Source organism: Sminthopsis crassicaudata, chromosome 1, assembly GCF_048593235.1.
Source record: "Sminthopsis crassicaudata isolate SCR6 chromosome 1, ASM4859323v1, whole genome shotgun sequence".
NCBI classification, from domain to species: Eukaryota; Metazoa; Chordata; class Mammalia; order Dasyuromorphia; family Dasyuridae; genus Sminthopsis; species Sminthopsis crassicaudata.
In genome coordinates, this window is record NC_133617.1 from 465,112,057 (window position 1) to 465,400,414 (window position 288,358).

Sequence of the window (288,358 nt, forward strand, 5' to 3'; positions counted from 1 at the left end):
GCAAGGCTTAACACAAATGATGCTTAGTGGCATCATTTAAGGCAAAATTGGAGAGAAATATTTGTATGAGTCCTAGTTCTTCTGATCACGCACTTGACTGTTACATTTCATATCTCTCTCCTCTTTGAGGTAATCAAGAGATTGATATTGATAGCTAAATCAATCTGTGAGTTCTTGATTAGTTAATCTTTCTTATGTTTGTTTTTCTAAGAAACAGGACTGACCATATATTCACCTGCTCTAAAAAACATCAGTGGCTCCTTAATTGCCTCTAAATTAAAATTCAGTACCAGTAGCCTGATATTTAAGATCCTCTACAATTTAGCTCTAATTTATTTTTCAGTCTTATTTCCCATTACTTCCTTTAGGCATTCCATATTCCAGCCAAAATGGATTTCTAATTGTTGTCCAGATACACCACACTTTCTTTCAGATTCATAGCTTTTCAGGCTTTAGAAACAGTAATGAATCAATACCACCGTTAGTACTAGAAAGGATATCATTTAATGCTCTATATTTCCACTCAGCGTTTCTGTGATGCCCCACAACAAAAATCCTTTCTCTGGATACCATCCTCTATTGTCCCTTTTACAACTTAAGCTCCTTGAGAGAAGGGACTGTCTCACTTTTCGATTTGTATCCCTAAGGCCTACCTAGTACAATGTCTGACACATAGTGGGCACTTAATAAATGCTTTTCATTTATTGATTCATTCACCGAGATGTCAACCATATAAGCCAGACAGTGCACACTGAAGTCATTATCCCAAGAATCATTAAGTAACAAGTTATTGTCATCTGGACTGAACTAACCTCTAACCTGTGGATAGCTTGAGCTGAACAGAGATAAGAGAGTCAGGAATCAAACAGAAATAATTTCAAAGTGAGAAAAATGGATTACAAGCAAGAAGGAGATATAGACACATGTATGTGCTGGGATCCCACTCCTAGTAGGGAAACCTGCTTTAGGATACCTTGATACTTAAACTAATGGCTAAAAAGTGAGCTATAGTCCTAGCAATGAAGGATAGCAGCAATAATAAGATAGGGTTGATTCCTATTGCATCTTCAAGACCTGAATGTGTCCCAGCTTGTCTGGTGCTTGCCCAAGCTCAGAGAACACTTGGTGCTGGTCAAAGCAATACAATAATTGTGATTTTGTCAGAAGGTGAGCACCCAGAGGGTGAGTGCAAAAGATCAGGGCTCAGCTTGCTTGCTGGGCCTTAGCTCAGAAAACCGGCTATCTCTAAATATCTTGATATTATCAAGGGAACACTCAGATTCTTGTCCACAAACAAGACCAGAAGTCAATAAATCAGTTCTTTCTTTACATAAATTCACATTATGCAAATTCAGCTGCCCACCCTACATCTTTCCTCTCCACCTCACCATAGGGGATACCTGCAGAAAAGTCTATTTATATTAAGTCAGGATTAGTTTATATCAATGTCTGTCATATAGATTAGAAATCAGAAGTTGAAAAAGTTGGAACTTGGAAATGTTACCTACTCCTAATTTAAGATAAAATTTCTCATCAAGTTGAAATGTACATGAAATATATAGAATAAAATAGGAGCAGTGGAAGAAACAATTTTGAGTTGAGATTATACCTTCTTATCTGGTGGTTTCAAAACCTCCAAAAACATGGAGATATAAAGAACCTGCAAGAAAACTGATTTGCTTAAAAATATCAAGGAAGATAGAAGAAGAAAATGAAGATATTCCATTGTCCCAGGCTCTATCTATAAGGCTCCCTAAAGGCAATATAATTCTCTATGGAGAAAAGAATAGTTGCTTCCAGTAACCACAGACTCTGGCATTTGAAGCCATCTGAGAAGTTCATGAGGGATTGCTGTAAACAAATAATGAATGTAGCATGAAAGATATCCTACTTGAAAACCTCCAGAACTGAAACATCACAGTTAAAGTATTGTATCAGTGGACTCCTGACAATCGGCTACATTTGACTCCTATTGTTTGGAGACTATAATGTAACACTGCACCCTACCAAACAGCTGCTGCATCCTGTCCCAGCAGGCGTTTACATTTCAGTGCTCAGCAAAATGATCCCTAAACACCATCAAGTTCACCAGACTCTCTATGGTATAAAGAGAAACACTAACCTCAAAGTAGAAAACATAAAATAGCAATCCTTGAGTAAAATGTACAAAACAGAAGTATAGGAATGAGATTCTTTTGCCAAAATGAATTCAAAAGGCTATTTTTTTAATATTCAGAGAAAAAAAAAGGAAGAAAAATAGTATGGTTTCATCATGTCCTTTGGGATTGTCTTTAGATTATTGTGTAACTGAAAATAGCTAAACCATTCACAATTGTTCATCATACAATATTGCTACTACTCTGCACAATGTTTCTAGTCACTTCACTCTGTTTCAGTTCATGTAAGTTTTTCCAGGTTTTTCTGAAATCATCCCCCCTTGTCATTTCTTAAAGAAAAATAGTATTCCATCACAATCATTTACCACAACTTGTTCAGTAATTTCCCAATTAATGGCCATCCCCTCAATTTCCAATTCTTTGGCACCACAAAATGTAAAAATAGGTTCTTTCCCCTTAAAAAAAAAAATCTCTCTGGGAAATAGACTCAGTAATAGTATTGCTAGATCAAAAACATTGCACAGCTTGATAGCCCTTTGGGCATAATTACAAATTGCTCTCCAGAAGAGTTAGATTAGTTCACAACTCCACCAACAACACATTAGTGTTCCAGTTTTCATGCATTCCCTCCAATATTTTTAATTTTTCTTTTCTGTCATATTAGCCTGTAATGACTGTAAGTTGGTTTGATTTGCATTTCTCTAATCAATGGTGATTTAGAGCATTTTTTCCATTATTATAGATAGGGCATGTGCATTTTTTGAAGTATTATTAAAAGTCTGTTTTTGCAATCATTTGAAAATATGACCACAAATACCATGATTTTGGCATTCATGCAACAATTACATCAAACTCTAACCTCTAAGTACAACTTGTTCTTGTAGTTTCTCAACCTAACATCAATTTTCCCCCTCTAAACTGCTGTATGAGTTTGATATTCAAGAACAAACCAACTCCCAGTGGATGGTCAGATAAGGAACTCGTGCCCTCCGATTGATTATCATATAATTGTACCTTATCAGTTGTGTAATCATGATCAAGATGTTATGCTTGAAATCTTGTCAGGCTTTGAAAACCACAATAACCAATATAAACATTACAATAAATTATCGTAAAACCATCACAGCCCATCCCAAATATCTGTAGCAATAAATATTCTTTCTCATTACCATATTAGGTCTATTGTCCAGTGTAAATTTATCCTAGTTTTTTATCGCCTTTCCTCCATCTGACAATTTCAAATGAATTAAAATGTAACATTGGTCAGTCATATGATAGATATTTTCTATATGCTTGTTTCCTCATCTATAAAATTAGGGTGATAATAGCACTTAACTTACATGCTTATTGTGAGTATCAAATGAGATAATATTTACAAAGTATTTAGTATAGAGTCTGAAACAGAGTAAGTGCTAGATAAATTTCTATTATTATTTTATTATTCTTTGAGAGCATAATAGTAGGCCAGAGGTAGAAGGAAAGAAAATAATGTCTTAAGAGATTTTTCCCCTTTAAAAAGTTAGTTTACATACAACTATTGTTTAAAAAACTCAAGAAATATAAAATATTTATCACTGAATACAGTGATTATCATTAACTAGCAGAAAAATAAAAAATAATATCAACAAAGGAATTTGTAAATTTTTCTCAAATTTTTTTCTACCTCATTTATGTGAGCAAGAATTTTCACTTTACTTTGATTTTAAATCAAAATATAGAAATAAACTTAATATAGAATCAGATTTAAGATTGCCTTTGTCTAGAGCCAAACCTTTGTTCAAATAAAAATTCACCACTGAAATAAAGTTTATATATAATTATTATATTATGTTAAACATCTCCAAGTAGTAACTTATTTTATTAAAGTATTATTCATATTCTACAAGATTTTTAAAATAAAGGAATTTCATATGAAGTCTGGCAGATTATTATCTGTATATGTAAGCATATGAGAACTTCCTGAATGACCTCTTTTAGTTCTTGCAAAGTACTCTATATAACATATTAATAGTTATTTTAAAATAATTTTATATTTCAATTTTATAATTATAAGTAAAATAAAAATTCATTAATTTTTAATTATAAATTTCATAATTACATGTTTTAATGTAAAGTTTTGGGGGAACAAAATATATTAGCATATCTATTATAAGTTCTTAATGAATTACAAATATTATGAATAGCATATTAAGAAAGTGCATGGTATAGTGGATAAAAATGATGGATATAAAGTCAGGAAGAAATTAGTTCAAATCCAACTGGAGACACTGTTTGTGTGCCCTTAGACCTGTTAACATTGGCTTCAGTTTCCTTATCTATAAAATAAAGATTAAAATAACTCCTGAGAGAGATAATATTTGTAAAGTATTTTGCAAATCTAAAAGCATTATATAAATGTTAGCTATTATGACCATCACTATCATTATCATCATTATTATGAAATTGCTATAGGGGTTTACAACATATTTTTACTGTGGTTAAAAATGTTGGGAACCACTTAACTAGTCAAATCTATATCCAAAAAGTAAATGTACACTTAAGAGAAAAGGAAGAGAAAAGAAATGAGGAGAATTGAAGACCACCTGGCAAAAAATCATTCAGCACCTTCCTGTAAATATTCTCCAGTGAGGAAGAACAACCACTTTTCCAAGAAGTTCATTTTTTTTTTTTTTTTTTTTTTTTTTTTTTTTTGGAGAGCTCTAACTAAAGGTAAGTGTTGGTTTTTTCTTTGTTTTTTGTTTTCCCTAACACCAAGCCTAATTTCCCTTCCTCTAGTTGGAAGGAAAAGCAGAATCAGTTTCTTCTGCTTCTGCTCTCTGGGATCAAAGAGAACAAAGTGAATTCTACTTCAAATATTAGCTTTAAAGAAACTTGAAGATAACTGTTATATCCATCCTTACACACACACACACACACACACACACACACACACACACACACACACACACACACACACACACACGCAGAGACACCGGTCTCCACCTTGCCCAAGCTAAATATACTCAATGTCTTCAAGTGATCATTAGAAAAACATTCTTTTTTTTCCCCCTGAGGCTGGGGTTAAGTGACTTGCCTAGGGTCACACAGCTAGGAAGTGTCTTGAGACCAGATTTGAACTTGGGTCCTCCTGAATTCAAGGTTGGTGCTCCATTCACTGCGCCACCTAGCTGCCCCCTAGGAAACCATTCTAACTGAATGTGGATCATGTGAATCAAAGCATAGTATTTTCACATTTGTTTGTTGGCTTGTTTTTTCCTCATGTTTTTTTTTTTTTTTTTCCTTTTGGTCTAATTTTTCTTGCACAGCATCACAAATATGAAAATGTTTTAAAGAATTGTCCATACTTAATCTTAAAAAAAGAAAAGTATTCAAGACCTTTCATCATCCTAGTTACCCTATTCTGATACCTCTCCAACTAATTAATGTCCTGACACAAACATATCTCTCTAGATGTAATTTGATTAGGGTACATTATAATAAATTATCACTCCTTTATTCCTGAAAGTTATAAACCTAATAATTCCAAGTCAGAATTAGCTTTTTGAACTGACACATCACTTTGTTAACTCATGTTGAATTTTCAGTCCATTAAAATCATCAAATCTTTTCCCCAAACAGCCATTATGGGTATGCCATTATGCACCTATCCCCCACTCCATATTTGTGGAAAGAAAAAAAATTTTTTTTTTTTTTCCGATCCAGGTGTAAAGTTTTACTTGTATTCAGTTAGTTGGCACAGTAGATAGAGCCCCAGTCCTAGAATCAGGTAGTTAGTTGTTGCTGTTGTTCAGTTGTTTTTCAGCTATGACTCTACATAATCTCATTTGGGGTTTTCTTACAAAGATACTAGTTTGCTGTTTCCTTCTCCAGCTCATTTTATAGATGATGAAACTGAGGCAAAAAGGCTGAAGTCACTTGCTGAGGGTCATAGAGTTGATAAGTGTCTGAGGCCTAATTTAAATTCAGAAAAATGATTCTTCTTGACTCCAGGTCAAGTATTCTATCCACTGCACCAGTTTTAAATCCAGTCTTTGACACTTATTGTTCAAGTCATTTAATTTCTTATCTCAGTTTCCTCAACTATAAAATAGGAATATTAAGAGCATCTATTTATCAGGGTTATTGTGTGGATCAAGTGAGATGATATTTGTAAAGTACTTAGCACAGTGCTGGCAGAAAATAACGACTATATAAATGTTAGCTAATGTTATAATTTTTGCTATCCTTATTGAAAGTCAGCTTCTTAGAGAGCTTTAGCTCTCCTTCTATCTGCTGGAACTCTGTCTTCCCAGAAATCAGCTGGAGTCAGGATCACTAACGTCTTTATTCTTGATCTTTTAGGGTCAAGGTCAGGGGGTTAGGTCTAACAATCTCACACACACCTTCCTCCCTCAACCGCTGGGAGAGACTGGCTCAACGTCAGCATCTCAATTCCTCTTCCTCCTCCTACTCCTCCCACACACGTCACTTCCCCCTCTTTGTCCCACCAATCAAGTCAGCACAGAATAGCTGGGGAGGGTCAACCTTCAAACAAGTTAATAGGGAACTGTACAATTGGCAATTAGTCTCACGTGCTTCATTATCCAAGTGCATTGCTCAGTTCTAGCCCTTTACATCTATCCTCCAGGCCTCTGGGTTTGTTTGGCCTTTTGTTCTACTATTCCACCATAGGGTCAACTAGGCCATCCAACCCAAAATCATTTCCTTTCTGTTTTGAAGAATCCAATCTGAAACTGAATTTCCTTTTTGGTTTCTGCACCTTTTAAAGGATAAGTATATTCAGATACATATTTAAATTATATATATGCATACCTTTAAATGTTATAAAATATATATATTTAAATTTTAAACATAAACATATATATTTTTATACCTATACCTATGCACACAGGGATAGAGAGATGTACATTTACCAATTGTTCAGTTTATGGCATAGACAGATCATCAGCAGATAGCTATATGATTTAAGTCTGTGCTCTGTTTGTGATCTATTTCCCAAGCTGTTTGCCTATTTTTTTGTTTTTGTCTAGGTTCCCTGGAGTATATATATAAACTCCAATGACAAAATCATATCTGTTTTTCCCTCCAATGATCTTCACTCAAATGCTCTTTACCATGATTCTTCCACCCCCAATCCTCACTGGAGTATAACTCCCTATTATCCTTTGCTTCTCAACTCTTCTTACATTGCCTTTTTTCTTAAAAAAAAAAAAAAAAAAAAAAATGTATACACACACACACACACACACACACACACACACACACACATATTCTGGCCATGGATTTCATCAAACTAAGTCTCAGTGAACCCTAAGTCAAATGTGCCTCCTTTCATTAGGATCCCTACTTCATCTTACATGTTGTCTGAAATGTGGACATCAATGCATAAAATTTGAGCTTAGTATTTTTATTATGCTAATATTGCTAGTGTGGAACCTGAGATTGAGAGGTCTCGTGATCTTCTCTTGATCATACAAATAATGATCATTTGAAGTGAAAATTGAATCCCAGTCTTCTGCATTCCAAGTCCACTAACTTCTTCATAAGGTCCCATTATATACTATTTGAATTACACATTGGGGAAATTGTGGTGGTGTTAACTTATAATAAAACAAAATTAGGTGTTTGTTTCATTAGTGAAAGTTTGAGGTTTATTCAAATTAAATTTTTCATATCAAGAAACTTCATAAAAGTCACATGTAGGTATGTGTATATACACATATATACACCTATATTCATATTCATATAACCTATGTGTGTGTGTATATATATATATATATATATATATATATATATATATATATTACATGTACCTCTATGTAAAGCTTTGGAATCATGACAAAGACTATTGCTATGAAATACTCTCTGGTGAACATAGAGAATCACTCAAAGATAACACCCCATCTTCATTAAGAAGGCCCCCTAAGAATGAAATCATGGTCATGAAAAAGGATTGTGAAGAATGGGAGGGACTCTATAGACTTCTAATGTGAGGCCAGGATATGCTTGTGTCTCCACAGGAGAAAACCTTCAGCAGTGGATCCCCACCAGACATCTCAGAGTTGTCCATAGAACTGAAAAGGAAAAGAAAGAAGAAGAGGTGACCATCCAAAAGGAGAAGAACATGTGCCCCCAAGACCACTGGCAAGATGCTTTCTATATATAGGTTTGTGTTATATACACTCAGCCTTGGCAACAGAGGCCAAAAGGTGGGCTATCATGATGGACCCACTATGGCCTAGGATTGTTTCATGGGGGAACGCATACCAGATGTAATGTAACAGGAAATGCATCCCAAATAATTTGGGATGAATTTCACCCTGAAAAATACAATGGAACTATGGCAAAAGTAAAGTACAACTTTGCTGAACTTGGAATAGGCTTCCTTTGTGTTGGTTGTGAAGGAATATTGCACACAAGTGAAGAATGTGACCTTACAAATGCCAATTTTGAGTATGGAGTATCATGTGACACACATGCTAAGCATACAGGGAATGTCCTGTCATAGCGACATCCTCATCCACATGGGAGGGTTGCAGCAGTATGTCCACATAAAGGGGTCATCAGGCTGGTCCCTCATATCTACATGTTGTGGCCACACTCGTACTCGTTAGATGATTGCAAACTGGATATTACAATCATGGCACGAGGATAAAAAAATAACTTATGACAGTCTCCCAGTACCTGTTTGGGTACTGTACTTGCTTGGAAAGGTTTATGAAAAGCACAAACTCCATGGAACACATTCTTGTCACTTAAGAATTGAGCTGCCAATTTGGCACATGGAAAAACATCTTGGGCCCTGGTTCTTGAACAAATGGCACAAGAATTGAATACAAGTTCTATACTAAAGCCTGTCTGGGAGAGAAATGTGCATTTATGTGGGGAGACTCTGTAACTGTTACCAAAGAAACATTAGATTTTTGCAATGTTACTTGTTGGAATTGTGTAGTCAGTGGATAGTGAAATTGAAAATTTGTGATCACTAGATCACTAGATCAATGTTTCCTGTCAAAAGTGAGAAATGGTATTATACTAAGACTGACCATATGTTCAATACCATAATAGAAAAGAAGGAAACAGATCTTAGTCCTGTTAGAAAAAAAGAGATGTATCAGTTGTGTTGGTTTCATCCATATCTAATGTATAAAACAGTACAGTACAAGCTAGATATATAGAGGAACTAGGTAGGAATGTCTTAGTGGGTTTTGCCTGACAAGCTAAGATAGATGAACAATTGTATCAGATGATAAAAGATTGGAAATAGTAGCAGACATGGAGTTATTGAAACTCCAGGCTCAATTACAATGTGATTACAGATATACAAAGGTTTGTGTAACCCCTTTGCTGTATAATCATACAGGTCAAGATTATGATTGGGACAGCATCAAGAGGCATTTTAATGGTTTATTTCTCAATAATACAATTGAAGGTGACATAGAAAGTTTATATAAATTAGCATCTGATATATCAAAAGCTAATTAGCATCAGATATAGAAAAAGCTTCTCATAAAGATTTAAATCCAGATAAAACTGCTGAAAAAATCCTCCATTAGTTTGATAATACCTCTTTATGGTGATTAAAATTAGAATCATGGATTGCCCTCTATGTTGTTATGTTATTTCTGCTGTGTTGTTACCTTATAATATTAGATGCTTTTATAGATCTTTCTCCGCCATCCTTTCAAAAGTTGCAGCTCAAGAAAGGACTTTTTATCTAAAAAATAAAAAGGGGAAATGCTGAATTATGAGACCCTGCCTAGAGGGAGTACGGAGGCCACCTAATCCTTTGATGCACAATGAGTTTTCTGCCACGTTGCAGAAAAGCCCTTGTTAAGCAAGGAGCATTGATTTGTGATCATGGGAACAAGTATCGAGCCAGTGGCTACTTGAACAGGGATGACTGACCAGGGACTCTAGCTTGTGAGCCAGCTGCTGAACTGATGCATTGGCTCTTCTCCTGTTGATAAATATGAGCTGCTTCTCTGAATGATGATTGGGGATTACCTACTGTTCACATGCTGATCATCCTTGCAAAAACGTATATCAACAAGGCTGAAGGACATAAAAAACCAAAGCTCTTTTCACCCTATGAGTCTCCCTCCCCATTCATCTCACCTCAGATCAAAGGGTTCATGTAAGGGCCCTTTAAATGGGCGGACACAGTGCATCGGGAGATTGAGGCCCAGAAGTAATTTCTGTGGATATTAGGACTGCCCTTGGGCGGGATCCTGGCCATATTGAGATAGTTTTGTAATGGGTGACTCTCTCGCTGATTGGCTGTGTGTGTGACCTCACAGGCCCTATGTAAGCCCACTGCAGGCAGCAACCGCCCTCTTTAACCTCGTGCTGTTCACCCTGGCTCCCTAGCCTGGGTGGCCAAGCCAAGATGGGTAGCCAAAAGAGGTAAGGGTTTTGGTAGTGAACACATGGGTCTTCTGACCAGGTGTTCACCAGGGAACCAACAAGTCAGGGCATCAGTTAGGGCATTATGTGAGTAGGTATAATAAAGGCTTTTAAGATTACATGTGGTTGTTCTTGAGTGCGCTACCGGTTACTAAGCTATAGATTCAAGAGATTGTGGCCAGAGACCTTAGAAGGCCTCAGAGGAGGCGAGCCGGGTAGAGCTCACACTGCAAAGGACAGTGGTCAAAGGTACTCTGGTGGGTCTAGGACAGACTAGTAATTGTAACTGCCAGGAGAGCACGTTACAGGTTCATATGCCATGAGCTCTTAAAATATGGCCACAACAGATTATGAGAAAAATATGAAAACTATTGAGCTTATGTCAATATTATACAACATATAGCTAATATTATATATCCCTTACTACATTCTAGGCACTGTGGTTGGTATTTTACTTACTTTATTATCTCATTTGATCTTTAGATTATAAGTTCCACAAGGACAGGAACTGTCTTTTGCCTCTTTTTCATCCTCAGAGCTTAGTACAGTGGGTACTTAATAAATGTTTTTTTAATTGAATTGATCTTAACAATAAACCTGGTGCTATTTTTACCCTCTTTTTACAGATGGAGAAATTGAGGCAGAATTTAAGTGCCTTATCCAGGATGATATCACTAGTCAATGTCTGAGGCTATATTTGAACTCAGGTCTTTTTGACTGCAGGTCCAGCAGTGTGCTACCTCACTTCCCCATAACACAGAATAAATATAAGAGATTCTTACTTTCTATTTTGTCATCACAATTTCAATATTATCATAAAACTAGTCACATTTAAAATCATTTATGTAATGTCATTCCTTTAACATTGCACTAAGCAGAGAGAAGGCAAAGGAGCTTTACCCCTTTCCCATCAGAATCCTTTTTCCCTTGGTCCTATTACATTCTTTTACCAACATTATTGTATATATTCACTTATTATTCCTCCTCTTATTCCTCCTTTTCCAACTTTTAGTTTCCACCCTCCCAGATTCCCCGTGTAAAATATCTTGTTGTTCAACTTTATGTTTAAAGTAACATGGTTATGCAAACCCTAATATTATACTAATGGGGAGGGAGTATTCACTCTCATTGTTGCAATCTTCCCCTGTGGCTTAAATGTTGCAAGGAACAGCACGTTGGAGTCAGTAGACTCCAGATTATTATTTTGAAACTTCTTTGTTTCTTCCTTCTAATTTATATGACTGTCAAGAAGAGGACAGATTCAGCAATTCAATTCTGTGAATTATCTACAAGGAAGGAAAGAAAAATGTGTCACCCATCTGAACCATCATGTACAGGAACAATGTTTAGCCCTACTTGAGAATTTAAGGACCAGTTATGGTTGCCAATGGATTGCTATAGAAAACTAGAGATAAAATATCTTCCACTTCTTCCTTCCACAAACATTTATTTAGCATCTTTTATGTTTAGGGCCCTCTGCTGAGGGGCATATAAAGATGACCAAAAAAAAGCCTCTGACCTCAAGTAATTTATAATCTAATAGCAAAGATTAGACATAGACAAATAACTATTATATAGAAAAGAATACAGTAAGCACATAAAAGAGGTACAGAGATATGAAAAATTTGAGGAAGCAGTTATTTTCAAATTGTGGGAACAGGAAAAGCTTCACAGAAGTAAATGAAAAATATGGGTAGGAGTACAACAGGAAAAGATGGAAAGAAAGGCATACTGTCATAATGAATAGCATGTGACAAAGCAGGACAATATAGGACATGTTTAGACAAATGTATAGAGTCCATGACCGAAATATAGAGCATATGAAAAGGAATAGAATGAGTAATGATCGCATAAGTAGATTGTAACCAGACTGGGCAGTGTTTTGAAAATCTGGGCTTTATTTGGTAGGCAATGGTGAATCATAGATAGTTTTTTGTTTTTTAAACAATCATCAGGTTTGTGCATTTGGAATTTTAATTTGGCAAAACATTAGTTTATTGAGGGACATTGTTGATTGTACTGTTTGTAGAAAGACTGGTTAAGATACCATTATGGTAGTCAAATTAAAAAGGTGAATTAAGGTGATGGGAATAGGAATGGAAAGAAAAGTGAACCAGCAATTTGTATTTGATGATTTCTGAGTTCCCTTCTGAAAAAACTACGATTCTTGAGAACATTGGGATTTTTATGGAATTTTTCTTCATTATAGAATAACTAAGTTTGGGAATATTGATTACAAGAGGATTTGTAACATGTATGGGGGAAAATAGGATATGATAGTGGAAGGATCATCTAGAAGGTATAGAATGCAATTGTTATTGTTCAATTATTTGAATTGTCCAATTCTTCATGTCCCATTTGGGGTTTCCTTGGCAAAGAACTAGAATGATTTGAAATTTCTTTCTTCAGCTCATATTACAGATGAGAAAACTGAGGCAAACAAGATTAAGTAACTTGTCTAGGATCTCACAGCTAGTAAGTGTCAGAAGTCAGATTTGAATTCCAGAAGATGAGTCTTCTGGATTCTAGGCCTGGCACTCTGTCCAGTGTGCCACCTCACTGACTCTAGAATGGAATCCTAAGATGTCAATTAGTCCATCAGCCTTCTTACCATTGGATTTCTGTTCCTGGTTTGACTCCAAGGCAGCATCTGGCCATCCCTTTTAAAGGGAAAAGCCTTGGGCTTTCTACCTCTAAAGCAGATCCTATATATATATATATATATATATATATATATATATATATATATATATATATATATATATATATATAGTCTCATTTTTTGCCTATCTTGAAGTTTGTTCTTTTAGTTTGAGTGAAAGGATTAGAGACTATGACCTTTGGGAGTTTTGAAAAGTCAAATGATGAAATCTTCTTAGCAACTTGGAGAGTTGGGGAGTTTTTTCCAGGCTGGGTTTTGTAGCCAGTGGAGGAGCAATGCTTCAAGGACTAAGAAGCAAACTTTGGGTCCCACTCTAGCAGCAGATGAAACAAGGCTTTATCAGGCATCAATGCTGCATTTGATTGTGAATTTGGTGTAATGAGTACTAAGTAAAATTTGCTTTTAGGTCTGAATCTATTCTCTTCAGAGACACAAAGACTCATATAGAGGAAGAATGTGCCCCCAAGATGTTGATGGAATATTTTTGTGTATTTGTTTTTTTTTGTATCTTTGAAGTAAATATCTCTTCATTAAAAAGTAATCAGTGTTAATTGGTTAGATAAAATTAAGCAATACTCATTGAAAATTAATAATGGGACAAGCATACATGGAATAAATCTAAAGACAAAAGCATCAGTGAATAGACAACCAAATCCCTTAGAGAAACCACTAGAGCTCTCGGAGGGAAGTATGGACAACCTGACTCTGGGAGAGTAACCTCATACTTACTTGATACATATGCCTTCATTTGATCCTCACAAGAGCCCTGTGCTGTGTAAGGGCTATTATTATGACCATTTTACAAATGGAGCCTTACAGCATTTAAATAACTTGCTCAAGATCACACATGTGATGTGTCAGAATCCTTTCTGACTCCACCTACCACTTTAACTCATAGATGCCACATAGTTATCACACCTGCCAGGTCTTGTCTATTTTGTGGCATGAGGAAGTAGGTTCCAGGATGGCTGCTTTGTAGGTTGGTAGCTGGCCTTGGTGTGGAGAAGGAAGCATTTTGGACAGAAAATAGAGTGTTTGGACTGAGAACACTTTGTTTCGGGGAGCTCAAAAAGATAAGATAGTATACTAAGGACATAAGATAGGAGGGTTTTTGACAAAGTATATACATAAGTTGTGTGACTACATGGTTATTAAGAAAATGTGAAGAAAATGCTTGACTTATTGACTATATAAACAAAAAGTATGACTAAGTAAGTGTGCCATGAGGGCCTAGACAAGAGTAGAGTTGGTACACTTAAATTATATATTGAACCTTAATTATTCAAGAGACACTCATGAGGTCCTAGGCCCTGGGACCCTTATCAGGAGTTTATAGCATAAAAGATCAGTAATAAGAATTCATTACTGTTATACCACATATATAAACTGTACATTTTCTGAATTCATAAGGTTGTTTTGGAAAGAAAATAGGAGTGGTGATAGGTGGGGAAGGGCAATAGAGTACAATTGACTATAAAACATATCTTGTAACTCCTATGTTTCAGGATTCTTCCCATGGGTACAATAGTTACTGACCTCTCATTTACATATTGTTTGACTGCCCATGCTATCTGTTCCAAGTCAGTCTGGCTAGACTTTAATTTGCCCTGACAGTCACCTACTATGAAGTAAATAGAAAGAAAAACTTAAATGAAAACTATGTTTCAGGGGCAGCTAGATGGTGCAGTGGATAGAGCACCAGCCCTGAATTCAGGAGGACCCGAGTTCAAATCTGGTCTCAGACACTTAACACTTCCTAGCTGGGTGACCCTGGGCAAGTCACTTAACCCCAGCCTCAAAAAAAAAAAAGAAAAAAAGAAAACTATGTTTCATAAGAAAATTCACATGCCACATATGAATTAAGTGAGTATGATAATGGAAGGGATCATTCCCCTTCACATCCCCCCACACACACACATAAATACACAAACACACCGAGAAAATGAAGGAAGGAAGGAAGGAAAGAAAGAAGAAAGGAAGAAAGTAAAAAAGGGAGAGAGACAGAAATAGAGAGGGAAGGAGGGAGAAAGGAAAGAAGGAAGGAATGGAGGGAAATGAAGGAAGAACAAGAAAGGAAGGGGAAAAGGAAGAAAGAAAGAAAGGGGAGGAGGGAAGGAGAAAGGAAGGAAGGAAGGAGAGAGGGAGGAAATTTTAAAAAGGAGGGAGGAAAGAAGGTAGGAAGGAAGGAAAAATAGGAGGAAAGAAAGGAAGGAAGGAATGAAGAGAGGAAGGAAGAGAGAAAAAATGGAAGGAAGGAGGAAGGAAAGAGGGAGGGAAGGAAGAATGGAGGGAAAGAAGAAGGGAAGGAGGGAAAGAAGGAAGGAGGGAGGAAAGGAAGGAAGGAAAGAACAAACATTTGTGTGTATGTATATGTGGATAAATCCAAATATCCATGTATATCCAAGAATAAATGTGTGTTTATTTATTTGGATGTGATATGAAAAAGAAAACAAAAAGAGTTTATCTTCCATTTACTACCTATGTGACCAGGCAAGTTCCTTAACTTTGGGAGCTTATCTACAAAACTGGGACATACGATTTGATAATCTAGGGCTGAGCCTAGGAGGACCCATCCTTGTGCTTTGGGAAAGTAAATAAATGAAGCTTCCTGGAGAGGGAGATATTTTAGAAACCTCCAGGTGCCAGAAACCATGTTGTCCTGTAGATACAATAGTGAAATATAGACAATAAGAAGGTTGAAAGGTTGACCAGTTATATCCAAAGAACTTTGCTTAAGTCTGAGTACCTGAGTCCCAATCTTGCTTCTGTCACCTACTGACTGCATGTTTGAAGTGATTTGGGCCTCTAAAATGAGGGAGTTAAATGACTCAACTGAATCCATAATAGTAGAATTAATTTCTTGGTATAGCTTAGACCAGATGGCCCCTATGTTCCCTTCTAACTTAAATTTTGTGATCCCACTTAATTCTGTTATTCCTCTTCAGCTTTCCCTAAGATCCCATGATTTAGAACCCAACTGATTTTATTATTTCTCAATTTGGTATTTTCAAACTTCCACATTAAGTGGACCTTACCATATCTTACACAAATGAGCATAATAACGTTTATAAAAACTCCTAGACAGAAAATATTTTCCCAGAAAAACAAAATGTCAGTATAAAATGAGTCCAATTAAATTTGTTAAGACAGAACGTCACCAAGGAAGTTATATATGTTTCCTAGTTGTTATTTTTATTTGGGCATTATGCCCAGGACTGTGTGTCTTTTAACCTTACTTATCTTGCTCCAAGTTTAGCCTTCCCTATTTTTGGTTATCTAGTAAAAGAACCCATAAAGGACTATAGTAAAAAGATTGTGCAAAGAAATCTGCAACTATTATATTATGTGGCTACAGCTGAATCATTTCACCAACTGTATTTATAATAGCATCCCTAAAGCAGTAAAACACAGTGGAAGTAATAGTGGATTAAATGTCAGAATGTCTGAACTAGGGTTCAGGCTCTTCCATTCATAGGCCCTCTGACAATAAGCAAATAACATAAACTCAATCAATGAGCCTTAGTATCTTTGTTTATTTCTCTGCAGACTGGGCAAGATGCTGGAAATAAGGTGCTAGAGGTCTGAACTACAGCTGCTATGGTCTTCTTAATTTCCTCCCTTCTTTGTACACTTCCCAAAACCTCAGGTCCCCTTCTCACTTCTTCCTGGATTTGCAACCTGGACTCAAGACTAGATAGTTGATTACAAAACTGGCATTTGGCACTTGTCCACATTGTAATGGCCTGGTATATGACTATGGGTGCTTCAATATTGATTTCACACTTCCTCTTGTGCTAAGGAATGGCTTTTCAATAGTCTTTGGAATGTCCCCACACACACATACACGTTCCTACTTCCACCGTGACCCCGACCCAAGTATCTGCAGATCTCTCGATCTCTCTGTGTGTCTCCCCCTGATGATGTGGAAGAGATTTAAGACTTATTGTGACTTTTCCTGGATATCTCCATCAGGATTCAGTTTTGTGCATTTTATAGTTAGGTTTGGAGGAGTTGTGATCAGGAGTTCAAATGCATTACTTCCTTCTATTTCAGCAGTTTGGCTCCCATTCTTGCCTATTAAGTGACCCAATGTAACTTAACTGCCTCATAGAGTTACAATGAAGATCAAATGAAATAATGTAGAAAAAGGCCACGGCATTATTTACTTTCTCTGCTTCTCCCATTCCACCATCCCACAGCCTCATTTCTTGTATGTTATTCCCTCTATCCCAGCACACAAAGCCTCTGCCTTTTTTGCCCTACAGACATCACCCAGTTATGATATGATGGTAAAAGCATTAGGCTTCTGCTGCCAGTTTTGTAACTCAACTCACCATATCACCTTGGTCAAGTCAAGGTAAAATAGAGGCTGAATGACATCTAAGGCTTCCTCCAAAAAAAAGCTGTTCCATGTATTGATTAAAGAAATACAAATTAAAACAACTCTGGGGTACCACCATATACCTATCAGATTGGCTAATCTAATAAGAAAAGATAATGATAAATGTTGGAAAGGATGTGGAGAAAACTGGGAAACTAATATTGTTCTGGCTGAATTATGAATTGATATAATCCTGGAGAGCAATTTGGAACTTATGCCCAAAAGGCTATCAAACTGTGCATATCCTTGGATCCAGCAGTGTCTCTACTGGGCCTGTATTTCAAAGTGATCATAAAAAAGGGATGTGCAAATGTGCAAAAATGTTTTTTGTAGCAGCTACAAAATTGATATTGTGATGGCAAAGAATTGGAAAATGAGTGAATGCCTATCAATTAGGGAATGGCTGAATAAATTGTAATATATGAAAGAAATTGAATATTATTGCTTCTATGAGAAAGACTGAATAGGCTGATGTAATGTGCTGTTGTCTCCAGAGGCTGCCGATCGCTCTCTGGGAGGAGATCTGCTGTGTCTACTCAAATCTCTCAGACAGATTCTTCTTCCTGTAGAGAACCGTTGTCTCCAGACAGTTGCCGTTAATTCTCGTCCAGAGAAGTGATTTCCCTTCCTGCAGAGAACTGCCTCAAGTCTGGTCTAGAGCAGAGACTCCCTTTTTCCTCCAGAGCTGCCCTCTTTATCCTCCCAGAGAATGGGCGTGGGATAATGCAAGGGCTTCTGGGAAGAATTACTTCAACCAATGAACTTGCTCTTCCTAAGCATGCAAGCTCTTCCCCAGGAAAGGCCAGAACTAGAGAATTGTCAAGTACTGACTTAGCACTTAGTAAGAACCTAATATCTTATTATCCCATTAGCACTTAGTAAGAACCTAACAGGCTGATTTCAGAAAAAGCCTGGAAAGACTTATATGAATTGATGCTGAGTGAAGTGAACAGAAGAGGAAAACATATACATTTACAGCAAGATTGTGTGATGGTCGTTTAATGATAGATTTAGCTCTTCTCATCAATTCAGTGATCCAAGACAATTCCAATAACTTTGAATGGAAAAATACCTTCTGCATCTATGAACACTGAACACAGATCGAAGCATAGTTTTTACCTTTTTTCCTTCCTTCTGTTTTTTTCTTTCTCATGGGTTTGTTCTGATTTTTCTCTCCCAACATGACTCATGGAAATATGTAAAAACTGAATGTGCATGTTTAACCTTAAAAAATTAAATACAAAAAATTTAAAAGAAGGAAAATACATAAAGGCAGCTTAGTGGCACAATGGATAGAAAGCACCAGCCCTGAAATCAGGATGACTTGAGTTCAACTCTCAGACACTTAATACTTCCTAGCTGTGTAACCCTGGACATTTAACCCCAATTGCCTCAGGAAAATAAAAAAAAGAAGAAGAATGAAAATGCAAAGAATTGCCAAAACAGGGACCCTGCCTTTAAGGAGCATGCTCTCTCTCTCTCTCTCTCTCTCTCTCTCTCTCTCTCTCTCTCTCTCTCTCTCTCTCTCTCTCTCTCTTCCTTCACTACTTATTTGTAATGTTATTTCAAGTATATCTCCCTAATTCTCTCCCTATATCTAATTCTCTCCCTAATTATATATGGTGTTATAAATCTTTCATGAGCAGAAACATTTCTATCCTGTTTATTTCAATGCATCACCTAATATTGTGCTCTATAAAATGCAATTTGCAAAAAAAAAAAAATTGATGAGGTATAACTGAGGTATAATTTAAGGTATAATTTAAATTTAGCTATTTGAATAGAACTTAAAGAAGATGCTTCTTAAAATGCTAAAGTGTTCTCTTTAAAAAAAAAGAATGAGGATGATCCTGTGATTTCACTGGAATAAGCTGAGGAAATTCCTACCAATGTAGGTCAATGCCTTCTTTTTAACTTAAAGTCTTAGAAGTATTGAAAGATTAAGGAACTTGCTCAAAGTTATGCAAACCATTATGTATCAAAGGCAGGACTTAAATCCAGGTTTTACTGGTTTCAAGGCCTGTTACAATACTTCTTGTTGCCTTAAACAAATAAAGGATCTATAAATGTAGTGGGTTGTTCTTGGGTGCCTTTAGAACATTTGCATAGAATTATTGTTTATATTGACTGTAAACTGAACTAAAACAATTTCTAAAATTTTTGCCTTCTGACATACTCAGCTGTTTCATTAGATCATCTATGTGAATCAGACATTCATCAAATTGGCAAGTCTAACAAAACATGGAAGTAGAATTGGACAAGCTAAAGGCATACTAATATATTGTGAGAACCGTGAATTGATTTAATTATTTGGGAAAACATTTAGGATTATGGAAGAAAAGGGACTAAAAGAGTCATATCTTTTTATTTAACATACCCACTACTGAAGCCTAAAATCCAAGGAAGTTCAAGACAAGAAAAAAAAAAAAAAAAAAAAAAAACATCATGCAAACTAAAATAGTAATAGTGACACTTTGTGGTGCAAAAGCTGGAGGAAAAAAAATGTCCCTGATGCTAAGTGAAGTGAGTAGAAGCAGAACATTGTCTACAGAAGCGGCAAGATTATACAATGATTAATTCTGATGGATGTGGCTCTTTTCAACCTCGAAGTAATTCAGGCCAGTTCCAATGGTCTTGTGATGAAGAGAGCCACCATCTGCACACAAAGAGAGGACTCTGGGAACAAAGTATGGATCACAACATAGTGTTTTCTCTTTTTTTATTGTTATTTGCTTGCATTTTGTTTTCTTTCTCATTTTTTTCCTTTTTGATCTGATTTTCTTTAGATGCAGTATAATTGTAGAAATATGTATAGAAGAATTGCTCATGTTTAACATCAGATTACTTGCTGTCTATGGGAGGGGGCAGGGGGAAGGGAAGGAAAAAATTTGGAACATAAAGTTTTTCAAGGGTGAATGTTGAAAATTATCTATACATATATTTTTAAAATAAAAAGCTTTAATAAAAAAAATTGGTTCCCTTTAAAACTGGGAATTCTGGGGCAGCTAGGTGGCACAGTGGATAGAGCACCAGCCTTGAATTCAGCAGGACCTGAGTTCAAATCTGGTCTCAGGGAAAAAAAAAAAAAAAAACCAAAAAACTGGAGAATTCTGAACAAATCATGGTAATGTGAATGTAATGAAATATAATTGCACTGTCAAATATGAGTAATTCAAAGAAGCTTGAAAAGACCTACATGATTTGATGTAGTGAAATAATCAGGAATTGGAGAAAAGAATAGGTGTATAGAAAGATAGAAATAGATAAACAGACAAAAGGACATAAAGCATTTAAAAATATTTAGTATGGTGCTAAAACACTGCAAGGAGGTCAAGATGGGTAGTCAAATATAAAGTCACTCCATAATTGTGAGACAATTAGAAAGTGAAGTAGGGCAGCTAGGTGGCACAATACATAGAACTTTGGGCTTGGAATCTGGGAGACTCCATCTTCCCACATTCAAATCTGGCCTCAGATCCTTATAAGCTGTGTGAACCTGGGCAATTCACTTAACCTTGTTTGTCTCAGTTTTCTCATTTGCAAAATGAGCTAAAGAAAGAATTGACAAATCATTGCAACATCTTTGCCAAGAAAATCTCAAAGCAGGGTTAAATTGTGTCAGACACAATTTAAATGACTTAATAAGAATTACAAAGGAAGTGAGATGCAGACCTGGTTCTGGACAAGATAAAGGGAAAACTGACCTGATCATTTCTTATCTGATTGTATTCTGGACTTCTGTATCTAACCCCTGAATCTAATATTTTCCCTTTTACATGCTTCCTCCACCCTACTTTTCAGTTTCCTTTTATGTGTTACCTTCCATTATGAGAATGTAAGTTCCTTAAGGCAAGGATTTTGGGGAGGACAGGGAGAGGAAAGACTAGCTTGTATTTGTATTGTCAGAATTTAGCACAGTACCTGGCACATAATAAACATTTAATAAATACTTCTTGATTGACTAACTGATATAGAAAAGTGAAAGACAAATGAAATTTGATTAGCTGTAATGATTAAATTCAGTTCTGGAGAATAGATGATGAAACATTTTCTTATTGATTCACTTTGTGTATTGTCTGATATATATTCTCATCTGTATACCTTCTCTGATTTCTGTTTGGTATTGATTTGGATAAATGCGTTTATGTGCTAAAAAAAAAACAAAAAAGAAAAAAGAAAAAAAAAAGAAAAGAAAAAGGAAAAACAAAAAACAAAAACATATTTTCTTCCTTTCTGACAAATAGTAGTAGATGTGTAGTCGAGATGGCAGAAAATTTCTTGGATTGTCAAAAGTATTTATTACAAGTTGGTTTTCTTTTATGGGTCAGAACTCTGAACTTGAAACAAAGGATTCTTACAAGGTGCTAACTCAGTGGAATTGATAGAAGCAATGGTTATTTAGCATGATGATTAAAAGTTCTCTGGTTCATAGAAGATCACTGTACACTTCAGTGTTGTATGAAGATGTATTCTAATGGAAGTGGATATCTTCAACATAAAGAAGATCCAACTCACTTCCAGTTGATCAATGATGGACAGAAACAACTACACCCAGAGAAGGAACACTGGGAAGTGAATGTAAATTGTTAGCACTACTGTCTATCTACCCAGGTTACTTACACCTTCGGAATCTAATACTTAACGTGCAACAAGAAAATGGGATTTACACACATATATTGTATCTAGGTTATATTGTAGCACATGTAAAATGTATGGGATTGCCTGTCATCTAGGAGAGGGAATAGAGGGAGGGAGGGGATAATTTGGAAAAATGAATACAAGGGATAATGTTATTAAAAAAAAATGCATATATACTGTCAAAAAAATTTATAATTATAAAAAAAAAAAAAAGTTCTCTGGTTCAGTACATGTACTTAGTACTTACTATAGTTCCACAAGATTCACACCTATGATAAGAGAGCATATAAGCTCAGACAAACTCAGCCAGAATCAGAACGAGGGAAGACAGAGAAGTGGTGGCAGGCTCTCCTCCTCTGCTTCTCCACTGAAACCAAGATCGGGAAGGCCTCCAGAAAACTAGCCAAGCCCCAAGTGAAGGTGATAAGACTTTGAAGGAGACAGTAAAGGATTTGGATTTTAACACGTGGCTCTCCTTGTGGTGATTATTGACTGAACTGAAAGGAAGACTGCCTCCAGAGACCACAAGAAAACCTCAACAGAGAGAGAACATTACATTTTAGAGAGAATATTACAGTTTTCCTTATTATTTTTTCTGGATTATAAAATAGTGGTTAGTGGGAGAATGATATAATAGAAAACATCTATGGTAGCAAAGAAAAACAAAAACAAAAACAAGGAGAAAAAAGGCATCAATAAAACATATTAAAATGAACTGGGGCTCATTTAGAAAAGCCTATAATTTCATAAAAAAATAAATCCCAGCATCCTTTTCTCCAGTGAATAAGACATTCTAAGGACATGTATAATTTCTGCAGCATTTGATTTCTATCACTTAGTAGAAATGAAACATTATAGCAAATCATAACAATAAAGATATGGTAAAGGCAACACACATGCTCACATTTAACAATTCTGCTCAAGTCTATCCATATTTTACCGTTGTAGTGATGTATACCTGTCTTTATGCTCAGGTCTTAGAAATTGAAAAGTAGACTGATATCTGTGCAATTCCCTTCAGTTTTACCATCGAAACACAGGCAAGTAGGAATATATAAATTTTCTTTTATTTGGAATGAATTTTCAGACCTTTTCCTCCCGTTTAATTACTGAACATGTCCATTATCTTTTGTTATCTTCTAAAACAGTGCTTCTTAAACTTTTTCCACTTGGAACCCCATTTTGCTTAAGAAATTTTTACATGGTATACAGGTATATAAATTAGGTATACAAATCAAATACTTACTAATAATAAATTTCTTTTTTTTTTATAACATTATCCCTTGTATTCATTTTTCCATGTGTTACAGTATAACCTAGATACAATATATGTGTGTAAATCCAATTTTCTTGTTGCACGTTAAGTATTGGATTCCGAAGTGATGAGGGTTGGGGTCCCTTTAAGATTCCTTTCTAATTTCCCAACCCATGACTGACCTTGATTCACAAATCCTGGTCAAAGGCACCCTTTGAATATCTGGTCCCAGCCCCCACTCTCAGCTCAGCTTCCCCCAGCCCTCACCTGATCTGGGCTAACTGAAAAGCCCACCAGAACAGGGTACCGCCCATCATCTTCTAGGTATAAAAGAAACGTGCTGGAATTTCCTCATTGCAGGAGCCCTCCCAGCCAACACATGGTATCCTTCCAGCCATGTAAGGGCCCCTGCCTGCCCAGCGGCCACCTTCGGCCCTGGCGTCTTTCTAACTGAGCTTTACTTTCAAATTCCTACAATAAACCTTTTATTTATCAATCTAGGTTTTCGGGCCTGTAAATTCATTTTACAGGGGACACTGTGCCTCATGGGATTATCTATGCGTGGAGAATTGGGGTTCTCCCTTTCCTTTCCCTAATTAGAAGATATAAGTAACCTGGGTAGAAAGACAGTAGTGCTAACAGTTTACATTCAATTCCCAGTGTTCCTTCTCTGGGTGTAGCTGTTTCTGCCTTACTGCATTTGATTTTGAGTTTTTTATGCCCCAGTATATGATCAATTTTTGTATAGCTTCCATGAACTGCTGAGAAGAAAGTATACTCCTTTCTGTCTCCATTTAGCTTTTGCCAAAGATCTATCATATCAAACTTTTCTAGTATTCTATTTACCTCTTTGACTTCTTTCTTATTTATTTTGTGGTTTGATTTATCTAATTCTGAGAGTGCAAGGTTGAGATCTCCCACTATTATAGTTTTGCTGTCCATTTCTTCTTGCAGCTCTCTTAATTTCTCTTTTAAGAATTTGGATGCTGTACCACTTGGTGCATATATGTTTAATATTGATACTGCTTCATTATTGATGCTACCCTTTAGCAGGATATAATGCCCTTCCTTATCTCTTTTAATTAGATCAATTTTTGTTTTTGCTTGATCTGAAATGAGGATGGCTACCCCTGTTTTTTTGGCTTTGCCTGAAGCATAGTAGATTCTGCTCCACCCTTTTACTTTTAGTTTGAATGTATCATCCTGTTTCAGGTGTGCTTCCTGTAAACAACCTATAGTAGGATTCTGACTTTTAATCCAGTCTGCTAACTGCTTCCTCTTTATGAGGCAGTTTACCCCATTCACATTTATGGTTAGAATGACTAATTCTATATTGCTTGCCATCCTATTAACCCCTGCTTATGCTTTTCCCCTTTCCTTCCCTCTTACCCCCCTACCCAGTATTAGACTTGTGAACACCACTTGCTTTTCACAGCCCTCCCTTTTTAGTATCCCTCCCCCACCTTAAAGTTCCTCCCCTTATTTTACTCCTTTTCCTCACAATTTCTGTATTCTCTTCCCCTTAGCTTACTCCTTCCCTCTCACTTTTCAATGAAGTGGAAGAAGTTTCACCATAAATTGAATATGTCTATTGATACACACTATGTTCATCTTCCTCCTTTCTTTCTCTCAGATATAATAGGTTACCTTTGCCTCTTCATGAGATGTAGTACCACCACTTTACACTTTTTTATGATATAATTTCCTTTCCACCTCTAGTTTCTAGTACAAATTATACATATGTTCTTTACATTTTTTTTGGCAGAAGTATAGTTCTCAAGATTTCTTTTTACCTTTTTAGAAATCTCTTGAGTTCTGTATTTGAAGATCAAACATTTTATGTAGGTCTGGTTTTTTCATCAAGAATAGATAGAATTCATTTTTTTCGTTAAATGTCCATCTTCTTCCCTGGAAAACAATGCTCATTTTTGCTGGGTAAGTTATTCTTGTCTGCATACCAAGTTCCTTAGGCCTTTCAGAATATCATGTTCCAGGCCCTTTGTTCTTTTAATGTGGACGCTGCTAGATCCTGGGTTATCCTTATTGTGGCTCCTCCATATCTGAATTGCTTTTTTTCTAGCAGCTTCCAATATTTTTTCCTTTGTCTGATGGTTCTTGAACTTGGCCACTATATTTCTTGGCGTTTTGATTTTAGGGTCCCTTTCAGTAGGTGATTGATGAATTTTTTCAATGTCTATTTTACCCTCTGTTTCCAAAACGTCTGGGTAGTTCTCTTTGATAATTTCCTCAAAAATAGTGTCCAAGCTCTTTTTTTCCTCACATTTTTCAGGGAGTCCGATTATTCTCAGATTGTCTCTCCTGGATCTGTTTTCCAGGTCTGTTGTCTTTCTAATAAGGTACTTGACATTCTTTTCAATTGTTTCATTTCTCTGGTTTTGCTTGACTACTTCTTGGTTTCTCCTTGATTCATTCATTTCTACTTGTTCGAGACTAATTTTCAATGATGTATTTTCTTCACTCACTTTTTTTATATCTTTTTGTAATTGTCCAATTGTGTTTTTAAGTGAGTTTTTTTCTTCTATGGAATTTTTTCCCATTTTTTCCATTTTATTTTTTAGAGAGCTGATTTCTTTATCCAGCTCACTAATCCTGTTTTCCTTGGAGTTGTTTACCTTTTCCAGCTCACTAATCTTGTTTCTCAATGATTTGATTTCTTTATCCATTCTGTCTTTAAATGCGTGGGATGACTTCTCCAGGTTCTCTTGCCAAGCTTCCCATTTCTCTTCTAGCTCTCTTGTGAGAGCCTTTTTGATTTCCTCTATAAGGTTCTTTTGTATTGAGGAATAGCTTATAACCCCCTTAGGGGATTCCTCTGGGAACAGTCTGTTTTTAGTCTCCTCAGTATTTGAAGTCTGCTCTCTCTCCATACAGAAGTTATCAATGGTTAGAGCCCTTTTGAATTTTTTGTTCATTTTGTCAAGAGCAGAATGGAAGAAAACAAATTGACAAGAGAAACAATTGGTCTGTTTTTGGGAGGATGGGGCTGGATGGTATTAATGGGCTTCCTCTACAGACTGGGGGTAGGGCAGCAGAGAGCTACTAACAGAACAGGGATGGCTGTGCTGCGTCTGCGCTCTGAGGCTCTAAGAACTCGAAGTCAGTCCAGGTGGGGGTTGGGGGTGGCCGGGTTCTGAGAGACGCTGGCTTTCTGGGGTTTTAATCTTCACCTCCGGTGTTTACACCCTCTCCGCTGCTCCTGGCTTGCTGCCAAGACAGAGTATCCACTCTGGGGAAAAGTCTTTTCACAGAAATGGCAGAGATCGTACCCCTCCCCCTCAGGTCTGAGCTGTGTGAGCTGCCTGTCTCACTCTGGCTTGCCTGCCCTCAGTCTGTGCCCAGTCTGTTCGACCCTCCCCCAAGCAAACACAGACCTTTTCTGGCGACTTTCAAGAATGTCTTCTCTTGGTGATTATTTGTGGATTTCTTTCTGGGTCAAGCATTAAGTCTGAGGCTTGTCATGAAGTAAGTTCTGAGAGAAAATGAGGAGCTCAAGCAGCTGTCTGCCTCCACCCCGCCATCTTGGCCGGAAGTTGGTGTAGCTGTTTCTGTCCATCATTGATCAACTGGAAGTGAGTTGAATCTTCTCTATGTTGAAGATATCCACTTCCATCAGAATACATCCTCATACAGTATTGTTGTTGAAGTGTATAGTGGTCTTCTGGTTCTGGTCATTTCACTCAGCATCAGTTGATGTAAGTCTCTCCAAGAATCTCTCTGTATAAATCCTGCTGGTCATTTCTTACGGAACAATAATCCCTAACATTCATATACCACAATTTATCCAGCCATTCTCCAATTGATGGGCATCTATTCAATTTCCAGTTTCTGGCCACTACAAAAAGGGCTGCCACAAACATTTTGGCACATACAAGTCCCTTTCCCCTCTTTAATATCTCTTTGGATATAAGCCCAGTCGTAACACTGCTGATCAAAAAGTATGCACACTTTGAAAACTGTTTGAGCAGAATTCCAAGTTGCTCTCCAGAATGGTTGGATCTGTTCACAACTCCAGCAACAATGCATCAGTGTCCCAGTTTTCCCGCATCCCCTCCAACATTTGTCATTTTCTTTTCTTGTTACCTTGGCCAATCTGACAGGTGTGTAGTGTGACACACAGTTTAAAAAGCTTTGTTTTAAATTATTAACTATAAACTAACAAATGACCTAGGTTCCATTGTGCTCAGTCAGCAGAAAGACCTCTCTGTGTCTCTGTCTCTGTCTCTCTGCCTCTCTCTATCACCTTTCTCTTTTTTTCCTTCCTCCTTCCTTCTATCTCCCTGTAGCTTCTAGTCAAAAAATTCAAGACTACCTAGTCTTATCTCTTTGTCTCTCTCTCTCTCTCTCTCTCTCTCTCTCTCCCTCTCTCTCTCTCTCTCTCTCTCTCTCTCTCTCTCTCTCTCTCTCTCTTCACACACACACACACACACACACACACACACACACACACACACACACCTTGCAATCATTCATGCTTCTGCCACAGTTTATTAATCTCATCTGTGACTGGAATAGAAAGCACCTTATTAATAATAAATAATAGTAAGTCATCTTATTAAGTATACACACAACTCTAGAAATAAACATGAAAAATAAATGCAAGTGATTTTTTTTTAAAGAAAACATAAGGAAATCATATTAGAGTCAATCAATAAATAAACAAATATTCTTTGAATGTGGTTGCAGAAGATCTCATTTTGGCCTTCAAAGAGTTACTAATCTAGTTAGCCAAGAATGAAATGAATATTAAAAGATAGAATATAGTTAAGCATTCAATTGTGTGGTACTAACTAAATTGAAATAGAAATTCAGAATCAATGAGTAAACATTTATTAAGCTCATACTCGGTATCAAGCACTTGTTAAACACTGGGAATATAAAGAAAGATCAAAAGCAGCCCTTGCTATTAAAATGCAAACAGTTATGTGCAAAGAAGTGAACAGGAACAAGGGAAGACATTTTATCGGAGGGTATTGACAACACATGATATTACTTTCTCCTTGTAGTAGTCAGACAACATGACCCACTCTGTCACTTGAATCTCCCAGGGTTCAACCACTCCAGCACCTCTCTCATAGGGCCCATCATCTCCTACCCTCACTCCACCTCCAATCATCTGCTACCTCCCTACTTCTTCTGAGCTTTGGGGTATTGAGGGTCATCACTCATGATTTAGTATCAATTACATTTAGTAAAATACTAGATCAACTTCTACCTAAAATATCAACACTCCAGGAATCAGGCAGGTTTAGGGGTTTAAAAGAATAATGAGTAGGAGAAGAAGGGTGATTTTATTATGTATCATTTGGAAAAAAACAGATCTGGGTGGAGTAGAGCTATCTAATGGGCAGTAAAAAGTCACTGAGTACCTGGAAGAAGTAGTGGGAGGTTAAGAAAGGAATTTCAAAAAGAAGATAAGAAAGTACTAATGAAATTTTGAATATCTTAGTATTTTATTTAGGGCAAGTCTTAGAATTTTAGAAGTAGAAGGGTCCTTAGATATCACTTGAGTCAATTTGCTTATTTTATAGATGAAGAAGCCAGATAAGTTAGGTGATTTATCAAAAGAAATACTGTGAATCATTACAGAGAACCCAGGTTCCTTAACTGCTGGTATTTTCTGTGTATCACACTCTCTCCCTATAAAGTGCTTTATTCAAAATTACAGTGAAAGATAAGATTATAATTTATGTCCCCAGTTACATACTGAATTTATGGTATACCTAAAAAGAAAAGTAAATTGTACATCAATGGTATCAAACTCAAATAGAAATGGAAGCCACATAAGGATCCCTAAATGTCACATATTGACTTAGAAAACCAAAGATGTTTATATATTTCTTTATAATACACCAACATATTAAAATCAGATACAAACTATGTTTTAATCTGGTTCTGGCCATACCAGAGTGTGACTTGTGTGTTTTATGTTTGACATCTTTGTTGTGCATAATTGAGATTTGAAATTTCATGTACAATCTTCTTTTCTGTTCTATGAAGTATATGGGAAAAGACCATTTCATTGCTATAGGGTTCAGAATAAAATATTAATTAAAAAAAATAAAGTCTAAATTGAAGTCATGTCTTTTTTATGAATACTTGGTTTCACACACATACATATAAATTTAGGACATACTATATTTAAAAAAGTTTTTTTTTCAGAATTAATTTTGTAACATCAAAAAAGAGTGTATCTAAAATATAATCATTCTAGATTAGGCAAACAGATTTTATAGTTGTGCTCTTTATCTACATGACACATATTCATATTTATAAGCTGCTCATAGATTCTCCCTATGTGCCTATATTTTTCTTATATTTTCTTATTTTGGTTGCTTGTTGACTTGGTATGAAAGAAAAAATATTAGTATAAATACTGGACTGAAATATAGTATTTTGTTACTATCTCCTCTTTCATCCCTATCTTATATATTAAGATGATCTTTCTCCTTTTCAAGGCTAAATGCCCATTCTATCCCTTCTTCTTCAGCAGACTGTCTCCCTATAATTTTCCAGTTATTTTCAATCTCTCCTTGTCTACTGGCTTGTTTCCTACTGTCCATAGACATGTCCATGACAACTCATCCTTAAAAAAAACTCACTTGATCCATCCATTCCCACTAACTATCATCCCATATCTCCACTACTTTTTTGTGGCTAAATTCCTCAAGAAGGCTTTCTACGATTTCCTGTCTACAATCTGGCTTTCATTCTCATCATTCAACCAAAAGTGTTCTCCCTACAATTACCAATGATCTCTTAACTCTTAAATTTAATGGATGACATTTTCTCAGCTTCATCCTTTTTGACTTCTCTGCAGCCTTTGACCACGTTGCTCATCCTCTTCTCCATACTCTTCTCTAAGTTTTCTGGATGCCACTCTCTCTTAGTTCTCCTCCTATTGGTTTGACCATTCTTTCTCATTCTCTGTTATTAGATCTTCATTCAGATCATGCTCACTAACTATACATGATCACTAACCATACATAACCAAACATGCTCTCTTTTGTGTTCTCATCTCTTCTCACTCTATACTCTATCATTTGATGATGTTATCAGTTCCTGTGGACTCAAATATCATATCTATGCAGATGATTCTCAAATCTACTTATCCAGGACTACACCTCTCAGTTGAACTGCAGGCCCTAATCTCTATTTGACTATCTCAAATTTAAAGTCAACATATTCAAAATTGAACTTATCATCTTTACCCAAAAAATCTTCTATCCTTCTGTACTTCACTATTAATGTCAAGGACATCACCATTTTTCCAGATTTGCAATCCAACTATCATCCTTGATTTTCAATCTTTCTCATCCTTTACATCCCACATATTGCCATAGTCTATCAACTTTACCTTAAATTTTATTTTCAAAACATGTCTCTCATATTTTCATGCCAATGACATTTCTATCACCATGGTGCAGACCTTCATCACCTAAACTGGACCTGCCACAAGTCTCTCCTCATTTAAGTCTAATCTCCTCTCAGCTACAAAATTTTCTTTTAGTGCAGGTCTGACCATGTTATTTCTATCCCTATTCAACAAAATTCATTGCCTCTGTATAAACTCCAGGATCAAATATAAAATCTTCTTTGTCATCAAAAGCCCTTCATAACATGTCCTCCTCCCAATCTTTCTAATCTTTTTATAATTTATATTTTCTCATATATTCTATACTTGTTAAAAACAGGCCTCCTTGCTCTTTCTCAAGAGCACTCCCTCTCCCAGTTCTATGTATTTTCACTGGCTGTCCCTCAAGTCTAGAATGTTTTCTTCTCTGTCTCCTGGCTTCTCTGGAACACTTCGATTCTTAGCTAAAATCCTACTTTTTAACCAAAGACTTTTCTGATACCTTTTAATTCTAATGCCTTTCTTCTGTTAACTAATTCCAATTTATCCAATATATAACTTGCTTGTGAATAGTTGTTTCCAGATTCTTGCTGATAGACTGTAGGCTCCTTGAGAGTAGACAAATCATATTCTTGCATCTCTACTGCTTAGCATAGTATCTGGCACATAACAGGGAATAAATATTTATTGACTGACTTCCAGAAACAATTTTATTTAATTTTATTGATCTATATCCAAGCCATTTCTGGCTTAGAGAAGAGTTGTCCTAAATGATATACTGTCCCATGTCCTTTGATAAAACTCTCTGCCTTAAGATTTCAGATAACATTTATAGAAATCTTTGATAAGAAAAGGTTATCTTAAAATACTACTTGGATTAACATTTCAGAACTGAGCAAACAGATCATAACCCATTTCCATTCCTTTCTTCCATTGCTATCATTTCTCAATGAAGATTGTGGATCCTAGTGCCAGTGAGAAGGTAAAGAAGCAAAGGTACCAAAATAAAATGTACTTATTACCCTTTATAGGAAGCAGCCAGGTAGCTTATTGGATAGGGTCGTGGACTTGAAATCAAAATTCAAATCAGACCTCAAACACTTATCAGCAGTATGAGCCTGGGTAAACCACTTATGCTATGTTTGCTTTAATCTACTGGAGAGGGAAATGACAAATCACTCCAATATGTTTGCCAAGAAAATCTATGGACATTAAGACATACAGGACATTAAGATTCAGACACTTCTAAACAAAACAAAACAAAACAAAACAAAAACCACCCATAGTCCATTCACCTAAGGTTAAGCCTTTTTTATTCTTTTTATCCTTACTTATCACCTACCTGCCTTTCCAAGGGACTTTTCTCAAGAGTCTGGAAATGACTTTGGAGAAAAATGTTATTTCATTAATATTTCTAAAGGAGCTATAAAGAAAGTTTTTTTATATGCTTCCACAATACCAACTATTTCTTGTAATCATAAAACTGAAAGTTTGGTTGAGGTCATAAAAAAAGAAAGCTTTTCAGAAAGGAACAACAAAGGTTCTAAACATCTTCAGTTTCAGAATTATTTGTAAGTGATGTGGGTTTGTAGAAGAGTGGTGAGAATAAGTCATCTCATGATATTACTTTTTTTCTAACCCAGTGATATTTTACTGATTCTTATTCTGCTCCAACTTCTCTCACATTTTATTTAGGGCTAGGGGCAGGATGAGATAAATATTATCACATTTTATTTAGGGCTAGGGGCAGGATGAGATAAATATTAAGTCAAAGATTGACCAAAACAGCATTTACTCTGTCCAAAGAATCTACTATCAAAAACTATAGAAAACAATCAAGTGAAATGAATATAATAATCCCTTATATTTCTTTATTACTTTTTGAGGTATTTTTAATATTCATTTTTGTAAGATTTTGTGATCCAAATTTTTCTTCCTCCCTTCTTTAGCTCCCCCTCCCCAAGAGAGCAAGTAATCTGATATAGGCTAAATATATACAATTCTTTTAAGCATTTTCCCATATTTGTCATGTTGTACAAGAAAAAAAAAATTGAACCAAAAGGGAAAAAAAACATGAGAAAGAAAAAACAAACAAAAAAGGTGAAAATACTATGGCTTTGATCCACATTCAGTCTCTATAGTTCTCTTTCTGGATGTAGATGACTCTTTCCATCTCAAGTCTATTGGAATTGGCCTGAATCACCTCATTGTTGAGAAGAGTCAAGTCTATCACAATTGATCATCACATAATCTTGTTGTGTATACAGTGTTCTCTTGGTTCTGCTTACTTCATTTAGCATCAGTTTATTAAGTCTAGGCTTTTCTGAAATCACTCTGCTGGTCGTTTCTTATAGAACAATAATTTTCTTATTCAGCCATTCACCAACTGATGGGTATCCTTTCAAATTCCTGTTCCTTGCCACTACAAAAAGGACTGCAACAAACATTTTCACACATCCAGTCCTTTCCCCTTTTTTGTATCTCTTTGGAATACAGACCCAGTACAGACACTGCTAGATCAAAGGTATGTACAATTTGATAGACCATTGGACACAGTTCCAAATGGCTCTCCAAAATGGATGCATCATTTTACAACTCTACCAACAATGTATTACTGTCCTAGTTTTCCCACATTCTCTCCATCATTTATCATTATCTTTTCCTGTCATTTTAGTCAATCTATTTTCAAGATCTGACTATTATTTTCAAGATAAGTCATGTCAAACTAACAATTTCCTTTTGTTACCCTAGTTATCAAACTGGTAGATCAGGGAATGGAGTAAGAATTTACTTCTATTTTAGCAAAGGATTTGAACAAGTATTTTAATTATTCTTGTGCAAAACATGGAGTCACATGGACTTCACAAGAATACAGTTAAATAGACATAGAACTGATTAAATGTTCCATTTGAAAAAAATAATCTTACTGGTCCAACATCAAGAACAAAGAAAGTCTCCAGTGGAGTATCCAAGGATTTGAGTTTGGACGTAAGCTATTTGTCATTTTTATCAGTCACTTCCATAAAGGCATTAATAGTATGATTCTCAGATTTGCAGATGTATAAATCTGTCACTCAGGGACAGAATTAGGACCCAAAAATCTCTTGACAGGCTAGAACATGAAGCTATCTTGTAAGATGTGGTTTAATAGGAATAAATGTCCAAGTCTTGCACTTGTGTTAAAAAAAAAAAATTTGACTTTTCAAGTTCAAAATGAAAGGGATATGGTTAAATATCATTAAACCAGTATTTAGCACCATGGCATATAATCAGTTATTAATTGACTGACAGCAATTTGTCTGAAAAAGATCTGGAGCTTCTTCAAGACCATAAGACTTGGAATGAATAGTATGATATAACAGTTAAAAAGCTAATGTGATCTTGAGCTGTATTGATAAGGATAATTTCCCAGAATAAAGAGATGATAATACCACTGTTATCTTGCATCCAAGTCAAACCACATCTGTATTATATAACAACTAGATATGGCAGTTAGAGAAAAAAAGACTCAATAACAGTTTATTAAGTGTGTTGTAGTGGGGATGGTTTCTAAGTTATGAGTTATTCTAGATGACTTCTCAGATTCCTTAGGTCTCCAAAATTCTCTTTCTATTCTGTCACCCTCTTATCAACTGAAGAGCCATAAAGCGTTTGGCAACCTTGGTAATAAATACTTTTTATTTATATTATATATTTATATTATACATATATATATTTATATTATATATTTTCATATAATATAAATATATATTATATATTTTACATATAATATAAATATATATTATATATTTATTTATATTATATATTTTATTTATATTTATATATTTGGGTTTAAAGATCATATTGTTATTATATGGAGACCTCCATTAATTTGAAATCTCTATTAATAATTTCAAACAATCTGATTAAGTAGAAACATCATTAAACTAAGAGTTAGCAGAAATGGACTCTTCATCACAGCTCTATTACTAATTAAGTGCTACATGACTATCATGGAGTCATCCAAGTTCATAGCCTAGATAACATCCTTTGTGTGTTTGTGTGTGTGTGTGTGTGTGTTTGTGTGTGTGTGTGTGTGTGTGTGTGTGTCTGTCTGTCTGTCTCTGTTTCGGTCTGTCTGTGACTCTTTCTGTCTCTTTATTTCTTCCTGTATCTCTGCCTAACTCCCTCTATTTCTGTGTCTGTGTCTGTCTCTTTCTTATATGTTCCCTTAGGAAACTGTAATCACCCTAGTGTAGACCCTTGTCATGTCACACAATAGCCTGTTGATAGGTTATCTAGCCTCAATTCTTTCCCTATTCCTCGACTCAGAGGTCAAAATGCCCAGCTGCTAAAAAGATCAGCTGAAGTCTAAACTATCATGTCACTTCTATATTCCGTAAATTTCAGTAGTTCCTCATTACTGCCAAAATAAAATATAAAATATTTTGTTTGTATTTTAAAAGATCTTCATGATCTGACTTTACTGCCTTTCCAATCTTCTTGTACTTTACCTCTCTTCATATTCTCTGATGACACTATTCTTCCTAACAAACATTCCTGACTCCATGCAATTTCACTGGCTGTCCCACCTGCCTGAAGTTCTCTCCCTCATTAAATTCACCTTCTGACTTCTTTCAAGCTTCAGTTAAAATCGCAACTTCGGCAAAAAGTCAATCTCAATGCATCTTTAAACTCAATACATAAAATATCTCCTCTCTATGATTTTCTCCAATTTATCCTATATATGCCTTGTTTAAATGTTATCTCCTCATTAGATTCTGAGATTCTCAGAACAAGGACCTTATTTTTGCCTTTCTTTGTGTCTCCAGCACTTAGTGCAATACCCAAATAATAGGTATTTAATAATCCTTATTGATTTGACATAACCTTGGATAGATAAGCCAAGTAATCTTTCTGGGCAAAATCACTACTTTTTATGCCTGAGGAAAGCATGGGATGAGGGTATATGCATAGTACCTTTTGATAGAGGTGATATAGTAGATAGAACTGGTCAAGGGAGGAGCTGGGAAGATTGAAGCACAACACACCTACCTGATGGTATTAATGAAACTTCCTAAATTTTCCATTCTAAGGCAAAGCCGTAGTTAGTGTCCCAAAATATATGCATGTAATGGATTGAAACAGACAAATAGATAAATATATTCTCAATATGTATAATGGGGCACTTAACCAGGAGTCCATGAACTTAGGTTTTTTGTTTAATATTTTATTAAGTGTATTTGAATATACTCTATTTTTTGGTGATTATATGTATTTTATGCATAGATTTCAGCAGACTGATAAGGGAGCCCAATGACCAAAAAATAAAAAGATTAAGAACCTCTGAAATTTAAATTTAATTTAATGCATAACAATGTATATAGAACTAAGCAAGAAAGAGTAAGAATGAATGAATGTTGGAAGGCTTAATAAGGAGCAAAATAGGAGATACTGTTATTTTCTTAAAATAGGTAGTAGTGGCAATAGGTGGCAGAGTAGATAGAATACTGGATCTGGAACTAGGAAGACCTAAGTTCAAATCCAACCACACATATTTACTATTTGTGTGATCCTGGGCCTTAGCCTCAGTTTCTTTATCTCTGAAATGGGAATTATAAATAGATTCTCCTTCTCAGGATTATTGTGAGGATAAAATGAGATATAGTATATATATGTATATATAATCATATACATATATACATATGTATAAAGCACTCTGCAAACTTAAAGTGTTATTATTATTGTCTATTCTAGTATGAAACAACAAGTTGTTTAATCCACCGTGGACTACAACAATCTATGATTCTCAAAAAGAATAAGTTAATAATATAAATTCGTGGCATCTTGCTGTACTTTAACCCAAGAATTTCAAGTATTAAAAAAATTAATTAGTTTATTGTATTCCCACAGGATTCTTGTAGTGCTGGTCACCTGATCACTAATAAATCTACTTGTTTAAGAAACCAAGATGAAGAAAAGTTGAATGACTTACTCAAGCTATTATATATATTAATATTTGTATCCTGAAAACCCTTTAATTTTCCTAGTCCTTTTCCTATTTGAGAAAGTATGAGACTCTATTAGTACTTTTTCTATATGAAAACTGAATTAATCACATATAAATCACATAAAGTCACAGTTTATCCTTAGTATAAATAGTTTCTCCTATTTAGCTTATAAAATAATTGAATTCCAACTCAGAATAATGACATTGTGATCATAGATTTATGTCTTGTTTTTGCCTTTCTTTGTATCTTAAGGTAACTTGAGGAGGCCTGTTTTTCACTAATATTAACTAACTCTAAGATAATGCAATGTCACAAAAAGGTTGGACTTTCTAAATTAATATGGTTTGGTAAATAGAGCAGATAGGAAACTTTCATTTAGACTCCTGTGTTTATTCCAAAAATGTTTCCTCCACATTTCAAAAAATAATCTTCACAGATGTGTCTCATGAAGCCAGAACAAACAGCCCAAATTATTTTTCAAATTTAATTTCCCATAATTCCTTGAATTAAACATGGCTCTTCACACCTTTGCTAAACAGAACCTCCTTTTCTCAGAGACAATATTACTTTTCCAGATACTTTTTCTTCTTGCTAGCTAACAAACAAAATGCTCTTTGTATATCTCATCACATCTGTTCCGTTACTGAATGTGTCAAGTGCCAAGGAAGGTCTGTTTCGGGAGATTATCGCAGTTGTGTGGGTGGGGAACAAGTCACAGAAAGGACATTTGTGCATAAATGACTTTATTTTTCATGGTTTAAATTTAATCTAGCTGGAGCACACTGGACCATCCCTACATTAAGTATACAAAACATTTCAATTGGACAATTACATTTATTTAAATACCTACCTATTTTCTCATTTTTTAAAAAGAAAATGTTTTTCGGAGAGACTGATATAGTGGACAGTAGCAGTTTGGGGTTCTATAGATTTAATATACTTAAAGGAGAACTTGATTGAGAAAAGACTTTGACACTCTGGAACAGAATATAGTTACAAAAAGTGCACCAATATAAACAAAAGGACACCATCACTGTAGAATTTAATTCTCCATTCAAATTCCAAAAGTCATTAATCTTTTATCTTATTTGAGTGGGGCAGGGAACAGAAGGGAGGAATATGAGGAATACCTGAATAAATAGTTGTTGAATTGAATTTAAGGAAAGGGGGGAGGGGAGGCAGGTATTAGGTAATAAAGACTGTTGTGGTTGAAAGGACACTAAAGTGAGAGGGATGAAACCTGGCATTTTAGTCCTAATCCTATCACAAACTAGATGTGTGACCTTTGAGAAGTAATTTAACCACCTTACCCTTAGTTTCTTCATTTTTCAAATAAAAGATCTGTACAAGTTGATTTCTAAAGTAAGTTTCTTTCTGCTTTTCCACTCTCTGGGCTCTGTGATCAAATATGTTACATCATACAGTAGATATTTCCTAATCTTATGTTAATTACCTTTTGACAGGTTCTAGGAAAGATTGCCAACATTTCCTTGGTTTGGAACCTCTTCAGCACTGATCATCAGCAATTTTCTTGGAATGGAAAGAAATTTATATAGTTCTATTGGCACTCACTGTATACTATACAGAGATGATCAGGAATGGCTACATATGCACTCTACTGCATTTCAGGATTATTATAATTCAAAAACTAAACTTTTATATCCTAAAACCAACTAACTCAGTATTTTTCTAGATCAGATCAATTTATCATTCATGGTAGACAATTTCAATTAAGGGTCATTAGCTACAGGTTAAAGTGGGGCTTCTTAAATTTTTTTCTATTTTCCCTTTTTGCCAGAGAATTTTTTACATGATCTGGGGCATATAGATAATTAAAACAGGTATATAAATCAAGCACTTACTGATAATAAATCATAAAGAAATGTACTTTAAAACAATTTTTGGTATACACATAATTTTACCATTTATTAAAAGACAAAGGCAAATTTGCATACTAATAAGATGGATATGCTTATTTATTTTTACATAAATAATTATACCTTGGCAAAATATTTGATACCTTTTACTGTTGCCAAATTTTTCGTGACTCCCACATTCAGCTGGGAAACCCCAGATGGGGTCACAACCCAGAGTTTAAGACTCTCTGGGTTAAAAAACAATTCTCTCATTTTTGTAAATGCAAGATTCTGAACAGATCTTGCCCTAAGGTGAAATAACTCCTGTGTTCAACAGGAAGTCAATTGCTGTGAAGTGTAAGAACAGATAGGGACTTTAAAGGTCACTTCTTCCAAACCCAATTCATTTCATAATTAATTCCCAGCAGTTTCAGAGTGATTTGCCTAAAGTCAAATAGGATTTGAACCCAGATCCTCTCATTTCAAAACCTACACAGTATTCAAAGTACCACATTACCAACTTATAGTACTTGTCATCTCGCCCAAGGAGGGGTATTCTGCTAAAGGTGAAGACTGTCAAATTCAGGTACAGAAGAGTATTATGATAATATCTAAAAGCTCTGGAGGACTATTTTTTTCTATGGAAAATTAAAGAAAATTGAAAAGAGCAATGAAGAGGTAGGTAAGTAGGTAGATAGACAGATAGATAGATAGATAGATAGATAGATAGATAGATAGATAGATAGATAGATAGATAGGATAGGATAGTAATGATTGCTAGAATTTAAGTTAGAATTAAACCTGAGTTTGAGGTTTTACACTTATTAGTTGTATTTAGATTAGAGACTATTTGTTGTGAGACCAGGCAAGTCATTGAACATCTCTGAATATAAAATGGGGGTGGTAATCACACCTTATGAGATTAGGATAGCAATTTCTAGTTCTAAATAAATGTGACAAATTCACAATGGCCATTCTTTTCGCCAAAATGAAAGTTCATTTAGGAGAAGAAGTTACAGACAAAATAAGAAGTAAAATAGGTAGCAGGAGTGGCAGATATGAAATATAGAGTTGGGAGAGAAGAAGGTTACCAAGGAAAGGAATTTGGAAGAATCCACTTAAGGAATGTGCCATGAGGCCTGGGTATGTCATTTTCTGGCAGGTTAGATCCATAGAGGAGTTTAACTGACTAAGCAGAATTAGCTATAGTAAGGAGAAAGATGCCATTAGAGGAAAAAGCACTATGAGAGAGAGAAAGTAACCTCATAATGGGCTTAGTTCTGAAAAGGACTTAGCTATGATCTTCATCATGAGCAGATATTTTGATGGGGGTTGAGGTCCCTTTAAGATTCCTTTCTAATTGCCCAACCCATGGCTGACTTTGATTCACAAATCCTGGTCAAAGACACCCTTTGAATATCTGGGCCCAGCCCCACTATCAAGCTTAGCTTCCCCCAGCTTATGGCCAGTGAAAACACGTCCTACCAAGGAGTGGAGGGCATTCCTCCCCAGATGCGTAGCCTGGTGCAGACCAGAGATCAGTTTCCGCTGATTTGCCTCTGGAACTAAGAGGTGTCTGAGGGAGTTTGAAACCAACCAGAGGGAGAAAGGGTGTATCCCCTTTGTTCTGCCAGAGCTTTTACTGTGTATAGACAGAGTAAAAGACTCAGTTAGCTGGGGAATTAAAGGTGTCAATAGAGGCGTAAGGGCAGCCATTTTAGCAGCTGCATCTGCCAGCCTATTCCCTTAGCCTGAAGTGACTCTCCCTTCTGGTGCCCTCTGCAAAATATAACCGAGACCTCCTTGGACAGCTTGTAATAGACGTAGACTTTCTCCCGAGTGTTTAACGGGAGAGTTCCTTGCTGTTAACAAGCCCCTTTCTTTCCAAATAGCTCCATGAGCATGCAAAACATGAAAAGCATATTTGGAGCAATGGAGAGGTAGGTAAGTAGGTAGATAGATAGATAGATAGATAGATAGATAGATAGATAGGATAGGATACTAATGATTGCTAGAATTTAAGTTAGAATTAAACCCGGTTAATGCTATGAGTTCGGATTTCTGTGCCAGGTGCCAGGAGGCAATGGCTTTGCTTCCAGGGTGCTATAAAGAGATACCATTGCATAACCCGCCTTTCTCTCGCCATCCTTGAGGAAGCTAGACCCATCTGTGAACCATTCCTTGTCTGGGTTCTCAAGAGGAATTTCCTTTAAGTCAGCTCTGCTAGAGTATACGGAGTCTATAATGTGTCTATAATGTCCTCGCAATTATGGACAATCTCTCCAGATTGAGAGACCTCAGGGAGAAGGGTGGCAGGATTTAAAGTGTGGCAGGTTCAAAGAGTCAGGTCCGGGGTGCCTAGCAGGAGAGCCACTGATGGCCTTTGGATTCTAGAATGCTTTGGACCCTGTGGAGGGTTAAAACCTGTAATGGCGACCCCCAAGGTCAATTTAGAGGCTTCCTTTATTAAGAGGGCGGTCGCAGCTACCACTCTAAGGCAGGAAAGCCATCCTAGAGAAACTGAGTCCAGTTTCTTTGAAAAATAGGCCACTGGCCTGGGATCTGGTCCCAAAGACTGAGTAAGGACTCCCAAAGCCTGCCCGCGCCTTTCATCTACATACAGAGTGAAAGGTTTCTGTAAGTCAGGCAGGGCCAGAGCAGGGGCAGAGATTAATTTGGCCTTCAAGGTTTTAAAACCTTGGCCTGCTCAAGTCCCCATTCAAGAGGAAGGTTATCAGGCCCTTGAATAGAACAATAGAGGGGTTTAGCAATAATCCCGAAGTTTGGGATCCAGATCCTGCAGAAGCCCGCCATACCTAAGAAGGTTCTCAGCTGTTTTTTAGAAACAGGAGGGGGGAATACTTAGAATAGCCTGCTTCCTCTCCTCAGTTAGAGAGCGAGAGGTGGGGGTGAGATTGTGACCCAAATATTTGACAGATTGGCGGCAATGTGGGCCTTGGATAGAGAGACCCTATAACCTCTTGAAGCTAAGAAATTCAAGATTTTTACTGTCGCTGCCAGAGACTAATACTGGGTAAGGGGGTAAGAGGGAAGGAAAGGGGAAAAGCATAAGCAGGGGTTAATAGGATGGCAAGCAATATAGAATTAGTCCTTCTAACCATAAATGTGAATGGGGCAAACTGCCTCATAAAGAGGAAGCAGTTAGCAGACTGGATTAAAAGTCAGAATCCTACTATAGGTTGTTTACAGGAAGCACACCTGAAACAGGATGATACATTCAAACTAAAAGTAAAAGGTTGGAGCAGAATCTACTATGCTTCAGGCAAAACCAAAAAAGCAGGAGTAGCCATCCTCATCTCAGATCAACTAAAAACAAAACTTCATCTAATTAAAAGAGATAAGGAAGGGCATTATATCCTGCTAAAGGGCAGCATCAATAATGAAGCAGTATCAATATTAAACATATATGCACCAAGTGGTGCAGCATCTAAATTCTTAAAAGAGAAATTAAGAAAGCTGCAAGAGGAAATAGATAGCAAAACTATAATAGTGGGAGATCTCAACCTTGCACTCTCAGAATTAGATAAATCAAACCACAAAATAAATAAGAAAGAAGTCAAAGAGGTAAATAGAATACTAGAAAAGTTTGATATGATAGATCTTTGGCGAAAGCTAAATGGAGACAGAAAGGAGTATACTTTCTTCTCAGCAGTTCATGGAACCTATACAAAAACTGATTATGTACTAGGGCATAAAAACCTCAAAATCAAATGCAGTAAGGCAGAAATAGTAAATGCATCTTTTTCAGACCACAATGCAATCAAAATTACATTTAATAAAAAGCCAGGGGAAAATAGACCAAAAAATAATTGGAAACTAAATAATCTTATACTAAAGAATGATTGGGTAAAACAGCAAATCATAGGCATAATTAATAACTTCACCCAAGAAAATGACAATAATGAGACATCATACCAAAATGTGTGGGATACAGCCATAGCAGTAATAAGGGGAAGTTTTATATCTCTACAGGCCTACTTGCATAAAATAGAGAAAGAGAAGGTCAATGAGCTGGGCTTACAACTAAAATTGCTAGAAAAGGAACAAATTAAAAACCCCCAGACAAACACAAAACTTGAAATTCAAAAAATAAAAGGTGAGATTAATTAAATTGAAAGTAAAAAACTATTGAATTAATTAATAAAACTAAGAGTTTGTTCTAGGAAAAAAACAATAAAATAGACAAACCCTTAGTAAACCTGATTAAATAAAGGAAAGAGGAAAAAGCAAATTGTTAGTCTTGAAAATGAAAAGGGAGAACTCGCCACTAATGAAGAGGAAATTAGAACAATAGTTAGGAGCTACTTTGCTCAACGTTATGCCAATAAACTAGATAACTTAAACGAAATGGAAAATATATAGCTTCAAAAATATAGCTTGCCCAGATTAACAGAGGAAGAAGTAAGTAGTCTAAATAGTCCCATCTCAGAAAAAGAAATATAACAAGCTATTAACCAACTCCCTAAGAAAAAATCCCCAGGACCAGATGGATTTACATGTGAATTCTACCAAACATGTAAAGAACAACTAACTCCAATGCTATATAAAGTATTTGAAAAAATAGGGATTGAAGGAGTCATACCAAATTCCTTTTATGACACAGACATGGTACTGATACCTAAACCAGGTAGATCGAAAACTGAGAAAGAAAACTATAGACCAATCTCCTTAATGAATATTGATGCTAAAATCTTAAATAAGATATTAGCAAAAAGACTTCAGAAAATCATCCCCAGGATAATACACTATGACCAAGTGGGATTTATACCAGGAATGTATGGCTGGTTTAATATTAGGAAAACTATTAGTATAATTGACCATATTAATAATCAAATTAATAAAAACCATATGATCATCTCAATAGATGCAGAAAAAGCATTTGATAAAATTCAACATCCATTCCTACTAAAAACGCTTGAGAGTATAGGAATAAATGGACTATTCCTTAAAATAATAACGAGCATATATTTAAAACCTTCAGTAAACATCATATGTAATGGTGATAAACTAGAACCTTTCCCTGTAAGATCAGGAGTGAAACAAGGTTGCCCACTATCACCATTGCTATTCACTATTGTACTAGAAACTCTAGCCTCGGCAATAAGAGCCGAGAAAGAGATTCAAGGAATTAGAGTAGGAAATGAGGAAATCAAATTATCACTCTTTGCAGATGACATGATGGTATACTTAGAAAACCCCAAAGACTCTGCTAAAAAGCTATTAGAAATAATTCAGAATTTTAGCAAAGTTGCAGGATAGAAAATAAATCCACATACATCCTCAGCATTTTTATACATTACCAACACAATCCAACAGCAAGAGATACAAAGAGAAATTCCATTCAAAATAACGGTCGATAGTATAAAATATTTGGGAATATATCTACCAAAGGAGAGTCAGGAATTATCTGAGCAAAATTACAAAACACTTGCCACAAAAATAAAGTCAGATTTAAATAATTGGAAAGACATTCAGTGCTCTTGGACAGGCCGAGCGAATATAATTAAGATGATAATACTCCCTAAACTAATCTATTTAGTGCTATACCAATCAGACTCCCAAGAAACTATTTTAATGACCTAGAAAAAATAACAACAGAATTCATATAGAACAACAAAAGGTCGAGAATTTCAAGGGAAGTAATGAAAAAAAAAATTAAATGAAGGTGGTCTAGCTGTACCTGATCTAGAACTATGTTATAAAGCAACAGTTACCAAAACCATTTGGTATTGGCTAAGAAATAGACTAGTTGATCAGTGGCATAGGTTAGGTTCACAGGGCAAGATAGTGAATAAAAATAGCAATCTAGTGTTTGACAAAACCAAAGATCCCAACTTTGGGGATAAGAATTCATTATTTGACAAAAACTGCTGGGAAAACTGGAAATTAGAATGGTAGAAACTAGGCATGGACCCACATTTAACACTACATACTAAGATAAGATCAAAATAGGTCCAAGATTTAGGCATAAAGAACGAAATCATAAATAAATTGGAGGAACATGGGATGGTTTACCTCTCAGACTTGTGGAGGAGGAAGGAGTTTGTGTCCAAGGGAGAACTAGAGACCATTATTGATCACAAAATAGAAAATTTTGATTACATCAAATTAAAAAGTTTCTGCACAAACAAAACAAATGCAAACAAGATTCAAAGGGAAGTAACAAATTGGGAAAACATTTTTACAGTTAAAGGTTCTGATAAAGGCCTCATCTCCAAAATATACAGAGAATTGACTCTAATTTATAAGAAATCAAGCCATTCTCCAACTGATAAATGGTCAAAGGATATGAATAGACAATTTTCAGATGATGAAATTAAAACTATTTCCACTCATATGAAAGAGTGTTCCAAATCACTACTGATAAAAGAAATGCAAATTAAGCCAACTCTGAGATATCATTACACACCTGTCAGATTGGCTAAGATGACAGAAACAAATAAGGATGAATGTTGGAGGGGCTGTGGGAAAACTGGAACACTGATGCATTGTTGGTGGAGTTGTGAAAGAATCCAACCATTCAGGAGAGCAATCTGGAATTATGCCCAAAAAGTTATCAAAATGTGCATACCCTTTGACCCAGCCATACTACTACTGGGCTTATATCCCAAGGAAATACTAAAGAAGGGAAAGGGACCTGTATGTGCCAAAATGTTTGTGGCAGCCCTTTTTATAGTGGCTAGAAACTGGAAAATAAATGAATGTCCATCAATTAGAGAATGTTGGGTAAATTATGGTATATGAATGTTATGGAATATTATTGTTCTGTAAGAAATGACCAACAGGAGGAATACAGAGAGGCTTGGAGAGACTTACATCAACTGATGCTGAGTGAAACGAGCAGAACTAGGGGATCATTATACACTTCAACAATGATACTGTATGAGGATGTATTCTGATGGAAGTGGATATCTTCAACATAGAGAAGAGCTAATCCAATTCCAATTGATCAATGATGGACAGAACCAGCTACATCCAGAAAAGGAACACTGGGAAATGAGTGTAAACTGTGAGCATTGTTTTTTTTGTTTTGTTTTGTTTCTCTTCCCAGATTATTTTTACCTTCCGAATACAATCCTTCCTTTGCAACAACAACAACAACAAAATTCACTTCTGCACATATATATTTTACCTAGGATATAGTATAAGATATTTAATATGTATGGGAATGCCTGCCATCTAGGGGAGGGGGTGGAGGGAAGGAGGGGAAAAACTGGGAACAGAAGGGAGTACAAGGGATAATGTTGTAAAAAAAAAAAAAATTTACCTATGCATATGTACTGTCAAAGAAAATGTTATAATTATAAAAATTAAAAAAAAAAAGCCTTAAGAGCCATAAAGCACCCCGAATTTTTCCCAATAGCTTTTTCATTCTCCAAGGCGTCCCTTGAGAGAGAAAAAAGAAATTGCAGAAATCCTTATCCCAAGCGTCCCCGCAAGTAAGGATTTTGCTTGAGTGAGAAAGCTCCAGCAGGCCAAATTTGGCTGCTCACAGCTATGGGGGTTTGGAGAAAGAGGGGGCTTACCTACAGCTGGCTCTGTAGATCTCCCCAGGTGGGCCACCATTGACTGGGGACAACTGACTGGGGACAACTGACTGGGACACCCCCTCGATGCCCTGCTGCCATCCCCCACACCTCACGCCTCACCTCCTGGCATAGAACCCTCAATCTCTACGACCCTTGTCAGCTCGAAACAGTTAACAGAGATCGATGCCCCTTTTCCCACATGCATATGGAGGCGATGGTTTGAGGGGGGAACAAGACAAAGGGACCCCACTACTCTGAAGATCTTTGGAGAAAATCTTCAACCTTGCCTTAAATGAAGAACACTGCCCCAAATTTTCTTTTTTCTTAAATTAATTTAAGTCTCAACTGTTTAAGGGGGGAACTGATGGAGGTTGAGGCCCCTTTAAGATTCCTTTTTAATTGCCCAAGCCATGGCTGACCTTGATTCACAAATCCCGGTCAAAGGCACCCTTTGAATATCCGGACCCAGCCCCACTATCAGCTCAGCTTCCCCCAGCCCTCACCTGACCTGAGCTAACCAAAAAGCCCGCTGAGAACTTGGTACCGCCCACAATCTTTTGGGTATAAAAGAGGTGAGCCGGAACTCCCTCTTTGCGGGAGCCCTCCTACCAATACATGGTTATCCTCCAGCCATGTAAGGGTTCCTGCCCGCCAGTGGCCACCTCTGGCCCTGGCGTCTTTCTTTCTTTTCTTTTCTTTTCTTTTTTTTTTTTTTTGTGGCTTGGTTAAGTGACTTGCCCAGGGTCACACAGCCAGGAAGTGTTAAGTGCCTGAGATCAGATTTGAACCCTGGTCCTCCTGGATTCAAGGCTGGTGCTCTATTCACTACGCCACCCAGCTGCCCCTCCTGGCATCTTTCTAACTGAGCTTTACTTCCAAATTTCTACAATAAACCTCTTTTATTGATCTAGGTTTTCGGGCCTGTAAATTCATTTACAGGGGATTATTTTACTATCTATGCGATGAGAAATGGGGTTCTACCTTTCTTTTCCCTCATTACTTTTATAAGAAAAATACAGCGTTGGGGGTTTCTCAGAGAAACCAGGGAAATGAAGTGGGAACTCAGAGGGAAGAATCAAGGAGCCAAATGGGATGTACCTAGCCGATTAGGTCTCAAGACCTGTCTAAAGATAAGCTAATCAATATCTCAATGGTTGTTTAAAGATGCACAGAGGTTGGAAAATAAACAATGGAGGTTGATAAAGAGTTCCATCCTCACAATCTATGCAAACTGGATAGTCTAGGACTTGGTTATACCCTATAATAGCAGGTTAGGCTTCTTCCTGACAAGGGAACAGAGCAACTCTACATCACACCTATTGCACAGGGTTGTTGTGGGGATCCAATGACATCATGTATGTGAACTATTTTTCAAATTTTAAACCACTATGTAAATGTTAGTTGCTATTATTACACAAGTATTAGTGTAACACTGAGAAACCACTGCCGTTGCCACAAAGGTTGGAGGATAGCACCACTCCCTGTTCTGTGCCCAGGTTTGTGGTTTGGACCAGGCTCAGTTCTAAGAAGCCCAGCCTCTAATAAGAATGAGGCTCTGCTCCCTGTTTTCACACTCTTTAGCCCATTAAAACACTGCTCCAATGCCCTGGAGACATTATTATTACTTGTATTTTAGAATGTAGCTCACATCTAGCATATTCCCAAAAATCAGTAGCAAAAATATACTCAGTGTACAATATAGATGAAGCGGAGGACACCACACACACACATAGTGTTAAATAAAAGATTCAGAAGTTATATTTAACAACAATAAAAAAGAAATTTCAAAAATTTTATTTATAACTGCTATTACAATCTTCTAATATAAATCCAATTGGAACATAAAGCAGTTTAAAAGGCTACCAATTAGGCATTTCACATTTCACATTAGCTCTGAACAGTCCAAACAAATCCTAGTATATGTCTGCTGGTAAAAGGACCAGTCTGGGGCGCATCCCATTACTGGTGACTGTTTTCTTTCCAAAAGTAATAATCGATGGGGATTTCTTCCCTAATGCCTTTCAGCTTAGACCTGATGGGACCTTCATATCTTTCTTACCAGGCACCTAACATAGTGCCTGCAATGTATGAGGCATTTAATAAGGTTTTTTTTTTTGACTGATTATTTCATAGTTTACATCCAAACCTATTGAACGAGATGAGTTGAGATCTTTCAAGACAGTTGAGAAAATCGAGTAAGGCTTCATCTACTTCAGAGTTTGAGTAGGCCTGAAGGACTTTGAGCATTGATTCAAGGGCATAATTGAGTCCCCTTCCTGCTATCCTACCATGACATAATCTCCTCCCTATTTCAGTCAAATATGGGCAACTATGTACTTATTGGTCAAGTTAAATTTCGTGGGTAGATCTCGAGTTTAGAATGTAAGACTCTCAGCCAATGAGGATGAGGGTCAGTGGTGGGAGGGGGTGTTTTGCATTAGGGATTAAAGGGGCTGTCCTGCCCACAGGAGGCGCTTCCTCTCTTTTTGTTTGCTGGAAGGGTGGGACGCCCTTCTCTCGAGAATGTACTATAAACTTTGCTTTTCTCTAGAGCTCTCTCCAGCTTTTTTTTATTAAATGGTGACCCCTCACCATTTCCGTACCACACACTATTGTTAAAGAGTTATTTCAGTCTGATTTTTTGTAACTCCATTTGGACTTTTTTTTTGAAAAATATTAAAGTGATTTGCTATTACCTTCTCCAGCTCATTTGACAGATAAGGAAACTGAGTCAAATACGGTTAATTGACTTACCCAGGGACACATAACTAGTAAATGTTACTCCGGAAGGGTATTTCTGATTCCAAGCCCGGTGCCACTTGACTTCCAGGCAAATCTAGATACCATTAGGATATGCAGTCTCTTAAAATCATGAAAATGCAAATGCATACCCCTTTCCCTCACCCCACCTCTCCCAAAAGGCACCCTGAGGCCCAGGTAAAAGATTGTTTGGTTTCTCTGTTGTTCCCACTTTGGGGCGGGGGTGGAGAGCTGGAGGAAGAAAGGAATGGAGATCAAGAGGCTCTAATGGAGAAAAATAGTTCCTCGCCATCCCTCACTAAAAACCATGTGATAGCACATGATGAATTTTCACATGATGCCACTTGAAGAATTAAAGAAAGGATGAGCTGAAAGCTTTCTTCTGTTCCTCCTGCTTCCTGCCATTTTCATGGCATAGGAGAGGACCAAAATATTATTGAGCATGTGCTGGAGCAGTTAAAATTAGCTTGAGAAAGCTTGAGAATGCCAATTGCTAAATTTTTCAATGTAAGTATTTATGCCTCAGAAATCAACAGACTACTGTTCAGGGCTTGATTTGTTATTTCTTTGGTTATCTAGACTTAAGAAAGTGATGAGGAAAATGTTAATAAAATAGAATGATCTTTAAAATGTATGTGTACTTTTTTTTTTGTCATGCAAAGTCAGTTGTTAAACATTTACCAGTATACCATTGGCTTTAAGTCACCACATGGATAGAAGTAGGCTTCAAAGTTGACCCTCTAGGATGGACTGCAACTAGGAGAAGCAATTCTGAGCATGTTTTATGCTATAGTTCCTAAAGATCAATTTTTCCTAAGTACAATATAAAGAACACTAGACTGGGAAACAAGTTTACATTCTTATCTTACCTGTGGTACTAACTAAATGTCCTCATGAAATTGATGTCATTTCTCTGTGCCTCAATTTTCTCATCCTTTCTTTAGTTAAATGAGGGCTCTTTTAAGGCAAGGACAATCTAGTTGGGGGTTGGGAGTGTTTTGTAGTGTTTTTTTGTTTGTTTGGTTTTTTTACTTTCTTATCATCTGTACCTGCTATCATGCCTTGTATATATTAGGGGCTTAAAACCTGTTGAAGGAATGAGTAAAGGCTAGATGATTAATAAGATCCTTCTACCCCTAGATCTAAAAGTCTTATGAATATCCAAGGTCCATTAGCATTAATATCCTGTGATTTAAATATCACAGAGAAAATAAAGCAGACTGCTTTATGGTACAAAGTAGGTCAAAAGAAGATAACAAGATATTTGCACTTGGTTTTGTCTCTTTGTGTTCTTATTTCTGAATTTGTTTATCTTTTTTTTCTTGTTAAATGTCAGGGATTGTCTTCTTTTCTAAAATATATTAGATTAGGTATCAGTTCTATGATTTCTTGGGTTTAGAGAATTTTCAGCTGAATGCACTTCTTGAATCAAAGCAGATCCTGCAACTCATAGAGTTTCCAAGAGGCACTTTGTCTCAACCAAATCCAAACTTAACAGAAAATTTAACATATAAGAGCCAATATCAAAGATTAAGTTTCAAGGAATTCAATATGGATAAATTATTTATGGTTTTTACTTGAAAATGTATACCATATGTTTAATATTGACATCAGTGATTGGGTAGCTCAGAAGAAAGATTGAATCAGAGTTTGAATATGAGCTGATTCTAAAAAGCAAAACTATCTAGGAAAAGGTAAAAACAGTAATTATGTTATACAAATGAGTTGCAGAGAGAATCAATACAGAGGCACTAGAGGGAGGAGAGTTCATAGTTCTAAAAACCTACTCATATTGGGAATAGGTTAAATAGACACTACACACACACAGATTTTATATATATATATATATATATATATATATATATATATATATATATATATATATATATACACACACACACACACACACATACATACCGTGAAGAATATAGCACCTTCCAAAAACTATAAAGAAATAAGAGGGAAAGGAACAGGATAAAGTAGAGTATAGAAGGGTATATAGAGTAATGGTAATGCCACAAGGTGTAGCATGCTGTCGTCTCCAGAAGCTGCAGATCGCTCTCTGGGAAGAGATCTGCTGTGTCAACTCAAATCTCTCGGACAGATTCTTCTTCCTGTAGAGAGCCCTTGTCTCCAGGCAGTTGCCGTTAACTCTTGTCCAGAGAAGTGACTTCCCTTCCTGCAGAGAGCCCCGTCAGGCCTGATGTAGAGCAGAGACTTCTTCTTTCTCTGGAGTGCTGTCCTCTTTTATCCTCCCAGAGAGGATAAATGGTGTGGGATAATGCAAGGGCTTCTGGGAAGAAGTACTCCAACCAATGAGCTTGCTCCTCTTAGAATTAATTCCTAAGGTGTAAACTCCCTTTAAAGGACCAAACCAAAGGTCTGAGCCAGAGAACTGTCAAGTCAACCTGAGTTCTCACCTTGTAATTGTCCAGACAACCTGAATTCTCACCTTGTCACTGTCCAGACAACCTGAGTTCTCACCTAGTAATCTTAACAACAAGTTGTGCAGATTAATGGAAATGAGATAAAGAGGGAAGGAAAGGGTAGAGGGGAAATATTTAAAAAAGGATTTATGGGTGGGGAAAGGTTAAGTAATACAAGGCAAGTTAAGGAGCAGAATTAAAGTAGAAGAGTTAGGGACAGAAAGAAAGATGTACAAAAATACTACAAGGATCAGTAGAATTTATTAGGAAAAAAAAGTACGGGGGGCAGCTAGGTGGTGCAGTGGATAGAGCACCAGCCCTGAAGTCAGGAGGACCTGAGTTCAAATGTGACCTCAGACACGTACTTCCTAACTGTGTGACCCTGGGCAAGTCACTTAACCCCAATAGCCTCAGCAAAAAAAAAGGGGCTTTTAAGCATTGATCCTAGACAAAGTTAAATTTAAAGATTCAATCAAAAGAGAAATCCACATTATATGTCAGACATATTAATATTGTTTTAGATGCATGTTTACATATGGGTAAATGCATATGTGTGTGCATATATAATATGTGGGTATGTAGGTCTATATATGTGTATATATAGTATTTTATATATATATATACACATATGTGTGTGTATTTATGAGTAGGTGTGAATATATATTATATATATGTGGATATGTATATGTATATATAAATATGTCTGTGCTTAACAATAACCTCCTTAAGTGATATGGGGAGTATGAAAGGGGAAAAAAAGAATAAGTACAACACAGAGAACAAAAAGAATAACCTACAAGGAAGTAAAGAAAAGATGGACAGTCATAAATATAGTTTCTTCTATTATTACAAATGCTTTTGTGAAATGGAAATTTATTGTTATATATTTTGAATTCTCTCTGATGTTCTATTGGGCACATGACAATGTTTTGTTTTGTTTTGTTTTTATTTTTTCTTTCTCTATCTTTTTTCTATTCTATTTTTTCTTATTTTGTATTTAGTCTAATAAATTTTTTAAGTTGCATAATATACTATTTTTAAAAGAAGGGAAGAGCTCAAATTAAGCCCACAATAGTGAGGATAGGACTTGTTCTGAAGTCAAAAAACCTAAGTTCAAGACCTACCTCTGACGCCTTTCTATCTATAAGGATCTTACTGACTTGGCCAAGTCAACTAATCTATTCATATATAAAATATATATAAAATAAGGGAGTTGATAGACTCCAAGATTCCTTCCTGCTCTGGATCTATGACCTTATGATCCTTTCAGACCTTTCTGTGATTCTCTAAATTAGATAATGGGGACAGCTGAGTGTGGCACAAGGAATAGAGCACTAGCCCTGACATTAGGAAAACATAAGTGCTATGGGCAAAGCATCCTACTAGTTACTAAGGGTGGGTAAGATATACTTCAAGAGTCTTCTAATTAAGTACAGCGAAAAAGCGCATGTATAAGATACACCATAAAAGAAAAGATCGCTTTCAGTAAGATTAAGAGGACTGGGAAAATAAAGAAGATATAAGAATTTTGTGATATCAGGATTTCTAAGGGGTAATGATCTTGGTAGGTAGCCTAATTTAGGATGAAATTAGAGTTTGAGTTCAATTTTAATTCAGAGCTGCTAATATTGAAGTTCTGTGAGGCCAAAATATTGTTATAAGAGTCGCCAAAATGACCATTGACTTTAATGAGTACAATGGCTTAGGAAGGAACACTATAAGCCTTTGAGAAAGGCAAAGTGTCCTGAAAGTCTGAAATTGATGGGATGAGATTATCAAATGATAATATTAGAGAAATTATCTAGACTACAGCTGTTCAGAACAGGGAATATGCCAACTAGCTCCATAAATTGAGGGGAGTGGGGAAAGGAGCAACCATTATTGGAGAGATTTTTGAGGAAAGACATTCAGATTTTAGATAAGAGGGAAGGACCACTTTTAGGCAAAACAGTAAATGTCTGTGTATGTACTCACTATAAATCCTAAAGAGGAGCAAGATTTTCCTCTGACTGAGAGCCTTCCATTCTCTGTTGTACTTGTCCCCTGAGGAAGGGCAGAAAAGTGCCAAGTGGATTTCCATCTGGGCTAACTCAATTTGTCCCTAGAAGCAAGATTTTCACTTCCTGCTACAGCTGCCTGATCCCAGGTGAGAAGTGAAAGGAGACCTTCTGTCCTGGATCCTTTTTTCCTTTCCTTTTCTATGTGTCCCCCTAAGAGATGCCTGCTAGAGGCCAGGGAGTAATTTCCATCTGCACCAATGAAAGGCAACTTCCAGGCTGCGACTGCCAAATTGATTTCTCACCTCTCATGATTGTGGAGAGACTCCTGTGCCAAAAGGCACAAAGAGAAATGTCCTTCTTTCTGACATTGAGACTTTCATCTCCTATTAAACTTGTTCCCTGAGTGAAAAGGAAAATTGGGGGAGTTAGATTTCCATTTCCTCCTGTTTTTCCTCTTTCCTATCTGTTTCTCAATCTCTAGCATTCAGAGGAAAAAGAATTGGATGGATCCTTCCAATTGATAATGTGCCTTCCATCTCCTGATAAGCTTGTCTTTTGCCTGGTCCCTATTTGAGAAGTGACACCTTCTCAGTGATGAACATTCACATGTAATTATATTTGCCTGTAGGCCATCATCCAAATCCCATTCTCAATCCTCCATCATCTTTATTCCCATTTTCTTCAATCTTTCTACCAGAAAATCTCAAACAATTCTACCCACTCCTTCCACATGCCCTCTGGAATGTTTGTGAAAAATTTCCCTCCATCCTAATTTTTTTCCTCTCCCACTCCTTCCATCTTCTGTGTGGGTAGTATTCAATTATTTCAGTCATATTTAACTTCTCCCATTTGAGGTTTTCTTGATAAAGATACATAAGTGGTGTGCCATTCCCTTTTCCAGCTCATTTTACAGATGAGGATCTGAGGCAAACAGGCTTGAGTGACTTGCCCAGAATCACAGAGCTAATGAGTGTCTAAAGCTGGATTTGAACTCAGGTCTTCCAAAGTCCAAGGCTGATACTCTAGTCACTGTGCCACCCAGTTGCCCTCTTTCCATCTTCTAGCAGTCACTAAGACCTGACTCACCTTGATAACCCAGCTTCCCTGATTACCTTTACAATTTAGGCTGCATTTTCACTCATTTCCCTTAGCTCACTGGTCAAAAAACGAGGAAGTTAGAATACTTCTAGTACAATGCATATTTAATACCTAATCAAATTTTGGTAGCTATTATCTATAAACCTCTAGGACATTCCCTTTATTTCCTCAATAAGTTCAGTATCTGGCTCTCCTCCCCAGCTTCTTTCTTCCTAGAGACCTTCAAAATACATATTGGCTTTCCCCCAAACACATTAAACACCTAGGTCCTCAACTTACTCACTTCCCATAGCCTAATCTTCCACCCTACTTCACTCATGCTAAAGATTGACATCACCCAGAAATACATTACTTCCATGTTCAAAAAGTCTGAAATCCTCTTCTCTGTCCAAAACTTATTGGCTTTCCATCTCTCCCTATGCCTTCCTTTACCAAACCCTAACCTTCTCCTATATTATAATCTCTAGTTCCTCAATTCCTCAGTTTTCTCCCAAGTCATCATCTTTGCAACAGCCATTCTCTCCCCTATTGACCACCTGATCAACCAATTCCACTCTACATTATGCTCTGCCTTGCTCCTCTTTAATATTGTAATTGAGTCCTGCCATGTCTCAGCTTTGGATCACTTCCACTATCTGCACACATGCTTCTGAATAAAGGTGGAGAAAATCATGCAACCTTTCTGACTGGGTCCACTAAAAATTTATATTTGCAATTTGCAATTTCATCTGGGCCCACACTGCCATTAGGCAGTCATTCTATTCTGCATTTAACTCACCATTCCACTCTCCAGTGATTTTTCCAAATATTTTTATTTCTCCTCAAATTTTCTGTATCTTCCTCCTGTATCCTCCAACAGATTGTCCTATCATGTCCATCCTTCTCACTTCTATTCAGTCTCTGCCTGCCTATTGGGTCCTTCCTTATTGCCTACAAATATGCCCCATCTCTCCATCCTCAAAAAAATCCTCACTTGATCCTGCCATTCTCACTCATTATTATCCTATTTCTTATGTCCCTATGGCTAAATCCCTTGAAAAGGTTTCTATAATAAGTTCCTCTATTTTCCCTTTTTAACCTCTTACAATGTCTTCCAATTACATTGAATTACATTCAAACTGAATGACATCACTCTCTGAAACTCTCCAGAGTTATCAATGATTTCTTAATTTCCAAATTCAAATGATTTTTTTTTTATCAGTCCTCTTTCTTCTTAACCTCTCTGTAGTTTCTGAGACTTGATATCTTGTTTCTGGGTTTCTAAGCCATCATTCTCTCCTGGTTCTCCTATCTATGTGACCTCCTCTCTCAATCTCCCTTGCTATACCATCATCCAGATTATAACCTCTCTTATTATGGGTCTCTCAGGGTTCCGTCCTAGGTATTCTTCTTTTCTATCTATATGTTATTTCACTTAGTGATCTCAGCAGTTCCCCGGATTTAAGTATCACATCTATTCTGATGATTCTCAAATCTACCTATCTTGCTCCAAACTTTATTTTGACTTAATTGCCATCTCCAATTGCTTTTCAGACATCTCAAATTGTATTTCAGTAGATACCTTTTTAAAAAAAAATTATCATTATCAAACTTTTTTGGGGGGTAATTTTTAATGGTATTTCTAAAGATATTTCCATATTCACTTTGACACTTTCCATCCCATGCCTATTGGAATTGCTTTAAAGCACGTCATTATTGAAAAAAGCCAAGTGCATCAGTTGATCATTACATAATCTTGTTACTATGTACAATGTTCTCTTGGTTCTACTCATTTCATTCAGCATCAGCTCATGTAAATCTTTCCAGGCTTTTCTAAAATCAGCCTGTTCATCATTTCTTATAGAACAATAATATTCCATTACATTTATATACTATAACTTATTCAGCTATTCATCAGCTGAAGGGTATCCACTCAATTTTCACTATGAAAAGGGCTGCTATAAGCATTTTTTGCACATGTGGGTTCTTTTTCCTCTTGTATGATCTCTTTGGGATACAGATCTAATAGAGACACTGCTGAATCAAATGGTATGCACAATTTGATAGCCCTTTGGATATAGGTCCATATTACTCTCCAAAATATTGGATCATTTCATAACTCTACCAATAATGCATTAGTGTCATAGTTTTCCCAAATCCCCTCCAACATTCAATATTATCTTTTCCTGTAATCTTATCCTTCAGTACACATCAAAAAACTGAACTCATTTTCTTCCCTCAAAAATCTTTTCTCCTTCCAATCTTTTCGATTATGAACAAGGGAACCACCATCTTCCTAAGCCCTTAGGCTCACAATCTCCTTTGTGTAGTCTGGTCTTTAATAACAAATATTCAGATTAAAATGAGGACAGCTTTTCTTTATTTGAAGACAAAACTCTTCTTCTTCTTCTTCTTTCTTCTTCTTTTTTCTTCTTCTTCTTCTTCTTCTTCTTCTTCTTCTTCTTCTTCTTCTTCTTCTTCTTCTTCTTCTTCTTCTTCTTCTTCTTCTTCTTCTTCTTCTTCTTCTTCTTCTTCTTCTTCTTCTTCTTCTTCTTCTTAATAAAGCTTTTTATTTCCAAAATATATGCACAGATAATTTGACAACATTGACCCTTGCATAGCTTTGTGTTTCAGATTTTCTTTTCCTTCCCTACTCCCTTTCCAGATGGCAAGCAATTCAATGTATGTTAAACATGTTAAAATATATGTTAAATTCAATATGTGTAAACACATTTATACAATTCTCTCTTGCTGCACAAGAGAAATCTGATAAAAAAAAAAAAAGAAAGTAAATGAGTAAGGAAAACAAAATGCAAGCAAACAACAACAAAAAGAATGAGAACGCTATGTTGTGATCCATATTCAGTTCCCACTGTTCTCTCTCTGGGTATAGATGGCTCTCTTCATTACAAGATCATTGTTGGAAAGAATCACGTTCATCAGAATTGATTGTTGTATAATATTGATATTGTCATTTACAATGATTTCCTGGTTTTGCTCATTTCACTTATCAGTTCATATAAGTCTCTCCAGGCCTTTCTAAAATCATCTTCCTGATCATTTCTTATAGAACAATAATGTTCCATAAAATTTATATACCATAACTTATTCATCCATTTTCCAACTGATGGACATCCACTCAATTTCCAATTTCTTGCCATTATGAAAAAGGCTACCATAAACATTTTTGCACATGTAGGTCCCTTTCCTTCCTTTAAGATCTCTTTTGGATAAAGGCCCAATAGAAACACTGCTGGGTTAGAGTATGCACAGTTTGATAATGGCTGGATCCATTCACAACTCCACCAACAATGTATTAGTGTCCCAGTTTTCCCACATCTCCTCTAAATTCGTCCTTGGAAGACTAAACTCTTCAAATGAATGAGGCTTAACTAAAGCAGAAAATTACCAGGAATAGCAATAGCATATGACCAGGCAAAGAAGGGAAACTAGAAGCAGAATTATTCTACCATCTTCCACAGAGCAGCAAATGGGTACATATAGACAAATAGTAAATTCTATGCAGGCAAATTACTTAACAATATCAATGATCACACAAAGCTCCAACGACTTATGATTATTTTATATTAAGGGTACTAGTACACACATTTTTGTTATCAGCCTTTCCTCAATCCTCACAAGTTCCACTTTCTATGAACCTTTACTCCTTTCTTCTAAGTAGGGAAAATTATACTTTTCATCAGTCATCTTTATTGATAAGGATCTACATAATTTTATCATTAGAGTATGGAAAAATGTTGTTTCCTTCTTTCTGAGATCAGAATACTTATGCTGATTTATACCAAAAAATACACCTATTCAATTCTGTAAGCAAATATTAAGTCCCAACCAGGTGCCAGAAACTGTGCTAGGTTCTGGGAAAGATGCTAAAAACTGTGCTAAACCCCAAGGATATAAAAAAAAAAAAGCAAGAGTATTGCAGCCCTCAAATACTATTCTAATATAATATAATATTCTAATATAATGTTACAAATGTTGAATTTTAACATTTAACAGATGATAAAAATAGAGAAATGGTTTTCAGGGATGGATAGTTTGTTTTGAAAAGACACAGGAATAGGGAATAGAGCCTTGGGATAATAGATTGTCATATCTTTTCCAGCAGCATGGCAGAATTAATTTGATTATAATTTCCAAAATGAAAAGGTCAGGGCAGATATGCTTGAAGTGGCAAGGAGGATATCAAATGTGAAGTAAAACATGGATAGGGTCAAGTAGTGGTCCATTTTAAGCGCTAACCAATCAAGATAGCATAGGCCCCAAGTCAAGAGTTTCAGGATTGAAAGGGTTAATTAATAAAGTATTGCTTTCTGGTCTGGATAGTATTGAGGAGAAGAGACTTGTAGACTGAAAAGTAAATACAAAATACATATGTTAAGCCTTTCATGTGGAAGGGAAGTCTCTGATACAAAGGAATTTAGTAAGATACAATTGTTTAATCCTGAGAATATTAGTATTATTATCATGATGTCTTTTAAGCCTCAGATGGATTTACTTTTTTTTGTTTTGTTTTGTTTTGTTTTGTTTTTGCTGAGGCAATTGGAGTTAAGTGACTTGCCCAGGGTCAGATTTGAACTCAGGTCCTCCTGACTTCAGGGCTGGTGCTCTATCCACTGCACCACCTAGCTGCTCCCAGATTGATTTACTATAGCTTAATTAAGATTATTCTTGAAAAACCCCTAGATAAGTCAACCAATATAGAATTCAGCTCTCAATCTGCTTTAGCAGTCTCTATATATGTATACATTTATTTTTTGTGCAATTGTCAGACCTAGCTTCTAAATGGTTTCTTATTACAAATATCGACATAATACTATATACAAACATATCCCATTCACATCTTACACTGTCTTGCACAACTAGAATAAAAAAAAAAAAAAAAAAAAAGTATTTTCCACCAGCCTAACTCCAAATGTGACTTCAAGAAGTGTAAACTGTTTTTAAATCATGAAATGAAAATTAAGGCTATAAAATGTAGCATGCTTACTGATATAGAAGCTGTCTTGCCATTCTTGACAATTGTCAACTTACATTGAGATAATTCTCAAAGTAAAACCTGAATTCATTCATTTACCTTCAAACTGGCGTCTCTTCCCTGTTTCTTCTGTCTATTAATGATAATTCCTTAACACCCAAAGTTGAAATAATGTAATCATATTTGATTTCTTTCTCCTTCATCCCTAAATCCAAGAAGTTTTGAGACCTGCCAGTTCTTCTCCCATATGCTTTTCAGATCTTCCCCCTCCTTTGAATTCCCATTGCTACAGTACTGATAGTTCAGGCCTTCAAAACTTTTCATCTCTCCATTTCTCATCAGGTTATACTTCTGACTCATCTCCATATGACTTTGTCTGCCATACCATTCCCTCCACTCCTGTACTCTTATATTAGAAGGACCCTCCACCCTAGCCTCAAAAGGTTGGTTCCTCCCAGAGTCTCTATTTAAAGAAGGACACTTAGGTTAATCATGTCTTCATTCTTCTTGAGGCTGAATACCTGATACTCCACAAGATTTTTTCTAGCATGCCCCATACTATGCACCTTCACTTTCTACCTACCGTTTGTGCTTTGTTTTTCTCATTTTAAGTTCTTTAAGGATAGAGACTGTCTTTTGATTTGTATTTTCCATTTTTAGCATAATGTCTGGCAATAGTAAGCACTTGAATGCTTGCTAACTTAAGTTCACTTGACCTAGACTATTATAAGAGTTTTCAGACTCTTTCCCCTACAATCCATCCTGAATACTGTTGCTAGATAAAAGTATACTTCCTAAAGAACCGTCCTTGTTAAGTCACTTTCTTGATCACAAGCTTAATTTCCCATTCAATAAAATCCAAACTTTTGAGGTATTCAAGGTTCTCCACAAAATCTTCTCAACCTTTCCAGCCTTATTTTCTACTATTTTTCTACTTGTATAGAAAAAAATGAAGGAAACAGTATACTATTCACTACTCCATGAACTACCACTACTTGATATTTTCATACTTTCATCCATTTATTTATTTCGTGTTGGAAGCATTCTTAGGATACCTTCTACTTGCTTCTCTATCCATTAAAATCCTATCCATCCTTAAAGGACATAATGATGGACCATGAAAATTTCCTTGATTCTTCAGAGTATTAGATGTCAATAATAACAATACATTTATTTATTAATTTATACTCCCTCAATACAACAATATATTATTCTCATTTTGCAGATGAAGTTCCAAGGAGATGAAGGAATTTGTCTTTTAATAGCTACTTTATATAACTATCAAATGCCAAAAGTTCATGCTTTTTCTACTCCTCTGAACTTCCAAAATATTCAGTTATTTTGTGTATAACTTTTAACCTCTTTAGGTTAAAATCTACTAAATGATAAAGTAAGTTTTTGAAGACTATAGGATAAAAAAAGTATTATTGATTTCATAAGGAGATAACAGGAAGATTTAACTTGAGCCATTAAAAATTGTGCAGAGAGTTAAAAAGAACCTGGTTTGAGGAAGCAGGAGAGTAAATTGAGCAAGGGTTAGAAAATCCAGCTGTCTGAAATCATATGAAGAAATCAGCATGAGGAACAGTCACCTGACAAGAAGGCTTCATCTGATGAATTCCTTATTGTTTGAAGTCTCTTACTCACTAAAAATTGATTCTTTTTCAATTATTACTCTTTAGCACCATCTACAGACTCAGAACAGTAAAACCACTCAAAAGTGGTTTCTCTGATTTGTTAAGTAAAAAGAGAGAGAATGTCAAAAAGGATAGAGGGAGGAAGAATGAGGATGAGGGTAGGAGAGAAAGAGAAAAGGGAGAGAAAGAGAGAGACAGAGACAGAGACAGAGAGTATTTGTAGTTGTTTTCTTGTATAGGAAGAAATATTGAGATCTAATTGGATGATGCAGAATCTTGGTGAGTAAAGAGTTATCTGGGCTTGTCTTCCTTGTCCAGAAAGTCGCCCTGAGGAATTCTTCTATAATCAATTTGTTAAAACCTGATAAAATATCACAAAATCCTGGCTGAGTTTATTATCTACATAGTCTTGAGAAAAAATTGACTTATAAACTTTTTAGTTCTCTGGCCTAAAGAGAATTAATTACTAGCCAAATGTAATATTTTTTTACTGTCCTTTCAGAATAATTATAAGTTGAAAGAATTTCTAACTGCTTCATCAATTTCATAGTAGAAAAAAATGATTTATCCAGAAGGAAAGTAATGGGGACTAAAAGAGTAACAGCAAAGAATCAGCTTCTTACAGTAAAGATGTTCTTGAATAGACTCAGGCCATCTTTGTGACTATTATTTCAGGAAAAGCTCCAGTCATAATTACTCATCTAGCTGGTGAGTGTTCTTTGTTACTTTTCCTCCTCCTCAGTTCTGGACCATGAACCATAGTCAAATCAATTCTGCTCTTCTTTCCAAATGCAGTATATAAATATATTCCCCTAGGGCTCTCTCTCCATCCCTATAACTTTCCAAATCAAAACATCCCTCCCTGCTCACACTTCCCATTTGTGTTGTCTCCCTCATAATTTCTTTGAGGGCAAGGACTATCTTGCTTTTTTGAATTTGTGTACTTGGAATATACTAAGCACTTAATAACTAAGCACTTTTTCAAGCATTTATTATTGCTTTCACCTTATTGAATAAACTATATGTAACTTTAAGTAAATAATGTGTCATTATTGTGAATGGTTGGGTTTGTGTAAATATAAGCACACCAGTAGGGGCTTAGGAGCTCTATTGATTAATGGGAGGAGGAAAGTGTTTCCTTTGCTTCCAACAGGTTAAACTTAGCATCTTGAGAGTTTGCCACATAGCAGTGGTCCTTCTCTAGGAAATCCTGATCCATTAGTGAAAGAGATAGATAAGCCAATGCAGAGTATGTGAGGGGCCAAGCTAGAGATAGTCAATGTAAGTTTTTATATGACAGATGTATAAATTGTTTCACCTCGATAAAATATAGACTCCTTAAAGAGGTACTCAAAGAATTGTTTCATTTTTATCTTTATATCATTACTGTCTAACCCAATATTTTTCACATAATGGTCAGTTAATCAATGTTTGTTGATTAAATTGTTGAGAGGTGGGATCCTCCCTTTACAAGTAAACTAAAGAATTAATAAGTGAAAATTTTGATTTAAAAAAAAAACACCCCAAAAGATTGTGAAATCCAGAACAAGAACACAGGTATGCCTTACGCTAGCATAAGTAAATTGAAACCAACTCCATGAGAAATTCTGATTTTCTCTGATTCAATTCTGTTAGAAAAATGTTAATCTAATTGTAATCTGAACTAATTCCAAGGAGGAATTTCATTAAGAACCCTGAGAGTTACATTTCTTCCAAACTGAGAAGAGGGACTCTTCTTGAGAGATCAGGCCTGAGAAACAAAATTTCTGGCATAGCAAAATTTAAAAAATAAAAACAAAAAACTCTCTTCTATAAGATATAGGAGTCTACTAAGATCTGGAGTCTTTTCCTGAGTTCGATTAAACTTTTTCCAATCCTATCCAATTCTCGGTGACCTTCTAAGGTTTTCTTAGCAAAGATACCAAAGTAGTTTGCCATTTCCTTCTCCACTTCATTTGACAGATGAGGAAACTGAGGCAAACAGGGTCAAGTGACTTGCCCAGGGTCACACAGCTAATGTCTCATGAAGATGAGCCTTTCTGCTCTATCTACTATGGAACCTCACTGCCCCCTTTTCCAGATAAAATTCCTTAAACATCTGAAGATAATTCTCATGTCCTCTGAAGACATTAGTTTGGCATAATCTTTTCCTGAAGTCATACTACTGAAATTCTTTGTAATCAGTACTTCTTTTTCTTTTTCTTTTGGCTAGGAAGACACAATCCCTACATAACACCCACAGATTATTTAAGGGCTCAAAGCATCTTATGAATTGTAGCTAAAATTTATATTTTAAGGGTTTTTTTTTTTTTTTTGGAGAAGAGGTCTTTTGTGTTTTTGTTTTTAGCTTTGCAAAGAAAGGAAACCAAGTGGAATTGGGGTTCTCAGGTTTTTTAGTCTTAAAACCTCTTTTACACTCTTAAAAATTATTGAGGACTTTAAAAAACTTTTATTTATGTGTGTTATAGCTACTGATGTTAGAAATTAAAATGTATCATTTAAAATATCTTTACCATTTCCTTTAAAATAGTAATAAACCCATGACATGTTAACACAAATAACAAATAAAAATATTATTTCCCAAAAAATTTGTGAAAGAAAGTGGCATTGTTTTACATATTTTTGCAAATCTCTTTAATGTCTGGCTTAATAGAAAATAGCTGGATTCTCATATCTGGTTCTTGGATTCAATCTGCTGAAATAATATCAAGAAAATATGGCTTCACACAGGCATGCATGTTGTTATAAAAATAGTTTTGACCTCAGGGACACTAAGAGGATGATAGGTGTCAGGTGAACCTTGTTTTAAGCTAAGGAAAATCTTAATTAGTATCCATGAATCCAAAAATCACATTTTGAAAACCCTAGACAAAAAACCTTCCAAGAGTATCTCATTATCTCCTAACAGACTGCTTGCTTTGTGCCTAAAGGCTTTTCCCCCCTTTTCCATCTCCCAAAGACTAATCAGGGCAATCAGAGACCAAGAAGGTTATACTCTGAAACCATCCCCAGTGACCCCAGACTATAGAACTTTCAGGGCCAGAAATAGCCCCATGGCAAACAATGGCAGTTAAGTTCCTGTAAAATTATTGTCTAATTCATAAGAAATATAGGCCTTTCATTAACTGAAAAAAGTCATTGTTTCTCTTTAGCCTTTATCTTATAATTGGTGTTACAGTTTTAATTTGATATAGAGAATGAAGCTTGTCCAATGTCAAAACAAGAATTCAAATTAAAATTTTTTAAAACTCCATATTGATATTCAAAGGAAGCTCATGTATATGAGTATGTAAGTACACACCTTCATACACAAAGATGGATTTCTTGATTAATTTATAGACTTTCAGAGCTTCAAAGACCTCATGGTTTAATCAATGAACAAGAATGCCCTCTCCAACATATCTAAAAAGTAATTATTCAGCCTTTCCTTGAAGAACTGGAATCTTATTACTTCCCAGGGCAATTCTATTTGATTTTTGTTAGTTTAAAACTAAATTTGCCTCATTAGCACATACCCATTTGCTCCTAATTCTACCCTCTGAGGCTAAGCAGATGAAGCCTAATCTCTTTTCCCACATTTTTGTTATTTGTTGTTCAGTTTTCCAATCCTATCCAAATTCTCGGTGATCTTCTAAGGTTTTCTTAGCAAAGATACCAAAGTAGTTTGCCATTTCCTTCTCCACTTCATTTGACAGATGAGGAAACTGAGGCAAACAGGGTCAAGTGACTTGCCCAGGGTCACACAGCTAGTGTCTCATGAAGATGAGTCTTTCTGCTCTATCCACTATGGAACCTCACTGCCCCCTTTTCCAGATAAAATTCTTTAAATACCTGAAGATAACTCTCATGTCCTCTGAAGACATTAGTCTGGCATAATCTTTTTCTGAAGTCATACTACTGAAATTCTTTGTAATCAGTACTTCTTTTTCTTTTTCTTTTTCCTTTTACAGATCTTCACCCACATTCTCTTTAACAATGTACTAGAATTTAAGTTCTGAAGTTCCTTCTATTCTCTTGTTGTTGCTGTTTGTTTTGTTTTTTTAATCAGAGTATTTTTTTTTAAATACCTCTCCCATTCCCCAATTTTTCAAAAGATCTTGACTTTGGCTCAGTCATCATATATATCAATTTTTTCAATATTCTAGAATCTGTTTTGTCAGCATCTGATGTCTTGAACTCATCAAGGATAATTATTCCCTGTTCAATTTCTTTATATTTCTTGAGATCAGCTCCCTATTAATAATTCTGTAAGTTCCAGCCAAAAGACGATTCTTCTTCATGGAGAAAACAGAAGAAAATGAGAAGGGAAAAGCTCTCTCTTTTCTGTTATCTGTTCTTATCTTTACATTCATACAAATAACAACACTATGCCTCCCTTGATCATTTTATTTTTCTCAGTGCAGTAGTGTAGAGCTGAAACATTTTTTTGTTTTGTTTTTTAAATTTTATTTATAATTTTTTTGAAAGTATATATGCATGAGTAATTTTTTTTTATAACATTAACCTTGTATTCATTTTTCCAAATTATCCCCTCCCTCCCTTTACTCCCTCCCCTTGATGACAGGCAATCCCATACATTTTACATGTGTTACAATATAACCTAGATACAATATATGTGTGTAAATCCAATTTTCTTGTTGCACATTAAGTATTAGATTCCGAAGGTATAAGTAACCTGGGTAGACAGTAGTGCTAACAATTTACATTCACTTTCCAGTGTTCCTTCTCTGGGTGTAGTTATTTCTGTCCATCATTGATCAACTGGAAGTGAGTTGGATCTTCTTTATGTTGAAGATATCCACTTCCATCAGAATACATCTTCATACAGCATTGAAGTGTACAGTGATCTTCTGGTTGTAGGGCTGAAACTTTGAAAAGGTGTGCTTGAATCAGACAAAAGAGCATTTAAGGCTAATTACCTATTCGATGTGAGATAATGGCTCTATGTACATATGTTTAGATGAGATGGTGATATGATGGCCCTCCTCACCATTGGTGCTTGCTGAATGTGTGGTGGTGAGGTAATGGTAGGCAAAGATTGGAGGGGTGAGGGAGAAAAGTCAGGATCACTTGGCTGCAGGGGGAGGAGGAGAAAGGCGGGAGAGTCTGGACTCCAGTATCAAAGATACATCTTTAGCTAGCCTCGTGGCAGCTTGTCTGCCTACTTCATTTCTCCCCCTACAGACCAAGAACTTTGACTGAGCCGGTCTCTGACTGATCCTGAGGCCCTCCAGGGAGCTAGCCCAGACATTATACAGTAGAAATATTCTTGTTGCTATTCTTAATTTTGCTTGCCAAACTTGATTCATTCTGACCTTTAGCACACCTGATACTAGTTTTACAGGACCATTTATCTTCTCATTTTTTGCCTTTGTTTCTATCTTCCATACATATCCTTTTAAAATCTAATTTAGGGAGGCGGCTAGGTAAAGCAGTAGATGGAGCATCAGCCCTGAAATCAAGAGGACCTGAGTTCAAATCTGGTCTCAGGCATTTCACACTTCACACTTCCTAGCTGTGTGATCCTGGACAAGTCACTTAACCCTAATTGCTTCAGCAAAAAAATAAAAATAAAAAAAATCTAATTTGGTTGATAAGTTCTCTTCTGACTTCATCAGTTTCTATAAATAACTCTCCTATTTCTTTCATGTTGAAACTTTTTCTCTTTGTTGCTTTAGAATTTTCTTCTTCACATCCTCCTTAAGACTTTTTCCTGGAAACTTAGGATTTAGGATTAGCAATCTAACCTTTTGAAATCTGTTCTAAAATCCTGGCTACATGTCACACTTTGCCTCATTTTCTTCTTTTTAATCACAAATTTTAAAATGAAAGTTCACTTCATCATGAGGTTTCCATTATTTCTAGATTAGCAATCAGTTTTATTGCTGGTAAAGTCAAATTCCAGGCTCATTTAACCAATTCTCAGTGATACCAACGAGCCTGAATTTGTTCCCTAGTAATAGGACTGCTAATTCCTATGGCTTGAAAAATCCTGAATTCCAAATCAACCTGAATCCCTGAAATCCAGAAGAGAATTGTTTCTTTAGCTCACTAATCATGTATGTCATGCAAGTAGAAGTTCTGAATAAATGCACTATAGTTTAAACCCCTTAATCATCATCCTTGTAAATGACTAATTACAAGTAAACATTTTGAAAACCTGTTTATTAAAATTGTATGTCACTAGTATCATGTAACGAAGTATATGAGCATCAAAGAGTTACTTAAAAATTTTTATCAAAGTGGGAAGTCTTGTTTTCCTTTTTACTACCTGTATAAGTGTGATTTATCAGAATAAATCAAACCCTGAAATTTCTTCGCTCTCACACTGACCAATAAGACTTAGATTGCATTAACCTGAAACAGAACTATTTATTTTTAAAACATTCTGATGATCATTTCTGGCTATAGTTGTTGTTTTTTTCCTACTATAAACAACCTATAGTCTTTCTTGTTAAAAGATCAGTTCTATTATTGAGATAACTAAAAATATTTATATTTCTCGGAATAATGTAAGATTTAGAAGTGAAGTTTGGCATCTTGACTAGGAAGGTCCCAATTAAAATTTCAAAGCAAGATGCCATTTCCATTTCCTTTTTCACTTAGAAAAAATTTTGAACTATGAGAAATATTATGCTGTTGAATAATTTTTGTTTCTGTGGAGGAGAAAGAAGCTGGGAAGGAAGGAAGGAATGAAGGAAGGAAGGAAGGAACGAAGGAAGGAGGGTGGGAGGGAGGGAGGGAGAAAAGAAGGAAGGAAAGAAGGAAGGAGGGAGGGAAGCAAGAAAGGAAGGAAGGAAGGAAGGAAGGAAGGAAGGAAGGAAGGAAGGAAGGAAGGAAGGAAGGAAGGAAGGAAGGAAGGAAAGAAGGAAGGAAGGAAGGAAGGAAGGAAGGAAGGAAGGAAGGAAGGAAGGAAGGAAGGAAGGAAGGAAGGAAGGAAGGAAGGAAGGAAGGAAGGAAGGAAGGAAGGAAGGAGGGAGGGAGGGAGGGAAGGAGGGAGGGAGGGAAGGAGGGAGGGAAGGAAGGAAGGAAGGAAGGAAGAAAGGAAGGAAGGAGGGAGGGAGGGAGGGAGAGAAGGGAGGGAGGGAGGGAGGGAAGGAAGGAAGGAAGGAAGGAAGGAAGGAAGGAAGGAGGGAGGGAAGAAAGGAGGGAGGGAAGGAAGGAAGGAGGGAAGGAAGGAAGGGAGGAAAAAGGAAAGGGAAGGGGAAGGGGAAGGGGAAGGAGAAGGGGAAGGGAAGAAAAGGAAGGCGGGAAGGAGGGAAGGGAGGAAGAGAAAAAGTTGGAAGCTCAAATATGATCTTCCCCAAGAGACTTCCCATTTATTCTAGGAAATTGTTCATGTTAACTTTACTAATATTTTTTCTACACATAGTCAGTTAATTCAATTTATCATCTTCATATATGGCTACAGAAGCTTTAATATGGTCAGTTTCATTATTCTCATTTTATAAAAGAAACTGATGCTATGAAAAGAGAAGTGACTGATAGGAGAGGAATAGCTTGAACTTCATGTCTAGGACACCAACTACCACAACACGATGATTCCAGAGAAGATACATCCCACACAAGAGTACTGGATTAATTCAAGGATCTCAGGTCAAATTCCATCTTGCTTCATATTAGCCCAGAAGTAGGCAGGGCTACGTAGGGGCCCGTGCTTAAGGAAAGGGAAATTACGCGAGAGGAGTGCGCCTAGTTCCTTGGTACTCGGCTCCTAATCTGAAAATGAGGGTGACAGACTGCTCCTATGACACTAACTTTGGGCTTTTAATTCGCTCAACCAAAGGACAGTGCCACAATTATCTAAAAAAATTAAGCGGTCCTTTATTAGCATCCAGACCTCCTCTCTCTTGATCTTCAAGTTCAAGGTCTAGAAAGGACCTCAGAAATCACCTAGTGCATCCATTTTACAATGAGGTAACTGAGGCCTAGAAATCTCTAACCAGGACCAGTGGGATTTTAATCTGATTCCAGGGCTTTGTAGGGTACAGGGAAGGGTACTCTGAACAGTAACTAGTCCAGAGCCAATAGATTGAATTGTTCTTAGGTGAGGAGAAGGGGAAGGTGGTGGAGTTTGCGCAGTAAGGCACGGAAGAACTCGAGCTTGCTGCCAGGAAGCTGTTGAAGCGCCCGGAAGTGGGCGGGGCCATGTAGGAGCGCGTGCTTAAGGAAAGGGAATTACGCGAGAGGAGGACGCCTAGTTCCGCTGGGCAGCGTGGGAGGTTGGACGAAGCTTGAGGGCAGTATTCTGAATGTTCTGTGAACCTCTGTTTAAGTGGGTTTGTAGAGTCCCGATGGTCATTTGTTGGTAAGTATAATTAAAAGCCCAAAGAGGACTCATTACTTATAAGTATATTCCCTTCTCCCTTTGAAGTGATTAATAACTAGGATTTCTGTAGCACTTTAAAACGCTTTACAAATGATAACAAACCAATTTCTGTAGCGCTCTGAAGTATACTACTACTAGAGAGCTATATCCCAAACTTCGCAACAACTTTGAGAGGTCTGGCACTCCCAATGGCAGGTGACAGAACTGAGGCACAAGTGGTTAAGTGAGTTGCGATCAAGTTAAGTGACCGGATCAGTTAGGACTGAGAAACGTCTTGAAGCAGGATTTGAACTCCTATCTCCTGGATTCCAAGATTTACAAGCTATCTTGTATTGCTCCATCTAGCTGCCAAATAAATTAAGGCCATACATGCTCTAGTGATTGACAGTTGTTTTGAAGCAATGACCTTTTATCTTTAAACATATTTTGCTTTGTATGTATTATAAAATTTGGCATGATTTTTTTGTAGATGATGATTCATTCAAGAGGTAGTGTACGGGCCGCTAGGTGGCGCAGTGGATTGAGCACGAGCCCTGAATTCAGGAGGACCCGAGTTCAAATCTGGTCTCAGACACTTAACACTTCCTAGCTGTGTGACCCTGGGCAAGTCACTTAACCCCAGCCTCAGGGGGGAAAAAAAGGTAGTGTGGGAAAGTGGATATAGAGCTGACCTAAAAACTAGTGAGACCTGGGTTCAAGTTCTGTCTTTTGGACTTACTGACTGGGATAGACTACAGGACAAATCAGCATTCTCTAAGACTTACAGAAAAGAATCTGATAATTGTGGAAATATATATAGAAGAATTGCACAATAACATTTGATTACTTGCCCTGTGGGGAAAGGGATGGGGGAAAGAAAGGGGGAAAATTTTGGAACACAAGATTTTGCAAGGGTGAATGTTGAAAACTGTGCCTATATTTTTAAAACAAAAAGCTTTAAAAAATAAAAGGATCTGATCTGCCTTTGGAGAGGGTAGGGATCATATTTATTTGTGTCCCTAAATCCAAACATGGAAATTTATAACACAATAATCAATCAACAAATGTCTTCTTGACTCATTTGCTGACTGATGAAATCACACATTCAATCTCCATACTATGTGAAAATAAGATTTCCAAAATCCAGCTCCATAAGGGTAAGGAGGACCCTTTTTGTAATGTGACTGCCTTGGATTATAGTCTCTATACTATGTCACATGTCAATAAGACTGAGACTAAGAAAGGACCTGGGACATCTAATGACAACTCCCACATTTCACAGAGTGAGAGATTAAGCTTTATAGAGATTAAGGGACTGGGTCTCAGTAAAAAGGAAGAGCTAGGATTCAAAACAAGATTTTTTTCATTTGGTAGTCCAATGCTTTTTTTGCTACACCAAACTACCTTGATAGTAAAATCAATATTTTTAATGTGTCCTATCAGATTGAATGGTGTATGGATATTTAAAAGGTAACCTTTGTATATCAATATATAATATCTGCATATTAGTTGACACAATAGTTTCTACGCTAATAACTTTTTTATAGTTAGCTCTTGTCATTCAAAGTTGTTTACATGAGGAAAGCAGAAAATTGTATTTGAAAACTGATTCTAAATTAAATACATATGTGGATATATTGTACATTTCAGAAAGTTAAAATTTAGTGTACGTATCCAGGAAATTTTTTAAAGGTGGAGACATTTATTGAATACAATCATAAAAGACATTATTATGATTCACCATATTAAAGAAACTAAAATAACTTTAAAAATAGATTACCTTACCTTAAAATACAAAATTAAAAATAAGAAACAAAATGCCATATTTTTTTATATAGAGTGTTTAAGTCAGTTCACTAGGTTTTTTGAATAATATTGAGCTTTTAAAACTTTTATGTTTCCAGATATTTGCAAATTTTGCTGTATTTTGAAATAAAGAAGATATGTTTACAGCACTAAAATATCACTCAATGGACTATTCACATGAGGTAGAGTACTACTTGTTCTTATCTGTTTACTAAAAATTAGAGGTGAAGTGATATGTCTGTGTTTAACTATAGATGTTTTGGAATAACACAAGAAATGTGTTTTGAGATTTTCAGATTACTTTTAACATGCACCATGCTGTAATGCATTGTGAAAAATAAGATGTTAGCATTTTAAGCTGAAATTGAAACATTGCTCTACTTAGAAAGAAAAAATGCTTTTTAATATGTTGTATACTTTTATTAACCACTAGGAAAATTTTTATATCATGATCTAGTTTGACAAATGTAAGCCCTGAGAATCAGGGAAGAAATCCCCATTGTCATCATTCACTGATAAGAAATGGAAAACTCAATATTATATAGTAAATCTTTACTCAGAGCAGGTGTGTGTGTGTGTGTGTGTGTGTTTGTGTGTGTGTGTATCATGAGATATTTCCTAATTTAACATATCTTTTTAAAAATTTTGAGCACCAATTCTCTTCTTCTTCCTGCCCCTCCTCCTACTTTGAGAAGATAAGCAATTTGATATGGATTATACATGTGAAGTCCTGCAAAACCCATTTCCATATTAACCATTTTGATAAAGAAAACACAGATAAGAATAAAATAAAACCAAAAAATAAAGTAAAAAAATAAGCATTGATCTGAAGTAGAGTTCATCTATTCTCTCTCTGAAGATGGATAGCATTTTTCTTCATGAATTCTTTGGAATTGTCAGAGCAGTTATTTTCAGTAGCCTACGACATTCCATTTGACTACATCTCTTCCTTTTCCACTCAGCTCCCATCTTTTGGACTTGTTCCTTATGCCCTCAGGTACACTCAACAAGATCCTTTCTGTCTTGGTAATTATACTTCATAAGTACTCTTCTCCTCAGACCCCTCTGAGAGGTGGAGTTGAGAGTGCTTTTTGAAACTTCCATTTATGAAGGGCCACCTAGACCATTCATCTCTTCATTTCCTATCCAGTTGAATTCTTTTGGATTGTTCTTCAAACTGGATACTTTCCCTTCTCCCTCTCATCCCCATTTCAGCTTCCTTTTGTGTATTCTTTTCCCCTTTTAGAATGTAAACTTGAGTACAAAGACTATCTTTTTTATATTTGTAAATGCAGTATTTACTTGGCACATAGCTGATTAGTAAATGTTGTCGGACAATTTTAATTAACAATTAAATCTTCCTCCTATCTCCATAAACTGTTAATGACTATGTTGAGAGAGAAGCATATGAGGGCTACATATACTTGCTTAGGTGTTGAGAGCAATGGCAACAGCTGAATAATGAGTAAAGTGAATAAAGTGTATATGTCCTAGCAATGAAGAATCACTAAATTGGAAGGAACCTCAGTGAACATCTAGTTCCAGAGGTCTTCAAACTATGGCTTATAGCAAAATCAGACCAGAAGTGATGTTTGATCTAAACTCGAGTTAGCAACCCACACTTCCGACATTGGGCTGAGGCGGTGGAGACAGAGTGTGAGGCGCTCCAACAGTCTGAGGGACAGTGAACTGGCCCCCTATTTAAAAAGTTTGAGGACCACTGATCTAGTCCAACCCATACATGGAGTAATTGCCAGTATAATAATGTACCCAACAATTGGTAAATCCAGATTCAGTCTAAAGATCACCAAGGAGGGGAAACCTATCACTTCTTTAGGGAACTAGGTTTGGAAAGCACTAATTATTAGGAATTTAATCCTGGCATCAAACATAAATTGTCCTCTTTACTACTTCTGTCCATTGTTGCTGGTTTGTCCTCTGGCCCAAAACAGAGTAAGTTGAATACTTTCTTCACACGAATCTCTAAAATACTTGAACGTAAGTGGTTGTTGTTGTTATTGTTGTTTTTATAGTAAGTTTACTTATTTTTAATATACATTGTTTTATGAATCATGTTGGGAGAGAACAATCAGAGCAAAAGGGAAAAACCATGGGAGAGAGTTAAAAAAAAAAAAAAAAACAAAAACAGAATAAAGAAATGAACATAGCATGTATTGATTTACATTCAGTTTCCTTAGATCTTTTTCTGGATGCAGATGGCATTTTTTGTCCAAAATCTATTAGGATTGCTTTGGATCACTGAACTGCTAATTGCCTTTCATATTTAATCGTCACATATTCTTGCTATTATTGTGTATCGGCATCAATTTGTGTAAATCTTTCCAGACATTTCTAAAATCAGCTTGTTGATCTTTTTTTTTTTTTTTTTTTAATAGAAGAAAACATTCCATTACCTTCATGTATCACATCCATTCCCCAATTAATGGGCATCTTACTCCTTTTCCAATTCTTTGCTACTACAAAAAGAGCTGCTACAAACATTTTTGCACCTGTGGGTCCTTTCCCCGCTTTTGTGATTTCCTGTTAGGTCAAAGGATATGCAGTTTGATAGCCCTTTGGGCATAGTTCCAAATTGCTCTCCAGAATGGTTGGATCATTTCATAATTCCACCAACAATGTATCAGTGTCCCAGTTTTCCCACATCCCCACCAACATTTATCATTATCTTTTTGTTTCATCTTAGCTAATCTGAGAGGATGTGAGGCGATTAAAAGTAGTTTTCACAGGGCAGCTAGGTGACACAGATCACCAGCTCTGGAGTCAGGAAGACCTGAGTTAAAATTTGGTCTTAGATACTCACTGACCTTAGACAAGTAACTTAACCCTGATTGCCTTAAAAAAAAAAAAGTAGCTATTATGTTTCCTCTGAGTCTTTTCTGTGCTAAACATACTCTGTTCCTCCAACCAATCCTCATATAGCATGACACAAGTCTCATTACCATCCCTGGTTGCCCTCCTCTGGATGGTCTCCAATTTATTAATGTTTTCCTTAAATTAAGCCAGGAGGACAGAATTCCAAATGAGGTCTGGTAGTGGCAGAGTATAGTGGAACCTCCTTTTTTCTGGAAATGATGCCTCTTAATGCAGCTTAAGAGAGCATTAGCTTTTTTGGCCACTGTGGCTTACATGTGAGAGCAGCATGTGCTTGCTTACAGAGACTGTCATTCCTAAACCTTTGTCTTCCAATTAGAGAATGGGAAGATTCTTAACCAGGATGGTGTCATAACCTTGCCTTCTATCCAGAAAAGAGAGTTTTCTTCAGCAGTGAATAATCCCAGGGTTAAGAGTTCAGAGATTTAGCCTTATAGAGATGAATTTTTGAGTAATGTGCCTTCTGAAGAGAGGGGGACATACATGTGAGGCTTTCTCTCCATTCTGCTGCCCCTACTGCAAAACAATGAGACCAAAGCCATGATATAAATAATCAGATCTGTGTTTTGCTCCATACTATTACTCTTGAGTTATTCAAATAATATAGGTTTGATAGGAAGGGAGTAGCTTATCTAGTAACTCCACAGCATGCTTACCCTCTGAGAGAAGTTTAAATGACAGGGTGAAGTTTCTAGTCTTACTAGACCTTGTCAGAGAACTCAAGGTTCATAAAAATGTCTATGTCACTGGCAACTTAAAATTCAGTTTTGATCTGAATTGGAAGGATTTTAGAACATTGATGCAAATTATGAGAACCACCAAGAGATGGCAAGAGGCATATTCAGACATTTTTCAGGAGTAGAGACCAAAAGGAGATAGTCATCTTTTATGATCAGTTCCAATATTGGACTCAGTTCCACAAGAATTTAGAATCTTTTTTTTTTGAGGCTGGGGTTAAGTGACTTGCCCAGGGTCACACAGCTAGGAAGTGTTAAGTGTCTGAGATTAGATTTGAACTCAGGTCCTCCTGAATTCAAGGCTGGTGCTCTATCCACTGCGCCACCTAAGTGCCCCCATGAGTTAAATTTAAAATGTAAAAAATCCATATTCTGGAACAAGGCATTTGTATGTCTGTGCAAAAATTCATAAGGTTCCATTGTAGGTTCTAAGCTGTGCTACAGCATATATATGTGTGTGTGTGTGTGTGTGTGTATATATGTATGTATATATATATATACACACATATATTTATCTATCTATCCATGTTTATATATACATATGTATTAACTTTTAATAACATTTTGGATTTTTCATGTGAATTACATGTGAAGATATGTAATTATATATAATTACATGTAAATTAACATTAATTTTAAAAATTTTGAATATCAAATTTTCTCTCTCTCCCCCTACTTTTCCATCTCCCTGAGAGCATAAACAATTTGATATGTTATACATGTGCAGTCATGCAAAATATATTTCCATATTAGTCGTGTTATAAAAGAAGACACAGATCAAAAAGAAAAACAACTTAAAAAAAAGTAAAAAATACTATGTACAAATTTGCATTCAGATGATCAGTTCTCTGAATGTCAATTGCATTTTTCATCGTAAGTCTTTTGGAATTGTCTTGGATTACTGTATTTTTGATAATAGCTGTCATTCACAGTTGATTATCATACAGCATTGCTATAACTATGTAAATGTTCTTCTGATTCTACTCATTTCATTTTGTATCAGTTCTTATATGCCTTTCCAGGTTTTTTTGAAACCATCCTACTCATCATTTGTTATAGCACATTACTATAATATACCACAACTTGTTCAATTGTTCCCCATTTGATGAGTATCTGTTTCATTCTTTGCCACCTCAAAAAGAGCTGCTATAACATTTTGACTTTCAGTGTTTTGATTATTTGTTCCATTTCATTGAATTACTATGCCAACATCCTATGTTTCTCCTCACATTGAACTTGATATGTTTCAGACAGTATAGATTAATCAGAGTCCATACCCAAAACTTTTCTAACTTAATAGGATGTGCCAGTGTTATATTTCATTGACCTGCTATTAAGAAATTAAGAGTCTTTAGGCCATGAGCATATTTCAGAGTTAGACTTCTATAATATCCTCCTTGATTCATTACTAAATAAACATTACAGAGGATGGAACTTAGCCAAACCTAACCTCTTTTAACTGACTTCCGATTTCATTTCTCCGACTGCCTGTTAAACACCTCAGTTTGGTTGACTTGTAGACATCTTAAACTCAACATGGCCAGAATTGAATTCTTGTTTTCTTTTGAGCTCCTCCCTCTTCCAGACTTCTCTTATTCCCTGACTTCTTTCAAGTCCCAGATAAAATTCCAACTTCTACAGGTCTTGATCCCTCTTAATACTAGTGCCTGCTTTCTGTTGATCATTTTCTATTTATTTCTATAGAGCTTCTTTGTACATAGTCTTTTGTGTGTTGTTTACTACATTAAATTATGAGCTTGTGGGCAGAGATTAACTTTCTCTGGGCAGGTATAGAAGCAGCTTTTTTTACTTTAATGATCTCCTCTAAAGATAAACACAGGGCTTCCCTATTCCCATAGTTTCTCTGGTGGATTTTTCTTCTTTGCCAATTCTTTTTTTTTTTTTTAATGAGAAGTATTAGTGTAAATACCTCTAATCATGAGGTGGGAAGATGATGCCTATTGCTTCACTTTAGCTCTCCTCTCTGACCTGGAACCCCAAGCCAAAAGATCCTCCCTCCTGCAAATGCCAGCATGTCTGTGCTTCAAGGCTTCTATACTCACCTGCTATGCTTGTTCCTTCTTGCCTAGGGCCCTCCCCCAAATCTCCATAGCATAATTTGGCTTAATGTTCCTTATCAGCCAAGGTTCCCTCTCTATTCCCAGACTTAGATCTCACCTTTCCTCACTCCCACAAAAATACTGAAAATTTCTATAGTTCTTATTGAGTTTGTAGCTAAACTTAGCTGGCCCCAGGGTTTCCCACTTGCTGTTTCTATGGAGATATTTGGGAGATGTTTGCACTTCACACTGGTTAATAGCATCCTGGGGTCTTTGTTACAGATCTTCATGGGTTGTCCTAGGAGGATCCTTGTTCTGCCACAAGTCTTCCTGATTTTTCACCACTCTGTTCACCCTGAGGCATAAATTTGTTCCATTTGTGGGAGAAATCTGGTTGGGCATATTCTGGATGAGAATCCAGAAAAGGAGATAGAAAAGTAATAGATAAGAAGAGAACCAGAAGAGAGTGGTACCTCAGAAACTTAGAGAGAAGAATATTAAGGAGAAGATGGTGATTGACTTTGTAAAAGGCTATAAAGAAAAAAAAAAAAAAAGATTGAGGAAAAAAAGCATTGGAATTGATTAGGAGATCATTGTAACAATTCCAGTGGAATGATGAAGTCAGAAGCCAGATTGAAAGGAGTTCAGAAAAGAATGAAAGTAGAAGTAGCAGAAGCATCTTATCACAGATGGCCTTCTTAAGCAGTTTTTTCACAAAAGGCAGAAAAGATAGAATACTCAAGTTAAGCAGTGATGAAGGGGTCAAGTGAGAGTTTTTTGAGGGTGAGGAAGAAATGGGTCATGTTTGTAGGCAATAGGGAAGGAGCCAGTGGATAGGTAGTGATTGAAAATAAGTGATAAACTGGGGATGACGGGTCAATCTCTTCAACCAAGTTACCTTGCAAAGAGTAAGGCCCTCTTCATGTGGAAGAGAAACGAAGGAGAAGATAATTGAAAAAGGCATCTGAATGATATAAAGAAGAAAGGATAAGAGGGAATTCTTAGTGAATGGCCTTACTTTTTTGTGTAAAATATGAAGCAAAGTTCTTAGCTGAGAGGATTGGTTAGAGAGAGGGGAATTAACGAAATATTTGAGGAAGGATTAAAAAAAAAAACTTTAGAAGACCTACTGAAGAGTGGAATAGTGAGTTTATAAATGAAATAAATATATGATTGCCTATTAGCAGTCAGGGCCAAGTTGAGGATGTATTAGATAAACTTATAGTAGATTCAATCAGAAGGGTTGCATGATTTTCTCTACCTTTGTTTTTTAATTTATTTTATTATTTTATTTTTTAATACATATTTCTTTATGAACCATGTTGAAAATCAGAGAAAAATCAGAACAAAAGAAAAACTATGGGAGAGGGGGAAAAAAACGCAGACAAAAAAAGTGAACATAGCATATATTGATTTATATTCAATCTCCATAGTTCTTTTTCTGGATACAGATGTTTTTTGGATCACTGAATCATTTAGAAGAACTAAGCCTTTCATAATTGATCATTGCTGTTATTGTATACATTGTATTCCTGTTTCTGCTTGTTTTGTTCAGTATAAGTTCATGTAAATCTTTTCAGGCCTTTCTATAATCAGCTTGTTCATTGTTTTTTATAAAACAATAATATTCCATTATCTTCATGCACGACGACATATTCAGTCATTCCTCAATTGATGGGCATCTATTCATTTTTCAATTCTTTGCTACCATAAAAAGAGCTACTACAAACATTTTTGCATAGGAGAGTCCTTCTCTCTCCTTTTTGATTTCCTTGGAATACAGATCCATTGCTGGATGTATGTATGCCCAGAGGTTAGCCCTTGGGGTATAGTTCCAAATTGTTCTCCAGAATGGTTAGATCATTTCACAACTCCACCCACAATGCATCAGTGTCCCAGTTTTCCCTGCATTTCCCCCCCCCCAACATTTATCATTATCTTTTACTGTTACCTTAGCCAATCTGAGAGGTGTGAAGTGGTACCTCAACATTGTTTTAATATGCATTTCTCTGATCAACAGCGATTTAGAGCATTTTTTTCATGACTATAGATGACTTTAATTTCTTCATCTGAAAATTATCTGTTCATATCCTTTGACCATTTATCAATTGGAAAATCACTTTTATTCTTATAAATTTGACACAATTCTTTACATATTTTAGAATTGAGACCTTTATCAAAAACACTGGCTATAAAATTTTTTCCCCCAGCTTTGTACTTGTACTTTGTACTTTGTAATCTTGTTTCTGTTAGTTTTGTTTGAGCAAAATCTTTTTAATTTCATATAATCAAAGTTGCCCATTAGTTAAAAACAAAGTTGTATTTATGATTGTAGATAGTGTTACTTAGATACATTGTTGTATCAAGTAGAATGTTAGAATCCTCTATAAATTCTATTTTTCTTCTCACAGAATTTGATTAGAAAGAAATTAAGCATTAGATCACTATTACTTCATATTCCTTCATATTTACATCCGGATGAGAATAATTGTCATGCTGGAGCTATTGATGAAAAATTAAGGAAGCCATGGACAAGTGGTATGCTTTCTCTTCTGTTTTTACCCTTAAACATTTGTTTTAAAAACACATTTAAGATCTTTAATAATATTTGGCAAGCATAGTGTTTTTCTTCTAACTAGTTATGATCTTAAAAGTTAGGTGAGGGCCTAGTAATAAGCAGAACTCCAGGAAATTCTTAATTTTATATTTTTGGAAGTCTTTAAGCAAGAAAGTTTGGAATACAAAAATATGCATATAAAATAGGACAAACAAAACGTAAATTAAGCCCTTTAAGTTTAAACATTTTAAGTTTAAATATTAAGTGTATCTTTCCATATCTTTAAAACTGATATTTAAAATATATAAGTACATCTTCTTTTGAAATTATGGCTTCTTCTAAAGTATAAAAACTAAATTCCCTGAATATAATATTAAACCTTTCATTTTAAAAATGTTATAGCTATTTTTATTAAGACATATTTAAGAAATTAGTAGTTTACCTAAAGGTGAAAAAAATGAATTAATTTTATCAAGCCTCCTATTATCTTTTAAAAAGACTTCTCATAAAACATTGTTTTACTAAGCATCTTACATAAGATCTTTGTACTAGCCTGTTTTGCAAAAAATTTTTAAAAATTAATAAATATATAGTTCTTGCTTTTAGGATTTTAATCTAACTGTAGAAAAGAATTATACTTACATAAAATATAAATAAAAATTCTGAACTGAATTTAATTCTGTCTAAAAATGAGTGACATAAATAAATGCTGTATTCAGGAGGATAGGTAAGGGAGGGAGACTGGAACCTTTGGGAAAAATATTATAAGAATAACGAGTAGGATTTGAATAGGAGGAAAGCAGTAGCATAAAGTTATAAGAGGGACATGAGCAAAGAAATAAGTGTGATATGTTTAAAGGAAATTGATCTGATTGAACTAGATATAACATGTTGAGAATATTTAAGTATTAGCGAATCCTATATCATCCAGAAAATAAATCTGGGAAAAGATAAGGATCACACTATTTAGGAAATTCAAACATTGACTTCCTTAAATTTATAATGAAAGAGAATTGCAAAAGCTGATTTTTTTTTTTTTTTTTTTTAATTTTCTCTTCTAGTGTCAATTCCCATAACTCTACAAATGAAGGATTTCTCAGTTCTGGATGAGTGGAAGACAGTTGTTTCTTTGAAGGATGTTCCTGAAAAGTATGTGTCATTAAACTTGCTTCTTATTGTGTCTGGAGAAGAATTTAACTTACTAAGTATTGTGTGTGTGAGGAGCAAGTGGCATCCATCTTTCCTTTTCCTATATCTTCTTTTGAATGAAAAATCACTTCCAAAATACTAATAGCCTAGAGGGTCACTGGTAGAGAACCTTGGTTGGACTGCTTTAAAATGAATCATCACTCTAGATAGCAGTTCCTGTCAGTTAAGAGAATTACTATTTGCACTTGTCCATTTACTTTAGCTTTTATTTTCTTTTTCAGTCTCTTTCCCCCTTGTGAATAGCCTAGGATATATATAAACATTGGATTATTACAGAAAGTTCTCTGTTCAAGTTAGATGAAGAGCCATCTATCCTTCCCTACCCTATCCCTAACCATTCTGTAAACTAAAGTTTCAGGGAGGAAAGATTCAGACATTTTCATTTATATTTCCTAATCATTTATGTAATCTGATGCAAGATTCTTAAAACAGTAGAGAATCAAAAGTCAGCATTTTTTGAGCACTAGCTCCAGAAATCAAATAAGGGATATAAAAGAAGTAGAAGATATATATTCTTTTCTTATAGAACTTTCAGTCAAGTCAGGAAGGAAAACATGTACATCTAACACTAAGGAAATGCTGCCAGGAATATAAGGCCTTCCTGGTTCAAAGCTAGAGCCACCCCAAAAAGAGAAGTAGAAAAAGTGGTGCTTTCTATACAGTATAACTTATATATATGATAGATCATTTATTTCTTCAGAGAAAGCAATTGTAGCTAGAAGGATCTCTGCATCAGTAGAATAATTTAGATATAATTCACTAACTAATTTATAGCTACTAAAACAGTGATCCAGGAAGCTGATATTTGAACTTTACTGAGACTATAATATAAAGTCTTCAAAACTACTAATTAATTAGTTGCTTTTAAATTTCATCTCTCCCTTAGTCTGTGAAAAAGCCTACTTACTTTCTTTTGATCATTTTTTCCAGTCAAATAGTTACACTGTGAAGCCTCCTCTGATGAGTATCACTTCCATTGCCATGCCCTAGATGTAATGTTGCCCCTGCAACTTCAGACTATGAGATTTTTTTCTAAATATACAAAGTTACTGGTTGTGGAGTGGAAAATAGGGCAGCTGGCCTTTCTCTACTTCACTAATCTGGATACAATTCTGAATAATCTACACCCTTTAAAGCTGAAAAAGAAGATTAAAAAGTGGTTGGACATATAATCCCTTTAGTGTATCAAGTCTAGCAACCAATTAGAAAACTTTTTTCATATCCCATTGCAAGCAACTGAATTGTTGAACAGAGAATTAAGGAATTCTCATCTTCTCACAATGACAGTACCTGAATTGTATATGACAATTGTATATGACTCCTCAATTTCCATTTAGTTGCTTGGAACCAGGAAAAATAGGGAGCCAGTGATAATCCCAAGAGATGGCAAAAATGATATCAAGTTGAATAACTCAGTTCTAGCTAAGTATGGAGAATGATTACCAAATATGGGTAGATGACAATTCATATTAAAAAAAATGGAACTTTTGAGGATTGTTCAGTATGTCAATAGTGTGACATAACAAGCAAAGAAGCTAACATTAATAAAGGCATAAAAAGTAAAAAGGATTAAAAACTGATAGGGATGTCAGAGATTATGAAGTGCCATCGAGCACTAGGTGCTGTAAATCTCAGTTTAGTTTACATTATATGTAAAAACAATTTATAGAATTTATTTTTTCAAGATTTTGAGTTGTAAATTTCTTCCTCTAGACCTCCTCTCCTCTCCCCTCTTTGGAAAATGGTATGCAATTTGATATAATTTATACATGATGTATCATGTAAAACATATTTCCATATGTTTTCATATGGAAAAACAGCAAAAAAAGAATAAAGTAAGTTAAAAAAAATGCTTCAATCTGCATTTATAGTTCATCACTTCTTTATCTGAATGTGGATAGAATTTTCCTTTGTGAATTTTTTGTACTTATTTTGGATTGTTGTGTTGAAAAGAACTGAATCATTCATAATTGATCATCACTATTTCTGATTCTGTGGACAGTGTTTTCCTGGTTCTGCTCATTTCATTTTGCATTAGTTCACATAAGTCTTTTCAAATTTTTCTGAAATCTACTTCTTCATAATTTCTTACTATTCAGTAGTATTCCATTATATTCATATATTACCGTTTGTTCAGCTATTCCCTAAGAAATGAGTATCCCCTCAGTTTCCAATATTTTGCCAGCACAAAAAAGGCTGCTATAAATATTTTTGCACACATAGGTCCTTTTCTTTTTTCTTTTTTTCTGGGACTTGCCCAAGGTCACACAGGAAGTGTCAAGTATCTGAGGTCAGATTTGAACTCCAGTCTTTTTGACTTCAGGGCTGGTGCTTTACACCACTTAGCTGTCCCTCCTTTTCCTTTTCCAGATATTGCTGGATCAAAAGGTATACACAGTTTATTTGCCCTATAGTCCTAGTTCCAAATTGTTTTCTAAATGAAATTGTTTTAATTTGCATTTCTTTAATCAACAATGATTTAGAGCACTTCCTCATATGCCTAGAGATAGCTTTGATTTTTTCATCTGAAAACTGCCTGCTCGTATCCTTTGACCATTTATTATTTGGGGAATGGATTGTGGTCTTATAAATTTAACTCAGCTCTCTACATTTGAGAAATGCGGTCTTTATCAGAAACACTTGCTACAAAGATTATTCCTCAACTTTTTGTTTTCCTTTTAGTTTTGATTATATTGGTATTGTTTGTACAAAAACTTCTTAATATAATCAAAATTATCTATTTTACATTTCATAATGCTTTCTAATCTCTTCTTTGGTCCGGAATTTGTCGACTCCTCATAGTTTTGACAGGTAGACAATTTCTTGCTGGGCTAATTTGCTTATGGTAACATCCTTTATGTCTAAAACATGTACCCCTTTTAACCTTATCTTGGTATATAACATCTTGGGATGAAAAATGCCAATTTCATTCAGAGAGAAACTATGGAGACTGAATGTGGTTCAAATTACAGTATTTTAATTTTTTGGAGAGGTTTGGTTTTTCTCCTCTTGTACTGATTTTCCTTGCATATTATGAAAAATAAGGAAATACGTTTAAAAGAATTACATATATTTAACCTATATATGATTGATTGTTGTCTTGGGGAAGGGAGAGGGAAGGGATTGAGAAGGAAAAAATTTGGAACACAAAAGTTTTGCAGAAATAAAGTTGAAAACTATGTTTGCATATGTTTGAAAAATAAAATATTTTTGAAAAATTAAAAACAATTTTGGTATGTTGTCTTATGTTTTATGAAAACATAATTTTTTAAATGAAATTATTGCTGGTTTCTGTGATTTGTTCTTGAGAATCATTTATTCATTAGGATTAGATTATTTAGTTTCCCATTAAATTTTGAGCTCTTTCCACTGCTCTTTTTTGAATATAATTTTTATTGCATTATGATCCTAAAAGAATGCATTTAATATTTCTACCTTTCTACATTTAATTTTAAAGTTATTATGCCCTATCATATGGTCAGTTTTTATGTAGGTACCATGTGCTGCTGAGAAAATATGCATTCCTTTCTGTTCTCATTCAGTTTTTCTCCAAAGGTGTGTCATATCTAATTTTTTTAATATTCTGTTTACCTTCTTAGTTCCTTTTTTTGTTTATTTTTCATAGGGCTTTATCAAGTTCTGGGAGGGGACATTTGAATTCCCTAGTTAGTATAAGTTTTGCTCTCCACTTCTACTCACTTAATTTCTTCTTTAAGACTTGGCGCATATATGTTTAGTATTGATATTGCTTCATTGTTTATGGTATTTTTTTTTTAGCAAGATATAGTTTTCTTCTTTATCTCTTTTAATTAGATCTATTTTCACTTTACTTTTCTAAGATCAGGATTATTATTCCTGCTTTTGTTTTAATTCAGCTGAAGTATAATAATAGATTCTGCTCCAATCCTTTTATCTTTATTCTGTGTTTCTCTGCTTCCAGTCTGTTTCTTATAAACAACATATTGCAGGATTCTGGTTTTTGATCTTTGCTATTGGCTTCTGTTTTATGGGGGAGTTCATCTTATTCACATTTACAGTTATACTTACTACCTGTGTATTTCCCTCCATCCTATTCTTCCTCCTGTTTGTCCTGTCTTCTGTCACCTGTTTTCCTTCCACCACTATCCCTGATCTGCCCTCCCTTCTTGTCAGTCCCCAATTCCCCCTTTACTTAATCTCCTCCCCTCCTACTTCCCTGTTGGATAAGATAGATTTCTGTTTTAAACTGATTGTTTATATTAATTATTCCCTCTGAGTCACTACTGATGAGAGAAAAGTTAAAGCAATGTGTTTCACATCTTCCCCTTCACTGTAATGGATCTTTTGCGCTTCTTCAGATGAAATAATTTATCCAAATCTACCTCTCCCTTCTTTCTCATCCTTAATCATTTTTTATATAACTCCATTAAACTCATTTTTATATCATACCCTCTGTCTGTGTTTCTTCTAGCTGTACTATTATAAGTATCATTTTTCCATGTTCTGGTATAAACAGTTTAGCTCTCTTGAATACCTTATGTTTTGTATTCCATTTTTACCTGTTTATACTTCTCTTCAGATTTGATATTGGAGATCAAATTTTTGGTTTTATTCCTGGTCTTCTCATGAAAGCTTTAAAATGTTTTTATTTCATTGAATGATTTTTTTTTTTTCTCTTGATGTATTATATTTAATTTTGGCAAGGGAGTAATTCTTGGTTGTAGTCCTAGTTTCTTAGCCTTCTGGAATATCATCTTCCATGACCTCCATTCTTTTAATTTTGCAGCTGCCAAGACCTGTGTAATCTTTGATCGTGGCTCTCCAATATTTGAATTGCTTCTTTCTTGATTCTTTTCCCCCTGTTTTGATAGTTCTGAAATTTGGTTTTAATGTTCCTTGAAGTTTTTATTCTGAGATCTCTTCCCTGAGATGATCAGTAGATTCTTTCAATGCCTACTTTGCCCTCAGGTTTCAGGATACCAGGGTAGTTTTCCTTGATAGTTTCTTGAAAATTGCTGTCCAGCTCTTCCTTTTGATTATGGCTTTCAGGTAATCCAGTGATTCTGGGATTGCCTGTCCTGGATCTTTTTTTCCAAATTAGGTATTTTTAAATGAGGTATTTTACATTTTCTCCCATTTTTTTATTCTTTTAAATTTAATTGATTGATTCTGAAGTATCACAGAACCATTGGCTTCCACTTGCCCAATTTTAACTTTTAAGGTTTTGATTGTTTTCCTCAATTAGTTTTTGTACTTTCTTTTCCAGTCGGTCAATTATTCATTTTAAGGAGTTGTTTTCTTCAGTAAATTCTTCTTCTTCTTCCATTTGGCCAATTCCACTTTTTTGTTGTTGTTGTTGTTGTTGTTAAAAGATTATTATTATTAAATTATTTTAATTCTCTCTTCCTCTCCCTCTCCCATTTTTTTTCAAGGCAATGGGGCTGAGTGGCTTCCCCAAGATCACACACCTAGTTAATATTAACTGTCTGAGGTTGCATTTGAACTGAAGTGCTCCTGACTTCAGGGCTAGTGCTCTATTCATTGTGCCGTCTAGCTGCCCCAATTCTCCTTTTTAAGCAGTTATCTTCTTTTTTTCCAAGATGCTGACTCCCCAATTTCTGCTTTCCTTCTCATTTTGAGTACATTGGCTTTGTTTGTGCAAAAACTTAAGGTATTATTTAGATTAGATGACAGCTGAGTCCCTTTCCATGCTGAGATTCTTTAATTATGAAGTTATTGGGAGACTGATTTAGAAAATTTTTCCTAGCAAATAGAGCAAAGGCTCTAGACTTTTTTGTGTGTTCATCTTTGGCAGTTTATTGAAGCTTCTGGATTCTTTTTTAGAGTAAGGTTTATGTGTATATTCTTCATTGAAGAAATGCTAAATTTTATATACAGGTTAGTGAAACAAAAGATGTTGTTTTCCTTCCTTTTTATGTTTTTCAAGTATTTGTTACAGTTTTCCCCCCCAATACATGCAAAGATAATCAGATCAAAAGGGAAAAAAAACATGAGAAAGAAAAACCAAGCAAACAAACAAGAAGAAAAAGGTGAAAATATTATCCTTCGATCCACATTCAGTCTTCATAGTTTTCTCTCTGAATGTGGATAGCATTTTCTATCTCAAGTCTATTCGAATTGCTTTGAATCACTTCATTGTTCAGAAAAGCCAAGTCCATCACAATTCATCCTCACATAATCTTATTACTTTGTACTATGTTCCATTGGTTCTGCTCACTACACTCAGCATCAGTTCATGTAGGTCTTGCCAGGCTTTTTGGAAATCACTTTGCTCATGTTTTTTCTTATTTCTTAAAGTTTTTCAAATATCTTAAATAATTTTGATATATGCATGAGAGACAACTTATTGGAAAAAATCCTTTACCAAATCAAATGCTTTTTTCATAATTAGTAGACAAAATGAGATTTTATATTTTCTACATTTTTTTTGCTCAATTGCAAAACAGCAAAGATTCGGGCATTGTTGAACACCACTTTTTTTTTTTTTTTCTCTCAAGAAACTTATTTTACTCAGGAAGATAGCACATACATGGATAAAGTTGGTGTTATCTTTTTACATATTTATTTACACCCACCTACCCCAATCAGGCTACGATTAAGCACAGATATGTTTATATATATAAAATATATGTCATATACGCACATACATGCACCAATGCACATACACACATATGAACATAACGTATACATACATCTAAAACAATATTAATATGGCTGACATATAATGTAGACTTGAATCTTTTTTTTAAGTTTGACTTTGTCTAGGATTAATGATTATTGTCCCTACTATTCTTTTCTAATAAATTCTACTTTTGATCATCGTGATTGTATATATCTCTTATTTCCTATGCCTTCTAAGTCTTCTTAACTTGCCTTGCTATTACTTAACTTCCCCCATCTCTTCCTTATCTTCTTCCCCTACCTTTTTTCCCCTCCCTCTTTATCCCATTCCCATTAATCTATATACTTATCCCATTCCTGTAAATCTGCACACCTTTCTATACCCCTTTCTATACCCCACCTTATTCTATTCTCTCTCCCCTTATTTCTCTATGGATTTTTCCCCCATTCCCAATATGAAGTAAGTTTTCAGAACAACCAGCCCTCCTCCCTCCCTGTAATTTCTCTGTGTCAGTTCTTGCTCTTGTACCTCATTTGTATGGCATAATAAGTGTCAAGGTTCTTTTTTGGTCATAGTTTTCAGGTAATCCAATTAATCTCATGTTTTCTTTTTGTTCTGTTGTCCAGATCAATTGTTTTCTTATAAAATGTTTGATATTCTCTTCTATTTTTTCATTCTTTATATGTTGTTTTATTATTTCTTGGACTCTTAAAACTTCACTGACTTCCCCTTGCCTGATTCTAATTTTCAATGGGTTTTTTTTTTTTTTTTTTTTTTCATCTTAAGACTCTATCTCCTTCTCTAGTTGGTTAACTTTTTTTCCCATAATCTTGTTTTTCTTGGATTTTAGTTGTTGTTTTTCCTCAATTTCTTTCATTTGAATGCTTTAATTTTTTTTCCCTATAAATTCTTTTGGGGTAGGTAACTATTTAATGTTATACTTTGGAGTAGCAGAGGCTTTTTTTATTTCGGGATCCTCCTCTGAAGATGAACCTAGGTTTTCCCTATTCTCATGTTAACTTTTCTTGGTTGGGTTCTTTTTCCGTTGCCTGATCTTTTTTTTTTTTTTTTTTTTTAGTGCAATGTACTTAATAATTTACCTATTAGTATAATCACTTTTAGTCCTGGAGTGGGGAGGATGGTGCCTCTGGCTTCATTCAGTTTTCCTATCTGGCCTGTAATATAAAATCAAGAACTTTGCCCTCCTGAAACCAGCAGCTACTCTGCCCCTTTGCTTCTGTACTCATGGGGTGTGCTGGTTCCTTCTCCAGGACTGTGTCTCAGCAACACAGCTGGGCTTGCAGATATTTTTGTGATATTTCTGTAGAAGAGATTATCTCTTCCCATCCAATCTCCCAGTTCATTGTTCTAATTTTGTAGAAATTTCATATGTTTTTCCAATCTTCTTCCTTTTTAATTTTATTCTGTTAATTTTTCTTTTATCTTTTCATTTTTGTTGTCTAATTCTGTTATTCTCACTTTAAGAATCTACTTTTTTTTTTTTTTTTAAATTGTTTATGACTTTTGTTCTAATTCTCTAATATCTCATTAGGCTTGTTGATTTCTTCCTTAGGAGTTATAATTTCTGTCACTTAATTTTTTGACTTTTTATAAACCTTTTTGGAAGATATTGTTTCCATTGTTGTTTCAGGCCTTGAATACTTTGTTTTAATAACTTTACTTTCCTCAGAGGATTTTGACTCACTTTCTTTGTCATATGGTATTTACTCACTTGACTCTTTTCTTTCAATTTTTGCTCATTTGCCTTGAGGCAGCTTTTCTGTGTCTTTATTAGTTGCTTTGACATATTTCCTCTGGAGTTTTTCCTTTAGATATACTTCTTATCATTAGTCCTTTCCCTTCTGTAAGCTCATTATTGATTGTTCCTCTCTTCCAGTTTTTGCTGTTCACTCCTTGTTCTTTTAGATTATTGGCATGAGATGAAGTCTGGGGCTCTCAAAACATGAAAATCACCTTACTCCTACAAGTTACTCTACTTCCCAACTTATCTTCCTCTGAGCTATAGTTTTCTTTCTGAGATTGTTTTTCTTCAGGCCCTAAAGCTGATTTGGTGGTCTGTTATAGAAAATGTAAGTAAACAGTTCTCAGGGACACTATTGAGAGGAAATGCCAAAAAGACATTTCATTTGCTCCTTATTTAACTTTCTCTCATGTGCTTTTTGCTAGTTACTTGTTTCTTCTTTTTCTTCCTGTACAGAGTAGTTATGACTAGCTCTGTATTCCGGGGCCCCATGTCCTCCACCACAGTCTTCTTTCCTAAGTACCACACTCCTGTACAACTCTACTTCCTCTCAAGCATCTGGACTGTTTTGATCTATGGCTTTAACTGCTCCCTGGACTTGACTTCACTTGAAACACTGCCAAGGAGTTAACTTAAATGGCTCTGTCCATCAGGTAGGATAGGTGATTGTCTTGGTTGGAGTATATTGACAGACTTTGATGGAGAAGCCATATTTGGAGATGCCTGGGGCAATGGTTTTGTGAGCTATTCTTCTATTGTTTTTTGTAGAATTATCCATTGATTTTTAAAAAAAAATTTATCTTATCACTTCTCAGCCTTTTGGCTAAGATCAAGTGTTTAATTTTCCTCTTCTAATTATTGTTATATTTGCTTAATTTTGTGTTATTTTAATCATTTATTTGTATGGAAGGGAACTGCATCCTGGGTTACCTCTCACTTTACTATGCTCCTAGTATCTTGTCATGACCTGTTCTTGATGAAACTATGCTGACTCTGTTTTCACCCTTTTTTTTCTACATGTTCATTAAGATTCCCTTTAATTATATATTCTAATTGAATATGCCATTAGACCATCAGACTCTTTGATGTGTTAGTTTTGCTAAACAGTTTTTGTTTCCTTTTTCTTCTTAAAAATTCTTTGTTTCAGAGAATTGATCCATGGTAAAGACAAATGGGGAACAGCTAATATTTGAGAAATGAATGTTCAAAGTATAACACTTGTGGACCTCTAGAAAAGGGTGGGATAGAGGTGTCTTTGCATTTCTCTTCTTTCTTCTTTTTTTTTTTATTTTAGTTTTTTCCCCAATTTACATGTTAAAACAATTTTTTCTTAACATTTTTCTATTAAAGTTTGAGTTCTAAACTCTCTCCTTCCCTTTTTTCCTCCCTGAGATGTCAATCCAATATAGGTTATATTTGTACCATAATATAAAGCATTGCCATATTATTCATTTTGTACAAGAAGACCCAAATACCAAAAAAGTGAGTGAAAAATTTATATTTCTTCTTTCAAGATATGCTTGTTTTTTGTAATTTGGAATATTCACTTTAGATTTTATTTTGCTTTTTTTTGTGGTTCTTTCTGTTTACATTGTTGTAGTCATAATGTATATTGTTTTCTTGCTCTGCTTTCTTTATTATGCATAAATTCATGTAGATGTTTCAATATTTCTCTGTATTTATTCATCACTTTTTACAGATTAGTAATATTCTACAATATTCATATACCACAGTTTGTTTAATCATTCTACATTTGATGGATATATACTTTCTTTACAATTCTTTGCTCTGACAAAAGTGCTATTATTTTAGTATAGAAAGACTTTCTTGTCATTGTTTTTAGTTCATCTTTTGTAATTTTGCCAATTTTCAGGGAGTGAGGTGAAAGCTTAGAATTGTTTCAATTCGTATTTCTCTTATTATTAGCAATTTGAAGCATTTTTCCTCCAAGTAGGATTCAAAACTGGTTCTGCTCATTCTAAATTTGATGCTCCATTTAATATGCCACAGAAATTTAGACATTTAGAAAAAGTCTTAAAAAAAGGTATTATAAAGTATACTAAAGTGGCTAATGAACTTTCACCTAAATAAATTAACAGAAAATCATACAGTTTGATTGGGATTTTTTTGTCTTTTTATGTGAATATTGAAGATAAGTTCTATCTTTACCTAAATATATATTGGTTTTATATAATAATAAAGCAATGATATGATTGTTAATAGTTTTCATTTCATTTGAGAATTTGTAGATTTTGTAGTTTTTAGAAAGAGAAGAAATAAACCCAGAGGATCTTATAAACTTATCAAAAGAAAAAAGGTAGAAATAATAGAGAAAAGGCTCCAGGATAGAGACTTAGAGAACAGTCACACTTGGAATAGGAAATAATGAAATAACAAAGGTCAATAAGAAGGAGTTGTCATAGAATTGAATAAATAGGGTCAGTGTCCCAAGAGCTTTGATAGGAGAAACATCCAAAAGGAAAAGACAGGTAATAGCTTCAGATACTGCAGAAAATTAGGACAAAAGTAGTGTTGATTCTAAGATTCATTATAGCATTTTCATTAAAGTAGTGAAGTTCTACAGGATCAATCGGAAAAAACAGCAGTTTAGGTTCACAATTAAAATATTGAAGAACATAATAAATGTTGAAAGAACAAAAACCACTAATCATAGCATTTTACAGGATAGAAAGCACTTTTGTTACAATAACCTTGTCAAGTAGATAGTACAATATTAATCTTTCCATTTTACAGATGGGTAAACAGAGATTATGAGAAGTTAAATAACTTCTCTGTCAATCAGAAAGTGTCTAGGCTCAAATTCAGACTTAGGACTCCTAATTCTAAGTCTAAGATTCTATTTAATATGTCATGCTTCCTCAAAAAGGAAAGTGAGTCTTATTAGAAAACATACTAAAGTGACTATTAATGAAGTTTCACCTAAAGAATTTCCCATATAAAGGAACATACTTAACAGTTTTTTCTGTTTTTATGAATTTTGATGATAAGTTTTTATCTTTACTTATATGCATATGGTTTTGTGAGAGAGTGATGAGAGTTAGGAAAGGGGGAACCCCTTTTTGGCTCAAGGATAGTCCAGTGACGGTGCAGAGTCCCCTGTAAAGGAATTTACAGGCCCGAAAACCTAGATTGATAAAAAAGATTTATTGTAGGGGTTTGGAAGTAAAGTTTAGTTAGTAAAGTTGAGGGTAGAGATAAAAGGGCACGGGAATAGGTTCAGTGGGCAGAAACCCTTGATGTAATCGACATAAAGATGCCATGTTTGGGACTTCTGCAAAGAGTGGACTTCCAGGGTTCCCCTTTTTATAATCTTGAAGGTGGGTGGAGTCCCAGGCTCCTGGCTGGTTTAGGCCAGAGTTAGCATTGAATAGAATTCAATGGATTTTTAGAGAAGGAAGAAGCTGTTTTTGGGGGTTGGGGAAACCTGAGCAGATAGTGGGAGATTGGGAAAGCCCAAATTAGCTCAAATCCCATGGGGGCTGGGAAAGCCCGGATGTCATTGAAATTCAAAAAGGGTGCTTAAAGGAACCTCAACCTCCATCAAGAAGGCCAACAGTAGTTTCCTCAAGGCTATTACTAATATCAGAAGGAAGGAGGCCTTCATTTTCCTGATAAGTCTCTATAGGAAGATACATATACCATAGTCTCCTTTTCACTGAATATTTCTAAATATGATATGGGGATATGTCCAATGAGGGATTGAGAATTCTCAACTTCATAATTGAACTAGAGATATTATGAATAATTATGATAATGAAGGATTAGGATCACTTGTGCTAATTCTTGAGGGAGATTGTGAACCTGTCTGGTTGACCAATGACAAAACAGAAAAGGACAGGGGGCCTAGTTAAGAGGTAGAATTTTAAAAAGCTCCCTAGCTTCCACAGTTTTCACTCCCTGGTACCAATTAAGTAATAGAGTTCTGTGCCCTTTCTCATGAAAAAAAATAAAAGAGCTGTTAACTAAAAGACCTTTTCTATTCTCCGACTCAGACACTGAATTTTCTGTTCTGGTTGACATCTGGCACAGTTTAATATAGTAAATACTAAAATTTAACAAAATCTTAAAGTTGTAAAGATCATTAAAGAGCAAATATATCTCTCATTCAACACAAAAACGTCTTTTATAGAAGTCATTGTTGATAAATAATCATCCAGTATTTGCAGTTTCTCTTTCTTCCTTATGAGAGGGACTTTGTAAAGCCCATAGGTAGTTGCTGCTTGAGTGGCTGAAGCAGATAGCTCAGCCCATGATGGGCAACTTCAGTCATCTAGTAAAGCAATGATCCTTAACCAAAAGGTGGCAGAAGCTTTGTTTTTTCTTTTTATTCCCTTAGGCAGGACATTGGAGAGTTCTCTGTTATTCACAATTGTTTTTTGTAGGAGCAAGTACCCTCAATAAAGATTCTCAACTGATTGATTCTTTCAAAGATTCCTTTTTGGGATGTTACACTAATGAGGGGTTGGGGGGGGGGGGGAAAGCCCTCCAAATCATTTGGAGAAGTTCATTGTCTTTGCTGGTATCACTTTGATGGAAGAATGAAACTGTGTTCCTTTAATTTGTAAAATTATCACTCTAAAATTGTATCCCCTTTAGATCTGTAAAAGAAGGGAGATTCCTGGTCTCCCAGGCTCCATAGAGTCTATGAGAAAGCATATTTCTATGGCTGGGCCTTTTTAAGGCAAATCACCCCCTCTCCCCCATTGATAGCCAGATCCCCATTCAAATTCTATTGGAAGATCTGGATCTGATACTGAATGGCTTGAAACTCCATGTATGTAGGCCTGGGGGCATTGGCTTTCTTTTCAACCTGAAACCTGAGCCTCAGACTTCTATAAAGGCAATATTTATGTATTTATTTATTTATTTATTTATTTATTTATTTATTTATTCATTCATTTATTCATTCATTCATTCATTTATTTATTCATTTATTTATTCATTTATTTATTTATTTATTTATTTATTTATTTATTTATTTATTTTCAGAATGTTCGAAGTAGGAATTATGCTTCTGCCAAGAGACCTCTCTCTCCTTGGCACAGCTAGCTAGTAAGACTCCTGCCCACTGTGAAGACATTCTCTTCTCAGTGCTAAATCCCATTTCCCTAATAGGACTTTGCTACTTGGAAGTCAGTCTTCCTAGCAAAGCTGACTTCTCATTCAACAATAAACTTCTCTCTTGCCATTCAATATTTGAAGTTTGTGAATTCTTTCATGAAGGACCTGCATTGACCAGAAGGGGATTCCCACACCTCAACTCTCTGCACTGCCACTAACATCATCAACTTCATGCTATTGAGTGCTTAAACCTCAGACCATTTTTAGGATTTGGAATGTTTCCTTTACATCTGAAAGGGCTTCAGTTCCCCTTTATAGTTTGGTTTTTTTGTTTTTTTTTTTGGTTTTGCCTCTTTTGACTTTCAGATTTGCGAAATCTAAAGATATAAAATTATACAAAAAATAAATGTAAGTTCATTTTTAGGAGGAGGAAAGAAACTTGTAAGATTGGGGAAAGTTTCATGTGAAAGATGGCACTTGAACTGAGCTTGGGAGAACACCAGAGATTCTAAGAGAGATAAGTGAGAAAAGAGTGTGTTCCACTCTCTCCCATTCAGTGTGCCCATTCAAAGGCACAGAGATGGAGGAGTGTGTTATAGGAGTGGTTTAAAAGAAAAAAAAAACCTAGTTTGATTTAATCAGCATGTAGGTTAAGGGCAAGTTGTGAAGTGCTTTAAAAGCTTAAAAGAGTTGTTTATATTTTATACATAAGGCAAAATGGAACCATAGGAGTTTATTGAGTAGAGAAATGACATGGTCAGAGCTGTACTAAAATAAAATCTTTTGATTTATATGATAACCACATTAGCACCCTGGATACCTTAGAATCAGCCGGAATCAGGATAAGCAAAAAGTCTTTGGTCTTTATTCTTGCGCTTTAGCGGTAGAAGTCAAGGGGATGGATGCAGGATCTCCTTGATCTCACCTCTTCTTCTCCCTGCCCAGAAGTGACTCTGGCTAGTCTTACTCCACCTCCTAGTCCCTCCTACAATTCTCTGTATACACCAAACGATTGGGCCAGCATAGAATAGTGGGGCCATTTTCCAAGCATATGCTAATAGAGTATTGTCCAATGAGTAATTAGCTTTAAGTGCTTGGTTGTCTGACCTCAGTGCATTAACTCAAGAGTTTCAACCCTTTACAGGTTTACTGATATTTTTAGCAGCTTGTATGGAGTTTTGAGTGAGATAGACAAAGTAAAGCTTTCTCAAGAAGTCTGTGCGATTAGGCCTAAGGTCTTTAGAGCCTGAAGATCAGGTCTTGGGCCCAGGTTACAGAAAGTCATATGATCTCTAGGCTTAGAGGTCTCTACATCTTAAGACTCTAGGTCAGCTATAGGAAGTAACAGGAAGTGATGTGACCCACAGGAAGCAGGCAACATTGGTCAGTGATGGTTACTTCCTTTTAGTTTATCCAATGCTATCTTAACCAGCCACTTCTTCTTGCTGGTCAGGTCAAGGACCACATGGGAGCCGAGATGTCTTGCAGGTGTGCTTGGGCCTCTCCCTGCAGGGACTAAATGTTTTCTCTTTGTACCTGTCTCTGATTAGTTAATTTGGGAAAGGGGGCTAGCACCCATCCCACACAGTTTGGAGGAGAGAGCTGAAATAGGGAGATTTGGAAGCTAATGCAGTAGATCAAGTAAGAGGTTATATGTACTTGAACCAGAGTGTGACTGTATAAATAGGAAACAATGGGAGAGATTTTGCTAAGGTAGAAATAGATGACAGAGTAAACAATTTGTTAGACATTCGAGGAAAAGGAGAGCAAAGTTCAGCATGACATCTATTACAAATCTCTGACACATTGTGTTGCCAACTTGACCAATTACTAAACCTCACAATACTCTAGGTCCCAAAAGTATCAAACTTTATGCCTGGAACCTCAAGATGCAACTCTAAAAATTAAAATGTAATTGAGAAATATTTAACAAAATAAATAGAAATATAGCACAATATAAATAATATGAATTTATAATTTTCTAAGTCGATATGTGGTATTTGAATTTGATGCCATTGCTATAAAGCAACTCTCTTAAGACTAAATTCAATGAAAGTGCCAGTTAGTAAAGGTAGTTCTCTACTCTTAGGAGTTCACTATATCAATGAAACCAAAAATTCAGTCCTTTTCCCTTTTTTTGTAAACAATATTTTCTGTCACTTTCATTTTATTGTATTGTTCAATTAAATTCACATGTAAAATTATGAGTGTTAGACATAACTCTTTCCTTTTAGTGTCATCTTTTAAGTCAGTACTTAGTTTTGCTTAAACTATTATTCCCCTTCCCTGTTCCCATGTACTTACTTCTTGGGTTTTATTTAAATTATTAATTTCTTCTTTTTTTTATTTGTTATTTTCTCTTCCCTTTTATTTCCTCTCTTTTAACATTCAATTCAAAAAGTAAATGAAAAATCTTCTTCCACCTCTCTATCAACTTCTTAATTTTATTCATTTTCTTTTGCTGTGCTTTTTCTAAGAAGTGTTTTTCACCTTTTTCTATTCCTTATATCTCTTCCCTTACAATCTTCTCTGAATTTTAGTTTCTGATTCATAGACTATATCCTTATTTGTTCCTTTACTGTCTCTATCCCTCATGGTGTTCAGTCTTCTAGTATATCAAGAGTGTTCTCCTGCTTATAATCGATTTATATGTTTTTTTGTTTTGGTTTGGTTTTTTTGCCTTGTTCTACTGTGGTTCATTTTTATAAATATTAGTGAATGAGGAAAGCATTGTTAAAAGTAGTGCCATGGGATAGAAATCACTCTGCAACCCAAATTGTATGGCCTAGTCCTACATCAGGGAAACTGCCTTCTTTGTGAAGCTTTCTAGGAACTTTTGGCCAGAACTAATTCTTCTATTATATCTAATACTAGTAGTTTGTTAGTAATATTCTCATGCCTTTATCATAACTTATTTCATATTATAATTTTTATGTACTTATCTTCTCAACTACTAAATTAAAAGCTTCTTTCAAGTAGCAACCATGTCTTACATTCTGTAGTATTTAGCATAATACAGAATCTTACAAAATTCTTATGTAAGAATGTTTAATAAACATGTATTCCTAGTAATAGCTATATAGCAATCAACTATGAAAAACTTAGTTACTCGAATCAATACAGTGCTCCAAAAGCTAGTCATCTCAAGAGAGTGAGAACTGATGGGCTCTAAATATATTTTCAAGCACATTTTTTTCATTTGATTTTTTTAAACATGCTAATCTGGAAATATGATTTGCATGAAATCATATGTATAATAAGTATCATATTGCTTGTCTCCTCAGTGGGTGGGTAAGAGAAAAAATTAATGCTAAAAATAAATAAATTTAAAAATTCACTTGAATTCACTTGACTTGAATTCAACTTTTACATAGTGGAATTGAAAGACATTTTAAAAAATTCTATTTCTTCACCAAGTTGGAACTTTTCCAGGAGCATTGAATGTTAAGCATAGCTAAATGAACAGTCTCTAGGATTTTATATCCTAAAGATGGTGCTTTTTGTTTCCAGAAAGATAAAAGTTTTAAGTCTTTTAATTAAACAACAATGATTAAATCTAACATTTGTATAATGTTTTAAAGTTTGCAAATAATTTTACATTATTTAATTTGATTCTTAAAATAATTGTCTCTGGTAAATTCAATAGATATGATTATCCTATTGTACTGCTAAGGATACCAAGGGTAAGAGGCATAAATTAATTTGCACAGTGCTACACAGGTAGTAAGTATCTAGGATGTGACTTGAACTTGTTTTCTTGACCCCAACATTTTATTCCCTGTGTTATATGATGTCTGTACTTAACTTTTTAGTTCCATTTTCTTTCTTTAATATTGATTGTTTGAAGTAAAAACAGTACCAATATTATAGTTAAATTTCTTTATTAAATCATATGATACAAGCATGCATTTTATTATGGAGCATATTAAGGAAAAACATGCTTAAATAACTAAACATTTTTTTTTTTTTTTTAGGAAGACAGTTTCCTATAGTATGTCTCATATTTATGACTTTGAAGAAGTTGTTCCAAGTTCGAATCCATCCTCTCAAAATGACATAGAGAAGAGCTCTTTATTCACTCTAAATGAAGTCTTTCACCCTGTCACTTATTCTGAGACTTGCCCAGCCCTTCAAACAACCAATCAAGGTAAAACATTTATAAGTCTTTAACTATGCATAATACAATACTTACTGATTGATTAATTTGTTCTGAGAATGAATTAGTAAAAATAGTTAGTTAAAAATATATTGAAGATAAGCCCTAACAACTGTATTTTTCAGATTGGCTACACTGAAAAAAATAATGCATTTTATGGTATCCTCATGGTAAACTGGGTATTTTTAGATGACTCAGCAATTATCTTCTGAGTTTGATCAATCTTGATAGGCTGAAAAGTTGCATCATTAAATCAGATAAACTTAGACGTAGATAATAGTTGTTAATCTCCAAATAGGTTTCATTCCTATTGATGTAATTTAACATAATATTTCAAATATTTTTTCCAGTAAATTATTTGCTTAGAAATAGTGATGTGATATGCAAACTGGGGCAGCTAGGTGGCGCAGTGGATAGAGCACCAGCCCTGAAGTCAGGAGGACCCGAGTTCAAATGTGGTCTCAGACACTTAACACTTCCTAGCTGTGTGACCCTGGGCAAGTCACTTAACCCCAGCTTCAGGGGAGGAAAAGAAAAAAAAAACATAGGTGATATGCATACTGGACTAAAATGTCCTAATTTTATATTATTCTCATATGATATAATCATCATAGAACCATATCATATAATCATCATCATCATCATCATCATCATCATCATAAGGATTGGCTAACTCCCTTATTGTTAGAAAATTTAATAATTTTAATTGATATGAATGTAATGATTTTCAGAAAATACTTCATTGTTTTATCTATTTTTTTTCTTCAAAGCTTTGTGGATTGTTGTAGATTTAGTGATAACAGCAGCACAATATTAACTTTTAAAATATAATTATGACTAAAAATTTACAAATAATTTTCATTGTAATGGGGCTTTTGTGTATTGTTCATTTTATATTTTATTGGTGCTTTTGTTTTTTACACCCTTCTACTTCCCAGTTACAATCCTACATAAACACCAATAAAATTCTACCTTGTTACAAAGAAAAGCAGTTAAGCAAAACATGCTATCAAAGTGACCTCATTTGCAACATTCTGAATAGGTTCATCTACCATATTAGCTACCAGTCTTCTGGAAACAAGATTGATTGGTCATTGCACTTAATCTCAATTCTCATATTTTTTAATATTTTCATTATTGTAGTTGTGCATATTATTTCTAGTTCTACTACTCTTTATATCAGTTTCTATAACTCTTACTGTTTTCTTCTCCGTTCTTCATACTGATTCTAAAACTTTTATTTTTCCCAAATAACTTTACCAAAAAAACCTCGCAGAGCATTATATACTTTGGATCACATTGAAACCTGTTACGGTCTTTTCTTCATTTGTTTAAAATTATCTATGCCCCAAATACTCTAAAGAAAATCAGTCTTAAAAGTATGAATTTATTAAAGTTAAAAATCTTTCAAAAAATTAGGAAAATATCATTTGCTTAGGTAAGGAGAAGTTTGCATGTGTATGGAAAAGATCTGTCTCCTTCAGCTTGGATTTGTAGTTGTGTGGTTCAAAGGAAGGCAGAATGATATCTCTAACCTCTTTTCCCTCCTTTTCTCCAAATGAGAGACTTTCATTCCTGGGGGAATGCAGTAGGTCATTCTATTTTCCTCAGAGAGAAGGAGTACTGGGCTAGAATTATATGTCTGCTTCTTTAATTGTTATTAGTCCAGGAGATATGGCCAGCTTCAACTTAACTTCTAATCACTTTATCATTTGGGGGAGGAAGGAAGACCCTAAGCTCTTTATCCAAGACTTATCTCTCCTCCTACCAAATACCAAACTGACAATGAGCACATATAATGAATAGCAAAGAAACCCATTTATCAAAATTGGTAGCAAAACAGAAATCAGAGAACGTATACATAGAAAGATGGAGAGATGTACACACACACACACACACACACACACATATATATATATACATATTACAATATGGAATGATAGAGTTCTCCCATCGGGAGAAAGGTAGCTCTGTTCGACCAAAAAAGAGAGTCCTGGCTCTCTTGAGAGAAGTCTCTAGAGTAGTAAGATGGGATTAAGGACATGAGGCTACCTGTCTACTCCTCTCCTGTCTTCCCAAAGTCTTCTCTCGAAGGGTTAGCCTCTTCCATTTTCCCTTTTAGGGCTGGAAGTCAGAAGGACTTAATATTTGACAAGATCTAAAGACCAAAGAAGCCTAAAGGAAGGGACATTCTTCCTCCCTCCAGTTCTGCCCCATCCCTCATGCAAGAAGGGGCATTTTTCTACACCACTGCTTCTACAACTTTGTACAGTCACAATCCCTTTTTACCTGAGAAATTTCATGTGACCCAGGTATATAGTATATAAAATAGGCATACAAATCAAAATTTATTGATAATAAATCATAATTTCACAATCCTCACATTCAATATGAGACCAAGTATGGGATTGCCAACAGCAGTTTGAGAAGCTGAGCTCTCTACCAATAAGGAGAGACTCTCTTACCATCTGACTTTGGGATAGGAGTTATAATTATTAGAAGTATTTTAGAAGTTTATATATAAGTAGACTATTATTTAGACAGTGATCTGTCTTTCCATTTTATTATATAAATGTGTGTATTTTTGTATACTCTCTCTGAATTCTTAGATTAGCATCAAAAGTCCACCTTGGAAATTTGTTCTCAACCTATGGGCTCTTTGGCATCAAAATCTCTCTGGAATTGTCCTCTAAGGTAGCTTTAACTATTTTAGGGAAAGTGAATGTTTCCAATAATCTCTTCCAAGTTAATCAAAAAACAAGGTTAGTACCTGCAGTTTTTCTGATCCTACAAGTTCCTTACTTCTTTCTATCATTCAGTAGAAAAAACCATTATTCATAATTTCCCTACAGAGTCTAATTTCTGCTCTACCAATTCCCATCCTATGATTAGATTCTATCTACGAAAGACAAAGATTTCTGTTTTACTCTTTAGGAAAAAGGATTCGACCTGCTATCAACTCTAATTCTAGGAACTTGTTTAAAAAAGTTTTTTTTCCCATAATAATTTTCATTAATAGGGGGCAGCTAGGTGGCGCAATGGATAGAGCACCAGCCCTGAATTCAGGAGGACCCGAGTTCAAATCTGGTCTCAGACACTTAACACTTCCTAGCTATGTGACCCTGGGCAAGTCACTTAACCCCAGCCTCAGGGGGAAAAAAAATTCTCATTAATATAACTTTAATAAAGGGATACAGATCCTTGTAGAATTAGCTTTTTAAAAAAATTACCCATATTCTATACATAGGGTAGAATTTTGTTAAGATTTTTTTTTTTAAAAAAAAATAAATAAATAAATCAAATCAGCAAATATTTATGAAGCGCGGGTAAATGGAGCTCTCTGTGCAAAGCACTATGTGCCAAGCAGTAGGCTAGACTTTGAGGATACAATTACAAAGAATGAAATAATCCCAACAAACCATGACCTTATTTTCTAATGATGGAAATAACAAATATATATATATATATACACACACACAAATATATGTAGCACATATATGTACATCTAAATACATATGTGTATATAAATACAAATATACACAAAAATTATATGCAAGATAGCTTAGGAAGGGTGTCATATAGAAGACAATTCTTTGTTCCACACAAATGAAGTCAGATTTAAATAATTGGAAAAATATTAAGTGCTCTTGGATAGGCCAAGCGAATATAATAAAGATGACAATACTTCCTAAACTAATCCATTTATTTAGTGCCATACCAATCAGACTCCCAAGAAACTATTTTAATGACCTAGAAAAAATAACAACAAAATTCATATGAAAGAACAAAAGGTCGAGAATTTCAAGGGAACTAATGAAAAAAAAAAAAATCAAATGAAGGTGGCCTAGCTGTACCTGATCTAAAACTATATTATAAAGCAGCAGTTACCAAAAACATTTGGTATTGGCTAAGAAATAGATTAATTGATCGATGGAATAGGTTAGGTTGACAAGACAAAATAGTCAATAACTATAGCAATCTAGTGTTTGACAAACCCAGAGATCCTAACTTTTGGAATAAGAATTCACTATTTGACTGGAAATTAGTATGGTAGAAATTAAGCATGGACCCACACTTAACACCATATACCAAGATAAGATCAAAATAGGTCTATAATTTAGGCATAAAGAACGAGATCATAAATAAATTAGAGGAACACAGGATAGTTTAACTTTCAGACTTGTGGAGGAGGAAGAATTTGTGACCAAAGAAGAACTAGAGATCATTATTGATCATAAAATAGAAAATTTTGATTACATCAAATTAAAAAGCCTTTGTACAAACAAAATTAGAAGGGAAGTAACAAACTAGGAAAACATTTTTACAGTTAAAGGTTCTGATAAAGGTCTCATTTCCAAAATATATAGAGAATTGACTCTAATTTATAAGAAATCAAGCCATTCTCCAGTTGATAAATGGTCAAAGGATATGAACAGACAATTTTCAGATGATGAAATTGAAACTATTTCCACTCATATGAAAGAGTGTTCCAAATCACTATTCATCAGAGAAATGCAAATTAAGACAACTCTGAGATATCACTACATACCTGTCAGATTGGCTAAGATGACAGGAAAAAATAATGACGAATGTTGGAGGGGATGTATGCAGGAAAACTGGGACATTGATGCATTCATTGCTGGTGGAGTTGTGGTCAAACTGTGCATACCCTTTGACCCAGCAGTGCTACTACTGGGCTTATATCCCAAAGAAATACTAAAGAAGGGAAAGGGACTTGTATGTGCCAAAATGTTTATGGCAGCCCTTTTTGTAGTGGCTAGAAATTGGAAAATGAATGGATGTCCATCAATTGGAGAATGGTTGGGTAAAGTGTGGTACATGAATGTTATGGAATATTATTGTTCTGTAAGAAATGACCAGCAAGATGAATACAGAGAGGCTTGGAGAGACTTACATGAACTGTTGCTGAGTGAAATGAGCAGGACCAGGAGATCATTATACACTTCAACAACGATACTGTATGAGGATGTATTCTGATGGAAGTGGATATCTTCGACAAAGAGAAGATCTAATTCAGTTCCAATTGATCAATGATGGACAGAATCAATTACACTCAGAAAAGAAACACTGGGAAATGAGTGGAAAATTGTTTGCATTTTTTTTTCTTCCCAGATTATTTTTTACCTTCTGAATCCCAATTCTCCCTGTGCAACAAGAGAACTGTTAGGTCCTACACACATATATCTAGGATATACTATAACATATTTGACATGTATAAAACTGCTTGCCATCTAGGGGAGGGGGTGGAGGGAGGGAAGGGAAAAATCAGAACAGAAGTGAGTACAAGCGATAATGTTGTAAAAAATTATCCAAGCATATGTTCTGCCAATAAAATGTTATAATCAAAAAAAAAAAAATTAGACAATTCTTTGAACTGCATCTTAGAGAGAGACTCTCTTTGAAGGAAAGAAATTGGAATGCAGCCTAGCATATGGAATAGCCACTACAAAGCCGCAAAGATGGGCCCTGGAGTATTTGTGATTAAGGAAGATTACTTGGACAGCCAGCATAGAGAATGAACTAGAGTGGGGAAAGTCTTGAGGCAGGGAGACCAAAGAGAAAGTAATTGAAAGACAAAGGTAATAAGGATCTGAACTAAGGTAGTAGAGGTATAAGTGAAGAGAAGGTTAGATGCAAGAGATAGTAAAATAGAAAGGGCAAGATTTGGCAACCAATTGGATATTTGAAGTGAGGGAAAGTTAGAAATCAAGAATGATGCCAAGGTTGTAAATTGGAAGAGTAAAAGGATAGTGGCACTTTTCATATGAATAGGAAAGTAAAAGGAAAGAGCTTAAAGGTAAAGATGATGGATTCAGTTATGGGCATATTATATTAAGATGTCTATGGAACATGTAGTTTGAAATGCCCAATAGACAACTAAATCTGAGAGAAGGTGTTGGAGCTAAAGTGATAGTTCTGGAAATTAAAACATACATTTTGCTTAGTTCTAGGTTCTTTAATTTATGATAAATGTCCTTTGTGATTAATTTTCAAAAAAAGTTAATCTTAAAAAAATTCCATGAATATGTCCTCTTATGAAATGTACTAAATATACCCATGTGTGTTTGTAGGGAGATGCTTCTTACCAAGTAGTTGGCCACTTTAGCAATGCATTTTTTTTGACCATGGCAACCTAAGTAACGATTAAAAATACGATAACTTTCAGTCTTGCCAGGTTTTATTGGTTTTTTTTTTGCAGCTGAAAGAAGGGCAGAAAGCATATGAATCACAGTTATTAAACTATCTATAAATTTTAATTTGACTATGGTATTCTAAATGCAAGATCCTTGCCCTGACACCAAAAAGTAGATAAACTGCTGGAGCAGCTGAATCATATTTATCTTAATAGTCTCACAAAACCAGAAGAAAGAAGGAAGTTGCTACTAATCAGAAGGATGGTTCACAGACACTTCATGGATAAGCAAAACAAGGAGTTGGCAGAGTTATTCTTATTGTATGTATAATGGAATTTTAAAAATGTCCAGATTATCTAAGTTAGACATACTCATGTGAGAGATACCAGAGATCTACTTCTTAGAAACAATAAAAAAAATTGCAGGCATGGACATTCTGCCTTGACCTACTACATGTTTAGGAGCAGCTTTTTTTCATTGTCTGACTAGCCATAATTACCTGCATCTTTAAAATGACCTGAATAAGCTTAGTCATTCTCTTTGAGATGCATTTGAATCCCAAAGCAAAGTGCTCATTCATTAATAGCAGGTGACTTCATGAGGTGAGGTAGAAAACCTCCTGAGGGTCACTTGCCCTTACACTTGCTCTTACAGGTGGGCCCTAGATATTGGCTTGGGGTTTTGGTCTATTTCAATTGTCCTTTTTTAGTATTAGGTGCAAAGAGTAGAGTTCAGTCCAGGAGCATGTGCCCTTGGCATGTTGGCACCAAGCTGGATGTTCCCAAAGGGGAAGCTTTTAGCAGTTATTTATCTGGTATTCTAGCCAGTAGGGCTTTGTACTTGAACTTGGGAAATGAATGTGTGCCAAAGATGTTTACCCATTATGACAAAAGACATCCAGCCCAGAGTCCAAGACAAAGAGATTTCTCTGGATGATGATATTCTACAAATGTTCCTGTTTCTGAGTAATATTATAGTGGTTACATCAAATCCTTTGCAAATTCCTGGAAGAGATATGTAGCCATTCAAAATGTGTAAAAGATGAAGCAGTTTCAGCTATCTTCATATACTAGGGCATCAAGAACTCAAATAGGACACAGCAGGGAAGGCATTTTCCTAATGCCTAATGTGATCTCTCAGCACCCCTTCCCTCATCATGCCCCAGTATAAAGCTGCACAAATCAACACATTAGCTATTCTCAGCAGTACAGTGATCTAAGATAATTCCAAAGAACTCATGAGGAAAAATGCTATTTAAAGAAAGAACTGACAGTATCTGAATGTAGATCAAAACATACTGTTTTTCATTTTATTTTTTTCATGGTTTTTTCTCTTACATTATGACTAATATGGAAATATGCTTTGCATGATTGCACATGTATAATTCTTCCCTAAGGGGAAGAAGAGAGGGAGAGAGTAAGAAAATTTGGAATTAATTTTTAAAAAATTAATGTTAAAATTATTTTTACATGTAATTGAGGAAAAAAAATAAAATATTCTTAAAAAAGAAATCATTTCAATCCTACCACCTGAAAGTGATGGAAAATCAAAGAGTAGAAGCTTGCTCATTGCAGTATGCATGTCAGTACTCTGCTTCCACAGTACTCAGCCAGAAAACTGAAGAATAGAGAGAACTGGAGCAGAATAAATGTAGGTAACTGAGTGATTCTTCACTAAGTCTTAGAAAAAGAATCCAGCATCCCACTGGTACCACTTCTGGATCCTGTAAAGATCCTGTAAAGATTTGATCCTGTAAAATATGAATTAGACATGTTGGAGTACACTGGATAACTTTGTGATACAGCTCCCATGGAGTTCTTCAAAGAAGAGTCAAAAAATGAAAAATAGGGGAATATTAAAAGACAAATATGGAATACCTATAATCTCAAAAGAATGAAAATTCAATTAAAGCTTTCAAATATAAATAAATAGAGAGCATATTAATATTAGAAGGAAATATGGGCTAAAGATCAATCTTTCTATCACACACAGGAACCAGTGTTTTTAAAAGTGAGTTACAACAGAAAAAAGTGGGTCACCAGGGGAACATCTACAAAACAGTAATAGAAACAGTTTAGAAAAAAGAACCCAAAATTGTTATCTTAGAAGCTTCAGTTCCATGAGCAATACAGATATCAAAAAAAAAAAAAAAGAAAAAAAAAAGACTAAAATAAAAAGTTCATGAATAAAGTCTAGAATAGATAAAAAGAAAATGAGGGAAATAAATCCTTTTTTGTCAAAAAAGGTCTAGAAAATGAAATCTAAAGCTAATAAAACAAGTTGAAGGGATGATGAAGGAGGAATATTTTACTTCATTACCTGAGAGGGGAAAAAAAAGAGAGGAAGAATTAGATATATAAAAAGCAAATTAAAAAAAGGAACCAATAACTTTAAGCAAAACTTAAAGAGAAAAAGGTAACATAAGAAACAGGGTGAGGCTTGAAAAGGTGAGAGGAAGAGAGCCAGTGGGAAGAATAATCAAAATAGATCAAATTTACTATATTAAAGTAACTGAAGAGTCAAGGTACTGTTTTTACAAAAGAATAAGGGAAAATCCTAATGTGAAAACAAGAAGTAATGAGAATGAATATAATTTTAGCTCCTTGTGAGCAGGACCTGTATTTTAGGTTTTTCTGTTTTTGTATCCCCAGGGCCAAGCATAAAACTTGGCACATTAGTGGTTAATAATTATTGAATTTTGATTCATAGAAACTTCAAAACATATAAAGCACTCTACATGCACTGTATCATTTTGACCTTGCAACAATCCTGTAAGGTACTAGTATCATCCCCATTTTACAAAAGGAAGTTTCTTTGAAACTACATGTCTTCTCATAGTGTTAAATTGAATCTAAGTTGCCCTTATACCAAGTCCTGTATTCAGTGTACTATGCCAGGTTTACCTTGACTTGAAGATTTTTTGAAAGCCAAAGATATTTTCCCTTTAACTTTGTTTTTAACTTTAGAACTGCTTTTGCCTCATTTCTGATTGATCTTAAATTAGTGTTAATTTACTACTTTAGCTTTGAATTTCTCTGAAGACATATATATGTATTAACAGATATGATTTTTAAAGGAATGTAGCATAATTTTTTAATAAGTTGAATAACCTTTTTGTAATGCAAACAATAACTTCTGTTTTGTTAGTGTATATAATATATCTGTAATTCTCAGATAATTTCCATAACAATTATTCCTCTCTTAAAATGCATATTATCTATCTAGAGATAATATAAAGAAGGGGAAACAGCTCAATCTGACACAAAAGAGGAGCTACCCATGTTCTCTGCCCCTCTGCCCCCTCCCAAGTGTTCTGTGTGCTAAATGTCAACAGAAGCTTTTCATACTATTTAGGAATACTTCATTAAACATTTTTTAAATTGGCTATTAACATATATAATTTCCATGGTTTATTAAAAGCTTTGCTGAAGCAACATTAAGGAAAATATTATCAGGACTAGTCTTATGAGGATCAAGTGAAATAATATTTGTTTTTTGTTTATTTATTTTATTAAAGCTTTTTATTTACAAAACATATGCATGGATAATTTTTCCAACATTGACCCTTGCAAAACCTTTTGGTCCAAATTTTCCCCTCCTTTCCCCTACCTCCTCCCCTAGCTGGGTGAAATAATATTTTTAAGACATTTTATGATATAAAAATGGGAGCAATAATGATATTGGTGATATACAGAGAAATACAAAATCTATCCTATGGATTTCAGGTGGGCAAAAACACTCTGCCTATTCCCAAATATCTTATCTGCTTGCTTATACCTAAAATAATGCAACTAGAGATGCATTTCTTTGCTTTAGCTTCTGGCCTACTATTAAAATGTAGATATTCCCAGAAATAGTAATCTATTAGTGTTTTTCAGTAATTAGTATGATGAGTTGGTTCCATCCTTTTGTACGAGTAGTTTTTCAGAAGGGAAGAAGTCTGAGAGAACTAAAGATCGTAGATACCTGAATAAAAATTTAAGAAGATAGAATCATCTGAAAAAATGTAACAGTATAGAAAGCAGACTGGAAAACAAAGTTCATGTCACAAAAAAAAATTCTGTGGGTATAATCATATTTTAAGAAATTTGAGGGAGGGAGAGAGATTCTTCCATCAAAGATATTGTTCTTCAGTGAATTAAATAGTATCCTGAAGTACAAAAAAGTTTTTAAAAATTTTAAATATGCATATATTAATATTGATAATAAATTATTCCTTTTTATTCCTTTGTGATTTTTATTATTGCTTCTTATTTCTTTTCAGATTTATATATTGATGATGAAATAATTTTCATAAATAGTTTGGCGGAATATAAAAAGCAATTACCTACAGTGTCTACCCTCTTGAGTAGACTAAAAGTGTTTTTATTAAAAGATCCTTGTTTAGATTTCAAAGAAGAACAGATCCTCATGGAAGCTGATCATTTCAGGTACTTAATCACTGGTCACTGGTGGTGTGAATATATTTAAGAAGAGAAAAATATTCTTTCCATATTCTCAGTTTTAAAATCTGTTTGCCATTAGGTCAAATTTAATCATTTGAGTTTCATTTGACTACAATTCACTATTTCTAAGCCTTTTCCAATATACAAATATCAGCCCAAAGGCGCAACTAAAATTAAGATGAAAGAAAGATATCTCCATTTTCCATTTAATTTTAGTTAAAAATAGTTCCTGCATAAGCCCAGATACCATAGTTATTTAAAACTGGTGGTTAGTTTAGTTTAGTTTAGGTTTTTTTTTTCTTTTATTTAAAAAGGTTTTTTTTCTTTTTTTAGGTGACATATGTACATTCATTTTTTTACACATTTCCATATGAGTTATGTTGGCAGAGAAAAATTAGAACAAAAGGCAAAAAACATGAGAAAAGAAAACAAGGGGAAAAATGTGAAAGTAGCATGCTATGATCTGCATTCTCTCTCCATAATTCTCTTTCTGCCTACAGATGACATTTTCCATCCAAAGTTTATTGGAGTTGTCTTGGATCAACTGGCTGAAAAAAGCCAACTCTATCATAGTTGAACAATAGCACAATCTTGTTGCTGTGTACAATGTTTTCCTGGTTCTGCTTCCTTCACTCAACATTCATTGTAAACCCAGCTTTTTCTAAAATTAGTTTATTCATCATTTTTTATAGAACAATAATATTCCAATACTTTCATACTCCATAATTTATTCAGCCATTTCCCCAAATGATAGGTATCCACTCAAACATTTTTGCACATATGGGTCTTTTCCATTCTTTTATGATTTCTTTGGGATATAGACCCAGTAGTAGTGCTACTGGATCAAAAAGTATGCAGTTTTATAGATAATCCTCTGGGAATGTATTCCAAATTGTTCTCCAAAATGATTGGATCAATTCACAACTTCACCACAATGTCTCAATTTTCCTATATCCCCTCCAACATTTATTATTAGTTTTTCCTGTCATCTTAACCAATCTGGGTTCCACCTCAGAGTTGTTTTAATTTTCAGTTCTCTAATCAAGAGTGATTTAGAATATTTTTCATATGACTATAGGTAATTTTTTCATCTGGGGATGACTGGTATTTTTTTTTCCCTTCAAAAAACATGTAAAGATAGTTTTTTGAACCTACATTTTTGTAAAACTTGATGTTCTAAATTTTTTTTCTTCCCTCTTTTATTTCCTCCCTCCCTAAGACATCAAGCAATCTGATACATATTTGGAATAACTTGTATCCTTCTAAATTTGACTCAGTTCTCTTTGTATTTTAGAAATGAGGCCAGAAACACTGGCTATAAAAATTGTTTCCTAGATTTCTGCTTCCCTTCTTTTTAATTTAACATAATCAAAATTATGCATTTTGCATGTGATAATTTTCTTTAGTTCTTCTTTGGTTATAAATTCCTCCCTTCTCCAAAGATCTATTAGGTAAATTATTCTTTGCTCTTCTGCTTTACTTATAATATCCCCTTTTATGCCTAGATTATGTATCCATTTTGACCTTATTTTGGTATAGGGTGTGCGATGTTGGTCCATAGTTTCTGACATACTATTTTCCAGTGTTCCCAGCAATTTTTGTCAAATAGTGAGTTTTTATTCCAAAAGCTGAATGTATTTGGGTTCAGCAAACAATAGATTACTATAGTCATTGATTATTGTGTCTTATGTACTCCCTTCCACTGATCTACCACTCTATTTCTTAGCCAGTACCAGATGATTTTAATAGTTTTTGCTGCTTATAATAGCATTTTTGGTCTGATATTGCTAGGCCACTGTCCTTTGAATTTTTTTCATTAATTCCCTTGATATTCTTGACCTTTTTGTTCTTCCAGAAGAATTTTGCTATTATTTTTTCTAGCTCTATAAAAATATATATTTTTTTTTGTCAATTTGATTGGTATGGTGCTGAAAAGTAGATTAATTTAGGTAAAATTGTCATTATTATTATATTAGCTCCACCAACCCATGACCAATTGATATTTTTCCAATTGTTTAGATCTGACTTTATTTGTGTGAACAGTGTTTTGTGATTGTGTTTTTCTTGGCAGATAGACTCTCAAATATTTTATTTTGGCTACAGTTATTTTAAGTGGAATTTTTCTTTCTATCTCTTGCTGCAGGACTTTGTTGGTAACATATAGAAATACTAATGATTTATGTGTTTATTTTACGTCCTGCAACTTTGCTAAAGTTGTAAATTGTTTATAGTAGTTTTTTTAGTTGATGCTCTAGGATTCTCTAAGTATACCATCATATCATTTTCAAAGAGTGATAGTTTTATTTCCTCATTTCTTACTCTAATTCCTTCTATTTCTTTTTCTTTTCTTATTTCTAAAGCCTACATTTCTAGTATTATATTGAATAATAGTGGTGATAATTAGTATTCTTGTTTTACCCTGATTTTATTGGGAATGTTTCTAGATTCCCCCCATTATATATAATGATTGCTGATATTTTTAGATAGATGCTTATTATTTTAAGGAAAGAACAATTTATTTCTATGTTCCCTAGTGTTTTTATTAGGAATGGGTGCTGTATTTTGTCAAAAAGCTTTTTGTACATTTATTGACATTATCAATGATTTCTGTTGTTTTTTTAATTGATATATGGTCACTTATGCCAATAGTTTTCCTTATATTGTAAAGGCCTTGCAATTCTGCTGTAAATCCCATTTGGCCATATTGTATTATTCTGCTGATAAGTTGTAATCGCTTTGCTAATATTTTATTTAAAAGTTTTGCATCAATATTCATGAGATCAGACTGTAATTTTATTTCTCTATTTTGGCTTTTCCTGATTTAATTATCAGCACCATATTTGTGTCATAAAAAGATTTAGTAGGAATTCTTTGCCTGTTTTCCCAAATAGTTTACATAGTACTGAAATGTTTGGTAGAATTCACTTGTAAATCCACCTGACCCTAGAGATTTTTTTTTTGTAGGTGGTTCAATTTCTTTTTTCTATAATGGGGTTATTTAAGTATTTTATTTCCTCTTTAATTAATCTGGTAAGTTTAGTAAATACCCATTTCAATTAGACTGTCAAATTTGTTGGCATAAAGTTGGGCGAAATAGCTCCTAGTTATTGCTTTAATTTCTTTTTCGTTGGTGACAAGTTAAAACTGTTGTATTTATGTGAGCTTAGGCCCAACATGTTGCCATGCCTATAACTCTTACAAGGCTATAAACAAATCTTACACAGAGGGTATAATACCAAAGAAACCCTTAAAGGACCTTAGACTAATTCATAACATATAAAATATGTAGGCTCTATAGGCATTTTATTCCAGTGTAAATTTGTGGTTCATTTGGTAAAAATAATGCCATATTTAATTTTAAAGTCTTCATAATATGAAATAATTGTTTCATTATAAATACTGGTGTTTCTGTATGATTGAAAATAATCCCTTAATAATATTCTATATTTATATTTTGAGAAGTCAAAAATATGAGATCAGTATCCAAGTTCAGCTTTTTATGAGACAGCTAAATGCAAATCTTTTTAGCTCAATTGCATCTGCATCACCATAATATTGTAAGAGAATAGATTTTCTATAAAATGTTTTGACTAGAGATGCCTATCAGTTAGGGAATGTTGAACAAATTATGGCATATGACTGTAATAGAATATTATTGTTCTATAAGAAATGATCAGCAGGATGATTTCAGAAAAGCCTGAAGAGACTTACATGAACTAATGCTAAGTGAAATGAGTAGAACCAAGAAAACATTGTATACAGCAGCAAGATAATGTAATGATCAATTTTTTTGATAGAGTTGGCTCTTTTCAATAGTGAGGTGATTCATGCCAATTTTAATAGACTTACGATGGAGAGAGCCATCTGCAACCAGAAAGAGGACTATGGGGACTGAATGTGGATCACAATAGAGTATTTTCACTTTTTTGTTGTTGTTTGCTTGCTATTTTTTTCTTTCTTAGTTTTTTCCCCTTTTGATCTGATTTTTCTTGTGTAGTATGATAAATGTGGAAATATATTTGGAAGAATTGCACATGTTTAACCTATATTGGATAACTTGCTGTCTAGAGGAGAGAAGTAGAGAAGGGTGGGAGAAAAATTTGGAATATAAGATTTTGCAAGGGTGAATGTTGAAAACTATCTTTGCATGTATTTTGAAAATAAAAAGCTATTATCCAAATTTTCAAAATTTAAAAATTAAAAAAAAAAAGTTTTGACTAAGTGGCATTCCGGGGAGACTATAGTTAAAGAAATACTTCCAACCCACATTAGAGTAACCATAAGATATCCCTTAGGAATTAAAAAACAAACACAAATAACTTAAAATCTCCATTAAACATAAGTATTCTGAGTATTTTGTTCTCCCCTCAAAATGTTAAAAACAACAAAAAACAACTCTAGTTAGAATTTAAGCAGTTCTTTGAAGTCAGTAGTAGAATGTCTACATATGAATAAGATGAAAATCATTGTACAAAACTAATTTTTACTCCATTTCCTCCTATTTTGCTTAAATGTAAGAAATATGCATTAATATTATAAGAGTTCTAGTTGAAAGAAGACAATTTGGCCATAGTCTTTTAAAAGATCTAGGTTTCCCCAGATTATATAGCAACTATATATTTTCAGGTAATGTGATGTTTCACATTGAGCAAATTTGCAGACAACTAAAGCTTTCCTATCATGGTCCCTATAAGACTATTTTGGAAACATGAGAATTTCTCATATAGTCAGTGAGCCATATGTACATACATACATACATATGTGTGTAACATATAAAACAGGGCAGTTCAGGGTTGATTATAACAGTATTTCCATTTAAAATGTTATTTGAACAATTAAAATTTTTACTTTTTCTTTTTTTCTTTTCAGGGAATATCCCCCTTTTCAAAGCAATTTGGAAGTCCATGAGAAAGAAGAATTATATATCCTTAAGGAGCTATTCAAAGATGAAAAAGTAGTTTGTTTTTTTAAGTTTGGTCTTAACCATTTTTAATAACTCTTATTTAATAATGTTCTTTAAAAAGTGGTAGGACAAATTTTTATAAACTTTAGTAGTCTGTAGAATTCTATATATGATTACAAAGTTAAAAATCATATGCTAATGAGTTGAATGTGGGAGAGTTGTGCTATTGATAATGATGCAAAAAATTATGAAGTAATAATTTTGAGGATTCAGTAAGCTCCCCTAATCTTGACTAATTTCGTATGTTTGAGATTTTAAAGTAAGAGGCAGCTTGGCATAGGTGGATTCACATTCCATCTCTCTTTTTACTAGGTGTGATTTTTGGACAAGCCCCTTAAAATCCTAAAGCCCCAGTTTCCTCATTTGCAGACTCAAGATAATACTCCCTATAGCATCTCCCTCACAAGAGGAAGCATGATCAAGTAGCTAGAAATCCAACCTCAGAACCAACAAGGCATAGGTGTTCTTTCTGACCTTGTTCTAGGTGACCATAGACAAGTTATTAAACTCTTGGTGCCCCTGAAAACTAAGACTTAAATTGCAGAGCATGTGGGTGATCTGTGTTGGTAGAAATGATATAGTATAAGGGAAATATAGCAATAATTTTAAGGTCCCCTGACCTTAGGGGACTTCTAACAATCTGTCAGTGATTCAAAGCTAGTGATCTGGCTTTGAAATCTGTGACCTTAAGGCCCCCCACACCCAACCTAAGAATACTATTGTTCTAACAATCCATCTGATTCTAAAGTCTTCTGGCCTTAGGAGAGTCCCACAAATCAAATTCCTGAGACAATAGTGAATATATGTATTCACTATTATTTATATATTATATAATTATAATTATAATTCACTCCTCAATTCGTTGCTGTCAGATGGATAATCTGTTGATCAGTGATAACCAAATTCCAGAGACCACTCCTTGGTTCTACTTCTAGACCACAAAATTAGCATATCAATGGTAGAAAACTAGATAAAGATATCTTCTCTCTCTTTGTGCTTTGCTAAATCTTCTGGACTTTAGCCCAATTCAATTGGCTTTACAGTTACAATAACCTTTGCCCTTAGATATAGGTAAGGGTTCAAGCCTACAGATTCTTTTGAGACACTTTTCATAACAACATTCCATGACCTCCAACCTTTTGAGGTCCCTTCTTAACCTCAACAGAGAGTTGAGTTACCGAAAATTTTCTGTACTAGTAAAATCACAAGACTGATTTAAAAAAATATATATATTCTTCACAACTGTCAAGGTGAACAAATGAAATGTGTGTGAAGTGCTTTATATTTCTTAAAATGCTCTATAAATATCAGTTGTTAATGTCTAGTGGAAATGCCATGGGAGAAAATTAGAGGGTATAAAGTGAGGATAAGAAGTGAGGATTAGATTTTTTTTATGTAATGGAAGCCATATTATTGAGGTTGGGAAGGGACCCCAAAAGTTTGGGGGTCACAGACCAGTGTTGTAAGGTGACTCAAAAGAATTTACAGTCTTAAAATCTGTATCCAAGTCAAGGGACAAAGTTTATTATAATTTTAATATCAATCGAAGCAGGCTAAAGTCCAGAAGATTTAGCAAAGAAACAGATGCTAGGAGACAAATTTATCTAGTGCATGTCATTGATAGGCTGATTTTATGGCCTAGAGGTAGAACCAAGGAGTGGTCTCAAGAATTTGGTTATCACTGACCAACATACAGTAATGTTTGTAGGATTATCTGAGGTCAGAAGACTTGAAATTATTGACAGAAGAGTAGCATTCTTAGATCAGAGGGTCTCAGGATTAGATTCCAAAGCTGGGAGATTTATATTCACTGGCAGATTGTTAGAACTGAAGCACTCTAAGGTCAAGGGACCTTAAAATTATTGAGGTCTCCCCTAGAAAAAAAAAATTCTCAAATGTTGAAAAATATTAAAAAATATTTATAGCAAATATTTAAATTCAAAAATTCTATAATTATCTCCAAGAATTACCATTACAATTTTTTCAGGAATTCTTTTTGCAAGTTAAATCTGAATTATTGAAACCTGCTAGCCTTCAAGAAAGAACCGATATACAAACATCCTCAGAACTTAAGAAGTCTCTAAAATTAACTCCAGAAATAATCGGTCATGTAATTGAAAATGAAAAGCTCTTTGAAAAAGGTGAGAATTATTTTTTAAATATTATATTATGAAATTATTAACAATTTGCTGTTAAATATTTTCTTTTAATGCACATATATTTTATCAAGTCTCCTATAGAATTCACATCCAAATCTCTGAAGTACATATTTCTGTGATATGTTTTTTTTTCACTTTTTTAAAAATTGTCTCTTCTGTGAATAATTGTGGTAGATTTTTGTTGTAATTTATCATTTAAAAGTCAGACTTAGAGCTTTTTAAAAAAACATCATTCTTGCTTATTTAAAATTTTCACAGACATCTATCATGAAAGAGTATGTATTCAGCTCTGTGGATACACATTTTAAATCAGGGGTTCTTTACCTTTTTTATGACATTGAACCCCTTTAAAGAATCCCTTATATCCTTTCCTAGAAAAACACTTTTAAACAATTGAAGGAAATGTTAAATTTTAGTTAGAGAGTAGGGAAAATAAAAATGTAATGATTTTCCCATTTAAGTTAATGGATCTCCAAAAATCTATTCATGGACTTGGATTGGGGAAGTGGAGGTCTGTGGACCTGTTTTAATAATTATGTAGAATGATCTAGAATTGTTTGTTTTCAGAGTGGCCTTTAGGTCATTGATAGATGAGCTGAATTAGATAATAGATGAGGTCATCTATATATATGTGGGATTCCCATGACAAATATAAGTGATTTGGAATCATCCTATCAGTTTGTATTATCTGTTCCTCTACACTTCATTAGTTTAATATATATTGATTGACTAGATGTTGGCCATACTTTGTTTTCATCATATTCAAAAGCACATATCCTCAATGAATCTTAAAATGAATAATACAAAACTTAAGAAATCTTCCCTGTTACTCTCTGGACATAACACTTCAAAGAATCTCTTATTTACTGTCAAAATTTAGATTCTAGGCTTGATTAATGCCAAACAAAGATGTAGGGGTAGGTGAGAAGGCAGACAAGTGGGAGAAGGAGAGAGTTGGATAGGGAGGGGCTGGAATAGTTTACATATTCAAAATCAGTTTCTCATTTATTAAAAAAAAAAAAAAAACAACCTAGTTATATGTGGACTTTATTAGGAATCACCGTATATGATTTCCCTTGAGAGTATTCTTCTGAAATAGTATTTTTGCACCATTTATACTGGTTTCCCATTCTGCTATAAAATTGGCTCAGGAAAAATATTAGTCTTTTTAAAGCAGGAAATCTAAAAATATAACAGAGGGAAGATTTTTCTCTTTTTTATTTTCCCAGAGATGGTTTATTGCATCCTCTAGAATCATATCAGCCTGTCAGGGATATAATTCAAAATAACCTGGCAGCAAATCCAAAGGATTTTAAACTTTTCACATTTGTTAACATTTTGGTCATGGCACTAACAAAATAAAAGGCTAAATAGGTTACTATAAATAACAGAAAAAAGTAAATGATACTTTATAATATAGGCACTAAAGATAATCTCAATGAATATTAATAAAACAAATAAAATATATGTACTACTCATTATGATTACTCTATAAAACCTATTGTCAAAAGCCTATGAAGATAAACAGAAAGACTAAAACAACAAAAAAAAATCTAATTAAATACCCAAGTGTGTATATTCAATATGTTAGTTCCGTAAAATCTCTCTTCTCCCATAAATGCCTATTCCTGTGCTTCTGACACGAAGGTGATTTCGGGTCTTCCCCATGGAATGGCTTGCTTTGGCAAATACTGGCACTGGATTCTATCATTTGAGAGAATCCTAGTATAGTATAAGGAGGCTTAGCACCAAAAGATTAGTCACCAATGAAGAAAGTTTTTGGCCACACAGAGACAAGCTAAATATGCTTTGGTACAATAGAAAGAATTCTAGATTTGTAGTCAGAGGGCTTGAGTTCATGTATTGCTTCTATTACTTCATACCTGTGTGACCTTGATACCTTTTCAGACTATGTATTATTCTTGAAAGTGAAAATAAGAGTAAAAGAAAAAGTAAGCAGTTCATTATTCTTACCTTCTTCTATTATTATCCTTACATCTAGCTATGGGATTCAAACTATCATTTGTCTTAACCCTTTAAAATTTGTTTTCCTAGAAATCTGTATTGCACATTAAACTATGCCTTCTCCTCTATATAACTGTTCTCATTTATTACAACAACGATTTCCTCTTTTTTGGTCAGAATTATGTCTAACTTAACAGTTCCTCTTGAAACCTGCAGCATAAAAATGAAATTATAATTACTAATGTGAAATAACTTTTTTTCAAAATTCATTATGAATTTGTGAAATTATTTCATAATTTCATTATGAAATACCTCTCTTTAGTTATAAAAATACTATTTCTATGAATTAATTGTAATTCAGTGTCAGAATACATAAGCAAAATTAATTTTGGTTTCTCTGCTAGTTTGGCCTTTATTAAAAGAAAATAAGAGTGTGTCAATCTTCCCAAAAGATGAGAAATACTTATCACTTGACTATCATATTCTCATATCTCTTATGTTTATTTTGGAAATTCAACCTCTTTTGTGATTTTACTCTTTATAAATTAGAAATTTTTACACTTAAAATATTTTTTGCTTACTCTCATTTTTATTTTTTTCCATATAAATTAAATCAAACACATATTTCAGAGTACAAATGTATATCCACATCTATAATGTATATTCACAATCTATAAAAATTTTTTTTAAAAATAATGAAATTCTCATAATCATTTTTTAAAGTATAAAATATTCCATGATAATATAGCTATATAAATAATCAATTCCTACATATGCTTTTCTAAACTTCTTAATGATTATTTCTGCCCATTTGTTTTTTAGTGCCACAAACTGAAGAGCCTATAATTCACTATTCAATTAGAGATTTGAAAAGAATGTTTTCTGTTGAGGTAGAAATTCTTATGCTTGACTCTTTAAAAGAAAAATGGTGGAAACAAGAAGGACTGAGTATGATAATGACAGATACCTTGGAACATCTTCCTCCAGATTTGTGTCATCACAGCCTGCTTCAAACTCAAATGGAGATATTGCCAATAAAACCAGTTCAGCTAGAGTGTGAGTAAACAATCTTTTATTTTTTAAGAAATCATTATTTTTTTCTCCAATTACATATAAAACAGCTTTTAGTATTAGTTTTTTACATTTTGACTTCCAAATTCTCTCCCTTTCCCCCTCCCCATTGTCCATATTAGTCATGTTGTAAAGGAAAACAGAGAACAAAAAAAAAAAAAAAAGTAACATTATCCTATATAAAATAATGCTATAAATTACTATTGATTGGAGAAATGCAAATTAAAACAATTATGTGGTAATATCTCATATCTATTAGATTGTCTAATAGGACAGAAAGTCAAAAAATATGCTTCAATTTGTATTCAGTCTTCATCAGTTCTTTGTCACCATAAGTACTTCAGAATTGTCTTGGATTACTGTATTGCTGAGAATAGCTAAATTATTCATTTAATTACCTTACAATACTGTGTACAATGTTCTGGTTCTACTCATTTCACTTTGCATCAGTTCATGTAAATCTTTTCAGGTTTTTCTGGAGCATTGTGCTCATCATTTCTTATGGCACAATAATTACAATCTTGTAGCACAACTTGTTCAACCATACCCTAATTGATGAGATTTCCCATAATTTCCAATTCTTTGCCACCAAAAAAGGGATGCTATAAATATTTTTGTATGTATGGACCCTTTCCCTTTATGGTTTGTTGGGTACTTTAAATCTCTTTTGAAATAAAGACTATTGGCATTGCTGGATCAAAGAATATGCACCATTTATAGACATTTGACCATTGTTCCAAATTGCTGTACATAATGGTCGAATCAGTTCACAACTCTACTAACAGTGCAGTAGTGTCTCAGTTTTCCCACATTCCCTCCAACATTTATTTTCCTTTTCTGTCCTATCAGACAATCTAATAGATATGAGACATTATCACAGAATTGTTTTAATTTGCATTTCTCCAATCAATAGTAATTTATAGCATTATTTTATATGGGATAATGTTGATCACTTCATTTGAAAACTGACTATTGATAGCATTTGACCATTTATCAACTGGAGAATGACTTATTTTTATAAATTTGACTCAGTTCTCTATATCTTTGAGAGATGAAACCTTTTTTAGAGAAACTTATTTCTTTCTTTCTTTCTTTCTTTCTTTTTTTCTTTCTTTCTTTCTTTTCTTTTCTTTTTTTTTTTTTTTTTAATGCTAGAGTAGACTTAGACTACCAGACCTGGTAGGGAGTCCTTGGGAGGAGTTAGGAACAGCAATGGCAGTGGTTACTTACTCCTGAAGACTTGTGCATCTCATGTTCTTCTCATCACTAACACTATTTTCCATTTACCTAAACTCAATAAAATTTCAGGAATATACCCTCACAGCAAACATTGGCATTTAATAGTCTATGTGATTGAAGAGAAGAGACAGATAGGCTAGGAGAGTAGCAAAAGCAATTTGTGGTGCAAACTGATTATAGAGTAATCTTCTTCGAGCTAAATAAGTGGTGGCCCTTGAGGCAAAAAGACTATTAGAAGATTAATGTCACCAACTTCTCTGAGTTGGGACCACTTTGTTGTAAACTTGAAGTAAAAGTTGAGCCAGGCAACAGTGAAGCAGAAAAGGAGTGAGCAGCTTTCAGAGACTTGGTATACAGCACTGCATTTGATCATCTGAATCAGAATACTCACAAACATCAATACTGGTCTGACAAAAAATGAAGAGGAAATTCAGAAGCTACTACATGAAAAACAAAAACTTCACAAATATCTTAGCATGATACTTCATCCCTGTCAAAGAAAGGAGCATTTATTTCTTTAAAGCTTTTTATTTTCAAAATATATGCATAGTTTTCAACATTCAACCCTGCAAAACCTTGTGTTTAAAATGTTTTTCTCCCTTCTTTCCTGCCATTCCCTCCCCTACATAGCAAGTGATCCAATATGTTAAACATGTGCAATTCTTCTCATATATATTTTCACAATTATTATGCTGCACAAGAAAAATCAAATCAAAAAGGAAAAAAATGAGAAAGAAAACAAAATGGAAGCAAACAATAATAAAAAAGTGAAAATACTGTGTTGTGATCCACATATAGTCCCCATAGTCCTCTTTCTGTGTGCAGATGGCTCTCTCCATCACAAGACCTTTGGAAACCTTTTGGAAAGTCTGAATCACCTAGTTGCTGAAAGAGCCACATCCATCAGGATTGATCATCATACAATAATGTTGTTACTGTGTACAATGTTCTCTTGGTTCTACTCACTTCACTTATCATTAGTTCATGTGAGTCTCTCTAGGCCTTTCTGAAATCATCCTGCTGATTGTTCTTATAGAACAATAATAAAACAATCTAGAACATCATTTTCTTTTCCTGTTATCTTAGCTAATCTGAGAGATGTGTAGTGGTACCTCAGAGTTGTCTTAATTTGCATTTCTCTGGTCAATAATGATTTAGAACATTTTTTCATATGACTAGAAATGGTTTTAATTTCTTCTTCTGAAAATTGAAAAGATAATGATGAATGTTGGAGGGGATGTGGGAAAACTGTGAACTGATCCAACCATTCTGGAGGGCATTATGCAAAGGACTATCAAACTGTTAATACTCTTTGATCCAGCAGTGTCTTTATTGGGCCTGTATCCCAAAGAGATCATAAAAAAGGGAAAAGGAGGCACATTGCAAAAATGTTTATGGCAGCCTTTTTTGTAATGGCAAGGAACTGGAAACTGAATGGATGCCCATCAGTTGGAGAATGGCTAAATAAGTTGGAGAATGGTTGAATAAGTTATGGTATATAAATATTATGGAATATTATTGTTCTATAAGAAACTACCAACAGGATGATTTCAGGAAGCTTGGAGAGACTTACATGAACTGATGCTGAGTAGAACCAAGAGAACATTGTACTCATCAACAAGAAGATTATAAAATGATCAATTCTGATGAATGCAGCTCTTTTCAGCAGTTCTTTTCAGGCCAGTTCCAATAATCTTGTGATGAGAGTGCCATCTGCATCTAGTTTGCTTGCATTTTGTTTTCTTTCTCATTTTTTCCTTTATGATCTGATTTTTCTTGTGCAGCATGAAAATTGTGGAAATATGTTTAGAAAAAATGCACATGTTTAACATATATTTGGATTACTTGCTGTCTGAGATAAAGGGTGAGGAGGGAGGTAGAAAAAAATTTGGAACACAAGGTTTTTGCAAGGGTGAATGTTGAAAATTATCTATGCATATGTTTTGAAAATAAAAAGCTTTAATTTTAAAAAAAACAAAAAGCTTTAATAAAAAGAAATACCTAAAAATATATACCAATTGCTCATGGGTAGGCTGAATTAAAATAATAAAAATGCAATTCTGCCTAAAAAAGAATGAAAATTGTCTGTTCATATCCTTTGACCATTTCAATTCTCTATATATTTTAGAAATGAGGCTTTTATCAGAATCCTTGGATGTAAAATTTTTTTTCCCAGTTTACTGCTTCCCTTCTAATCTTGTTTGCATTGGTTTTATTTGTACAAAACCTTTTAAACTTAATATAATTACATAATATATAATAATTATCCATTTTGTATTCCATAACATTCTTCTATTTTACTTATTTGTTTAGGAAGTGTCTGAGACCAGATTTGAACTCAGGTCTTCCTGACTTTAGGGCTGGTGCTCTACCCACTGCACCAACTAGTTGCTCCTACTTTAGGTCTTCTTTGGCCATAAATTCCTTCCTTCTCCACAGATCTAAGAGGTAGACTTATCTTTTGTTCTAATTTGTTTATATTATCACTATGTCTAAATCATGAACCCATTTTGACCTTATCTTAGTATAGGATGTTAGGTATGGCTCAATGCCTAGTTTCTGCCTATTCCTATTCCACAGATAAACTACTCTATTTCTTAGCCAGTACCAAATGGTTTTGATGACAGATGCTTTATAATATAGTTTTAGGTTTAGAACAGCCTCCTTTGCATCTTTTCATTAATTTTCTTGAAATTCTTAACCTTTTGTTCTTCCAGATAAACTTTGTTATAATTTTTTCTAGCTATGTAAAATGATTTCTTGGCAGTTTGATTGGCATGGCACTGAAAAAGAAAATTAATTTAGGTAGAATTTTCATTTTTATTATTTCAGCTCAGCCTACCCATGAATATTTGATATTCTTCCAATTGATGAGATATGACTTTACTTGTGTGTTTTGTAATTGTGTTCATATAGTTCCTGACTTTGTCTTGGCAGGTAGACTCCCAAATATTTTATTTTGTCTACAACTGTTTAAAATGGATTTCTCATGCAAATCAAGACAACTCTGAGATACCACTACATATCTGTCAGATTGGCTAGAATGACAGGGAAAGATAATGCACAATGTTGGAGGGTATGTGGGAAAACAAGGACACTGATACATTGTTGGTGGAATTGTGAATACATCCAGCCATTCTGGAGAGCAATTTGTAACTATGCTCAAAAAGTTATCAAACTGTGCATACCCTTTGACCCAGCAGTGTTACTACTGGGCTTATATCCGAAAGAGAAGGAAAAGGGACCTGTATGTGCAAGAATGTTTGTGGCAGCCCTCTTTGTAGTGGCTAGAAACTGGAAACTGAGTGGATGCCTATCAATTGGAGAATGGCTGAATAAATTGTGGTGTATGAATATTATAAAATATTGTTGTTCTGTAAGAAATGACCAACAGGATGATTTCAGAAAGGCCTGGAGAGACTTACATGAACTGATGCTGGGTGAAATGAGCAGGACCAAGAGATCATTATCTACTTCAACAACAATATTATATGAAGATCAATTCTGATGGATGTGGCCATCTTCAACAATGAATTCCAATAGAGCAATACCAGCTACACCCAGCAAAAGAACTCTGGGAGATGACTAGGAACCACTACATAGAATTCCAATCCCTCTATTTTTGTCCGCCTGCATTTTTGATTTCCTTCACAGGCTAATTGTACACTATTTCAAAGTCTGATTCTTTTTGTACAACAAAACAACTGTTTGGACATGTATACATATATTGTATTTAATTTATACGTTAACATATTTAACATGTACTGGTCAACCTGCCATCCTGGGGGGGGGGGAAGGAGGGGAAAATTACAACAAAAGGTTTGGCAATTATCAATGCTGTAAAATTACCCTGCATATATCTGGTAAATAAAAACTATTTAAAAAATAGGTTTCTCTTTATATCTCTTGCTGTTGAACTTTGTTGGTAACATATAAAGATGCTAATGTTTTATTTGGATTTATTTTGTATCCTGCAACTTTGCTAAAATTGTGAATTGTTTCTAGTAGTTTTTTAGTGGATTCTCTAAGTACACTATCATATTATCTGCAAAGAGTGATAATTTGGTTTTCTCATTACCTACTCTAATTGAAGAGAGCATTTAATATAGAGAACTGACTCAAGTATATAAGTCATTCCCCAATTAATAAATGATCAAAGGATATGAAAAGATAATTTTCAGATGAAGAAATTAAAGCCATTTGTAGTCACATGAAAAAATACTCTAAATCATTATTGATTAGAGAAATGCAAATTAAGATAGCTCTAAGGTACCATTTCACATCTCTCAGATTGGCTAAGATGACAGGAAAAAATAATGATAAATGTTGCAGGGGATATGGGAAAACTGCAATACTAATGGATTGTTGGTAGAATTGTGATCTGACTCAGCCATTCTGGAGAGCAATATGGAACTATGTCTAGAGGGCTATCAACCTGTACATACCTTTTGATCCAGCAATATTTCTAATGGATCTATATCTCTAAGAGATTATAAAAGAGAGGAAAGGACCCACATATGCAAAAATGTTTGTAGCAGCTCGTTTTGTAATGGCAAGGAGCTGGAAATTGAGTGGATGCTCATAAGTTGGAGAATTACTGAATAAGTTATGGTGTATGTTCTATTTTTGTTCTTATTCTTATTGTCCTATAAGAAATGATGAACAGGCTGACTTCAGAAAAACCTGGAAAGATATACTTAAACTGATGCTAATAAAGTGAGCAGAACCAATAAAACATTGTACACAGTAACAACAAGATTAGGTGATGATCAACTGTGATGGACTTGGCTCTTTTCAACAATTGCAGCAACAATGTGATGCAAAGCAATTCCAATAGACTTATAATGAAAAGCAGCATCTGCAAACAAAGAGAGAATTATGGAAACTGAATGTAGATCAAAGCATTGTATTTTTATCTTTTTTGTTGTTGTTTGCTTTTTTTTTTTCTTCCTTGTGTTTTTCCCCTTTTGATCTAATTTTTTTTTTTGCACAACATGACAAATATTGAAATATGTTTAGAAGAATTGCATGTTTAACCTATATCAGATTGCTTGCTATCTACGGGAAGGGAGGAAAGTGAGGAAAAAATTTGAAATACAAGAGGTTGCAAAAGTGAATTTTGAAAGCTAACTTTGAATGTATTTGGAAAATAAAAAGGCAACATTTAATTCCATCAAAAGTAACATACAAGAAAAACTTAGAGTGATACATGATGAAATCCAGTTTTATGCTAATAGTAACAATTCCAAATATTTTGTATGATGCCCTGAAGACTATTTATGAGATAAAAACCTATGGTGTATCTCAGCAATGCAGTGCTGATAGGATCACATTGATTAATGATAAGAATGTGATCCTAGAGAGATGGCTGAACACTTCCATAGTGTTCTCAACAAACCATCATCAATCAATGCTGAAGCATTGACCATTTACTTCAAGCTGAAGTCAGTCTCTCCCTAGCTTACGTTCCAACTGAAGAAGTTTTAAATTAAAATTAGGCGTCTTTTCTATGGCAAAGCAAATGGTGATTTTATTCCAGTTGAGTTTTACGAGGTAAGGGGTCCATTACTCATAACAAAAGCTGACTGAAATTTTCCAGATCATTTAACAAGAGGTTATCCCCCAGGAGTTCAAGGATGCCTCCATCATCTATCTCAGTAAAAGTAAAGGGTGTAATGTTCTCGCCAAAATGTAATGTCTTTTGTTGGGTTTCTGGGACCTGCCTTCGTTTCAGTTCAGTAATTACAAGTGCAGCCAGGTATTAAAGTCCAAATCCTTTATTGACTCCTTCAAAGTCTTGTCTCCTTTCCTGGGGCCCAGTTAGCTTTCTTAGAGGCCTATCTCTCCTTGGTTCCAAGAACTTGAGCTCTTGCCTCCTTCTCTGCCCTCTGAATCTCTCCAAATCAAAGGGTTTGTGCTTCAGCCTCCAGCCACCACAAAGGTTGATGATGGAATGAATCTGTCTCAGCCTCCGAGAGCTTCTAGTGCACTTGTCTTTTTTGGCCATGAGAGCTTCTTGCTTATGTGCTCTACACTGAGTATACATCAGTCAATAGGAACCCATTATTTGTTGTAGGATTAAATCAGTGCTAAACTAGATTTAACCATTGTCTCCTCAATTCCATCTTGTTTCAAGTTCTGGCCCATAACAAAAGGGAATAAATTGTCCTGTGACAATCATGGAGGGAGAGGGAAAAGAAGCAAGGAGTGTCTCTCTCTCTCTCTCTCTCTCTCTCTCTCTCTCTCTCTCTCTCTCTCTCTCTCTCTCTCTCTCTCTCTCTCTCTGTCATTGCTGGCAAGATTTTTGCCACAGTCTTCCTTAATAAGCTAAAGTGGCTTCAGAAAGGGCTCAGGAACAGTCAGTGTAGTATTTGCTGCCCAACAATTCCAGGAGAAATGCCAGGAGCAGAATGGAAGTCTGTACACAATGTTTATATAGCTGACCAAGGTCTTTAACACTATCAATTGAAAGGACTTATGGAAAATTGTCAAAATATGACTGCTCAGCAATTTTGTACATCAATTTCATGATGGTATGTATGCTTGCCCAGCTTCTGGAAAATGGATGATGCTCTTCCATTTTCCGAGTCACCAGTAGAGTGAAACAAGGTTGAATGCTTGCAAGTGTGCTTATCGTAATGTTTTCAGCCATGTTGTCAAATACCTTCAATGAGGACAAACACAGCAATCAGGTCAGTTCCTGCACAGATGATAAATTCTTCACCTTAAAAAGGCTGGAAGCCAAGACTAAAGTAGAAAGAATATTAGTACATAATTTCTTAGCAGATGATTGTGCACTTAATCCAGCCTCTGGAGCTGAGATACAACAATGTGTAGATCAATTATGTGCTGCTTGTGCTAATTTTGGTCTAACAATTTGGTCTAACAAGAAAACACAGGTCCTCCATCAACCAGCACCAAACCATTCATATGTGGAATCATCATTTACAGAAAATGAAAATTTTGAATGTTGTAGATAAGTTCACGTACCTTGGCAGTATACTTTCCAGGAATGTCCACATTGATAATGAGGTTGACACATGCATTTCCAGAGCTAGCTCAATGTTTGGGAGATTCCAAAGGAAAATGTGTGAGAAGTCTTAGTTTGACTACTAAATTGAAAATCCACAAAGCCATTGGGCTAACCTCATTGTTGTATGCCTGTGAAACCACCATACCGGGAAACTGAATCACTTCCATTTAAAATTGTCTTGGGAAGATTCTAAAGATCACCTGGCAGATTAGATACCAGACACTGAGGTCTTTTCTTGAATTAACCTGCCCAAACTCTACTGCAAAAAGCACAACTCCATTGGGTTAACCATATTGTTCAAATGCCAAACATATGCTTGCCAAAAAGATTTATTTTATGGAGAACTTACACAGGGCAAGTGCTCCCATGATGGACAGAAAAAATTATAACAAGAACACTTTCAAAGCCTCTCTTAAGAACTTTGAAATTTATTGTAGAATATGAGAGACATTGGCATAGGAGCATCCAGAATGGTATGCCCTCATCAGAGAATGTGCTGTGCTCATAAAGCATAGCAGAATTGAAGTAGCTCAAAGAAAACATGATGCACAAATTTAGAAAATCCACCCCAGATATTCATAGGAACTATTTGTGCCCAATTAGTGATAGAGCATTCTGAGTTCACACTAATCTGATCAGCCAGTCAGATACACTATAACTGGACTATAACACAGTGATGTTTTTTTGGTCCTCTGTAGGCACAAAGAACAATAACTAACCAACCACCTTCCCCAATCCACCTTCCTATCTAGCAGCCCTACGCCCCCCCCCTCCATTATTTTATTCCCTTCTCCTAATTTTTTTGGGAGTAAAATGACTTTCTATACCCAAATGAATTTGTATGTTATTCCCTTTCTGAGCCAATTCCAATGAGAGTAAGGTTCAAGCATTCCCCATCATTTCCCCCACTTTCTCCTCCACTTGTAAAAGCTCTTTCTTGCCTCTTTTATATAAAATAATTTACCCTATTCTGCCTCTCCTTTTCCGTTTCTCCCAGTATATTCCTCTTTTTCACTCCTCAAATTGTATTATTTTAGATATCATCCCATCATATTCAATTCAACACTTGTGCCCTCTCCCTCTTTCTTGCTCTTGCTTTAATAATGAGAAAATTCTTATAAGATACAAATATCATCTTCCCATGTAAGAATGTAAATTAAGTTTAACCTTATTAGGTCCTTTATTATTTCCCTTTCCTGTTTTCCTTTGTATGCTTCTCTTGAGTCTTACATTTGAAAGTCAGATTTTCTATCTAGCTCTGTTTTTTTTTTTTATCAGAAATACTTTGAAAGTCCTTTATTTCATAGATTTTTTTTTTACCTGAAACATTATACTTACTTTGTTATGTAGGTGATTCTTGGTTCCTAGGTGCTTTTCCCTCCAGAATATCATATCCCAAACCCTCCACTTCTTTAAGGTAAAAGCTGCCAAACCTTTTGTTATCCTGACTGTGGCTCTGTGAATCATGAATTGTTTCTTTCTGGCTGCTTGCAATATTTTCTCCTTAATCTGGGAGGTCTGGAATTTGGCTATAATATTCCTGGTAGTTTTCTTTGGGGAGTTTATTTCAGGAGCTGTATTCTTTCCGGAGGTGTATTCTTTCCATTTCCATTTTACCCCTGATTCTAGATGATCAGGTCAGGTTTTTTTGATAATTTCTTGAAAGATGCTCTCTGGGCTCTTTTTTTGATGTTGGTTTTTTGGTAGTTCAGTAATTTTAAAATTATTCCTCCTGGATCTATTTTCCAAATCAGTTGTTTTTCCAGTGAAATAGTTTACATTTTCTTTTATTTTTTTTTTCATTCCTTTGGTTTTGTTTTATTGTTTCTTGATGTCATTAGCTTCCACTTGTTCGATTCTAATGTTTAAGGAATTATTTTTTTTCATTGAGCTTTTGTACCTCCTTTTCCATTTGGCTTATTCTGCTTTTTAAAGTGTTCTCTCCAATGAATTTTTGTATATCTTTTTCTGTTTGGCCAATACTGCTTTTTAGGGCATTCTTCTCTTCATTGGATTTTTGTATCTTTTTTTTTTTTTTTCTTTTTTTAACCATTTGGCCTAGTCTGCTTTTTAAGATATTATTTTGTTAAGTATTTTTTGTGTCTCATTTACCAAGCTGTTGCCATTTTTCCATGGTTTTCTTGCATCACTCTCATGTCTTTCCTATTTTTTCCTCTATCTCTCTCAAATCTTTTCTAAGCTCTTCCATGACCTGAGATCAATTCACATTTTTCTTTGATACTTTGGTAATAGGAATTTTTGACTTTGTTATCTTCTTTGGAGTGTGTGTTTTAGATCTTCCTTGTCACTACATTAACTTTATTTTTTTTTTCCTGTTTGTTCATTTTTCTAGCCCATTTCTTGACTTATAACTCTTTGCTAAAGTTGGGTTTTGCTTCCAGGGTGAAAAGCCCATTGTCCCAAGCTTTAGGAGTTTTGTGTTGCTGTTTTCACAGCTAGTTCTGGGAATCTATAAACTTTCAGTTCTTCCAAGGAGATATGTTCTAGGGATGTTTATTCCTCTCCTAGCCATTGTTCTGGTCTGTGAGTGACCATAGCACTCTTTTTTTTTTTTTTTTTTTTTTTTTTTTTTGTCTTGGAACTGAGACTATAGTGCTTCGTTGATTGAGGCTACAAGCTGTGGTGTGCAAGTATTGCACTTCCCCCCAAGACTGCCATTTGGATCTGAGTATGGTCTGAGTTCCAACCCCAGTGCCAAAAAAGAGAGCCCTGTAATACTCTGACTAGTTGTTTGATACACTTACCATTTGTAAGCTGAGAGCTTCAAAAGTAGCCGCTGCTGCTGCTATCATTCTCAAGGCCTAATCCCTGGTTTGCTGGGGTCTGATCAGCACTTGTATAGCCTGTATTATATCTAACAGATTTTTCCTGTTGACCTTATAAGTTATCTTGGGCTGGAAAATTGTTTTACCCTGTCCTTTTTGGTAGGTTCTGCCACTTTAGAATTTCTTTTCTCCACCATTTTGCTTCCTATAAGCATCTTAAAACTGTTTATTAAAGGATTATTCCCTGAGCTAGAAATTTATTGTTGCCAAATCAGTACTGGTAACTGATTAAAGCAAATATTTACAATTATAATTTATTTTATTTTGTTCAGTTATGTCCTACTATTTTTGATCACATTTGGGATTTTATTGACAGAGATATTGGAGTGGTTTGCCATTTCCTTCTGCAGCTCATTTATAGATGAAGAAATTAAGACAAACAGGGGTAAGTGATTTGCCTAGGGCAAAGTATCTAAGATCAGATTTGAATTTAGGTCTTCTTGACTTCAAATCCCCATGCTCTATCCACTATACTACTTACTTGCCCCAAGACAAATATACACTGTCTTAAAAATATATATTTATATTGATCCCATTGATGTGGGTTAAGATTCCTTTCTAATTCCCAACCCCTATGAATTCCAATGGGAGATAACCAGACTCTCCCAGCCCCCAATGGATCTGAGCTAACTTGGGCTGTCCTAGCCCCCATTCTAATGATCTGCTCAGGTTTCCCAACCTCCACAAACAGCTTCCTCCTTATCTAAAAACCCATTGAATTCTATTCAAATTCTAACCCTGGCTGAAACCCAGCCAGGAGCCAATCTGGGACTCCACCCACGAGCCCCTTTAGATTAAAAGGGAAACCCTGGAGTCCACTCTTTGTAGAAGTTCCAAATTTGGCATCCTTACAATGTCAAGGGTTTCTGCCCACCAGACCTGTAGCTCCAGTGCCCTCTTATCACTACCCTCAACTTTACTAACTAAACTTTACTTCCAAACCCCACAATAAACTTCTTTTATCAATTTAGGTTTTCAGGTCTGTAAATTCCTTTACAGGGGACTCTGCACTGCTACTAGTCCTCATTTAACTTTGTATCCTTGCGCCAAATCCAAGGCTATCCCCTTATATAAGGCTATCCCCACCTAAGTTATTCCAACAGCTTTAAGTCTCTCCCTATTGCAGTCAGTCCTATAAACTGGCCAAAGTAATTTTCTTTAAACACTGATCTGACTACATATATCACCTACTTATCTAACTCCAGGGACTTCTTGTTGCTTCTAGGATAAAATAGAAACATTGCTGTTTTAAATTTTAAAGCTGTGAACAATCTAATCCCAGTCTATCTTTCTGGCCTCATTGTAGATTACTGCCTCTCCTATACTTTTTGATCCAGCCAGATTGCCTTCTCTGTGTTCCTAAAACACAACACTCCATATCCCACTTCCAAACTTTGCAATTTCATTCCTAATTTTTGGTATACAGTTCCTCCTTATCTCTGCCTCATTTCCTTTAAAATATAGCTTAAGCATCATTTTCTGCATGATTCTTTCCTGATCCATTTACTTGCTATTGCCCTCCCAAATTGCCTCATATTTAACTATTTCATATATGTGTGTGTGTGTGTGTGTGTGTGTGTCTATTAGTTTTATGTTTCTGCTACATATACATGTACTTGTATCACTTTGTTAGAACGTAAATTCATTGAGAGTGGGTTTTGAGACAGAGAAAAACAGAGAGAGATTCTTAGAGAAAGATACAGAGAGGGGAAGACAGAAAATCCCAGATCTTACCTGAGGAGGGAAGTGTCTAATAATGAAGCAAGCTGGGGAAAGGGACAAGTTCAAGATTCTGACTCCTCTATATGCCATCTTTCCACTGTCTTTTTCTCTTGTCAGGGATCTATTCCTGAATAGATCCCTTAAACTTAAACTGCATTTTTTCTTCTATGTTGGTGTTAAAAACCAGAAAAGCATGCTCTTTTCCAAAGCTCTCACTAATTCCACTTCTTATATATCAGTACCATGCAAATGGATTTTGAACTACAAGCTAAACTAATATCCAGAGCCTACCATAATAGTAAGTATTTAATAAATGATTGCTGTTGTTGGTTAAGCCATGATGTATTTTTGTTGTTGTTTTTTAATCATTTTCATTAAATGTTGTTCACTGTTCAAAAATTTTACTAGGAATAGTCAAACTTATTGGCCTATAGTTTATAAATTATACTTTCATTTTTACCTTTTTAAGTACAATTTATTTTCACCCATAATCACAGAATCTCATTTATAAGATCATCTAGTCTAATTCATACCTGAGTCATTTAAATGAGATCTAGTCCATTTTATACCTGAATAAGAATCTCCTCCCCAACATATCTATAAATGATGACTATTCAACTCATATTTGAAGAAGTCCATTTAGGGGGAAGACCACTATCTTTTAAAGTAGCCCTTTTCTCTTTTGAATGTTTAATAGTTAGAAAGTTTAATTTTATTTCAAGTCTAGACTTGCTTGTTTTCAATTCCATAGTAGATAAAGTGGTCAATTTAGAGTAGAGAAGAGTTGCATTTAGATTCTGCCTCTGACACTACCTCTAGACAAATCCTTTACCTTCTCTAAGACAAAGATCCCTTATTTGTAGAATGAAGATATCTATATCACATGTAAAGTATCTTATAAACTTTATTTTTATCTTACCCATTGTTCCTTCTTCTGCCTTCTGAAGTAAAGCCTGGCAGCCCTTCAGATATTTGAAGACAGATTATGTCCATGTATGTGCTGAAATATTAAATAACCAGCTTTGGGGGAGGAATACTTTTTAAGTCTAATCTACATTATTAACATTTTTTTCTCATCATTTTCTTAAGCCTACACAGTCAACAACATAATAAATTAAGCATTAATTTGTAGCATTTGCTGATTTCTAAGGTGTAAATGCTCACACTGATAACTTAACAATCATCTATTTCTTTCCGAAGCTAACTGTAACACATTTCTGAGCCTAAGGCATTTCTTCTCAAAGTTAAACATAACAGGGTCCAATAATTGATCATGTGTCATGAACCTAAAACCCTTCAAAATCCTGGTTGCCCTCCTTAGGTGCTCCCCAATTTATCAGTGCCCTTCCTAAAATGTAGCACTTAGAACTGAATATAATATTCAGTGTATTGTGTGACCAGAGTAGAATACAGTGCATTTATTACCTTCCTAATGTTAGAACTCTGCCTATCTTGCTGCAGTCTATAGTCATGATCTTTTTTTTAATTGTCATATCACATTTTTTACTTATATAGAGTTTGCAATATACTAAAACCCACAGATTCCTTTTTCAAGCTATGTGATTTCTAGCCACATTCGCAAGGAAGGCTCAATTCCAGAAGTGGGGATATTTTCAAAAATGATTGTGGTAGAAACAAAGCTATTGCTAAAGCTTATATTAAATAAAATAAAATTGACATTAACATTCATTAAAAATTGATCACCCAAATAGCACTGGAGAGCCACATGATGGGTATGAATTATACTGTAATCCATTACAAACAAACATTTTTATAAGATAAGCAATGAAATAAAGGAATGGATGAAAAAACATTTACTATGTGATTACTATGTTCAAAACACTATGCTAAGCACTAGTGATTCAAATATTAAAAAAAGACAATCCCTCCTTATATTCTGTTGAGGAAGATAACACATATCAGACATAGAAAGGTCCCATTGTTCTTTGCTTTTTTTGTAGCAGCAAAGCCAATGGTAATGAATCTTTTTAAATATTACTTCTACTGATATAAACCATGTCTATTTCTGATATTCATTTGACAATGCCAAGGACTTTGATGGCAAGAAGTTTCTTTTCTATATCTTCAGTACGTAGAGCTACTAAAGAAGCAGTTGCCTGATCATACCTCTTTCAGAGTTTGTTCCCAGAGCATCTTTAAGTGCTATATTTGTTCTGGAAATATATATCAAAACATTCATACAAACATTCCAGAGATTCTCAAGCTTACTTACTCATTAATGGTCAGCTCTTGGGTCTTGGTGGCAAGGATTGTGAACCCATTCTCTACTCAATTATGTCTAGTCTAAAACCAGTCTAGAAGCATGATTGGCAATATGGCAGGGAAAGAGGGGGATTGCCATTTCCAGGGATCTTGGTGGATGGCAGCCTTGGCTTCTAATAGTTTTTGGGGTCTTAGGAAGATGGGGATCCAGGTGATGGTGCTGGTGTGAATCAACTTGGCTCTTGACACCCTTCCCTATTTCCCCCATATATCTTGTTTCTTTTACTAGAATGGCTTGTCTGCTCTTTAGGCAGAAGTCAATCATCAAAGTCATCAGTATATGATAAAAAGATAGAAATAACATAGGCTGGATCACAGAAGAACAGGAGGTTAACAAGAGTAGTTTGCATGCTCTACTGATATCCTTGGACTATGAAGAGAACACAAGAAGGTGTCCTAGTCATTTAATGTGCCATCCCTGGTCTTTTATAAGAGGACAAGAATTGTGGAGGATAAGTGGGCAGACATATGTAGGTTATAATCTACATTGCTGTAGAAAATACATTAATGAAATCACAGGTCTATTCAAGGATTAAAAGATTTTACTTTATATTAATAGAGATTTTAGATTAATAGGGAAGAGCCCAAAGTTATCCATAATCTTATATATACTTGTTTAGAAGTCAATAAAAATTAGTTGTTTATAAAAACTAATTGTTTTATACCAGGGTGAAAGTTCATAAATACTATAATTTATTGGTTTTAAAAATATTATCTTTTACTTTCAGTTGATTCTAGAATAAAATATTTAAAATGAGTTTTAAATTTGAATTAAATATATTGCACTAAAATTTAATTATCTTTGTAGATAACCCTATAAAAGGAACACATTTTAAGTTTTCAGAATTGAAAATAGGTAAAATTACCATACATTATAGTTAAGCTATGTGAGTTAAATCATCACAATAAATTATTCTTATTAGGATATTTAGTTATGGAAGGTATGTTTTATATATATAATCAGACATTTCTTTTATTTTTTATTTTCAGGGTATCTTGAACAAGAAAGTGATACTGTTGTTCAACTCAAAAGCTCTTCTCCTTGTATGGCTTCTAAAGAAAAACCTACAGATGATAATTTCTCACTTGTTCCAGAAAGTCCTTCAAAAAGTGTATCACATATCTGTCTTTTTGACATGTGTGTCAAAAAACCAACAAGAGAAGAAAAAACAAGCAGTAAAACAGAACTAGTTTCTATGACAGTTGGAAAGGGAGAAAGAAAAGATACTTTTGAATCACTAGACTATAAAGCATTAACCATTGAACCATACACCTCATCAGTAAATCATACTGAATCTTTTGAACCTAGTAGAAAATGTGAGGATGATTTGGATCCTTTGAGCAACTTTATCATTCTGAGAAAAAAACATATGACCATCCTGTCAGAACCTGAAGTTATTATGGATGAGGGCCACAAAGAAGGTAAGGGAGTTCTTTAAAGCCTAACCCTGATATTTTTCACCATTTCAAAATAGTATTTTCAAGAACCTAAGGAGAGAAATCATACTATCATAAAATAGGGGGAAATCACATAATTCAATTAGATTGTACAGTAGAAAGGAACAACTTTGTAATGTTATTATAACATTTAGTAACATATTTCAAGGTGCAACTTTATGTGAGTAAAGAAAAACTCATATATACAGTGTTGTGTTTTTTTTTTTTTCATATCATGCACATTTAAAACATGTTAAATCACCACAAAAATTATTCTGGTAAGGATATTTAGTTATGGAAGATATAATCAGGCATTTCTTTTATTTTTTATTTTCAGGGTATCTTGAACAAGAAAGTGATACTGTTGTTCAACTCAAAAGCTCTGCTCCTTGTATGGCTTCTGAAGAGAAACCTATAGATGATAATTTCTCACTTGTTCCAGAGAGTCCTTCAAAAAGTGTATCACATTTCTGTCTTTCTGATATGTGTACATCTGTCAAAAAACCAACAAGAGAAGAAAAAACAACCAGTAAAACAGAACTAGTTTCTATAACAGTTGGAGAGGGAAAAAGAAAAGATACTTTTGAATCACTAGACTATAAAGCAGTAACCATCGAACCATACACCTCATCAGTAAATCATACTGAATCTTTTGAACCTAGTAGAAAATGTGAGGATGATTTGGATCCTTTGAGCAGCTTTATCATTCTGAGAAAAAAACATATGACCATCCTGTCAGAACCTGAAGTTATTATGGATGAGGGCCACAAAGAAGGTAAGGGAGTTCTTTAAAGCCTAACCCTGATATTTTTCACCATTTCAAAATAGTATTTTCAAGAACCTAAGGAGAGAAATCATACTATCATAAAATAGGGGGAAATCACATAATTCAATTAGATTGTACAGTAGAAAGGAACAACTTTGTAATGTTATTATAACATTTAGTAACATATTTTAAGGTGCAACTTTATGTGAGTAAAGAAAAACTCATATTTACAGTGTTTTTTTCATATCATGCACATTTAAAAACGTATTAAATCACTACAACAATTATTCTCGTAAGAATATTTAGTTATGGAAGGTATGTTAGGTATATCATCAAGCATTTCTTTTATTTTTTTATTTTCAGAGTATCTTGATCAAAAAAATGATACTGTTGTTCAACTCAAAAGCTTTCCTCCTTGTATAGCTTCTAAAGGGAAACCTACAGATGAAAATTTCTCACTTGTTCCAGAGAGTCCTTCAAAAAGTGTATCACATTTCTGTCTTTCTGATATGTGTACATCTGTCAAAAAACCAACAAGAGAAGAAAAAACAACCAGTAAAACAGAAGAACTGGTTTCTCTAACAGTCGGAGAGGGAGAAAGAAAAGATACTTTTGAATCACTAGATTATAAAGCATTAACCATTGAACCATACACCTCATCAGTAAATCATACTGAATCTTTTGAACCTAGTAGAAAATGTGAGGATGATTTGGATCCTTTGAGCAACTTTATCATTCTGAGAAAAAAACATATGACCATCCTGTCAGAACCTGAAGTTATTATGGATGAGGGCCACAAAGAAGGTAAGGGAGTCCTTTAAAGCCTAACCCTGATATTTTTCTTCATATCAAAATAGTATTTTCAAGAACCTAAGGAGAGAAATCATACTATCATAAAATAGGGGGAAATCACATAATTCAATTAGATTGTACAGTAGAAAGGAACAACTTTGTAATGTTATTATAACATTTAGTAGCATATTTCAAGATGCAACTTTATGCGAGTAAAGAAAAACTCATATTTACAGTGTTTTTTTCATATCATGTTCATATCATTTAAAAACATGTTAAAGGATCACAAAAATTATTCTCATAAGGAAATTTAGTTATGGAAGGGATGTTAGGTATATCATCAGGCATTTCTTTTATTTTTTATTTTCAGGGTATCTTGAACAAGAAAGTGATACTGTTGTTCAACTCAAAAGCTCTGCTCCTTGTATGGCTTCTGAAGAGAAACCTATAGATGATAATTTCTCACTTGTTCCAGAAAGTCCTTCAAAAAGTGTATCACATATCTGTCTTTCTGATTTGTGTGCATCTGTCAAAAAATCAACAAGAGAAGAAAAAACAAGCAGTAAAACAGAAGAACTGGTTTCTATAACAGTCGGAGAGGGAGAAAGAAAAGGTACTTTTGAATCACTAGACTATAAAACATTAACCATTGAACCATACACCTCATCAATAAATCATACTGAATCTTTTGAACCTAGTAGAAAATGTGAGGATGATTTGGATCCTTTGAGCAACTTTATCATTCTGAGAAAAAAACATATGACCATCCTGTCAGAACCTGAAGTTATTATGGATGAGGGCCACAAAGAAGGTAAGGGAGTCCTTTAAAGCCTAACCCTGATATTTTTCTTCATATCAAAATAGTATTTTCAAGAACCTAAGGAGAGAAATCATACTATCATAAAATAGGGGGAAGTCACATAATTCAATTAGATTGTACAGTAGAAAGGAACAACTTTGTAATGTTATTATAACATTTAGTAGCATATTTCAAGGTGCAACTTTATGCGAGTAAAGAAAAACTCATATTTACAGTGTTTTTTTTTCATATCATGCACATTTAAAAACATGTTAAAGGATCACAAAAATTATTCTCATAAGGAAATTTAGTTATGGAAGGTATGTTAGGTATATCATCAGGCATTTCTTTTATTTTTTATTTTCAGGGTATCTTGATCAAAAAACTGATACTATTTTTCAACTCAAAAGCTCTTCTCCTTGTATGGTTTCTAAAGAGAATCCTGAAGATGATACTTTCTTACTTGTTCCAAAGAGTCCTTCAAAAAGTGTACCATATATCTGTCTTTCTGATATGTGTACATCTGTCAAAAAACCAACAAGAGAAGAAAAAACAAGGAGAAAATCAGAAGAACTAGTTTCTATAACAGTTGGAGAGGGAGAAAAAAAAGATACTCTTGAATCACTAGACTACAAAACATTAACCATTGAACCATACACCTCATCAGTAAACCATATTGAATTTTTTGAACCTAGCAGAAAATGTGAGGATGATTTGGATCCTTTGAGCAACTTTATCATTCTGAGCAAAAAACATATGACCATCCTATCAGAACCTGACATTTTTATGGATGAGGGTCACAAAGAAGGTAAGGGAGTCCTTTAAATTCTAACCCTAATTTTTTTACCACTTCAAAATAGTATTTTCTAGAACCTAATGAAAGAAATCATACTATCATAAAATAGGGGGAAATCACATATTTCAACCAGATTGTATAGTAGAAAGGAACAACTTTGTAATGTTACTATAACATATAGTAACATATTTCAAGGTGCAACTTTGTGTGAATAAAGAAAAACTCATATATATATATATATATATATATATATATATATGTATATATATATATATATATATATATATATATATATAGTGTTTTTTTCATATCATGCACATTTAAATGTTAAAGCACCACAAAAATTATTCTTGTAAGGATATTTATTTATGGAAGGTATGTTATATCATCAAGCATATCTTTTATTTTTTATTTTCAGGGTATCTTGATCAAAAAAGTGATATTGTTGTTCAACTCAAAAGCTCTCCTCCTTGTGTGGCTTCTAAAGAGGATCTTGCAGATGATAATTTCTCACTTGTTCCAAAGAGTCCTTCAAAAAGTATACCATATATCTGTCTTTCTAATATGTGTACATCTGTTGAAAAACCAACAAGAGAAGAAAAGACAAGGAGAAAAACAGAAGAATTAGTTTCTATAGCAGTTGAAGAAGGAGGAAAAAAAGATACTTATGAATCACTAGATTACAAATCATTAATTGTTGAACCATACACCTCATCAGTATATCATACTCAATTTTTTGAACCTAGTAGAAAGTGTGAGGATGATTTGGATCCTTTGAGCAACTTTATCATTTTGAGGAAAAAACATATGACCATCGTGTCAGAACCTAAAGTTATTATGAATGAGGGTCAAAAAGAAGGTAAGTAAGGTAGTCCTTTAAAGCCTAACACTGATATTTTTCACCATATCAAAATAGTATTTTCACGAACCTAATGAGAGAAATCACAGTATCATAAAATAGGGGAAAATCATATAATTCAATCAGATTTTACAGTAGAAAGGAACTTTGTAATGTTATTATAATATAGTAACATATTTCAAGATGTAATTTTAGCAAAAGTTACATCTTGTAAAGAAAAACATAGTGTTTTTTCATATCATGTACATTTAAAAAATTTTTATATTTGTAACTGAAACTACTATTTATAAAATATAGAGCCTTCTGCAGCTTTTCCCATTAGACATATTCTATTCAATACATTTGCTGTTCTTTTATTTTTTTTTAATATTGTAAAGTTATGCAAGTATTACACCTTCTTTGGGATACTATCTTAACTTAGCATTCATACTTGTTGGCAGGGGTCCTTGAGTTTTGCTACTAATTTAAGTTTTAAGGTTAATAATATGGGTCTATACAACAAATATAAGAATTCACATTTGTTGCTATTAACAATCAGGCAGTAGTCACAATTAGCTCTTGGATAAACGTTTCATAGTCTGTTGCCTAAAAATTCAAGTTAATATTTTCTATTTATCCTGGCACCCTTATCCCTTATTATTATTATTATTATTATTATTATTATTATTATTATTCACATAGAGTTGTATGATCAAATGAGAGATAGATAGGTATGTGTATATGCATATATGTATATATAATAAAACACAAAGTTCTTTGCAAACTTTAAAGTGCATATTTAAAAAATAAAATAAAGCTAGCCATTATTAGCTATTAACAATATTCCAGTCCAAAGAACTAGTAACTATATGTTGAACACACCAGATGGGCATTCTTATCCCCTTGATTTGACTTACAGTGCCTTGAATATAATAGGTTATAGGTGTTGGAGTCAAAAAAGCATTATTTTAAAGCTTATAAATAGCTTACAAATATTCTAGAGAAAATTAGCAATCATAGCTTTACGTTATGCTACAACTCTAACAGCATGGATTTGTTTAATTCAGAATTTATTTATTGAATACCCAGGATGCAGATTGTGGAGAAGAACATTAGGATAAGAGAAAAATAGCAAGAACAATGCTATGTGTGAATAAAAAAAGTAAACACCCAAGGATTGAAAGATCATCACTTCCTGGCAGAGATATTGGGGGTTGCTAATCCTGGAATTAGAATAGTACAAATGAATATAAAAATTCCAACATTAGAGTTAGCGAAGTGTTAATAAGAATATTCTGACAATAAAATACCTCAATCACTAATAGTTTATAGAAAGTATTAAGATTAACATTTTAAGCTCATTTTTGATAAACTGAAGGCCTTTTTCCCCTCTATTTTAACTATGCTTTATTACTAGTAATCAGTCAACAAGCATTTATTAAAGCCAGCTTAGTGTTAAACATTGTGCAAAGCAGATTAAAGACAAAAGTGAAAACAGATCTGAAAGAGTTTACAATTCAGCCAGGGAATACAATGTTTCCCTATAGTGACAGCTGCAAGGTGATTTGGTGCTAGTTGCACCTGAGAAAGCCTCACTGAACAAACTCTTGAAACTCAAAGGCAGAAGTTTGGAAGAATTGAATTTTAGGCATTAAAGACAACCTTATGCAAAATATACATGGAGATGAGAGATGGAGTACTTTGTATGAAGAATAGCAAACTTGCTTTGACTAGACCACTTTGACTAGATATATATGCAAAAGCTGAATAAATCAAGACTTCAGAAAATCTTTCTAAACATGTTAAAATTAGAATATCGCTTTTGAGAGTATATTACCATCTAGTGATCATAAGAGGAATTACACCTAAAGGATAGTTAAAACAGTTATTTTAGATCTAGCCAATTTTCCTTTTAAATATTATCACTGGAGAAATGGTTTTTTGTAATGGAGAATGCTAACTGTACACACAAAAATAAACTTTGTGAAATTTTTTGAGAATATACACATGTAAAATTGAAATGTTGATTACTGGATAACAGTTTTTATTATTTTAATTAAATAATTAAATTTATTTAATTTATTTAAATAAAAATAAAAATAATTAAAAATTTAAAAAATAAACTATTTTAATTATATATTTCATTACTAATTAATATACTTTTAAAATAACAAATACTGTTAAATGTTACATTTTTAGCCAAAAATGTTTCAACTCTACTAAAAATTAGTTTTATGTTGCCTAATATCAGGGCCATATTATAGTAATACAGTGTATCATATTTCTTTTGAATGCCCCCTCATTGTATATAGCATAGCTAGAAATACTATAGATAAAATATAGATTATAGATCTAAAAGAGACAGTAGAAGTCATCTGGTCTTTCTTGACAAATGAGTAGATAGATGCCTAGGAGAGTTTAAATGACTTGCACAAGATCATATAAATATTAAATATCAGAAATAGAATTTGAACCCAGCTCCTCTGATTCTAGAGTCAGAGTTCTTTTTATGATGCTGTCTCCCTATTTTAGAAATATAATGAATCTTAGAGATAATTCTGTTTAATCTCCCATGTAAAGATGAAAAAACTGAATCCCACAGAAACTAATTACTTAATATCTTATGGCTAATTATTTCTAAAGCTAAGTCAGATATTTTGGCTCCTAGGGCAGTTACTTCTTTTCCCACTACATTTTACCTTGATATTTATGTATATCTATGAGCTTCTTAATTTGGTCCCTTCCTTCATCAAGATACAAAACAATTATGAACCATGCCCTTTCATCTTATGTCACTTGAGTCACAGATCCAACTACAGATGCATTATAGATCCAAGTCTGTTTACTTTTGCTGCTATTATATGCCAAAGTGTTTGTGTTGATTTAACTTGAAACATCTTATGATGTTCACAGGTTTTCCTGACGTCCTTATCCCCCACAATAGTACTTGTAGACCAGCTGAAATTATCTTCAGTATAGTATTTTTGAAAGTCCTTATCATAAAAGTAACAAGGGAGTTGGTATAATCATCTCACAAAATTATGGTTCTTGTTGTCTTTGGGTACATGATAAAATCAAGTGCTTTATTTGCTTCTCCAAGGAGAACCTGTGAATAGTTCTGTTTAGCTCTAACTTCATTTTGTCCTCTAGTTTCATAAATAGTGAGAAAATCAGTATCAATCTGATTTATTTCCTCTAGTAATATAGCCATTTATTGGACAAAGAATTCACATTTAAAGCTTTTAGTATTTTATATAGTCTTAAAAATACTTAGTCAATACCCTCTGCCCCCTTTTCCAGTGTTTTTTTAAAACCATTCCCATAGAAGCAAATAGGAATTTCTTAGACTGAAAACTATTTTATCTTTTTCTTTGTATCATGAGTTGCCATGAAGGCTCTAATTTTTGGAAGATTTAAGTTTAAATCTAATCTTAGATACTTACTAGCTATGTGACCCTGGGCAAGTCACTTAACCTCTGCCTCAGTTTCCCCACCTGTAAAATGAGGATAACCATAACATAGGTCTTCGTGAAGACCAGATGAGAAAATATTTGTAAAGTGCTTCACATAGTGATTGGTGCACAGTAGATGCTATATAAGTGTTTATTCCCTCCCCTTCTCCTTAAGCAAAGAAGTCTTCACTAATTGTGAAGATTGTGCCTGCTAGGGATGAACCTCTCCATACTCAGCTAGACTTGAGCCCAGAAAGCAATCACAATCTATCACAATCATGCAGGGTATTACTAAAAGTATTGCCAGCATGGTAGAACCTGCCAGAACTTGAGCTTTGCAAGTCTATATCTCTTGAGAACTAGCCATTCCCACTCTATAATGAAACATCTTAATTTTACTTCATTACATAATTCAAGAAATACTCTAATTGAATATTCATAAATTTACAGTAATCTTGAAAAGGTTATAATTTCTTGATTAAAAAAAGTATAGCCTACTTAAGTGATTTACAAATGACATGAGTTTTTCCTGAATATATAAATTTATTATGTTTTAGAATCCAAAATGCAAAACAAAGACGAATGTACTTTGATTCTCGAAGAAGAAAGTCTTGCTGTTTGTAGAGAGCTATCCCCTAAGAAGAATCAAGAAAAGGAAATAAATAATGTCATTGAAATTCAAGCAACAGGTATGTTATAAACTGTAAAGTTTATTTAAATATAAATTACTTCACTAGGATGACCAAGACTACATTTATTTATCATGTCTATTACACTTTGTTTCATTTGGTTCAGCTCTGCCTAATCAAAGTCCCTTTCATTTGTTCACTACTAGTACATTCAAGCTCTTTCCAAATGCGCCTTCCATGTTCCCATCCCAAGTCATCTCTCCCATTTGTACTTTTATCCAAGAAAACAAAAGTTAGTTTCCTCTGCTAATTTTGGAAATGAAATGAAATTTCTATAGCTTTCTGATTTATCTTTTACCCTTGATTTGTGTGTGGTTAAAATAATTTACTATTTGTTCATATTATATTAAGATTTTTTTTTATTGTCCATGTCAAAGCAGCTCTTAGATTTTACATATGTAGGATAATACAAGTATATAATAATCTTTATACAGTGCTATATGGAATTGGATAATTAGTAAATGCACTCTAAAATATGATTGTTCTTTTGTAAGCCTATTTGTATTTAATTATAGATTAAAGTCTTTTTTCCTTCATTAAAATGAATTATTATGGAAAATCAGTTTCTCTTATAAGAACTCTCTCATGGGCCTTTGAGAGCCCTCCTGGTCCTGTCCCTAAAAAAATTTAAGATTTCAAGCACACAAAGGATATTTATGCCTTCATGACAGGTTTTTGGAAAAGTAATATAGTTTTTTAATCAACAAGAGCATATCATCTATACAACAAGTACCAACTGGTCTTTGTCACTTTTGTTTTTGCCAGACAGCCAATGCCAAGCATATAGCCTTTTAGAAGCAATAGCGACTCCTTTATTAAAAGAACTTGCTTGCCATGATAATCTTCCTATATCAAACTGGAAATTTGCCACTCTTGGCTTTGACCAAACTAGATTTTTCTTAAAGCAGCAAGAAAAAATAATAAATGATGTTTTTCTTCAAGGTGAGTAAAAATATAAGTTCATATTCCTTTAAATATACAGATAGATGCTTATATGTACAGTATATAGAGTTAAAGTATGTTAATATTCCTTTAAATACACAGATGATGCTTATATGTACATTTTTTAAAAATTTCCAATAAAGATCATAAACTGCAGTTTCTTTATTTCTATAGCCGAAAAATCTGCCAACTGGTAGCCAACTCAGAATTCTAGGCTGATCCTTAAGTGGCAGACATGCCACTTATTGTCAGACCCATATTCAGACTTTACATTTGGTAAAATACATACCATAAAGTGCTGAATTTGGAGTTAGAGAAACTTGTATTCTAATCCCAGTCCTGCCATTTATATACCTATAGAATAACATACCCATAGAGTGCCTTAAAGTGTATGTTTGTTATGTGTGTTAACTATATAAAATTAATTTAAAAATTTTTTAATGTTGCATATGTTACTTATAGTTTTTCATAAAGGCACAACTCTGATAGTTACTAGAGTATCAGCCATCCACCAATATGCAGAATGAAAAAAAAAAGAACTACTCAACTCTTAACTTTGTTTTTTTTGTTTTTCTCTCTTGACCAAGGAGAATACCCTTTGAACTGAAAAGGGTGGGGAAAAAATGGCTAAAAGGAAGCTAAAACCCCATGTTTACAAAGCAATAGTAACATTCAAGTCAGCAAATCCAGACAGATTACTTTCTATTGTACTGAAAGAACTGGTGGATGTGTTTGTTGAGCTACTTGCTGTTGTTGCTATTTGTTAGCAATCTTTGAAACATTGGGAGAATAGGAGAGGAATTGCAATTCTGAAAATAGGAAAATATCCTGATTTTCAAGAAAGATAATGGAGTGTATAGATTTTCAGCTAGTGAACTTAATCCCTGGAAAAATCCTAGAATTGATTATTTTTTAAAATGGCTAGTGAATATTTAGAAGTGTTTTTTACAGTATTGTCTAATAATACTGAACACATTAGAACAACTGGAGGATAAGACCTACAGCTATCAAGGGTTCCTTCTCCCTTTTTTTCCCCTCTGTCTTGCTGCAAGTCATTCTAGAACCCACAAAGGACAGCTCAGTAGTTGAAAGACCTACTACCACTGGAAGTTCTTTAAGTCTTTGCTTTCCCTTTCTATAGCTACAACCATTCAAAAATTATCTGAGTTGTTAGACTATTTCCACAACTTGGATGACATTGGAGATAATATACCAACTTTATTTCCTTCTAGTGAGAGAAGAACATCTGCCCTTCCCCTACACTCGAAATTTCTTTTTTTTTTTTTAATTTAGAATTTTTTTCCACAGTATATATGCATGAGTAATTTTTTTTATAATATTATCCCTTGTGTTCATTTTTCCAAATTATCCCCCCCTCCCTCTACTCCTTCCCCTTGATGACAGGCAATCCCATACATTTTACATATGTTACAATATAACCTAGATACAATATATGTGTGTAAATCCAATTTTCTTGTTGCACATTAAGTATTAGATTCTGAAGGTATAAGTAACCTGGGTAGATAGACAGTAGTGCTACCAATTTACATTCACTTCCCAGTGTTCCTTCTCTGGGTGCCCTACACTCTAAATTTCTCTAAGCTTTACCATCTACTCTGCTCCTAGACCTGACAAACCCCTAGTACTATTATCTAATCTACTGATTTAATTTAATAATCCTTAGACCTTATCATCCATCTACCCCCTTGCACATTCTTAGGACTCCTAGTTATGGGGATATGAAACTGTCTTCCCTTTTGATCTGTAAAATTAACACTCTAAAATTGTGTACTCTTTGATCTGTAAAGAAGGGAGATTCGAATCTCAGATCTTTCTGGAAAGCATACCTCCCCAGACAAGTTAAGTGGTGTCACCCTACTGGGCCATTTCTAAGGCAAATAACCTCCATTGATAGCCAGATCTCCTTTCAAATTTAGGCTGAAAATTAATTAAAATAATTAATTAATTAATTAAAGTAATTAATCAATTAATTAATTAATTAAAATTGGGAGACCCTGGTACATGCCGTTCAAACTGCCCTGAGCCCCCTGCCAAGATCTGCTCATAAAATAGGTTTCTGTTTACTTATTTCTTTGTAGAAGTCTGGAATAGGGCATAATTGTTTTGCCAAAACTCCTGTCTGCTGAGAAGACATTCTCTTCTCAGTGCCAGCCTCCATTTCCCTAATAGAACTTTGTGTTGAAGAAGTCAGTTTTTCTAGCAAAGCTGACTTCTCATCCAGCAATAAACTTCCATTTTTGCCACCTAACACTCTTTGGGTTTGTGAATTTCCACAACTCTCTGACTGCCACTAGAACCCCATCACTAGCACTTATGTGTTGATTCCCTAACTTAAGTGTTAAAAAAAAATTGAGAATAGAGACTCTTAATTTTTTCTGTGTTCCTCACTTTAATGTAGTGCAGGGCACATAGGAAATGTTAGTAAATGCTTTTTAAAAGTCTCTTATTTTGTGAACTAATTTTTTTTCTATTAACAACATTTATTTCTTTTTACTCTCCACTGAGGGGAAAAATATAAAAAAAATTTGCTAAGTCAAGCAAAACAAAATCCCACCATTATCTATGTCCAAAAATATCTTATTCTACATGTTGAATCTATCACCTTTCTATTAGACGATAGGATCCTAGGAAATCATAGTTGATTCCATTGATCAGATATTCTGTGTCTTTCAATGTTATTTATTTTTACATTATTGTTATTGTATAAATTTCCCTCATGGTTCTGTTCATTTCACTCTGCATCAGTTCATACAAGCATTCTCAAGTATCTCTAAAAACATCCACATCATCATTTCTTACAGCACAATAGCATTCAATTGCATTCATATGCTGTATTTTGTTTACCTATCCCACAGTTAATGAACATCCTTATAGTTTCTAGTTCTTTTATATATTCAAAAAGAGCTGCTATAAGTATTCTTGTGTGTATGGGTCCTTTTTCTTTCTTTTGGGGGTGTAGATTTATTATGACATAGTTCCAAATTGTTTTGCAGAAAGATGGGCCAACTCACAGTTTTACCAATAGTGCATTAATGTGCCAGTTTTCCTATAACCTCCCCCTCCAATATTCATTATTTTCCATTTTTGTCAATTTTCCCAATCTTATGAGTCTGAGATCAGACTTTAGAGATATTTTTATTTGTATTTCTTTAGTTAATAATTTGGAACATATTTTACAGATAGTTTTCCCTTGAGAGTGCTTTGTGCATTTGATAATTTGAAAATGGCTCTTATATTTATAAATTTGCATCAATTCCTTATATATCTTGGGCATAAGACCTCAGAGAAATTTGCTACAAAAATTTATTCTTAATTAACTTTTCCTTCTAATCTAAGTTGTAGTGAGTTTATTTATGCAAAAACCTTTTTCAATTTTTGTAATCAAAATTGTCCACTTTAACTTGTGTGATCTCTCTCCCTAGTTTGGTCAAGATTTCCTCTTCATCTCATTGATCTAAAAGATAAATCCTAATTAAAAACCAATATCAAAATTCTGAAAGCCAAAAAAGATATTGACATAAAAATGCTGAAAAAAAGAGAAAGAAAACCTCATTGTTCAATAAGCCCAAAAGCATAAATTACTTGGGTACAAAAATAATTACTGGAGAAATTGGGAAGCATTTTAGCAGAAATTTGTTAGATCACATCTTATATACCATAATACATTTGTCACTAATAATCCTGGGACACCTATTTCCACAAAGAGCTTTGCCTACCAAGGATTTATATAGACTGAGTTCAGTCCTGGGAAAGGAATGATCCTAAAACAAGGAGTCAATCTTTTCTCATAGTTAATGGCTCATTATTTCCTAACACTAAGAGTTCTAGGGGAAAACTCTTACATATGCCTCATCCCTGGAGCCTCCCCTAAAACAAATTAACAAAGATCCCTTCTTAGAAAATCTATTCAATGTACAAAGTATATATAAAATGGCTGTATATTTTTTTCTTATTGTTCAGTTATGTCTGAGTCTTCATGATCCTTGGCAGAGATATTGGAGTAGTTTGCCATTTACTTCTCCAATGGAACAAGATATTCAATGATTAAATAAATGACTTGCCCAGGATAACAGCTAGTGTATTTCAACTCAGGTCTTCCTGACTCCAGGCCCAGCACTCTATCCATTGAGCCATAAAGCTACCACATTTCTTTTGCCATTTAAGAAATACCTAAATCTCCAAAAACTCAGAAGCACACATTAACAAATACCTAAAACATGAAACTGTAGCTGACCACTTATTGTACTCTCTGAAAGATAAAGGCATTTAGATCTACTGAACTGACAGTTCACTTTTATCTCTGACCTATTCTATGCAGCTCATAAGTCCAACACTCCAGGCATGGACATGACTTGGACTTTTCTTAGTCTTTCCAACTGTATTATTTCCCTAGTAGTAGGACATCTTCTCTGAAAAACAATGTGGTTGCAGGAAGCATTTCTTGTAACTAGCACTGACTCAAGATCTGAATTCACATGCATGAGATATCAGCTAAATCTAGAAATATCTGTCTCTCAATGACTTGTGCTTATAGGACATTTGGAAAATATAATCAGGGACTTAAAATCTAATCCTGGACTTGACTGGTTGCTCAGGAGTTATTATTGCTATTTGTTCAGATACCAGTAGTCACTGGAGGTGGGAAAGAGAAATCTAAGGGAGAGTCCAAAAATCACATCTTCATAACTGAAAAGGGCATAGGAAGAGATAGAGCCTTTATCATCTCAGGTGATTTTAACTACTCAGTCATCAGTCATCTTTAACATTGGCTTTTGCCTTATGTCAGACATGGCAACTAAAAAGAGGTTTCTGCATCCCAAAGTACAAGCCAGAGCATGTGTCTAGCCTCATAGAGCCTGAGCATGCAGACCTAGATTCTTAGGAGGTATCCCAGTCCAGCAAATTGGGTAGAAAGAGAGTACCTCTACTACTGAATATAAAGGTTCTCACAATTTTTAAAAATTAGAAAAAAATGAAATCAAATATTACACTTGTGGCTAAGGGGAAAATTTTTAAGCAATCAAGGAGTAGAGACGATTACAAAAGATAAAATGGATAGTTCTATTTTTAGTTATGTGAAATTAAAAGGCTTTTACACAAACAAAATTTAGTGCATCAAGGATAAAAAGAATGTGAAATGGGAAGAAAATTCTTTGCATCAAATATCTCTAATAAGCATTTGATCTCCAGATAGATAGAACACCCCAGGCCTGGAAAAAAAGGCTTAAGGGTTCAAATCCAGCCTCAGACACTTACCTGCTTTGTGACCTTGGGCAAATCATTTAACATTTGTTTACCTAAATTCCCTCATCTGTGAAGTAGGACTAATCACAGCACTTGCCTACTAAGGTTGTTGTTAGGCTCAAATGAGATAATATCTGTTAAACACTTAGCACTGGCACATAGTAAAGATTATATTTGGACTCTTAAAGACCAGTAATAGCTCAGCAATTAACATATGTAAGGCTTTCTTTAAGTACTATAATTCACCCAAGTCTTCTTACTTGAATTCATTGAGAAAAACTAAATGCTTTTATTATCTCACTTATCTTGAGTTTCAGTATATTGTGAACATTTTTGTTCCATCAAATCAAGAGATCATTCTCCTTGGTACAGAAGAGAAGAACAAAATACAAGGTCTAAGTTATTCTGTTTTCTATCATCAGTTATCATCATCAACTCTTCTATCCTGAGACATGGTTCTTCTTTGATCTTTTTTTTTGCTCCTAGTATAATTTTTTTTAAGCTATTGAAATAGCAAAGAAAAAAGAAAATCTGAATTATCAGAAGACTACTCTATGAAAGCACAAAATTACATTTTAGCATAATTTAATGCGATTTCTATTGGAATTTGGAATTAGTTTAGTATGGACTGAGTTTTTGAAGATCTGTAAAATTATAGCACACAATATATTAAACACAGGAAGTACTTCTTAAGTATAATAGTCCAACTGGATCTTCTCTCCAACTCTCTAACCTTGGTAGCAGGTACTACTTAATCTTTACTTCTAGGCTCCATCCTGCCCTAGCTACTGGAGTCAAGCCTATCCCCAATCAAGGAATTTTATGGGGTGATTATAGATGTTCACTAGACTCTTTATCACTGCATCTAAGTTTTTCTGGAACTAGCTTCCTTCCTCAATTTTCAACTCCTTTAATAATTAGGTGTTCTACCTCTAAATCCTATTCCTCTGTGATTGAATCAATGATGTCAGTCACTTGCCTTCTTAAGCCTAACTATAGCTAATTGTGTATTATGTATTCTAGTTTTCATTTGTTACTTCCTTCTCCTTTGGGACCTACCCTCAGATTCTAGTCACTGCTTGCCTATTTTTAAAATAACTGCTCTTTGGCTAACTTTTTGCATTTTACTAGATATCTGGTCCTGACCTGTGATCTAAGACTTTGACACTCAAGCCCTATTTATCTCTTTATATCCCTCTTTTTTTAATCAACAAAGGCTTATTTGATGTTTTTATTCTTCAGCTAGCTTGGGAAGAATTAGGATGTATATATTTTAGAAAGAGAATTTATATAATATTTAAGCACTCATATATGTGTGTGTATGTTCCAACATATAGTATAATTTTGTTTTTATTTAGGTAAAAATGATGAAAGTGAAGTAATATTCAAACAGGCAGCACTGGTCCATCTTTTAGTAACAATTCGAGATCTCCTCTTAATGTGTACCTTGGACACAGCACTGGGTTAGTCAAAAAATAATTCTTTTTTTTTTTTTTAATTCTTTTTATTTACCAGATATTTGCATGGGTAATTTTCCAGCATTGACAATTGCCAAACCATTTGTTCCAATTTTTCCCCTCCTTCTCCCCCCCCCCTCCCGATGGCAGGTCGACCAATACATGTTAAGTATGTTAGAGTATAAATTAAATATAATATATGTATACATGACCGGATAGTTGTTTTGCTGAACCAAAAAATCGGACTTTGAAATAGTGTACATTTAGCCTGTGAAAGAAATCCAAAATGCAGGCGGACAAAAATAGAGGAATTGGGAATTCTATGTAGTGATTCATAGTCATCTCCCAGAGTTCTTTCGATGGGTGTAGCTGGTTCAGTTCATTACTGCTCTATTGGAACTGATTTGATTCATCTCATTGTTGGAGAGGGCCACATACATCAGAATTGATCATCATACAGTATTGTTGTTGAAGTATGTAATGATCTCCTGGTCCTGCTCATTTCACTCAGCATCAGTTCATGTAAGTCTCTCCAGGCCTTTCTGAAATCATCCTGCTGGTCATTTCTTACAGAATAATAATATTCCATAATATTCATATACCACAATTTATTCAGCCAATCTCCAATTGATGGGCATCCATGTAGTTTCCAGTTTCTGGCCACCACAAAGAGATCTGCCACAAATATTCTTGCACATACAGGTCCCCTTCCCTTCCCATTTCTTAATTTTTTACCTTATCAAAATAAGACATCATCTAACCTAGAAACTGTCATTTAAAATTTTCTTACTTTATTGAAATGTGGATATTTTTCAGGAAATTTTGTAACATTTTCATAATATAATCTACATTTTGTGTATTTCTGAAATTACTAAAGACAAACATTTGCATGTTATTCTTTAATTTTATTTAAATTTGATGACATTTTAAAATGAAAAAATATTATTTTATATTTAATAATTAGAATCCCAAAAGTCTAAGTCCCTAAACCAAAGATAAATATCTGGAGATATACATTTATAATACTCATTTTGGCTTTTAAAAGTTAATATTTTGCCTTACAAGTCAAGTCAACAGGAATTTACTAAATATAATAGAAATACAAAGGCAAAAAATAGTCCCTAGTCTCAAGGAGCTCACAATCTAATAGGAAAGATTACATATAAATGACTTTATAAAAATAAGATATATAGATAATAAATTTGAAGTGAGCTAAGAAGGAAAATACTAAAATTAAGGGGGATTAAGAAGGCCTTATAAAAAGTAGAATTTTAGCTACAAGAAATCAGGAGATAGATAAGAGAAAGAAGAGAATTCTGGGCATATGCTACATACAGTGAAATTACATAAAGATCAAAGGTGCAATACTATGTTCAAGGAGCAACAAGAAGTCAATTATGAATGTTTAAAAATATTTGTTGATTTGCTGTTTATCATTTTGGTGGTATATACATAAAAATAGGCAATTTCCTATTTATCAAGTAATATGATTTGGCCCCATTTGTGTTAATAGTAGATTAAAGTATACATAACTAGAATGATAAAGCCAAACCACTTTTTACCTTTCACACCACACAAAGAAAAATTTTCCAAAATATCAAGACTGTGAAACTGATCTTATTTTGTTTTGTATTATTTATCCTGGGAAAGTATAATTTACAATAAGATATATAATATAATTTATAATTTAGTTTATTTCACATCTAATGATTATGATGCTAGGATGCCTCTAAATATAGTCTTAAAGTTTAAAAATAAATTGGAGGTAGGGATGGTGGCATATTCCTGCTGGTAGGAGAGGCTGCAGCTAGTAGATTGTTTTAGTTTGGGAGTTCTGAACTGTAATATAGGTAAAGCTCATCTACTGTCTGCACTAAGTGGAACATAAATATAGTGAGCCATAAGTAGGGGAGGTGGAAGGGGAGATAGAACAAACACCAGGCTGCCTAAAGGAAGGTGAATTAATTCAAATTGGAACCTATTTATTAAAGTTTCTGTACCCATCAGCATTGGTATTGGATTTATTGTATTTATTGGTAGTCACTGCATTTCTAGCCTAAGTGAGATAGGAAGAACTGGTCTCAAAAATAATAGTAACAAAATAAATAAAAATAAATTAGAAAACAGTATAATTTAAAAAGGTGGTAAGATTAATTCTGAATTAATTAATTCAGTATTACTATACTACTATCAGTATTACTAAGCTGATACCAATAATAAGCAACTCAGTTGTTTTCCTAAGGTTATCCACAGAGCCTTAGGTGTAATACATTTTCCCCCTTCTCCCCATGTATGTGATACAGAATTCAGCTTTTCTCAAAAAATTTGAAAGATTAAACCATTACAGATATGTTGCAATATGAGTATAAACAAAAATCTATAAAAATTATGAAATGATAGTTGAGGCATATAGCTACATATTGTCCTTAAATTACTTAATAGAATATTCATTCTCATAATTGTTCCCTTGGCTCTATTTTAATTTGTTTTCTTTTTAAGATGACTGATAAAGACATCTTTTTTATGCCTTCGTTCAGTTTTCAAGTTTTCCTTTAACACAGAAAAATAATGACAAAAATTAAGTAAACATCCAATGACTTTTGTTGTTTGTTTCCTCTTAGTTTCCTGTTTGTTTAATATAAGGTTTATTTTTTAAAATTATGTAATCATTCTTTCTCCTTTGGTTTATAACAGGATATTTACTAAAAGCAAAAGATGTCTACAAAAGTATGTTAGGTTCCTGTTTGGATAATATTTGGAGACAGCTTGAAATTGTACAATTTATCAGGAAGAAAAAGCCTGAAACCAACTACAAAGAACAAGAATTATATTGCCAAATGTTACGTTTGGTACAAACAAACAGTACAGAAGAACATCAATTTAAGGTTAATAATTTCTATAAAATGTTCTTTAGGCAACTGGAATTCAAATTCTTATTAGATGGCAAAATGTCTTAGTTTAAATAATCAATTTGCAAGGTAAATTTTAAATTTACTTTATAAATTATTAAAGAGGTTATTTAGTAGTGTTATGAAATTTAAATCCTGGAAGAAATCACTTAATTTATTTGAGAAATTTTCTTCTCAAGTAACTAACTGGCTTAATTTTTCCAGTTTGGCACAGAGACTGGTTCAGTGAAAATGTGGTTTGCATTATATGGCAATATCATAATTCACAATGAAAAAAAATTAACTTTTACTCTCAGCGTTTTTATTACCTTCTATTTTGAGAAACAGAATTTTGTAATAGAATTACAATATTCAAGAGATTACCGGTCTCGTTAGTGTCATTTATCAGCTGGGCGACCATGAGTAATGCTCAGCCCCTCTGAATTTTATCTATGAAAAAGCAAAGAATAAAGCTTACAGTAACAATTTCAATTGGATTATTATTATAAAAGCTCTTCTTTAAAAAATTATTTTGAAAGTACTTTTTAAATTATTAAGTGTCATGTTAATATGAAAAGTTGTTCAAATTACTTTTGGTTACCCAAGTGTCATTCGCTTCTTACAACCCTATGTAATGCAAATATTATCCATGTTTTATAGATGATAAACCAAGCAATACAAAATTAAATAACTTGCCCAATCTTAATCACATAACTGGGACCCAAATTGCAAGTGCAATTTTTTCCTCAAATACATAAACACTTATAATAATTTAGTTTTCTTTTGATTATCTTATAGTAGTTTACATTAGATTCACATTGTTTTTCTTTAGTAAATTAGTCATGTCTGACTCTTTGTGAGCCTATTTGGGATTTTCATAACAAAGATACTGGAATAGTTTGCCATTTCCTTTTCCAGCTCACTTCACAAATGAGGAAACTGAGGCAAAACAGAGTTAAATGATTTGTCCAGAGTCATATAGCTAGCAAATGTCTGAGGCCAGATTTGAACTCAAAAAGATGAATCTTCCGGACACCAGGGCTACCACAGTATCTGCTGTTCCTCCAAGCTGCCCCTACATTGGATTCATGTCCAATGCTTATTTAGATGGATTGGATTTGTGATCATATTGATGTGCATAGTAGCTCTTCTGGTACAGATTATAACCCCTCAATACCTCGTCATCCTGTATAATTTTTTGTTCTTATATTTCCTTAAATCCTCCACAAAGATACTAACCACATCAATGAAGGTCTTCCTTTGGTTCTTACCTTTATCTGTGGCACAAACATGCCACTTGAGCCATGTGTGACCTTTCACTGTTGCCACATGATAAATACCTTTCCTTATCTGGTTGTACATATTCTTGATTATGTCTTTTAGGCTACATCCTACTTAAAGTTAATTTTGGGTAATATATTACAGCCAACATACAGACTTCATGGGTTTTTCATTGTCTTTTGGTTAGAAAGCTGAGCACAAATTAATAACCTAAGGGCAAGCCTGGTTCTCTAGAAGGTAAAATAGCCTGTGTATCCTCATAGCTCTGCTTCTAGGAGCTGCCAATGGCAACCTTTGATGGGCAGAGATAGAAGCATGTTTCAGTTATATGTGTTTTTGATAAGAACTAGATAAGTTTTAAGTTGGATGTAGCCTAAAAGACATAATCAAGAATATGTACAACCAGAAAAGGAAAGGTATTTATCATGTGGCAACAGTGAAAGGTCACACATGACTCAAGTGGCATGTTTGTGCCACAGATAAAGGTAAGAACCAAAGGAAGACCTTCATTGATGTGGTTAGTATCTGTGTGGGTGGGAAAGATATCTGGCAATAGATGGGATTTGAGCTAAGTATTGAAGGAAGCCAGGGAAACCAAGAGATAGAACATACCAAGCATGGAAAACAGCCAATGAAAAGGTAAGGTGTCAGAAGATGGCACATTGAGAGGAACAGCAAGAAATCCAGTGTAGTTGGGAGATAAATGAATCTATATAAACGCATACAAATTAATGGAAGTATTCAGATATAAACCACTGAGCCTTAGCACCTATGTGAGGGCCTTTTAATATTCATAGAAAAAGATAAAATTTAAATAAATAATTTATTACAACAAGTTACGAGCAGTTTACATTATTCTTTCATTGTTCTGCCCAGAGATAGAAAGTTTTCCCATAGTTCTTCAGGACAGCAGTGTCCAAACTGCTCATAAGCCTGGCGGTAATAGTGAACTTTAAGAAATACAACAGTACAGCAGACCTATAGTCCTGATCCTAACTAAATAAGTATAACTAGCCCTAAAAGCTCATTATGTATCAAGATGGTTGTTTTGTGGGCTCATTGATAGCCTGTCACTAATAGAATGAATTCAGCACAGCTGAATATCACCAGATATATATTCTCTTCTTACTATTAGTGTAATGTAATCCATTGGAAGAAATCCCAAATGTTAATGCCAGAATTCAACCCAAGGGACTTTTCATGAATTGCTTGCTTTGTATTCCTGTCAAGCTTTTCCCTGGGATATAACAATATAGTTTATGTCAAGCTATGGGTAAAAGGGGTACTTAACTCCCATGCAAGCACTAAGCAAATTACATCAATCCATCTGGCAAAATGTGACATTGACATTGAGCCCTATCAATATATCTGAATCTATAAAAGTAAAATTGGGGAAACTGCTGGGAAATGCATGGGATAAAATCTTATTACCCTTAAGGAAGCAAGAAAGTGAATACTGAAAATGCAACAAAGAACAAGTAAATTGATATGCTAATATTACAAGTATAATCCTGACATCCATCATGTCACAGGACTACCCATCAGTGTAATCTTTTTTCACTAAAAATTGTCAGCAGCCTTTGAGGAGAATTTTTTTTTTTTTCTGTAATGTGTTCAATTTAAGATTCATTCATTTATTCACTATCTGTTAAGGATCTTCTCTGGGGAAGATACATAGATCAAAAGAATGAAACAATCACTGACCTGAAGCTTACAGTGAAAATTATTGTTCACTTTATGACCAATTTTAATTAATATCTTATTATAAAGAACATGGTTACATTTATAAGCTTAGTTTGTATATTAGAATTTATATTTAAGAAAATGAGGGCTATAGTAAATGCACCCTCTCGTTCATTAGCACATATTAGAGAGTTGTACAGTTAAGGCCCCTAGATTATTGAATGATCCATTTAGCTTTATTATTTGAACCATATAAGGAAGGATACATTTGCATTTTAATTCTGTCCAGTCTTTTCACAAATAAATTCCTAGATGAAAACAGATCAGAGGCCTCAATTATACCATGTATTAACAGCAATGTTTTCCTATATGAAGGGCAAGTAAATGATGGGCCTATTTCGTACAGCTAATAAATTTAGAGCTGAAGATGGCATTAGATGCCATCTATTCTAACTCCCTCATTTTACAGATAAAGAAATTGAGACCCTGAGAGGTTCAGTGACTTGCCCAGTATCACACAAATAAAAGTGGCAGAGCCTAAGCCAAAAACCAACTCCAGTGCCATCTCTACTGTACCACATGCTTTTCAAACATATAATGCACATTAGTACCAGAAGCTATATTACTGTGGTAATCCAAAACCATATTCTCAGTTATAAGATGTATAATCATTTCATAAACAATCCTTGTTGTAGTATATTAATCATGAAATATAACACTAATGTGAAAGATAATTTATAAATGTATTTAGTATTTGTAAGTGAAATTAGTATTGATACCAAAGAAATTGGAAAATTGATGTTGCAAATATGAAATGAGACATTCGTTGGTGGGAGGAGGGAATCCAGAAACTCTATATATTGACTTTATTTTCCCTATAACTTTTGATACATATGCTTGTAAAGGGCTAGAACTGAGTGGATGTACTTGACCTAGATGCAAGGTAATCCAGCACTTAGGGCTAATTACCAATTGGACAATTCTCTATTAACATGTTTGGAGGATGACCCTACTCAACTCAATATTGGCTCCATCTGTGGATTGTGGTAAGAGAAGAGAGGAGAGATCAGCTGGTGGAGTAGGAGGAGGAGGATTTATTCTTTGGTGGTAGAGAGAGATGAAGGAGGTGTAGAGATTCCTATATCCCAAAAGATCAAGAATAAAGACTTTTGCTTATCCTGACTCCGGCTGATTCTAAGATATCCAGGGTCTCAACATATGATGGCATATTTTTTAATGTTTTTCTCTAGACTCTGATGAAAATAAAATAGGACTTCTAAAATAAAATTGACAGCAACAGAAATAGCCATCACTCAGCAACTAAAGTTCCTTCAAGGTTCATTCTAATCCAGAGTTACCATCCTAACCAAGTCCTAATTATAGTACCTATCATCCTCCAGGTCATCTCCTTTCACAAAGAGCTCAGTAACTGGCCCAATCTTTTTCTCTAATTCAAATCTTATCTGTTCATGTGAAGATTTCAATACAGATATTGATGTCTCTTTATATACCCTTTGTCCCTCAGTTCATCAGCCCGTTTAAACCTTGCCAATTCAGTCAGTCAGTTTCAGAATTAAGTCAGTATGAGACCCACAGGGACCTTCACATATGGTCTCACCAGAACAGTGAGGGTTATTGGGTGGTTGCTTCTGATGATGAAAAGGTTAAAGTACTTAGTTTTTGTCCATTTCTTATCATTACTTAGCAGGACCTGGTATAGTAGGTATTCAATAAGTGTTAATTGCATTGTCATTCAAGTTTTACAGAAGAGTTGAAATTTGTCTTTTTAATAGTCCTTTCAGATGGAATTCTCATTTATGTACATAAATGATGTTTTTTTTTTCACTTTGATCAGATGTTAATTATAACAAGAATGGACTCAGATGATGAACATTGTTTCCTTATTGAAATACTTAGCAAAATAAAAGGTTAGTATTTCTTTTTCTTTATTATTGAATTAATTTCAATATTGTTTGGTGTTTCAGTAGTATTCCACTTTTCATGACCCCATTTGGGGTTTTCTTGGCAAAGATACTGGAATAGTTTGACCTTTTCTTCTCCAGCTCATTTTACAGATGAAGAAAGTGAAACAAACAGGGTTAAGTGACTTGCCCAGGGCCACACAGCTAGTAAGTGTTTGAAGCTAGATTTAAATTCAGATCTTCCCTATTCTAGACCCAGTGTTCTACATACTGTGCCATATAGCCATTTCATTTTTTGAAGACAATGCCTGTGATGAGGATAGATTTGGGGTCCCCAAATGAAAATTAGTCTGGTAGCAGATTTGGGATACAGGGAGTCAAATGGAGCTCCCCTGCAACTCCTTTGGATTCAGTCCAAGGATACAGAGTTAAATGAGTTCTAGTAGCAGTGCAAGAGTCCCCTGTAAAGGAATTTACAGATCCAAAAACTTAGATTGATAAAAGAAGTAAGGTTAAAGTCTAGTTAGTAAAAGGTGAAGGTAGAGATAAGAGGGCACTAGAAACAGTATTCCAGTGGGCAGAGATGCTTGGTATGCCAGGCGTAAGGCTGGCATGTTTGGAACCTTTGCAAAAAGAAGACTCCAGCTTGGCTCTTTTATAATGAGAGATTTAGCTAAAGGGGCCTGTGGGTGGAGTCCCAAGTTGGCTCCTCACTGGATTTCAGGGAGGGCTAGAATTTGCTTGGTAGGGGTTGGGAAACCTCAGCAGATCATTAGAATGGGGACTGGTATTGGGCTTATACCCCAAAGAAATACTAAAGAGGGGAAAGGGACCTGTATGTGCCAAAATGTTTATGGCAGCCCTTTTCGTAGTGGCTAGAAACTGGAAGATGAATGGATGTCCATCAATTGGAGAATGGTTGGGTAAATTATGGTATATGAAGGTTATGTATGGAATATTATTGCTCTGTAAGAAATGACCAGCAGGATGAATACAGAGAGGTTTGGAGAGACTTACATGAACTGATGCTGAGTGAAATGAACAGAACCAGAAGATCGCTGTAACAACAATGCTGTATGAAGATGTATTCTGATGGAAGTGGATATCTTCAACATAAAGAAGATCCAACTCACTTCCAGTTGATCAATGATGGACAGAAACAACTACACCCTGAGAAGGAACACTGGGAAGTGAATGTAAATTGTTAGCACTACTGTCTATCTACCCAGGTTACTTATACCTTCAGAATCCAATACTTAACGTGTAACAAGAAAATTGGATTTACACACATATATTGTATCTAGGTTATACTGTAACACATGTAAAATGTATGGGATTGCCTGTCATCTAGGGGAAGGAGTAGAGGGAGGGAGGGGAAAATTTGGAAAAATGAATACAAGGGATATGTTATTTTAAAAAATTACTCATGCATATGTACTGTCAAAAAATTTTATAATTATAAAATTTAAAAAATAAATTAAAAAAAAATAGAATGGGGTCTGGGACAGCCCAAGTTGGCTCAGATCCGATGGGGGCTGGGAGAGCCCAGATCTCCTATTGACCAGGATTTGTGAATCAAAGGTCCTAGCTTAAAGGGACCACAACTCCCATCACCTGGATTTAAAAACTGGTTGAAAATGTTCACCTTTTTTATTGCTGTTTGCTTGCATTTTGTTTTCTTTCTCATTTTTTTTTCTTTTTGATCTGATTTTTCTCATGCACCATGATGATTGTAGAAATATGTATAGAAGAATTGCACATTTTAACATATTGCATTACTTGCCATCTACAGGAGTGGGGGGGGGAGGGAAAGAAAAAAAATGGAAGACAAGGTTTTGCAAGGGTGAATGTTGAAAATCATCTATGCATGTGTTTTGAAAATAGCTTTAATCAAAAAAACTTGTTGAAGAATATGGAAAAATGTATTATGTTATTTATGCAGTATTTGTGTCCTCTGATTGTAGAGGTGTTTGTTACATTCTCATTACATTCTTTCAGGTATTCTTTTCAGTATTAGGAGAACTGAGTAAAATATGATCTTCCCACTTTAATTCAGTGATACTGAATGAAAAGGTGAATGAAAAGAATGAAAAGAATTGAATTCCCAATATGCAAAATCATTAGAAAATGTCTTTATGCACAATTATATGAGGGATAACTAATATATAAATGTTATTGGATTCTATGACCAAAAAAACTGCTAAAAAAATAAGGTATAGCATGTCTCTCAGCTGCGGACTTTATTTTACAGTGAAATTAATTTTGTTCACCATATCTTTCTGACCATCTTAGAAACCCTTAACATCCTCAACTCATTCTTCCTTTCCTCCAATTCTGATAAGTTACTTCTTTTTACTCTTTATCCAAGCCTCTCTCATTTTCTTCAGTGAAATGCTCTTAAATCAACTGTTCTTTTTCTTACCTTCATACTCCTCCTATTTACTAGTTCCTTCCTTTTTGGCTTTAAACATGATCAGGAATACCCTGTCCTTAAAATACCTTCTCTAACATCTGTCATCCTTTTTTTTCCCCATTCTACTCAGCATTTATTTTCATTTGAAGATGGTGGAAAGTACTTATAAACTGTTGAGAATACAAGTTCCCTTTGCCTGGAAGTTGTCCACATAAATTGTTCAACTTCTAAGTGTATTTTTAGTATAAAGACAAGATAACATGACAGCTAACTAGGAACCAAAACAATAAGCAACAGGAGATATAAACCTTTGAAATATAAATTAATTATCATTACAAAAAGGCAATCGCTGATCCTGTCATCTTCAAAAGCTATCATCTTTTCTCAGCAAACTAATTGAAAAACTATCTATAATCAGTTCCTGTTTCCCCTTCTATCACTTCTCAGTTCTTGGAATCTGGCTACTAACTTCATCACTCAGCTTCATCATAAACTGCTCTTTTCATAGTTAACCAACAATCTGATTGTCAAATCTGATTATCTTTTCTTGGCCCTCATCCTTCTTATTGTATTTAACACTATTGACCACCTTCCTCAATACCTCCTATGTGAGTTAATATCTTTTCACCAGTTATATCTTAGGTACTGTTTAAAAGTATTTAAAGTTTTTACTCTTTATTGTTTTGAAATCAACTGTAAAAATGTAATTCAAAAATTCACTTTTACTCCAAGTCTGATTTTTCATTTGTGTCATGTAGATAATAGACAGGTAGTAAGTCCTCCAAACATCTTGATCCATTTTTAGTGTGCTCTCTCTAATATTCATTATTCCTCCCACTTATTTCTCACCTTCACTTCTTGCCAAATAAATAACACCTTCCAACCTTCTTATACTTCCCATGTCCAATATAAATCTAAAAAGATTTCTTACTCCTTCCAAAATTTTCATCTGCTGTTTGCCACTTAAGAAAGGAAGGAAGGAAGGAAGGAAGGAAGGAAGGAAGGAAGGAAGGAAGGAAGAAAGAAAGAAAGGATGGAAGGAAGAAAGAGAAAGAAGGAAAGAAAGAAAGAAAAAGAGAGAAAAACTAACTTGCTCCTTAAACTCAGCAGCTCCACCACTAATGCTTCCTCATAGTGTGGAAGTAGCCCCTGAGTTCTCAGAAGCTACAACAGTGGAACAAAAGCATTGGTTATATCTACCCCATTGAAAAGATTTCGAGTTAGGATCCTTGATTCAACTGCATGTGTGTTATCCAAAAATCTAGCAGAGTTCAGAGAGGTTTTTTATCAGATATATTGCAGAGCATTTTATTGTTTTGCCGTATCAACTCTAAAAGACTAGCTACTAATATGTTTTGCAGTCTATACTAGTACAGGGAAATGCTTAACAATGACAAAATTACAAATCTTTGAAGTATTGAAATAATATAATACTTGTGTGTGTGGTTTTGTGGGCATACACATGTGTATTGTGACTATAGCTATGTATCTGATATATAGTAAAATATCTTAGTTTTTTATCAATGTGTCCCCAAATCACACTGTAGGACTTTAATTTCTAAAACTATTACTTATAGGATGGCTTTTACTAACTTAAGTATCCTGTTGTCTTCCTGATCCTAATATTTTCTCATCTTTCATCTTAGGCTCCATTTTATGCTTGGTTTACTATACAGCTAAGAATTGTTTTTTTCTTCTTTGATTATAATAACTATCTCTGTTTCCTACTTGCTAAGCTTTTTGTCTTGTGGAATACTATAAAATTAATATGTTCCTTCCATCTTACAAGCTCTTAATCAGTGCATTTAACAAGTAGGTAGTATTTTTACACTGTAACTAATATATCATTTTAGCAAATCAGGACTTTAAATAATATGAATAGAACTGAAATTATTATGACAAAAGACATAACATTCATTTTCTTTTGAATTTTCTGGCTCCAAACCATCAAATCAACTCAAAAAGAAATGATTATATACATACTGTGTACCTAGCATGCCACTCCTTTGCATTTTACAGATGATTATTCTACAATACAGTAAAGAGTTTGCCATCCCTGGAATAAGCATTTCTTATATCTAAATGTTGTCCCATAAGAACGAATAAGATGTTCATACGCTGGCATGTTTTTAAAAAACTATTTTATTTTTTCTAATTACATATAAAGTCAATTGTTAATATTCAGTTTTAAAAAACTTTTGAGTTCCAAATTTTCTTCCTTCTTTCCTCATCTTCCCCCCCAAGATTATAAGCAATTTGATATAGATTATACATATGCAATCATATAAAACATATGTCATATTAGGTTGTGAAAGAAGAAAGAAATCAAAAGAAAAAAAAGAAAGAAAAATAGGATGTTTCAATCTGTATTCAGACTCTATAAATTCTTTTCCTAAGTTGGCATATTTTAAAGTATCTTTTTCTGCATACTCTGATGAAAAAGAAAATGAAACTAAAGTAAATTTGAAAGCAGATAGTGGTAAACTAAAGAATAACCATTCCCTAGTGACTCTTCTATATTTCACAATGATATTTAAATGTTTTGTAGAAAGGGCCACCAAAAAAAAATATTCTCACCATGTTGGGATAAGTTCTATTTAAGTCAAAATAGATAGTTAGTAGGGGATTCAACTCAGCTAGTGTGAGTGCAAGTTGTTGCCTAGAATTGAGTGTTACAATTATATTCAGAATTCTTATTTGAAGGAGGGAAATTTTTCATTATGATTTTCTAATAATGTGGACTTAGTATACAAATGGAAGATGTTTAATATGGATATTCTAAAATTAAGTTATTTCCATTTCACTAAGATTGAAAAAGTAAAAATTGAATATCCATTCTTTTTAAAACATATATTTCAGATGTATAACCTCTGACATATATTTTCTGTTGTGAATGTTTAAAATAGCAACAAAACCAAAAACACTCTGAATCCTTTTAAAAATTATTTAAGCTTTCACAAGGAAGTAGCCCTTTTGAAATATCATTAAATATATTTCTTGGTAGTTAAAACAGAAGTATATAAAATTAAGAACATTGAAAAATATTTTTTTTTCCATTGTTTTGTCAACTCAGGTTTAGAATGTATTTCTTTATCTCCTGAAAAAAGAAAAGTTTTACTGGAATCCAAAGATGTTTTAAATGGGTGAGTCAATTTTTTTTTTTAATGGATGGTTGACTTTTTAATCAATATCTGTTGTTCTTTATCCCTATTATCCTATGGCTAATGATTTCAAAATATTCAAGTTCACAAAGCATGTCAGGCATATGTTAATTGACCTTTTAAGAGATCTTTATCTTTTTCTGTATTCTGGAGTGGGTAAGAAAATAGCAATGATGTGCCACTCTTGGAGATTATTTCCAAAGAATAGTATTTGGGAATTTTTGGTTTGCTGTTTTGGAAATTGTTTGTGACAACAATAGCTAGCATTTGTATAGAACCTACTATGTGGCAGATACTGTGCTAAGTTCTATATACGTATTTGATCCTCACAACAATACTGGGAGGTAGGTACTGTTGTTATCCCCAATTTATAGTTGAGGAAACTGAGGTGAACAGAGGTTAAGTGGCTTAATCAGAGTTACAATGCTAGTAAGTAGCTGAGGCCTTATTTGGACTTAGGTCTGCCTGACTTCAGTTCTAGTGCTCTATCCACTGCATCTGGCTGCCCTATAACAGACATTATATTACATTCCAGTCTATCACATAATTACAGAAAACTTGTTTTTAATCTCTCTCTCTCTCTCTCTCTCTCTCTCTCTCTCTCTCACACACACACACACACACACACACACACACACACACACACATACACACACACGAAGTTCACAGAGTTCAATGTCTGAAAATTAAATAATTTTGGGGTTTTTCATCACTACTACTATCACTACTGAAATATCTGTAATACCATTCTTCTCTTTGATTTAATGTTTCATGACAGAAAATCCAAAGAGTATTTTGAGTACTATGAGTACATTTTCCTGTAGATAATTTATAAATGGATAAAAACAGTTCTTTAAAAAATTGTAAACTAGGGGCAGCTAGGTGGTGTAGTGGATAGAGCACCAGCCCTGAAGTCAGGAGGACCTAAGTTCAAATCTGGCCTCAGACATTAAAACTTTCTAGCTGTGCAACCCTGGGCAAGTCACTTAACCCTAATTGCCTAATAAAAAAGAAAAAAGAAAAAAATTGTAAACTATTAATAAGTATATGAAAGAATCTTTTCAACTCATAAAGAATAAGAAAAATAAAAGTTAAAGCAACCTTGATGCCACACCTAGCATATTGGCAAAGATGATGAAAAATGGAATGTTTAAAAGAGCTGTGTAAAGAGAGATATACTAATGCCTTGTTGATAGAGTTGTGAATTAGTACAGCCATTTTAGAAAAAATTTTGGACCTGTAAAATAAAATATGTTCTGTAATAAGGTATAAAGCCAAGGAGGTCATTGATTAAAAAGTAAATTTCCATATGCACCAAAATACACATGGAAGCAGAGAGCTAAAAATTTAGGTATATAAGAGCAAAAGATATCAATAAAAATTACATTTTAAAAAAATGAAAGATTAGAGTATACAAACCTGGGTATCAGTAAAATCTAATACTTTTTCATCAAAAACTCAAGTAATTGTGGAAAATATTGTCAAGGGATTTTCTTATGAGGAAGAGAGGTTGTCAGAAGAAGTAGGGGCAAGGGGACGAGGAAATTCTCAATGTATATTCTGCATTTTCAATAAAGTATAAGGCAAGGATTTCATATGAAGGCATGGGAGGAAAAATTGCTTCTGGAGGTTTGAGGGAAGAAGCAAAGGCCTAGAACAATTGCTGTTTAGGATAGGAAGGAGACCCAAGAAAGAAGAGTAAAAAGATTACCTTTTTGGTTTTTCATGAGTTGAAGGATTCTTTCATATTGTTATTAATAGTTACAACAATTGAGACTAAATATCATAAAAGATTAGATAATAAAAATTTATAGTAGCTTCATAAGAGCAAAAGATATCAATAAAAATTACATTTTAAAAAAATGAAAGATTAGAGTATACAAACCTGGGTATCAGTAAAATCTAATACTTTTTCATCAAAAACTCAAGTAATTGTGGAAAATATTGTCAAGGGATTTTCTTATGAGGAAGAGAGGTTGTCAGAAGAAGTAGGGGCAAGGGGACGAGGAAATTCTCAATGTATATTCTGCATTTTCAATAAAGTATAAGGCAAGGATTTCATATGAAGGCATGGGAGGAAAAATTGCTTCTGGAGGTTTGAGGGAAGAAGCAAAGGCCTAGAACAATTGCTGTTTAGGATAGGAAGGAGACCCAAGAAAGAAGAGTAAAAAGATTACCTTTTTGGTTTTTCATGAGTTGAAGGATTCTTTCATATTGTTATTAATAGTTACAACAATTGAGACTAAATATCATAAAAGATTAGATAATAAAAATTTATAGTAGCTTCATAAGAGCAAAAGATATCAATAAAAATTACATTTTAAAAAAATGAAAGATTAGAGTATACAAACCTGGGTATCAGTAAAATCTAATACTTTTTCATCAAAAACTCAAGTAATTGTGGAAAATATTGTCAAGGGATTTTCTTATGAGGAAGAGAGGTTGTCAGAAGAAGTAGGGACAAGGGGACGAGGAAATTCTCAATGTATAGTCTGCATTTTCAATAAAGTATAAGGCAAGGATTTCATATGAAGGCATGGGAGGAAAAATTGCTTCTGGAGGTTTGAGGGAAGAAGCAAAGGCCTAGAACAATTGCTGTTTAGGATAGGAAGGAGACCCAAGAAAGAAGAGTAAAAAGATTACCTTTTTGGTTTTTCATGAGTTGAAGGATTCTTTCATATTGTTATTAATAGTTACAACAATTGAGACTAAATATCATAAAAGATTAGATAATAAAAATTTATAGTAGCTTCATAAGAGCAAAAGATATCAATAAAAATTACATTTTAAAAAAATGAAAGATTAGAGTATACAAACCTGGGTATCAGTAAAATCTAATACTTTTTCATCAAAAACTCAAGTAATTGTGGAAAATATTGTCAAGGGATTTTCTTATGAGGAAGAGAGGTTGTCAGAAGAAGTAGGGACAAGGGGACGAGGAAATTCTCAATGTATAGTCTGCATTTTCAATAAAGTATAAGGCAAGGATTTCATATGAAGGCATGGGAGGAAAAATTGCTTCTGGAGGTTTGAGGGAAGAAGCAAAGGCCTAGAACAATTGCTGTTTAGGATAGGAAGGAGACCCAAGAAAGAAGAGTAAAAAGATTACCTTTTTGGTTTTTCATGAGTTGAAGGATTCTTTCATATTGTTATTAATAGTTACAACAATTGAGACTAAATATCATAAAAGATTAGATAATATAAATTTATAGTAGCTTCACTCAAGATAATTATAAGACTTTCTTTAGCTCCATTCAACAGTGCATGAATAGGAATAGAGGAAACAAACAAAAGTAATCCAACTATGGAGTTTGGCAAGTTGTGTGTGGTTGGCAGTAGAGAAGAGTGTAGAGTTGAAATCAAAAGAGTTCACTAAGAGTTCACGAATGGGAGGAAAGACAGTATGGACAAATTAGGATTGATTATCTAGACTGTAAAATATTGAGGAGCAGAGAGAGTGTAGGTGAAAGTGAGAAAGAGGAATGGCTTTGATATGAATGAGACATAGAGACAAATGAAATGCCAGAAGATTGTGATCAGAAAAAGGAATTTCAATATTTTGATCATGAAAATAGCACCCTAATGGACAATGGCAATATGAACGGTGTGAGCCTACCTGTGTATAGCTGAATTAGAATAGAATTGTAGGCCAGAGTTGTTAAGCAGATTGAAGAAGTGATAGTGATATATTCAAAGGAACAACACTTTTGGATATGCCACACAGTGGACTTAGCTAGAGCATCACAGCCCCTCCCTCAGCTTAAATGACATTCAAAGCCACTTTCCATTCTCCTGCCATTCTTTCTTTTTTATCCAGAACCACAGAACGTGGGAGAGGGCTGCTAAATTACTTTCATAGGGAACTCAGTTCTTTTTTACATTGCTCAAGTCCTTTCCAGTCCCCTCTTCTCTTATACATTCAGATTTTCATTTCACAATTTTATATTATGCCTGATTAAATTAGTGGTTTTTTAGTTACAGTTATAGAAAAATTAGATTTTGTGAAATTAATTTTATTTTTAATTACAAAGTTCACTAACTATAGGAAAATTTTTATATACCTTGAGAGATATAAAGTTATAAATAGATGTAGTATTTTCAGTTATGTCTAACTATAGAATTGCTATTGTTTGTCTTTCATTCTCAAAGACCATCACATCAGGAAGGCAATGTCATGATGATTTACAAGTGAGTTGGATTTAAGTGTGGGAGGGCTGTGCAAAGTCAAGATATAGATCAGGACAGGAGATGACCTAGGATGCATTAGGAAACCTTGGCCTTTTGAAACTAAGTCCTTGTCAGGCCTTATTGGTCTTATTGGTCTTTCAGTGAAACGTATATTTTGACCAAATAATCCAAGACACATATATGTTTATCTCATGTAGTGATGGCCATTTCACTAATATTCAGAATCCAAATAACTAAAAGGAAACACATAATACAGATGAAAATAATTTATAATCCAAAATACATTTTATATTGTAATTGCCAGAAATCCCAAGATTGTACTACTCAGTTGAAAAAGTGGCAATAGAAAATTATAATTAATGTAGTCACTAATCTATATGAAGTCAGATGGGAAAGCAGAACTGTAATGTTTTCTAAGATGTATCTGCTTTCTATAAATATGCAGTAAACTTCTTTATATGTACAAATATAAGTATAGATATAGCAATTTCCAAAATTGTCAAGTTACATAGTATTGTCAGTTGTAACAGGATGAGAAAATTTCTGATTATGATTTTTCTGCCAGATATTCTGCTGATAATAGTTGTTCTCTGCATTTCAAAACATAAAAATAGGTTGTAGTTCTTTACTTCATGGGGGGGAAATAGGAGCATCTGAGGAGGAAAAGGCAAAGAGGAAGACCCAGCTTAGACACTAAATTACACAGAAATTAATACTGGTGCTTTTCTTAGATTAGTAAACACATGGGATTAGTGAATAAAACAGTCAGGAATTATGACCCTTTACCTTTATCAAGTTAGCATTCTCAGTAAGGTGTATTTAAATTTACTCATTTCATGGATAAACTCATAATTTTAATGATGTTTTCTTGGATCTTCTAGCCTCAAGAAGTGTTCCTGTGTGATTATACATAACCGATATATTGGACCTGACTTCCCTTGGACTCAGTTCTCATTCACGGTAGAATATAATTATGTAGAAAATTCTTGCTGGACTGAACATTGTAAACAATTGGATATTCCTTATCTGGCCTTTAAAACAGTTCTTCCAGAAGGAGCTTTTAAAGGTAAGGACAGTCTCAAATTATTGATTTCTCCATTCCAGTTGAAATTTATTAATTTGATTTATACCCTAAATTTTTTAAAGAAATCTTTTGTAACACTGCTTAAACTGAAAGTTTAATAAACACTGCATGTCTAAGAAAAGCATAAAAAACATACCACTAAGACTCCCTCAAGACCTGCTAATGCAATTCAATCTTAAGCTAATTAAACTTGTGAATTGTATTTATAATAGTGAACCCTTTTATTTAATTTGTGTCTAATGCATTTTTAAGCAATCCTCATTTAATGGGCAATGAATGACCTCTTAATAGAGACTGAAAACCAGTGCCCACAAATATTTGGGTAGGGTTCTAAAACCAAACTCAGTTAACTTTGGCTCCTTCCTACTTTAGCAATAACTCAAAATGATTAAGTTAATAATTCCAAAGTATCCTGAAACAATGAATAATAATTATGGAACAGGACTGAAATGCTGGTAGTAATGTAAGTTCTAGCTCCCCACTGTAGATTACAAAATACTAGATTCTGTACCTACCCATGGATCTTGCCCCGAGTGTTTCTTTTATTATCTGTCACTTTCTATCAGACTTTAGGTATAAGTAATAGATCAGAACCAAGGCTAGGAATTCCAATCTAGTTCTAAAGACTGCATGCATGTATATGTATATTTGTATACATACACATATATGTGAGGGGTATATGTGTGTATGCATATATATATGTACATATACATATATATGCATATATATACATACATAGGCATATATATAAAAGTAAAATTTTTCTTTTATTTAGAAAGTGCCTCACTGGACAAATTTGGTGGTTTTCTTTTGGAAATTCAAATCCCATATGTGTTTATCACATCTGAAGGAATTCTTAACACACCAGAAATACTTCAGCTACTGGAATCAAAGTAAGTCTCAGATTTCCTAATTTTAGCATAGCTAGTTATTTTCTATGGTTTATGTTATTATATAATATCCTGGTAGATTCAAAACCTTGCATAGCAACAGACATAAGAATACCTTTGCATTCTTTTATGCAAAGGCAAAAAATTATTCCCATCCTAATATACATTCCCCAAACCATTAAGAATGGATAGAATGGAAATGGTAATCATATAAGGACATTAAAGCAATAGAGATTTTCTTAAATTTCTCTTAGAAATTTCACTGTTTCAGCTCAGCTAATTGTGTTTTTACAGCTACAATATAACTATAGTGGAAAGATGTTGCAGTGAGTCCTTACAACAGTTTGGAGATACAGATTGTTATGTGGTAGTGACAATTGATGAGTGCACAGCTGTAATTATTCAGGTAAGTCTAAATGCTCAAGAAAATAAATTTAATCAGCAGGGATAGGAAAGATATGTATGTGTGTGTGTATGTGGAGGAGTGGGGGGAGCGAGGTGTATGTGTGTCTATGCATGTATATGTATATATCTATACATACAAACATAAATATATCCTTTCTTAACTACTAGCCTGGTTGGGGGTGGGGGTAGGGGTGGAGGGGAAAGGGGGAAAAAAGAATAAAGTAAAAAAGATAAGCAACAAAGAACAAAAAGAATAACGTAAAAGGAAGTAAACAAAAGATGGACACTCATGAATATAATTTCTTCTCTATATGTATACATACATATATGTGTGTGTGTATATATATGTATATATATATATATATATATATATATATATATATATATATATATATATATATATATATATATATATATATATATATAATGTACTTTCTTAATCTGGTAATTTGTTATTACCTCCCTGAATCTTCTGATGTTCTCCTGGGCACATGAATCATCTCTTATGTTCTGCTGGGCACATGACAATATTCTCTTTTGTTTTATTTTGTTTTGTATTCTTTTCTGTTTTTCTTTTTTTCTTATTCTGGTTTTTTTAAAATAAAATCACTAAATCAGTAGTTTCCTATTGCCTCCAAGATTGAATACAAAAATCTTTTTGTGGTGTTCAAAGCCCTTCATAATCCATCCCCCTCCTATCTTTCTTACACCTTGCTTTTTGACCTATTCTCTTCCATCCAGTGACAATGGTCTCTTGCTTGTTCCACAAATTCCATCTCTCAGCTATGGGTATTTTTTCTGACAGTTCCCCCTATGTCTTAACTGCTCTCTTCTCTGCTCCAACTTTTGATCTCTTTGGCTTCCTTTTATGTCTTAGCTAACATACTATCTTCCACAGGACACTTTCCCTAATCCTCTTTAATTTCAGTGCTTTTCTTCTTTTAATTATTTCCTATTTATGCTGTATATAGCTTGTTTGTGTATATTTGTTTGCATGTTGTCCTCCCAGTTAGATTGTAGGCTCCTTGAAAGTAGAGATTATCTCTTTGCTTCTTTTTGTATTGTAATGCCGGAGAAACTGAGGCATGATAGAGTAGAGAGTATTTAATATTTTATTTGAAAGGGAGAGATTTACTGGGACCAAAGGGATCCATGGTTTGGTCTGAATGAGGCTATCACCTCCAAGAATCCAGGATCCAGCAGCCAATGTGAGTTCTCCATGACATATTTATACACAGTAGCTAAACAAAGGCAGGGGGTGGAGTCCAAACTCTGGTGAGCAGGAATCTCTAGGCAGGAACCATTAATACAGTTCTGACAGGTTTGGGGTAGGACCATAAATTCTTACTAACTGGGAGAAAGAAAGTGTCTGGCTAGAGACAGAAAGTCTGGACTTCCTCTTTTTGAGTTTACACAGTGACAGTTTATAACCTCTGAGTTATACCAATCTTAATAAACCAGAGGGTGGGGTTTGCAACTAAGGGGATTGAGGCAGAACAATTAGGGAAACTGAGTCAGAACAATAAAAGAAAACTGTGGCACAACAGTATCACCAGCACTTAGCACAGTGCCTGGCACATAGTAGTGCTTAATAAATGTTGATTGAATGATCTAGAATATGCTCTAAAGGAGGTCATAATCACTATGCTCTAATGAAGGAAAAGTGTACATAAAAAAAAAATTATGATAAAAAGAACAGAGAAGTGAAAGTAAATAAACAATTCCAGCAGAGTAATGTTTAAAAAAAAATTGAGTAAACAATTCTGTTCATCTAGAGGGAGAGGTAAAATTGGTAAGGCTTCTTGGAAAAAGGAGCCCCTGAGCTAGGTTTTTAAGTAAAAGAGAGACATAAGACTGAAGTAGAAAAGAACAGGTCATTCCAAGGATAGAGAAGGGCAGAAACCAGTGCTCTATGAATGTGAAGAGTGCAGTGAGAAATGGGGAAACCATCCCCAGTAAGGAAGAAGTACATGAAGAGGAAAAGTAGAAATTAGGCTGGAACAGTAGGGAAAAACTAAGTTGCAGAAATCCTGTAATGCCAGCAGGAAGAGTATGCTTTGTTCCTTAGACAGTGAGAAGCTACTGAAAGTTTTCATTTAGAGGAATGACAGGTTCAAAGAGGTATAGAAAAAAGATTGTTCAGTCAATTGTGAGGAAAATAATTTGGAGAAATAATTGACTAACATTGTGATAACCATCAAGTGGTGCTAGGGGGTGGAGGTTTAGATTCTGTCTCTTCAGCCTTCAGAATTTGAGGATGGTGGGGAAAACCATTCTTCTTAAAGTACACTGAGTGGATCCAGGGAATGCCCTTGGCATTTCTGTCCTCACTCTGATTGCCTAAAGCATTGTGAGGATATCTGACACTATATCACTTAACTGCCTCATGACTCAATAACCTAAGGCCAAATGGTCCCAATTATATAATACATCTACCTCTTTATTGAGGAGTTTATAAGAATTATTAGCAAAATCAAAACATGTTACTGCCTCCCATTCAATTTGGCTCCTAGTATGTATGAGGTTGGGGTTGGGGTGGAGCAAAAAGTGAGGAAGATTGAAGAGGAGGAACAGGAGAGACAAAAATTCCTTTTCTTTAAGACTTAACATTGAGACTCTATTTCTGACCACAAATCCATTCTTGGCTCCTTTATTGCAGCTCCCATATTTGCAGATTTAAAAAAAAAATCGTACAATTCACAAAAAAGTTATAATGAATCATAGTTTTATAGAAACCAATCAGGGATTAGAAACAAAGAAATTATATAAAAGTTGTCTACCAACTGCAAGGAAAAGAGAAGAGGGAATTAAATCTTCCTTGTTCTTTCAGGAGTATAAACAACCAGTAGCTCCACTTTTTATCAGCCACCTTCATTAGAGTTAATTTTTTTTCTCTTTTTCATTTAAAAAATTTAATTTATGCGTTTATTTTGGGTTGATCAAAAAGATTCAGTAAAAATTAAAGCTCATGACCTAATTGAGATAGTAATTTACCCCTTCAATGTAATCTAAAAGTAGCCATGGTTGGAAGTCTCTGGCTGCTATGTAATTTTATTTATAAGTTTGATAGTAAAAACTAGGCACAGTAAATAGAGTACTATGCCTGGAGTCAAGAATACTTCGATTCAAACTCAGCCTTACTCTTACTAGCTATATAAACCTGAACAAGTCTTATAATTTCTGTCTTGCCTCCGTTTGCTAAACTATAAAATGGAGATAATAACAACATATACCTCGTGAGGATCAAATGAGAAAATATTTCTAACATGCTTAGCACAGTACCTGGCATATAGTGGGCACTCAATAAGCTTGTTTCTGTTTCTTTCTTTCTTTCTTCTTTTTTTTTTTCCATGAACAAATGTGCTGTAGTTGAGAATTACTGGTCTAGAAAGAGAAATATAGCAACATGTTCACAATGGTTCACTTTGAAGCTAAGCCTGATATTTTCTTTATTTAATTCTATCTTTTGTTATAATATAAACAAAACTGACCTTAAGATTTTATAGTTAGATCATCTTAGCCTCTGCAAAGAGCAATAATTCTGTTTTCTCTTTACTTATGCTTTATTCCTTCAGTTTCTTATTCTTGTCATAACTAGAATATTTATACAACTATGTCAAATAAATAGTGATGATATTGAATATCCTTGCCTTATTCCTTATCTTTTTGGAAAGGCCTTTAATCTTTTTCCATTACACATAATGTTGACTATAGGTTTTATATAGCTACTACTTTCCATATTAAGGAAAGCTCCATTTATTCCTATGCTCTTTTTTAGCATTTTTTAACAAAAACAAGAATTGAATTTTGTCAAAAACTTCTTCAGGGTCTATTGAAATCATACCACAATTTTTGTCTTTTCATTCATTTTGTCTTTTCATTCATTGTGTTTATACTTTTCCTTCTATTGAACAGACCTTCTATTCCTGATCATAATATATAATCTCTTTACAGATGAGGAAAATGAAATCCAGAGAGATAATTGCAAATGACTTAGGGAAAAATATACTTATATAGTAATTTTCATATGTCCAAAGATAGTCAAGATATATTCCACTACTCCTAGGAAAAATTTTAAGAATATAGTCTCTTTCCTCCTTTCAATATCAGCTATGTGGCCAGGATATACAAAATCATATATACTTTGCCAGGAAAAAAATTACCCAAAAAACAGCCTCAATACTATGGTTGGCTTCATTTAAAAACTACGTCTTAGTCAGTTCTACGTTTGTACAGTTCTGCTTCATAAAGCTAAAGAAATAAGTTTCAACAATCATCTATCCTAACTGTGCTGATTTAATTTTTTCCTTTTCTTGTCATTAATTTCAAAAGAATAATAATTTTCTTCTCAATCTGCTGAGATTCTAACAGTTAGTTTTCACTTCTGCACCTAGCTCCTATTTCTTCTCAACTCATTTATTGGCAGGATAAACTATGGCTCCCAAAGCTTCTTAGTTCATAAATAGATAAATATAGTTGGACTAACTCCACAAAGTAGCTTGAGCAAAATTCCCCCAAAAAATAGAGTTTTAATGAGCAGGACCAGGAAATTGTTGTTTACTTCAACAATAATACTATATGATGATCAATTCTGATGGATGTGGCCATTTTCAACAATGAGATGAACCAAATCAGTTCCAATAGAGCAGTAATGAACTGAACCAGCTACACCCAGAAAAAGAACTCTGGGAGATGATTATGAACCACTATATAGAATTCCCAATCCCTCTAATTTTGTCTGCCTGCATTTTGAATTTCCTTCACAGGCTAATTGTACACTATTTCAAAGTCCGATTCTTTTTGTACAGCAAAACTGTTTGGACATGTATACATATATTGTATTTAATTTAGACTCTAACATATTTAGCATATATTGGTCAACCTGCCATCTTGGGGGGGGGGGAGAGGAAAAATTAGAACAAAAGGTTTGGCAATTGTCAATATTGTAAAATTACCCAAATTTTTAAAAATAGTTTTAAAAATAGAGTTTTAAGGAAAGATAAGTGATTGCTATTTCCTTTATACTTCTCAAAATGCAAAAAGTCCAGATTTTCCCATTGGTTACCAGACCAATTTATAATTATTTTCTAAAATAATCCAACTATACCCCTTTCTTGTAGTCTATTTGGACTATCTACTCCATTTATTAAAATGAGACTTCTGCTGCTGTGTCTTTTTTTTCCTAATACCTGCAATGTTAATTATTACATTGGTATTTAAGTAATAAGATTGATTCTGGTTTTTTTTAATTGATCTTATTTCCAGTTAATTGATTTAACTGTCTAAATCATGATTCTTTGTCTCTGAACTTAGTTCAGAATTTAGCTGGTTTGTAGTAACACTGTTCTGTTCTTGAATCAAGGAAATATGTTACCCTTGAAGAAAACTGGTGACACCAGGGAATCTAGCTTGGTATCTTTACACCATCAAGCTGTCCTTCAAGGATGTCTGATTTATTATCCAAAGAAATTGGGTTTGCTATCTCTGCCCTTTGCAGATGCAGCCAGACTCAAACAATGAACATTTCATAGTCACAGGAGGGAAGGTGGGCATTGTTGCTAGCCCTCGTTCTCAAATTTTTGTCCAATCACATTTTCTTCTCTCTATGATACTAGCCTTCTTCTATGGAGTGCTCAAGGAGGACTTGCACCTCTGGTGTGGAAGGAAACTTGCTCAAAACTTCTTCAGGACTGCTCATTCACCTTCAGTGTCCATCTGGCACTCACTTCTCACCTGTAGTTCAAAGAAACTATATCATGCATAGCAGCTACATCACAGTAATACATATCAGCATATGGGTAACCCAGGTTAAAGTTAATTAATGGGCGTCAAATTGGTTAGGTGGGGGTGAGAGAGTGTGTCTACCAAAACATGTGAAGACTTATGCTGATGGAATGAGTAGATGAGAACAATTTGTTCCAAAGACCATGAAAGTGGCTGATGCAAGTGCTATTATGGACTGCTGAGAGCTTGGTTAGACATCAAAGACACCAAGGTCATCTATTGCATTACAGGCCATCATCACTAGTCCTGACTTAAGTTTTGCCGATGGACTTCGATGACTTGAAAAAGAGATGATGATTTTGTGCAGTTCTGCATTAAAAAAAATCACTTAAATCTAATTCATTCACAAGGCAAAACATCACCTGTGATATCTTTGGACTTCTTTGATAATGAAGGACAAACAACAACAATGACCCCCCAAAAAAAACTATGAAGGAAAGCTGTTCCTCTCATTCAGGAGCTTAGCTTTGCTGAGGAAGCTGAGATATTATTTATTGGTAATTTCAGACTTTACTAATAAATTGATTAGACTTGGAACTTTGTGACTCAGTCTGAATTTTAACATTTAAATAGCATTTAAATCTATATACTTTCCTTTATATAGATCTTAAAGCAACACTAGTAATTAAGTTTTAAAAAGACCTATTCAAATCCATAAATAATTTGTGTTTTATTTATTTTTTGATAGAGTCTGGAAGAGCTGAATTGTGAAAAGGCATCAGATAACTTCATTTTGAAATTGATAGCATTATCAATTCAGTATAGCTACTGTTGGATCATTTTATACTCCAAGGAAAGACTGAATTCAGAGTAGGTAAACAATTCTCTTCTATTTATAAAGCAAAATATTTTCTTTGACAAGTTTAATGGAGTGGGGTAAATTAATAAGATGTTATATTTCTTTAAATTATTATTCAGTATTGCTCTAATATCAATGACTCTGAAATTATTATATTTGTTTATGTTGTTTGTATTAAGGTTTTTACATAATTTCTCATTTGCCCCTTGCATTACTCATACAATTCAGGGCCATGATTATCAGAGCCAAATTTCTGTGCTGATTCAGAAGGCAGAGAAAAAGGGCTTTTTCTGTTTCATTAATTTTGGTATAAATCAATATTAAACAGCTGAAACTTTAATAGAAATTAACTTGAAAACACAATTATTTTGGCTTTCTGTATTTGCTTCCCTGAAATAAAAACAATTTTAAATGAAGGCAACCCCTTTTAAATTCACCAACCTAACAAGGTTTAGTATGGCCTTACGCTTAATTAAAGAGTTAGAAATCCACATCTAGATGTTCATCTTGAGAAAAAATGTTGACATCAGAATGAGTCTTGATTTCACTGACCCTATCTCTATGATCTTTTCCCCCTACTATTTTTCTGAGTCTTTCCTTATTTATCCCAGTATTTTAACTTGTGGGATGATGGTGGCACAAACATATAAACCAGATCAAATAAAGGTTTTTATCCTTAGTTCTGTTTTCTAAGTAATGTTTGACTTCAAGTAAATCATTTAACCTCTTTTCCTCTCCCTATTTCTCTGTTTCTATCTTCCTTCTTTCTCCCCATCTTCTTCCTTCCCTTTCTTGCTCCACTCTCCCTCTCTTTCCAGCTCCCTTCCTCTTGCTCCTTCTCTCTCTTTTTCCTCCATCTCCCTTCCTCTGTCTCACTCCTTCCTTCTGTCTCCCTCTTCTTTTTCTCCTTTCCTCCCTCTCTTTCTCTATCTTTTCTTTCTTTTCCCTTCTTGCCCTCCTTTCTCACACATACAGAGGCCCCAAGAAATACAGATTAGAAAAGAGAGTCTGTCTTTGATATGTGTTCCCAGTGAGATTTATATGTGCATAACTACAAAAATATTGTTATAAGTAGCAGTATTTAAGAAGATTCCTATTGAATTATTTTCCAGACTCCTTTATCCTCACCCACTAGGAAAACAGTGCTTTAGAAATATGTGAGATGCCTCAGAGAAAATCTGATTAGGTGGAACTAGAATTAGTTTCTGATACTGTTTTTAATCTTTCCTTAACAAGAAACTTCTGGTAATATTATAATACAGAAAACTGTTTTCCTCAGTATTTTGACAATTATATTTGTATGACAAATGAGTAGCAATATAATAATAACACTCTGTTTTAGGTACTGCCTTAAAGGAAAAACACTTCATCACCTAGCACTGATCTATGCAGCTTTGGTTCCATTTGGGTCGAAATCTGAAGAATTGGAAGTGAAGGTGTTTTGTTTTGTTTTGGTTTTTTATATATTTCTTATTTTATATAGTTTATATATGCTATTCATAAATGAAAATGCCACAAAAGCTCATATAATCATTGAGAATATGAATTAAAAGATTGATATATGAAGTAAAAGATTTTGACACCCTTATTTTATAGATGAGTTACAGTTGCCCAGTGTCTCATAGTTAGTAAATAGTGGAGCTGGGATTTGAACCCATGACTTCTAATTCTAAATCTGTTTTTTTCTACTATACCACATATACCACAGGTTTTAAAAAAATAGTGTGCAAAAAAAGTGGGGAAATCTCCAAAATTCATGAATTTTATTTATCTAAAAGTATCATCCTGCTGTCAAAAATGCAAAATTTGTTGTTAACTTAAACTTAAAAGCTTAATGAGTCAGCTAGTGTATCAATTATAGATTTTGAGTGGGAAGAGATCTATTTATCTAGTTCTAGTATCTAGTATAGCCTTCTTGTTTATAAATTTGGAAACTGAAGGATGATGAGATTTCTCTGCAGTTACACAGTAGCAAATTCCTGTCTTTTATCAATGGCAGATGATCTGCCACATGTCCAAATTCCAATTTTTATGACATCTTGTTAGGTTGTTCACAGTTAGAGAATATTGGAATTTAGGAGATGATAAAATTAAACTGGATTTCACAAAAATAACTTTGGTTGTCCTGATAGACAAATTAAAGATATCCCATGTTCTTTTGGTCAGTGTGAATAATCATGAGATGCTCTAATACCTCAAGATAATGTCTCTATACTTCAGATATTATCTAAAAATAATATCTTCTTACAGAACTTACAAATAATATAAGTAAGTGTACATGAGAAAGTAGCAAGCTAATAATGTTATTTTTGAGATCCCCCATGGAAATGTCTGAAAATGGAGTTCATATTGGAATAATAAAAGGCTTAAAACATTAGGGCTTACAAGAACTGATAAAAATATTCTTTTCTATAATCTTGTGAGCTTAACAAAAACTTCAGAGGGGAATGGAAGAGAAAAAACTGCTCCCCATAGATCTGATCAACCTAATAAAGTTAGTGTCATGTACAATATAATTGGAAGAAAAGCAAAAGATAATACCACTAGCAGAAGATAAAAATTCAAGAAGAGATCCAACATTAAAATCCATGTCCATATACAAAATATGGACAACATATAAGGTTAACTGAAGATAGTAATGGGAGGTAAATTTGATCTCATCGTCATTATTAGGACTCGAATTTGGAATTTAGCCCTAGATATAAATTCATATTCATGTAAGGATCAAGAACTTAAGGGGGAAAGCATGGCAGTTTGATGTTTAAAGTTTGAGAGACATAGTTTCTAGGTAATTAATCACTTCATTAATAATGCTATCTTTTATTAATAGACAGACTGATCATTTGGCTTTCTCTCTTAGACCCAAGACAAATCATGATGGTGGGCTCATAGTATATATGCCCTTGGAAGACTGAATGTTTCTATGGATGACAATGAACTCTGGCTAAAAATTAATGAAGGAATGAATATTATAATGGGAGATGGAAAATTCTAAAATTCTAATAAGGGACTAGGGGACAGCCAGCCTCAAGGAAATCTAGACAAAGAATCTATATCCCTCACCCAAGTCTGAGAACAACATATGAGCTGGTTGTTTCATTTTAGATTAAATTTCTTGTAAGATTGGGTGGGGTAGCAATATCTAAATTGAGAATATGTTAATTCTATCTATTATCTTTAGTCCTGTTTTTCACAGGCTGAGCTTTGAAATTAGGACTTTAGAAAAAGGGAGAAAAGTATGGACCCCCCTAATCATTGGTTATTAATACTTATTTCTTTGAGTGGAGACCAATTTATCAAAAACCAGTGAAGGTAGAAACAGAAGCAATGTTAAGGGAGTATACTACAGACCACCTGGAAAGAAAGTTGAATTAGACAAGGAATATGGAAATATCACAAGCTTGACATGACAGTATAGTGATAAGAAATTTCAAATATTAGAATATGCTTTGGCATTCTCTCTGCCAATGACAGAACATCTAGGCAATTTACAACTTTCCCTAATGATAATTTCAGCATTTTAAAAGGTAGAAATTGCTAATCTATATATGATTCTGGCCAATAAGGAAGAAATGGTTATTGAAGCAGAAACAACAGGAACTCCGAGGGCAAGTGATTGCTCTATTACTATTAATTATGTTCTGTTATTCTTGATGGAGCAAATAAAAGTCATACACTTTTTAATATACATGCTATATTTTGGAAAAGTAGATATTAAAAGGTTCAGAAAAAGAAAAGCCAAGATCCAGGGATCTATTATTGAAAGAGAGAGATACTACTAAAAGAATGAATTGTTAAGATTGAAATTATGAAAATACAAGCAAAATTTATTTTGAAGGAGAAAAAGAGAAATTAAAGAGATTGATTTGGAAATTCACTGACATAGATTTTTAAAAGATATTGAAAAAAATTAAACAAGTAAACAAAAGTTGAACCCAAAAGAGTAGCATCGGTTTATAAGAATTGTGTCTCCTAATACAGACAGAATAATCTGAAGCTGATGAAAAATGTATGAAATGTATGAAAAATGTATGAAAAAAAATGATGAAAAAAGTATGACAAAAAGTATTGGAGAAAAAAGGATGATCCAAAAAAGAATGACTACTCACCAGACTTCCATCTAATTACATTGTTTTCCATCATCTATGATATTTCACTTTGTAACCAGTCATATTATTTTATGCTTCCTATTCTTTGTTCTCTTGTACTTCCCAAAATTATATTAAGGCTGGTATATCCTACCTCTTTGGTCATTGAAAGAGGCCATTGATCCAATTTAGTGCTAGCCTAACTAATACATTGATCATGGTCATTGTCTCAGTTTACTTCAATTTTCAAATGTATCACTATCAATAGAACACAAGGATTATCTAGCAATTGTTCCTTACTTATTACATGATCAGCTGTGTGACCCTGGGCAAGTCACTTAATCCCAATAGCTTCAGCAAAAAAACAAACAAAAAAGTCAGACATTTTTGAAAACAACAAAGTAACACAGACTTTTGTGGTATTTGAATGGTATACTAACAGCAGTGGTTTTTAAAGAAATTAAATGATAGAGATCAAAGAAAAGAGATCAAACTGGTTGGTACCAGAAGACCTAAGATGGAACCTGGCCTTAAACTTTTACTGATTATGTAATTCTTAGAAATTCATTTAAGCTTTCTAATCCATAGTTTCCTCATGTATAAAATGACGCTAATAACAGTATCCACCTTCCCTGGGTTGCTATGACTATAAAATGAAATTATATAAAGGGTTTGGTAAATCATAACACTATAAAAATGTGGATTATTATAACCAACTAACACTAAACTAAATTATTCAATCAAAACGTATTCATCAAAGTTCTTGGTAAACTATAACACTATATAAATAATGAGTTTTTATATCCAATTAAGGCTAAATTAATTTATTCAGTCATAGGAATATAGTATCTTAAATTCTTTTTTCAAATACCATGCCAATTTTTCTCAGGTCATTTGCAATTTATCAATAATATAAATTAGGAAATAAAAACAATTTTATGAAATGTGTAGATTTAGTATGTTTTCTAAGGAAATCAGTCTTCAGAATAGTTTTACTTTGAAAGGACCTAATAAAACAAGAGGAAAGAATAAAAAGCACATGATGTTTGAGTAGATATCAATTGAGTTAATGATGTAAAAAGTTTTCATGTTTCTTCATTTCCATTTATAGAAAATTTAAGTATCTAAGATAATAATTCCCAGACATCTTATTATAGTGCTTCTAGATATCTCTAGCTAATTTAAGAAGCATTGTAAAATTATGAAAAAATAAGTTTAACTACATATGTTTATCATATAATATCTTATGCTCTGACATAAAAAAATAATGTTATGTTATGACTCCAAAATGATTATGGCAATCATTATTTTAAAATAAATCCTTTTTTTTTGGTTTAATATATATGGTATTAGATTCCGTTTACAACTGTCTGTTTTCTTTCTTTTATTTAACTTTGTCTTTGGAAAGTTTAATAGATGCCTTTATAAAATATTCATTTTATAATATTATTAAGGATTTTCATTTCATAATTACTAGGAAAAACACTTTAATTACTAATCTTGTTCAAGTTATGATTTCATCTAAATCATATGAATTTTAATAATAGCCTTATTACAGAAAGTGTAATAGTAATAAATAAAAAATTGTAAATGGAAAGTTATAAAGTTCCATAAAATGAAAGGGGAAAGGAAAAATTCTTATACCTCAGAAATGCAATGACCTATATAGCAGGCAGGTCATGTTAATTATGATGAATACATTTCATTATGTTAGAAAAATTAAAACTAAAGAATCATCTCATATTACCTTATTTGCTGTTTAAATAAAAACTCATAAAATATGTGCTACTTTATTCCCTATTATAATCTGATGTCTAATATGGAAAAATTCTTTTAGCTTGTTATTATGCCAGGAGTAGAAGAAACTGCACAGCTAATTCGCCAAATTGCTGACCACATCTTGATGTCCTCCAAGAGAGAGCCTCATGAATGGCTGGACAAATCTTGGCTTTCAATCTCACCATCTGAAGTATATTTCTTAATTTTGTTAATTATTTTTATTGATTGCAAAGTAAATAAATAATTTAGATACTATAATGTTAGATTCAATTTCATTTAAATGGTGCTGATCATTTGGTATTAGTAGCTATTGAACAGCACAATGTACATAAATTTTACACATAACATAGTATTTTTAAAAATCTTATCTTTTGATCAAATTCCTAACTTAAAAGAATAGGTATATTAAGAATTAAATTGGATGAAAAAACAATAATAATGTCTGTAGAACCTTAATTTAGTAAATTTCTTTAGTAATTCCTTGAAAAGTGACAAATAGAGGTGTAGAATATCTTAGTAAATTTTCTTAATTAGTTGATTATTAAGCATACTAGGTCATTACAAATGCTTACTTATAGACTTAAAACTTCCCAGGTTTTCAAATTTACTCCAAAATTGCCTACTTTTTAAATTTTTAAATTGAGAAATACTGTCTCAAACCTTTTTTAATGTTTAAAAAATTAATCTAGAAATTATTTAGAGATCTCTCTATAGTTTGTCAAATAATATTAGTAAATATGTATATACATGTAATATATGCATAATATAATGTATAATTATGATGTAAAATATTTATAATATAATAATAGATTATAGATCTCTTTTGAACCCTTAAAGTCTTCTTATCATTAATTTATTTTAATTCATTTATTTATTTATTTATTATTGTCAATTCCAATCCTTGGTTAGCATCTTTGTTTCTCATTCCATTGTAATAATCTATTTGAGGCCTATAATGCTAAGTGCTATTATAATTATAATTACCTTGAATTCTCAAAATGCTAAGCCAGTTGAGCGAAAGTCTTCTCCTGATTCTTCTAAAACCTTCCACCTAAGCCATTAATGCGATTTAAATATTCACTAGTTAAATTATTGGTGGCACTTTACTAGTTCCCAATATATGCTATCTATTCTTATTCTTCTCTTTTTTCCCTCAGTTTTAAATTTTTCTTTATTTCTCCTTTATTATTCTTCCTCTTTGTTTTTTTTTTTGTTTGTTTGTTTGTTTTGTAAAATTTATTGACATCAGTGGTATTTTTTAACTCTAATAGTGACCCTCCAGCTTAAAAAATTGATGATCCCTGCTCTATAGAATGTTTGGAATATTCACTGTAAGTCCAGTTATGAATCTGACTCAAGAGTTCTGATATCATTAATGTTTACTATATTTTCCTCTCAGTGTAAAGTACCTGAGAAATCTATGAACTAGATAATATTAGTACTTTTACATTAATACAAAACTAAGATAACTTTTTATCCATTAAAAATTACAAAGTTTTCTGTGAATGATGAATGACTACTTAAAGGCTACATGGGGCACTTCTGATCATGGCATACTCTGTGTGAGATTTGCTAGGTTTGCCATTCCCATCACCTTGACCACAAAAGCTCCAAGTTTGGAAATGCCATGGAAGTAGTAAAGATGGATGCCAAGTTGTTAGGTCTCTCTAGACAATTAGGAGTGACGTTTAGGTCTAAAGGTCTGGGTTAGTCAGTGGTTGATACATGATCTTCCTAAGTTTTTCACAGAAGGTTAGTGCTATTCTGGCACCAGCTTGGTTTCTGAATAGCAATTTTTAAATTTTCAGGGTGAGCTTTTACATCTCAGAAATTGGCAAACCCTACAAATCAGAGCTTGATTTATTGTTTTGTTGACTGTGTAGACTTGAGAAAATGAGGGAGAAAAATGTTAATAATGTAGGTTAAATTTTAAAATGTGTTGTATGTATATTATTTTTTTTCAGAAAGCTGAATATTAAACATTTACCAGAATGAATATTCATGCATGAAGCCTTCATGAAATTGAACATCTGGAAAACATGATAATATACTCATCAGTTAGAACACTGATGTGACTAGCAAATAACTATTGTTTAGAAGGGGAACTATTAAAGTTTTAAAATAAAGGAGCCAACTAGAGAAGTACAGTTTAGTTGTACAGCAACAAACTCTTTCGTTGGATAAACTGAAGCAAATATTCTTTGATTCTTTATACTAAAAAGCTATACTGCTTTCTATAGTCCCACCTCCCATGGCACCATATTCTACAGTATGAATATCTGTAAAGCACAGAAATATCAGGTTTCCAAACAAACTGGCATAAAATGAATCATTATGAAAAGCCTGACCATTCTTTAAATCTTTTTATCTAGGATGAAATGTGTTTACTTGATTTTCCATGTATCAATCCCTTGGTGGCTCAGCTTATGTTAAACAAAGGCCCTTCACTGCCTTGGCTGCTATCTGCAACTTTTGATCAACTTCAAGGACTTTTACCTGAAGTTCCCTCCAAAGTGTTAAAGGTCAGTTTTCTAGAATTCATATTTCAAAAGAGAAGCACTTAAATTCTATTTTCTTATATCACAGTTAATGAAATATTAATTTATTTAAACATATTATTACCTTTAGAAACTTTCATTGACAATTAGTCATTTGATATTCACTAAATCAATAATCATTTAATAAGTGTCCTCAGGTTGCAAAGTAGCGGGTACTAAGGTACTACTATAAATATAAGTAAAAACCTATTCCTTTTCACATGAAAATAGCAATTTGGTGGGGCAGTGAGATGATGCAATGAATAGAGCACCAGCCCTGAAGTCAGAAGGATCTCAGTTCAAATTTGACCTCAGACACTTAATACTTCCTAGCTGTGTGACCCTGGGCAAGTCACTTAAAAACTCAATTGCCTCAGCTAAAAATAAAAAAAAGGAGGAAAAAAATAACAATTTGATAAAGAGAATACTGCAACTTTACAGAAATACATCATACTGTACAATCAACATACAATAATTACATTGCATACATGGGAAAGAATATTGTGAGATAAAGCTAGAAAGGCATGGGAAAAACAGCTTCTTGAGTATCCAGTTAAGGATAAAGATTTAAGAGACATCAGGAAACAAGAGAACTATTATGAAGAGTTATGAACAGAGGAATATTGTGATAACATCACACTATTATACAGTGGTTTGCATGGGCAATTATTTATATAATGCCTACTCTGTGCGAGAAATTTTGCCAAGCACTTTACAAACATTATCTCATTTGATTTTCACAACAACTCTGAAAAGTAGATACTATTATTTTTGTCTCCATTTCACAGTTAACTGATATAAATGTTAAATGATGTGTCCAGATTCATACAACTATGAAGTATCTAAGACAGGATTTGATCTCAAGTCTTCATGATTTTAGGTCCAGCCCTCTATATGAATATGCTCTGATTAATCCAGAATCAGTGTGAATCATGAACTAGAAGAATTGTAATATCACTCCCATGAGTTAAATTTTAAGTCCTTCCCTAATGACTCCCAGATCTGGCTCTTTAGCCCCAGTCTCTCCCATCAGCTACAACCCAACTAGATGTAGCTTACTAGAAATAGCCACTTAAACATTGCCCTTCAACATTTGAAATTCAGCATTTCCCAATCAGAAACCATTATCATTTCTTCTTTTTAGAGATGATGGAAGGTTTTTTTTGCAACTTCCCCCTCCCCCCACTGGGATTAAGTGACTTGCTCAGGGTCACACAGCTAGGAAGTATTAAGTGTCTGAGACCAGATTTGAACTCAGGTCTTCCTGAATTCAGGGCTGGTACTCTATCCACCGCACCATCTAGCTGCCCCTTTTGCAACTTTTTTTATTATGGTTCTCTCCATTTACATTGTTATAATCATTGTGCATATTAGTAGTGTCAAAACAAATACAAATGGATATCTATAGACCATATTAGCTTAGAAAGACACTCTACTTATTTCCCTCACATCAGTTCTTATATATCTTTTCTTATTTCTCTGTATTCATCACATTGATTATTTTTAACAACACAGTAATTTCCTTTATAGTCACATATCACAGTTTCTTTAGTTATGCCCTCCCCTTAATCAAAAGAGTTATCAGACTGTCTCTTAAATGAAGCCTAAGATTGTTACCACATCATGTTCCCATGAATTAAATTATAAACTCTTACTTTAGTGCTTTCTAGAGCTAAATCTCCATCCCCAGACTCTCAGACAAAATCCTATATTCCTGACTGCCTACTTGAATGAGTTTCATCACTACTTCAAATTCACTATATCCTGTGGAGAGCTTTCAAATCTTCACTTTTCCTTTCAACTCATACTGCCCCTACCTTAGTTCAATAATTGATTGAACTTATACTATTATTATAGCTTTCTTTCTCTCTCTCTTTTCTCTCTCTCTTCTCTCTCTCTCTTCTCTCTCTCTCTCTCTCTCTCTCTCTTTTGACATGTCAGATTTATTATTGTTTATAAATACAAAGGCAAGAATTAGGATTTTTTTTTGAGCAGATGTGAGATGTTACAAACTCAAATCAGTTTTGCATTTGTTGAATTTATTTCAAATAAAACTTTGCTTTGAGATACATTGTATGATGATAGAGCTCACAGTTAAACATAATTTTGATTCTTTTCCCAGATATCTAGATTCTTTCCCCAAAATTGTGGTCCTTGTACAGTAAGAAGCATGCTTCTCTCCCCCCCCCCCGTTTTTTGTCAAAAACAAAACCAAACAACATTGTTATCATAACCTTTCAAATGGACCAATAGAATAGCCATCTAAATGGTTTCCCAGGCTTAAGTCTTTTTCCACCGAGTTGTCAAACTAATATTTTTAAAGCACATATCTGACCATATTATAATAGCATCTTAATAATCTTTCTGTTTTCTGGCCTCTCTTCTCTCTAATATATATAATTTTCCTAATGCACAAGTGTGATCACAATCCTCCCCTGCACAAAAATCTTCAATCTCCCATTACCTACCCAAATAATATATTGATATTATGCCAATATTGATCCTGGTTAATTTAAGATTATTCATAATCTGTTTCCAATCTACCTTTCCAGCATTATTTCATATAACTCTTCTTACATTATACTTCAACCAAACTGAACTGCTAGCTTTTCTGAGATGTCCTCCTTCTCCTGTCATGAATTTGTACAAGGTGTATCCTGAAATCATGCTAAAAATTTGCCCATATCTACTGTTGAAATCATTCTTTTTTCTCTCTTGGCCTAACTCAGATGCCAACTCTTCCAAAAAGTCTTACCTGATACCTGATAAAAGTAAAACTTTCTCAAATCTCTCATGCTATCCCATTTGACTTTTCTTAGGCATCTAACCAAATAATAACTTGTATATTTATGAGTATATATTATTCTTACTGGATTACAAACTCTTTGAGGTAAAGGAATATATTGGTTTCCATATCTTTATTCCCAGTAGCTATCATTGTACCTCAAACCTAGTAAGTAGATACTTAATAAATGTTAAGTTGAATTAATTGTTGACTGTATTTTATTATATTAAATTCCCTGAATTTTTTAGCACTTTGTTGAGATTACTTCTTTGTTCAAGATTGACTCATCCCTCACAAAGTCACCTTTAATTTCATCATCTCAAGAAAATATATATCAACCTGGTACCATCTCTTCTCAGTGTTCAACTTCAAGTTCTTCAGCATTCATCATTCAAGGACAGGATGAGTATTATTGTTATCCAAAATTATGTGAAAAAGTTCCTAAAGATGCAAGTCCCTCTTCAAGTTGTACCACTTCTCTCATAGGCCTAAGTGAAATGCATTGTACTTTACCATTTTCAAAATCTTGTGAACAGATGAACTACTGGGAAAATTCCAATTTGAACCCAAGGCAACCACAAAATACTGCTTTTTTAAATAACATAGAATCCAGAAGAACAGCTGGTATTTCCTCCCCAAGACAGGATGATTCAGACCCAGATGATGTATTTTCTGCAGTACTAGATCAAATAAATTATGGAGCAAGAATGACTGAGAGTATTGCTAACTCTGATTGTATAACCTACAAGGAACAAAACATATATACAACAAAAGGAAAAATAAGAAAAGAATTAGATTCCCCTATCTTTTTACTAGGGAATTCTGGGTATTCTGCAACCCAGAATTTTAACAACAGTATACTAGAATCACAAATCCATCCTCCCAAATTGCAATACGGTAGAGAACAGAGCTCATATGATGCATGGCTCTTTAAAAAAGATAATTTAAATACAGCCTCTACCCCCTTTATGTTTCAACAAAATTATCAATCTAGTGAATTAAAAGATTTCATATATGACAGGCTTGATGCTCAGACAGATAAGGCTTCCTGGAAAGAATTATCAGCTTTCTCCAATGTGAATTCATTTGCAAATAATTCTAGTACTTATAATTTAAATGCAACTTCAGAAAAATTCAATAATCTGTTTGTCCAGCAAACATCTGGGAGATATTCAGGACAGAAGAGAACTTCATTGAATTTAGCAGAGAATAAATCATTAACAGGTAACAGCTATTATTATTTATTGAGAATAATTTCAAATTAAATTTAATTATCATTGATTTATGAATTTAAAAAGACAACCATATGTTCTTATGAATTTTTTCATTGTGTTTTTAAAATCAAAATATTTGAGGGGGTTGTTTACTAGCATGTGTTATGCAAACAGAGATATGAAGTAGCATACTTGAAAGCACTTTTAAAAGTATATAAATGGGGCAGCTAGATGGTGCAGTATAGAATACTGGCTCAGGAGTCAGGAGGACCTAGTTCAAATCCATCCTCAAACACTTAACACTTCCCAGCTGTGTATCCCTGGGCAAGTCACTTAACCTTTGGCAATTACCTTGCCAAAAAAAAAAAGTATAAAAGTTTCTTTTTTTTGGCATCATAATTCATTTATGATATAGGGGCTAACAAGGAATTCTAAATTCAGAAAGACCTTTGTTAAAGTTCTTTCTCTGATGTATATTGACTGTTTAACCATGGACAAGTTCATTAACTTTTTAGTGCCCCATTGAATTCTCTAAGTTACAGATAAATTATTGTTGGAAGGAGTTTCCATCACAAATAAAGGGAAAAAAAGAAAACCAGAACTCTACAGAAAGGTCAAAGGAACAGAGGTGGTATAGATGTCAGCAAATAATTTGATTGAAATAATCTGTCCTTGGCCTTGTTCTGTTTTAATATTTTTATCAATAGTTTAGATAAAGGCCCATCAAATCTGCTGATGACACAGAGTAGGGGAGAGCTGGTATAACAGATGACTGAATTTTCCATTCAGAAAAGTGGAATAGTAGCTAACACAAAGCTAATAAGAAACTTAATGGAAATCCTACTATTCTAAACTCATATTCAGAAGCAATTTTGAAGTACAAAAAGGTGAGGCTTAGCTAAGGAAATTAAATTTGATTAGCCTTAAAAAAAAAAAAAGTCACCTTGAAGAATGAAGCCAAGGGAACATTTCCTTGAAGGTATAGATGGATTTAAGTTTGGCATAGAGGAGATGAGAAAATGTGAAATGAAGTCTTATTTAGTAAAGGAAGAAGAGAAACTATCTGCTAAAAATCAGGGGATGGGGGGAGAGTAGAATAGGAATTACACTGGAGGGTGAGGACGTGAAGAGTTTAGAACACATGGTATGAGTGAATGTGAGATTAGAGAACAGAAGTCTAAAAAGTTTGTCATGAAACAGTCAGGGTCCAACTGAGATTAGACTAGTAGTGGGAACAACTGCAGGCCTTTATGGACTGGCATTCAGCCAGAGGAGAGAAAGTGCATGGAAGGTCTGACAGAGCTTGAGTGGCCACAGAACAAGGTATGAAAAATATGAGTGTGCAAGTTATTGTATAATCATACTACTTAAGTCTAAGAGCGAGATTATAAAGTGGGAAGACAAATAAGGCACAAGAGACCAGGAAAGTAGAGTGGTATCTGAGGAGCTGGAATAGGTCTATTAAGAAGAGTGAAGCTGTGAGTCATGGCAGTTGATCCTAAAGGGAAATCTAAATCCTATAAGTCTCTGACTAAAGGTTTGCTTTTACAAATTTTAATATAGCTACAAAACCTCAATTTTTTTTCTCTTGTGAGAAAAGTAGCTTTCTATCTTGTAACTGTACAGTTCATTTTAAAATCCTTCTATTTATTGCTAATTACCATTTATGTACTTAACTTTTTATAACGATACTGAATTTTAATCTCCTTTTCCCAAGATGCTAAGTAGATCTTTTCCAGGAAGATGTCATCCGTGCTTTTACTGAGTATACTTTCTACTGAATAGCACTATGTAGAGAGTTCCACAGATAATCTAGTCCCAGATTTCCAAGAATGTAAATGTAATGGCATTAAATAATAATAATATGTATGATAATTAAATAATAAAAAAGCAATCAATATATAAATATTTCTATTTTATGGTGATTTTCCCCACCTAATATTTGCTTGGTTTGAATATTATAATTATTCAAATACCTTGGAGTGGTAGAGATGACACTAGGAAATGTTTCCAAGTAAATTTTGCAGGATGTAAAGAAGCTTCATTAAATAACTTATAGAAGTGCATTTTATCAGATGTCCTTGAGAAAATTCCCTGAATTGGCTATATACAATCAAAACCAAAGATTAGAGTAGTCAGACATTTAAATAAATATGAATTTTGAATTTGAATGGAGCAAGAAGTAACAATAAATGTAAACCTTAGAAAAATAACAGTCACTTCAAAAGCTTGTGGAAGTATTGTATATTGTTGGCCAAGCACTATGAACTAAATAGAAAAAATAGATGCTGAAGCTGGCTTCCCTTAAGTACTAGTGCTGATACCTAGAACTAGTCTGCCATTCCTTTGAGGATCTTCAGTGGCCAGCCAAAACTCTTTGTGGTTTCAGTTTGAAAATATCATCAACAAAGAGTATGCCACTAATAATAGTTTAGGATTTTATTACGCCATCATCTCAGAACTATTCGGTAGACTTTGCATTTATTTCACATGCATATATGCATTAAAGATATCACAGTGCAATAGAAGATGTGAAGTCTGAAGTCAAATACCCAGGCTCCTTCCTCTGCTGTTCACAATTTAGGTAACCCTGAACAGTCACTTCCCCTTCTCTAGACTATAGTTTCTTCATCTTCAAAATTAAGAGGGTGAAGATGTTCAGATTTTTTATTCCTTCAATGAAAGAGGGCATAGGTGTAATAGACAGAAGTCTGATCTTGGAGAACAGGGCAAATTACTTAACTTTTCAATGTCCCTAGACAACTCTACTGTTGAAGGCAGTTTGGCCTGAATGAAACCAAAATAACACCAAAGGTCCTCATATCCAGGTACTAGGATTTACTGGTCCAACGTCCCTTTGAATGACTCAAACTTCTGGCAAAGAGAGACCCCAAAGCCCAAGTAATCCAAAGAAGGCACATATGCTTCTTGGGTGTGGGCTTAAAGAAATAGAAGGACTTATGTGTATGATAGATCTATTTGCACAAATCCGAGAAAAAATCTGAGTAAAATAAGGAAAGAGCCAGGCAACAGTGATTAGTGAAAGAGTCTAGGCCCACAGCACCAATCTCCCACGTGCCACAGTCCATAGACAGCAAAGCAACATGTCTTTTAATATCACTTACCTATATATGATACTTATATATAAATGTACACCTGTCTGTCTCATATGTATCTAATGTGTATATATGATATCTACATGTATATGTATACACATGTACATAACTTAAATGAACCATAGGTTATATTTCCTAATTTTTTAAGGATGAGTTTTTAAGCCAGAGTTGGTTCTTTCTCATTCCCTAATTTGTGAAAGTTTACTGGCTCCATCCATTAGTCAGAATTCATGCCTTAGAAAGGTCTTAGCAATTTATCCCTGCTTTTCACTCCAGGCAAGAGCACCTACAGTTTTATTTATGTTGGGGCTTTTTAGCAATATAAAAATTTTTAACAATAAATTTGTTTTACTGCATTGAAAAAGTTGCTTTTATATAAAAAAATGAACTAATTGAAATAGTTTTGTCTTTTTAGCATAATTGTAAATTTAACATATATAATACATATAGTGAACAGATCCTTTTTGCCCAAAATCCATTTATAAAGCTAAAACAAACTACTTTAATAATAAGTTTGTTTACCTGCAACAAAATACTTTTTCTTTTCTTCATAGATTTGATGTATTTACAGAGACCCCAACTCAAAAGAAGGCGACTAATGTGTGAAAAAGTCCCTGGAAGAATCGATGGCCAAACACGCCTTAAGTTCTTTTGAAGAAGCATGGGGCCCAGTTTCCACATTGGGAAGAGCTTTGGAATATATCACTGTGAAGCACTATTCAAATGTCAGCATGTATTTAAGAAAAGGTTTTTCTCTATATTCTCAATGTTTTAATTAAATTAAATTTCAAAGAAATATACACAACCATCTCCTATAATTTATATTTTGGTAAATAATTATATTTATATTTATCAGTTACATTAGCAACTCTCACAAGCTTCAAGGTAAGTTTCCAGAATTCAAGTAATTTTAGAGAATAAATTTATTCATTACCCAAACCTTCATGCCTCTGACATGGAGTAAAGAAAGTGAATCACTATTTCAGAAGCCCAATGTAAAAAGTAAGTAAAAAAGAAAGACCAGAGCCATCCCTCTAGAGACAAGGAAGTGACTAAAACTAAACTGGAAAGTTTTAAATTTTTTATTTAATTTTAACATTTTTAATCTGCAACTTTATAATGGCTTCTACTAAAAGCAGAAAAATCCTGTAATTCCCTAATAATAGTTTTTGAAATAATCGTTTCTAATAGGTGCTGTTTCCCTGGCATTTTCTTTCCAAGTTTCAGGCAAAATGTAGTACAATGTTGCCCCAGTTCTTTGTGTCCTTGCTTTATCTCAAATGAGATAATGTATGCCAAGTTCTGTGCAAAACTTAAAGCAATTTGTAAATGTTAGCTATCCCAAAGATCTCAGAAAGTTGGTCACAAATTTTAGGATTTTGGACAATGCTGGAGAAAGGTAAGGACTTATGAAATGGTAATGAAACTAGTAAAGTCTGAAGAACTGGAATTATTAGGATTTATACTTTTCCCCAGTTTTAAAAGATTGTTCCTTAGTAAATCTACTGTTTTATGTGTCTCTAGCATAAGATGTGGTATTAGAATTAGAATTCCTCATAACAGTTTAGAATAGCTTAAAAAATATTTTTTTTATCCAAGCAATTGAAGATGTCTCATAGTTTCTAGGTTACCAAAATACTACACATTGATAGGGTCTCATAACTACACAAAATAATGTGTGGGGTTTGCTAAAGAATTTCCACTTTTGCAAAGCATCAATTTGCCCTGTGGCCTGAAATTTTGGATGATTCAGTTATGAGGACCAAAATATCAAATACAAATAACTAAATTAAATTAAACAACAGATGTTGCTAACAATTATTCTTTTCATAAAATGAGCCTTGTTGACACGCTATGCCAATGATAACTGAGAAGGATAACAGAACACTCCTGGAAAATAATAATTTAATTATTTCTTGAACCAAGATAATGCCATTCCTCCTTACCAAGATTTCTAATACTGAATATTTTTCTTGACAATATTAATAAAACAAAGTTCAACTATATTAAAAAAAATGTGAGGAAAGTCAAGAAGGCTTGTGTTTTGCCTTGAAAAATCACAATCAGTCTTCTTTTTCTCATTTACCTAGGGGAAGAAAAAGGGAGGTCTGAGTAAGGTCCTAAAGCTGGTGACTATTTCTCAACCATTTTTGGTTGTCTCTAATTTAACCACTTTTCCTCCCTTGGTTTTGCAGACTTAGCAGTAGAACTGTCTCTTAAATCTCTAAGCCTAGGAAACTGCTTTCTCTCCATTAAAGTCTAAGTCTATGAATATATAGTTATAAATAACTAAAGACGCTTTGGTTTTCAGGACAAATTCACTATAATCCATTGGCTCTATTTGTGCTCCTTCTTTTCATCAATGTGAAATCATAACACATAACACAAACACACACGGATATGGTATGGAAAAATAGTAGAAGGGCTTAACAGAATGTAAATAGGAAACCTTGAAGACTCATACTGGCAAGGTTCCAGGATTCCCCATTTCCTCAAGCCAATCAATAATGATAGAAAGGAGACTTGTATAGTTTCTTCTCATTTTACAGTCAGCCCTTCAGAAAACAAGGAGCTGGATTGACTGTGTATCCAAGGCAAATAACGTTCTTTCAACTTTGCTAGAACAGAGTTCCTCATACATAGGTCATAAGAATTAGAAAACCTTCTAAAGAAAACTAACATAATGTTTAAAAGGCAACCAAACCCATGTATTAATTCTAAAATACCTCATTACGATTTTAAAATGAATGGGCTCCTTTTGCCTCACAACATGGTTACTATCCCTGCTAATTGATGACTGTTGTCATTACAAATCTGGTCCCACTGTTCACCATCATGAGATCTGAGACTCTCATCTTTTGCACAGAACTTTGATGAGGCTATAATATAGAGTTTTTTCTCCATGCACTGCTAATAAGACGATTAGTTGGACATTGTTGTTCTTATCCTTACTGTTACTAACTTTTATTACTAAATCACCTTATGGCTTATAAAAGAACTTTCTCTTCACAATAATCTTTTAAGGTAGGCTGGGAAAATATTATCTTTATTTTACAGAAAAGGAAACAGACACCTTTCAAGTTAAATATTATGCAAATATTAGTTCCACAAATCTGATAGATAAGCTGTTAATTAAATTGTTCCCTCCCTTTACATAATCTAGGTAAATTTTTCATTATCCTGTTCCCCCTCAAAAATATGTTTTTTATAAAAACAGATCTTCAGTTTTATTATTGAGACACTTTTCTTCCTAATGCTCAAGAGAATAGTGAAAGTTTACTCATCCTCAGCACAGAACACCAGCAGGTGATATTTTATACCATTTTTATCTGGTGAGAAAACTGAATTTTGGAAAGGTTAATTGACTTTACTCACGAGCTCTCTGCAAGTCAGTTAACAGTGCTAATATAGAATATTACTCTTCTACCCAGGCACTGCTTCTTGCTTTCTGTAACGATCAGAGAATGAAGTGATCTAAGTTATTGTTTCATGATTATTTTGTCTTTTAACTATATTTCAAAATTCCAAGCTTCAGTTTCATTGGTATGAGCACTCCTCTACTGATCCTGAATGAGACCATAGTAAGCCTTCAGAGCAAGACTTCAGTAGGTAATAGAAAACTTTTTAAAATGCATTTCATACTTCCCTGTGCTTATTGGATGTTCAGGTTATCGTATTCCTCATTCCTCTACTTTCTTGGGATATAACTACTGAGCTGGTCCAAAGTGAGTTCAATCCAAGCCCTTAAGAACTAGCACCTGGCTTTAACTCCCTTCTTTCCCCATTGCACAAGGCTGCCCTCTATGTCATAGGGCTCAGAAAGGTAGTCTTCAAACAACTAATATCCATAGCTAATATTTTGTTCTTTTAATCTTATTCAGTTGGCTTTTGGAAGACTCCTGCTACCACTTCCTTGCTCTTCAATTGGGGATAATGCTTTTTATTGATTTTAAACTCAGAAATTTCCCTCATCACAATCTCTTATCCTATCACTCTCCCTGTTTCACTTTTATCATACCTACTCTTAGTTTTCCTTATGACCTCCAGTCTCTTCTTGGAGAAACAAGTTCATTACTCCTGATCTCAATTTATTTTCTTTAATCTTGACTCTACAAATGACCAGTTCAAAAACATGCTATCTTCTGTCTTTGACTTGTTTATCCCTATCTCATTACCATTACCACCTTCCAATTTCCCATCCTGGATCATTTATCTCTATCTTTCTCCACTCATAAAAGCTATTCAATACCTCTAGAACAATTAATTACACTACAGCTTGATCCACTACAAATTCATATTATTTTATGCCAACTAGATCCCCACTATTGAACAGTAAAAAAAAAAATATTGAACTGATTTTGTCTCTGTTACTAAGGACATTTATTTAGTGTGTTGTAACTTTTCAAAGAGATCCAGTCCAACTTATTTCTACTCAATTTTGAGCCCAATATGTAATGATCTTGATTTTGCCCAGCCACTTGCAAATCATCTGGATAATATACATCCTTTATTCAATATTTCAGACAATATCAACATCAAGTAAGGAATAAAACAGGAACATATGTTCACCAATTTTAGGAAGTGTATATACATCATGTGTACTTTTATATATTATATACGTGTATGTGTGTGTGTGTGTGTGTGTATACTCTGTGAAAAACCCAAAGAAAAAGAACATCTTTATTCGTGAAAAGGATCTACATTTATTTCTCTTTTGTGTAAACATTGTGATGCCTGCATTGAGTCTTGGAACCTTACAATCTGCTTACTGAGATCTTTCTAACCATCTAAGACAATAGAAAAAGGGAATGGAGAATGCTTAATTTTCATATTGAAGATAATTAAAATTTTTCTGATTGTCAGTCACTAATCTATGCATATAGGTCTCAGGGCCTTCCGAGAAGATTAGAGTACATGGAGCTACTTGCTTCTATCTTAAATACCAATGTATTACTGTGTTCTCCTAGCAGTGGATCTCTCTCCCATCTTCCTCAGAGCCATCTTCTGTTCCAACATTTCTGAAGGCTATCAGGTCTTTATTTAGTTCTAATCTCATTTTTGCTAACTGATGACTTGTAAATTAGTCTTTGCTTCTACTTTCTGCCATTTTCTTCCCTCTTGTGTATATATGGGGGACTTTTACACAATTCTACATAGCCTGAAAAAGAGGCTTCATCTTCTCTCCATCTTTTGTCCTATGGTAAAACATGAGCTTATAAAAGTTTTTAAATGACAATGACCATGGAATCATGGCATTTTTCAGTGATAAGAAAAGATGGTCAAAAACATTAGGGAAAAAAAATTTATTTTTAAGCTTCTAAGAGGCTATTACCAAAAAAAAAAAAAAAAAACTCACAAAGTAAACAAAATTTAAAAAAACAAAGAATAAAAGTATTCTTTTAAAAGTATTTTGTATAAAACCAAAGGCACACCACCAGAAGTACGATAGCAACAGATGTTCAAGAATTGAAATATTTTTTCTTGTTTTGATAGTTTTTGATGACTCTCCATTTACATTCATTTTCTAATGTTCTCTTAGTCATGCTTTAAATATTTTCCCCCAAAAGCCAAAATTTTAAAATGTAGTACCTTTTTAAGCACAAATAGAACCATGAAATAAGTTTTAAAACACACAAGCATAAATCATATCTAAATGAAGCAATTTAATATGACAATATTGGTCTTTTAAAACAAACTAGTTAAGAAATAGCTCCCATGTTTAGTGTTAAAAATAAAATATTTTATCTTCTGCTTTAGAAAAATCAAGACACTGCTTGATTAGTAAAACCAGAAGTCTGCACTTGGGTGTGTTACCTTAGAAAATACAAATTCTAACGGGGGAGAAAAACACTTGATAGAACATAAAAACCTTTAAGCACAAGTTACATGAATAATTTTTTTTGGTATAAGAAAATGTTTTTCTTTGCTATAATGTAGCCATTTAAGTAAAAATAAGCTGTTAAAAATATAGAAAGTCATAACTAAGTTATGGGTAGTTTTGTTGGAAGTGGAAATGGTATATAGGTCTCCCCACCCACCCACCCACCCAAGGCAATTGGGGTTAAGTGACTTGCCCAGGGTCACACACCTAGAAAGTGTCAAGTGTATGAAACTAGACTCGGTCCTCCTGACTTCAGGGCTGGTGCTCTATCTACTGCACCACCTAGCTGCCCCATATATGTCTTTTAAAGTATAAAATATTTTACAAGAATTATCCCCCAAAAAAGGAGATTAATTACATGTGAGTCTACTCCTTTATGTATCTAAAAATTTTCATTTATTCCTGAAGGAGTTTGACTGTAGGGGTTGGTAATGGAAAGGATTCTCAAATATCTAAAAACTGTTTGGCCACACAAAAAAAAATATTTTCTTAAAACTCAGAAGCAGCTGTTAAATCACTGCATGCTTGAAGGTAACTCCTCAGTGAACTTCTTCCCTGTAAAGAAAAAGAAAATAGTTAGGAAAGTGTTCTAAATTTGTTAAAATAAATAAATAAATAAATTCTCCCAAGTCAGAAAACTACAGCATAAAAAGAAAATGCCCAAAACTATGTTATAAATATGATAAATTTCCATCAAAAAAGTACAGTTACTACATAAGTTGGTGATGTAATTTTCGGGGGGCTCTTAATTTAAGCAACTTTCTTTCACATATACAGGAGGAGAACTTCCTAATATAGGATGATAAATTTAGAACCAAAAAGGATCTTCAAGATACAACCTTCTCATTTTACATATTAGGAAATGGAGGCTTACAGAGGTGAAATTCTTGCCTAACAGGGCCCATCCAGGGAGAAGTAAGCAGTAGCATAAATTCAAATGTATCCATTATACCCTATGAGAGAGCTGCCAAATGCTAACGTTTGAATGTGTTGGCTTTTGAGAACTTGGCTAACCAATGTAAATGCTCACTTTTGAGTTATTTTTTTAAAGAATAACACAAAATTAAAGCTATCAAATACTAAAGAGTATCATCTCTAAAGAAAGTAAAATGAAAGCATGACATTCCTGTAAATTGTAATACATGGCATTCCATTTACCATGAAAAGGGTATTTATAGTTTTAAAAACAAATTTTTATTCCTATTCTTATTTCCCCTTCAAACAACTAAATTTCCTCTCCAGTTGAAAGTTAGATATCTGTACAAAGAATAAAGCCTAATCAGTCAAGACTATATAGCTCTAAGGATCTTTAATTCACTATAGTACCAAATGGAGAATTTGGGACCTAAGCAATTACTAGCACCAATCAGCATATCACAATTACAAGATGGTAGTAAAGATAGAGAAAATGGGATTGACAACAGGGAACGATTAACCAATTAAAATAAGAATAAGGAAAAAAACCCAGTACTCAGAAGTTTCCTTCTCTGAGAAATCTGAATACTGAATCATGCTTATTTTATAGTTCACAAAATGCTTTATACCAAGTTAATAGATAACAGAAGCTTTATCATCCCCATTTTACAGATAAGAAAAATGACTTAGATTAAAAATTAGAAAATATACTTATAAAATAAATTATATTTATAAATATAAAATTTATAAAATAAAATTTTTAAATTAAAAAAAATATTATAAAAATCACTTAGATTAGAGGACTTCTAACAATGAAATCCAAGTCTCCTGGATATTCTTTCCTCTTTACCAGTGCTGTCAAACTCGAAAATGAGGGCCATTGAACATAAGTGGCTGAGGCCAGATTTGAACTCAGGAAGATGAGTCTCCCTGATTCCAGGCCCAGCACTCTGTAGACTATGGCACCACTTTGACGAATTCTATTGCTCTCTTTACTTCTGTGATTTCACTTCCTGGGCTCTCATTTCCTCATCTGTAAAATGAAAGGATTATACTGAATGGTCACTAAGGTCTTTTTTTCCAGTTCTAAATCTGTGATTTAAGAATTTGGCTGCTTTGACTTTATATCCTCAAAATCAGCAAACACGTACCAAAACTCAAACCTATGTGGAGAGCCTGAAAAATGTCAAGGGCATTTGGAAATAAAAAATGAGTCCCAGAAAAGCACTAGCTGGAATTACCTGTTATTACAGTAAAACACAGGACCGAGGCTCACGGAAAGGGTTGCTCCCTGCTGGAACTCCCACCAGAAGAGCATCTTTGCAGGCATTTTGCATGCAATACTGCTGGAGTTCTGCAGCAGCCTGAGAGACCTGAATGAAGCAAGAAGATAAAAGATATATTTTAAAGCCATCTCCCTTCTACCTTTTCCACATAACAAGGCAAAGGACACACCTGGCTTTCCCTTCAAGAACTTTCTCCTATTCCATTATAATAAGCATTTTGATTCTTGATTACTATTATTTTAATATAACTGGTTTCCTTTATAATCCTATGTATTTTATGCACATCCACACAAAAATTATATTAAGGGATCCACAAGTATCACCAGACTGCCATAGTACATGACACATGAAAAAAGTTAAGAATTTATGCATTATAGGGAAGGACCTATAGAAAACCCTAGTAAACTCCTAAAAGTGGGAAAGTTGGAAGGGATGGGAAAAGAGAAAGGGAGAAGGTGCAATCCCTCAAATTATTATATTCTGATGATTCTCTCATTCAGAATCAAATTTCCAGAAAAATGACTTCTACATGGACATTTCCTCCCTTCTAATTCCTCAGATTAGGCAGCATGGTACAGTGGGAAGATTGTTGGATTTGGATTCAAATCATGGTTCTATCACTTTCCTCAATGGCTGACCTTAGGATAAGTCTAAACAACTTTAGAAACAACACAAAGTTGTTTCTGTATCTATAAAATGAAGGGGGGCTGGACTACATGACCTCTTAAATTTCTTCCAACTTCAAAACTAGGATTCTGTAATCAATACTGTAATCAATACCTTTCCATTTTGGCTTCCCACCTTATCACTCAACTGAAACTTTATTATTATAATAATTATCTTAATAATTTTATTATTAATCTCAATTGTCAAATTTACTCCAAATATACTTGAATTCATTGACTTGACATTCCTGCCACATATAATTTACATTAGTGTATCTATATATATTACATGTAGATAGTATATTTACATATATAATTTATGTAAAATCATAATTACTTGATATAATTTCTTCTTTTTTTTTTTTTTTCCTGAGGCAATTAAGGTTAAGTAAACTTGCCCAGGGTCACAAAGCTAGGAAGTGTTTAGTGTCTGAGACCTTATTTGAACTCAGGCCCTCTTGGACTTGAGGGCTGGTACTCTTAACCACTTCACCAATTAGCTGTCCCCCTGGTATAATTTCTATAGTAAGCACTACATAAATGCTATTATTATTATTAAGTTTCTGGGGAGCTAGGTGGCACTCTGCATAGAGTGACAGGCCTGTAGTCAGGAAGACTCATCTTGAATTCAAATCCAGCCTCCTTCCTAGGTGTGTGATCTTGGTCAAGTCATTTAATTCCATTTGCTTTAATTCCTCATCTGTAAAATGGAGCTGGAAGAGGAAAAGGCCAACCACTCCAATCTCTGCTAAGGAAACCCCAAATAAGATCACGAAGAGTCAGATATGACTGGAAAAAAAATGAACAAATAAACAGTTTTCATGTCAAACCGAATATGATATGGTCTTATGAAAAAAAAAAAAAAAAAAGTCAGAGCAGGGAGTGTGACAAGTGATTAGCAGGCAAAACTTAGTGCAAAGCTTCCTCCTAGCCAATTAAGAAACCTAATGCTGTTCAGTAACTGCTGCAATTACCCTATTCCTATGTTCCCACAGCACTTCATTTGGCCTTGCCCTGCTTGTTAAACTACTCCCCAGTGCAAAATGCCAGTGATTGTTCTTCCAGTGTTCTGAGGAGTAGGCTATTCTTGCTGATAAAAGATGGCATGCCTTGGGACAGGGTTGATGTCTTGGTAGGATGAAATAAACCAATGACCCTGAGGAAACAGGATCTAAGCAGCTCTAAAATTCCAACTGAGTCTATGAAAGGCCTGAGTGGCATGCAATTTTAGTGCTAGGAAAAACTTTTAAAGTCTTACGAAACTTAAGAACAACTTATCTCATCCAGGCTCCTTTCACGGTCTAGTGAAGACTATGTATGAACCCTTTCTCAAAATGTTTTTAAAAAGCATTAAAAATCCATGGGATTACAAAAGAAATCAATCATATTGAAATAATTATCAAAAAAAATTTAATTCACAGATTTCAGGTTAAAGAATCCAGATTCTACTGCAATTTTTTTATTGTACAAATGATTAGGACAGTGTGACTTGGAGCATATTAATTACAGCAGCTATCACCTGTATGTTTTTGTTCAGTCACATTTAACTCTTTATGACTCCATTTGGTGTTTTCTTGGCAAAAAATACTGGAGTGATTTGCCAATTCCTTCTCTGGCTCATTTTACAGATGAGGCAACCGAGGAAAACAGGGTGAAGTGATTTGTCCAGATTCATACAGCTAGTAAAGTGTCTGAGGGCAAGTTTGAACTCAGGAAGATGACTTTTCATGACTCCAGGCCTAGTACTCTGCATATGGCGCCACCTAACGGCCCTGGGTGTGTCTATATTCCTACACTATTCCCAACAGTCCATACATATTAATATACAAATTTACAAAATACAGTCCTTACAACAACCCTATGGGATCTAAGGCTAGTAATCTCATTTTACAGATGAGGAAATTGGGAAAGTTTAAGCAGGGGGGTGGCATGAGAATTATTAGCTTAAAAACTGGTTCTGATCAAATCTGCTCTGGCAGTGAATGGGTGAAAGGTTCTCATATGCTGTGGAACAAGCTGAAAACTTATTTGGCTTTGAGGCTTCTTCAGGAGAAACAAGTTCACAAAATCACATTTGCCTGAGAAAAAAAAATCTGACTCAAAACAAGGCCAAGATAAATCATCAGCAAATGTCTTCAGGTACTTTCAATGTTTCAAACAGAAAGCTAGGACCCCAGTGAAAATGACCAAATAAGTAATCCTTGAATAGTTTAGAGAAGGCTAAGAACTCGGATGATTAATCCTGGAAGAGGAAAACTACCAAGTGATTTGTACTCAGATAGACATTAAGAAACTCATAGCTAAGCATTAGAAAGCCTGGCTCCTTTTCTCCCATCTATTGCACTGGAGGCTACAAGGTGGAAAGAGTGGTACCTGGTGTTAGGAAAGCCTAAATTCAAATCCAGGCCCAGATACTTGCTAGCTGTGTGACCCTGGGCAAGTCACTTTAAAAAAAACAAACCCTCTGCCTCAGTTTCCTCATCTGTAAAATGAGAATAATAAGAGCACCCACCCCTCCCAAGGCTGTTGTGAGGATCAAATGAGGTAATATTTGTAAAATGTTTGGCTTATGGTGTTTATTAAATGCCCGTTCTCTTCCATTCCTATCTGTAGGAACTCTGAACTGCCCACCATCCAGCAAAGCCCCGCTGGACCTGGAGTCTCACCACTCATCTTGATTTTCCTATGGTTGCCTAGTTCAAAAGACATAATATAACTTCTCTACATACTTTAAAATCTTAGGCTGAATCCAAAATCCCATCAGCAAAGCCCTTCCCCCCTCCAACCAAGACAAAAGTTGATGCTGTTCATTGTGTTCCCCAACACAAAGGCTCAGCTGCGCTTTTTCTGCCCCTGAACATGCCAACAGGCCCCGGCGAACTGAACACAGAAGGCAGCTTGTGGCCCCCAGGGAAGCCTTCACCAGGGTCAGAACTTCTCTGCCACCCTGCCTCTCCAAGAAGGGCGCCCTTCCTGGGAACAGGGCCACTTTTGTGCTGCTGCCCAGACTGTCTGGGCCCGCTAACAGTCAGCAAGCGGGGGAGGGGTGAGAGGCTAGCTAGGAAGGGAGAAGGAAGTTAGAAAGGAGGAAGGGTGGGTGAGGGGTGAGAACAGAGAGCAGAGTGGAGGGAGGCAGAAAAACATTGGGGAGCAGAAAAAAGAAGGGGGAGCGGGGAAGGAAAACAGTGAGGAGAAGAGGGAAGAGAGAGCAAGTCCACCAATCAACACACACACAAACACCCGCCAGAGAGTGGCCGAGGCTGCACTTCGGCAATGGAGGATCCCTCTCTCCCTCCGACAGTCAGACAAAAGCCGGGTCACGCAGGGACACCGCTTCCTGGCTGCAGTTCCGCGAAGGGACTCCGCTGGCCTTTGTTTCTAAAGGAGGCGGAAGGGATCTCCGAGTCAGACGAGCAGCCCCGCCTCGGCCACGGCCAGGCGGCTGGCCCCGGGCGTACCCCGGCCTCTAACCCGGCTCCAGGCACCGAGGCGGCCCCGAATCCAGGCTTAGTGATCGACTGTGGGCATCCTGCTCCCTTTCACCCAGGCTTAAGCGCTCTCTTAGCCTCCCTTCTCCCGCCCCGTCTTAAAACGTCCAGGAGACCTCATTCAGTTCCACAAGCACACGCCAAGCCCTAGGAGCAGCGCGCACAGACGAGGCGGTGGAAGTTTTGCTACGCCTTCGCTGAACATTGATTATTTCAGCCGGTAACGTATGCAAGGCACAAAGGGAAACTGAGGCTGAGAGGGTTCGGATGACCTCCGGGGGGAAGGGGTCAACTGCGTAAGGCACTGGAGAAATAACGATTCGAGAAATAAGAGAGTTTAGGGAAGACTTCTCTTCCTTCTACAGCAGGGTACTTAGTGGCCACACCCATTCAGCTGAGGGAAAAAGAAGAAAAAGACCTCAGAGGCCTTTTCTCCGCTCTTCCTAGTTACAGACAAAACCCGCTCCCCTCAAAAAAAATGCAAACTGCTCTCCCTCCCTCCCCCCGGGGTTCAGAGCAAACGGGCGTTCGGAGGGCAGCCAGGCGGCCGTCCCTCTCAGACCTTTACCTTGATCCTCTCCACGCCCGCCTCCAATTTCAGCTGCTCTACCAGGCGTTGCATGGTGCTCAGGTTAGAGCTGGAAGACATGCTCAGTGGCGCGATCCTCTCAGGGACTGTCCCACGGGCGGCGGCTCGATCCTCCCCGGAGGTCTCGAGATGGATAGCTTATCAGTTCTGCCCGGGGGCGGCAAGTGAGGCGGCTGTTCTCTGCAGCTGGGGGGCGGCAAGCAGGGGGGCGGGTCCTCGCGGAGTGTCAGAGGCGCCGCTCCCGGCGGCGAGAGGAGGCTCCCCACCCTCACAACCCACCAGCGCGCGTCAAAAAGGGAGGCAGGAACTGAGCTCAGTCTGGGGGAGAGAGGGAGAGCGGGGGAGGGAAATGTGGCAACGCTCTGCGGGCCTCTCAGCAAACACCCAAGAAAAGCTGACCGAGAGCAGTTCCGCCTGAGCTCCCGTTCCCCAGAGCCCCCTCTATGGGTCAAGTGAAGGAAAGGGCTCTTCCCTCGGGCTTCCTTTCTTTCCAGATGCGGCAGGCTGGCTGCAGCCCTACGTACTTCCAGAATTCTACACAACTACTTTAAAAACTGCTCTCAAAAGCCACGTGGCCTGTTCTGACCTTGCTTACTTGATACTCTAATAATGGAACACTCTGGAACAACTGAAGGCCACACACGTCAGGACCTAGTCCTCGTTGAACAAATGACCCCATGGTTCCTCGACGGCTACTGGTTGGCTTAGTAGGTGGACAGTCTGGACGCCAGTATGTGGCCTGACACTCAAACTCTCCAGTTTCCTCGTTTTCATTTGGGATTAAGAGCATCCACTTTCAGAGTTGTTTTGAAATGACCTAGTACGGGTAAAGAACTTGGCGAACTTAGAAGTGCTATGTAACAGTAAGCTATTATTATGGCGTGAGGCGCTGAAGAGAGTCTATTTTAAATTCTGTGGCTGTTCCCTTTGACATTTGCTTATTTGCTCCAGTGAATAGTTAGCAGCTAATCTCGCCTTCCAAAGCGATTCATTTTTCCATCCGTGCCCTTTTCTATTGGATGTTAATTATAATTTGAGAATTTATTTCATAAAATGAAAGGATTGGACTGAACAGGCCTAGTTCTGGAGCCCCATCCAGCAGCAATTAGCTGCAGGAGGCCATTGAGAAGAGTGAAAAAAGATTAAATATTTATCAAATATTATACATAGTGGAAAATGCAGGAAATACTAAACAATGGAAAGGAAGGAAGGAAAGGAAGGAAAAAAGAGAAAGGAAGGAAAGATGGAAAGAGAGAAAAAAAGAAAAAGAAAGGAAAAAAGTTTAAAAGAAAGATTAAACCATTGTCAAATTGGGATGAATCAACAATGCTGCACAACTAGGAAAAGTCATGGAAACAGTGAAACAGAAGACCATAAATTACCCCATGGCACTCTGGTTGGGGTTAATTACATGTAGAGTATTTTCAGCTCCAGACATGACATTTCAAAGCCAAGCTAGAGAGCATCCAAGAGGAGTGACCCAAATGGTGGGAAGAGGGACTCAAAACCAGAGGCTAGACTAGAGAGGAGAGGACTTAGGGTGAGGAGAGAAGAATAGAGGAAGAGGGAGAGGAGATTCATTAACTGTCTCCAAGGACATTGAAGGTCTGACATATGAAAGAGGCACTAGAGTTGTTCTGCTTGACCTTGTCTCTCCCCACCTCTCCAAAAGCAGAACAAACAACAATAGACAAGCTTCAGACTAGCAAATTTAGACTGGCCACAAAGAAAAACTCTCTAAAGTTGAATTGGCTGCCAGTGACTTATTTGGGGTATTTCTTGAGGGGATTTTTTATTAGGTACAGGTGGTCTCTGTGGCCCTTCCCAAATCTGAGATTCTCCCTATGGTCTCTGAGGTCTTTTCCAATGAGATCAGTCTATGATTTATTGAAAAAAATTAAGGCTGACTCACAGTATTTCTACCTTTTTATCTTAACAGGAAAAGTTTGTTAATACACAATCAATACTTATCTAAGTGTCTATACTTTTTGCAGTGAATCTAGAACTTAAATCTAGAAGATAAAATCAATGAGTAATAGCAGGAGTGTTAGATTTTTAATCCAAAAACCTAATTTTGAATTCTTATTGCTACTTATGAGAACTTAAGCAAGTGGGGCAGCTAGGTGATGCAATGGATAGAGCACCAGCCCTGAAGTCAGGAGGACCCGAGTTCAAATTTGGCCTCAGACACTTAACACTTCCTAGTTAAGAGATTCTGGGCAAGTCACTTAATCCCAATAGCCTCAAGAAAAAAAAAATTGAATTACCCTTTTCTGTTGGGGCAGCTAAGTGGGCACAGTGGATAGAACACCAGCCCTGAATTCAGGAGGACCTGAGTTCAAATGTGATCTCAGATACTTAACACTTCCTAGCTGTGTGACCCTGGGCAAGTCACTTAACCCCAACTGCCTCAGCAAAAAAAAAAAAAAAAAAAAAAGAAAGAAAGAAAAGAAAAGAAAGAAAAAGAGAACTTGGACAAGTTACAAAATGTCTCAGGCTCTATTTCTTCACCTGTAAAATGAAATAATTCGATGAGATAATTGTAAAGGGCCCTTTCAGTTCTAAATCTATGATAATAATAAAAGAATAGTATTTATGTAGTGTTTTAAGATTTGCAAGGCACTTTACAAATATTATGCCATTTTATCCCTTTAGTTACTCTGGAAATTAGGTGCTATTATTATCTTCATTTTACAAGTGAAGAAATTGAGGCAGGCAGCAATTAAATGACTTGCCCAAAAACAATACCTCATAAATGTCTGAGGCTGGATTTGAACTCAGGCCTTTACAATTCCAGGCTCAATGCTGTACCAGTGTCCAACTTAGCTGTCTCAATGCACCTGACTTTACCAGACAGAAAGGAAGCAACTGTCCTAACCACTCAAACCCATAAATTCAAGAAATAGCTTCACTTCCTCTTAGTTCAAGAAGTTGTCAGACACATAAATGTCAAGCCTTTCAGGGCTTTGCATGTATTAATAATAGCCACTGTCTTTTCTTTAATTCCTTGAGCATTTCATTTCATTTTTGTCCATGAGATATTAGAAGCTTCTCCTTTAGAAGGGAATATTATGGATGCTAGGAACAAATTGTATGACACAAAGAAAAAAGCAGGCAGTAAGAGAAGATAAAATTGATAGTTTTCTTTCTAAAGGGAATCTCAGAGCTCATCCAGGCCAAACTCCTTCTTTGTTTTTTACTAATGAAAAAAACTAAGCTTCAGTCAAGGAAGGGATCCCCAGATGATCCCAAGGTCACAGAGCTAAGTAAATAAATAAATGTGTGTATGTGTATGTACACATTCATTCTTAATTGGGTGTCAGATTTAGAGAACAGGTGTAAGATAAAACAGATACTGATTAGAACATGGATAAAAAAGAGGAGTAATAAATATGCATATTCGTTTGGTCAATAAGCGCTTATTAAGCATCTACTATGTGCCTTTTCTGGGCTACATAATGAACAGCATAAACAAACATACAAAAATGAGAGTAAATACAGGTGTGTATGTGGGTTTGTGTGTGTGTGTATGTGTATTGGCAGGCAGGAGAGTGGCCAGAACTCAATCTGAAAATCCCTCTGGAAAAATTGCATACTAGACAGGGCCAGATAATGGAGAGCCTTGAGAGATGACAGAGTGGTCAGGCATGATAGCCAATAGTCAGCATGACAAAAACAGTGTTTTAGGGGGATGAGGGAAGGGTTAGACCACTGATAACTACAGTCATTCAGGTATGATGAGGTAATGAGGATGTGGATTGGGAAGATGGTGTTGGACATAGAAAAGGGCCAGATTCAAGAGACATTTCAAAGGAAAATTTGACAGAACTTAGGGCCTGATTGAATATAAGGAGTGGAGAAGTTGAACTTATATTTGTACAATGTTGGAGCCCAGCATCTAGTTGAGGATGTTAACTGAAGTAAAGGATTCAAAAGGGGATCACTGTTTTGTGTTTATTGTTGTCACATCCAACCCTTCATGACCTCCTTTGGGGTTTTCTTGGCAGAGATACTGGAATGGTTTGTTATTTTCTGTTTATTTTACAGATGAGAAAACGAGGCAAAAAGGGTGAAATGACTTAGTGCCCAGGGTCACACAACTAGTGTCTGAGACTAGATTTGAACTCAGGAATGAGTCCTCCTGACTCCAGGTCATCCAGTTGAGGACCTCTTCAACCTATTACTGCCACATGTCATTTCATGGCACCTAATTAGAGGCTTCTTTGCCTTTTCACCTAATGCTATTCCCTTGATTCTTAGGATTTTGAAACTGCAAGTGTCATCCCTCCCTCATCCTGGGGCATTTAAATGAATTGGTGTTGCCTGTTCAAAGACACACCTATATGCACAGCTTTATTAATAAATCCTTTTTCCTTTTGTTAAGATCTTTATGTATTGGAAGTTTATTCTCCTTTATAGAATCCATATTAGTAGAAAGGAAAGGGAAAAGCCAGAAGCTTCTCTATCCCAGCCCTCTAATTCTCATTTAAGAAATTACCTAAAGCTATTCTCCTGGCTTATCAGGCAATTTTAGAGACAAAGTTTGGGAAGACTTCTGCACATTTGAATTTCCTATTTCTAATTATATATAATTTTAATTATTGTTTACTTTCTTTTGTTTGTCAACTTGAGACAAAAAGAGGCTTTTCCTGTTTCTCTAATTGTGACTTCATAAATGAACGTCCATCTGGGCTCAAACTACCCATGGCACCTGGCATGTTATAAAAGATCCTTCATATCCTTCTAGTCACCTTTGAGTAAGTTGGGAAACACTGCAATCCCACAGTCCTAGCTAGATGGTACATTGGATAGAGCACTGGACCTGGAGTCAGAAAGACTAGTTTCAGACTCTAGCTGTGTAATCCTATGGCAGTCATGTAAACTGCTTCAGTTTACACATCTACAAAATGGGGATAAAAATAGGACTTACCCAATCCCAATAGACTTGTAATGAAAAGAGCCAACCACTCACAAAAAGAGAACTATGGGGACTGAATGTGGATCAAAGTATACTATTTTTATTGTTGTTGTTTGTTTGTTTTTTCTTTTAGTGGGTTCCCCCTGTTCGGGACAAGAAGACCTAGCCAAATTCAGAGATCACTCATATAAAGCAGAATTATTTATTAGAATCTCGAGAAGCTCACCTCATCCTGGTCTGTGAGCCAAATTTCACAGCAGGATAAGGCCAGAGCCTTGAAAATGCTTACAGCTTTTATATATTTCAAACAAAAAACTTCCAAAATCCCGCCCTCTATATGTTGTGATTGGTCACATAAATCTACTATATCCCTAGTTGGTATTAGACACAGTGATATACAGCTTCTTCGGCCATGTTGGACAATGGAATGTTGTTTAGGCTTTATCTAAAATCACATGATTCTGGAGAAGCCAAAACTGAGGCCTAGTAGGCTTGGTCTACTTTAGTAAACAGTCTCTGATCAATATGTGTTGTAAGTTCTTCACCCTTTTCCCACACCCCCCCCCCCACTTTGATCTGATTTTCTTGCTCAGCATAATGAATATGGAAAAATGTTTAGAAGAATTGCAGATGTTTAATCTATATAGGATTGCTTGCTAGGGGATGGGAGGATGGAGGCAAAGAAGAAAAATCTGGAACACAAGATTTTACAAAGGTGAATTTGGAAAAGTAAAATACTATTGAAAAAAAAGAATAGGACAAATCTCCCAAAGTTATGAGTTCAAATGCCATCAATAATATATTCTAACAATGGGGACCAATTCAATACACTATATATAGTTCTTTGTTGTTGTTGTTGTTGATGGTAGTTTTGGTTTTTTATGGTTTTTGTTTTGTTTTGTTTTGTTTTGAAAAATAGGGAGAAGTAGAACATGGGGATGGGAAAAGGAAGGGAAGAGGAGGTAGAACATGGGGATGGGAAAAGGAAGGGAAGAGGAGGTGGGAACCCAATATGCAAGGGAGACATATGTATATATATATATATATATATATGAACATAGCATAAAACTCACATAAGGACTGCACTGTATTGGGAGGCACAAAGACTCAGGTTCATTCAAGGGATCCATTCAGATGGGAAGGAAGCAGCAAGCTCCCAGGAGGGGAGATGTATTCCAAAGTAATCTTCTGGGAATAACAATAGGATATAGAGGAGTAATTAGAACTAGAAATTTAGATTTGGGTCTTATTGTGGTTTTTTTCCCTTTTTTTATAGTTTATATAGACATGATGTCCATCTCTGTTTCCCTTCACTACCAAACTTCTGCAGACTGATCTAGATTGTTCTTTTTATTGCCTTGCCACATAATCCTTTCTGACTTCTTTCTGATGAGAGATAGGAAAGGGGGAACACCATTTTGGTCGGCCCAAAGATAGTAAAGTTTAGTTAGTAAAGTTGAAGGTAGAGATAGAAGAGCACCAGATTAGGTCCCGTGGGCAGAAACCCTTGGCATAAGGATGCCATACTTAGGACTTCTGCAAAAGCATAGCGTTTATCGTTGCCCTTTTATAATGGGGAGTCTTGGTGATGTTGAAGGTGGGTGCAGTCCTAAGCTCCTGGTGGGCTTTCAGTTAGCTCAGATCAGGTGGGGGTTGGGGAAAGCCCGGATATCATTGGAATTCAAAAGGATGCTTTTTGACCAGGATTTGTGAATCAAAGGTCAGCCATAGGGGTTGGGGAATCAGAAAGGAATCTTAAAGGGACCTCAACCCCTAGCATAACTACTTTTGAGATGCCTCCTTTTTAAAGCTTACTTGTTATATCACTCTATTCAAATCCTTTTCTCAATTATCCTTCTCTCCCTCCCAGCAACTCTGACCATTGTTGACTTCTTTAAACCCCTCCATTGGCTTCTGCTACCATTTAACTATCTTGGTTTTCCTATCTTTTTGTTTTTCAAAGATTCCTTTCCTTTTCAACTTAAATCACGTCTGGCACATATTAGACATTTAATAAATTAAAAAAAAAAAAAAGAACAACCTGACTGTGTTTAGCAGAGTGCTTTACATGAAAATTGGGTATAATAAGATATGTGGATATGAATTAGTAAATTGGTTTATTGTGCCTTAAAGCATCAACATTAGCCTTCCTTTCTTTCCTTTCTCTACTTACTCTTCTCTCACGACTTCAATGATTTCTTTAATGCTTCTAGGATCAAATAAAAACCCCTTGTGTTTATAATTTAAAGTTTTTTATAACCTGGCTTCCATAGTAATGCTTCAGTTTCCTATCTATATTTTTATGCTTATTCAAAACATTGTACAATCCAGCCAAAAAGTTACCTCAACTGTTCCTTAAATACTACATTGTGTCTCTTTACATAAGCTTCCTTCCCCATGCTTGTAAAGGGCTAGTACCTTTCCTCTTTGATGCATCCCTTCCCTGAAAATAACCTTGTTTTTTACTTTTAATACATAGGGTGGTCTTAGAAAATTTGATTTCTCTCTTTCTAACTCAACTCCCTCAAAATAATCACTTGGTATAGTTATACAAAACAAAGCACTTGGTGTAGTCATACTAAGCAAAGGACTGCTAACAGAGACAATGCTATACTGTGCAGATAGCTAAGACAAAGCCACCTATAGATTTTATGTGCACGTGTCTCCTCCAATAGAATATAAACTCCTTGAAGGCAAGGACTGTTTCATTTTTTAGTTGTATCTTCTTCACTTCTTCACCTTCCTAGGTACTTTACTTTTTATTGATTATACCAATAAGACCCAAATCTAAATTTCTAGTTCTATTTACTTTTCTGTGTGTACACATGTTCTTTCCCCCAATAGAATGGAAACTCCTTTAGGGCAGAAATTGTTTTATTTCTATCTTGTATCCCCTTCACTTAGCATATGACCTGGGAAAGCACTTCACATTTTTTAAAAAATATGATCAAATGAAGACAGTTAGATGGCTATGACTCAGGCAACTGAATTTGGAGCCAAAAAAGATTTTAATTCAAATTCTGTCTCACACATTTATTGTGTGTCCCTTGGCAAAGCATATCTCTGCCTCAGTTTCCTCACATGTAAAATGAAGATGACAAGAGCCCTTACCTCCTGGGATTGTTGTGAGGATCAAATGGGATAACAGATGTGAAGTGCTTTGCAAGCATTGGAGTGTTATATAAATCCTTGTTATTGTTGTCCTTTAAAGTAAAGGAAACCCGAGGATATTTGAAAACAAAAGGAAAGGAATGGATTAGGAAGTAGGGAAGAGACAAAATATTACCAACAGAAAGGATAATTTGGGCCAGATAATCTTTCTGGTCACCTTCAGCTCTCTATATTTTATCTCTATATTAGATAAATGTAAGAGTTTAGATCTCTAGAAAAACCCTTAAGTGAAATCCAAACCAAATTAAAACGTAATTGGACCTCCCTGATATTCTGCACATGACAATGTTCTCTTTTGTTTTGCTTTATTTTGTTTTGTATTTCTTTTCTATTTTTCTTTTTTTCTTACTCTTTTTTCAAATAAAATACATTAAAATTGTAATTGGAAAATGTTTAACAGAATAAAAAATATGATCAACACAGAAAATGTTAATTTATGGATTTCTAAGTCAATAATTGGCCTGAGAAGGATCCATTTCTATTTAACACTTAAATGTGTGCATAGGAAGAAATGAGAACCAAAGCAGAGACAAAGACCTTGGCTTTGGAAAAAGAGGAAACACCTTCTACCCTTACCACAAATCACCACTAAGTGGAGCAGTGTATAAAGCACAGAATCTAGAGACAAGAAGTGCTGAATTCAAAATCAATTTCAGGAACTTACTAGGTGGGTGATCTTGGCCAAGTCATATACCTGTCTGACTCAGTTTCCTCATCTGTAAAATGGAGATAATAATAGCAACTATCTCACAGGATTATAGTGAGGACAAAATGAGTTCGTGTGTGTAACACAAATTCCTATATAAATGCTAACAATTTAAAAATATCCAGGAGCACACAATGTTTTTAAACTTGATTTGCTTTGGTTTCTTTATACCTCTTTCTTTTAGTTTCTCAACCATTCTTTTTTTCCCCTCCTTTTCTCAGAAGCCCTGGTTGATCCTATTAATAGTCATAATAATACAAATAGTTTACCTAGAGTCAGTTAGAAAGATCATTTGGGTTTAAGTACTGCCTCTAACACATACTGGTTGTGTGACCCTGTTACTTAACCTCACAGTGTTCTAAGCCAGGGCTTCTTCAACTTTTTCTACTGGAGACCCTCTCTCTCTCTCTCTCTCTTTTTTTTTTTTTTTTAAGAGAAAGTTGGGTTTTTTATGATCCATTTAATCTTTTTTTTTAAAATAGTATTTAATTTTTTCCAAATACACGCAAAGATAATTTTCAACATTCACCTTTGCAAAACCTTTTTTTACCTTTTTCCTCCCTTCCCCCAGACAGCAAACAATCTGATATAGGTTAAACATGTGCAATTCTTCTAAATGTATTTCCACATTTATCATGCTTTCACTACCCCTTTTCACCTGAGAAATTTATATATACATATATATATGTATATAAAGTAGGTATTCAAATCAAACATTTACTGATAATAAATCATATTATCAAGACCTCCACATTCAACTATAAAACCCCCATATAAGAGTGAACAACAGTTTAAGAAGCTGAACTCTAGACAACTCTCTAGGATTATGCATGGAGGAGAAGGTGTAAGCCAGCAGGGGTAGACAGAATTCCCTGTATTAATGAAATTCCATATCCCAGTAGTTTACCATTCACTTTCAAGTCCTTTAGCCTATTTGTTAGGTTTAGAAGAGACTTCAGAGGTTATCTAGCTCAACCCAAATTTGAACAATTCTCTGTATAACATAATCAACAAGCTTGCTCAAAAACCTCTTGAAAGTTCTAATTCAGTGATTCTTATAGTTCAAGGACCCCTGCGATCCTCCCAGAGGAAACATAAGGTCAAAACTTTTCAAAATAACACTAAGATGTTTTAATTTCCAATATAATAAATATCAATAGATATAATCTACATAAAGAAAAGCTTTTTTGGAAGTCCTAAATAATTTAAGAGTATATAGGGGTCCTGAGACCAAAAAGTTTGAGGACTACTGTTAAAAAATTTTTCTTTATATAACACCATCTGCATCCACAGAGACTGAATATGTGTGGATTGGAGCAGTGCATTTTCACCTTTTTATTGTTCATTTGTTTGCTTATTATTTCTTGTGACTTTTTATCTTTTTTCTTGGGTAACAACAATATGGAAATATGTTTAAAAGAATTGCACATTTTTAACCTATATTAGATTGCTTGCTGTCTTGGAGAGAGAGGAACTAAGGGAGAGAGGGAGAAAAAAATTGGACCAAAATCTTACAAAAATGAATGTTGAAAAGTATCTTTGCATGTATTTGGGAAAATAAAATTGAGAGCAGCTAGATGGTAAAGCACCAACTCTGAAATCAAGAGGACCTGAGTTCAGACACTTAATACTTGCTAGCTGTGTGATCCTGGGCAAGCCACTTAATCTCAGTTGCCACACACACACACACACACACACACACACACACACACACACACACACACACACACACACGAAAATACTATTGAGAAAACAAAGTTTTCCTTATGTCACTTCTTCACTATTTCCCCTTAGTTCTGCCCTCTATTCACAATAAGTCTGATCCTTCTTCCGTTTTTTGTTTATTCAGTCATGTCTGACTCTTTGTGATTCCATATAGAGTTTTCTTGGCAGAGATACTGGAATGGTTTGGCATTTCCCTCTCCAACTCATTTTACAGATAAGGAAACTGAGACTAAGTGACATGCCCATGGGTCATATAGCTAATAAGTGTCTAAGCCTGGGTTTGAACTTCCTTCTTGATTCTAAACCCAGTCTCTATCCACTGCAGCCACCTAGCTATAGGGTATTTAAGATGTGAATTCCAGGACTAGGATGAGCTCTGGAACAGAAGCTATTTCTGAGTCTTGATAGAGAAAAGCTGGAAGAGTCAAGAGTGTAGCCCTGAGAGTAGCTATAAGCCTCCATCTATGGAAGTACTGATTAGTGGATAGAGCATGTTGGACAAGGAATCAAATGATACTACTTCTGATACTGATTAGGTGGTGTGACCTCATGTCATTAACTACTAGCTGTGAATATAGTAATTGTGGTACTTCCTTTGAAGAGCAACTGCAGGTTCAAATGAGAAAATGTCTGCAAATACTTTGAAGATTTTAAAAGCATTATTTAAATGGCAGTTATTGTAGATGTTCTGGATAGGGACCAAACATTAATCACAGGTCACTTGAATGTTCCCATTAGCAGCCCTTCTTACTGAAACTGAGAGAAAGCCTCTCTTTTCTACTCTCTTGATAAGTGCCTCCATAAATTGCTTGTTTGCTGGGCTGGATGGGAACTCCTGATCTAGACTTTAGTATAGTTGTCAGAAGACTGGAATTCTTTACAGCTGAGAAGGGTAGATAGATGCAGGTGTTTCCACTTGCATAAGAAGATCCCTTCCATAGGATCTTCAATGAATCCTTATATGGCAAGGTTTCTAGTCTTCTTGCTTGACCATCCCCGTCAGCTTCCTCTGGAAATGCTCCAGTTCATTAATGTCCAAACTAAGGCATAGTGTCCAGAATGAAGTACAACAATACTTCTCAGTGGGACCATCACAGAAGAGATTCTCAATTGGTTATGGATTGCACTAGAAGGCCTCTAGGGAAAGAGGATTCTTAACCTGAGATCTGTGAAGTTGTTTGCTTTTTTTAAAAAATGCCATTCACATCAGAGAGAGAACCATGGAGACTGAATATGGATCAAAGAATACTCTTTTCACCTTTTTTTGTTTGCTTGCTTTATCTTTCTTATGGTTTTTCCCTTTTATTCTATTTTTTCTTTCACAATGTGACTAATATGGAAATATATTTTTAAAACTACATTTTAACTGTTTTATTATTTAGTCATTTCAGTCATGTCTGACTCCTCGTGAATCCATTTGAGGTTTTCTTAGTAAAGATACTAGAATGATTTGCCATTTCCTTCTCCAGCTCATTTTACAGACGAGCAAACTGAGGCAAATAGGGTTAAGTGACTTGCCCAATCAAGAAGATGGGTCTTCCTGACTCTGGATCCCAAATTCTATCCACTGTCCTCTTAGCTGCCCATTTTAATTGCATTGCAACATAATTGGTTTCTTTTATAATTCTTTGTATTTTATTATATGCATTTGAAGACTTTTTTTTTTCTTAAGAAGGGGTCCAAAGGCTGCATGAGGTTGCCATGCAGAGAGTAGGAATCCATGACACACAAAAAAAAAGGTTAAAAAAACCCCAGATTTGGGTTCTCTTCCATCTCTGACACTCTGATTCTGAAAGATGGAGTCTAGGGCAATGTTCCATCTACTCTGTATATATTTATTTACATGTTGTTTTCTTTACAACTCTGCTTCACTTAAATCCAATTCATGTGAAAGTCAAGACATCACTCTGTGATGTCACTGATCCTCTTGGAAAATGAATAATATTGTGTTCAAATGTAAACTTGGGAGCAGGGAGTCCTTTTTAGCTTTCTTTGTATGTCCAAGACTAACCAGTGCCTGGAACATTATTGTTGATGTTTGTCCAAGTACCTCTTCCCTCAAAATACCTATCTCCAGCCATACCAAATTCTATTAATTTAAGTCACAAAGGAAACTTTGTGTTCACACCTTTGAATCCCAAATACATGATTACAAACTTAACTTAAATTTTTTACTTCCCTTTTATCCCTATATCCAAGCTGTTCTTTCTTCTATTCCTATAAATTATGCTGATCATCAAGAAACATTATATATAAATAGGAATTATAATGAATTAGAGTCATAGCCAATGAACTCAGTAGCCAAGAATGGTCCTAATCACGATTAGGCCAAGGACAGAAGCAACAGTTGCAATTATTCCCAACAAAGGAAGACTAGTATGGCTGAAAGCTTTACAAATAGTCCCCCCTACTACTAAAAAGATCTATATTATGAGAAATCTGGATCCAATATGGCCATGGTTTTCTATTAGTCCAGGAGTACTAGAGTCTACACTGGAAAGAGGTTTAGTTATGGGAACACATGAGCGATTTCAAGTGGCACTGGTGGGCACAAAACCTATATTTTTCAGGATCACCAATTTATCCCAAAGTTATTGAACCAACAAGCTCATGCACCTTTAACACCAATAGGTCTGCCATAGGAAGCCATGTCTATTCTTTTAAAAATTAGATATAGAATCCAGCTTCTGTTAGTTTCAGCTAAGGTACAATAGAAACAGTGCCAGACCTCGAGTCAGGAGGACCTATGTGACCCTAGATAAATAACTTTACCAGTTTGCCTCAGTTTCCTTATCTATAAAAAGGAGATAATAGCAACTAACTTAAAGGGTCCTTGTGAGGATCAAATGAGAGTAATTTTAAAGTATTTAGCACATGATCAATGCTATTATTTAACATTTTTAATATATTACTGCCATTTATAGCTTTGTCAATCACAAATTTATCTAAATTCTTTTAGACTTAGCCTCATAGGCTAAGAATTCCATAAAGTTATCTACTCCATCTGCTGTATAGAGTATAATTCAAATTATACTGTAGCCACTGTTTTGGAATTTGATGTTTAAATGCATATTTTCCTTTTTAAACTGTCAATTATTTCCTGATAACTTTATTTTTTTTTCAGACTGAAGAATCTCTAAAACATATTTCTAACTCTTATTTGAAAAGACATAATTGGGTTATTCAGTCCTTCATTAATTTTAGTAAATGCTAAAGTTACATTTTGTGTGGATTTGCTGACTAGCTTAGCTTTGCAGATATTTTTACTTATTAGCCTGTAAATATTACCTCTCCATATCTTTGCCTTCCCCCTCAATTGCAACCAACCCCTTTAACACAAAAAGAATATATCTGATGAGTAAGAGACTTTATCAGGCTCACGGGCTGTCCATTTCACCAACTGTTGGTGTTTGCTTTTTAAATTGCAAACAACCTAAACTTAGTCCTTTCTCTAGATTAGTTGAATGAAGATTATGAGGAAGATTTGTTCTTCTCCATTATTTAAGTTTAAGGATAACCTTAACATCTTGCTAATGGCATCTGAATTTTAGGAATAGGGGAGTAGTTATAAAATTCAGATGCCATTATCAGTAGGCAAAAACTACAGCTAATTTTGTAATAGTTCACATTTGCAGTGTTTTGTAGTTTATGTAGTTATTGCCTCATAATAACCTTCAGTGCAAGCATTACTAATCTTCATTTTATAGATATGGACACTGGATCTCAAAAAGGTTAAGTAATTTGCCCATAATTACAAAGCTAGTATTAGAAATAGAATTCCTGTCTCTTTGACTCCAAGAATTGTTTTAATTACCCCATGACTACAGAATCTGTGATAAATGTCAAATAAAAGTCAAACTTGTCTAACTTCCTCTGAACTTTAAATGTGGGGCTATCAGTCACTTTTATGAGGCTTGCAGTATTCCATTTTGATAGCATCTTCCAAGAAAAATATCTCTAAGGCTTTGACCTTGGATTTTACAAAGGCAAAGTGAATTATTTTCTAAATGCATATCTAATACTTTTAACATGGCTCAGATTTATCTCTAATTTTAACAAATGTTCATTGTCTTTTATCATAACATGTGTAGTTGAAAGTATAATTGATAGCAACTAAAGGTTCAGGCAGGAATGGAGTCACCTTGAAAGATCATTATATCTCTTTTCCCCTTTGTGGTTAAATTCTTTAAAAAGATCATCTACAAAAGGCGCCTCCACTTTCTCTCCTCTCATTCTTTTCTTAATCTCTTTACTGTCTACCTTCTGAAATTGTTGTCTCCAGTTACCAATGATTTCTTCATCACCAAAATCCAATGGCCTTTTCCCAATCTTCTTCCTCTTGGACCACTCTGCTGCCTATGACACTGTTGATCACTTTCTTCTCCTTGACACTCTTCTCACTAGGTTTTCAGGGCACCTGACTTCTTAGTTCTCTCTTTTAGTGTATCTTCACACATCACATCCTCTAAACAGAGATGTCTCAAAGGGATATGTCCTGGGCCCTCTTCTCTTCAATACTACTTGACTTGGTTATCTCATCAATTCCCACGGACTTAATTTCCATCTCTATGTTGTCAGATCTACTTATTCAGTTGTAACTTTTAAGCTAACTTCTAAAGGTCAGCTTAAGGCAGGATTTCCAACTGCCTTTCAGATATCTCAAACTGGATATGTCCAGTAAAAATCTTAAAATTCAAGATGTCCAAAACCATACTCCATGTCCCCCAAACCCTTCCCATTTCCTCCTATCTTCAATATTACTGTTGAGAGCACCATCATCTTCCTGAGGCTCTAGATGTCATCGTTGACTCCTCACTACCTCTCATCCTCCATACCCCATCTGTTGTGAAGACCTACAAATTTCTCTGATTTGCAACATCTTTCATCATCTTCTCTCCATTGTCACTACTCTAGGATAGACCCTCATCATCTCATGTCGAGACTATTGCAATAGCCTACTGGAAGAAATGCTTGCCTTGAATCTTCCCACTCCAAACCATTCTCTATTCAGCCACTATTCAGCTCTATTCAGCAATTTTCCTAAAGTGCAGGTCTAATCATGTCACAAATTCTTCTCCCTCCCTCTGAACACAGTAAACTTCAGTGGCTCCCTATTACTGACAAATACAAATGATCTGACATTCAAAGCCCTTTATTACCTAACCCCCCTCAACCTTTTCAATCTTCTTAATCTGGGCTGTTAGGCAATTAAGACATTACACTTCCATCTTTGAGCTCTGGGCATTTTCTCTGGTGTCTCCCATGCCTGGAATATTTTCTCTTCTTATCTCTGCCTATATTTTTTGCTGCTTTTAAGTCCTAACTAAAACCCTGTTTTCTATAGGAATTCTCTCGTAATTCTTAATTCTAGCGCCTTCCCTTATTTTCTAACCTCTATGTGGATTGCTTGGACATATTGTCTTGTCTCTTCCTCCCTCACTCCTCATTAGACTGGAGTTCCTTGATGTCAGGGACTATCTTTTGCTTCTTTTTTTAATCTTCACTTAAAAATGTTTAAACAGAAATGACAATGACAGAAAATTATGGGCTTCCACATACAATAATAAAAATAAACCTAAAAAGGAATAATCTGAATTATTATAGGCTTAAGAACTGAAGACTTTGAAAGACTATAATGAATGGACTTATTGAGGTAGTTAAACTGGATGAACTCCAATCTCCTAGTTCTAAATCCTACAAAGCTAGAGAAAAGTTCACGGGTTGGTCATAATGAAACCTAAGATATATAAAGGGTCATTGTAATGTAACAATGAACAGTTATGGATATTCACTATGTTCACTAGAAGGGCAAAAAAGGGGAATGGATTTAAAGTACAGAAGGATGGATTTAAATTGAATATTACTTTTTACTAGTATGAGATAAGGAAATCAATGCAGTGCATAATGGGCTCTCAAAATCCTTTTCAATTTTTTTTGGAGGTTTTTAAAGATGGTAGATGGGTCTGTATCCCAAAGAGATCATTAAAAAGGGAGGGGGAAAGGACGCACATGTGCAAAAATGTTTGTAGCAGCTTTTTGTAGTGACAAGTAATTGGAAATTGGCTGAATAAATTATGGTATATGAATGTTATGGAATATTGGAACATCTTGGTCCTTATTTTTGATAGAAGTGGTTTCTCAAAATTCATATGAATAGCTTCGTTGATTCTGTGGCCTTGGATTAATACTCCCGCTCCAGTCTGAGCTAGCTGGGTGGGCAAGTCACTTAATCCAATGAGCCTGCTCCTTCCATCAAGTCAACCTGAGTTCTCACCTTGTAATTGTCCAACCTGAATTCTCACCTTGTCACTATCCAGACAACCCGAGTTCTCACCTAGTACTCCTAACATCTTTTCTGTAAGAAATGATCAGTAGGTTGATTTCAGAAAGGCCTGGAGAGACTTACATGAATTGATGCTAAGTGAATTGAATAGAAGCAAGAGAACATTGTACACAGCAACAAAATTATGTGATTGATCAATTCTGATGGATGGTGACTCTTTTCAACAATAAGGTGATTTAGGCTAATTCCAATGGATTTGTGATGGAGAAAGCCATCTACATCATAAGACAGGGCTGTAGGGACTGAATGTGGATCACAATTTTCACCTTTTTTGTTTGCTAATTTTTTTTTCCTTTTTGATCTGATTTTTCTTCTATATGATAAATGTGGAAATATGTATAAAAGAATTGAACATGTTTAATATATATTGAAGTACTTGCTATCTAGAGAAGGGGTAAAGGGAGGGAGAAAAATTTGGAAGATGAGGTTTTGCAACAGTAAATGTTGAAAACTACCTTTGCATATATTTTGAAAATTAAAAACTATTATTTAAAAAAGAAATGCAAACCTGCCAAAAGATCTAAAATAACAATGCATCAACAACCTATAAGGCCTCATAGTAACATGGATATAGTCACTCAAACTTCTGAATCTTCAGTTTTTGCAAAATGGGGATACTTGTAGTCCCCAGATCGCAGCATTATGATGAAGCTGAAATAACATGCAAGATGCTTTGCAAAATCTAATGGCACTCTATAAATGTTAGGGATTTTTTTTTTTTTTTTAGTTCTGTGATTGTGTCTTATGAAATGAACTGGGGCACAGGGAAGACTATGAAAGAGAATAGTCCTTTTATGAGTAGAACTATTCTTTTTAATCCAAAGCTAAGGTTTCAAAAGAAGGTAGAAGAGATACAGCACCTTACACATATTTTCAAAAAATGTCATAAATCAATTAAAATTTTTGAATCCATATTAACCTATCAGAATCCCATAGCTCTCTCCATAACTAAGATAAAACACAAGAGTCACACTATATAAATAACTTTGAAAACTTTACCAGAAATAGAAGAGCTCCTAATATTTACTTCTTGCCTTAAAACAGGAGCACTTTATTAATACTCATGTTACAGTTAAAACTTCTAAAAACATTCAGTATAATTTAACATAATAGTAAACAATTTATTAAAAACACTAAATTCAAGTCAATATTTGATTACTGATTTTACAAAAATTTATGACATATGGAAGGTATTTACCTAAAATTTACTAGTTTAGCTTTTTTTTTTGGTAGCTTTTTATAGATTTTTTTAGCTTTCTACAAAACAATATTCTCTTTGCAGTTAACTCTGCCCATTCCATTCTAATTTTCCCAGGTCTATAAAAAACAATAAAGCCATAATAAACCTTTCCTCCTAAGCATTTTGCAATTATTACCAATATTGTTAAAGTAAGTTTTATCTTGTTTTCTATCATGTAATAACCTTATCATGCCAGACTCATCTTAGTGCCTTTTCTGATAGAATTAACAAAACTGGCATATTACTGGCATATGAGGGTAATGGTGTAAATATAATTGACCTACGTTTTAACAAAAATACTAGATAACTGTAAATAAAACTTGCTGAATATCAGGACACTAAAAGCAATTATTAGTAGTTAAATGTCAACTTCTAGAGCAGCAACCTTCAAATTTCTTGGTCTCTTGGTCTTAAAAACTGAGGACCTAGGACAATATGTGGATCACAACATAGTATTTTCACTTTTTTGTTGCTTGTATTTTGTTTTCTCATTTTTTCCTTTTTGATTCTTCTTGTACAGCATAATTGTGGAAATATATATATGGAAGAATTGCTTGTTTAATATATATTGGATTAATTGCTATCTAGGGGAGGGGGTAAGAATGGAAGGAAAAAAAATTGGAACAAAGTTCACAAGAGTGAATGTTGAAAATTATCTATATTTATGTTTTCAAAATAAAACAAATGCGGGTTAAGTTTATTGATATTTACTATATTAGAAACTAAAATGCCTTAATATCATTATGAAAATAGTTTTGAACTCACAGGCTTTGTGGAAGTCTCGAGGAACTCTAGGAATCCTTGCCCTGCGCATTGAGAACCACTATTCTAGAGGAGGGCCCTAGGAATGGGAACTGTGGTTGGCCCTGTATACTGTTTACTAATGTTTTCATCAATGCCTTAGAGAAAGATATAGATGGCACAGTTGATCAAATTTTCCCATATGGCATAAAAGTGCTAACAGCTAACACATTAAATAACACAAATATAGATTCAAAATTATATCAATAAGGTGGAATGTCTATTAATCAAATCTAGTAACCTGAAATGTGATAGAGAATAGTAAAAAGTATTATTTAGTTGGAAAAAAAAAAAAACTTCCAAAGGTATATGGCTAGAGAGTAATACCTATGAATAAATATCTAAGGACTTTAGCAGGTTACAAGCTCAATAATGGTAATCATTTGGTTAATGGTGTTATTTAGCAGTCAAGAGAGCAAAAAGCAATCTTGGGCTGTGAGGAGAGAGGTCTAGTATTGAAGAATTAGATAATTCCACTTGTACTCTGGTCCAGTCAGACCATATCAGGAGTATTTTGTGTAGTTCTGAGTACCACATTGATCATCTGGATAGTGTCCAAAACAGGACCAGGACGGGGAAGAGCTTTTAGTTTTTGTCATGTCATCCTACAAGGACATGTTAAAGTGAAAGAGTTAGGCATAATGTAGGCTGGCAAAGAGGAGGCTCAAAAGAGAAATGACATTCTTTAAAGTACCTGAAAATCTAATGTGTAGAAAAAGGATCCGACTTAGTTTGCTTGACTTGAGAGAGAAGAAATAGAAGCACAGGGTAGAAAATGCAAAGATGAAAACTGGGAATTGATGTAAGGGAAAAATTCCTAAAAATCTACTGAAGAGGTAGTAAGTTTCTCTCTTTTCAGAGATTTTGCAAAGGGTATCCTTTTTAAGATCCAAGTAGACCAGATGGCTTCTGACCTCCCTTCCAACTCTGAAATTCTGTAATTTGTTATTTTGTTTAGCTATATATTGTTCACTTCGGTGCTGTTAATTTCTTTAATTTAAAAAAATAGACTATCTTAATTTAGAACTTCAAACAAATCAAGCTGTGATGTAACAAACCATTTTATTTATATAAAGCAAAGAAATAAACCCTTTAACAAGAGAATCAGCTTACCTTGATGAAGGTGTACTGACATTTTAGTGCAAGATTACATGCCACAGTTACTAAAGTTCTATGTTCTGGGCTGTTACCAAACAAGTACTTTCACTTTCATACACAAAAAGTTTTTTGTTTTTTTTAAAAGGAATTTCCAGTGCAGCCAACTTATTTCATTGTTCTGCAGCCTACCACATAATATTGATACCCTGTTAATATTACTGATACACGTTCATGCACCTCCTGATTTCACTATTTTCAAAATGTTTAAGTCAGTGATCATAACTAAACATGATTCCCTATATCTTAAGGGCTTCAGAATTTTAAGGGAAACTTTGTGCTCTGTATTCCATATTTTCATTTTTGAAGAAGCATATTTTTTTTTTATCATACATTTTTAGCACAGAAGTAATCAAGTCATATGGTTACAATAAAGATCAATTTACCTTCTTTTAGAGATTTTTGCTTACTTTTGATTTTGACTTACTTCCAAGACTTACAATCTTATAATGACTGTAATAAAGGTCATCCTACAAGGACATGAGAGTAGAATCACTCTCTTGGAGAGTTTCTGATCACATTTAGAATCATATAACAAATGCAATAAAAACCATGTTACAAGGACATGATAACAGAAAACTCTCCTGGAGAGATTTTTAAAATTAAACACATTTCAATCCTTAATGATTGCAATAAAAGAGATACGTTAGAAGAATTACTCTCCTGGAGAGATTTTTGGACAAATTTACAAACCAGTAATTAACTGCAATTGTGATTTCTTTCTTTCTTTTTTTTTTTTTTTAAAGTAAAATTCCATGAAAAATATGAGATTAGAGAAGAGAAATGAGTAACATAACAGAGAAAAGCAAGAAAAGTTCTAAGAATGGAAAACTGTACATAACAGTCAAGTCTTTAAATGGTATCTGATAGAAGATATAGCATAAGGATTTAACAGAAAGAACTAGACTCACGTGGAATATAAATACTAAAAACACCATTCTTTAAAATGTCTTATTAATACAGTTTATGTATGTTTCAGACTTCACATTGTTTCATTCAATCAGATGCTTCCTGAATTTTAGATGTTACTGAAAATAAATGGATGGATTTTCTAAAATAATTCTCTTGTGAAAAATAATTTTATAATCATTGTGGTTTGGTTTACAGAATTCCAGCAATCATTAGTCATCTACAAAAGTTAATCGCCCAGGTCCCTCATTCTTCATCCATCTCCTGTATCTCTTCCAACGAGAGTCATTTGCCTTTTTCTTCTTTAGCTCCTCCTCTTGTTCCTGTTTGTAGAGCTGCACAGAAACACACAAAATGAGCAACAGCCTATTCCTGGGACCCCTTCCCAAATGAAGTGACTTCCCTAATCACAAATAGTAAGATACCAATTTAACTCAAAACTCTGATGTATCTATCAACATTCTGACATGAATGCCTCCTCCACACTTCCTTTGTATTTCTGATCATTTCGGGATCAATTAGATCTAATAAACTACAGAGCCACATAGCTTCCACTGTGAAGTAGTCTGATGCTGAGGTAGTATCTGAAGCCTTTGCAATTTATAATCCACCAGCCTAGCTTTTGAGAACCCAGGGTCTTAAAAATTGATCATAGTTAATTTAGCATGTTATAAAAAACTAATCTAGTTTGCAACAGATATATTTGTTTTAAAAGACTCTCTAACCAGAGATCACCAAGTACTTCCAAAGTACACTTTAGCATTGTAAATAAAATAAAGGCAAGGCTATTTTATAAAAGTAATTCCCTAGTAAGGGGAACATAAAACTTTCTAACTTTTCATATCAAGACTTTTGTCTTTTGTTCACTGATGGAACATGAAATCCAAATTTTAAAAGATTTAAACATTTTCTTTTTTCTTGGCTAAGTCATTAAAGAGGAACTATGCTTTTCCCACCACCAAACTAATAGTTTCTATGTTTAATTGATGACTTTTCTGTTTTAATTAGTGTAACAAAAATGGCACTTTTGAACAGTTTTTTTAAGTGCCCCCTTTTTTTTTTCCTGGCATAACTAAGTGTCCCTAATAAGACAAAGTATGAGAGACTAGAACTGAGATGTTTAACTACTTCAAAGGATAAGCTCAGAAAAATTCACTAATATATAAACAATGAGCTAATTATACCTTATTTTTAATCTATTTGTTAAACACATATTTAACATGCTAAAACATTCTACAATTCTACATTTCACTTGCTCTATACACTTAAAAGTTGAAATATATTCTTAATGTACATAATTTGCAATGTCCAGACTAGCTCTCTGGAGGATCTCTGGGCGAATCTTGGTCTTAGGTGGAGGAGTGAAAAAGGCAGGAGACCACTAAGAAGATCTGCTTCTGTCTCCTCTGTGTCTAAGTCCTTATCTGTGTCTTCTCTGTCAGTGTCTGGGTCTGAGCTCCAGCTTGAGCTCTCCTCTCCAGTCCTCTCAGCCCTTAAATACCTCAGTATGATAACATCATTACATTACACTAAATATATGCCAACTAGAGTGATTACATCATTATATCACACTAAGTATATGTGAACTAGAGAACATAAGTATCCTTGCTTCAAGTAAACATTATCCAGAAATTGGGAAACCACAAAATCACAGGTAATTCACTCAAATTAAGGTTTTGCTATGCTACATTCATATTTAAAATATACATTTATTCAACCACTTAAAACAATAGCATTCTAATGATCTCGGTTTATAGATGAAGAAACCGAGGATAGAGAAAATCACAGGTATTTTTCCAAGAAGAAAAAAAGCTTAATTAGTAGCATAATTCAACTCATAGGAATTAATGAAAAGACCAAAAGAGAGGTTGTAGAGAGAGAAGGCCCTGGGGTGTCCTTTGCATGGGGGATAAGATGTGAGCGATGATCCTGCAGAGTATACTGAGCAGAACTGTGCTCCAAAATGCTTGCTACTAATTAAGCTTTCTACTAATAAAATTTAAACTCCTACAGGTAACTGAAAACCTTTTACAAACTAGTTACAACTTTTTTTTTTTTTTGGAAGGTTTTATGCCCTTTACTCTTCTCCAAGAAGTTTATGCTACAACTAAACTAGCTTGCTTGATGATCCCGACTCCATGCCTTTGTACAACGTATGCCCCATACCTGGAATGTACTTCATCCTTATCTACAGCAGAGAATCCCTCACTACCCTTAAAGCTCAGGTCTAATGTCATTTCCTAACTAGCAACCATATCCTGATGCTCACAGCTATTTAGGGATTTGGCTTCAACTTCAAAACCACTTCTGAAGGCATTTTGTACATATTTTACAACTATTACTTTATATATATGCTATTTTCCCTAATAAAATCCAAGTTTCTTTGGGACAAGAGCTTTCCCTCTTTGTATCCAGAGGACACAGTGTTTGGCATATAGTAAGAGCTTAAGAAACACCTGATGAATGCAACTTTAACTTCTCAAGGAATAATTTAATGTAATTATCCATCTCTGGGTTTTCAGAAACACTATAAAGTATAGGCATACTTTTTAGAATCACTAACAAAATTTTTTAAAAATTTTAAATTTTTAAAAAAACACAGCAAGTACAAACCACTTCTTTCATTAACTCTGAAATGAAAAAATCATTGTTTTGACTACATTTTGTTAAAAATAAACATTTGATATCAGGTTCCAAAACTGATGCAGTTCAGATAAAGTGAATTAGGCCTGAAAAATCTGGTTAATTCACTTCCCTGTGCAAACTGTTAAGTAAGGCAGCTTCTATTTAACTGTTACAGTTTTGGTAACCATGAATGGCACAGAGAAATCAGACCAGAATGAATTTTTCAGAATCCTTTTGGCTGTTGGATAACACTATATGAAAACTGTTCTAAAATATTTGTAGTTAATCTTATAAAGAAAAAATATAGGTAGCAAAAGAAGTTGGTTTCGCGCCCCTCCCCCCCCAGCTCCTCACACACCTTCTTTTCCAATAGTTATTTCTTCCACATAGTGATTTTCCCTGTCTCAGTTTCAATATATCATGGGTTGGTATAAGAAAGTGAATGGGAACTTTGGGGGAATTTTGCAAACGCTGGTGATGATACGTGAAGACCAGCAGGCTACACAGAAACACTTAGAAACTCAGAAATGCATAAAATATATGTGTAGTATTGTATGACATCAATATGTTTTATCTTCTAATACTATAACTCCTCAGACTTTTTCTCTGGTACAAAAGGAGGTAAAAAAAATTTAAGGATTTTCTAATATGAAAGAGTGCAATGTCACTAACCCCTCAATGTGGCAGGGATAACTATACAGTTTAAGAAAATTAAGCATCTTTCTACTTATAATATGAAAGAATACATTAATTATCAAAGCAATTCAAATTACTCACTTCATAGTTCTCTCTTATCCACAGCTTCATTTGAAGAAAAGTTTCTTTCTGATGATCTTCTAAACTGTCAAACTGAGATTCTGACATTTTCATATATTTACGTATGAGATACAACCTCTCTTCTTCTCCGTACTCTTGACCTTTAATATTAAAATGATAAATCCACCGGCAATACCAGACTATGTATGCACACAGGTGATAAGGAGCTAAAATAATCTGAAATAGCAGAATATCACATACTTTAGGTTTCTGATAGCCTCCTTTTATATCTATTTTACTTTTTATAATGTTTTTGATGATATTTTCTTCCTCCTCACGGATTTCCTCCTTGGAACGTCTGTTTTTGCCTTTTTCTTTGGCTTTGTTAAGCAGCCCTTGCTGCTTGGCAATTTCAGTTGCTTGAATACGATACTTTGGCACCGTGGCTAAATATTTGATGGCCTCATTATAGCTACTCCACCAGCTGAAAAACTAGAAATATTTAACAAGGAAAATATAGTCACTTTTACTTGCATTTTATATGATTTTAAATCAAGCAACACAAAATTGTAACCTAAATCACCCATTCATCTCTATTAAACAGAAACAGTCTTGCACATATGGGAAGACAAAATTAAGACCAATTTCAAACATTCAAAAATGTTCATATATAAACAATGAGTGGCAGCAAGAACTTACCTTGATATGTTTTACAGCTACAAAACATTAACTGGCTTTCCCAAGTCACACACTTACATAAGTGACATAAGTGTTAAAGCTAAGATCTGAACCCAGATTCTCTAAATCTGAAGCTCTTTCCATTAAACCATATTGCCCCCAGAGAGTCTAGAGAAATAGAATAACAGTAATAACACTAACAATAAGAGCTAACATGCAGCACTTAGCTTATAATATATACCTTATTTCATTAAATACTTTCAAAAGGTTTGTAAAGTGATCCCTGCTTTAGAGAGGTTGGACTAGACCATGGTCATAGAATTAAGTGTGAGAAGCAGGACTTGAACAAGTTTCTCCCTTACTCCAAATCCAATACTCTTTCCATTACACCACTCTTCTTTCTCTTTTCTTCCCCGTATGGGAGAAAGAGGATAAAAGTAAAATAAGTATTAGATTTTTTCCAGCACACAAACAATTTCATTCTGTGGTGATAAGCATTCTCCCTTAAGGCTAAGATACTTTCAAAAATGTTCAACACAATGAACAAGCAGTTTTCACAAGAGGAAATATGAAATCGTGTTTCAAATCACCAAAAGTTTCAGAGACTAGTAAAAAAATGACCAAATATTCCAAACTACTGGAAGAGGCAATAGGACTACAGATCTACTAGTGAAGCTACAAAGTCATATTATTCTGGAGCATACCTAGAAATTATGCTGGAAAAGCCACAAAAATACATGTACTCCTTGGAAAGATTTTACATGATTTCACATGTATCATACTTCACATATGTCATTTACATATCATATTGCTTACCTTTCTCAATGGATCAGGGAGGGATTTTAGGGGAGAGAATTTGGAACTCAAATACATTTTTAAAAAATACTAAAAATAAACAAATGATAAAACTGGGAAAATATAAGATATCAATAATGTGTATAAGACTGTGTATACACACACACATCTTTCATTAGGAATGGGTAAACATTCAAGGAAGTAAAGGCACAGGGAAAGGCCTCATATATACAAAAATATTTACAACCTCATTTTTTATAGTAGCAAGAACTGACAGAAAAGTGGGTGGAGTCGTGAACTGATCCAACCATTGTGGAAAGCAGTTTGGAACTATGTCCAAAGGACTATAAAACCTCATACCCTTTGATCCAGCCATACCACTACTAGGTCTGTATTCCAAAGAGACCACATAAAAGGAAAAAGGACCTACATATACAAAAACATTTACGGTAGCCTTTTTCATGGTGGCAAAATATTGGAGCAACACTATGAGTGTAATGAAATACTATTGTGCAATAAGAAATGATGAACAGGCAGATTGAGAAAAACCTAGAAAGACTTGTACAAAATGATACAAAGTGAAATGAGCAGAACCAGAAAAAGTCCATACCAGTCTTAAATTTATTTTCTAAAGACATTAAAAAAAAAAAAAAAAGAACTGATGCAAATGAACAGAACCAAGAGAACATATATAGTAAGTCATTATTTGATGAACAATTAAGAATGACTTAAGATAGTCTCAGCAATGCAAAGATCCAAGACAATCCAGAAGAACTAATTTTAAAGCATACTTTCTGGTTCCAAAGAAAGAAATGATATTGTTTGAATACTGACCAAAGCATTTTCATTTTCTTTCTTCTATACATTTTATTTTATTCAAGTTTTTCTGTACAAAATGATTAATATGGTAATATTTTACATTATTATACATGTACAATGCATATCTGCTTATCATTTTGGGGGTGAGGAAATGGAGGAACAGAATTTGGAACTCAAAACTTTAAAAAAATGTTAAAAACTGTTTTAACTTGAAATTGGGGGAAAAAATGCATTAAAAAAAACTTTTATAAGCTTTATAAGCTTATAAACCAAGCAAAGAAAACAGAAAAGGAGTTGCTTCAAAACGAGGGTTTGGAATCACTGAAAAATTGTGACATATGTGTGCAATGGAATATTACCACACAGTAATAAAAAACAAAACAAAACACAAAGTTCTCCATGAAACCTTGCTTCTACCCTTCCAAGGTACTATCGAGGTGATTTAGGGTTCCCAGTGGCTATGTCATGAGACAAAATGCTGAAATTTTAAGTATGATTCCAACAACAGAATGACTTGGCTATCTTTGGATCAAGCCTAAGCAATTGAAGAGGCTCATAACCAGTATGCCAGTCACGTGGCAATGAAATTATTTGTATATGAACTTAGAACAAAGAAAAATATAAATAGATCCTTACAGTCTGATGTGGACCCAAACAGGCTTCCAAAATGATGGTAGAAAGATAGAAAAGAGGATAGAAGGTTCTAACAAACATGACTTTTAGACTATTTTTAAATATTAACTTGGAATTTGGTATTCTAAATGTGAGATCCTTGCCACAAATCCCAATGAATGAACATTAACTAGAGAAAACAAACTATATCCATCTTGACCCTCTAGCTACTAACAACAAATAGATGGAAGTTGTAGCTAAGTAGTAGGTTGGTTCATGGGTTCTTCCAAAAGAATCAAAATTTAAGTTGGCAGAGTTGGTTTTATTATGAAACATTGTTCCCTGGACATTTGATCATATCATATTGCAGTGCTCATGATAAGCATTTGTAAAATGACCTCTGTGGAAATAATTTTATGCAGCATGTGCAGCAATTATTTGCCACAAATAAACTGGCAGGGAAAGTTTTATGAAGAACTCAGCATATACACTCTGATACTCAGTGATGCAAAAGTGGAAATAAGTTAGGATGGAGAAAAGTAGGTTTCAGGAACAAAGAAAAAGGCAAAAGACCAGACCACACAGACATTTTATACCTGTGCATCATTAAAATATTTCATTGAAGAAGGAAATCTGTTAAGTACTAGAAATAGTGAAAACCAAGCAATAGCATAAATTTTTAATTGATTAAATTTTAACAAACAAAAGACTGATTGTTACTCACGTGGGTCAATCCCGAGTGAGCTGTTAATTATGTGGCCAATTTGTTAGAGCAAAGATGACAAAGCTAGGAGATCAAAATGAAAAAAAAGTTTGTTGTGAAAATTAAAAAACTCCATCCTGACCAATTTAGCTGCATTACTGACATGAAGGGGGAAAAAGGAATGGAATTTATTACAATTACTTCACATATAAGTTTAACCATTGTAAATAAATTGCCAGAGACTAAAATTATCTTATGAAACGGAAAAATACTAATGGGTATGGAGACAGAGTTAATCTCCCAAGGTCACTTAAGAATTATAAATCTAGCAAAAGACAGAAGGGATCTCACATGCAATTTGGTACATCATGCACTCCTTCAACTATCTACACTGTTGCCCATAGAATAAGATGAAAACTAAAGACAAGTAATAAAAATGTATGCAAAGATTTTTTGGTAACAAATTTTTGAAGAGCTACACCACACTTGTTCTCTAAGCAAACTATCTTGAATGTGTTTATATTCCACAGTGGAGCATATAATTTACCATCATACACCGACAAAAAGATATGGTGAATATAAGATCTTCCCTATTGCTTATTGAGGTTTATTATTTTTAAACTGATCTGGCAGAGCAAAACACTAAATTAAAATGTACTCTTTCAATATGATATCTTCCATGGCTATACCAAAAATTATGCAAGATTCCTTAATAGGTATATATAATATCAGAGACTCTTGGGAAGATTCCACTTATTTATATCTGTTGCCAATTCTACCTCAAAAAAGGTTTATATTCGAATGGGGGAGATTAAAATGGAAAAAAAAAAAAAAAGAAGTAACTAGAGTAGGGGGAAGGAAAGACCTGATGTTTGCCCTATGGACTTAATATTGAAGGAAACGGAGAAATTCCAAGAGGTGAGGAAGGAGTACATTTTCTGGCATTCCTATGCAGGAAAAAGGCACAAAGATGGGAGATGAATGTTTTGGCTGAGAAAAGAACAAGATCAGTTTGCCTACACTAAGAGTTTTGGGGGGAGGGACTGCATGTTTTAATAAGGCTGGAAAGATACTTTGGGAATGGGATGTAAAAATGCATTATTTTACTCTTCTCCAGGTAATTAATATGGTACACTCAGTTATGACATGATTTTTTTCCTTGAATTTTACTTATTACACAAAAACACAGAATGTTTGAGTGAAAGAGTTAAAGAATTATAATAATTATTCTAATAACCTAATAATCTTCTAACACACTAAGGTTTTCATTATGGTGGAAAGGTTCCTCTATTGCATTCCACAAAAGTGAGAATTAATGATCTTCACAGTACATTCCCTTAGAAGACATCACTTTCCAATTTTGACAATTTTAAATCATACAATTGCATTAACTATCCAAAGAAGAATTTATCATTTAAATTCTACCCAATATCTGAGAATGAGAGTTCCAAAAGAAACATGAAACATACCAATTACAATATCTTCATTAGCTATTAACTACTTTATTCTTTTTTTTTAAAGATACTTAAAAAAAAAAAAGTGACACAGCACAGCTAGACTCTAGATTAAAATCAACATGTCTTGCTTAAATTGTAACTTTGTTATGATTCAATTTTTAAAATTAGGTGACTTCAGCACTCATAATCTAGGACTAAAAAACACATTTCTATTATGGAAGTCAAATGGGAATGAGATTGCTAAATAAGATGTAGAACTAAATGACGCTTCAAAGGACACCTCATACAATCCCCTCATTTGACAGCTGTAGAAACTGAGACCCAAAAGGCTAAATGACTCGCTAAATGTCACACGCATAAGTATCAGAACAATGATTTGATAACTAGGTTCTCAGAGTACAGAACCTGAACCTTCTGAATTATATCACACTATCTCCTAGTTCTTAAATGGGAAGCTCCTGTTTTTCTGTTCCTAATTTCTTTTTAAATTCAAAACTAGCCTCAGACACTTAATACTTCCTGTCTGTGTGATTCTGGGGAAGTCACAATCTCAATTGCCTCAGCAAACAAATAGATAAATAAAAAATAGTACACTTCATGACTGATTTTCTTCTGTGCTCAGAAGAAAAAGTATTCTAAAAATATTTTAGGATGCATTTTTTAAAAGGAAAAAAGTATTAAATAAAATTACAATAAAAAAAAAACTGAGACAAGGAAATAGCTGTTTCAATATTATGAAATGAGCTCCTGAAAATAGTAACCATTTCCCCAAAGCAAATGAGTTTAGAAACTCAGTAACCCAAAACTTACATTTTTTAAGCTTCTTGTTAAAGACCCTAGTATTTGCAAAGGCATTTTGAAAGGCAACTTTCAATAGATTACACATATCAACGTAGTGGAAAAATTTTTCTTTAATGTAAATGGAAGAATGGCTTCTTACAGTATGCTAGATGCTTTAAAGGTATTGAGAAGGGTATGCAGATTTCCTGAAAGGGGTAACAGCTATACCTATAGACCTCCTAAAGAAAATATTCTAAATTAAAATGTGTAGAGGTTGTTAGTTATGCCAGAGATTGTTTTTCCCACCATTATTAGAAAAAAACATTTTCTACTTCTTAATGGAAATAGAAAAAACAAACTTGCTTAAATTTAGAATTTGGCTTTTAAAAAAAATTAAATTTAAATGGATGTTTTAATTATTATTATTTTTAATTCTGTCACAATTATCTGCCTAAAGATATACCACAACCCTGCTACAATCTTAACTCAGAAAAGATCTATCTTAGAAGATCGTATAATCCAATCTACTCATTTTACAGATAAGGAAGCTTAAGGACTCTTCTCTGTACCAAGCAAAATATCTTGACTTGCAATAATGATAAATTCATCTTTTTAGATGAAGGACCTAATGAGGATTTCTATTCAGGATCCGAGTCTCACTAAAAGAGAAGAATTAGCTGTTGGAATAGAATAGATGGGAATTTGGAGGGAGAGAGGAGTAATCAGGCTCAGAATGAGCTGAGGCAATTGAAGAAAGCTAATGACAGCAAAAAGGATAGGGTTTTTAGAAAAGCTTTGAGGGTAAGAGCAAAATCTGAGGAGTCACTTCTACTTGAGATGGATGAGACAATGAAAGTTACCTGGACAACAAAACCTACATCCTGGAGAAATACTTGAAGAATTAAGAAGTTAGGACTGCTATACCAATATCAAGTAATCTTTCAGAGACCAGAAAGAATAAGACCACTGATAATAATTCTGAAAAAAGGTCATTTTAAAAAGAGAAAAAAAGAATATAATCTGCAAAAAAAACAATAATAATAATAAATAAATAAATCAATGAACTTGATTTTGATTACTAAAAAAATTCTAGAATATACTTTTAGAAGGTTAGTGATCAAAAATAACAGCTTAACTTCATAAAACATGGTTATAAAAATTATAGATCAATGAAATATAAAATGTAATAAAGGCAGATTTTGGAAAAAAAAATCTATTACAGTTATAAAATGATTTTGGCAAAGCATTGGTTATTTTATGGAAAAGATGGAACTGCACAATAATACACTTAGGTGGCTCCAGAACTGATGGAAAGATCAGAACAAAAAGGAATCCTAATGGTTCCATGTCAATTTGGAAGTACAGCTCTAATAGAACACTCCAGAGAACAGTACATGGTACTATGTGGCTTAAAATTTTTATTACTAGGAGCAGCTATATGGCACAGGGCACTGACCCTGAAGTCAAGAGGACCCGAGTTCAAATCCAGCCTCAGACATTTAACATTTCCTAGCTGTGTGTGACCCTGGCCAAGTCACATAACCCTAATTGCTTTAGCAACAACAAAAATGTTAATACATTACTTAGTAATGTTAGTAATCTAACTTGGATAAAAGAATGGATGGCATTCTTATCCAACATGTAGATGACATAAAGAAAGATGCTAGTTAATGCACTAAACGACAATCAGGATCCTAAGAGATCTAGACAGGGTATAACTCTAGGATAAATGTAGTAAGATTAAATTTAATAAGGATTAATGGGGAAAAAAATCTCTTATTGAGATTCAAAACAACAAAATATAAGTAGAGGGAGGTGTACATAGCTAGACAGTAGTTTCTATGAAAAAGTAGCTAGGCAGAGGCACAATATGAATCAAGAGTATCATATATGATATATAATATGATTATACTGGTGATCTACATTTAAAAAGGCATAGCTTTTCAGTAATAAAGTGGTGATAGCTCCTCTATTCTACTGTAGTCAGAGCACATTTGTAACTTAACTATATTCAGTCTTCAAGTTCACATATAAGTACAATGAAAATCTAAAGAAGGTTCAAATAAGAACAAAGACATATAGAAGAGCCTCAATGTGATTAAAAAACAACAACAACAACAAACTCTGAGGATATTAAACCTGGAGAAGAAAAGACTGGGCAGTCAGGGAAGATTCTGACTATAAGAATTTGAACATAATACTTAAAAAGCAGTTTAACCAGAATGACCCGTAATGAATAACATTGGTCCTGAAAAATTGTTAAGGAGTTACCCATTCCTCTCAGTGTGGAAGGTGGTATAAATTATCAGACACAGCTATTTTGTTAGCTGGCTTTGTTTTTCTTGACAAAGAAGATTCATTGGGGCTGAAAGGGGAAAAGGGATACAAGCTTAAGGAGAAATAAGTATAGTGTTAAAAAACAAAAATAAAAAATAAAATTATTCTTTATAATTTAAAATATAATTTAAAAATTATAATTTAAAATATAACTTACACTCAATTAAATAGCTGGATAAATGAATCTTTCTTTCACAAAAGCAAAATTTAATCTAAAGTTGAATATAAATTTAATTGTATATACAATTTACACAGATACATTTAAGAATCTATTCCAAAACAAAACAATATTGTCTAACTGCTCAAAGAAAAAATTGTACCTGAAACATGGAGATAGCACACACAGTGACTAAAATGACAATTCTGACATCCACTTTAGGAGCTAACCGCCTACTGTAGTAGTGATAATAATGGCTGTAATACTCTTCAGGATGATCCAGCATATAATCATAATCTTTACGTGTTTCTTCATCCTACAAAATGCAAGATAGGACATATTATCAATTTAGACCTTCAACTATCTAAAATGTGAAATTTGGAACATTTTATAAACTGGTATAAGCATTGATTTTTCACTGATATAACAAAATTACTTTAAAATGTTAAAACTAAGCCTCTGTTAAAGTTGAATACTAAATACTGGGAATATGAAAATCAGTATTCCCCTGGAATTCAACATTATTAATTTCCTTAAGGCATCATAATGGATCTGAATTCAGAAGTTGGGTTTAAATTCCAACTATGCTTTTTTTTTATTCATCTGTTTATAATCAGATCCTTCAATATAATGCTCCTTGACAGCAGGGCAGTTTTCATTTTATTTTTTATCTCCAAAATACCACCAACCAACACATAGGAAGTGTTTATTAAAAATCTGTTGAATGGCTCTGGAGTTACCTGACTGGATTATTTTCACATCAAGTATTTTATCTATAAGGTCAAATTGACAGCCCAGTCCCTATGGGCTTCATAATGTAGACCATTCCTACGTAATGGACATCAGAACAAGTAGTTGGAATATTGACACTCTAAATGTTCACAAATAAAGAAAAAAAGTTTTAAGACTTTGAGAAATACTAATTAATTTCAAACAATAAAAGCAGCAGGGAACTGTGCAAAACTTGTACTGATTGGCAGCTTAGAAAATTATCAGAAACAGATTCCAAATACTGGGTTTTGCCCCTCAACTAACTTCTCACTTTGTTTATTAGCTTACAAAATATCCAGGATAAAGATACCAAACAAAACACACTACTACTGTTAATATTTTTTAAAAAAATAATTAAATAAAAAGTACCTTCTTTTATGGCTCCCTGCCCCCAAACTGGTACAAAAGAGTCTTTAATGCAAAGGTTGGCGTAAGAGAGGACTATGTTGAAAAATGTGGTTTGAGGGAAACCGGAAAGCATGGGGAAAAATGAAAGGAATTTTTTGGTGGGGAAAGAAATTCAGGGGGAAAACATACAAAACCTTTTTCTTGGTGGCCTTTACAATTCCAAAGTCCCTCTGTTAGTTTAGAAATGTAAGAATGTAGACTTTATTATATGAACAAACCCAAGTAAAATGTATCTTACAAGAGAGGCAGGGTAATAGAATGGATAGAGAACCCACCAAACTAGAGTCAAAAAGACTTAATGGTTCAAGAGCCAGCTCTGACACGTATGGCTGTCAAGCAGGACAAGTCATTTAACTTTAAGTTATAACTTCATCTTCCAAGCAGTCACTATTCAGGAAAACTCTCCTTTTCCAACCCCTAAAGATAGATTTAAAACAAACAAACAAACAAAAAAAAACACCCCTCAATTTCATTAGCATTAATTAAAAGCAGCATTCCATGGACTCTTCCCCCCCCCCACCCCAAACTGGGGTTAAGTGACTTGCCCAGGGTCACACAGCTAGGAAGTGTTAAGTGTCTGAGACCACATTTGAACTCGGGTCCTCCTGAATTCAAGGCTGGTGCTCTATCCACAGCGCCCCCTAGCTGCCCCTAAAAGCAGCATTCCAACACCAAAGTACAGTGATTTCCTTGCACGGTCAACTCAGAAAAGTAAGTGGTACAACTTTTATCATTGACAATTTATAGATAAGCAAAGTGGGGTTCAAAAAGTCCTACGATTGCGGTAAGTGGTCAAGATTTCAAAGAATTTGAGAACTGGAGGGGACTTGGGGACTTTCGCCCAGAATCCCCGGGCCTGTGAGTTGAGTGAAACAAGTCACTTAGGGTCTTTGTAAAATGAGGGATTGACAAGATCAGAAACTAACACACTGATGGAGGCCTGGAAGTCATCTCGTCTCCTCACGGCATTATTCTCCACTGGAGAAGGGAATGCTAAATCAATCCGGCATCGCTGCCAAGGAAACTCCAGAACAGTCTACAGGGTCACCGAGAGTTGGACATTGAACCGTTGAACAAAAATGGGCCCGGCACTGTGCTGAGCGCTTGGAGATAAAAGGGCAAAAAAGGCAAACAAACAAACAAACAAAAAAAGGTGTCTGCGCTTAAGTATTTCAGTGTATTGGGGAAAATATACATATAATGCATAGACAGAATAAACTGTAAGTAATCTCGGAGGGAAGGCATTAGCATTTGCGAGATTAAATTCCCAACTTCCGAGGTCCTCTTTTAGCTCCCCGGTGACAAGAAGTTTAGATGACTAGTTCCAGGGCCCGTGACTCCACATCCACTTTTTCCACCGCCCCGATAAACTCCTGGTTATTGTTGGCTCGAAATCGAGGATCCGACGAACCCATTTTGCAGGGAAGAAAACTGAGGCTTCGGGGAAGAAAGCGTTTGTGATTACACAGGATGAGGGGACAGGGCAGAAGCGCGAAAGGTTAGGCGGCCGGATAAGTTACACGATTTTCCGCGGCTCAGCCTCTTCCCAGGCGCCCCCCGTTCTCCCTCCGCAGCCCCGCCCTCGCCCCGGCCCCGGCTCACCTTGAGGGTCTCATAGGCAGTAGCCACCAGCAGGAAGGCCTCCTGCGCGCTTTGGAGGCTCTCGCCGTCAGCACCCTCGCGCCGCACAAGGTCCGGGTGGTGGCGGCGTGCGAGCTGCCGGTAGGCGCGTGCGATCTCCGCCTTGCCCGCGTTGCGGCTCACCCCGAGCACGTCGTAGCAGTTGTGCGAGCCGCAGTAGAGCCCCTCCACCAGCGCCCCGGCCCGGCCCGACAGCAGCAGCAGCGGCAGCAGCAGCAGCAGCCACTGCCGGCCCCCCGCCCCAGGCCAGGCGGCGGTCGGGGGAGGCAGGCGGCTGCAGCTGCAGGGTCCGCTCCCCTCATCCCGGCGCCCGGCGGGCGCCGCCGCCACCATCGCTGGCTTTCACGGCCCCGACTGGCTCCTGGCTCGGCGCTTTCCTTATGCGTTAGCAGCCACCTCCTCCATCGTTGGCTTCCACGGCCCGGACTTGGCTCCGGGCTCTGCGCTTCTTTTATACGTCAGCATCCCCCGCGGAAGGAGGGGGAAGGATCCACGTGGCGAGGCGGGACTTTCATGGCCTTAGCAACAGTTGTTAGAGGAGGAAAAACTTGTTCCCTCGCCCCGCCCTTACCCGTTGTAGTTCAGCTATGGAGTAGTAGAAAGATGTCTCCATCCCCCAGCAACAATTTGCCCCCCCTCCTCTTTCTAGTCTTTTTTGCACTTCATTCCCGCCCCTACCTCCTCGAGACGGACTAAGCAATTTAAGCTATTCCACGTGGCACTCCGTCTCCCACCGTGGCCGCGCCCCGTGTCGGAAGTGCTCGTCTAATTCTCTGGTCTCTGCCTCCTCCTGCCTTCGTCCCACCTAAAACCTTTTATAAGGAAACTTCCCTTCCCAAAGTTGGCTGGTACCTCCCCTCTGTGGCTTGTGTTTTACATATTTCATAGCAGGTTGGCTCAATCAATCCAGGAGATTTTTAAACAACAAACACGCATTCATGGGTCACCAGAGTGCCCGGCCTGGAGTGAGGAATACTGACCTTCCCGAGTTCAAATCTGGCTCAAACAAGCTGTGTGATCGAGGCAAGTTACTGAGACCTGCCTCAGTTTCCTTGTTTGTAAAACGAGCGTGCAACACATGTACCTACAACTACACAAGCACACACATGCATACAGTACAAATACATGTGTGTGCATGCATTTATATATTTATACATGTATATGTATGCACTATATAACAATACACATTTACATGCTACAATATCTACATGCAAAGGCATATATGCCTGTGTGTCAAATAATTAATTTAACCCCATTTATTCTAATCAGTCTGAGTTTAGTATGATTCTATAGGGATGGTGATCATAGTCTTGTCAACTAATATTAGTACATATTTTACATACTTATAGTTAGGGAAAATTCGATATGGTTAGATTCTTTCTTACATCAGTTTCCAGAAGTTTAAACTTAACTACAGGACGCTGACTAGAGGACCTCTAATCTTTTTTGCCTGGTGAGTAAAATGTCCCAGTAATATGGAAAGTCCTCCAGCTTCTTTTTGTCCCTCTCTGTTGTTCAACATGGCAGATGGCGGTGAGCACTTGCCCAACTTCACCTTGCCCATCCTATAATCATTAGCATGAGCCCTGCCTATTTTTCAATCTATTTTAGATGCTTTCTATTATTGCAATCTATTTCTATTTCTATTTCTATTTCTATTTCTATTTCTATTTCTCATTAGTCTTAGACCAAATGGAGGTTCAAGGAATTATTATATATATATATATATATATATATACACATACACATAGAGGTAAAGAACTTCCAGGAAGTTAGAAACTTCAGTAACTGGAATGTTCCCCTCCTCCTAACGTTAATGAAGAATGCAGTTAAGCTTGAAATCATGAGTTAACACAATTACTGGGGGTATTGTGAACTTTAAATGAGACTGAGTCCCTAGAAACTAATAACATGCTTCAAAGAGTTAGATCATAGAAAACGGAAACCAGAGTTGGTTACGGAGCACTGGTTTTCATAGTACCATTGTTTTAAGATATATAAGCACTATGATTTCTCTCATTAAACGACTCTGTAGAGTTATCAGCAACCCCATCTCCTTATTTTCAACTGCCACTAGCTCATTTGTTGTGCTGGCCGCAGCGCAACATGATCCTAGCTAGGGCTCACATACCCTCTCAGTGGTCTTTAAAAAGATTTAGAAACATATGCACTTAATGGGGCAGTTATGGAAAGGAATAGCTCAAGAAATCAGGCCTTGTTACCTCCACCCAAGTTGAACCTAATGTCTTGCAATAACTACGTTACATCTCAAAATACATCTCCAGGAAAGTATTTTTTTTGGAAACTTCATATATTGTGTTCAGGGTCCATAGCCCTTGAGTCTTATTACAAGGGTCTCTTGGGGCACTTTGAGAGTATTCCCTTCCTGTACCATTCCAGTGAGTGTTTTCCACTTTTGAACAATTCATGATGAAAACAGTCCTCTGTCCTTCTGTATCTAAGTGGGATGTTTCCTGTTCATGTTAGCACTTCTCATGCTGTGTTGAGTTTGAAGGGGTTCTCACATTGTCCCTTGCTTATCTTTTCATCTATACATGAAATTCCCCCAAGTTTGGTTCTCAAAAAAAAAAAAAAAAAGATTCCCAGAAGAGGGGGACTGAGTCAACTGCTCCTAGTTCACAAAGCTGTGAGGAGGGAGAGGGGTTCAGCAATGACAGCTAAGGGAAAGGAAAATTATAGAAGCTCCACTGTATGCAAGCCCAGCTTCAAAGTCCATTGGTGAGTGGCTCTCTCCACATTGGTGGAGGTGAAAGCCCTGCCCTGCATGAGGGGCAAGAGAGCTCATCCTTCAGTTTTTCTTCAGAAAAACTCTTTTGGCTTCCAGGTTCTAGAAGGAAGATGGAAGAAGATTAGCCCACTTCAGATTGCTGAAGAAAAAGTTTGTGAAGAAAAAAGGAGCAGCAGTCTCCAACATATATATCCTTGTCCCCAGTTTGCTACTTTAAGGACTTTGGGGAATTTTCCCTTGCGTGAAATCTTTGCTTTGTTTGAGTTATCTCAATCCTGATCAAAAAAATTCCTTCACTCCTAATATATAAGCTCATACATATTTGGTTTCTGTTTTGCTACCAATGTGGATAAATGGGTTTCTTGGCTATTCGTGGAACTAGTATTTAGTGGGAAAGAGAACAAACTTGGAATTTGCTGCACTTCCACCCCAATAATGGCACAGGGATCAGCAAGTAACTTGAACCTGATCATATCTTCCCTAGACTAACATTATTTAAAGAATCAGATAAGCATAATTCTAGACTAGTACTTCTCTCTGAGGGCAGCAGAGTGACTCCACTCTCCTGCTTCCTCTCCAGGAAGGAATTAAATTCTCCCTTAGTGAAAGGGAATGGAGTAGGGTGAGGGAAGAGGTTAGAGATGTCAATTCTGCCTTCCTTCCCCATGCTACATGTAAGGGAGAGCCCACCCTTATACATAGAGGCTTTTCTACATTATAAAGATGTTTTTAAGCCATGAGATGAAGTCAAGGTCTGTTTAGATAATACACAGTATGTCATTGGCGGTGATTAAGCAAGAAATCACAAAGTGGAAGACAAAGTTCTAAGAGAATAGAAAAGTCTCATGCTAAAAATCCCTAAAACTTTGTTATGAATTAGTGACATGTTCTTGTTAGGTCTCTGGAAATATTAGCAAGTTTTCCTTCAGAGAAATAAAGGTAATTCTAAACACTAAAATTCTATTATACCTCAGGGCTCCTTTTCAGGCTATTTTGTCATCTTTTGATCAGTTGGAAAAAAAAAGTTGTTATGGTCTATTCAAATAATATCTCTTTAAAAACCTTTCATAGCAAGGAAAAACTTGCAAGACAAAATAGTTTTTCTCTACCATAGAGCTTCGGAAGTAGATTGAGAATCTGGAGAAAGAAAGTTCAGGAAATTCTGTGCCTCCCCAGACAATCAAACCTGCTTAGTCTGTGTTTAGTTTGTAGGACTCCATGTCATTCTGACCTGGCATTGAACCTTCCTAAAAGCCAGCCAGCAGACCCGTGAAGGCTGGGAATAGATGCTGGAATGGAAAGGAACAGATATGCTGGAATGGAATGGTAAACAGGCTGGATAGGAGGAGAGACGTTTGTCTGAGAATGTTAAAGTTTCTCCTTGAACCCTAAATTCACTGATTTATTTATACCCTGATTGATTTATCTACTTTTTGTTTTCCTTTTGTTTCCTTGCAACTTTGTGGTTTTAGAGCTTAAAAGAGAAGGCTTAGCAAAATAAAATGTCTTGACCACTAGCACTGGTGTTTTCTCCTTTTCTTGCTTTCATGGTCTCTGTGAAAGCTAATACAGCTGGACTGTCATTTGGCATTTCATAAAATTCTATCCTTCTAAGATCTTGTTTTTCAGTACTTCACTCTTTGTATACCAGGCCCTTCTGTCTTCATTTATTTCTTAAAATCTGTCCAAGTTCATGTTCATTGTTTCTATGATACTATGTCATCCTCTGCAATCTCCATCTCCTTTTGCCTTTAATCTTCCCAAAATCAGGGTCTTTTCCAATGTTGCCAAAATATTTCAGCTTTATTTTCTGTATTTGGCCTACCAGTAAATAGCCTGAATTAATTTCTTTTAAGTATTGTCTAATTGATCTTTTTCTTGTCTGAGAAATTCTCAAAAGTCTTCTTTGATACCACAGTTAAAAAGCATTTCCTTATAGTCCAACTCTCACAGTCATATGTTGCTACTGAAAAAAACATAACTTTGATTATATGAACCTTGGGTAATGGCATGGAAACTTCATCAATATTTGTATGTTTAAAAATTTCAAATATGTATATGTATACACACAACTGAACTAATACATGATAAAGATAAAAATGAAGATAGAAACTAAACAGGATAATATAAAAATAAAATATTTTAATTAAATTTTTATTTTATTAGTAATTTAGAAACATCTTTGCTTTACTCAAGTATATTTTATATGTTTAGAGAGAACAATGAAATTGATACACATCAACATTTTGAAAATCTTGGTTTAATTCTTTCTGATATAGTGATTCCAAGGGTTCAATTTATTTGTAGAGCTTTCTAGGCCTCCTTAATGCTTGCTTTCAGCAAGATGCTTTTCTTGGTTCCCCTTGATGCTATTGCCTTCTCTCTGAGATTACTTCCAATATATTCTTTCTATTGCTTGTTTACAAATAGTTGTTTGTATGCTATCTTTCCCCATAAGACTGAGCTTCTCAAGGAAAAGAATTGTTTTTGCCTTATTTTGTAACTCCAGCACTTAGCACGATGCTTGAACTATGCTAGGAACTTAATAAATGCTTGTTGACAATTTACAAATCCTAGTAGAAGTACACTTTTGATTGTTGTCTCATTTTTCATCTACCAATTAGTGGGTGTTTTATCTTTTTTTTTTTTTAATCCAGCTGAAAAAAATTAATAAAATCATCTTCCCTGATATATGTATGCAAAGAAGGTGTGCTGGGGAAATGCAAGGGAATCCAGGTCAAGAAAGTGACTATTCCAGATTGAGAGAAAGGGATGGCAGCTCTGGAACTGGACCTATAGAAATTGGAGTACTATGTCAGTCCCAGATAATTGTGTGGATTGGATTTCATTATGGGAAACCTTCCTTTAATTAGAAGAGGCTCCTTTTCTCACACTCAAGAATAAAGCTCCACCTGGAGGTGAATCTCATTATAGTTTCTTCCCTGCTGCACAGTATACTTGGATGAGGTTTGGGGAGAGAAAAAGAGAGCTTGGGTGGCAACAAAGAATTTACATCTCCAAAAAAAATTTCCTCCCTCTAGGTGAGTCCCTGGGGCTCATGAAGGCCCTTCCACTTCTCAGTTCCAAGTGATGTGTATATCGATTTTATTCATCCCTCTCCTACCCCAAAGTCCTAGAACAGTCCTCATTGATGGGGAATCAAGGTCTAACTGATCCTGGTGTAGTGTGGGATAGCCCTTCCACCTCACCAATAGGTCAGGGCAATGTGTACACTTAATCTCCATAGGGATGGTGGACCTATGTTCATGGGAAATGCATTTCCTATCTATTTCCCATTCACTCCCATCTCTCAACATACATACTCAAGAGTAAGACCTTGGAAAGAGCCCAAGAAAGCTGAGATTGATGGTTCTCATTACAGTCATACTGGTCAGAGCAGTGTGTCCACTGTTTGTCCCAAATAGTAGAACAAGATCAATTAATTAGTCCACTATTATCAAGTGTTAATTTACCCTATACCAGGTACTGTGCTAAACCCTGAAGATAGAAAAAGACTTAAGGGACTTTAAATAAGGGACATAACATGCAAACAAACATATTCAAAGCAAGCTATATATAGGATAAATGTTAAAATTCAGTTTTCAGCTATGTCCAATTCTATGGCCTTTTTTTTGGCAAAGATATAGGGGTGATTTTCTATTTCTTTCTCTTGTTTATTTTATAGATGAGGAAACTGAGGCAAATAGGGCTAAGTGACTTGCCTACAGTAACATAGCTAGTAAGTATCTGAGGCCAGATTAGAACACATGTGAATCTTCCTGACTTCAGGCCTGGCATTTTATTAACTGAACTACTTAGTTGCCCCACAGAATAAATAGGAAATTATTAAAATAAGGAAGACATTAAAAGTAAGAAGGATTAAGAAAGACTTCCTATAGAAGATAGGATTTTAGTTGGTACTTGGAGGAAGCCAAGAAAATCAATACCTGGAGATGATGACAAAGGAGTCATCCCATTTATATTCACCCAAGTTAAGTGCTTAAGTGGTCTTGACTCTTACAGAAGCAGGGTCTGCTGGACTCTGTTGCTGCCTAGGGCCTCTGTGCATCTGAGTTGTATACAGGGTACACAGAATTGGGGTTAGATCTACCCACCTTCTTGCCTACCTGGGGAGGAGCTAGATTGATGCTCAGTGCAGCCCAGACTTGCCCGTGATCATATAACTAGTATATGTTAGAACTTGAATCTAATATTTCTTAACTCTGCTGCCAACCCTTTCTTTATTCACTACTCTGATCTACCTCTCACTTAATAATGTGTAATAAACAGTATAAAAAGCAGTCATGCTTTCCTGGAGAATCATTTCCATGACTGGTATAGGGAGCTCGTTCTTTATCTTGTACTTTCTTCTATTCATTTTTTTTCTTGTCCCCTGGCTGAAGTCAAATCTCACTCAACTTCATTCCTTATAATCAGGTCCAAAGTCAGCTGCTTCTGCAATAACCATTTATTAAGCATTCACTATATTCCAGGCACCATGCTAAGTGCTAGGTTTACAAAGAAAGACAAATAAAAAAAAATTAACACACAGCCCCTGCTCACAAGGAGTTTGCATTCTTTTGTTATTATTATTTAATATTTTATTTTCCCTAGTTACATGTAAAACAATGTTTAATATTTGCTGTTGAAACTTTTGAGTTCCCGATTCTCTCTTCCTCCTTCCCCAATCCTATCCTCCCACATTGAGAAGGCACATGTGAAGTTATGCAAAACATTTCCATAAAAGTCATGTTGCAAAAGAAAACATAGATCTCCTCCCCTTCAAAAAAAACCCTCAAGAAAAATAGAGTTAAAAAATCTATATTCAGACATAATCAGTTATCTCTCTGTCTTTGGAAGGGAGTATACATTTTAATGGGAGAGACAATGTATTAATATATAGGTATATACAAGATCTATATAGAGTATAGGAAGGTAATAGGAAAAGGGAAAATACTAGCAGCTAGGAGGTTGGTAAAAGGCTTCTTGAAGAAGATTAGATTTCAGAGGAACCTTGAAGGAAGCCAGGGAAACCAAAAATTGGAGGTGAGAAGCAAAAGCATTGCAGGAATGGTGGGAGGAGGCAGAACAGGCATAAAGATATGGAAACAAGAAATAGAATGTTATATTTAAGGATCTACAAGTAAGTCAGTGTAGCTGAATTACAGAGTAAATAAGAGGAGAGAGAGGTACAAAAAATGCCCGGAAAAGGGGACCAAGTTATAAAGAACTTTAAATGCCAAGGAAAGCACTTTCTGTTTGATCCTGGAGATAGAGATAGAGATTTAACTGGAACATTTTGGTTGGCAGGTGTGGAGAGGAAGGTTGTCATGAATTGACCCATTCTGTAGAAAATTGGCTTGCAGTAGTCTAAATAAGAGCTAATGGGATATTGAATTGATTGTGGTTTATGAGTGGGGAGAAAGGGACACATATGAACTATATTGTGAGCGTAGAAATGACAAATTTGACAATGGACCGATAATATAGTTTGAGTGAGGGTAAGAAGTTAGGGATAACAATGTTTTGGGACTGAGAAATAGGGAGTCCTTTTGATAGTTATCAGGAATTTTTTTTTGGAAAGATGATTCCTATTTTAGATATGTTATTTGAAATATGTATGGGACATCCAGTTTGAGAGATGTGTGAAGATTCTTTACTGTAGCTCAGCAGAGAGATGAAGGCTAGATATTTTATGACTAGAAATCATGTATATAAACATGATCATTGAACCAAAGGGAGCTGAAAAGATCATCAAGAAAAATAATATAGGATAAAAACAGGAGGAGGCCAAATGACAGAACCTTGGAGATCATTCACAATTAAAGTACATAACATAAAAAAACCTGTAAAGAAGTTGAAAAAAGGCTGGATTGGACAAATAGAGAAGAGAGAGCAATGACACAGGAGCCTAGAGGAAAGGTGCTTTCATAAAACTATCTATCCATCTCATCCTCAGCCATCTCTCATTCCTTTTGCCTTCAATCTTTCCCAAAATGTGGGTCTCTTCCAATGAGTCCCAAATACACTTTATGTGAACAAAGTATTTCAGCTTCAGTTTCTGTATTTGACTGTCCAGTGAATAGTTTGAATTAATTTTAAGTATTGACTTATTTGACCTCTTTACTATCTGAAGTTCTCTCAAAAGTCTTCTCCAGTACCACAATTCAAAAGCACTGATTCTGTATTACTAAACTTTACTTATAGACCAACTCTCACAGCCATACACTGCTATTGGAAAAACCATAGTTTTGATTATATAGATTTTTTTTTGGGCAAAATTGCCACAGCTTTCCTTCCAAGGAGCAAGTGTCTTTTTATGTCATGACTCCAGTCACGCTATAGTAATCTTTGAGCCCAAGAATAAAAAAAATCTGAGACTACTTCTTTTTCTTCTCCCTTTATTTGCCAGGAAGTAATAATGGAACCATTAGGGTTATTTTGTTAATGTTAAATTTCAAGCTAGCTTTTATATTTTCCTCTTTCACCTTCATCAAGAAGCTTCTTAATTCCTCTTCACCAAATTAGATACAGGATAAGATATTTTGGGCAATAGTAACTCACAAAAATCATCTGCTAAGTCTGAAGTCAGTCACAATCTGAGTCAGCAAAATAAATATTTATAACAGCAAATCGTGGATCTTTTAAACATCCAAAGCCAAACTGGTTTCCTCAAAAGCTTGGGAAATGTTCCCTGAGGCAAAAGATGTGCCCTTGGCAGGTAAACCTGGAAGTTGAAACTTGGAGCCTTATTCAAACCTGTTTCCAGGAGAGCTAATGGTTAAATCTTCAGTGAGAACATTTACCTTCAGATCACAGCTTAATTTATTATTTGTTGGAGAAAATGTTAATGATGAAGTTAGACTTAAAAACCTGTAGAGCATTTCTAATTGTTAGAAATTGATCAGTACATCCAACCTGAAGGATAGGCTATGACCTATTTAAGCATTTAATAATATGGGAAGTGATTCCTAATTGAGAGAACCTGAGGTGCTTGAGAAGAGTTTATTTCATTTGATTGGAGGCATATTTCCAGAGAAGACCTCTAAAAAGACAGTAAAAGCCCTTTAAATATCTAGTTAAACCAAGAACTTTTGCTCTGCTGATTAGAAGCCAAGAACCATAGGTATATAAGGGAAATTGGCCCCCATCTTGTTCCTTTATGCAGTGTCTGCATCCCTAAAGAACATTCTATTTCCTTGTCTGAGATGAAGTCTTGCCTCTCTACCAGCTTAAGAATTATTTAATCTTGTGTATTTTTTGGTATAGTCTAATTGGTATAAAGTTGTTTTTTTAAATTTATTTTTGCTAGTTTCTTTGATAAAGAGATTTGTTAGCTATTTGTATAACCAGTGTTTAGTAGGAATAGGTGAAGCTGGCAAGAGTGAGCTAAGGATTACCCTTCCTCCTAGAGACAGATTAAAGAAGCAGTTTAAAAAAAAACTACTTAGAATCAGTCATACACCTTGACTTAAGATATTTGATGTGTGATAAATAGATATTAGTCCCACACTCTTCTCAGTGGTAGGAGCAATTATCCAGTCTTGGTTCTAGATCCTGTCTGCCCTCCTATACTACGCTAGCAGTAGTGCCCATATGGTCTCCCCAAAAAGCCAGGCCATTTCCCAAATCAGATATCTATCTCAACATCACACATGAGTTGTATTTTTAAAAATATTTAAAAGCCCTACACACCCTACATATCAATAGAAATAAACTTCCTATTAAAGGGAAAATGGAATTAAAGAGAATAAGATAAAAGATGATTCCATAAAGAAAAAAATGAAAAAATTGAAATTCCTTAATTATTTTATATAAACAAAACCACAGAAAATTAGAGCTGAAAATTATCTTGGAGGTCATCTAATTTAATCCACTATTTTAAAAAGTTTTAATGATACCTTTTTCTTTCGAATACTATAATAATTTCTCAAATATACCTTCCCTTGGGAAAAAAAAACAGCAGTTAAACAAAACTGACTAAGGGACCTTGTCTGATAGTCTGCAGTGGTGTCTAAATAAAATAAAAATAGATCCCCATCTATCCCCTGCCTATACATATGCCTTCCTCTTGCTTTAGCTTCCTAAAGGCTTCTTCCAAAAGAGGGAAATATATTTATCATCTGTTCCCTAGGACCAAGATTAGTCATTGAAATTAATCTAGTTTCAAATTACTTTTAGTAATTTGTGTATTTGTTTGCATGTCAACCCAAAGGGGATTTTAGGGAATGAAATATACTTTGTGTTTTCCACAGTTTTGTGGGGTATCTTTGGCAGACCACATAAGAATGCGTTTAAGGGCACAGGATCCTCATAAAAGGATCATTATGCATTTCTAACCCTTAATCAGACATTTCTCTGGGACAATCAAGTGTGACTGAAACCCAGATATAGGCAGTAAAATAGACAAACAAACAAATAATCCTTTTATTCTTAGCTTGGGAATATTCTCCATGAAATTCCATTTTTTTTTTTTTTTTTTTTTTTTTTTTGCTACATGTGGTGGCTTATAGCCAATAACTGAAGAGCTGTCAATTTGTCTTATTTGAAGACATTTTCCTTTTTGTTAAGCTATATATTACATTCTTTTTTACATATTTCCATATAAGTCATGTTGGGAGGAAAAAAAACAGAATAAAAGGGAAAAACTAGGAGAAAGAATTTTTTTTAAAGTGAAAATAGTATGCTTTGATGTGATTCAGTCTTCATACTTCTTGGATGACATTTTCTATTGAAAGTTTATTGGAATTGCCTTGGATCACTAAATTGCTGAGGAGGGCTAAGTCTATCATAGTTAATCATCACTCAGTCTTGCTTTTTGCTGTGTACAATGTTCTGATTCTGCTCATTTCACTCAGTATCAGTTCATGTTAAGTCTTTCGAGGCTTTTTTGAAATCAGCCTGTTCATCATTTTTTATAGAATAATAATATTCCATTACTTTCATATACTATAACTTATTCAGCCATTCCTCAATGGATAGGCATCCACTTATTTTCCAATTCTTTGCCACTACAAAAAGGGCTGCTAAAATCATTTTTGCACATGTGGGTCCTTTTCCCTCTTTTGTGATCTTTTTGGGATACATATTCAATAGTGGCACTGCTGGCTCAAAGAGAATACACAGTTTGATAGCCCTTTGGGCACAGTAAAGGAGACATTTTTTTAACCCTCAAACCCAGGAAGATAAAATCTGAGGTGACCAGCAGATAGTCCTGAGGACAACGCATTCATTCACTCTTTCATTTAATAAACTTAAACAAAATATTGAAGTAATTTATTATTAATATTACATTAATAAAACATTAAATTAATATTAAAATTAAAAAATTAATAAATTCTTGTGATATGTCAAGTACTTTATTAAGCGCTGGGAAGAAAAAGACAAAATTTAAATAGTGTCTGTGCCAAATAAAACCTAGAAGTTGGCAATAATGGAGATGTATAGCATTGACTGCCAAAGAAACATCCTTCAATAGAGTGCATCAGATATGACAGCCAGCAGAGAGCAGCAGAGAGCAAGGAGATGGAAGAAACCAACAATCCAGCAATAAACCAGATGCTGATGTATTCTCACTGCATCTCCCTTTATGTGTGTGCCCTTTGGTCACATATACTCTGTGTGTGTGTCTGTATGTCTGTCTGTGTACCTGTGTGTGTCTGTGTCCATATGTATATCTATGTGTATCTGTGTGTGTCTTATGTGTAAGTGCATAGCTATATGTATATAAAGACATGTCTATATGTATATCTATGTGTCTGTGTGTATTTGTATGTGTATCTCTGTGTGTGTTTGTGTGTGTGTCTGTGTGTGCTTGGGCAGGTACCTCTCTAAGCACATGGGTGCGCAAGGTAATCTTACCTTATCACTTATTTGGTATGCTGTTTCAATGTCTTATTTGAACTAATATGTTCTTTAGGTTTCTTCTTAACATTGTTGGGGATTTGTGAGTATGACTTTGATTGAGTGCTGACAAACCTCTTTGAGGAGCTGTTCTGAGGGACCAAATAAGAAAGAGAGTACCTCAAAAATCACACCTGTATCTCCTCTTCTGCACACCCTCCTCCTGAAGCAGAAGACTGCTATGCATTTTGGAACATAGAGAATTCAGGCTTTTCTGGATATGCTTTGATCATGACCAATTTGTCTAGCATGAAGCCTGCTGTATCCCTTATCACCAGGTTGAAGGTAGCCTCCTTTAACTGACTGCCTGCATAAGTAAACTGGCAAGACTGAGCCATTCATTCTTTTTCTGCTGTAGCTTCTTTCCACTATCTTTCATCTATTCTCTTTTTGGTGACTCCTATTTGCTGTCCTCAGCGTGGAACTGGATCAGCGAGGAGGAGATTGTTTCCTTTTCCTTTAGGCCAGCTCTGAGAAATAGGTCGGATGGTGTTTGTTTCCTGTTGTTTGTCCTCCATTTCAGGTGCCAGATTGCTCCTGCAATTCTTTTTTTTTTTTTTTTTTTTTTTATTATTATTATATATATATTTTATAATATTATCCCTTGTATTCATTTTTCCAAATTGCCCCCCCTCCCTCTATTCCCTCCCCCCGACGACAGGCAATACCATACATTTTACATGTGTTACAATATAGTCTAGGTACAATACATGTGTGTGAATATCATTTTCTTGTTGCACAATAAACATTAGAATCCGAAGGTACATGCAACCTGGGCAGACAGATATTAGTGCTATCAATTTACATTCGCTTCCCAGTGTTCCTTCTCTGGGTATAGTTATTTCTGTCCATCATTGATCAACTGGAAGTGAGTTGGATCTTCTTTATGTTGAAGATTTCCACTTCCATCAGAATACATCCTCATACAGTATCGTTGTTGAAGTATACAGTGATCTTCTGGTTCTGCTCATTTCACTCAGCATCAGTTGACCTAAGTCTCTCCAGGCCTCTCTGTATTCCTCTTGCTGGTCATTTCTTACAGAGCAATAATATTCCATAACCTTCATATACCACAATTTACCCAACCATTCTCCAAATGATGGACATCCATTCATCTTCCAGTTTCTAGCTACAACAAAAAGAGCTGCTACAAACATTTTGGCACATATATGTCTCTTTCCGCTCTTTAGTATTTCTTTGGGATATAATCCCAGTAGTAGCGCTGTTGGGTCAAAGGGTATGCACAGTTTGATAACTTTTTGGGCATAGTTCCAGATTGCTCTCCAGAATGGCTGGATTCTTTCACAACTCCACCAGCAATGTATCAGCGTCCCAATTTCCCCACATCCCCTCCAACATTTGTCATTATTTGTTCCTGTCATCTTAGCCAATCTGACAGGTGTGTAGTGGTATCTCAGAGTGGTCTTAATTTGCATTTCTCTGATCAGTAGTGATTTGGAACACTCCTTCATGTGAGTGGATATAGTTTCAATTTCTTCCTCTGAGAATTGTCTGTTCATATCCTTTGACCATTTATCAATTGGAGAATGGTTCGGTTTCTTATAAATTATGGTCAGTTCTCTATATATTTTGGAAATGAGACCTTTGTCAGAACCTTTGTTTTTAAAAATATTTTCCCAATTTGTTACTTCCCTTCTAATCTTGTTTGCATTAGTATTATTTGTACAGAAACTTTTTAGTTTGATGTAATCAAAATCTTCTATTTTGTGATCAATAATGATCTCTAGTTCTCCTCTGGTCATAAATTCCTTCCTCCTCCACAAGTCTGAGAGGTAGATTATCCTCTGTTCCTCTAATCTATTTATTATCTCCCTCTTTATGCCTAAATCATGGACCCATTTTGATCTTATCTTGGTATATGGTGTTAAGTGTGGATCCATATCTAATTTCTGCCATACTAATTTCCAGTTTTCCCAACAGTTTTTTCCGAATAATGAATTTTTATCCCTAATGTTGGAATCTTTGGGTTTGTCAAAGATTAGATTGCTATAGATGTACCCTTTTTTGTCCTTTGTATCTAATCTGTTCCACTGATCTACCGGTCTATTTCGTAGCCAATACCAAATGGTTTTGGTGACTGCTGCTATATAATATAGCTTTAGATCAGGTACACTTAGACCACCTTCCTCTGAGTTTTTTTTCATTAGTTCCCTTGCAATTCTTGACCTTTTATTCTTCCATATGAATTTTGTTGTTATTTTTTCTAGGTCATTAAAATAGTTTCTTGGGAGTCTGATTGGTATAGCACTAAATAAATAGATTAGTTTGGGGAGTATTGTCATCTTTATTATATTCGCTCGGCCTATCCAAGAGCACTGAATGTCTTTCCAATTATTTAAATCTGATTTTATTTTTGTGGCAAGTGTTTTGTAATTTTTCTCATATAATTCCTGACTTTTCTTTGGTAGATGGATTCCCAAATATTTTATACTCTCAACATTTGTTTGGAATGGAATTTCTCTTTGTATCTCTTGCTGTTGCATTTTGTTAGTGATATATAAAAATGCCGAGGATTTATGTGGATTTATTTTGTATCCTGCCACTTTGCTGAAATTTTGAATTATTTCTAGTAGCTTTTTAGCAGAGTCTTTGGGGTTCTCTAAGTATACCATCATGTCATCTGCAAAAAGTGATAGTTTAATTTCCTCATTTCCTACTCTAATTCCTTGAATCTCTTTCTCTGCTCTTATTGCCGAGGCTAGCGTTTCTAGTACTATATTGAATAGTAATGGTGATAGTGGGCAACCTTGTTTCACTCCTGATCTTACTGGGAAAGGTTGCAGTTTATTTCTATTGCATATTATGCTTACTGACGGTCTTAAATATATACTCCTGATTATTCTAAGGAATAATCCATTTATTCCTATACTCTCAAGAGTTTTTAGTAGGAATGGATGTTGGATTTTGTCAAATGCTTTTTCTGCATCTATTGAGATGATCATATGGTTCTTATTAATTTGATTATTAATATGGTCAATTATATTAATAGTTTTCCTAATATTAAACCAGCCCTGCATTCCTGGAATAAATCCTACTTGATCATAGTGTATTATCTTGGAGATAATTTTCTGAAGTCTTTTTGCTAATATCTTATTTAAGATTTTAGCATCAATATTCATTAAGGAGATTGGTCTATAATTTTCTTTCTCAGTTTTCGATCTACCAGGTTTAGGTATCAGTACCATGTCTGTGTCATAAAAGGAATTTGGTAGGACTCCTTCATCCCCTATTTTTTCAAATAATTTATATAACATTGGGGCTAATTGTTCTTTAAATGTTTGGTAGAATTCACATGTGAATCCATCTGGCCCTGGGGATTTTTTCCTGGGGAGTTGATTAATAGCTTGTTCTATTTCTTTTTCTGAAATGGGACTATTTAAGCAATTTATCTCCTCCTCTGTTAATCTAGGGAGCCTATATTTTTGGAGGAAGTCATCCATTTCACTTAAGTTATCAAATTTATTGGCATAAAGTTGGGCAAAGTAACTCCTTATTATTTCTCTAATTTCCTCTTCATTGGTGGAAAGATCCCCCTTTTCATTTGTAAGACTATCAATTTGATTTTCGTCTTTCTTTTTTTTGATCAAATTTACCAAAGGTTTATCTATTTTATTGGCTTTTTCATAAAACCAACTCTTGGTTTTATTTATTAATTCAATAGTTTTTTTACTTTCAATTTTATTGATTTCTCCTTTTAATTTTTGTATTTCGAGTTTAATTTTTGGTTGGGGGTCCTGCAATTCTTGCTTCAAGCTCTCCATGGTTCAAACTCCTAGGTGCCAAGAGGAGCACCTGCAGCGTCTGATCCTGAGTACAAACAACAGAGCAGAAAGAACTCTACTAGACCCATTCTCAGAGCTGAAATAGAAAACACATAAACAGGGGAAGGCAAGCCCTTCCCTTCTCATTGGCTCAATTCATGGAAGACACACTGGGCATAGTAGAGAGGAGTCGTAGAAAAAAGCAAAAGAATGCATTCAAAAGATAGCAGAAAAGAGATATAGCTGAAAAATAATGAATGGCTCAGTCTTGCTAATTTTAAAGAGACAGGCAACATGGTAGGGCATGTAAAGGGTTCCATGGTAGGCAAACTGGCGTGTTCAAAACATGCCCAGAAGCCCTGGGTTACATCTCTTTGGAATATATGTCAAAGGACATGATGTTTTGTGATTTTTCTCATGTGATTCCAATTTTTCCAGCATAGTTAAACCACTTTGTATCTATACCAGTATGTTAGCATTGTACCTGTCTTCCTATAGTATATCCAATATTCTTGCTTTGATAAGTGTGAAGTGAAACTTCAGAGTTCTTTTAATTTGAATTCTCGTTAGTATTAATGGTAGAGCATTTACTTATGTGGTTGTTGATAATTTAATTTCTTCTTTTGAAAATTGTTCTTATCTATTGGACTACCTGCCATCTAGGGGAAGGGATGGGGGGAAGGAGGGGTTAATTTTGAACAGAAGGCTTTTGCAAAGGTCAGTGTTGAAAAATTACCCATGCATATGTTTTGTAAATAAAAGGCTTTAATAAATTATTTTTTTAAAAAAGAAAACTGTTCTTATCCTGAAAGTGGATCACAACATAATATTTTCACCTTTTTTGTTGTTTGCTTTATTTTTTATTTCTCATTTTTTCCCTTTTTGATCAGATTTTTTTGTGCAGCATGATAAATGTGGAAACATATGTAAAAGAACTGTATATATTTAACCTATATTGGTTTACTTGCTGCCTAGGGGAGGGGAAGAGAGAAAAAAAGTTGGAACATAAGGTTTTGCAAGAGTGAATCTTGAAAACTGAATTATTTTAAAAAAATAAAAAGATATTATTATAAAATTGTTCTTATCCTTTAATATTTAATATTTTATTGGAGAATGGTTCTGAGTCTTAAATATTTGGACAAATTCCCTGTGTACCTTGGATAGCAAACTTTTATCCATGATTTGAAACAAAGATTTTGTCCCCATGACTACTTTTCTTCTTATCCTAACTTCATTGACTTGGTACAAAATTTTAAAATTTTGTCAAATTGATAAGATATATTTAATGTTTTTGGTCACTTTTATCTCTTGTTAGCAAGCCATTTGTTTCAGAGAGGAGGAAAATCAGGCACTGTGAGGTGCTATGATAAATCTGAAGTCACAAATTGAATTAGTAATAGAATTGAATAAAAAATAGGTGTCTTGGCTTCTCATTATGTCATATTTCTCATGAGATAAGATAGAGATAGATCTATGATTTCATTTATATAAAGAACTATCAGGAACAGAAAATCTCTCTACCAATGCATATGGGCATCTTCTATATGATTTAGAATCTTAGAATATTGTATAGAACACAGTGGTTTATATAAATCTCACAGACATTCTGTGTCAGAGGCAGGATTTGAATTCAAGTCATCCTGGCTTTAAAACTGACTATGTAGCAATCAATAAATATTTATCAAGTGCCTACTATGTGGAAGAAACAATGCTAAGTGGTAGGGTACCAGAAAAAGGCAAAAGATAGTCCCACTCCTGAAAGAGCTTATAATCCATTACATCATGCTTCCTCTCTTTCTCATAAGACAATAAAACTGATTTGTTTTTACTGATTGTCTCACTTAAGTAAGATTTAAACAAATGGTATATTTTATTAACACACTAATTAACACACTAACACTTCCATATTTTTATAGAGAGGTAATATTTGCTACATGGCAACTTTATAAGATAGACTAATAACTACTATGAACAAATAGAATATTTACTAAATATTCTCAGCATATTTGCCACCTCCCACACCCCTTATATTTCACACATTAAGAATATTTCTCCATTTAATTCCTGCCCATTTTGAAATCACCAGCAGGCTTGTATCAACCATTTCCCTACATGGCATCTATAGGATATCCTCATTAGGATAAAGTCAAAAGAGTAACTACTTGTTTATCATTCGCTGATGAGAGCTAAGAGAAAAGAAAATTAATTAACATTGCTTTCTACATCTATTTTCTTTCTCCATTTTCAAATCTTTTTTGTGTCCCCTTCTTTGTATCAATCCCTAATATGTTCTTAACCCTGTGAATTGGGTGGGGATAAAAGATTCCCTGCTATTTCAAGGTGTAGAAAAACCCAAAACTTCTTCCTTTATTTTTAATTCTAGAAGAAGTGAGACATTTCAGAGAGATGATAATGTTCTCATATCAAAGAAGATATATACTAACAAAATATTTTGTCATGAGAAACTTCTTAACCAGACATAGAAAAAATATCAGAAATATAGTGTATCTCTAAATGTGACAGCCATATTTTCTTTGGGGATGGGGCTAGCAATTTCTCCCATTTCATCTGTGTGCAGATTGACTTTTGTGAGAAATCTCCAGTCCCAGATAAGTTATTAACTAAGGTATCATTTAAAGATGACTTTATATTGTGACTTATCATTACCAAGCATTTTACAGATTTCATTTGATCCTCACTGCATCCCTCTGGAACAGGCAGGCCAGGTATAATTTTCCACCTTTTATCATTAAGGAATATGCCTCAACAGATGATGAAACATAATTCCATCCTCTCATTAAAGCTGTCACTAACCCAAAGTCACTCAATAATAAGTGTTAGAAGCAGGATTTGAATATGATATCTGTTTCACATCATTACAGATGTCTTTCCCTCATCCCCCCCCCCCTGCTTTTTATAGTGTCACTTACAACTCATACCATAGATTTAGAGCTCAAAGTCCAATCTCATCACTTTAACATGAGGAAACTGAGACACAAAGAGATGAACTCACTTGCCTGGGATCACACAGCCATGTGTTATTGATATATTGTCAGTAAAAGTAACATATTTGGAATTTTTGGATTTAATTTATAATTTTATTACTATATGGAACTCTTAGTGGAGAAATGCTGTCTCCTAAGGCAGATCTACACTTGCACCTACTCTAAGGGAGCTACCTATGTAATGGAGAAATGAAGTGAGTTGCTTTGAATTACACCATCATCATAATGGCATTTTAAAGCATGGAATCTACCTGACCTCAACACTAGATTTATAGCCATTATGTTATACTGATTCTTCTTTATCTGGAAGATTAGGTTTTTAAGTAATGTCACTGGTATCTTCAAGATATTAAAAAAAACAGAGGAGGGTTTCTTTCTCTGGATACCCCCATTGAGTATATACTCTATGGAATATTTGCAGAGAAAGACTTGGACAAGAATCATACAAGTTGAGATGGCATTAAATATCAGCATCATTGGAGGGAATATCTACTGACATCACAGATCCATTCAAGTATCAAAAGCAAATGCATTCAGACAATAATTATACATTTCTTAACTGAATTTGTTTTTAAATGTTTATATTTTTTGTTTTAAATTATTTACAAGCAGCTGAACATTCTACTCCTGCATTTTCTTAGTTATTATTTATAAGTATACAGGAAGTAAATTAAAGCCTAAGAACTAGAGATCTTAACATTGTAGTAAAACAAAGTCATTTCTCCCCTTGGATTTGCTGTCATCAACAGTATCAAAAAACTGAAGATCTCACTCATATTTAGTTCTAAGTGAAGTAGATCTGACAGGGTTTTGTTGTTATAAATCATTAATAAAACTCACCAGACAAAAGCAATTTTTAACACGAAAAACATTTTTCCAAGACTAGCCCAAGAAATTTTGGTGACTAGTTGAAGTACAACAATAGCACATAGAGAAGAAATAGAAAAGGAAAAAAGCAATTTCAAAAACAAGAACTTCTACTTAAACATTTTCTAAAATGTCTCTTTATTCTGAATTTAAATAACATGAGCATTTTTATAGACATTATAGGATAGAAGAAAGGAATTGTTTGTGAAACTGAATCTCTCTGTTATATAGAGCTTGCTTTTCTATATATATATATATATATAATTTTCTTTTCCTTCTTTTCCTTTCTCCCTCCTTCCCTTCCTTCCTTGATCTCAACTTTTTTCCTTCCCTCCTTCCCTTCTCCTTCCCTTCTCCTTCCCTCCTTCCTTACTTCCTTCCTTCTTTCTTTCCTTCCCTTCTCCTTCCTTCCTTCCTTCCTTCCTTCCTTCCTTCCTTCCTTCCTTCCTTCCTTCCTTCCTTCCTTCCTTCCTTCCTTCCTTCCTTCCTTCCCTCCTTTCTTCCTTCCCTCCTTCCTTCCTTCCCTCCTTCCTTCCTTCCCTCCTTCCTTCCTTCCTTCTCTCCCTTCCCTCTCTCTCTTGCTTCCCTTCCTCCCTTCCCTTCCTCCTGGAAGTGAAATGGACATTGATTCTACTGACCTAAATCCTATAGGTACTCTATTAGGAAACCTGAGTGTTTCCACTCCTTTTGAGGCAACCTGGTGGCCCTATATTCCCCCAGGGGGCTCACCTTATGAGTGCTGTACTTAATGTACAGCATTGTACTTGAGTACTTGAGTAGCATTAGCTCCCTCTATTGCCTCTCAGAATCCCTGAGCTCAAGACCTTCTCTATAACAAGGATTGTGGGACTGAGCCATCAAGATCTGATTTGTTTGTTTGCTTGGAAATTGATCCCTAGCTCTATCCCTAACCTTCCTGTCCCTTCCTATCTCCCTCAAATGAAATATTGGTTCACATGGTGAAGCAAAATAAATTACTGTACTGATCTAATTTTAAAATGTATGTGAGTAATTTCCACTTTGACTCATAAGATAGAAAAAGAATTTATCATTTCAGAGAACAGTTTATAAAAATGAGGGAGGTTACAAGTTGAGACTAAGGAAAAAATAGCAGTTTAGGAAAAATTTTAAGATGTATCTGAATTTCATTTCAAAAGATAGTCAATTTAGAGACGGCATCCTCAAAAGAAAATTGGAACTATTTGGATTTAATTCCAAATGGCTTACAAATGTACAATATGTCCACACAGATGAACTGTGTACAGGTTAGAGTGAGATCAACTGGAGCAAGCTGGGCAACAATCAGGTATGTGCTAAGAGCAATATCCTAATATTCTACCCATGCAGGTTAGGCTAGTTTTCCTTGTTCATTTGTTACAGTTATGTCCAACTCTTTATGACCCCAGTTGGGGTTTTCTTGGCAGAGATCCTGGAGTGGTTTGCCATTTCTTTTCCAGCACATTTTATAAATGAGGGAGCTGAGGCAAATATCATGCCTAAGATCAGACAACTTCTAAGTATTCAAGGTTGGATCTGAACTCAGGTCTTCTTCACTTTATTCCTGTGCTTTATTCATTGTGCCACCTAGTTGGCCATTTGAATTTTCTCAGCTGTTGTTAGAGGTTTTTTGTTAGCCTAAGTACCAAAAAAGCTTCTCATCAGTAAACTAACATGCTCACAGGGAAAATATGTCTAGCTGAATCAATGCTATATGCTTACTAGATAGTTTTTTCCTGATACGTTTAAGAGAATCTCTTTCTCTTTTTAAAATAACTATTAAATGGACTATAAATATTTAATTTGTGGGCTACTAGTTCAAAAAGAAAGAAAAAACATTGATTTATTTTCAAATTTTCTCAGAGTAGAAAGAATACATTCATGGAGTGTAGGGAAGTGAGCATAAAATGAACCTACCTTTTTCCTTCCTTCCTTCCTTCCTTCCTTCCTTCCTTCCTTCCTTCCTTCCTTCCTTCCTTCCTTCCTTCCTTCCTTCCCATCAGTTCTTTCTTTCTTCTTAGATTTAAAAAAATTTATTTAATATTTTACTTTTCCCCATATATGTATATATATATATATATACATATGTATATATATATATATACATATATATATATATATATATATATACACACACACACAAACAATTTTAAACATTCATTTAAAAAAAAAAACTCAGGAGGACCTGAGTTCAAATTTGAACTCAGACTCTTAGAACTTTCTAGCTGTGTGCTTCTGGGAAAGTCTCAACTCTCATTGCTTCACACACATATAAAATTAAAATTTTTGAGTTCCAAATTCTCTCTTTTTCTCCTTCCTATCCACCCTCATTAAGAAGACAAGTGATTTGATATGGATTATACATGTGTAGTCATCCAAAGCATTTCCACATTAGTCATATTGTGGGAAAAAAAGAGAATAACAACAAAAAAACCCTCAAGAAAAATAAAGTGAAAAAGTATGTTTCAATGTGTGTTCAGACATCATCAGTCCTTTATCTGGGAATCAATAGCATTTTTCAACATAAATTCTTCAGAGTTGTCTTGGATTATTATATTGCTGAGAATAACTAAGTCATTGACATCTGCTCATCTTATAATAATGCTATTTTACTTTGCACATAGTACATTTCACTTTGCCATCAGCTCATGGAAGTCTTTCTAGGTTTTTCTCAGAGCATCTTATTGATCATTTCTTATAACACAATAGTATTTCATCATAATCATGTACTGAAACTTATTCAGTCATTTCCCAATGGATAGGTATCCCTTCAATTTCCAATTCTTTGTCACCAGAAATTGTTGTAAATACTTTTGTATATATAGGTAATTTTTCTTTTTCTTTTTTTATCTCTTTTTCTTTTTATGCAGACCTAATAATGGTATTGGTATGTCAAAGGGTTCTATAGCCCTTTTGGCATAGTTCCAAATTGCTCAGTTTACAACTCCACCCTTTTTTTATTAAACTTTCCTATTTTTCATGTCTTCTCCACCATATTTTTGTTTGTTTTATTTTTTACAAGGCAATTGGGGTTAAGTGACTTGTCCAGGGTCATCCTAGATGGATGTAAATTTGACTCAGTTCTATGTTTGAGAAATGAGGTCTTTATTAGAGAAATTTGCTTCAAAATTTGTTTCACAATTACTATTACTAACTGTATTTCCCTCCATCTTGATTCTCCTTCTTTGTTCTATTATTTCATTCCTTTCACCCTGTCCTTTCTCAAAAAAAGTTTTACTTCTGACTACCCCTCCCAAGTCTGCCCTCCCTTCTGTGATCCTCCTCCCATCCCCTTCCTTTTCTACTTTCTAGTAGGGTAAGATATATTTTTATTCCCAATTGAGTTTATATGTTATTCCCTGTCTGGGCCAAATTAGATGAGAGTAAGGTTCATTTGCTCCCTTTTACCAACTCTCTTTTCCCTGTAAAAAGCTGCAAAGCTTTTTCTTGCCTTTTTTATGTAAGACAATTTACTCCATTTTGCCTTTCCCTTTCTCCCAGTACATTCTTCCTTCACCCCTTAATTTTATTTTTAATATATCATCCCTTCATATTCAACTCACACCTGTGTCCTCTGTATATATATATATATATATGTGTGTATATTCCTTTTACTAGTACTAACAATAAGGAAGTACTTATGAGTTGCAAACATCATCTTCCTTTGAAGGAATATAAACAGTTTAACCTTATTTAGTCTCTTATGGTTTTTCCTGTTTCCCTTTTATGTTTCTCTTGAATCTTGTACTTGAAAGTCAAAACTTTTCATTCAGCTCTGTTTTTTTTCATTAAGAATGCTTGAAAATATTCTATTTAATTGAATATCAATTTTTTCTCCTAAAGGATTATACTCAGTTTTGCTGGGTTGGTAATTCTTGGTTTATAATCCTATCTTCTTTGCCCTCCAGAATATCATAATCCAAGCCCTCTGCTCCTTTAATGTAGAAGCTGCTAAAACTTGGGTTTATCTTGACTGTGTCTCGAAGATACACAAATTGTTCTTTCTGTCCACTTGCAATATTTTCTCCTTGACCTGGGAGCTCTGGAATTTGACTATAATACTTCGAGGAGTTTTCATTTGAGAATCTTTCAGGAGGTGATAAGTGGGTTCTTTCAATTTCCATTTAATTCTCTGGTTCTAGAATATGAGGGCAGTTTTCCTTGCTAATTTTTTGCACTTTTCCTTGTTAATTTCTTGATGTCTAGGCTCTCTCTCTCTCTCTCTCTCTCTCTCTCTCTCTCTCTCTCTCTCTCTCTCTCTCTCTTTTTTTTTTTTTGATTATGGCTTTCAAGTAATCTGATAATTTAAATTATCTTTCTGGTTTTATTTTCCAGGTAACACATTTTTTCAATAAGATATTTCACATTGTCTTCTATTGTTTTCATTCTTTTGGTTTTGGTTTATTGTTCTGTGATTTCTCATAAAGTCATTAGCTTGCCCAATTCTATATTTTAGAAAATATTTTCTTCAGTGAACTTTTCTACTTCCTTTTCCATTTGGCCAATTCTCTTTTTTAAGGAATTTTTTTTCTTCAGTGAATTTTTGTACCACTTTTACCATTTGGTCTCGTCTGTGTTTTTTGGGAGTTATTTTCTTCAAGTGTATGTGTATATGTGTATGTGTGTGTGTCCTTTACCAAGCTTCTGATTCATTTTTCACAGTTTTCTTGCATCATTCTCATTTTCCTCTACCTCTCTTACTTGATTTTCCAAAAAAGTTTTTTTTTAGCTCTTCCATGACTCATGAGGCCAATTCATTTTTTTCTTAGAGACTTTCAATATAGGAGTTTTAATTTTGTTAATGTCTTCTGAGTGTGTGTTTTGATCTTCCTTGTCACTGTAATGACTTTCTATGGTCAGAATCTTTTTCTGTTGTTTGCTTACTTTCCCAGCCTATTTCTTGACTTTTAACTCCTTGTTAATGTAGGTCTCTGCTTCCAGGATGGAGGATGCACTGTCTGTTCCAAGTTTCAGGAGTTTGGGGCAGCTGTTTTCAAAGATACTTCTAGGGACCTATAAATTTTTTAGTTTTTCAAGGTGGTATGATGTAAGGAATAGTGGGAAACCTTTTTTCTGACTTTGGCCAAAGTTTTCAACTTAAAGAATTCAAGCAGTGGGAAGTTTTTGCCACCTATATTTGCTTTGGCAGGGCCTGACTAAATGACCTACCGATTGAATGTTCCTCACCCCTGATCTAAGGACAAGGGTGCTTACTACTCTCTTGGCTTGTACTCTGGTCTGTGAGTGACCATAAACGCTCTTTTCAGTCCTGGAACTTTGAGGAGGATGTCAGCTCCATTGTGGTCATAATTGTGTGCTATTTATCTTCCTCACCCTGTAGGAGACCCCAAGGACTGCAACCTAAACTGGAGTAAGGACAAAGCAACAGAGTTCTGCCTCAGTACTAATAGCTTCTATAAATAAGAGCTCTGGAAGGAGCTGCTGCCACAACTGATTCAATGACTTTCAAGTTCTGGTTTGCTGGGACTGGGTATGAGGCTGTGAGGGCATGGTTTGTGCAGGACTGCGTCCCCTTTCATCCAGGTGACTTTCTGAGTTGTCTTCGACTGGAAAAGTCATTCTCTCCAAACTTTCGTGGGTTCTGCTGCTCCAGGAATTGTTTTGTGGCATTATTTAAAGGTTTTTGGGATTTGGGGGAGAGCCTAAACAAATCACTGCCTTTTTCCCACCATCTTGGCTCCACCCCTCTATCCTTTTTTTTTTTTCCAAAATGGAGAAAGGACAACTGAATATATGGCACATATATGGCACACACACACACACACACACACACACACACACACACACACACACACAATTTGTGGTATAAATGCATTGAACTCACCCTGAAAATTGGAGATAAAGAAGGAAAGATAGTAAAGAAATTTAAAAAGAAAAATAATAGAAAAAAAGAGCCACAAGAAAAACAAACTTCCTGATAATGAAGTGAAGATTTAAAAATGACAAAAGAGGGGACAGCTAAATGGTGCAGTAGATGAAACAGGAGCCCTGAAAGCAGAAGTTCATGAATTCAAATCTGGCTTCAGATACTAAACACTATCTGTGTGACTCTGGGCAAGTCACTTAACCACAATTGTCTTAGCACAATATATATATAAACGATCTAGGATATCTAGATTGATGGAGCTACTTATCAACTGGATATTGGATGGACATATGGGGTACACAGATGTGATGTATTATTATTGTGCCATAAGAAATTATGAGAGACAATTTTAGAGAATCCCAGGTATTATGAACTGAAGTAAAGTGAAAAGTTTATATGATCATAACAGCATTCTAAAGAAAACAGATTTGTAAAATGTTTGTTCTGATCAAAGCAATAACTAACTGTCTTCAAAAGACTATGGAAAAGCACATTCTCTACATCCTAAAAGAGAAATGTTGGACTCAAATTGCAAAAGAGACATATATTATTGAGTATGATCACTCTCTGCGTTCATTTTGATTAGTTGTACTAAGATGGTCTGGTCTAGCTCCTCTGAAGGGCTCAGAATAAGTCCTTAAATGTCAAAGTCTGGGCTAGCTCCTCTGAAGGACTCAGAATAAGTCCTTGTCAGGATAAGCAAAAGTCCTTGCCCCACGTTGGGTGCCAATATGTAATTTGCTGTTGTCTCCAGACAGTTGCTGTCAACTCTGGTCCAGAGTAGAGAGTCTTCTTTCCTCCAGAGAGCCACCTCAAGTCTGGTCCAGACAAGACTCTCTATCTCTCAAGTGCGGCCCTCTTTTATCCTCCCAGAGAATGGGCGTGGGATAACACAAGGGTTTCTGGGAAAAATTACTTCAACCAATGAACTTGCTCCTCCTAAGCATGCAAACTCTTCCCCAGGAGTTCACAGAAGTAAAACTCCCAGTAAAGGCCGAAACTAGAGAATTGTCAAGTACCGACTTAGCACTTAGTAAGAACTTATCAACAAAATAAGGGAACAGTTGAAGCATTTAAAAAAATGCATGGAGAGAGGAGAAAAGATTCAGAAAAAATAGGACAGTTATTGAAGATTGCAAATTTATTATGCTTTTTTTAATCAAGGAAATAATAATATGCATATCTTTTGATCTAGCAATATCATTACTAGGTATGCACCTCAAAGAGATCAAAGAAAAAGGAAATAGACCTGCATGTGCAAAAAATTATTTATGGAAGCTCTTTTTGTAGCAGCAAAAATTGGAAATTGAGAAATTCCCCTTAATTAGGGAATGGTGGAAGAAGCTATGATATGTGATTATGAGGGAAGATTTTTTGATTATAAGACATGATTAAGGGAATGGTTTTAGAAAAACTTGAGAAGATTTATATGAATTGATGCATAGAAAAATAGGCAAAATTAGGATATCAGTGTAAATCATAAAAATAATATTGTAAGGATGATCAACTGTGAAAGACTTAGCTACTTTGATCCATATAATAATCCAAGACAATTGCAAAAGACTCATGAAAAATGAGAGAGGACTGAACACTGAGTGCAAGTTGAAGGATAATTTTTGTTATTTTATTTTTCTTGCTATCCCCCCCCCTTTATTTTTTTGCAACATGGCTAATTTGGAAACATGTTTTCCATTATTTCACATATTCCTTGCCTTCTCAATGGATGAAGGAGGAACAAGAGAGGGTGTGAATTTGGAACTCAACATTTTTAAAGTATGTATTATATATAAATAAACAATATTTTTAAAAAATACAAAATTAAAAAGCAAATGATATGAGATTCATAGTTTCATACACAGTCCTCTTTTTTTGTTCCATTATGTATATGAAAATGTTTAATTTTGTTGTTTTCATTTAGAATAAAAATAGAAAAAAAAAAAGAAAGAAAAGCAGATTGAGGCAAGGTAAAGATGGACTTTTAATTTCAAACAGAGGAATTAATATTTAATCCTAGATGTAACAAATTGTCCTGATATTTATTGAAAAGGATCCAGTGAAGGACATGCCATTCTCTTCAAGTAACCGTTATCATAAAAATCTTAGCATTCTTAGAATTGGTGAAATCAGAGGAGGTCCCAGAACAGAGGTTTGGGGCACACTCAGAGGTAAGAGGCACAGGGCATGGAAAGATGGATTTCAAGAAAACTCAGGGAGGAGGAAGCACATTCAGGAAGACTGGGTGGTAAACAATGCTAAATTTTGCAGAGAAATAAAGAATTGAGAAAAGACTATGGGATTTTGGTGATTGTTAGTAAGTTTGGAGAGAGCAGTTTCAGTTAAGTAGACAAATTAGAAGTCAGACTGAGCTCTGGAGAGTTCTGGAGTCCAGGACAGAACACTGAGAAGATTCTCCTAACAGTAGTGAACATGTTGGCAGAGCCATATGATGATTTACACTAATGTGGATGGCAATGACCAAGAATGCTTTTATCAAATTGCCCAGCACATCTTGTAAAAATCACTTAGGTTTTAAGAGCCCTATATTGGTTCTCCTTTCCCCCTTCTTTTTCTCTCTTTTCCCTGTCTCTGTCTCTCCCTATCCTCACCCCCAACCATTGATATATTTGTAATGTTGTTCCTCACAAACTGTTGGTATTCATGGTACTTTCTGCTGGCACCCTTATTACTCGTTCTTGTACTCTTACCCTGCTGCCAGACTCAAACTTGTTAGACTTATATTTTTGTGCATTCATTGGATAGGTGGGGCAGACACTGGGACTACCAGTATTACTTCTCTCTGCTGAAAAACTGAGGCTCTTGACTGCCTATAAATTCCTCAGAAAGACCCTGACATTTAGTTAGTATTCTTCCTTGATGGAGAGGTAATTGTAAGAAGCCAGGCTTTCTGTGGAATAGGATCATTAGTATTCCTTTCAAGTTAATGAGATGATGAGGCTTTGGAGCAAAAAAGAAAAAAAAAAAAAGAAAAGAAAAAAAAAGGTTGAATGCTGAAGCAGTTTCCCGGGCAACATATGAGGAATAATTAAAATCAAATTCTGTCCTTAAAGTTTGGAAAAAAAAATACATACTTTCTTATAACCTAATTGAATGAACTTACTTTCAAAATTATAAACATTTGGGGGGGGTGATCTTTTTTTATAAAATGTGTATCAAAAATGGGGAAGGAATGGGTTAATTTTTTAAAAGTTGAATTAATATATATTAAAAACTAACAAGGGTTTGGACATCATTTTTTAAAACTTCAAATTTCTGTCATAGTTAACAGTAGATTTCTGGAATTAGTGTAGAGTTTGGGACATGAATGCTGAAGAAGGCTTCCCTGATAAATACAGGAGTTTATACATCCAATTTTAACAATTAATAATGCCAAAAATGTTTAAGATTGCAATATTAATTGTTTGCATGGAAAGATTTTAATTGCTGATGCAGAATAAATTTTAGAAACCTACAAGTTAGCAATGCCCTTTTACTGGTGGCCTCTGAAATGTTGTTCATGGAATTAATGTCCAGGTCAGAATAAGCTCTCTATTGTTTTTAGTGATCTTGAGATGTTCTGTGGAACTTATCTTTTTTTATTAATTTATTTATTCATTTTCAACATTTACTTCTATAATATTTTGATTTCCAATTTTCCTCTTACTCTTCCCCCTTCCTCAAGATAGCAATCAATATGAAATAGATTATACATATACAACAATATTAAACATATTTCTACATTAATCATGCTGTGAAAGAAGAATCAGAACAAAAGGGAAAACCATGAGAAAGAAAACCAACAAAAAAGTGAAAATAGTATGCTTCAATCTGCATTCAGACTTTATAGTTCTTTCTCTGGATGTGGATAGCATTTTCCATCATGAGATTTTGGAACTATCTTAGATTATTGTATCATTGTTGGGAAGAACAAAGTTGACCAAAGTTAATCAACTGCTCAATGTTGCTGTTACTATGTAAAGTGTCCTCCTGGTTCTGCTCACTTTACTCAGCATCAGTTCATGTAAGAGTTTCCAGGGTTTTTTTGGAATCTGCTTGTTCATCATTTCTTAGAGAGAGAGATAGTGATTTATTACATTCATATATCACAATTTATTCAGCCATTCTCCAATTGATAGGCATTCCCTTGGTTTCTATATATGTTTTTTTTTTTTGCCATAACAAAGTGATCTGCTATAAATATTTCTGTACATGTGTGTCTTTTTCAATTTTTTTTTAAAATGACCTCTTTGGGATACAGATCTGGACATTTTTAAGTCTTCAGCCCAGAGCTGAGAGATTATATTAAAAGGAATAACAGAGATCTGGTTGTATGCAGAATCAGCTAATGGGTCTGGTTCTTAGTAGATTATATTTAAATAAGAACTTCTATTTTTAAAATACAAGAAATAAAGGGTGGCATATAAATCATACATATGTAGATTTACACTTATATTATTTTGACTTTTCTCTGAAACATAATATCAGTAGATCTTTACACTATTAAAGAAGCTCTGAAGGGCTAGTGTGAAAATCTCATTCTCTCTCTTCTTGAAAGGAAATGTTTTATGTTTGGAGGGTAGCAGTTGGGGAAGGAGGTAGTGTAGTACCTAGATATTATTTACAACTGCCCCCAGAATTAATGTGAGCAGCGGAGTTGGAAGGGCGGGTATGTGGGTGCTGCCTTTGGTTAGGTATAGTTGTGCTTCAGAGTTTGGAAGCCACATCAGGAGAGACTAAGTGTAGAAGAAGAAGAGGAGGAAGAGGAAGGCCACATTATTTATTACACAAGGATCTTAAGAAATCAGAAGATGAGCTTGAAATAGAAACACTTTTCCAAAAGTATTTTTATTCATTTATATTTATTTCTAATGCTTTCTGTAATTCTCTTGTTTTATGGTGGAATTTAATACATTTTAAATAGGTCCTACGATATATCAGGTGCTGTACTAAAAGCTTTACAATTACTGTTTCAACTGATCTTCACAACAATCCTATGTATCATGAATATTTTATTGAAGAGAATAGTCAAGACACTACTAGCTAGTTGGCAAAAATGGAATAATTGACAAAAGATACAAATAGTCAAATTTGAAAGGGTTAAAATAAGACAGGGACATTAGCATATTGTTAGTTAATCTATTAACTGGCCAGTCACTAGAAATCAACATGGAATTATGTAAGAAAAGTTACTGAGCTCCTCAATACTGGCAACTATCCCCCCCACAAAGGAGGTCAAACACAGGAGAGGGGGAGGAGGTGGGGAAAGCACTAATATAAAAAGTTATTCATAGTAAAACTTCATTTTGAAGCTAACAAAAATTGTACAAATTTTGGGTGATGGCTATTCAAATTGTTGTATAGGGAGCTAATATAATATTATGTAATAATCCCATAAGAAACCACTAAAATGAGAAATTCAGAGAAACATAAGACTTATTTGAATTAATACAAAATGAAGTTAGCAACATCAAGATAAAAATATTGACAAATGACTATAATAATATAAGTGTAAAGGATTTTAAAAGAACTGAATTCTATAATAACTAGAAGACAAATGATGAAATATATCTCCCTTCTTTTGGTAAAATGATGAGGAATTAAAGATATTCTGTATTCTATACCTCAGAATCTTAAACTGTGGTTCATGACCCCATAATGGATTTTGTAATTGGATGTGGGGGGGGGGTGTCACTAAATAAGGTTTTATTATTAGTAAATGTTTAATTTCTATACCTATTTTATATACATATATATCTGAGGTCACATAAAAATTTCTTGGGCAAAAAACAAAAGTGGGAAAAGTTTAAGAAGCCCTGCTTTTTTTTTTTTTTTTTTTTTTTTTACATTGCCAGATGTTCACTATGTGGACTGAATTTTCTTAATAGTTTTTCTTTCTTTCTTTTTGAATTCAATAGTATTTTAGTCTTCCAATTATATGCAAAGATAGTTTTCAACATTCATTTTTAAGATTTGGAATTATCTTGGCTCAATGTATTGTTGAGAAGAACTAAATCTTTCATAATTTTCATTTATTTATTTATTCATTTTTAAAATCTTTCATAATTAATCATCATAAAATTTTATTGTTACTGTGTACAATGTTCTCCTGATTCTGCTCACTTCACTCAGCATCAGTTTATGTTAATTCTAGCTTTTGTGAAATCAGTCTGCTCATCATTTCTTACAGAACAATAACATTCCACCCTTAATGATTTTCTTTGTTGGTTGCTCATTGGATGTGCAGGTGAGTATAATTAGAAATTACTCTGATATAAAAACAAGAATCTTCAACAAAGATTAATTTTTTTAAATGGTAAAAACAAGATATATCAAACATAGCATTAGGAAAAAAAGAAAAAAGAAATTTATATGATATTTTTAGTAAGTATTTAAAAGGAACAGCAAGTTATACATAATAAATTTACAGTTTCATGTGCAATTACTTTTTTATACTGTTATCAAAATGTTTGTTTTATTCCATATCTTAAAAATAAATGAAATAATTTCTCAATTTTCTCCCCCAATTGAATCCTCTCCTTAGGAAAAGAAACTTCTTAGTAAAACCCAATACAAAATGATATTTGATAATACATACAATATGTTACCAACAGTTTCCTAATTGCCATATCCAACAACTTTTTTTTCATCTCATTTTTTTTCATTTCATCTCATTTAAAAAAATCTCATCCTTTTTTGACTCTGCAGCTTTTAATACCTTCTTTTTCACCTTCTTTTCCTTTATATTCTCTAGGTTTCCGAGACACTATCAATTCTCATTTTGCTCCTTCCTGCTTATCTTTCCTTCTTAATTCCTTTGTTGTTCCTTAATTACTTCTTTATTCTGCTTACACCTGATAAAACTGGGTTTCTCCCAGGGTTTTTCTCTTCTCCTTCTATAGCATTTCATTAGGTGATCTTATCAGTTTCTATGGTTTTAATTATTATCTCAAATAATTCTCAGATTTATTTATCCAGCCCTAACTTTTCTCCTAACCTTCAGACTTGGAATCTCCAACCACCTTTTGAACATATTGAACGCAATGACCCATACTTAAATTCATCATACCCAAAGGTGAACTCATTGTTTTGTCCCATTAACTTTCCTTTCTCTCTAACTTTCCTATAGTATCAGGGATGCCACCCTCCTCCTAGTTACCCAGTTTGTACTAACTCTCAGGAATCTAATGTTAAATTTTCAGTGTGACAGCAACAACAAAATGATGTAATGATCAACTGTGATGGATTTGGTGCTTTTCAACAATGAGGTGATTCAGGCCAATTCCAACAGACTTGCGATGGAGAGAACCATCGGCTTCCAGAGAGAGGACCATGGGGACTGAATTTGTATCACATCATAGTATTTTCATTTTTTAATTGTTGTTTGCTTGCTTTTTTCCTTTCTCATTCCCCTCTTTTTGATCTGATTTTTATTGTGCAGCATAATAAATGTGGAAATATATTTAGAAGAATTGCACATGTTTAACTTAAATTGGAGTGTAGGGAAGGGAGGGAGAAAAATTTGGAACACAAGGTTTGCAAGGATGAATGTTGAACACTATCTTGACATATATTTTGAAAATAAAAAGCTATTATTTAAAAATCAAAAGAAAAGAAAAAGCTATTATCAAAATAAAAAATTCATTGTGAGAATTTATACCTTGGAAACTGATAAAAGCTACAAATTAGGACTTGATTTACGGTTTTGTTGGTTCTCTAGATTTAAGAAAATGATGGAGAAAATGTTAATAATGTAGGCTAACAGTGTGACAGATATCTTTTTCCCCTTTCTCCCCTCCCCAGCAGAGAGCTGGTTGTTAAACTTTTACTAGCATGTACCCCAGTTAAACATTACTAAAGAAAGGGACTCCCTAAAAATTAGAAAAGACAAAACTAGAATCAGTGACTTCACGAGATAGTCAACAACATTAAAACAAAATCAACAGACTGAAAAATAGAAGAAAATGCAAGACATTTGATAACTCATGTGGAAAACAGGTCAAAGAAAGGTAATTTAAAAATCACTAAGGCTTCATTTCCAAAATATATAGAGAATTGACTCTAATTTATAAGAAATCAAGCCAATCTCCAATTGATAAATGGTCAAAGGATATGAACAGACAATTCTCAGATGAAGAAATTGAAACTATTTCTAGCCATATAAAAAGATTCTCCAAGTCATTATTAATTAGAGAAATGCAAATTAAGACAACTCTGAGGTACCACTACACAGCTGTCAGATTGGCTAGAATGACAGGGAAAGGTAATGCAGAATGTGGGAAAACAGGGACACTGATATATTGTTGGTGGAATTGTGAATACATCCAGCCATTCTTGAGAGCAATTTGGAACTATGCTCAAAAAGTTATCAAACTGTGCATACCCTTTGACCCAGCAGTGTTACTACTGAATTTGTATCCAAAAGAGATCTTAAAGAAGGGAAAGGGACCTGTATGTGCAAGAATGTTTGTGGCAGCCCTCTTTGTGGTGGCCAGAAACTGGAAACTACATGGATGCCCATCAATTGGAGATTGGCTGAATAAATTGTGGTATATGAATATTATTGTTCTGTAAGAAATGACCAGCAGGATGATTTCAGAAAGGCCTGGAGAAACTTACATGAACTGATGCTGAGTAAAATGAGCAGGACCAGGAGATTGTTGTATATACGTCAACAACAATACTATATGATGATCAATTATGATGAATGTGGCCATTTTCAACAATGAGATGAACCAAATCAGTTCCACTAGAGCAGTAATGAACTGAACCAGCTACACCAGCAAAAAAAACTCTGGGAGATGACTATGAACTACTATATAGAATTCCCAATCCCTCTAATTTTGTCCGCCTGCATTTTGGATTTCATTCACAGGTTAATTGTACACTATTTCAAAATCCAATTATTTTTGTACAGCAAAACAACTGTTTGGACATGTATACATATATTGTATTTAATTTATACTCTAACATATTTAACATGTATTGGTCAACCTGCCATCTTGGGGGGAGAAGGGGAAAAATTAGAACAAAAGGTTTGACAATTGTCAATGTTGTAAAATTACCCATGCATATATCTGGTAAATAAAAAGTTATAATAAAAAAGTAATAAAAAAAACTCCTGTGAGGCAGGTGCTGTTATTATACCCATTTTGCAGGTAAAGAAGCTTAGACAAATCATTTATTTCCAAGGTCACAGATAGGGAACAGGTCAAGCTGAATTTGAATTCAGATCTTCCTGATTCCAGGCCAAGTACTCTATCTGCCAAGTACATCAAGTTCTATCATCTCAACATGTTAACATGCAGAAATGTGTCTTTGTTTAGTTCTTTATTGTTGTTTATTCATATTTACATTTCTATGTTTCTCTTCATTTCTGTGTTCAGTTTCTCTGCATCCCTGTTTTTATTTTCCATCAAGAATGCTAAGTTTTTCTATTAGCATAATTGACTATATCAATAACCAAATTAACAAAAACCATATGATCATCTCAATAGATGCAGAAAAAGCATTTGATAAAATCCAACATCCATTCCTATTAAAACACTTGAGAGTATAGGAATAAAAGGACTTTTCCTTAAAATAATCAGTAGCAGCATATGCAATGGGGATAAACTGGAACCATTCCCAATAAGATCAGGAGTGAAAGATCAGGTTGCTCACTATCACCATTACTATTCAATATTGTATTAGAAATTCTAGCTTTGGCAATAAGAGTTGAGAAAGAGATTAAAGGAATTAGAGTACGTAATGAGGAAACCAAATTATCATTCTTTGTTGATGATATGATGGTATACTTAGAGAACCCCAGAGATTCTACTAAAAAGCTATCAGAAATAATCCACACCTTTAGCAAAGTTTCAGGATACAAAAGAAATCCACATAAATCTTCAGCATTTTTATACATCACCAATAAAATCCAACAGCCAGAGAAACAAAGAGAAATTCCATTTAAAATAACTGTTGATAGCATAAAATATTTGGGATCTATCTGCCAAGAGAAAATCAGGAACTATATGAGCAAAACTACAAAACACTTTCCACACAAATAATGTCAGATCTAAACAATTGGGAAAATATTAAGTGCTCTTGGATAGGTCGAGTGAATACAATAAAGATGACAATACTACCTAAACTAATTTATTTATTTAGTGCTATGCCAATCAGACTCCCAAGAAACTATTTTAATGACCTAGAAAAAATAACAACAAAATTCATCTGGAATAATAAAAGGCTATGAATTTCAAGGGAACTAGTGAAAAAAAAAAACAATCAAATGAAGGCAGCCTAGCTGTACCTTATCTAAAACTATATTACAAATAAGTGGTCACCAAAACCATTTGGTATTGGCTAATAGACTAGCCGATCTGTGGTATACGTTAGGTTCGCAGGACAAAACAGTCAATAACTATAGCAATCTAGTGTTTGACAAACCCAAAGATCCCAACTTTTGGGATAAGAATTCACTGTTTGACAAAAACTACTGGGAAAATTGGAAATTAGTATGACAGAAACTAGCATGGACCCACACCTAACATTGTAGACCAAGATAAGATCAAAATGGGTTCATGATTTAGGCATAAAGAACGAGATTATAAATAAATTAGAAGAACATAGGATACTTTACCTCTCAGACCTGTGGAGGAGAAAGGAATTTGTGACCAAAGAAGAACTAGAGATCATCATTGATCACAAAATAGAAAATTTCAAGTATATCAAGTTAAAAAGTTTTTGTAGAAACAAAACTAATGCAAACAAGATTAGAAGGGAAGTAATAAACTGGGAAAACATTTTTACAGTTAAAAGTTCTGATAAAGGCCTCATTTCCAAAATATATAGAGAATTGACTCTAATTTATAAGAAATCAAGCCAATCTCCAATTGATAAATGGTCAAAAGATATGAACAGAGAATTGTCAGATGAAGAAATTGAAACTATTTCTACTCATATGAAGAGGTATTCCAAATCATTATTGATCAAAGAAATGCAAATTAAGACAACTCTGAGATACCACTACACACCTGTCAGATTGGCTAAGATGACAGGAAAAAATAATGACGAATGTTGGAGGGGATATGAGAAAACTGGGATACTGATGCATTGTTGGTGGAGTTGTGAATGGATCCAACTATTATGGAGAGCAATTTGGAACTATACTCAAATAGTTTTCAAACTGTGCATACCCTTTGATCCAGCAGTGTTTCTACTGGGCTTATATCCCAAAGAGATCTTAAAAGAGGGAAAGGGACCCACAATGTTTGTGGGAATGGATGCCCATCAATAAGAGAATGACTGAGTAAATTGTGGTATATGAATGTTATGGAATATTATTGTTCTGTAAGAAATGACCAGCAGGAGGAATACAGAAAGGATTGGAGAGACTTACATGAACTGATGGTAAATGAAATGAGCAGAACCAGGAGATCACTATACACTTCAACAATAATACTAAATGAGGATATATTCTGATGGAAGTGGAGTTTATATTAATATTTATATTCATTTATTGGATTTGCATAACTTATAACTGTGGATGTGGCACTAGCAGTATCATTATACCTCCCCCTAGGCAGTTTAAGTTAGTTTTTCCTTGACACTTGGTAAGTATAGGGGCTTAAAGACTCAGACCATTGACATCACTTTCTCACTGCCTGGTACAAAGCAACCAAAGGAGCTGGAAGGGCTCTTAGATTCTGGTCTTGTGGATCACAATATGGGTTTTCCTCAGCTGAATCAATGCTTGTTCATACTTTTGCTACAGATATTAAATCTCCCTTAGTTGATTGTTGAGTAATCTATAAATTTCTCATTTTGTTCCATTTTCCAAACTGAACTATCAGGGAATTGGCTTAAGTCAAGTCTAGTCCAGAAGAGTAGGCAATCATGATTTTTACCTGTACAAGATATGTGCAAAATCAGTTGTTTTGTGTCTCTTATATGGCACTGAAGAACTACTCAAAAAGGACAATATTTCATACTCCCTTGAGCCAGCCTTTGATCATATGGCCTCCCACACAAGCCAATGTTTGGGACTTTTGCTTGAGCTCTTTCCTTTGGTGTCAGGCCTTGTGAAACTTCAAAAGTAGAAACTTCCTTCCATTGACAGGAATCTACATCAGCTTGCCAGCAGCTGGGCCTCCTGAATCACCTGCCTGGCCTTAGTCAGCTGTGGATCAACCCATAAGCTGAGACACTATAAGTCAGCAACTTCTCCCATAGCTAGGCTATAGCCAGATGTGAACTTAAACGTTAGAGCAAATGCTTTGTATTTATGCCCATTCTCTCCAGGGACCAAGATGGCAAATAGGAGAGTTTGTCCCTAGTTTGGGGGAAATTTTTTTGTAGTTTGATTCTTATATCTTTTTTAGTTCATATCCTTTTGTAAAAATGCTAATATTAATCAGCTAATGAATATTAAGGAAAAATCAACTGGTGAAGTTGATAATGGGGTATTAAAAAGGATAGGTTACTAATCAATGGCATCAATGATATTGAGGACATATTAACTAGTGATTGATATTGGGGCGAATATAACTGATTGAGTGTTCAAGATGGTAGAATTAGAAAGACCCCTATAACTCTTTAGAGTTACTTCTAGCATATTAAGGGGAAAATATGGATAATTGCCTTCTAAGAACTGGAAATTCTAGTGTGCATGTATTTTAGGAGAGTAAGTCCAGAATATCACTATATACTTTTTAAAATCTGTCTCATCTATTCCTTTGCTTTTTATTTATTTCCTCATCAGTCATGCTGTTTTTTTTCACTCCCTACTTCTTTGCAGTGCAACTTGCATGACCACATTTAGAATTTCCATCCCTTTAAGTAGTATTTTTAGATTCTTTTGTTATCCGTGTGATACCATCTCAAAATAAAAATGGATAGCTATTCAAATCTGCGCTAATTCTGCTTACTTAAATATATAGGAGACTAGAAAGAGTGGAAGGGTAGAGGGGAGCAGACCTAAAATACTATGGCATTGTAAGTCCAAGATAGAGCTGCCAGAGAAAATTTTGTGGCTTGGGATTTGAGAGGTTCATATTCACCTAATAGTGGAGGAGGGGAGAGAAATTCAGAAAAATAGAAAGATAGAAAACAGAGACAGAGAGAGATCCCTGAAACATGAGATAGGTAAGAAATCCCTGAAGGTAGTTAAACAGGTGCAGTAGAGGTGATTATTTTTGTGTCCTCAGTTTAAAAGGAAAACCATTTCACTACAGTGTAATGAGCTGTTAAAGCTCCAGCCGTCCGTCCCTCCCTCCCTGTCCAAGCAGAGAAGTGAGTTTCTGAGGAAGCCATGCTTCTATCCTTCCATCTCCTCCCTTAGATGGCAGGCAGTCCAATATGTGCTAAATATGTTAAAATATATATTAAATCCAATATATGTATACATATTTATATAGTTATCTTGCTGTGCAAGAAAAATCGGATCTAGAAAGAAAAAAACCTGAGAAGGAAAACAAAACGCAGGCAAATCATGAAACAGAAGCATGAAAATGCTATATTGTGGTCCACACTCAGTTCCCACAGGCCTCTCTCTGGGTACATATGGCTTTCTTCATCACTGAACAATTGGAACTGGTTTGAATCATCTCATTGTGGAATAGAGCCATGTCCATCAGAATTGATTTTTTTATAGTCTTGTTGCCATATACAATGATCTCCTGGTTCTGATCATTTCATTTAGCATCACTTCATGTAAGTCTCTCTAGGCCTCTCTGAAATCATCCTGCTGGTCATTTCTTACAGAACAATAATATTCTATTACATTCATATACCATAATTTAATCAGCCATTCTCCAATTGATGGGCATCCACTCAGGTTCCAGTTTCTAGCCACTACAAAAAGGGCTGCCACAAACATTTTTTGTACATGTGAGTCCCTTTCATTCCTTTAAAATCTCTTTGGAATATAAGTCCAATAGAAACACCACTGAATCAATATTGCACAGTTTGATAGCCCTTTGGGCATAGTTCCAAATTGCTCTTCAAAATGGTTAGATCAGTTCACAACTCCACCAACAATGTATTAGTGTCCCAGTTTTCCCACATCCCCTCCATCATTCGTATTATCTTTTCCTGTTATCTTAGCCAATCTGACAGGTGTGTAGTGGTATCTCAGAGTTGTCTTAATTTGCATTTCTCAAATCAGTCAATATTTAAAGGAATTAATTCAGGTCAAACACTGAAGCTGAAGCTTAAATATTTTTGACATATAATAAAAAGATGGGATTCACTGGAAAAGACCCTGGTATTAGGAAAGGAGGAAGGCAAAAAGAAAAGAGGATGGCAAAAGATGAGATGAATAGAAATATCATGGAAACAACAAACATGAACCTGAATAGACTCTGATAGTAAAGGATAGAAGGGCCTAGTGTGTTATATGGTCCATTCGATCATGAAAAGTGAGATAGGACTGAATTACTGAACAAGTGGCACTTTCAGACGTGAACAGTTTTGATAATTTTCTGCTTGGGAAAAAAAGGACAATAGTAAGAGAAATATTTAGATTGCCAAAGTGTTCCAGTTTTCTACATATAATTTACATTTAACTGACATGAGAACTTTGAAGTTAATAGATGTGAAATTCTGATCTCTAGATCTGTTTGGGGTCTGTGGGAAAATGTATATTGCCTATTTATGACTTATCAGATTGAAATATAGACCACCAAGAGATAGTCATTTCACCATAGCATGGGTGACTTGCCATCATGACTGAGCATGTTAACTGGTGAAGGGAGGGGAGCAGATGAGTCCATACCAAAATTACATGTCCAAGATAACTCCCCTAAATTGTTAGCTTATTAAGAGCAAGAACTATTTTTGTTTTTGTAGCCTCAGTATCTGGTATATGTGCTTGTTTTTTAATTGAATGGTATACTTTAAAAGTTATAATTAAAAATTTTTTTTTCATTCTGTTACTTAAATCAGCACTTTGACCCTGCAATTAGATCTGCCACGCTTCTTTAATGGTAGTCTCTTCTCACTAGCTTTTATTTACCTGTTCTATCAAATTTCTTGATAGATAATTGATATTTAAAAGATAATTATGAAAGATCTTTCTTTCCTTTATTCATCCAGTTCTTTTTCCTACCCTAGCATGTAGTTCAACATTTTCTTTCCTCACCATAGCCCCTTAAATATAACATTCTTCTGGATCCTTTTCTAACTTTTCCTTTGCTGTATCCTCTTCACTTCTCATTCCTTCTAGTTTGTTCTAACTTTTATTATCCTTATTCATTGTCTATACTTATTTCTTTTTAATTTTATATCCCTTGCAGAGGTAAAGTTTCTGGAATATTAAATTTTAACCAACTTCTTTGTTTTCTGTTATTACATCAATAGATATTACTTTTTTTTTTTTCTATTTTGTTTTGCACTTTAAAATATCAGTTCATGAAGGAGGAATTATATATTGTATACTGTGAATTACTTTGTGTTTTGAGTCACAAAGTTTTCTACTTTCTCTTACCAGTTCATTCAAAACTCTTTTGAGGCCAGGATAATTTATTCTTGGTTTTATTGTGCCCCTTACCACTCTATGTGCCAGCTGCTCTTGAAAATTCACAAGATTGGAATGCAATTCTGGGAAGTACAACTCATTCTCAGAGATTTTCTAATGTGTACAAATCATTCCCTTTCCTCTCCACCTTGACTTCCCCATCCCCCCAAAAAACCACCCCAGTAACCCTCAAACAACATTATCTCTCTTTATCCTTACATGTGAATGTTCATTAATGATAAAAATTCCATTCTCTTTCAAGAGTGAGATGAGGATAGGCCTTCCCTCTTAACAAATCCCTTTCCTCCATTACCTTTATTTTGTTGTCCCACAGTCTTCAGTCTTAAGAGTTTGTAGATCATCATGAAATTTATTCCATGAATTCGGCTTTCTCCTTTTCTTTGCTTGAATTATTGAATTTCCCTTAAAATTTAGTCCTTCCCATCCCTTTACTATCCTTATGTATTCATTATTCCTCATTCAGTTTCTGTTTTTCAAAATGATATTCTATACATTTTTGAGTACATATTTCATCTTGTCAATCAATCCTTTAATGATTATTTATTAAGTTCTTACTATGTGTTAAGCATTCTGCTAGGCCCTAGAGATACCCAGAAAAAGCAAGTCTTTGCTATTGGAAAAGACTCCTACTTATACACATTTTTGTGTTCTTCTTGTTTGTAGATGTTTGCAAGTTGAATATTGTGGTCACTATTTTTTCTTTTTTTTTTTGTAGGAATGTAAGGATCAAATAGATGTAAAGGTACTTCCTAAGTACTTCAGAAATGCAAATAAATATTCATTATAAATATTATAATGTAAATGTATATTATAAATACATAAATCATTTAACTTTTTAATATATTGATGCACTCTTCTTCAAGCCACCCCATCACTTTTTTTCTCCTGTAGCTACCTCCCATTCAATACTTTAACAATTTTTGGGGCTTTTCCCTCTGCTTTCTTCCCTTCCCATGCTGTCAGTTTACCTGGCTATCATACCTATCTAATTACTTCTTAGTTGCTGCTTCTAATGTTTAGAAATCAGCCAACAAAGCTTGTTAGAATGGCACATAAAATAAGAGTGAGACTGTGAATGAAGGCTTTTCCTAATAGTAAAGTGCTTCAAGATATGAACTTTATGAAATACATATTTAGCTAGTCATAAGCCTATTTGTTTCTTTCTTGTGATATGGATACATGAAGTTGGTGGGTATTGAGTTATAAATCTGATGAAATGTTACTGGAGAAGGGAACAGACTAAGCAAAGATTGTTTTTAGGGAAGAAACAAACATCCCAACAATGTGAGATAGCATGGGAAATAGCTGACAACTTCAAATGGTTTCAAAGAATGACCATAACAATAATTATATGTTGTACCTTGAGTAAGCCACTTAACTCTTTGGGGCTCACTTTACTTATCTGCACAGTCATTTAGTTGGACTGATGGCTTCTGAGATCCTTTTCAGCTATAGTTCCACAGCATCACCCACACCAACAAAGTGTCATCTTTTTTATTATGTCTTTGTTCTCTCATAAAACTCTGTAGAAGGCTTACATCTTTCATGTAATGACTGCAAAGTAGTTGACTTATTTTATTCGTCCTCACAACATGAATTAGGGATTTAAGGATTCCTGTTCTAAGGAAGGAATTTGATATTTTTCCATATTTCATGAAAAAATATCAGACATCCTATGCCATATAATTTAATTTCTGACAGTAAGATCATTTAAAATATGATATCCTATTGTTTAACATTTGAGTAGATAGTAGAGGAAAAGTCACACATATGCAAAAATACTCATTATTAGAATTATCAAAAATTCTTTATAGCTAATATAAATAGGAAACTTTTAATAATGTAATTCAGCAAAAATTATTAACACGATGCAAAGTATTGTGCTAGTTATGAAGGCTGGAAAGATGAAGCCACTTCCTGTTGCTGAGGAATTTAGGACTTTGTTAGAAGCTATATATACAAACAGCTATAGTTTATATAGTTTAGCTGACTTTGAATTCAAGTTCTTCTACTTACTATCTAGATGATCTTGGACAATTTCACCTTTTCATGCCCCATTTTCCTCATAGAGAAATGAAGGGATTAGGTTAGATGATTCTTGAAGGCCCATAGATTTCTAAACCCTATGATCCATTAGAGGAAGGAGGCAGGGAAGGAATCGGGAAGTCATTTACAGGTATGGGTGATACTGGTCAGTAGATCAGTGAATACTAGAAGGAACATGGGAGGGTTATAGTTAAGAGCTGAAAGGGGCCTTCCAGATGAACTTGTCCAAACCCTCACTTTACAGAGGAGGACATTTGACGGGAAGGACCAAGTGACTTTACTTAGACTGGCTCAATTTGGCTGCAGCGCCCTAAAGGGATTTAATAGCATATTTGTTTTCCTGTTCTAATTCGAAGAGTAAAATTGTTAAACTGATTCCAATTCCGGTTTTTCTTTCTGAGTCACAGCACGGCATAATGAACAGAACTGGCCTTGGAGCTGCTTTGAGAAACCCAGGTTCAAATCTTACCAGTACACATTCTGGCTGTGAGACTGACCCATCCACCTCCGCACTCTGGACTACAAGAGTGGGGAAGGTGTTGCTGCCCTGACCCAATTTAAGTTTGCTCACTATAGAATAGTTCTCCTTATCAATGGAATCACAAATCCAGGATCTTTTTCCTTGGACATTTTCATTTTTTAAATCAGCAACCCCAAAATGTTAACCTCTGAATAATGCATTTTGGGGGCAGAAGAACTGTGCGCAGGTGCTTCTCGGCTCTTGTAGACACAAGCAGCACAGCTCGAGTCAAGTGGATGCCTGAGAGTTAGCCGGGAGGGGCCTGCGAGTCTCGCTCCGCCGCCCCACGCTCAGCGAGGAGTTTATGACACGCGGTTTCTCCCTTTAAACCAGCCTGCCGAGGTCGGGAGCCAGCGCCACGCGGCTCTCCGGACGAGGCTTCCAATTTGCGATTAAGGAAAGTCACTGGTTACAACACACGTCTTGCAAAATCCGGTAAGCCGCCGGCGCCGCACGGGGTCCGGGAAAAATTCTTCAGGCTGCTACAAGCTCCTTCCACAGATAGGGGGAGAAACTCACGTTTTTTTTCCTCTCTCTCCCTTTTTCACTTGAGGGTTTACCCATATTTCCTCCTCCTCCTCCAGCGAGTGAAGTGCACCATCTCCGGCCATGGAGGTCATCGTGGACTCAGGTCAGTCGCTCCTCGCGCCGATTAGCGCTCGGATTGCCTGGAAGACCTGGGGGAAAAGAAGGGGAGCTGGATGCGTTCCCCAAATCCAACTAAATAGTTAGCGGCCGCCGGGAAGCGGGGAAGGAAGCCACACGCGCCGGCGGGCAGGGTCGGGGAGTCCGCGGGGGCATCTCGTTTGCTCCCAGTCTCCCACAGTGCGGGGAGCTCTAGGATTAGTTAATTTCCCAACTGTGAGAGGGGGGACGCTGGGCGGCAGACGCTGGGGAGAGAAAGGGGAGCGAGGAAGGAAGGAGGGAGGGAGGAGTGGGGAGGGAGCGCGCGCGCGTGTGAGGGAGCGGGGGGAGGGAGCGGGGAGGATGGCTCAGCTTTTTCTAAATATAAAACTAAAGGGAGCCGAGCGGGCGAAGCGGGGAGACGCAGCCGCGGTGTGGGGGGCGCGGGCCTGGGGGGGAGGAGGAGGAGGCTCCGGCAGAGCCGCCTCGTCGCCCGTCCGGGCCGGGCTTTCGGAAAGTCAGGGGAGAGGCGGAGAGGGCGCGAGACAGACTGGGGGAGAGAGAGACGAGAGCTAGCGAGCGAGAGGCCGAGAAATAGGGAGAGACAGAGGTAGAAAGGGAGGGAGGGGGGAGACAGACAGAGCCAGAGAAAGATTGAGACGGACCGCGGGCTATCGGGAGAAGGCCGAGAGGCTGCAGCGGGGCCGCAGGAACCGCGCAGAAACGCTCGGAGAAGAGCGGTCTCTCTCCCTTTCGGAATTTCGCCGCCGGCGGAGAGAGAAAGGCCTGAAGGAAGCCGGGGAGAGGTCGCGGCCCGCCTGGCCAGAGGAGGAGCCCGAGCCCGAGCCCGAGCGGGAGCTGGGTGGCCTTGGCCTCGGACAGGCCTCAGCCCGCTGCGCCCCCTCCCCACCCCGGCCTTCCCTGCCCCGCCCCCGCCTCGCCCCCTCCTCTCCGCCCCGCCCCCTCCCACGGCTCCGCTCGCTCCCTCCCTTCCCGGGGTGCAACATGGCTGCGGCCGCCTCTGCCTCTCAGGACGAGCTCAGTAAGTGATCCGGGCAGACCGACCAACGGCTTCCCTTCCTCCTCCGCTCCTGGGGCGGCGGCTGCTGCCTCTGCGGCTGCCCGAAGTGCGGAGCTGGGTTCGATGGGGTGTCCTTCGCCGGGCCCCCTGGGCTGCGGTGTCCTTGGGCAGGCCCGGGCGGCGGGGGGGGCTGCGAGGGGGACGTTTTTTGGTTTTGAGGACCGAGGTGGGGGGGCGCGGAAGGGGCCCAGGCGGGGAGGAGAAGCCAAAGCTGTAGCTGCCGCCGCCGCCCTGATTCTTTTTAGGCCTATGGTTTGCAGCGTCATGTTGAGAAACTGAAACCCCAGCCCCGGGCGGGGCCTCTATCTTTACCCCTCTCTTTGAGAAGAGGGGGAGGGGGGAACTCATGTCCAGACCCCCCGCCCCCCATTTCCCAGCCTTAGCTTGCCCTGGCCTGGGAGGTTTTGGAACAGGTGGTGTGGAACGGAGGGACGTGTGTGTGTGAGTGTGTGTGTGTGTATGTGTGTGTGTGATGAATGTGCATGTCTGTGATGGATGTGATATGTGTATGATGGATGGATGTGAGGTTTGTGTGATGAATGTGTTTGTATGTTACATGTGCGTATGTGTGATGGTTGAGCATGTGTGTTACGTGTGAAAGCTC

The 288,358-nt window shown here is 34.8% G+C and overlaps 4 protein-coding genes across 6 annotated transcripts in view; 2 read left to right on the forward strand and 2 right to left on the reverse strand.

The window, feature by feature from the left end:
* Positions 1–69,318: 69,318 nt before the first annotated feature.
* On the forward strand, positions 69,319–194,170 carry SHOC1 (shortage in chiasmata 1). The gene is made up of 26 exons (XM_074280881.1): positions 69,319–69,431; positions 71,336–71,419; positions 79,338–79,464; positions 80,545–80,632; positions 98,133–98,305; positions 108,734–108,899; positions 113,784–113,868; positions 115,865–116,018; positions 118,824–119,057; positions 135,186–135,617; positions 143,654–143,764; positions 144,530–144,706; positions 151,330–151,434; positions 154,123–154,313; positions 159,136–159,208; positions 164,689–164,758; positions 168,926–168,964; positions 169,846–170,030; positions 170,824–170,941; positions 171,233–171,344; positions 177,816–177,937; positions 179,269–179,362; positions 183,852–183,983; positions 186,166–186,315; positions 189,364–190,339; positions 194,000–194,170. The coding sequence occupies exons 2-26, from the start codon at positions 71,375–71,377 to the stop codon at positions 194,098–194,100; spliced, it is 4,260 nt and encodes a 1,419-aa protein (XP_074136982.1). The 5' UTR covers positions 69,319–69,431; positions 71,336–71,374; the 3' UTR covers positions 194,101–194,170.
* Positions 194,171–199,088: 4,918 nt separating this feature from the next.
* On the reverse strand, positions 199,089–206,621 carry GNG10 (G protein subunit gamma 10). Its single transcript, XM_074280883.1, has 3 exons — positions 206,249–206,621; positions 201,483–201,614; positions 199,089–199,881 (listed from the first exon to the last, which is right to left on the reverse strand). The coding sequence occupies exons 1-2, from the start codon at positions 206,327–206,329 to the stop codon at positions 201,489–201,491; spliced, it is 207 nt and encodes a 68-aa protein (XP_074136984.1). The 5' UTR covers positions 206,330–206,621; the 3' UTR covers positions 199,089–199,881; positions 201,483–201,488.
* A 20,647-nt stretch (positions 206,622–227,268) lies between these two features.
* Positions 227,269–242,200, reverse strand: DNAJC25 (DnaJ heat shock protein family (Hsp40) member C25). The gene is made up of 4 exons (XM_074280882.1): positions 241,738–242,200; positions 239,120–239,272; positions 230,640–231,110; positions 227,269–227,572 (listed from the first exon to the last, which is right to left on the reverse strand). The coding sequence occupies exons 1-4, from the start codon at positions 242,107–242,109 to the stop codon at positions 227,450–227,452; spliced, it is 1,119 nt and encodes a 372-aa protein (XP_074136983.1). The 5' UTR covers positions 242,110–242,200; the 3' UTR covers positions 227,269–227,449.
* Positions 242,201–286,540: 44,340 nt separating this feature from the next.
* ECPAS (Ecm29 proteasome adaptor and scaffold) overlaps positions 286,541–288,358 on the forward strand; it is a 155,650-nt gene continuing 153,832 nt past the window's right edge. For 2 of the 3 annotated variants that reach the window (XM_074280885.1, XM_074280887.1), the window contains exon 1: positions 287,591–287,715. Coding sequence is in view for 2 of the 3 variants with exons in the window: in XM_074280887.1 (XP_074136988.1) it covers positions 287,679–287,715 (37 nt within the window). In the remaining variant the exon portion in view is untranslated. Of the gene's footprint in view, positions 286,681–287,590; positions 287,716–288,358 lie in introns of those variants that run through there. The other variant, XM_074280886.1, reaches the window with a different exon arrangement.

What these genes read in the sequence shown, in the direction of transcription:
- SHOC1 (XM_074280881.1), top strand. Translation starts at nt 71,375, where the DNA reads ATGTTTACAGCACTAAAATATCACTCAATGGACTATTCACATGAG. An exon ending in TTTCAATCTCACCATCTGAA is followed by an intron (nt 183,984 to 186,165) that starts GTATATTTCTTA and finishes CTTTTTATCTAG; the next exon opens with GATGAAATGTGTTTACTTGA. An exon ending in TTCCCTCCAAAGTGTTAAAG is followed by an intron (nt 186,316 to 189,363) that starts GTCAGTTTTCTA and finishes TGAATTTTTTAG; the next exon opens with CACTTTGTTGAGATTACTTC.
- GNG10 (XM_074280883.1), bottom strand. Translation starts at nt 206,329, where the DNA reads ATGTCTTCCAGCTCTAACCTGAGCACCATGCAACGCCTGGTAGAGCAG. An exon ending in CGGGCGTGGAGAGGATCAAG is followed by an intron (nt 201,615 to 206,248) that starts GTAAAGGTCTGA and finishes TGCTTCATTCAG; the next exon opens with GTCTCTCAGGCTGCTGCAGA.
- DNAJC25 (XM_074280882.1), bottom strand. Translation starts at nt 242,109, where the DNA reads ATGGTGGCGGCGGCGCCCGCCGGGCGCCGGGATGAGGGGAGCGGACCC. An exon ending in CTGCCTATGAGACCCTCAAG is followed by an intron (nt 239,273 to 241,737) that starts GTGAGCCGGGGC and finishes TGCATTTTGTAG; the next exon opens with GATGAAGAAACACGTAAAGA. An exon ending in GGATAAGAGAGAACTATGAA is followed by an intron (nt 227,573 to 230,639) that starts GTGAGTAATTTG and finishes GTTTCTGTGCAG; the next exon opens with CTCTACAAACAGGAACAAGA.